Consider the following 243,793-nt stretch of genomic DNA (forward strand, 5'->3'; position numbering starts at 1 on the left):
CCTAAAAAGCTTCTCTCTCTCTCTCTCTCTCTCTCTCTCTCACACACACACACACACACACACACACACACCTTCTGGCTTCTGTTTCCTTGCAATCTCTGTATGAGATCAGGTACACCTTATAAATATTTTCTGCAGATTCCACTACACAGTGTTTCTTGAGTGGTGTTAAATAATCCTCCCCCACCAGTTAAAAGAAAAAGGGAAATGCAAATGCAAATGGTATACATGTCTAGTAAGAAGTATCTCTGCATTTAATGGGAAGGGCTCAAGGCGAGAAGGTTCCTTGTGTTTAACAATCTGCGCAGCATATAAGATTGGTTGAAGCCTCGGACATCTACATTGCGGATGGGGTGGCAGACAGAAAGCAAGCACGTCCCTTTGTGAAGTTGCATTAATTTGGTTAAAGGTAAAGGGACCCCTGACCATTAGGTCCAGTCGTGTCCGACTCTGGGGTTGCGGCGCTCATCTCGCGTTACTGGCCGAGGGAGCCGGTGTACAGCTTCCGGGTCATGTGGCCAGCATGGACTAAGCCGCTTCTGGTGAACCAGAGCAGCGAACAGAAATGCCGTTTACCTTCCCGCCAGAGCAGTACCTATTTATCTACTTACACTTCGACGTGCTTTTGAACTGCTAGGTGGGCAGGAGCAGGGACCGAGCAACAGGAGCTCACCCCATCGTGGGGATTCGAACCGCCGACCTTCTGATCAGCAAGCCCTAGGCTCTGTGGTTTAACCCACAGCGCCACCCACGTCCCTTTTTAATTTGGTTAGAGGATACAAATTAGATCTACCCCCGCCCCCCATCCAAACATTTTATACCTCCTATATGGGAAGTGAGACTGAGGGTGGGTGGGTGGCCAAGGCAGGAAGTGAGCAAAAGGAATTGTAAGTGCATGTGCTCAGAATATTTTCCTTTTGAAAAAATCAAGATTAGCAAAAGAGAAAAAAAGAGTTTGCAGCTTGCCGAGAGTTTTGAAGCTCTGTGCTCAGGGGTAGAGTGGGGTTCCGGTCCACAAAACCTTCTGCCACTATAAACGTGTTGGTCTTCTTTTTGTGGCATCTTATTTTATGCCTTTCTTTTGAGCGGGAGGGCAACCCCATTTGGGGAATTGCCCCAAGGGCCCCCCCCCCCCGACCACCTTAATCTGGTTTTTGCATCTGATCTTCATCCCTTATCTCTGTGCTCTCTTTGTGTATTTGAAAATGGACTAGACATTTCAGAGGCACTGTGAGTGTCCAGTATGACACTCACGATATGAGAGGTACCATATATACTTGAGTATAAGCCTAGTTTTTCAGCACATTTTTTTGTGCTGAAAAAGCTGCCCTCGGCTTATACTCGAGTGAGGCGGGTGGTGGGGGTGGCGAGAAAGAAGCCCTTTCTCTCCGCTCGTGCCGCCACCCGCTCTCCCCAGTCAACCATTCCTTAAGAAGTGTACAAGAACGGCGGTTCTTTACTCTCCCCAGGCAGTTTGTTCCATTCCTGAACTGCTCGCATAAATGCAAACTTGGCAAAGGAAGAAGAGGAAGGAGCAGCCCAAAGGGTTGCTTTCGGGCTGCTCTTCCTCCTCCTCCTCCACAGCGGCAAAGGTGAACCGGCTTACTCGAGTCAATAAGCTTTCCCAGGTTTTTGTAGGAAAATTAGGTGCCTCGGTTTATATTCGGGTCGGCTTATACTCGGGTATATACGGTATTCAGTTATGCCTCTGAGCATGTTAGGCCGGAGAGTTATCACCTGGCAAAATGTGCGTCCTGTTCTGCTTGAAGTTCTCTAGCTGTGTTTTTCAATGCTAAGAGCAGAGGTCAGCAAACTTTTTCAGCAGGGGGCCGGTCCACTGTCCCTCAGACCTTGTGGGGGGCCGGACTATATTTTGGGGGGAAAAATATGAACGAATTCCTATGCCCCACAAATAACCCAGAGATGCATCTACATATATATATATATAAAATCCTTCAAGCTGCATGTTTGTTTGTTTTCGTTTTTCTCCGTAACCGCTTGACCGATTGGCTTCAAATTTGGACACAACATGCCTTGGCCACATGGGAAGGATCTTAGGTACCTAGATTGTAAAAATATCACACTTTCCCCAAGTAAATCCATGAATTTGTGCAAAACAAAACAGCGCCGTCCAGTGGACGTTAAATAGCATAGCACACAACACCCATTGTCGATCCCTCCTCCCCCCCCGACATCACTGCCACCATCCAATCAACAGGCACACCGCCCGCAAAAGGCAGCCCGCACGCAAAGACGGAGTTTGGCCTACATGGCTTTTAGATGCCGCCTGCAGCAGCTATAGAGAGAAGCCGCGCCATAGCCACGCCGCCCAGAAACGTCCTGTCCGCCTTTTGGGAGGGAGGACGGATCAGTAGGAAAGCGAAGCCGCCCACTAACACCGAGATAGCCTGCTGATAGAAGCGGCCGGTACACAGCGAAGCAACGGCACAGTCAAGCCGGCTGCAAACGTCCCGTCCACCATTTCCGAGTTCGGGCGGCCTAACCTGGTACTGTACAAACAAATATACTGCCCTCCAATACACATCAACAACATCAAACCAAGACATACAAACAATTCAACAAAAAGGAATCAGAAAATGCAACAATACCAGATGAAAATGATGGACTATATGGAGCTCGCAGAAATGACCGGGAAACTCTGTGACCAGAGGGACGACGCAGTGGAAAAAGAATGGAAGAATTTTAAATTGTATTTAAAAAAATCATTGTATGATTGAAAGTTAGATATGATTTGAGGATAAGTTAGGTTGTAGAGTAGAAGATAGATGATTAAGATAGAAGATGATAAGGATTAAGATAAGATATAAGATTAATTATTTTAGCAATGGTATAATATAGATTAAGAGATATAAAATATTAATGATTTTGGTTATTAGAGAATAGAGTAGAATTGTTGAGAATTTAGGAAGTTACGAAAAGGTATTTACAAGGGACGCAGGAGGAGGAGGCAGGACGGAGGAAGTCCCATCACGATGTGAGGAAGTAACATTAGTTTTAAGAAATATTAATGTTTGTTCTGTATTGTTTTTATATGTTGTTAATGTAGTTGTGTGTATTTGTATGTTTTAAGTAAAATTTTTAATAAATATTATTATAAAAAACTGAAAATACAACAATACTAATAATGAGTTATATACACAAAAACAATAACGAGCAAGAAAAGAAAACCAAAACAACCTCACCTTCAACGCAAAGACATCATTTTCTCTTTAATACTGCATCATTTTCTCTTTAATCATTTTCTCTTTAATACTACATCTTCCTTTCCCATTACACTAAATCAGCCACAGCAACGCGTGGCCGGGTCAGCTAGTTTTAAATAAAAGCGCACATTCTACTCATGTAAAAACACCAGGCAGGCCCCACAAATAACCCAGAGATGCATTTTAAATAAAAGGACACATTCTACTCATGTAAAAAACACGCTGATTCCCGGACTGTCCGCGGGCCGGATTTAGAAGGCGATTGGGCCGCATCCGGCCCCCGGGCCTTAGTTTGGGGACCCCTGGCCAAGAGTCTGCCATTCAGCATTCTTTGTGGGCAAACTGCCTTGGGAGCTGTCCCTCCTACCGTTGACAGATGTTGGGCATTTCACCTCTGCAATCCAAAGAGCGCACATTCCTGTAATAAGAAAAGGGCCGTTCCCCACCCACTCCCCACCCCCAAGTGATGTTTCAATTTGCAGTCAAGTTGGGAGATTAAATGGACTTTCGAGACAGGCAGTAACGTACAGCTTGTGCAGAGAGCCACTGTCAAGACATGCTCTTTCTTAAATCAATTTGTCATCGCTTGGAATGTTCAAAAATAATTTTTTTAAAAAAATTCTTCTGACCTTAACTCTTGGAGGCACCAATCTTTGAGCCTAGGAGGCAAAAGAAGGGGGGGGGGACTTTATTAGCTGGGTTTAAGGCAGTCTTCTGAGCTGAACCTTGCCTCACATTGATCTACAGCTTACAAAGGAACATTTTCTGCTTAGTGTGTATGAAACTCAGTACCCTGTTTATGAAATCTTAATCTTGCTTTCATAGTTGTCCTTTCTGCAAATATCCACCCTTTCATGATACACACTTTATGCGTCTTCTGTGTGCTTTCGTTTTGTTTGGTTTTGAAGGAAAGGCACCGCGGGGGGGGGGGGGGGGGGGGGTTGAGCAGGAACTCAGGGGAACCGAGTTTCCTTACCTTTTTAAAATTTAATAATTCTGTTGCTGTTGGAAAAGATATACACCCAATGCCTGAGCCAAAAACCCACCTGTATCTGTAATCAATAAAGTTGTGGTCATTTCTAATCCAGATCATTGTTTGCTTGAGTTTATTAATCATATCTTAATAGTGCAGGGTGTCCAAACCAGTCTGAAGAAAGTGCAGTGGCAGTCTTTGATAGCCACTGTTTCATGATAACAGCTGTCCAGTGCAATTTGCACATCCCTAATTATATCAGAAAAATAAGCAGCCTATATAGGAATAGTTTATCTATGTGAGGTTTGTGTCTGCCGCTGATCTCAACAGCAATTTCATCATGGAAGTAGTATGCAAATATTGTAGCTCATTGTTCAGGCAGATCTGTAACACAGGCCTCTCATGTTTAGAGTGTTATTCTTCCTGCCACAGAATTCAGGTTGGTTTGTTGAAATAAGAACTAAACAGAATGACAGAACGAGGTCTCTGTGACATTGCCTAACTTTGGCCACCCAGCAAGCGGCTCTGTGCTAAATAGTAATGAGACTGAGACACCACAACACATAATGTCAGGGCCGCAGTCTGAAATATTATGTAAATTCTCTGAGCACACATCAGAAATGAAACTCTGCAAAATATTCAACCTGTGCAAAGCCCGGCTGGGCAACACTGAACATGCGAATATTTTAGACAGAGTAAAATATAAAATGATAACATCAAGGGGACATACCACGGAGGGAGAAAAAAAACACATTGTTTAAAGTTTAACTAGTGTATGTCATAACGGGTTTTTCAAGTCAAACAAGATCACTTTGAATCTTTCACGATGGGTGAATTTTAAAGGGATAGGAGCCACAAGAAGGAGGCAACGAGAGAACAAATGCAAGGAAAAGGAAATGGTCAAGTTTTAACTCTTCCCTTCATTAGATCTCAGAAAGCCAGGATTGAGTTAGGAGCAGAATAAAAGGGCAGGATTTCACTGTTGTTTCTCTGCTCCTCCACAACCACTGCTGAAAATCAAGGGGTGTTTCCACACTAGGTGTTGACTCTGGAATTTGCCTTTCTGTCTGTCTGCCTGCCTGTCTTTTGATGGGACATCAACATGTTAGGATCCTCCCCTACTTAATTTTAAATTGTTGGGTTTTGATTGATTGACTGATTTGGGATAGCTCAGTTGGTAAGAGCGTGAGTCTCTCAATCTCAGAGTTGTGGGTTTGAGCCCCACTTTGGATGAAAGGTTCTTGCCTTACAGGGGGTTGGAGTAGATTATCCTTGTGGTCCCTTCCTAGGGTGGCTCAGTGGTTTAGACCACAGACCTCTTAGGCCTGCCGATCAGAAGGTCGGCGGTTCGAATCCCCGTGACAGGGTGAGCTCCCATTGCTCTGTCCCAGCTTCTGCCAACCTAACAGTTCGAAAGCACGCCCCAAACTGCAAGTAGATAAATAGGCGGGAAGGTAAATGGCGTTTCCGTGCGCTCTGATTTCCGTCACGGTGTTCTGTTGCTCCAGAAGCAGTTTAGTCCTGCTGGCCACATGACCCGAAAAGCTGTCTGTGGACAAACGCCAGCTCCATCGGCCTGAAAGCGAGATGAGTGCCGCAACCCCATAGTTGCCTTTGACTGGACTTTACTGGTCCAGGGGTCCTTTACCTTACCTTTTACCGTGGTCCCATCCAACGCTAGAATTCTGGGATTCTGTGATATCTGTACAATGCTTTGGTTAATTGGCGCTGGTTATTTATAATTGATCCCCGTTGTGGTTTTTGAATTGTTAGATTTATTGCTGTTTATAAGATCCTGGTGTTGGGTAAGATGGAGGGCACAAGGAGAAGGGGACGACAGAGGATGAGATGGTTGGACAGTGTTCTCGAAGCGACTGGCATGAGTTTGGCCAAACTGCGGGAGGCATTGGAGGATAGGGGTGCCTGGCCTGCTCTGGTCCATGGGGTCACGAAGAGTCGGACACGACTGAACGATTGAACAACAACAAATGTGATCTGTTGGGAACCACTTTGGGCCAAGTCTTGTGAGGAGGAAGGATCCTAAGAAGCTTACAGTGGATGTTCCTAAGGAAAAATGTGCCTGGTTTGCTCTGCTACTGACTGTTAAAGTGTAGGACCATTCTGGGCTCCTGTGTTCCCAAATTATTTCAAAAGATGCTTCAAGCAGCCCGTATGGCTCCAGTCGGGCCCACAGCACTATTTTATTGCTTGCATCGCACCAACCATGACTGGAATATGTCCTTGAGCTACGATATGCCTTTTGCCTTCCCAGATGGAGAGATGTGCATAGAAGCCTCTGACTTCTATATGACTGGCTTGTAGCCGACATTGAGTCAAATCCATTACGAAACTTTCCCCAATCCTACAGCAAGTAAAAACGTCTTTGATCGCTGGTTGATTCCTAGGAACGGGCCTGCCGTGTCCCCCGTCCTTCAACTAAAAAGCGCATTGTCAAAGATTAAATGGCATCAGGAGGAAGCATTTAACGCAAATAAAATAGTGAGGTGCTTAATTGATAGCTCAGAAGGACATCCCCCCCATGGAAAGGTTTTAATAATTACATCTGCCCATTGTGGACTCTTCACCCAGGCAGAGATAATAAATAGCACTTGTCCCCCGAGAGGCCAGGCCCCAGCTGAGAAGGCGGGACACCCAGTAAAGAAGTTGTAATTTGTATTTTGTCAACAAAAGCTGTTTAATCCCCCAGAAAGCCATCCTTCAGGAGCAATCCTTTGTCCTCAAGCTAGCAGTGGGGGGGGGGAGAGAGAGAAATTGAGGGGGATTACTGTCCACACAAAATTTATGGTTGAAAGAAAGGGTCCTTTATAGCAAACACAAGATGGGTTTCGCATCTCATTTTCTCACCAGGTTTGCCTTTTGTAGCTAAGTGAATGGTAATGATCTGAGGAGAGGTCGGCCGTGGCTGTTATATCATCCGATGCCATCGAACTCCAGCCCCAAACCGATATTCGCGTCTGAATAACATTCCGCTGCCATGAAATCGAGAGGCAGAGGGATGGTGCCTGTAAATCATTAGGACGTTCTCGGAGTACTTTGATTCTGCCCCTATAATCCTTGACGGAATGCAGAAGAAATAATGCAGAGGGGGAAAAATATTGTTGGAACAATTCTATTTTCTGTTTATTTGGAATTTGAAGATGATGATTAGGTATCTTGCAAGTATCTGAACCGCACATTCACAGTTGAAGCAATCTGCTCTAGAAGTCAGATAACGGTGGATAAAATTCAAAGACTTAAACTTTGATTTTAAAACAGCAAACACACACACACACACATTACATATTTTGAAACCAGCTAAATTATCTTATCGTAGGGTTTGCCAACAGAGCCTAGCTAAATTCATGTTTATAACTGGACACACACACACCCCACAGCTGGTAATATTAACTGTTTCATTTGTATGCAAAAGGAGGGGGGGAGGCAAGAGAGAGCTGGAGAGCCAAACATGTACCAGGTGATAATCCATTCCTTAAATACATATAGCACTTTTTTAATCAGTTTGCATCCAAACCATCTTTTGGCCAATATGCTCATGGCTCTTTTGACCTTTTTTAAACAAATGTATATAAACCATGTGGCCATGTGGATTAAACTCTTGAGTACAGAATGTCAGATTATCTGGCTACAGATATATGTTGTTGTTTAGTCGTTCAGTCGTGTCCTATCTTTCACTGCCTCCCGCATTTGGCCAAACTCATGCCAGTCGCTTCGAGAACACTGCCCAACCATCTCATCCTCTGTCGTCCCCTTCTCCTTGTGCCCTCCATCTTTGTTAACGTCAGGGTCTTTTCTAGGGGGTCTTCTCTTCTCATGAGGTAGCCAGATATATAGGTAAAGGTAAAAGGTAAAGGACCCCAGGACAGTTAAGTCCAGTCAAAAGCAACTATGGGGTTGCAGTGCTCTTCTCGCTTTCAGGCCAAGGGAGCCGGCGTTTGTCCACAGACAGCTTTCTGGGTCATGTGGCCAGCAGGAGTAAACCGCTTCTGGCGCAACAGGACACCGTGATGGAAACCAGAGCACATGGAAACGCCATTTACCTTCCCGCCACCTATTTATCTACTTGAACTGGCGTGCTTTCGAACTTCTAGATTGGCAGGAGCTGGGACAGAGCAATGGGAGCTCACTCCATCACAGGGATTCGAACCGCTGACCTTCCGATCGGGAAGCCCAAGAGGCTCAGTGGTTCAGACCACAGATATATAGCAAGGATGTACTAGAAGGCATTCTAAGTGAAAATATATGGAACCAGTCTAGGAGTTCCTGCAAGCAAACTCTGTTTCCCCCCCCCCCACCTCCTACAACTGTGCATCTCTAGGTCTGTGGCCACAGGGAGCAAGGATTCATGCTAAGCTTTTCATATATGATCATCTTTGCACACCACAACTGTTTGGAAGAATTTAGCGATGTGAATTAGAGGCACAGGCGGTGGCACTTAAAGGTGCCTACATTGTTTAACTAGTAGCTGTTTTGTTCCTCGGTATTAAACATACGGAGCAACTGCAATGTTCTTGACTATAAACATAGTTGGACGTCTACCTGAAAAACCAGAATAACAAGATAAAAACATTATCATCAAAGGAAATACTGTAACGTAACACCTGTGATGACTCAGTAAAAATGGCGCTGAAGGTGTATAATTTGAATCTCCTTTCGCTTTCCTCAGCTTTGCTCCACACATTTCCTGTTGTTGGATTAAAGTTCTAAACACATGCAGGATTGGTGCAGCTGTGAGATTAAGTTAAATCAGCGTCAGATTCTTCAGTACGTATAACCATTTTAATTTAAGAGAGAGAGAGAGAATGCCCATTTCCTCCGCTTAATTCTTGAACACGCCAGAGGGTTTAACAGACTCATGAAAAGTTTCACTGGACTAAAAGCAATTCTCCAAGATCAAATGAAGATGGACCATATAACACCACAGAAATGTTTAGCTTTTCCCACAACACGCCTATTCTAAAATCCCTGTCAAAAATATATTATTCATCTGTGTTGCATCACTAAAGGGACATTCAGGATTGCAGAAGGAGCAGACACACTGTCTTAAAAACACAACAAAAAGAAAAGCCCTCTTTTTATAGACTGTGGTGCAGAAATAGTTAATAAGGAATGTTCGAATGGATTCTGGCATCAAAGGCTGGGTTTGGTTTATCAGCTGAAGTCTACCGTAGGATCTAAAGTCTGTGATATATCAACGCTATGCAAACACTGAGCACTTTAGAGCTAGGGTAGAGCGGCACGTTTTCTAAAACAACTTAAGAGTTCTTTTGTACAAATCCCCTTTGATGACATCTATGCATTTTGAAAATGCACCAAGACCACTTAAATAGACAACCATGTGGATTTCTCCCCCCCCCAACTTTCACTCTTTCAAAACAGACTTGTGTTTGTTCATAGTAAAATGGGTATTTGGAACGTTTCGTTTTTTAATCCCAGAAGAAATAATTTGCTTTCGGGAGTGCATCAACCCTCCGGCGAAGACAATGAAGATGTCAGGCCGTCCTTGAGAAAAGGCTCGGTGCGTCTTGTCATGCTTGGACATGAACCGCAAAATATCTCTATTACACCCGATAGAAACCCCGGAGGACAAAGAGGTCGCCTTCCCATTAGGCAACATTAGGCAACAGAACCCGCCTTCAGTCCTGGCGAGGGTTTTTTTGTTTTGCTAAGTAGCAGCTTTTGCTTGGAGCGCACAGCACAATGGCGCATGTCCATCTGGGCCTCTCGGCTAGGACCTTTGTGACAGATCAGCCGGTTCATTCTGCAAAGCCGCTGCGCTGGAGGGATGGGTGAGGGCAGGACCGTCTCTCTCCAGCCATTATATTGTGGGTTATAAAGCTGTCACTGACTGCTGCCATCTTTCCTTCTAACAAATGGCCCACTCTGCTGAGGAACGGCTGGTACCTGGTGCTCATGACGACATGAAACATTTCTGAGCTGGGGCAGAATATTGATTCACAGGTGCCGGGGGCTATTAAACACGATGTCAGGGTTGAGCCAGATGAGGAGGAGTGGTGGCAAGCCCCCCCCCCCCCGGCGAGGCTGCACCCACGGAAGAACCTGGGGAAATGGAGGAGTTCATACCTGGAGAAGACTGGTGTGGTGGCGGCACTCCTCGGATGGGGAAGATTCAGATGGAGAGGGGGAAAGACCAGAACAGGAGGGGGAGGAAGTCGAGCCAGAATCAGGCCCTTGTGAGGAGAGAAACAGGCAGGGCCCTTCCCCTCCTCCCTTCTCAGCTGTAGAGCGTAGAGCTGAGAGACGCAGGGAACAATTAGAGGCAGCTGCAACTCGTAAGAGACGTGGTTACAGGCCAGCTACTTAAGAAAGGCTGGCTGCTCCCTTCGCTAGCACCTGCAACTGCTATGCTGAGTGTGTGGTTGCTCTTGCTTGTTCTGTTCCTGACCCCTGGCTTGTTCCTGGCTCCTGGCTTGTTCCTGACTGACTTGGCTGGCTCCTGACTTGGACTGTTCCTGACTTTGGCTTTTCCTGACCCCGTGCTGATACCTGACTTCAACTGGCTTCTGACTCGGACTGTTCGACCTCGGCTTATCTGTCTGCACTTCAGCACGCCAACTCGTTGGCACCCTAACACAGGCCATCATGGGTATGAACACAAGATTATACAGGTGAAACTCGAAAAATTAGAATATCGTGGAAAAGTCCATTTATGTAAGCAATTGTTTTCATTAGCTACTGGAGTTGAATATATGAGATAGACTCGCGACATGCAAAGCGAGAGATGCCAAGCCTTTGCTTGTTATAATTGTGATGATTATGGCTTACAGCTGATGAAAACCCCAAAGTTGAGATTGTGAATTTGGGGTTCTCATCAGCTGTACGCCATCATCATCACGATTATAACAAATAAAGCCTTGACATATCTCGCTTTGCATGTCATGAGTCTATCTCATATATTAGTTTCACCTTTTAAGTTGAATTACTGAAAGAAATGAACCTTTCCACGATATTCTAATTTTTCGAGTTTCACCTGTATTTCTAAGGGCTTGCCCACACTTGTCCCATGCCTAGAAAGCACAGATCTGAGAGGTTTCCCACTTGTCCCAACTGAATCAGAACAAGCATCTATCAATCCACGGGAAAACCGACTAGCATTTGTTCTGATTCAGTGGTAAACCATGGGTTTTCTTGGCAGGATAAGCAGTAGAGTGGGCAAGCCCTAAGTTGGTGCCTTTTTCCCTACACAAAGTACACACTTTCCAGTTGTTTGGAATAGAGCATATTCTGGCTCTCAAAAATCAAATCACAATTTTTTTCTGGTGCAAAAGCCTGTTTAAAAGACACTGGAGCTAATAAGATGATAATACAGTACTTTCAGCACTTTGTAAGCCAGCATACGCAATTAATTACCCACTTACTTTAAAATATTGGGGCACCTGTGTGTGTGTTTAGTTATTTTCCCTTGAATAAGTGCTAGCTCCTTCATGCTGAGATTCACACTGGGCAGCAGCCTGCCGCGTTTCCTCGGATGGAAACAAACTGGCTTGCTTCAATAGGTTATTGTGGAGTAAATGCAAATATCTGCACTCACTGGAGCAAGCAGGGGGCGGGGGATTAGGAGTGAGGAGTCGTTTGAGTGGCTGAGGCCATCTGCCACAATCCTGAGAAAAGAGAACTCCCATTTGCCGCTCATGCTAATGAGGACCGTGATTGGCTCTGCACAATTGAATTCAGGCCCCTGGGTGCTTATCAAAGCACATGTTGTAGCCTCTGCTGTTTGAGTTGTAATTTCAGATGCACCCAAATGAGTCTTGACCATACCTTCCCCTCCTTCCCACCCACCCCCCCCCACCCAATCCCCAGCCTTAATTAAGATGTGATTGAACTGTTTGCGGAAGCGCCTTGCTCGTTAATGCACTTGAAATTACTCATTTGCATCGAGGAGCTGCATTTATTTGTGTTCCCCTCGGTGTTTATGCAGGAGGTGCCGGGTTTGAAAATATCCCTTTGGTCTGTTTTGGCTCTCACAATGTCTTCATTCAGAGAGAATTCTTGCTCTTAGAAGAACACGTTTTGTTAAAATAAAATTATGTCATGGAAAGCTTGTTTCTTCTTCTGTTGCTTCGGCTATGTTCTTGAAGGTTGCATTCCTGCAAATGCTCTCCCCTCCCAGGGCCGTCTTAAGCTTATCTGGCGCCGTGGTGCAAGGATCCCTCCGGCGCCCCTCATATAAGCTTATCTGGCGCTGTGGTGCAAGGATCCCTCCGGCACCCCTCATATAAGCTTATCTGGCGCCGTGGTGCAAGGATCCCTCCGGCGCCCCTCATACCCACACCCACGTTTCCATCTGGGCGGGCAGCAGCTGGAGGGCGGCTCCTCCAGGGGGACGGATGCTCCGGGCACGGTGCAGCATGGTGGAGGCGGACGAGGGCGGTGAGCTGACACTGGGAGGTGCTGCGTCCAGCCTCCGCCTCTTCCCTGGCGCCCTCCAGAACTTACCACCGTGGCGCCCCGCATCACTAGCCTCTATGGCTAAGACGCCCCTGTTCCCTCCCCAGTTTAAGCTGCGGATTATACAGAGGGCCCCTGCCTTAAGGTACCACTTGTTTTGTTATGTATTCGCTGGCTAGAACTGCAGGCTGAAACATCTCCATACCTCTCTATACCAAATAATGAAACAAACAGAGGAGGTGCTGCCCTCCTGTTAGGTTCCCGGAGAAATTTGGCTGGTCATTATTGAAAGCAGAGTGCTGGACCACATGCAAACGAAGAGATCCAGCCCAACCCACAAACTGAGTGCAAGGCAAAGGAACAAGTGTGCATCTGAGCTCAAACGTGAAACCATTCCCCTTTTTCATACACGTGTTTAGTTTAAATTTTGTTCCGTAAAAAAAAAATGGAATAACAACAAAGAGCTGTGATGTACAGGTGTTTTGCTTCTCTGTGACACCAGATGGCGCTGTGGAGTTCTGCCTTTTGCCAACATGATTTCCCACTTGGAGGTTTACAACGCATTTTCCTGAAACGCTTTTTTGATGTGTCTAGATCCAGCCCAAGTCTTCCCGGTTACCAGGGTTATCTTTTGTCCACTGAGCGAATCCATACCACTGACCATACAAGTCGCCTGTGGTGTTTTTTTGTCTCATTGCTTTAATTTGCACCATCGGTTTTTCTAATAAAGCAACATGCCCAACCGTAAATGTCCATTCTTGTATTGATCGTCCCTCATTTGGTTTCCAGTTATGTCCTATCGTTTGCTTGGTTGCCACCAAGAGAAGTGGCAGAATGCCTTAGGAAGGGAGGTCTGTGTTTTACCCATAGTTAAAAGTGCCAGTGAGGGTCTTATCGTTTTGCTACATACTAGAAACAATGCTAAATACACAGGAGCAACTGCCAGTAAAACCTGTGGCGGCAGCTCTAGAGTATGGTTACCAGACGTCCCCATTTCCCTGGGTTTACAAATCTGTCCCCGGACAAAATCCATTCCTGGAATGTCCCCGGATTTCATTAAACGTCCCCATATTTATATTTTAAGTGTTGTAGATTTATTTTTAGGGAATGAATGTTGAGTGATTGGTTCAATGGCACAAGGCACATCAAATGGGGACTTCTGGCGTGGCAAAATGGCGGGCGCCACGACAGCGAGCAGCTCCTGAAGCCAGCCAGAGCCAACTGCGCTACCAGGCTGGCTCCAGGCTGCTGAGATTGTCGCTGCCACTCCTGAGGGGGAAACGGGGACACCCGACACATCAACTGGGGGAACCGCTGACCCCGCAACCCAATTCAAGCCAGGAGCAAGAGCGCCTGGCCACCCAGCCAACTGCCCTGCGGCGCTCCGGGGCCAGGAAAACCCCAGAGCCGACGCAGGGAGAAGGAAGAGAGGAGAAGGAGAAGGAAGGAAGAGGAAGGAGAAAAAGAGGGGAGCCCCAACCTTGCCGCACCACTGCTGCCACCACTGAAGAGGAGAGGTAGGAGAGCATTGGGAGGGCAAGGACATGTGACCAAGCCCAGGCCCGACCTGAGCCTACTCCACGGCGACTAGCACCAAGAGAACATGCCAAGGCCCAGAGGAAGGCCGCATGACAGAGGAGACCGCAGAAGAGAAGATATGGCTTCTTAATTTAAAAAATAAAAATAAAATAAACCCCAAGTGTCCCCGGATTCTTTGAAAAAAATCTGGTATCCTTACTTTAGAGGGTAACTTAGCTCCAGTTGTACTGATTTGTGGGGCTCCTGTAGGCAAATGAGCCAATAAACTCACAACGGCATGGCTTGTATTCCAAAGGAAAACTTGTTTACTGGCTTCGGCGGAAGTAATGCTGGGGTGAGTTGTTTACAGCTTTGCTCTTCCCTAATAGGCTCATAATGCAGCTCACTGTTGAAAGTTTGCTTGAAAGTTTGCTTGCTAGCTTGCATAAACATGCTCCGGTGAGTTATTATTTGCTTTTTAAACTTTTGTTCCCAATATAACGTATTATTAAACACCCCCTTTCATTCGAAAATGTTGTCTGGAACACATGCATGTCTCCAAAAGGATAAGTACGACTCCCCGCCACCCTCCTTCATTTGTTCAAGCCTTCAACTTTTGACCTGTGCTTTGAAATAGTAGTTACGGACTGGGTGAATTGTACTGTACTGGGCCCTGATGGAGCAGGTGGTTCCGCTAAATTGCGAACCACCTGAAAAAAGTCTCCTGCTGCTGTTTTCTGCAGAAGGAATAGCGTCGCTACCGCCACTTGGTAGGCTCGACATTGAGCTCCAACCCGTGTCCATTCAGATTCAGAATGAGTTATCCGCCACCGGCGCTCTAGCCGTCTCAGCGATTGTTTCATTGCCTTCAGATCTGGGGAAAACCACGGGGCTGTCCGGGCTCCAGGCAATCGGAGAGGGCGCTTCGGAGCCAAACAGTCAATAGCCCTGGTTAACTCCACATTCCAGCGGGTCACCAGGGAATCAGCTGAAAGGCCATCAACATGGGATAAAGCATCCCCTACCACTCTCTGAATACCATTTGGATCCATTAAATGGTGGGGGCGGACCATCCGAATCGGTCTCACCTCCCTGCAAAGGTGAAGAGTCACGGACGGAGAAGTCCAGTTGCACCAGGAAGTGATCTGACCATGGCACTTCTTTAGTTTCGCTTTTATTTAATGTCAGATCACCAGCATGCATAGAGGTGAATACCAGGTCTAAGGCATGTCCTCGGCTATGAGTTGAGCCAGACTTAATCAGGGACAGCCCCACGGCGGCCATGCTTTCCACGAAGTCCCGAGCGGCCCCTTGTAAGGTCGTGTCGGCATGGATGTTAAAATCCCCTAGGACAACCAAACTAGGTGTCTCCAGGAGATCATCCGCCACGACCTGAAGCAGCTCGGGCAGGGAACCCTTGGTGCAGCGAGGAAGAAGAGTAGAAGAAGAGTTTGGATTTGATATCCCGCTTTTCACTACCCGAAGGAGTCTCAAAGCGGCTAACATTCTCCTTTCCCTTCCTCCCCCACAACAAACACTCTGTGAGGTGAGTGGGGCTGAGAGACTTCAAAGAAGTGTGACTAGCCCAAGGTCACCCAGCAGCTGCATGTGGAGGAGTGGAGACACGAACCCGGTTCACCAAGAGGAATCCTGTACTGCCCCTATTGCCCAACTTCCAGAACATGCACTCAGAGAACTGGGTCTTCCCAATAGGATGCCTGGTGCAAACTAATGACTTCCTAAAAATCACTGCAAATGTATGGGAGCTGTTATGTGATTTTGTTTTGTTTGTTATTGTAAAAATTAATAAAATAGTATAAAAAATATAAAATAAAATAAAATGTAATATAATAATAATAATAATAATAATAATAATAATAAACAACTTCTGTGCAGGAACTAGTATGCAGCCAGGAGGTAGCTGATTGCATAGGCATGTGTTTCACCAGCGTCCATTCAGCATACACTGCTCAACTCTTTAAAATATATGAGCTTTTTGCAAGTTTATTAATCATTTTCTATTTTCAGTTGCCTCACAAATCTACTATCCCCCCCCCCCCAGGCTTCTTCAGGGAACATTCTGGTAGTTCATCCTGTTTGAGACCTACTGTGCAGATTATGGCTGCCATGCATAGATGTTGTTCTCGAAGCCATTTGTGGGTTAAAAAGTACATCCCAAGAGGATAAATCATTACCTAAAGAGAGATAATATAAAGTTAATTGGCACATGCTATAAAAGTGCGTGACTCACTTAAATTCCTACCTGGTTCCATAACCACAAAAAAACTCTTTGTTCTCGAATTATCTGATGATAACTATCTTTAATGAATCCAGAAATAACAAGTTCTAGGTTGCAACTGGGGTGGGTTGGTGAATAGGTCTCAGTTTAAGGAAATCTAAATAGTGCCTCTGAATAGGAGCATGGAAACTCAAAGGTTCCTTTGTCAAATGAAAGAAGCATTTTAGTAATAAATGCTTTGAGACCTTCTCTAATTATTTATAGGATATTGGGGGGCGGGGGGAGGGAGAGGTTATATACAAACCGAGTCTGAATTCTTTATTTACAGAGGTAACATCCTACACTGATGCAAGACAAATTTATTTATTTTTTTATTTTTAAGTGCTAGGCAGTGGTGAATCGGGCCTTGTAGGTGTTTCCAGAAGATAAAGCACACCAGCCCAAAGTGATTGTAGATTAAAACAGTCTCTGTAGAACTTTTTAAAGGTGCAGCTCTGAAGTTTCCCCGAGGTAATTGCAAACTGTTTGACTATGCCAACATTCCATCGATTCAACAAGGTATTTTTGGTGCTTACCGGTTATCCAAGGGGTTAATTCACACCCTAATTATTCTTACAGTGTGCCAGAGTGAAATGTACACAGTATTAAAAATACATTTTACTGCATCATCCTTCCATTATCTTTTAACAACTTTGCAGTGAGTGCGCGCGTGCGTGTGAGAAAGAGAAAGAGGCAATGAGTCAACAGTACGTTAAACATTTGGTCTGGTTCAGATGTTATTATCTCAGTCCTATAAAACATAGTTTGTTGTGGGGATAGCCAGCAGATGGGACGACCAGTAATTCTGGAGTTCCTGCTCCCACTGCGCCGTGAAAGGGTCCACTGGCTATGATCTGAAGGTAGTTGTCGTGAGTTCTGAAGGTTACTGGAGTTTCTGAAGGTTTTCTGCAGGTATCTGGAAGTTCCGAAGATTCCGGAGGTCTCCGGAGAAGAAGACAGACTAAACTAGGTCGCGGCCAAAACTTAGAAGGCCAAATAAAAGCTTTTTAAATAAAATGAAATAAATACTAAGAGACTGCAGTCAATGGTGAAGAAGCTCTCAACTGCTCTGTGCGGCTGATTTTGCTTTCGGTTTTTCTCTGGCTTGCCACGCACCGATGTTCTCTCTGGCTTGTCTCGCGCATTCTCCACACACACTACAGAGAGCGGAGGCTATTTATTGAAGAATCAAACATCGTCATGACAGTTACAGTTACATGAACCAATCACAACCTTGTCTTTATGCTAGCGGGAAACTAACTGCTGACTGTTACATTGGTCAAATTGGCGCCCTTTGCCCAAACGCGGAAGGATCCATGCAGCAAAACTCCCTGCTGGATCCTTTGTCCTTCCTTCCTAATGCGGAAGGACACCTAAAGTAAACCCAAACAAACAGGTGCAATAGCACCTCAAAAACATATTCCCACAGTTTGTTGCCTATCTCCTTTAGCCCCAGGATAAATTATATCCCGGATTGGAGGGAAAACTTAATCCTGGCATCCCCAACCTTCGGACCTCCAGATGTTTTGGACTACAATTCCCCTCGTCCCTGACCACTGGTCCTGTTAGCTAGGGAATCATGGGAGTTGTAGGCCAAAACATCTGGAGGGCCGCAGGTTGGGGGTGCCTGCCTTAACCCATAGTTTCCCAGTTAGGCTGCCACATGAAACTGTAGCATGTAAGAAACCAACATGGCCTCAGTGACAAGACACCACAAGGAGCACTGGGGACGGAAGGGGGTTTGTAGATTTCAGTAAGGGCTCTCCTACATTTCCCCCATAATTTGAGCACTGCTCTGCTTCCTGCTAGAGGCTCTGGAGTTGCCATGGGAGTTCCATCAGCAGAAACATTGCCGTTTCCCCCCTCACCTCAGATGTAACACAGCACCATGATGGGAGCCTCAAGGAGGGACTCGTCAGTTGTTGCTTACCATGAGAATGAGTTCATCTTTGCACTGCTGCTGCCTTTAGGGAGCTGGATGAAACCCTACAAAAATCACATTGCACGGAATAGATTAGCGGCCAAAAGTTTCAGGGTTCCATTTGCGGACACACGACTATATCACTTTTCGCGCAGTCATAGCATCCCACCATCAGGAGAACTGCCCATTTGTTCCTAACTCTGCGTCTTGTTTCTTACTCAGTTACTCATCCACAAGAGGACCTCTCCTCTTTTTCCATGACTGCTAAACTCACTCAGGAGTCTTTGGTGACATAACTTGTTGCAGGTAACTTCTGCTTGGTGGATTGCGGCAATTCTTCTGAGATGTCTATCATTTTATAAACTCTGTGTTGGGTTGAGAAGTCGTAAGGTTTGGCGGCTATTCTGCCATTGTAACAGCAGTGAATCTCTGGACAGTATAGGGTAAGTACATGATTACGTGAATATCAGGTCTATTGATCTGCAGAATTATCATGGATCTCTTGCATCACATTTGATTGGGGCTCCCGTTATCTTAAAACAATAGATTAAATGTAGTTTGTGCTTCTTATTTTTTAAAACAGAGGTGCCTAATCCTGATCTTGGAATAATGCGGGTGGCGCTGTGGTCTAAACCACTGAGCCTTGGGCTTGCCGATCAGAACGTCGGCGGTTCGAATCCCCGCGATGGGGTGAGCTCCTGTTGCTCGGTCCCAGATCCTGCCAACCTAGCAGTTCAAAAGCATAATTGGTACCGCTCCGGAAGGAAGGTAAACTTTCTGCCTGGGGTGTTGCGCAGCGGAAATTAATGACGCAGAGTTCTTCATTTAAATAATAAAATATTTACTGAATTAAAATAAACTTCTTCATAACATGGTTCCAAATAGTTTGAATGAGATTACATACTGAATACAGACTGAACTACATACTGCATACTGACTGAGCTCTATACTGACTGCATACTGAGGCAGGCAGACACATACTTCCCAGCCTGCTTTGCTGCTCCTGCTGTCATGTGTGTGTCACATGACATGGGGTGCTTTTTCTCTTACTGTGGGAATCAGAATGGTGTGGGTTAATAAGAGCCTTGCTATGGCTTGAGAGGAGGGACACAGGTGGCGCTGTGGGTTAAACCACAGAACCTAGGGCTTGCCGATCAGAAGCTCGGCGGTTCGAATCCCCACAACAGGGTGAGCTCCCGTTGCTCAGTCCCAGCTCCTGCCAACCTAGCAGTTCAAAAGCACGTCAAAGTGCAAGTAGATTAATAGGTACCGCTCCGGCAGGAAGGTAAACGGCATTTCCGTGCGCTGCTCTGGTTTCGCCAGAAGCGGCTTAGTCATGCTGGCCACATGACCCGGAAAAACTGTCTGCAGACAAACGTCGGCTCCCTCGGCCAGTAAAGCGAGATGAGCGCCGCAACCCCAGAGTTGTCCACAACAGGACTTAACTGTCAGGGGTCCCTTTACCTTTTTACAAATCCTGATCTTACCTCCTGGTTTTTGCTTGCTTGGTTCTGGGAAACCAAGCAGAAAGTATTTTTCTGCTGCACCAAATTTTTCTAAGTCTGGGGAAGGGGGAGAGACAACTTGCGCACTTGCCACAAGGAAGTTGACAGTGATGATTTGGGGAAAGAAGGATTGAGTACAGGTAACACCATCAGAAAGGTGTGAGGTAGCAGCTGGGCTGCAGTGGGGCTGGGCTACCAAAAGGAATGCATTGCCCATGAGGTGTTGACACAGTAACCTAGGAATTTGGAACAATTTCCCAATCTCGGTAAGGCTCATTCTTCTAGTTGTCATCCTTCATTGATTTAGTCTAGACAATGGAATCTTAAAGAATGGGGTTTACTTTTGAGTGAAGATGCACAGGATCACACTGTCCTTGAATTGTGAGTCAACCCATCATTGGCGCAGAATCAGTGCCGGATTTATGTATAAGCTAAACAAGCTATAGCTTAGGGCCCCACTCTCTTGGGCCCCCCAAAAAAATTTAAAGGAAAAAAACCTGGATGTACATTTCTAAAATATAAGATAAAAAACAAATAAAATAAAACCTACATACAGCAGCAGAGTTTTGTGTTGTGTAGGCTCCTATGATGTAAGTCATGGGCCCCGCCTGCTAGCCTGCTCCCTAAAATATCACTGGTTTGCTCATTTCTATATACAGTATAGGGTACCCTATAGCATATATTCAACACAAAAAAACAGCAACAATTTTTGTTGACAAAGGACAGCTGGACATATAAAGGTCCCCATTACCTTCAGTAGCTTAGGGCCTCATCAAACCTAAATCTGGCCCTGGGCAGAATATAATTTTGTTGTGAATAATAATTGTATTTGCTATTTAAATGTTGTGTAAGTCTAATATAGCATAAAGGTAAGCATGCCACAATGACAGCTTCTCCATCTCAGCTTTTTTTTGTAACATTTCAGATCGCATATAATGAAGCTAAAAGAAAGCATTTGCTGAAAAAGTTGTCATCATTCAGTAGCAAAGTTTCTACAAAGAGGTATAATTCATGCGGCGCATTCAGCACTTTCATGGCATTACAGACAGACTCGTGTCTCTGCACAAAAACACTGTTAACTTGTGCAATTCTGCATTCAAGGTGCTGTTCTGAAACATTCACTTTTTTGAGGCTTTTTGCCCCTTTGGGATAATCTGAGTCATCTACAACTCATTTTTTTCCCTAATTAATTTCATTCCCAAATAAAATAAAGGTTGACCCAGTTATATAATCATTCCTGAGAGAAATTGGCTTTTGCATAGCTAGCTTGTCACTGAAGTGGGATTCTCCGACAACACTCCCCTGTTTCCAAAGTGCAGACATTTATTTTTAGCAGACCTCCCGCTGAAGCCTGAAAAGTATGGTTCTGATGTTTTCCTTATTCTAAATTTAAAAAGTGTTGTGAGTTGTGGTGCGTGTGTCAGTCTGTATCAGGGCTGTCTCGTCCATAGGGGCTGGTGGCGCGGCGCGCCAGGGCGCCGGGCCCCCCAGGGGCACCCCCGCGAGCCCGCCGGCATACCGGGCGCCCCCTCCCCAACCCGCCCCCAAGGGTGGGCGGGTGGGCAGGCTGCAAGCCGGCCGCCCTCGCCTCCCGGAGCCCCAGCTGGAGCGCTGGAAGGGCACGCAAAGCCCCGCGCCGCTCCAGCACCACACCCCTCATCCCCCGCAAGCCCACCCCCCCTCCCGAGGGGCGGCCAGCGCGGGAGGGAGGCGGGCGGAGAGGCGGCACGCCGGGGGCGCCGAGGTATCGCCACGCCACTGCGGCCGATCCCTCTAAGACGGCCCCGGTCTGTATCATGCCCGAATCCATTCTAATTCTGGGGGTCCAGCAAGGGTTAAAATCTAACGGCAGATTCCATTACTGAATTAGCCAGGCAAGGTCCTAGTCAGGCCCGTCTTACCCATAGAGGCTAGTGGCGCGGTGCGCCAGGGCGCCAAGTTCTGCTGAGCGTCGGCTCAGTTTTTTTCCTTTTAGCCTGCAGGCGCTGAATTCTGCGGGGCGCCAGAAGGCTAAAAGGGGAAAAACCAAGCCGACACTCGGCGGGAGCGGCGCATGCACCCTCGCTCAGTGTGCTGCCTGCCGTGGCCACCGCAGCACGAAGCGGGCAGCTGAGCTGGGTGGCGCTGCGTCCAGCCTCCGCCTCTTCCCCGCCGGAGGAGCCTCCCTCCAGCTGCTACCCACCTCCTCCAGCCCTATAAAAAAACAGCCGACAACTCTGAGAAAGGGGGGGGGGCGCTGGAAGGATCTTTGCACCACGGCGCCAGATATGCTTAAGACGGCCCTGGTCCTAGTTACCACGTAAGTCTGACAAAGGAAGTGGCACCCTCCCTCCTCTGGCTGGAAGTGAGAAGCACAATAGCCAGGGTTGTGTGAGAGAGAGCTGGGCTGGAAGCAGGCTGCAGGCAGACAGGGAGAGCCATGCTAGGTTTCTGCTGGGATCCAAGGCTGCAACTATGGGAGAAGCAAGACCCTCTTGGGGTGTGAATGCTGTGAGTCCCTCCATCCTAGGCTCAGGATGTACATATGTGTAAATAAGCCATATATCTCAAAGATACTGCAGTCTCTGTTGTCCCCAGGAAACCACACCTGGAACCCCTGGAATCTCACCCACTTGGGAGGCCACACAACAATATCAAACATGTAGAGATTTGGGCATGTTGCCCATTGACAGCTAGTTTAGGATCTGGAACTTCAGAAATCCGCTTGGAAAAGTCTTTGATGGGGAGAGAGGAAGACAGGGCTGGCCTGAGACATTTTGAAACCTGAGGGGCCAAAAAAGTTGGTGGGCGTTTCCATGTTGCGTCATGTGACTGATGGTGCAGGGTGGGGCTTACCTGCACAACATTTTATTCAAGTTGGCACCCCTGGGCGAACCGCAACATGGTTCCCCACCAGGGAAGAAGGGGTGAGGGAAGATCTACATCAGGAACAAGGTGAGGGGCATGAAGATCGACTTTGGGATCTGCTGCCCTTGCAGCTCCAGCCGCCAGAGGCAGTTGCCTCACCTTGCCTCATGGTTGGGCCGGCTCTGAGGGGGACAAAGTTCTTTGAGACCAGCCACACTGCACCAGCCAGCTCAGTGGGTGCCCCCCGACGGGTGCAGCCAGCATGGGGCAGAGACCAAGCAGGGATTTGGGGAGCAGCCACGGAGCAGGAGGACCCACCACTCGACTGGCGCCCCTGAGAGAAAACAGTCCCGGTGGGAACAAAAACAAATGCACTTATTGGCATTATGAGTTAAAACAATTCAAAACACTAGGATAAATTTAAAAGGGACAGGAGTGAGGCTGTTGAGGATCACAAGGTACTCTCTATTGTTCTGCTTCACCCGGTCCGTTCCCTATATGTCAAACAGGTCGATCACGACCTCAACTTTGGCTCCCTAAAAAAAGCTCAACAACCTTGGTCAATCCAATAGGTAGATCACTTCCAGTTTCTTTAATAGTGCGAGTAGATCACAGACTCTTGGAAGTTGGATAGCTCTGCCCTATAGGGATGATTCATTAAGAACCCTTTTGGGTAAGATGGAGGTTAAAAAGGAAGCCACTGGGCAGGGCTGTCTTAAGTATATGCAGCGCTGGGGTGCAAAGATCCCCCAGCGCCCCCCCCCCCGGTTGCCCAGTCCCAGGCGCACAAGAGGCCGGAGCTGGCCAGCCGCCTCAGCATCTTGCAGGCTCGGTCGCCCCCAAACTTGCGGCGCAGAGCCGCCCGCAGCAGAAGAGCCCCCCCGTGGCACTCTGACCGACGGGCGGGCTCTTCCCCGGCCTCAACTGTTGGGCCCCGGACTCTCGGCCTGGCGCCCGGGTGCCCCGCACCCCTAGAGCCTATGGGTAAGACGGCCCTGCCGCTGGGGCAGTAACGCCCTTGTCCCTATCTGCTAGGAGGAACCTCATTTGGCTTTCTCTCTGAGCCGTGGGTCGCAGGTCCAATATCTTGCTCAACATCTGCTTGTGGAGTCTGCTGTGCAAAGCGCAGTCCAAAAGAACATGGTCCAGTGAATCTGGTACTCCCCCTGATTGCAGGCACACAGGCGGACCTGATAAGGAATTTGCTAATATCTACCTGATGTCACCGCGGAAGGGAAAGCGTTTAGTCTGCGTGGGAAAGCTCAGGGGGCAGCTGCTCTGGTTCGTCGGCCAGCAGCGCCAGAAATCCGCACACGCGGTCTCATGAGGCAGACGGGCGTCCACACCCACGGCCACCAAAGATGGGAAAGCCCGAGGGGGGGGGCTTCCCGCCCTGCTCTTCAGGTAGGCTGCCGCAGACTCCTCCTCGCCGTCCAGCCGAAGGGCCGCCCCTCGAGGGCTTCGTGCGCCCTGGGCGCAAAGACGCGCCGCCCCCTCTCCGCCGCTGGGGGCCAGCCCAGCCCAGTCCTCTCAGTGAGGCGGGGCAGGCAGGCAGGCAGGCAGGCGGACTGGCTGTCTGGCAAGGCTGGCGAACGAGCGAGGGAGCGAGCGGAGCGGAGCAGAGCCGCCCGCGCCTCTGCCCAGAAGGGCTCCAGCGGCGCCAAGGAGCAGGTAAGCGCAGCGGGCAGGGCGGCCGGCTCCTCCGCGCCATCCCCGGCGGGTACCGCCAGCTTAACCGGAGGGCGGCGCCCCTCGCGGGACCCTAGAAGCGGCGTCGGGTTGCGGGAAGGGAAGCCCGGAGGGGAGGCGGAGCGGCTGCTCCGGGCTGCTGTCGGGGCAAACCCAGTCAGGAAGGAAGGGGAAAGGTGCGCAAAAATGGTTCTTCCGAGGCGCGCCTTCCGAGGTGGCGGGCGGTGCTGGGGCAAGGCTGGCTTTCCCAGGCGCCCCCGAGGGGAAGGGGAGCTTCCCTCTCCGCTGAGGAACCTCCGCGAGTGTCCCTCTCCTCCCGACTCCTTGCAGGGCACGGGGCCGCCACTTCGGGGACCCAGAGCAGGAGACCCCCGGCCAGCCCACGGAGCAGCATGCATCTGGAGGATGGCTGAGGCGGGCCGAGGAAGCGCTGCCACCACTACCCACGGCGGGCTGCCCCGAAGTGAGAGGAGAGGAATGATTGCTGCGTGGGGAGCCTGGTCTTGCTTTTTCCTGGTGGCCACTGTGCACAGCCTCCCGGCAGCCAGGATTCCTATTCCAGACCCCGAAGAAACGCCGACAAGAGCACCATTAGGTAAGGAAGCAGGAGGGCTTATATTTGCATTTTTTAAGCATTTCACAGCTGCATTCCAAAACGTAAGAATTTTTTTCTTTTCTTTTATCCACTTCCCATCCCATTTTCCGTGGTGTTTCTTATTTCTGCACCCCTATCTCCTCTCTCTTATACCATAATTACAATGATCTCTCGTTCCCTCTGTTGCTCAAAGTTCAAATCCTGCTCAGGAGTCCATCATGCTATAACATTTATTTAAATGTTCATGCTCATGCTATTTATTTAAATAGTCCCCAAAGAAAGGCTTCAATTCTTCCACAAAACAAGCATCATTAGGTCCTCAAGAGTCCATCGTTTTACTTATCCATTCCTTCTCGGTGGGAATTTCTCCTTCCTCCCCATTTTTGCGCATAAGGAATCCTAGCTGCTGTCCCTACATACATAAACAGCTTAATCGTCTTTTTTGGAATCACAGGAGGGCTTCTTCTGCAAGGCATGAATATAGTTGACAAGGTTGGTTCTTTTTGGTTGTTGTTTTTTTCTTCATTCCATGGTATATAGGCTAAAAAGGTTATAAGCACGTAAAATGGGAACAAGCTCTGGATGTCTACCTGCCTGAAACGGTCCCAGTGTTTGATCCCAGAAGACTTGGCTGCAGCTTGGCAACCTTTCCTTTCCAATGCCACCCCCCTGTGCGCAGTTTTGCAGCGCCATAGGATTTTGTAGTTTTCGTTGCAATAGAGAAACACAGCTCTACGCCTCTTGAGTTGGCTCTCTTGAGAAGTACGCAAGGACAGAGTTGTTTCTGTTGCCTCCAGAACGGTCTGCCTGCTCTGCACATTTGCCATACTTTCCCTGGATGTTTGCAAACTGTCGCTGGATCCACCAGAAGTATTTCAACACCAGACTGCTACAGGTCAAGGGCAAAATCTGCAACAAATAGAAGCACCTCAAATGGTCATTGTAGCATTAACCAAATGACAAATACTAGGGTGTATGCACTTAGATCCCTGTTGCTGCCCAGAAAAGCGTAACTTGATTTCTATGCTGAAAAAATAGTGGGTGTTCGGCCCACACAAAATATCTTTCTGCTTTTGAAATTTGAAAATCTGGACTTGAAAGAAACGAGCCCTTCTTTCAAATCCTTTCTTCCAGTCTCACGTGCAATGAAATGTTCTGTGCTTTGTGGTGTTTATATCTCCCAGCCAGATGCCACATTTAAGGCAATGGAGAAACAGGGTTGTTTGGGGGGTCTTTGAGAAACTAGAAATTGAAAGAAGAGAGACGTGAACATTTGTGGTGAACATTTTAAATATCCAGATGACTCAATTTGAAATATCTAATTGGCTCAGTTTATTTTAAGCGGCAAACTCATTGTACAATATTGCTTAAACTAAACATTTGGAGAGAAAGTTTATCGTTTCCCCCTTTGTTGGCAGACAGTAACAGTCAGGGTACACATCTGTATACACCATGCACAAAAAGTTCTATCTGTGTCAGGTTTCCATTGTTTGGGAAAGAGATGAAACATGTTTGGCAAACAAATGAGGGTGGAATAAATGTGCTTCATGGCAGCTATTCACACTGAGACATTATTCCCCTTCTGTTTTCCTAGTAGAGCTATAGATCACCCAGGGCAGTGCTATTTTTCTAGGAAGAGAAATTCACAATGAACACCTCCCTCTTTCTCTTAGAATGCCAATGGTGCCCACCTGAGAGGTGCCGAAATTGAGTTCCAGGGTGAGGGGTGGGGGGAGCCCATGGTTTTATTTTCAAAAAAGTTTGAATAAAATGCTGGATTCTCCTTGTAGATGGCCTGGCTCATTTCCCCACAACTAAATTGGCTGAATAATGGAGCACAAAGTCTCTTCAATTCGATCCAAGTGGATACGTTTTCTATATGGAACAAGCTGCATGCGTTGTGGAACAGTCCAGAAACTCACTAGGTATACACATAGCTGTCAACTTTCCTCTTTTCTTGCGAGGAATCCTATTCGGAATAAGGGGATTTCCCTTTTTTTTTAAAAAAAGGAAAAAGTTGACAGCTATGGGTATACAGTCAGTTTGTTTGCTCCTTCTTTCCTAGCGGACGGCCCTTGTTTTGAGATTTTAAACCAATTCCTTTGGAGTATGTAGCCACATTTTGTAAGGTTCAGAATGGGACCTCTGAACAAACAAGTTTAGGATTGAGCACCTTCACTGTACAGTATTGTACTGTACTGCTATTATGACGGCTGATATTGTAGCTACACTACCATTCTGAAGGAATGTGTACTTGAATGGTGTACATATTTTTAGAATGTTAAGATGGAAGGGCCCGGCAGAGATGTCTTAGTTTAATAGGAATAATTTAATAGGAATAAATCCCTTGATTGGGTCTACAAAATTGCTTCCTGGCAATACATGTAGTATTTTCACTTCTTTCCATTTTCAAAGAGGTAGAACTGCCCAGCTGTATAGACTCCGATGGCAGACTTAGTCTTTAGGCGGCCTTAAGGGCCTTTTCATACTTTACGTTGTGTGTGTGTTTGTGATTTTCATTCTAAAAGCATACGTTTAAAAATATAAATGCATCAAACAAACAAATATAGCAGGATCGGCTTGGGCTTGTTGTCAGATATACACTACCAAGAATGGCCCTACCTGAGTGCGACTGCATTTTATTTCCAAGAACTGTATCTCGGACTAGGAATCTTAAGAGTTGCAGTTCGCTGAGCACAGAAGTTGGTATAATCCCAGTGGAATAAACGGAAACAAGTGGTTTCTGATTGTGAAATTAAATGTACATTGGTCCTAATGGTTCCCAATGCTTAGCAGCACAATCAGAGTTGAACTAAGCTTTGTGGTGTGTCTGTTTGGGCAAGGAAGGATGGTTAGCATTGTGTGATTGTGTGTGTGTGTGTGTGTGTGTGTGGCTTGTGATGTTTGATTGATCGTTCCCTGTTCTTGAACGAACTAACAATATAAAATGGTCCTTAAGAAAAGGTTCGCTTGCATATAGAAGACAGAAACTCAGAGCCAAGCAAAACACAAACGTTTACTTTTGAATCTGTGAATTGCACAGTCACAAGCAAACACTTTCTCCTGGTCAAATGGGCCGTGGGGGTATATTGATTCATTACTGAGGCTTGTTGTCCAGCCGCTTTTGCATTTAACACAGCTCAAGACCTTATTTTCCATAAAGGGGCTTGGAAGCATTTTTCCCTAGTGATCTAATTCTCCACACGGGGCTGTGAAAGTTGTAACAGCTACTGCCTTGTGCTTCTGCTCAGCTACATAAAACACACATTGAAAGGAGGCATTCTGGAGGTATGTGTATGTTTGCTAATATGAATACTAGCTATTAGCGGAGGTGGTGCGGATTCTGACATCTCTACAGGGAGGTGTTCTGCTGTTAGCAGGAAGAAGGCAGATGGTGGGGCTGCTGCTGCTGAATAGAATCCAAACTGAAAATACTGGGGGGGGGGCTCATCTGGGCTGCATTTCTCCCCTCTCCTTTTTCTCAGGACTGCTGCAAGAACAATGTCATTTATTTTTTTTATGAATGAAAGTGGAGAGGCAAGGCAGAATTGGCCGTGTATGTCATTCACTTGCAATGGCAGAGATGATTAGGGAGGTCAGTGAACTCGTTTGCAGCCTTGGACATGTGGTCACTCTATTCAGCCGCCACAGAATAGGCGTTGGAATAATAAAAAATAATAAAAAAGCTCCTGCAATTTGCATTCTTATTCAGATAAAGATATTACTTGGTACGATCAGTGAATGTCAAGTAGCGCTTACTGTGTTGTTAGACAGCAGACAGATAAAAAAAACAGCAGCGGCACATTTTAAGAAGTCTGTGAGGTGCTCTGTCCCAATTCTACTGCCGTTTCCACACCACCTGTTTTAATTCTCTTGCACAGGAAAAAATCCCATTGCCCTGTAATGAACAAAACTTCCCCACCTCTTATCTTACCCATTAAGTGTTCTGTTCTGGATCTGATGATATTCTTGAGACAGAATGTTTATTAGCTCGCAGATAAAAGTATCTGTAATATTCAAAGGGCAACAAATACTTATTATTTTATTGTTATTAAACATCTATACCACCCTTCATCTGAGGATCAGAGGGTGGTTTGCAGTATAAAATACATAACATAGTAACAAACAAGACAACAACCCCATACTTTTTGGGAGAAAACTATTTGAACCATACAATTACCGGGTATTTTATTGAAATAGCTACAGTATACAGTGGCACCTCGACTTACGAATTACTCGACATACGAATTTTTCAACTTACGAATGGGCATCCGTTGGCGATTTTAGATGAGGTTTGCTCGACTTACGAATTTTAGATGCGGTTTACTCAACTTACGAATTTTTCCGAATTTTTCGTTTCCAGTGCATTCCTATGGGGAAAACGCTTTTTTCGACTTACAAATTTTTCGACCTACGAATGTGCATTGTAAGTCGAGGTACCACTGTACACTGGTTTTCAGCCCATGGGTTCTCTGAGCAAGCTTACAGTAGTTTGAAAAAGAAACCCATTGATAATTACAACTTATTTAAAAAAAAAAAAAAAAAAAAAAAAAACCGAGTAGAGCACCCCAGAAAAGCTACTTTTTAAAACAAAACAAAACACCAGTGTCATACCAGACTTAAAAGTGGAAACTTAAAAGCAAAATAACCCCTCTGTTAGGAATAAACTGGTGCAGATATTGACATTAAAACAAGGGGAAAGCAGAGTGCAGGTATCTTGTATTTGGTCTTGTTACATGTGAAGAGGTGAAATTTGTGGGTAGGGAGACCTAGGAACCCCTTGGGTCACCTTTGAGCACATCAGAATTCCTGCCCAGTGCAGAAACATTGATAATTTTCCTTATAGTAAAGGCTGAATTGGTCAAGGAGCAGTTGATGCCTCTTCATTAACATGTTGGGACGGTACAGTATTCCCACATAGTCACTGAGCTAGTTTGGACAATAAGCCAGGAGATCAGAAACATTAATTTCTCCCCAATTTAGATTCAACACAGCTCACTGTTTCCCCCCCTGAAACCAACACAGTGTGATTATTATTAAGCAGTAGCTTGCTTAAAACAAACCAGTGTGAAACCATGAATTGTGAAATTGTCCTGTTTCAACAAACCGTAGTTACAAGGAACCACAGTTATGGGTTCAGACACAACACTAATTGAAACTAAAGCTTGTGGCTACACCAGGAGGGAGAAGCTCCAAAGCCCGAGGTTAGCTGAAGCTGGTTCCCGTTACAGTAAACCATGGTTTATTGTGATACCTAAACTGGCCCACTGATTCTTCCAAGGAAGAAAGGCTCCTAGACTTTTTCTGCTGGGAAAGAAAAGTGCAGCAGCTAAAGCAACTTAAGTTGTTTCTTTCTTTGAATTGCCTTTTTTTCTTTCGCTCTGTTCCTGTAGGAAATATACTTTGATTAAGTTGTACAGCTGGAAACAGAAGCATAACAGGCTGCCAAAGGCAGATGCAGTCATCCAAAAAGGGCTGTTGGGTATCTTTTATTCCTTTCAATGGATATTGTGCAAGTGGGCTGGGCAGGCCCACATGTGATGTGTGGCAGTCATGCAGCAGAGCTTGAGCAGGGGCTGATTCCTGAGCTCCTGTTTGGTCTTATTGTATTTAGTGGCCAAGTTTACATTGTCTGTTGCTGTTTTTATGTGGATTTTCTGTAAAGAAAGAGGTCAAAACATGGATTTCTGTAGTGGAGTTCAGTTTTTTTGCAGGTGCTCATGAGGGCTTGCTTTAAGTTGCTATAAATCACTTTCTTCTTCCAAGCAATATCACACCGTTGACATCGTAATTGGAACCTGACACTTTCGTAACAAGCTGCTGTGTGGTGTGAACAAGATTTGTAATCTCGCTGCGTTTAATTATTATTATTATTATTATGAAGAAGAAGAAAAAGTGTGCATGCACACGAAAGCTCATACCAAGATCTAACTTAGTTGGTCTCTAAGGTGCTACTGGAAGGAATTTTTTTATTTCTTACTTTGTTTTGACTATGGCAGACCAACACGGCTACCTACCTATTATTGGGGCAGTTTTTGTTTTCTTAAAAACAACAACCAACAATCATATCTAATTATATTTTTATTTGCTGAGAGTCTATATCAGGCTTCCTCAAACCCGGCCCTCCAGATGTTTTTGGCCTACAACTCCCATGATCCCTAGCTAGCAGGACCAGTGGTCAGGGATGATAGGAATTGTAGTCTCAAAACATCTGGAGGGCCAAGTTTGAGGAAGCCTGGTGTATATTGTATTCTGCTTATAGCATCGTAGTTTCTTCACACTGATTGGCTGAGCTGCCATGATGGCATGGAACATTCCTGTTTGAGGAACAAGGTTTTAGCAACAAAGGTTTCACAGCCTGGCTTCTGTGAGAAAGGATAGGTCTTAGCCTTTAGGGGATTGGCATCCCATATATGGTGTGGTGTAAAGGCATACAGGGGACGCAGGTGGCGCTGTGGTCTAAACCACTGAGCCTAGGGCTTGCCGAGTGGAAGGTCGGCGGTTCGAATCCCCGCTACGGAGTGAGCTCCCGTTGCTCGGTCCCAGCTCCTGCCAACCTAGCAGTCAAAGTGCAAGTAGATAAATAGGTACCACTCCAGCGGGAAGGTAAACGGCGTTTCCCTGCGCTGCTCTGGTTTCGCCAGAAGCGGCTTAGTCATGCTGGCCACATGACCCGGAAAAACTGTCTGCCGACAAACGTCGGCTCCCTCGGCCAGTAAAGCAAGATGAGCGCCGCAACCCCAGAGTCGTTCGCGACTGGCCTTAACTGTCGAAGGCACACATGCTGAAGCTAAGCAGGTCTTGGCCTGGATGGGTGCCCACCTGGGAAGCACATGCCTTGGGAAATGTAGCTTAATGAAACAGGTCCCTTGCAACTCTACAATTCTGTGATTCTATGGTTCTGTTAAATGATACTGGCATGTAGACAGAAGATCTGGCCAAGGCAGGTGAGGGGCTGCAAAGGTGGGGAGAAAGAGGATGCAACTGCAGCAGGTAGCAGAGAGCCCAGAGGATAGGTGGAAAGGGTCACTGCAAGTAGCAGAGTGAGATGATAATAATAATATTTATTTATTTATTTATTTATTTATTTATTTATACATACATACATACATACATACATACATACCCCGCCCATCTGGCTGGGTTTCCCCAGCCACTCTGGGCGGCTTCCAACAGAATGTTAAAATACAATAATCTATTAAACATTAAAAGCTTCCCTAAACAGGGCTGCCTTCAGGTGTCTTCTGAATGTAAGGTAGTTGTTTATCTCTTTGACATGAGATGGGAGGGCGTTCCACAGGGCGGGCGCCACTACCGAGAAGGCCCTCTGCCTGGTTCCCTGTAGCTTTGCTTCTCACAGTGAGGGAACCGCCAGAAGGCCCTCGGCACTGGATCTCAGTGTCCGGGCTGAACGGTGGGGGTGGAGACGCTCCTTCAGGTATACAGGACCGAGGCCGTTTAGGGCTTTAAAGGTCAGCACCAACACTTTGAATTGTGCTCGGAAACGTACTGGGAGCCAATGTAGGTCTTTCAGGACCGGTGTTATATGGTCTCGGCGGCCACTCCCAGTCAGCAGTCTAACTGCCGCGTTCTGGATTAATTGCAGTTTCCGGGTCACCTTCAAAGGTAGCCCCACGTAGAGCACATTGCAGTAGTCCAAGCGGGAGATAACCAGAGCGTGCACCACTCTGGCGAGGCAGTCTGAGGGCAGGTAGGGTCTCAAGGTGTGTAACTCAAGGGCAGATGGAAGCATCAGAAGCTTGAGGGAAAGACTTGGGGACTGAGGGCCAGGGCACATAAAGGCTGTCTAGACCCTGAGAGGATTCCGCAGAGGCTTGCACAGAAAGCTGACTCTGGCATTATTATCTCATTAGCGCATCTGTGGATAAGTGGTACAGTAGTGAGATTATGCTAGGCACTGGATTTCACCTACTCATTTGAACAAACCAGCTCTTTGATTGTAAGCTTCCTGTATTATCGGACTGAAACTTCTCTCTCTCTTTGGCGATCCCTCGTAGCCGAGTAAGATTGTTTTCCATAAACACGGTTTTAACAATGAGTCCGTAAGTGACTGTGGACTCCAATTCTGGACCCACATGTCCTTCCACAGTGGGGACATTGGTTCCTGGGCGGGAGTTGACCACGGTGTGGATTTGCCAAGCGTGCCTTCCTCTTAGCACGTTTCTCCCTTGCCTTCTGAGTTCGAGTGTCTTCAAAGTCCATGACACCATTGGTAAAGGCTGTTCTCCAACTGGAGCGCTCGCAGGCCAGTCTTTTCCAGTTGTTGGTGTTTATGCCACTTTTTTTTTTTTTTAGATTTGCATTGAGACAGTCTTTAAACCTCTTTTGTTGACCACCAGCATTACGCTTTCCATTTTTAAGTTCGGAATAGAGTAGTTGCTTTGGAAGATGATAATCAGGCATCCGCACAACATGACCAGTCCAACGAAGTTGATGTTGAAGAATCATTGCTTCAACACTGCTGATCTTTGCTTCATCCAGTACACTGATATTAGATAAGAGGATGGGCAGAACCTTAATTACTACTTTGATTTTTTTGCTTCTTATGTGTGAATGTGTTGGCCTCATTCTTACTTTGGTGGACTCGCCCACCTATCCCACCCACACCCGGCCGCCACCGCCATCACAACAAGGAGAAACTTGTAAGATATGTTGCAGTGAAGGCATTATGACTGCAAGTGATTCTAACTTTTAGAATTCTAACTTTTCCTCTTTCTTCCTCATTCCCATTTTTCCTTTCTGTGTTGTGTCATTTAGATTCTAAACCACCCACAGGCAGATACCACCTTGTTTTTATTGATCTTGGGAAAACTACTCTTGGAACCTACTCTGTGAAAAAACAACCATGCCTTAAATAAATATAAATCAATAAATTTAGTCTTGGAGTGGTGAAGGTGCTACATTTTTCAGCCTGCCTGTGTTGGCAAAACCATCCTAAACAAGAGGTGTTTTCTGAATGTTGTGAACAAGGCAGGAGGTGGTTGGTTGCTATTGTAAGCTACCGAAGGCCACTCTGGTTTTTAGATGATATTCGAGAGATCCGTTTCCTTCTTCCCTTGGCCACATGCAAAGCGGATGGCAGGATTGCAAATGCTTCCATGTTCGGCAAAGGCGATCAGGAGAATTGCTGAATGGCTAGGATTCCTGATTGTTTGGAGGAAGCCTAAGTGCATTTCTGGTTGAATGCATGGCTGCCGGCTGCCCTCTGCACATTCAGTCTCTGTGTGGTAAGGTAAAGGTAAAGGGACGCCTTACTGTTAACTCCAGTCGCGGGCGACTCTGGGGTTGTGGCGCTCATCTCGCTCTATAGGCCGCGGGAGCTGGCGTTTGTCCACACACAGCTTCTGGGTCATGTGACCAACATGACAAAGCCGCTTCTGGCGAACCAGAGCAGCGCACGGAAACGCCGTTTACCTTCCCGCCGGAGCCGTACCTATTTATCTACTTGCACTTTGACGTGCTTTCGAAGTGCTAGGTTGGCAGGAGCAGGGACCGAACAACGGGAGCTCACCCCGTCACGGGGATTCGAACCACTGACCTTCTGAACGGCAAGCCCTAGGCTCTGTGGTTTAGACCACAGCGCCATCCGCGTCCCCCTCTGTGTGGTAAGAATGAGTAAAAAAAAAAGGGCCCAGCTCGTTTTGCTTCCGCTCACAGAAGATAGGCCTATGGAAAGGAATTAGCCACGATAATTAAATGCATCCTCTGTGTGCCATATGTGGAGGGTGGGGCTGGGGACAACCAAGAAATGGAGGGCTGATTTCTTCATGTTCCCCCAGGTGGTTTCCTGGGAACATCTGGGTGAACATGGCTGGAAAAAGGATGCTCAATGGGTGTATTCAGCCAGGCTGCTCCTATTTTATTTGCTTCCATTAAAACATTTATATTATTGTAAGCTGCCTAGAGATCTCTCTTATTTGGTGCCATATAAATATTGCTAATAAATACATGTTGGATCCCTTTTTCGTAGTTCACAGTGGGTTAACCCAGAAATAGTACCTCGGGTTAAGAACTTTACCTCAGGATGAGAAAATACTCCTCAGCACTACCCGTGTATAAGACCAGCCCCAATTTTAAACCGTTTTTTATTTTTTGTTAAAAAACCCCAGTCTTCTACACAGAAAAATACAGTGTGTGTGGGTGTGTTGTCATTTATTGCAGGTTTTGTTAAGCTACCTGTTCTGAGAAGTTTTATCTGATTTACAAGATAGAAATTCCTTAATAACAAATAAAACACTGGTTGTATTCAATAATAATTAGCAAAAACGAGGTAGCCAACCATAGTAAAAACAGGGTGAAAGCTCCTCTGAAATCTACTGATAACAATTAAAAAGAGAGGGAGAGGGAGAGAGAAAGAGCAAAACTGGTCCCAGATTAAGCCCCATCCCCCCGAAGCTGGACTGTGGCTTTTGGCTCTGTTTTTACCTGCCCACCATGACGTTAGAGAAAATATGGTGTGTGTGTGTGTCGTCGTCCCCACATCACCCTTCAAAAAAAAAAAGGTCAGATCATAGCTTGAAATGTCTACCACACTGACCACAGGCAAACCTGCCTCCTCAGAGATATGAGCTTTGATTTGCCTGGGAAGTACAAATGTTCCAACAGAAAAGAACAAGTTTTATTTTATGGGGAAACTAACCATATTTGTTATAGACAAGGCTACTTAGTGTTTGCTATTGTTACCGGTATATCTTTGCTATTTTTCAAGTCTAAATGCAGCGGGTGGGAATGTGGGGAGCAGGCATGCATAGTTGGACTTCTTGACTTTCATTTTTAAAAAACCGCTAAGGATCTAGTCCTCATGACTGAGAGGCTATGTCTGAAACAACGTGGCAATAGTATCTGAGGAACCAGAGGGGTAAAGGTAAAGGGACCATCAGGTCCAGTCGTGTCCGACTCTGGGGTTGCAGCGCTCATCTTGCTCTATAGGCTGAGGGAGCCAGCGTTTGTCCGCAGACAGCTTCCGGGTCATGTGGCCAGCATGACAAAGCCACTTCTGGCGAACCAGAGCAGCGCATGGAAACACCGTTTACCTTCCCGCTGGAGCGGTCCCTATTTATCTACTTGCACTATGACGTACTTTCGAACTGCTAGGTGGGCAGGAGCTGGGACCGAGCAACGGGAGCTCACCCTGTGGCAGGGATTCGAACCGCCGACCTTCTGATCAGCAAGCCCTAGACTCTGTGGTTTAACCCACAGTGCCACCTGGGTCCCCACCAGAGTACTTAGAAAAGTTTTCTTTGGGGTGGGCTGGGTGATGTTTCATTTCCTGCAAAGTCTTTGCCCCTCTTCCCATGAGTAACGGCAGCAGCATAAATTATGCAAATCCAGAGGAATGTGCAATTATACAGGCTCAGATTTTTGGGTGAAGAGTTTTGTGTGATCACGTAACTTTTATCAGTATAAACGTGGACCTCGTTGTGGCCAAGCCTTGAATGCAGCATTAAAAAACTCTGCCGTTCCAATATATCTAGAGCTAAAGAATACCGGCAGCGTCTTCTTGTGAGATTTCTCCTTGAGGAAGAGTAGCAGGCCGAGAAGACCTTTGGCATGTTGCGTCACTTTTAGCAGCCATACCGCTGTTGTACCCATCTGCGACTGTATACACCTAGCGCTTTTTTAAATATAATGTTGTTTGAGTTGTGCTTTATTCCCCCCCCCCTTTGTGTATGACACACCCTCCTGTTTGTGATGCTATGGAGACTGTCGGGTGGGTGAGACAAGGGAACCTTTATACAGCGAATTTGATATTCATCACCCTCATAACCTTTGTCTTTAGCTAGCAGGAAGGCTTTGAGATATCAAAAGCAAACAAAGAGCCTGAGATACGAGAAGAGCAAAGCCTTAGGTAAACTTGGTAGTTAAATGCGAAAAGTAATCCGATTAAACTTACCCTGTCTTCTTCGGGGTTGGGTGGGGAAAACACCATGCCTTGCTGCGTTGTGTAATCTGCCCCTCCAGAATCGAGAGGCAAAGCCTGTTTAGTTCTGCCTTCTTGTCTTGAAACTGTGCTGGTGTTTGGAAGAACATCATTTGCATCGATATGAAAAAGGGGGACGCGCATATTTTACTGGTGCCATTCTCACCCATTTCCAAATGAAGTTGCTAGTGGTCCACTTCTGGGTTTGGGGTGGGGAAGAGAGGAACATCTCCACGCTGTTTGAGCTGGCATCTCAGGAACAGTGGGTCTGTTGGGTAAGCACTCAAGAACCGGCTGATCTGGAGCTGCAGATTGGCGAGCTGGGGAGGGCTCTCATTTTAAGATTGCTCATGAGTAGCTCCAATCCATCTCGGTGATGCCGTTTGGTGGCCTGCAAAAAAGTGGGTGCTTGAGAATTCCGCCCCTGTTCTGCTTGTCACACTTCTGGCTTCCTCTGCAAAGTTCCTCTCGGTTTCTCTAGTCTTTCCCTCTCCGCCCCCTCAGTTCCACCTGTTTTACGTTCACAGTATAGTCATCCCTTGGAAGTTGAACAGAATCCGTTCCGGAAGTTCCGTTCGGCTTCCAAAACGTTCGGAAACCAAAGCGTGGCTTCTGATTGGCTGCAGGAAACTCCTGCAGCCAATCGGAAGCCGTGGAAGCCCCGCAAAATAGTTCACAAACCAGAACGGTCACTTCCGGGTTTGCGGCGTTTGGGAGCCAAAACATTCGAGAACTAAGCTGTTAGAAAACCAAGGTGCCACTATACAGTACTTTATAATTTTTTAAAAAGAAATCACCAATGCTTTGCTGAGGTATATAAACTACTTGGGAAAGGTTCTAACCCAGCAGTGGGCAGCCTCTGGCCAGCAGGTCCCATTAGGCCTGGCAGGATTCCTGATTTGACCCACAAGGCTGTCTCCCCCCAACTCCACCCTGCTACCTTCACACCTCCTGCATGCCAAGTGTGGGGCGGGTGAAGACATGGCTACAGAACAACGATCAGGAACTATGTTGCTGTCGCTCAACCTCCTTACATAGATCTTATACGTAAGTACTTAGAACCAGGTCTCACGAATAGATCTGAAACCAGTAGCTCAAACCTGTGATTTGAAACTGAGCCTTTCTGAGTCAGTCAGTCTGCATCCAGCTGAATGTTTGTAATACATGAAACATAGAATCATAGAGTTGGAAGAGACCACAAGGGCCATCCAGTCCAACCCCCTGCCAAGCAGGAAACACCATCAAAGCATTCCTGACAGATGGCTGTCAAGCCTCTGCTTAAAGACCTCCAAAGAAGGAGACTCCACCACACTCCTTGGCAGCAAATTCCACTGTCAAACAGCTCTTACTTTCAGGAAGTTCTTCCTAATGTTTAGGTGGAATCTTCTTTCTTGTAGTTTGAATCCATTGCCCTGTGTCCGCTTCTCTGGAGCAGCAGAAAACAACCTGTCTCCCTCCTCTATATGAATCCTTTTATATATTTGAACATGGCTATCACATCACCAGGCCTTTGACCATTTTGGTTGCCCTCCTCTGGTCACGTTCCAGCTTGTCAGTATCCTTCTTGAACTGTGGTACCCAGAACTGGACACAGTATTCCAGGTGAGGTCTGACCAGAGCAGAATACAGTGGTACTATTACTTCCCTTGATCTAGATGCTATACTCCTATTGATGCAGCCCAGAATTGCATTGGCTTTTTTAGCTGCTGCATCACACTGTTGACTCATGTCAAGTTTATGGTCTACCAAGACTCGTAGATCCTTTTCACATGTACTGCTCTCAAGCCAGGTGTCACCCATCTTGATGAGTGGGAGCAGTGAATATTCCCCTCTTTGCGAACATATCTCTGGAGAGCAGCAGCAGCAGAACATTCCAGGAGGATATGTGGTAATCTTCTAGGTAAAGAAAGATCCCCATTGTATGAACTCCCACATTATTGGATCTGCAATAAGATGCTTTCCTATAGAGAGATAGGACAGGCTCCCCCCCCCCGCCGCCTTTAAAAGATGAACTGGTGGTTGTCTCCAGTGGGTGACAAGGCTGGGCATTTGGCTGGGTCTTCATGAAGATAACCACCAGTCTTGCTCCACACAAGAGAACAACAGAGGCAGGACGTGATAAGAGTTTAATTTTCATTCCCCATCCCCTCTGGGTGAAGGGAGACCAGAGAACTCACAGAATTTGGATACTGGATTAAGTTGTGATTGGTGTTGTGGTCTGAAACATCTGGACAGCATCCGGTTGGAGAAGTTTGCTGGTTGGAGAGGGCTGTTATTATTATGATCATTTTATTCTCAGGCTGCCTGTCACTATGCTTTTTACTATCTTTTTATTAAGTTTTTATCATTGATGTTTTGGAATGTGTTTCTAATGTACAGTGGTACCTCGGGTTAAGAACTTAATTCGTTCTGGAGGTCCGTTCTTAACCTGAGGTACCACTTTAGCTAATGGGGCCTCCCTTTGCCACCACACGATTTCTGTTCTCATCCTGAGGTAAAGTTCTTAACCCGAGGTACTATTTCTGGGTTAGCGGAGTCTGTAACCTGAAGCGTCTGTAACCCAAGGTACTACTGCACATCGCCCTGAGATCTGTTGAAAAAGGGCAGTATATAAATTGAAACAACAACAACAACAACAACAACAACAACAACAACAACAACAACATGACTTTAGAGCAGGGGTAAGCAACCTTTTTCAGCTGTGGGCCGGTCCACCGTCCCTCAGATCATGTGGTGGGCTGGACTATATTTGGGGGGGGGGGTTTGAATAAATTCCTATGCCCCACAAATAACCCAAAGATGCATTTTAAATAAAAGCACACATTCTACTCATGTAAAAACCCGCTGATTCCTGGACCGTCTGTGAGTCAAATTTAGATGGCAATTGGGCCGCATCTGGCCCCCGGGCCTTAGGTTGCCTACCCCAGCTTTAGAGCTTCTTACTAGAAATGAAATAAAATAAAAAATTTCTTTCCAGTAGCACCTTAGAGACCAACTAAGTTTGTTCTTGGTATGAGCTTTCGTGTGCATGCACACTTCTTCAGATACAGAAATGGGCAGCTTTATGAATGACGCACACCAGCACACTTCCTTAGCCATATCACTGCACAGCTAAACATTCTGCAAAACTAGAGAAACAAAACTAGAAAAAAGATAGCCAATTAAAAACAACAACCCCGTTTTGACACTGATGAAAAGCTTCCAGTCTTGTTATATTGAAAGCAATTGCATTCTTCCTCCAGCTTCAGTGAATGCCTGAAATAAATGTTCTAAAAAGTTGGGGGGGGGCCAGGGGCTGTTGCAGCACAAGATCAGCGAATGTATAGAAAGTACATAATATGAATAGTGATCTGAGCCTATCCTTCTTTCCTGGAGATTCAGATAGCAGATGGTAGTGTGGGACTGTTTTAGCTTGCAGAAAGCAAATGGGGAGAGAATTACAAAGCAGAGAAGACAGGGTTGTTGTTTTTCCATAGAAGGAGAGGTCTGCCCCCCTCCTTCTCGTCCACAGATATTTGGGCTTATATTCATGCAGTCCAGGTGGTCTCGGTTTAACTTCCAGGGCAAGACATTCTAAGCTTGGTGGTTAGTTATTTTCCGAAGTAAGGAAGGGGGCAACAGGGGGCAACTGACAAATGTTAGTATAAGTCCCCGACAGAGTGCCTGGAGTTCCGCTTTGAGCCATTTTCTCTGAACCGTTTAGACCACTGGAGGAAACCTGGAGGAATGGGTACAATGCCCCTGGGTACCCTTCCTAAGATCAACAAGTTCCTAGGAAGCATGCCACGGGCTGGCTCTCCATAAACAGATTCCTGTTCGATCTCCTTTTGAATACCAAGTAGTGTTGAAAATGGGAAGCCTCTCAAACATACCATTTGCCTCCTTTTTCAAAGCTTTACTCACCGATGGCTCCCAGTCCTGCTGCGTTCAGAACGCAATTTCCAGTTGGCATCAGAAACCATGGGTTTCGTTTGAGGCAGCAACAGCTGGAAGCAGAAAGTACAGTAACTGGTTTACCCTTCGGAAAAATCCACAACCCCAAGTGTGTTAAACAACTAAGACAAACTTTGTCCTTTCTTTGCAAATTTTCATAGTATATTTCCCTCACGAAATATTGGGGGTGGGAGGAGAAATTTGGTCATTTCCTCTTATTTTACTCTTAAATATAGATGACACATGATAGAGTTGCCATACGTCTGGAATTTCACGGACGTATCCGGAATACTGCAGCCGCAAGCAGTGTCCGGACGGAGATTGGCGAAATGTCTGGGGAAATGTCGCCGGCAGTGTTGTTTTTGCCGATTCCCCTGAGAAATAGCTTTAAGGTGTCAAATTTCTTTACAGTTTTGCACCAAAAAAAAAAAAATAGCTCAAAAACTTTGGGCCAAAATAAGAAAAGCTCAACAACCTTGCCAAAAACAAACAAACAAACAAACAAACGCAGCTCCACAACTTTTCTGTCCAGATTTTCACCTTTTGAAATATGACAGCCCTAAATCAACCATCTATTTTTCTGCTTTTGGACTACATTGGCACCTCAGGTTACGTACGCTTTGGGTTGCGTACTTTTCAGGTTGCAAACTCCGCTAACGCGGAAGCACAATCCGACAGAGCGTTTTTCGTGGTTTTGCTATGGTTTTTTGAGTTTTTTTCGGAACGAATTGTTGAGGTTACGTCCTTTTCGGGTTACGTACTGTAACCCAGAACGAATTAAGTAATGTATTTTTCGCTCCATAGGACGCTCCGGACCATAGGGCGCACCTCATTTTTAGAGGAGGAAACCAGGGAAAAAATATTTTTTTGGTTTTCCTCCTCTAAAACCCATGGTTTTTTTTGAGAATCAGCTCAAAGTTTTGCAGCTTTTTTTGCAAAGGGAAATGCCCTGCTTTTTGAGGATCAGTTCAGATTTGTGCAGCTTTTGCAAAGAGGGAAAAGCATTGCTTACAAACCAGTAAGCACCAGTACAAACCAGTACAGAGCAGTAAGCACCAGTAGAAACCAGTACGCACCAGCAAGTAATAGGAAGCAAGAGGAAAGCGAACCAGTACAAACCAGTAAGCACCAGTAGGTAATAGGAAGCAAGAAGAAAGCAAACCAGTAAGCACCAGCAAGTAATAGAAAGCAAGAGGAAAAGTAACAGAAAGCCCCAAATGGCTGAAAAACTCAATTTCCCAGGATCCTCAGCCCTCGCAAAGGAACTACTGTGCAAGGGGCCTGGGCGGGGCAGGAAGGGAGCTAGCTCCCTTATCTCCCTCCCCGATCTCCTGCAATCAGCTGTTTAGCGGGTTCCTTTCAAAGCTCTCTTCCCCTCTTGTTAGCCTTTAGCTCTTTCTAAAACAGAAAAAGCAGGATCTGCCTTTCCCCCCTGGGCAATTTGGCTCCAGGGACCATGCATTCGCTCCATAAGACGCACAGACATTTCCCCTTACTTTTTAGGAGGAAAAAAGTGCGTCTTATGGAGCAAAAAATACGGTACATAACCTGGGGTACCACTGTACTAGATAGAGCAAAGGTGATGGGAAACTGTTGTGATTTGCATGGTTTATTGAGCCCAATTTTTCTTCTGGGGAGAAAGGGATTCTGCAGTGTGTTGTCCACTGTCTTATTGGCCATTTCTTCACGTTAGGCATTTTGTTCTGGCAGTGTTACACTGGATTAGTATTTAGTACTGCAGCTTGCAGACTGAACAATACAATGGTGATAGTGTTGCGATTCCACTTCAGCAGGTCAAGGCTGAGTCCCTTCGTTGGAGATCTCCATGCTTGAAGGAAAGAAGACAGTACTGCCGTAACTTGGAGTTTGAAAATACTGTCTCAATTTGCATAGTAATAAAAGGCTGTGACAATCTAATGAATGTAGTTAGCACTCTGTGCCTCAGCTAACATGCAAAACAGAAGTCTTGGTACACGCTGTACTTTCAGACAAGAAAACTTCTGCGGGAAACAAGCTGAGCTATTAGGATGGAGGTAAAAGTTGTCGTCAGTGCCCCCCCCCCACCTTTCTTCTTTGCCTCAAGCAAAGTTTGTTTTTAAGCAGACTGTCCAACTGTGCGTTTTATTTCTGAGCCTCATATGTCTTGAAAAAACACTGATTTAAATGTTTTCAATATTTCTGGCAAATGATTACTAGCACGGCATTGTTGCCGTTGGCAGATTTGCGCTTTAATCTTGCAAAGTGCAAGGGAGTTGAGAGGGAAACAAAAAATTGGGAAGACCCTGTAGCTAGTTTGCGTACTTGAATCTCAAGAGAATTAGAATGGAGCTTTCCTGTTCTCCCACAGACCCTGTAATAGTTAGTGCGCTCCTAGATCACAGCCTGGGACGCGGGTGGCGCTGTGGTCTAAACCACTGAGCTTAGGGCTTGCCGATCAGAAGGTCGGCGGTTTGAATCCCCGCGATGGGGTGAGCTCTCGTTGCTCGGTCTCTCCTCTTGCCAACCTAGCAGTTCGAAAGCACGCCAAAAAAGTGCAGGTAGATAGATAGGTACCACTCCAGCGGGAAGGTAAACGGCATTTCTGTGCGCTGCTCTGATTCGCCAGAAGAGGTTTAGTCATGCTGGCCACATGACCCAGAAGTTGTCTGCGGACAATCGCCGGCTGCCTCGGCCTTTGGGCAAGATGAGCGCCGCAACCCCAGAGTCGCCCGCAACTGGACCTAATGGTCAGGGGTACCTTTACCTTTTAAGATCACAGCCTCGTGCGTCTTGATGTGCAGGGTGAGCAGGGTTTAGTTGCATTGAGAGGGAAAGCAGTGAGGAAAAGGGAGAAGAGGAGTGGATGATCATGTCCCTTCCAGTGCAGTGAACAGATAGCACAATTAAAATGGTGGCTGTCCTTAACCAGCCCAGTAGAAATAGCCATTTTGCACAGAGATGCCATATTAATGCCCAAGTGGGCAAATCTCAATAAAAAGGCTTTTGGCATTGGTCCCTTTCTGATGATACAGCAGAGTGTGGGTTGAGATAAAGTAGGGTTGGCACATGGTGGCTACAGCAAAGTTGCTCATTGGTTGCATTTTGCGGAGAGAGCAGCCAAGGCAGTATCTTAGCGTTGTTAGTAAAAGCAATGTTGCTAAAGTTAAATATGTCTATCTCTCTTTATGGAAAGCATTGGCAGAAATAGGGACCGTAGTGTTGGACTCTTCCACTGAACAATAATTTTTTAGGTTTGAGCTTGTTTTGCTGTTAAACCTTAACTCTCGTTCCAGAGATGTTGTTTTCACAAGTGAACTATTATTTCAGCGGCATGGGAAATGGTCAAACTTTACTGAATAACGTGACTTGTTGAGTATTGTCTGCCGATCCAAAAGGACAGGGTTTTTGAGGATGAGAGGAACCGATGTGTGAAAAAAGTCGTGATTAAAGGTGTGTTGGATTAGGTGTTGTTGTTGTTGTTCAGTCGTTCAGTCGTGTCCGACTCTTCGTGACCCCATGGACCAGAGCACGCCAGGCATGCCTATCCTTCACTGCCTCTCGCAGTTTGGCCAAACTCATGCCAGTCGCTTCGAGAACACTGTCCAACCATCTCATCCTCTGTCGCCCCTTCTCCTTGTGCCCTCCATCCTTCCCAACATCAGGGTCTTTTCTAGGGAGTCTTCTCTTCTCATGAGGTGGCCAAAGTACTGGAGCCTCAACTTCAGGATCTGTCCTTCTAGTTAGCACTCAGGGCTGATTTCTTTGAGAATGGATAGGTTTGATCTTCTTGCAGTCCATGGGACTCTCAAGAGTCTCCTCCAGCACCATAATTCAAAAGCATCAATTCTTCGGCGATCAGCCTTCTTGATGGTCCAGCTCTCACTTCCGTACATTACTACTGGGAAAACCATAGCTTTAACTATACGGACCTTTGTCGGCAAGGTGATGTCTTTGCTTTTTAAGATGCTGTCTAGGTTTGTCATTGCTTTTCTCCCAAGAAGCAGGCGTCTTCTAATTTCGTGACTGCTGTCACCATCTGCAGTGATCATGGAACCCAAGAAAGTGAAATCTCTCACTGCCTCCATTTCTTCCCCTGGATTAGGGGTAGCAGGCTATTACCCTGAATCAGTAAGGATTGTTAGCTAACAAGAGTTGGATTCTGCCATCTCTTGGCCATGGGGCCGGCCCACCCATGAGGCGATGTGAGGTGACTGCCTCAGGTGGTAGAATCCGCAGGAGCAGTAGATACCGATGCAGATCTTCATTCAGGGGTGGCCCACCCAAGAGGCAAGATGAGGCAACCGATGAGGATCCATAGGGGGAGCAAATCCTGATACAGATCTTTATTTCTGATTTACTTCCTGATATAGATCTTCACTCACCCTTCCTTCCCAGGCAGAGAGGGTGGCGCTATTTTGTGGTTCGCCTCAGGGGCTAAGATGTTTTGAGCCAGACCTGTTTGGCCACACACATTTGTTCAGTTCCACTCTCTGGATTACAGTGGTACCTTGGTCTACAACCATAATCCGTTCCGGAGGTCCGGTTGTCAACCAAAACAGGTTGTAACCCAAGGCGTGCTTTCGCCAATGGGACCCCCCCAAAAAAGGTTGTAATAAAAAGAATGGGTTGTAACCCAAAAAAGGGGACACGCACTTCCATGTTTGACGTGGTTGTAATCCAAAATGGTTGTTATCCAAAACGGTTGCAAACCAAGGTACCGCTGTATTTTGGTTTTGCAGCGAATTCAGTGAGGAAGGCTGCAGCAGTCAGTAACCGAACAGGGTTAAAAACAGACTCGAAAGGCGAACGATATATTAACATATTTTAATATTTGCTGATGAATTTCAGCCATCGTGGGAAACTGCTCAGTACTGAACAGTAATAAACTGGTTGAAAACAGAATTCTAGTATTATTATAATAAACCATGAGTTATAATAAACCATGAACCAAGTGCAATGCATAGTTCATAGAGCTCTCATATTCTGTCAAGGCAACTTCATTGATGCCAACCTTCTTAGCACGAGATATCCATTTGTTCAGAAGTAGCCATCATGGTGCCCCTCCCCAGAAAGATGTTATTTAATTATTGGATTTATATTCTACTCTGCCTCTCAAAGGAGCCCAGCCTGGCGATGGACCAGTAATAAAAAAATCTTTAAAAATCTTAAGAACAATCCCATTACAGATACATGTTGCTGGGCTACAGCTCCTATCAGCTTCAGCCAGCCAATGGCTGGCTACCTCTGCTATAGCACTTCCCATTCCTAAAATCTACTACATTGCAAGTTTTTCTGAGATTAGGCAGCAGAAAGGCAACTGTGACCCAGACATGAACTGAAGTCAGCTTGATGCTATCTGTTTACTGGAAACCAAAAAAAAAAATTGTCATATTTCTTCTGCACCACTTTCTCTTTTAGCATGTGAATAGACTTTACGTTGATAATTCAAGGGTTATGTTCCGGGTCTTTGTGTTCCAATAACTGCCAGCATACTCTTATAATTCATGCTCGTCTTCACCAAAAGATTAGAACGTGGAACTCTGATTGCTCTGTTAAGAATAAAGTTTTCTCTCTTTGTTTATACAAAAATAACCAGTGCCTCGCTTGACATTGGAAAGCAAATGTTTTCACTCAGTATTACAAATGTTGGCCAACAGCACAACTATCCTCTAGATTACGCATCCCCCAACTCGGCCCTCCAGATGTTTTGGGACTACAACTCCCATCATCCCTGACCACTGGTCCTGTTAGCTAGGGACCATGGGAGTTGTAGTCCCAGAACATCTGGAGGGCCGAGTTTGGGAGTGCCTGCTGTAGATGTACTAAGTCCTTTTGTGACGGTACAGTGCAACTGCACAGCTAACCAAATTGTTGGCATTGAGACTGCATATGAGCTCTTGGAGGGCATTTGTCGTATGGGCATCTCACTGCGCAACCTCTCAGGTGAAAAGCCACTGTTGGGTAGAAAAGAGAGATGTGGTGGTGAGGAGATGGCCATACTAATTGGCATCCTAGCCAGTGTTCCAGGGTTGGAAAAGGTTGGCTTCAGCAATTGAGGTTCCTCAAAGGAATACGCATCCATTTGTCCTTCTAAGTGCAGAGCGAAGCATGCAAACAGAGCATATCAGGTTCTTAACTCCAGATAACTCACACAACCAAGCCAAGCAACACTTTTGTTGTTGTTGTTGTTTAGTCATTTAGTCGTGTCCGACTCTTCATGACCCCATGGACCAGAGCACGCCAGGCACTCCTGTCTTCTACTGCCTCCTGCAGTTTGGTCAGACTCATGTTGGTAGCTTCGAGAACACTGTCCAACCATCTCGCCCTCTGTCGTCCCCTTCTCCTTGTGCCCTCCATCTTTCCCAACATCAGGGTCTTTTCCAGGGAGTCTTCTCTTCTCATGAAGAAAGTTGTTGTTGTTTAGTCGTTTAGTCGTGTCCGACTCTTCGTGACCCCATGGACCAGAACACGCCAGGCACTCCTGTCTTCTACTGCCTCCTGCAGTTTGGTCAGACTCATGTTGGTAGCTTTGAGAACATTGTCCAACCATCTCGTCCTCTGTTGTCCCCTTCTCCTTGTGCCCTCAATCTTTCCCAACATCAGGGTCTTTTCCAGGGAGTCTTCTCTTCTCATGAAGAAAGTTGTTGTTGTTTAGTCGTTTAGTCATGGAAGTAAAGATAGAAGAGGTTAATTTAAAAAGGAGGTTAATTTAGAGGAATTTTAAAGTTTAACAATGAATTTGGAAGATTGCTAAAGATGTATTACAATGAAATTCAACAAAGAGCGAATTGAGGAAGTCATGTTAACAAGTGAGGAAAGATAGGAGTGTAAAAAAAAATTATTTGTGTTATTGGATGTGTTTATGTATTTCAATTTTGTTAATGTAAGTATGTTGTATTTTTTTTTATTTGTGGAAATTTTTTATTAAAAAATACCAAAAACATTAGCAGTTGGCACAGAAGCGGTGGTGGTTATCTGACCTCCGGCCACTGGTGTTTCTGCAACTTACTGGTTGATGTGACTGGGATTTTGGTACAGTGCAAACACACCAGCCTCATTCGGCATGGCTGCAGGGAGGAGTTCAAAAACATTCTCGTCCACATTTAGACCGGATGCAGCTTGTCATGTCATCTAGACCTGATTAGTCTTAACTATGGTGTGTGGAAACCAGCCAACTTCAAACCATAATGTATGGAATTGGGTTGGTTTCACTAACCATAGTTAAAATTAGCCACAGTTTAGGGTTCAGATGTCATACTAATCTCTAGTTAATTTAAAACAGGTGGTGCTTCTGATCTCCGCCTTGCAACTATGCCAGCGAAGGAAAGGGAAGCTTTCCCTTGGAACTAAATGACTGCTTAGCATTGCATGCAAAACAGGCCTGTAATTCTCTTTAACAGAATGTGCCTTTGATAATTTCATGAACACAAGTTAGCATGAAGCTAAGAAATTAGCATGAAGCTGAGAAATTGGTCCAGGATTTAAAGATTTTTGACATTGAAGTTTTAGTGGATGGGGGAAATCAGCCAATACATGCATTGGAACTGGTGGTTTTAACTAGCTGTGTTGGAAATTGAATTTCACTCTGAAAGTAGGACGGTTGTAGTTGGAATGACAATTAAAGCCGTGTGGGCATAATCCCTGCTGGAAGCCGGTATCTGAATAGAACAAGAACTCTGGCGCTTTCTACCGGTCCTCCCCTCCTCTTTCGTGATTTGGCCCTATATCGGCTGTTGAGTGTGGTGGCTTCCATTTTTAATTAGCCAGCTGGGCCAAATTTAGTTCATTGTGTCCCTTCAGTTAATTATCATGAAACTGTTTTCTCCTCTCCCCCCCCCCCAATTATACAGCAGTCTGGGGTTTGGCAACCTGGGATCCAGCTGTCTGCCTTAACTGAAGATTTGATCTAAGAGAAATTTAATCTAAAAGGGGCAGGGAAGACCGGAGGAACTGAGAACTTATACCTGCAGAATCTGCAAAACTTCATTCTTGAAAAACGAGGTGGGCAAACCGCCCCAGAAGGAGCACGAAGTGTCCCCCCACCCCCCACAAAGGCACTAGGGAAGTGTTAAGTGTCTTAATCAGACTAATTTAAAACTGTGTCCTTGTTAAAGGCTTTAAAGGCAGGACATTAAAGGCTGTAGATGACAAATTTAAGAATTAGGAACAAGGTAGACATCATGTTTTTCAAGCACCTGTCATACAGAAGCGGGCAAAGAGTAATTATTATTATTATTATTATTATTATTATTATTATTATTATTATTATTTATACCCCGCCCATCTGGCTGGGCCTCCCCAGCCACTCTGGGCGGCTTCCAACACAATATTAAAATACAATAATTCATCAGATATTAAAAGCTTCCCTAAACAGGGAATTCTCTGCCGCCCCAGAAGGCATGACCAGTTAGAAATTCTTAAGACTTAAAGTAACATTTAAGTAAATTTTAGAAAGAATTTGTAGCTGCCTAAGAAAGGGACGCAGGTGGCGCTGTGGGTTAAACCACTAATTTAATGGAACAAATGAAAAACCAAAGTTAGTTCCCAAGCCATTGAACATCACCTCTCACATGAAAGCTTCATTCTGGCATTGCGATTCTATCTTGTAGAAAGCATGTCCAAGGTGGGGCCTGTTCCTTGCAATCTGTAAGTTTCCTCGAGGGTTTCCTCAAGCTATTCCAGAACACCAGCCCTATATTGGAAGCTTTCCTGGCCACTTTGAAAAGAAGGGAGAGTAAGGGACTTTTGCCCGCAATCAAATGCTTGTCGCAGCAGCGGTAGACTGAGACAGAAAGTGGGTCAGGCATGGATTGTGTGACTACCAGAGCCAGCAGTTATAATTTAAACAATTGTTGTGTGTGTGTTGAGTGGGAGTTGAACTTTCCAGGAAACTTTCTTTTCTCTAGCTGCTTCCTTCCCTAAATTCCCCAAAGGAGTGAGTTGGGGCAGCTCTAATCAGAAGCAAGTTTTGAAGAATGTTGTTGTTGTTGTTGTTGTTTAGTCATTTAGTCGTGTCCGACTCTTCGTGACCCCATGGACCAGAGCACGCCAGGCACTCCTGTCTTCCACTGCCTCCTGCAGTTTGGTCAGACTCATGTTGGTAGCTTCGAGAATACTGTCCAACCATCTTGTCCTTTGTTGTCCCCTTCTCCTTGTGCCCTCCATCTTTCCCAACATCAGGGTCTTTTCCAGGGAGTCTTCTCTTCTCATGAGGTATTGGAGCCTCAGCTTCAGGATCTGTCCTTCCAGTGAGCACTCAGGGCTGATTTTCTTCAGAATGGATAGGTTTGATCTTCTTGCAGTCCATGGGACTCTCAAGAGTCTCCTCCAGCACTATAATTCAAAAGCATCAATTCTTCGGCGACCAGCCTTCTTTATGGTCCAGCTCTCGCTTCCATCCACCACTACTGGGAAAACCATAGCTTTAAGTAGGGTTGCCATATTCCCAAAAGTGAATATCTGGACAAAGTTTGTTGAGCTTTTCTCTTTCTTTCTTTCTTTCTTTCTTTCATTCTTTCTTTCTTTCTTTCTTTCTTGTCAAAGTTATTGACAATTTAAAAAGAATTTTTAAATTTAAAAAAATACCCTGCTTGCCATATGATCGTTTTTTTGCCGATTCTGAGAAAATCCGCCAGGACGCCCTTTGAAAGTTTGTTTCCCACCTGTGTCCAGGATAATCTGGGCGTATGACATCTCTAAAGAAAGCTCATTTCACAAGTGAACAGCCTTTCATTACCTTTGATCAGCGATTGTTGTGTGCATAAACAGAGTGGTACTGGGTCTCAAGCTTGCTTGGGAGCTAGGCAACCTATCACAAAGCGCTCTTCAATTCTACAGTTTCCTAAAAATGAGAAGAAAAGCCGCCTCTACGTGCCTAGAGGCATCAACATATTTAATTGATATATTCCACAGATCAGCTCCGGAATGGAAAAGATTCTTGGTAGAGAAGGCAAGAAACATATGCAGGAAAATGAGAGGATGTGAGATGCAGATGAAATAGGAAATCCACTGTGGCAGAAGGAAGCACGTAGAAGAGACACTGGTGTCTGTGAAAGGGTGGGGAAGCAGGAGATAAAGGGAACGTGGCTGGTGATGGCAGGAGCCAGAGGGCAGATGAGTTAGTGGATGAAGGCATGGAGAGGAGAGATGGGTGACCCAGGACCAGAGGAGAGGAAGGTTGTGACTCATGAAAAGCAAGGGCGAACAAACAAGAGAGAGACTTACCTATGGGTCTAAACCACTGAGCCTCTTGGGCTTGCTGATCAGAAGGTCTGTTGTTTGAATCCCCGCGACGGGGTGAGCTCCCGTTGCTCTGTCCCAGCTCCTACCTACCTAGCAGTTCGAAAGCACGCCAGCGCAAGTAGATAAATAGGTACCGCTGTGGCGGGAAAGTAAATGGCGTTTGCATGCGCTCTGGTTTCCGTCATGGTGTTCCGTTGCGCCAGAAGCGGTTTAGTCCTGCTGGCCACATGGCCCAGAAAGTGGTCTGTGGACAAACGCCGGCTCCCTCGGCCTGAAAGTAAGATGAGCACCCATAGTTGCCTTTGACTGGACTTAATCGTCCAGGGGTCCTTTACCTTTAGAATATGGTTATGATCATGTTTAGATGTTCTGAGTAAACAAGAATTGTATAGCATCCATTTTCTTTCCTTGCAGATTATTTAAGGACTGATACAACATTCCTTGAGGAACTGGTGGTTGGCAGTGGCGAGAACATCGAACTCCTGTGTAACTCTCCGGGCTCTTCTATGTCTGTCTTCTGGTATAAAGATGGCATTGGGATTTCACCTACTAACCGAACTCATCTTGTCCAGAAGTTGTTAAGGATTATCAATGTATCTTACGATGACTCTGGCCTGTACAGCTGTAAGCCAAGGCACTCCACTGAAATGCTCAGGAACTTCACAGTACGAGTGACAGGTGAGTTCAGTGAAGTTCCCCCCCCCTCTGTTTTCTCTTTGCTTTTCTGCAGATCACCTGGATCCATACTTACATCCCCAAATCCAAAGTGTGTTTTAAAGAGATTTATTTATTTATTTTACCAACAACCCAAACACAAACAGTGAAAACCCCCAGGCGGCCGATACATTGGGTGTACATGAACAATAAAAACATATTCAAATCCACCATATCTACAATTCTATATAAATTAACACTCCACCTTCCACAAGGTTCGTTTAACTTTTAACATTTTAATTACCCCAAATTGTTCAAACCTGCCCAAATAATTCAATATCCTCTCAAACCAACCCTCCTCTTTCTCACTGACCTTAAACCCTTTCATTCTGCATATCTTCACAGTTAGGTATTCTAAAATTATAATATTATTCAGGTTTTTTCCTCCATTGGTTCACCCCTAGCTCTTCTGCATTTTTTCCAATTACTCGCTATAACCTTAAAGAGCTTTAAAGAGTTTTGCATCTGGTTCTAATCTGATCTGAAAATCGAATTGCTTTGGCCAGTGTTGTTTGACCCAATGTTGTTTCCTTCGTATTATCCAATCAAGTTTGTGATACCGTTCAGTCTGCCTAGGTTACAGCTTCCTGACTTGAAAAGTGTTAGGTTAGCAAAGAAGCTAAAGACTGCTAACTCAGGTTCTGGAATGCTCTCTGTGGAATAATAGCAGGACCCTAGGTGCTTGGTCATGGACATGAATGATTTTTCCACTGTTGTAGTTTGTCTACTTTTGGTCTCACCTGTGGCCCCTGGAAGCTGTGCATGCAACAGCAGCCATTTCTTGGGAACGGCTTTGAATGGCCAGCTAAACTGGGCAAGGGTAGCCCGTGGGTCTCAAACCCTTGGACATCCCCTGCATGTGAAGACAGGTTCTGGCGGATTGAGGGGACGAGGCTAGTTTCTGTACCTGCTGTAGAGGGGCAGATGGGGCTCATCAACCAGAGAAGGTAGGCCACCTAGGAGAAGGAAAGCTCTGATCCAAAGCTCCACTGCCTTGTGGGATATTTTTGGGAGAAGAAGGCAGCTAAGGAGTGAACCCTACACCAGTAAGGAGTGGGATCCCTAAGACTGTTGGACGCCTCCTTCCAGTAACAGCAAGGCCAATAGGGATGTCTTGTTGCCTGGGCAGCTCAGGACCTCCATAAACATTGTCCAGGCTTGAGCTCCAGGGAGGTCCCTTGGGTACTGCAAACACAGCAGCTTGACTTCACCCCTGGAGACGCACTCCATTGTCTCTTGACTGTCTCTCTCTTGGTTCTGGTTAGACTGGTCCAGGGGAGGGGGGGGAGAGAAATGATGGGGTGGAACCCATGGCACTTGCTCAAGAATCCAGAGGTGTTCACGGTGCTGGGCAGCCCCCAGAGTAGATGTGAAAAGGGAACGTCACTGCTGAGAATTCGTGCATTATAGAGGATGCATCTCTCTTTACCAACTTATGTTTTTGTTTTGATCTTTTCATGATACTTGGAGTGCATTCAAGTTCACAGGCCAATGTATAACGACCATGAATGGGAAGAAATTTGATTCGGTTTGCATTTAAAGCCAAATCTACTTTCTGAAACAATATATGGTTGGAAAGAGCCACCCTTCAAAATTAACACCTGAATTTTGTGATGCAGTTGGTCAAACCAGTGTTTGCAATCATGCATATATTTGGGGAGGGGAGTGTGCATAAAAATCAATATGTTGATGAAAATAACATACAAAAATGCCTTATACTGGGAGAAATTGCTTCCAAAAAGGTATACATTAGTCACAAGTGCATACAAATTGTGTTTATTTGGGGAACTTAGCACTAAAATGCTAAAAATGTTTTTTTTAAAAATCACAGAAAGCTGCAGAAATGTGGAGAACTGAATTTAGATAGATAGATAGATAATTTATTACGGTCGAAGACCAGCATAGAACTAAATTTAAGATTGGAAGAATGAGCGAGTGAGAGAACAGAAATTGCCAGATCCCTCCACCCCTCGTTTTGACTAGGGCAGCAGTCTGCAAATTGAAGTTCAGTCTAAAATAGGTCAGGAAATTGTTTCGAGTGAGAAATGTTAAGATTTCTATCATATTTGTACCAGCTGCATCATGGTGAGGGTACTGCAGGAAGGTGAGAGAGGATGGTTTGGCTAACTGCTTGCTGAGGCGCCCACACCTCCATTAGGCATTTAAAGAGCTGTGATGGAAGGGCTGTTTGGGTGAGCTGAAAGAAAGACGACTGAATTTCTCATTGTTCATTTCTAGACATTAAAGTGACAGTTTTAATCTGAGGTGTGGAGTTCATGATGCAAGAAGCTGTAATTCCAGTCATTTTGCCTGCTTGGGGTGATCAGGAATTCCCCCTAGACTGTGTGTTAAACTAAACCTAATACAGTGGTACCTCGGGTTACAAACACCTCGGGTTACAAACACTTCGGTTTACAGACTCCGCTAACCCGGAAGTAGTACCTTCGGCTTAAGAACTTTACCTCAGGATGAGAGCAGAAATTGCGGCGCGGCGGCAGCGGGAGGCCCCATTAGCTAAAGTGGTACCTCAGGTTAAGAACGGACCTCCAGAACGAATTAAGTTCGTAACCAGAGGTACCACTGTAGCTACCAGTTTGCTGCCGTTCAACTTCTCTTCCCCCTGTAATGAATCAGATCTAAGTTAGGGGATGTTCAGAAACCCACGGTGTTTTAGGAGTTAATGGGCACCCCAGTTTGAGTGGCAGATACCCCTTGGGAGGCGGGACATTCCGCTCTTTAAAAGGAGGGAGGAGCCGTTGGTGTGGGGAGAGTGGTGACTGGAAGAAGGAGGGTGTGGGGCCAGGTTAAGTTTAGGTTAGGTTAGGTTAGGTTAGGATCATTGAAGATGTGTATTTTTTGCTGAAAGAAAGAGTTTACACTGTTATGAAACTAAGCTTATGAATCATTGCGGAAACTGTTATGTTCTGTAAGAAATAAAAACCTCTTATTGTGAGCTCAGAAAATATCGTCGTTCATTTGGTCCAGCGAGTTATATAGGCTCTTGAGGAGGTGAACTCAGGGAAAGGACAAAACTAACCTGAAGGGGGATAGTTTGTGTCTTGGAGTTCCCTCAGGAGGGGCTAGCGGGCGGAAACCCTGGTATTGCCACAGAGTTGCTAAGAGGGCTTAGCTAACTGGTATAGTGAGGGGATCTAATAAAGAGAGACCCCGAACTGTAGGCAAAGGAGAGGTTAACCCCTGAAGCCCTGAGCAGAGGATATAACCGGCCACGGCCGCTGGACAGGAAAACTCCCGTTACTAAGGGATCCCCAGGTTATAGATAAAAGGGGATTGAAATAACAGACGGACCTCAGAGGGACAGGTGGGGTGCATTGTAATTTGACCCAGAACACCTGATTAAAAATTCACTTAGTAACGAGGGGAGAGTCTGAAGTGGAGGTTCGTCGCACCCCCACCCACCCATTTTTCTCTAGGTGTCTGTCCTGGGTTTTCTTGAGCATTTAGGGTGGTCCCTTTCTCCTTCTCGAGCTGAAGAAACATAAATTAATGGTTTGGTGGCCATGTGTACACGCTTTCTCTCCTGCTCACTCTCGGCCTTAATGGCTACAATTGAAGATCAAGCATGGGCAGATAACGGGAGAAAAGAGACATTGCGGTATTGCGATTGTTCTATTAGCACAAGCATTTCTGCTTGCCCGACAGAATGATCTCCCCTCTCCACCCCCAGCACACTGTTCTGGGGGTCCTCCTGAACCCCCAGAGACTATTGGGGGGCATGGGAGGAGAGGTGGGGGACAGGGGAAAGCCCTGTGGGTGCTAGTGGGATTCATTGTGCTGGCCCTTGCTAGTGCAACCATTTAGTTGAATCTGGCCCGTAGTGTGGTTTCGATGGCACAAATAGAAGGTAAGGAGGGAACAAACCTTCTCTAACTGTGCGATGCACTGTAAACTAGTCATTGTCTTTCAGTGTATATTTATGCACCCAATCTCTTGGATTCTCTGAGCTGGTAAAAGAATTATTAAAAACGAGCCCTATTCAAGTGATAACGCTTAACATTTAAGGAAGCGGTCCAAATCTTAGATCCACTGTCCAATAGAGATGTGAAGGCCTGGGAAAAACCCGGATATTTTTTTTAAAAAACCAGATTTTTTCCGTTGTTTTCCTGAAGACTTTTTTGTTTTTTCCCGAAAAATTGAAAAAATAAAAAATAGATTGTGGAATGTTTTATTTTAACATGATGAATAAAATATTTTAAGATAAGGGGTTCAAATATTTTATAAATCATTTCTAAAAAATATTTATGGTATCACATTATTCTAATTTCTGTGAGGACAAGCAAGCCCTAGGTTACAAACTGAACTCTCCAATGAATAATTGTTACTTCTGGATTTTTAAAAATTGTTTTGTGGGGTTTTTTTTTTTTTTTGTTCCACATAAACTAGTAAACAGTTCAGGACATTGTTGCTCCATTTGTTACAAATACAAATAAATATTATTTTAAATATAAATTATGTTTGTAATAATTGTTTGGATACACTATATTTTTAATATGCTAGTTGTGATAATTTTATGCCCACTAAAATTGTCCATAGTTATATTTTATGCTTCTAAAGTAACAGAATGACTTTCAATCTGGAAAAGAAAAAAGAAGTGCTAATGTAGCCTTTTTTTCAATCTTTCCGAAAATTTCTGTTTCCCCCCGGAAAAAAAACCAGGTTTTTTCCCAGCTTCAAAATTTCCGGAAATTTTACATCTCTACTTACTGTCTAATCAAGAGTTTGCAATAGGCAAGCAGGTGTCTCTACCTGTGCCAAGGCTAAATCCCTCACCCTGGCGATAGTGCTGGCCTGAGTCCCTCCATCTCAACCCAGCCAATAAGGGGGGCAGGGATGAGATGGGGCAGCAGAGATTTAACCCCCATTCCGAACCCCGTTCAGCTCAGTCACATCAACTAGCAACCCAGTGTAAGTTACATTGGTGGTGTAAGTGAAAATCTTGTTTTAAACACTTGGTTTTTCCTCAGCCAGACTAGGGTTGGCTCAACCAGCGGTAGCCCTGTTCCTAAACCAAGTTACACTAGCTTTATTTATCCCAGCCTAAAATACTCTCTGGCTTCCCGTATTTGGGATTGCTCTGCCTGTAAACACATGAGGTGGGCTATAGGGATGATCACACCAGCCATGCTTCACATCACATTTCTCAACATTCTCCGCAAACCCCTGAAGTGGGGAGCATTCTGTGTGTTTTAGAACTCTGATTTTCCAGATTCCTGGAAGCTTCAGGGAGCCGACACAGATACTTGAGGCTCCCTGCTTCAGCAAACCGTCCTCCAAGTCAAAAGAGGGCCAGCAGAATGACCAGGGAGGTGGAACAGCCGCACTCGTCTGTGCCCCCTTCCATGTTTACTCATTAAGCATCAATCTTCAAGGGTGCGAATGGAAAGGCAGTGCAGTTGACACGACTTGCAACATCGCCAGCTAAATTGGGATGTTGCCTGTAGTGTCGTTAATAACTGGAGGCAAGAATCAGGTACAACATCTCTTTATTTCGGAAACAGGGAAGAGCCAGCAAGGAATGGTGAAAACTGGGGTTTATATAATAACAGTCATCTAGTAGGGAGAAGATACATTTTGGCGGGAACCAATGGCACGTCTTCCCTCCCGTGGAAACCAATCCGGCAGAGGATCCAAATCCTGCTGCCTGAATCAGCAAATGATTGCCGTTCCCGCTGTAACTTGTACATTCAAATTAGGTCTGTAATACAACACAATACACTATATTAAACATCTTGACTGCGTTATTGCTTAATACACAACACTGCCCTGGTGCAATCGCCTCTGCTTCCAAGCTGGCTGTGGATACCTCCGCATCAGATGTGGCGTCATATTGTTGTGCAAAAGCACCTAGGCAGGGCCATAAAGGGTGGAACTCAACATGCCATCTGACAGGTCTTTTGGCTTCTCGTGGCAACACGTTCCCCATTGCCCTGAAACATGATCGCAGCAGAGTGTTTCTCAGATAATGAATGGACCCAAGGATGAAAATACAGTATGAAACTGGTCCAAAAAAAAAAAAAGATTGGTGCTGCTTATCAAATGCAACTAAGGCTGGGCGTGCCATGCATGGCTCGAATGTAGGATGTTGCACCAGTGCAAAAATTGGAGGAATGTAGGGTGTTGCACCAGTGCAAAAATTGTAGGAATGTAGGTTTTTGCACCAGTGCAAAAATTGGAGGAATGTAGGGTGTTGCACCAGTGCAAAAATTGTAGGAATGTAGGGTGTTGCACCAGTGCAAAAATTGTAGGAATGTAGGATGTTGCACCAGTGCAAAAATTGTAGGAATGTAGGATGTTGCACCAGTGCAAAAATTGTAGGAATGTAGGATGTTGCACCAGTGCAAAAATGGGAGGAATGTAGGATGTTGCACCAGTGCAAAAATTGGAGGAATGTAGGGTGTTGCACCAGTGCAAAAATTGAAGAAATCTAGGTTGTTGCACCAGTGCAAAAATGGGAGGAATGTAGGATGTTGCACCAGTGCAAAAATTGGAGGCTTGGGCTGTGACTCGACAAGCACAGTTTTTGAAATGACTTCCAAATGAGTATGTTTCAGATTGAAATGTTAAGTAAGTAAGTAAATTTTTATTTATACCCCGCCCTCCCTGGCCAAGACTGGGCTCAGGGCGGCTAACATCGAATATCAAATACATTAAAACACAATCAAACGATTGATTAAAATACAGCTTAAAAATTAGAATCAGGATAAAATTACCGTAAATGATTGCCCACGAATTACAACCATAGGGGTCGGGAACCTCAAGTGTTCATCAGGGCCAGCTATGCATGTTGGTCCCACATGGGCCGATAAAAGGGCCAAAGAGGTAACTTACATGGTCTCATAGAGGGGACCTGCAGGCCCTGCGGAAGGATGTTAAGTCCCGCAGGGCCCCGGTTTCCTGCGATAACCTGTTAACACTTAATTAAAATCATCTCAGTGGAAGTATATTCTCTCGGTTCAGGGGCAGTTTTACATTATGCAGTGTAAATGAAAGAGTACTGAAAATAAAACAATATATTGCTGCATATATAATATATTTTTATTGCCGCACCCTTAGCTGGAATGTTGCATTCAGGTTGTGGTTTCCAAAGAAATTTTGGATTTCAAGAAGCTCCAAAGAGCAGAAGAGAACATTCTCAGCGACGTGGAAGAGCAAAAAGGACCTAGAGATATTTTCGTGTTACAACAACTGACTGTAAATATAGAGTCCGCGTAGCTGCACAGGGGCAATAAACATGATCTTGCTTGTTTTTCCATTTGCAGTGCCTGGCTCTTGGCAATGGGGAATTTGAATCACAAACATGAGTAGAGCCGAGCCGATTTCCTCAGCAAAACCACTTTTATACTGGGCATCGACAAGCAGCCGACTTAAAACGAGCTTGTGAGCCTTTAAAAATGTGAAAACGGAAATTATCAGAATGTGCCAATTGAACTTATTAAAGAGCAATGATTGTTAAAAAAACCAAAGTGATTTACAAAATATAGATGGTAATATCAATTAAAAAAAAAAAATCACAACCCCACTTTAAAGCATACAAAAATTAAAAGTTAAAATACTAAAACAGATTAAAATGACCTCAACTGTCTAAGCATCTGGGTAGGCTTGTCTATACTAGAATGTCTTAAACAGGTGCTGAAAAGAGTACAGTGAAGGCCCCTGCTTGATCTCAATAGGCAGGGAGTTCCAAAGTTGTAGGTGATGCCACACTAAACAACAAGAGTTCTTCTGAAAGGGCACCTGTGCATTGCCCGTTTATTTTGGATGAGAGTTGACATTAAAGAGATTTTTTTTATAAATATCAAAGACATTATATTTTCATTACAGGTAGGTAGCCCTGTTGGTCTGCCGTAATCGAAACAAAATAATACACTGAAACAGAAGTTACCGGACCCTTATAAAAGCAAGGGGTGAGATGGCTAGAAATAGCTTTATCATGTATCTTGCGATTTCTGATGTCAGATTTATGTCCATTTATCCTTTGGCGTAGAGGGACGCGGGTGGCGCTGTGGTCTAAACCACAGAGCCAAGGGCTTGTGAATCAGAAGGTCGGCGGTTCGAATCCCCACGACGGGATGAGCTCCCATTGTTCGGTCCCTGGTCCTGCCAACCTAGCAGTTCAAAAGCACGCAGTGCAAGTAGATAAATAGGTACCGTTCCGGCAGGAAGGTAAATGGCGTTTCCGTGCTCTGCTGACCTGGAAAAACTGTCTGCGGACAAACGCCGGCTCCCTCGGCCTATACAACGAGATGAGCGCTGCAAGCCCAGAGTCGTCCGCGACTGGATGTAACAGTCAGGGGTACTTTACCTTTACCTTTATCCTTTGGCGTAGGATAAATGGACATAAATCACAAGACAGAGAAACCAGTAGGAGAACACCTCAGTCTCCCAGGACATTCTATACAAGATCTCAAAGTAGCTGTCATATTACAAAAGAATTTCAGAAATAGACTGGAAAGAGAAGTTGCTGAATTGCAACTCATTACTAAACTTAAAACCATTGAGAGACCTGGTCTGAATAGAGACATTGGATTCTTATCTCATTATACACGACAAAGCTATCTTTAGCCATCTCACCCATTGCTTTTTCCTGTAAGACCAATTGCAGTCGTTAACAGTCGTCAACAGTTTTTCCACACCTATCAGTCAATCACCCATTCCCACCACCCTTCTGAGTAATACCCCTCCCCACCCTCTCACTATATATAAGGGTCTGGTGACTTCTGTTTCAGTGTATCTGAAGAAGTGTGCATGCACATGAAAGCTCATACCAAGAACAAACTTAGTTGGGTCTCTAAGGTGCTACTGGGGTGAATTTTTTATTTAGTTTCGATGTGTTTTCATTCTTTTTATTTGAGTTTTTTAAAAGCAGACTACAAAAACCTCAGTCAATGTGTTCCCTTGTTACGTGTAGCAGCCACCCAAGCGATCTGGGTAAAACACCATCCTTTCAGTTGCTCCATTTCCCCCCCCCCCCTCATGTGGGTACCTGTCATTTCACCAGATTTCTTCAGGGACAATTTCTTTGGCACATCTTTGCTCGAACTGCTTATATAAAGGTTTCTGAGCATCCTCATTTTGTAGAAAAGTGCAAACAAAAGGGGACATTTTGGAATTGAGATTTTGGTTGGTTTTCATTAGCGCCTTTTAACAGAAGTCGCTCTCTAGGTAGAGCGGAACGTCCATCCCAACTTCCCAGCAATTGCGTCACTATTCTTACTGGGAGGGTGAAGAGGTCTGTCTTAGCTGATCGCGAGACTAAATGTGAGCCAGCAGTTGATTTAACTCCTAAAATTGCAGTCTTAGGCTGCATAAACAGAAGCTGTGTCCAGATAGCAAGAAATAATAATTCCACTGTCCTTACTGGTCTTCCTGTATTTTGAGTACAGTGGTACCTCGGTTTACAAACTTAATCAGTTCCGGAAGTCTGTTTTTAAACCGAAACCGTTCTTAAACCGAGGCACGCTTTCCCTAATGAGGCCTCCCACCGCCGGTGCCCTTCCACCGTTCGGGATTCCGTTCTTTTGTTGTTGTTGTTCAGTCGTTTCAGTCGTGTCCGACTCTTCGTGACCCCATGGACCAGAGCACGCCTATCCTTCACTGCCTCCCGCAGTTTGGCCAAACTCATGTTAGTAGCTTCGAGAACACTGTCCAACCATCTCATCCTCTGTCGTCCCCTTCTCCTTGTGCCCTCCATCTTTCCCAACATCAGGGTCTTTTCTAGGGAGTCTTCTCTTCTCGTGAGGTGGCCAAAGTACTGGAGCCTCAACTTCAGGATCTGTCCTTCTAGTGAGCACTCAGGGCTGATTTCCTTCAGAATGGATAGGTTTGATCTTCTTGCAGTCCATGGGACTCTCAAGAGTCTAAAGTTCGCAAACCGGGACACTACTTCCGGTTTTGCGGAGTTCATAAACCAAATAGTTCGTAAACAGGGCTGTTCTTAAACCGAGGTACCACTGTACTGCCTCAAGTTCAGAATGCCCTACTTTAAGGAGGACATTGATAGAACTGAACCACCCGTGGTTTTTTAATCTCCTTTGTTCTGAAGATCATTATTGATATTCTGGGCTTAGCCGGACTGTATCCCTGTATTTGCGGATGAGTGGATTTTTGTATTGGTAAGCTCAGAAGTAAAAGTTTAGTTCAGAAGATCACAGCTTTATTGGGATAACGTTGGGATGTGCCGGTTAATGTTTTGATAATGGAAGATCGTTGCAGGAATGAGTTCAAAATTTTGGCTCCAACAAAATGTAATCTCCACCCCTCCCTTCCTTCTCTTTCAAGATTCTCCATCGTCAGGTGATGATGAAGATGAAGATGAAGATGACTCTGAAGACGGAGGTAAATATCTGGGGTTCGGGACATATACAAAGTCTAATTCTCAGGAATGCTTACGTTAGCTAAACTATTGGAATCAATGGGGCTTGGAACTCTTGGAATCATTGGGGGGGGGGAAGATTGGCATGGAGGCTCCAGTGATTTCACCTTTGTTTTACAATATCTAGCACTGAGTCAAAACTTTTCAGTGTTTCAGTGTTTTTACTGTTATCTTTTTGAGTGGTTACGCTGCTGCACCCCAGTCCTCAATTTCTCAATTGTTTTCTAAGGGCACCAATCCATTCTTCACTTTTAAAAAAGTTTCAAATTAATCAGGAAGCTCTTCCTTTAAGAAATGGGTGTGTAACTCTTCTTCTGTTTCTGTTGCTCACAGTGCCTCCCCCCATTGGTGTCCTTAAATAGAAACTGAATTGCGGGTGGGCAGGGGGGGAGATTTCCATTCAGCATAATGTGTTCACTTCTACCACTGCCTAATTTGGAGGCAATATGCGATATTTGTAAGTGTGCCAAGAAAGAGTGCTGCCTACTTAAAGAAAACCAAGGAAAATACCTTGGAAGCGCTGCAACATCAAACACGGTTCTTACGTTGGAATAACTCTTGTCCAATTCTGATATAATATAGTGGTAAGCAATATGTGAATTTACATAATGATCTTCAGTAACAGAGTTGGCGGTTGTCAAGTGTCATACTCTTTTTGATTAAATTTACTTGATTTGAATTAGTGGAGAGATGAGAATGGGAAGGTCTAACATAAATATATTAATATACAACTTAGCCTTCTTCTGATACGAATGGAATGGCTATAAAACTACTATTTATTTATATACTATTTTATGTTTAATTATTGTTATAACAAGGTATATTAGTTATGTAAGTATATTTTTGTTTGTCTTTTTGTATGTAAGGATGTACGTTGGTGTTTGTGGTTGTTGTTGAAAATTAAATAAAAAGATATTTAAAAAAAATACCTTGGAAGGACAGTGGTATTTCAAAACCACTGCGCTGAAAGGTAGCAGAACCCTTTAAAATTGAAATCACTTATGATTTTTAAAAGCCTTTTTGCTTTTCCTATGTATTTGGGACAATGGATGACTAGTGATTTAAAAAAAAAGTTTCAAAATTAATCAGGAAGCTCTTCCTTTAAAAAATGGGTGTGTATATTAGGTTAATGGTTATTGGGCAAATTTAGGCCACAACTTATTGGGTTACAGAAGGTCAGCAGTATTGGCTTAGGCATTGGAATTGACCCAACTATAGCTGACTCCATCACGCAGGGAGTCCGGTAAGGGTCAGCCACTGGTAGGGGGAGGCCCTGTCGATGCAAACCAACTCGAACTCCCCCTGGGTTCCCGACGGAGTCATGGCATGGCCCTAGCCCCCGGATTCCTTTAACGGAATACCCTAAAGCTTGGAGGGGCAGGTGATGGCCACACCTCCCCCATCATAAAATCAACCAATGCCTAACCGCCAAACCTTACAAAGTTGTGACGATTGCTACGAAGTAGGCGGAAAACCAAATGGCCCATGCCAGTTTGCCAAGTGGAAAAATTCCCTACCAGGCCCCTCAACTGCGACCAACCGAAGTCCATAGCAAGGCCAATGTTGAAACTGAAAATAGGAAGGGCGGGTGGGAGATCGAGGAGGCGAGCCAAGAGGGCGCTCTCCGGCTCGTGCCTCCGTTTAAATGGGGCCAGGCCACTTTCCCCCCCCCCCCAGCCAGCCAGTGGATTGGCTGGCTGGAAATGACGTGGCTGGGAACTTCCGGGTGACACGGAACTTTCTGGGTGGCCACGTGGCCCACCGCAACTCCTCCCCACTGGGAAGTGGAGAGGATTTGCCCACCTTTCTTGACTTGCTGAGCTCAGCATTTTACTGAGGAGAGAGCCAGAGCTTTCTCATTCAGATAGCCTGAGGACCTTATTCCGATGCTAGCCTGGCATGACGTTTGTGTTTAATTTCGACTGAGTTTACTCTGGAGCCGTGTCAGTTCTTTCAAGAATTGGGTCTCATCAGCAAGCTTCTCCAAGGCTCAAATAACAACTACCTTGTTCTCTCTCTCTCCCCCCCCCCCCAATGAAAATAATAATGATTTTGCTGAAACCAAATCTAGCTGTAGCAGTTTGGCTGCTGTTGCCACATCATAGATCACATCACATGCTCGCCAACGGACATGGTGTGTTTCTTCAGTTGCTCTGCTTTGTGTCTGCAGTTGCTCCTTACTGGACCCGTCTTGAGATAATGGATAGGAAGCTTCTGGCTGTTCCTGCTGCAAACACTGTTCGCTTTCGCTGCCCAGCTGCTGGAAATCCCTCTCCTTCTATACACTGGCTGAAAAATGGCAAAGAATTCAGAGGAGAGCACCGTATTGGGGGCATCAAAGTAAGACGTCAGCGGTCTAATATCAATTTGGTCCATTTCTTAACCTCCAGCTTTGAAAACCTCTTGGAATTGTCACACCTGAAGTTTTGCTCACGGGACAATTTTGAAAGGGCAATTGGATATGGGATCCACCATCACAGATAATTTCCTTTCCAGACTGTACTTCTTTATAGCCAAACTGGTTTGCAGATTCTCTACTTGGGTATAATTTTTAGAATGCAAAATGTGACGTGGGTACTGTCATATACTGAATATATTGGTGAGACAGTTGGAAGCATATCAACAACGTTGTAGGTATTTCCCCTCCCCCCAACCCCATGTATTTGGATGAATTATTAGATTCAGGTTATTCCTGAATCATTCAGCCCGGACACTGAGGTCCAGCTCCGGGGGCCTTTCTGGTGGTTCCCTCACTGCAAGAAGTGAAGTTACAGGGAACCAGGTAGAGGGCCTTCTCGGTAGCGGCACCCGCCCTGTGGAACGCCCTCCCATCAGATGTCAAGGAAATAAACAACTATCTGACTTTTAGAAGACATCTGAAGGCAGCCCTGTTTAGGGAAGTTTTTAATGTTTGATGTTTTATTGTGCTTTTAATATTCTGTTGTAGCCGCTCAAAGTGGCTGGGGAAACCCAGCCAGATGGGCGGGGTATAAAATATTATTATTATTATTATTATTATTATTATTAAGTTCCCCACCCCTAGTTGCTGCCCGTTTACAAATTTCATGAGAATTTTCCTATGTTGCTGAATCTAGTGTATATATATAAAAAAATTACCAGGAAGCATGTCTGCCACTTCGAGAAAACAAAGTAATACTGTTAGCTTTAAATTAGCACATTTGCCGTGATTAACATCCTGAGGAATTAAATGAATGCTCATTCCTCAAAAGTTTGTATTGTTCATATAAATAATCCCCAATCCCATTTATCAGGCCCTATAAATGGAGAGTTTGGGGGGTTTTGGGGGGGTGGGATTTCAAAAGTTGTTTTGGCTGTGATCAAATACTTCTTCCTGGCCATTCTGATGTTTGAGATTAATTCTCATATTAACCGGCTGCAGACTATATATTTAACAACATAGGAATAGGCTTCTGTCGGGATATTAAACTTTTGATAGAAAGTCTTTAAAGTGGGATCCGAGCTGATTAAAAAATGCTCAGATTGACTCGGCTTCCTTGTTGCTTTAAGGGTGTCTTTGTACTTTTAACAACCAGGTTCCAAATTTGATTTCCTTTCCCCATAATCCACTTCACTCTCTTCTGAGATAGATCCTGCAAAGGAGGCTGATTTGTGGTTATTCTTCATTTTTGCCCTCTGCAGCTACGACATCAGCAGTGGAGCCTCGTCATGGAAAGTGTGGTTCCATCAGATCGAGGCAACTACACCTGTGTGGTACGGAATAAATATGGCATCATTTGGCACACCTACCAGCTCTGATGTTCTTGGTAAGTGTTCTTTCTGCCTGTTTGCACCAGGCGGACAGTATTACTAAGGTGGCTTGGGGCTGGGCGTGGAGGTGATTTAGATCCTTCCCACTGGGCTTTCCACTTACTGGCCTAGTAGTCACAAGTCTGCACAATTGCAGCCTCCAGAATTCAAGGGCAGCCCCACGTACAGGGCATTGTTGTTGCTTGTTTAGTCATTTAGCTTGTGTCCAACTCCTCGTGACCCCATAGATAGACCAGAGCCCGCCAGGCAATCCTGTCTTCCACTGCATCCCGCAGTTTGGTCAAACTCATGCTAGTAGCTTTGAGAACACTGTCCAGCCATCTCGTCCTCTGTCGTCCCCTTCTCCTTGTGCCCTCCATCTTTCCCAACATCAGGGTTTTTCCCAGGGAGTCTTCTCTTCTCATGAGGAGTATTGGAGCCTCAGCTTCAGGATCTGTCCTTCCACTGAGCACTCAGGGCTGATTTCCTTCAGAATGATAGGTTTGATCTTCTTGCAGTCCATGGGACTCTCAAGAGTCTCCTCCAGCACCATAATTCAAAAGCATCAATTCTTCGGCGATCAGCCTTCTTTATGGTCCAGCTCTCACTTCCATACATCACTACTGGGAAATCCATAGCTTTAACTATACGGACCTTTGTCGGCAAGGTGATGTCTCTGCTTTTGAAGATGCTGTCTAGGTTTGTCATGGCTCTCCTCCCAAGAAGCAGGCCTCTTTTAATTTCGTGACTGCTGTCACCATCTGCAATGATCATGGAGCCCAAGAAAGTAAAATCTCTCACTGCCTCCATTTCTTCCCCTTCTTTTTGTCAGGAGGTGATGGGACCAGTGGCCATGAGCTTAGTTTTTTTGATGTTGAGCTTCAGACCATATTCTGTGCTCTCCTCTTTCACCCTCATTAAGAGGTTCTTTAATTCCTTAAGAGGTTCTTTAATTCCATACAGTGCATTACAGTCGTCCAAATGGACTGGTGCTTGCATACGGCTTATGTTTGCAACGTACTCTGACTGCAGAACTTGGCATTCTCTTGTGACTGAATTTGTTGATGCTGCCTCCACAGTGCTCCTGTCTTTTGTTGTCTTCTCTCTTTCTGGCTGTTAGGTTATAAGTTATATGTGGCCAAGAGAACTGGGCCTGGAGTCAACATGCAGCAAGTGTCAGGGCCCATGGTGCTCTGAGGAACCATTCGGGGTTACACCACTACACCCTTCTTAACTTTTTTTTAGCCCAGGATTCATCAGAGAAGTATAAAACAAAGTGGCTGCAATCCCTTCTCTTGGTGCATCCACCTGTCACTGGGTCCCAAGGATGATAGCCCTGGAGAGAATTATTTAGCCTTGAGAAAACCCTCCATTGCCTGCCGAGTATTATTTTAATTTATCTTCCTTGTGTGGTTCTGCTGAGCATATACAGTGGTACCTCGGATTACAGACGCTTCAGGTTACAGACTCCACTAACCCAGAAATAGTACCTCAGGTTAAGAACTTTGCTTCAGGATGAGAACAGAAATTGTGCTCCGGCGGCAGCGGGGAGGCCCCATTAGCTAAAGTGGTACCTCAGGTTAAGAACAGTTTCAGGTTAAGGACGGACCTCCAGAACGAATTAAGTTCTTAACCGAGGTAACACTGTACCTGACTTTTCTTACGGTCTGAACTTAGGCCGAGACCGTATGCTGCCATGCTGATGTAGCTGATGCATAATCTGAAGATTCTTCACTGTATAGAAGAACAAGTCAAAGCACCAAATCACCTTGCCAGAAATCGGTTGCCCTGCCGTTGTTTACAGCGAATCCTTCCTCTGACTGAATTCACACAGCAGCATTCAAAGGCTTTCCAGAAAAAGAACTGTTTACCAAAAGAGCGCTCTCTATAGAGCAGGTTCCTGATGAACTACCGGAAAGAGCCAGCTCATTCCTCCTTTCTTTTCTCCTGCAGAAAGATCACCCCACCGTCCTATTCTCCAGGCAGGATTGCCTGCTAACCAGACTGTGGTGATTGGGAGTGATGTTAAATTCCTTTGCAAAGTGTACAGCGATGCCCAGCCTCACATCCAGTGGCTGAAACACGTGGAGGTCAATGGAAGCAAATATGGACCTGATGGGACTCCGTATGTCACTGTCCTAAAGGTTGGTACACAACTACACATCCCCTCTATGGCCCATTGCATGCTAGAGTTTGACCTGTACACTTGAGGCACTGCCTACCAGCAGTGAAATACTTCTGGAGCCTCTTGATTTGGGCATTATTGACGCTAAAGGCACATCCCTTAAAAGCAGGCAGAAAACCATGTATCATTCTAATTTCCGCCCATCAAGTTTGCAGGTGCATTTGAGGGAAAAATCTTCTGCAAAGTCCAAATTATGCTGGTGCAGCGTAATGGCTAAGAGACTGCAGCTGTAATCCTAATCCCAGTTTACCTAAACGTAGGCTGCAATGAATTGAATAGAACTTTCTGAGGAGATATGGTTAGGATTGCTATCAGTCAGGAAATCTCTGGTTGAGCCTCGCTCCTGCCATGATGGTCCCTAGGCAAACCACTCCTTCTTAGCCTCAACTCCCAGCATTCACTGTTATGCAACAGAGAAGTTCATACCAACTTGCCTTACAGGGTCATTGTAAGTACTGTATATTCCGGCGTATAAGACTACTTTTTAATCCAGGAAAATCTTCTCAAAAGTCAGGGGTCGTCTTATACGCCAGGTGGAGAATCTGCGATCGAGTATATCTCAAACTCTATATTTTAACTGGAAAAGTTGGGGTCGTCTTATACGCCGGAAAATACAGTACTGCAGCTGGATAACACATGTTCATCACTTTGAAAAATTGATTCATAGAACCATAGAATTGTATGTTTGGAGGACACCGGCAGTCATCTAGTCCAAACCCCCGGAATGGTAGGAATCACTTGAAAGAACCGTACAAATGAAAAAGAGGGGGAAATATTCTTACTTTAAAGGACCATTCTTACGGTAACAGGATTTCAGATTTAGCATCTGACCCAGCAACAAGATCTCAAACAAGATTTCCTCTCCTACACGATTACTTCCTTTGCCAATAATGTACAAGAAAAGTGCATTATGGTGCTTGTCACATTAGTGACGTGGTATGTTGTATGGAGAGTGACGGAATGTAAAAGCACACTCTATTTCAGCATAAAAGTTAGGGAGAAATAACAGAATTCATAACTGGCTGTTAAAATTGTATATATTTTGGTCCAGTTGAAGTTTGCAAGCTGTTTCTTCAGAAACAGTCCCCTCACAGTGCACATCATGGTAATCCAATCTAGGCGTGACTAGGGCATGGATGATGGAAGCCAGGTCTGTAGGATAGAGTGCAGCAGCCGTACAGCCAAAACCATCCACCTCCCTTCCAATGTCAGTGGAACCCCCCCAAGTTGGAATTTTCTTTTTAAGGAGGAGTGCAATCCAATCCAAAACCTGATTCCAGATTGGAGTGTCCCCAGCTTTGATGTCTGTGGCAGATCCATTCCTTGATCTATCTAGACCAGGATCCAGAATTATGTGGACCTGCGCATAGATTTATGGCCTCGAGGCCTACAGAGATGAACACCAGTCCCTATGTAACTGAGCTTGGAAAGTGCTCTAAACTAACACCTCTTCATCTAACAAGCCTCACTGATGGGTCACTTCTGGTGGCTCCCCACTGATGGATTTATCAATATATTTTGGACTCACGAATGCTAGCTGTGAGCACAAATAAATATATGAAGTTCAGCTCCAGAGGTTTTGAAGTAATCCTTCTTTTATTTATAAGCTAAACATATATCCATATACAGCCTGTATAAGTTTTCAGTCACCTAGCAGAGAAGAGAACACATTTTTACCTCAGAAATACTCTCCACAGAACTGACAGTTAAGAACCAGTTAGGAATAAAAATTATCAAGTAAGCTCCTCCACCTCTCTCCTCACTGAGTCAGGAGATTGACAGAAAGGGAGGGATGAAAATGCTAACACCCACAACCCTAGATTTGGTTGGCCATTACTAGCCTTCAGTGAGGCAGGCCCGGCCCTGCCAGCAGAGGCTCAGGAGGAATCATTACTGCCATCTTTCAAATAACCTTCCGAATCCATATCAACAAAAAGAAGAGAACTCACCCTAAAACTAACCTACAGGTGGTATCTAACACCAAGAAAATTAGTGCTAATATGCCCAGGAACCTCACCAAAATGCTGGAGAGGATGCACCTCCACAGGCATATACTTCCACATGTGGTGGGAGTGCCCCAAAATCCAAACATTCTGGACAACAACCACACGAGAAATATGTAAAATAACCAAGCAGGTGTTAGAAACCACCCCAGAATTGGTCTTACTAAACATCTTCCAAGACAATAATGCCCACTTACAACACAAAGAACTCATAATCCATCTACTCTCAGCAGCCAGAAACATTATAACCAGACACTGGAAAGACCTGTCAGGAGTAAACATGGACCAATGGTACCAAGTAGTATGGGAAACAGCCCTACTAGAAAAACTAACCAGTAACCTAAAACTGACACGGGGACAAACAGGAAGAAGACACCTTCACCCCGGTATGGTTCCCCTTCATCACACACACAGCCCAACAAGACAATGACAAAAATCTACCGACAGCATACAAATCAATATGGCTAACCTGATTCCAAAACACCCACCCACCCCACTCACACAGGAACCAAAGATCACCACAGCCAACCACAAATGAACAATCACAACCCTACGCCAATCCCGACCTCCCCCATTGCCAAAGAAACACAACGGAACAACAGAGAACCTACACAATCAACGCTGACACCAAACCCTACACATATTAAGGAAATAGAAACGTCGTCACCCCACCCCACCTCACCCACCCCACCATCCCACCTACCTCCTTTCCCCCTTCTCTCCCTAATGTCTCAACAATCCAATCTGATTTGTAAAAATGTTACATAGGGGAAGAAAAAAAAATACGAGAGAGACATTGCACTCAGTTTTGTAAATCAAGAAAATCTTTAATAATATAATAAAATAACCTTCTCACAACGGTGCTGTTTAGACAGGCCTTTACAAACATGATTCCACCGCCTTCCTTAACCAACCAGCATTTACTGATGTTGTAATTGAGGCTGACTTGGCCATGATCTTATATATGGCCTTGATAATAGTTCTATGAAAGTGCAAACTGTTAATACTTCAGCAGATAAATGATTAAAGGCGAGATAATATGGATCCTTAAATACCCATAGGGAAGTATCCACAGGGTGGGGCAGCAGTCTGTCAACTGATCCTGAGATCCCCTTTAAAATGACGGGGATACTGTGCTCCCAAAAATTTGCATGAGGACCGGACGCAGTTTTTATAGCTGGCCATAGCTCCATCTGCTTGTGTTTGTGAGCCTGCATTTCCCTTTCTCGGCTCTTCGTGTCCAGCTCTAGCAAAACTACATTTCTGACATACCTTCGAGGCATCCAAGCAAGTACTGTTCTCTTGGAAGATCATGGAAGATCTCATGATCTTTATGCAAGCCGAACATCAGGACCTTGGCAGATCACTCAGCGGTCTGGGTGCAGTGAAGCAGGCAAATTGAACCATTCCCCAGGCCCACAGTGAATCCCAAGCGCTTGCTTGAGTCTTCAACCCTGCCTAAACCACGATCACGGCCCACAGTCTTCTAGCACAGCCTTAACCAACCTGGCAACCTCTCTATAAACATTTTGGGACTACAGCTCCATAAGCCCCAGCCAGCACAGAGCTGAATTAATCTGTTGGGAGTCCAAAACCACTTGAGGGCCTCTAGGTTAGTGAAGTCTGACCAGGGATGGTTCCTTTCATTCTTCGCTCTTTAGTCTGTGTGACACAACCGTGTCTTGGCTAGATTTGGCCAGCCAAGGATATTTTGCAAATAGCGAGCAAATTAGCATGAAGGTGATCCTCAGGGAGGGGTAGCCAACATCCCTCATGCTGACACGCACTAATGGGAACCGGAGACTCATCAGTATTCCTGTGTTAATATAATAATAATAATAATAATAATAATAATAATAATAATAATTTATTATTTGTACCCCGCCCATCTGGCTGGGTCTCCCCAGCCACTCTGGGCAGCTTCCACCAAACATTAAAATACATTTAAAATATCACAGTTTAAAAACTTCCCTAAACAGGGCTGCCTTCAAGTATTTTCTGAATGTCAGGTAGTTGTTTATTCCCTGACTTCTGATTGGTGAGGGCGTTCCACAGGGCGGGCGCCACTACCGAGAAGGCCCTCTGCCTGGTTCCCTGTAGTTTTGCTTCTCGCAGTGAGGGAACCGACCAGAAGGCCCTCGGCGCTGGATCTCAGTGTCTGGGCTGAATGATGGGGGTGGAGGACCGCTCTTCAGGTATACAGGACCGAGGCCGTTTAGGGCTTTAAAGGTCAGCACCAACACTTTGAATGTTCTCGGAACGTACTGGGAGCCAATGTAGATCTCTCAGGACTGGTGTTATATGGTCCCGGCGGCCACTCCCAGTCACCCGTCTAGCTGCCGCAATTAACCACCATAACCCTGATCCTCCAGCGTGAACGTTAAGGAAATCTCCATTAGTAGCCGTAACACTTACTGGCTTGTCAGGAGCAAGTAAACTCTGAGAACTGCAGCAAATTTGAAGGGAGCTCGTTTTTAAAAACGAGAACCTTCAACCAAAGAAAAAATTTCAAATGAGCAGCTTCACAGTCTGCTTTAAAAAATGGAAGAAAGAAACTCATTGGCGGGGGGGGGGGGACACACAGAATTCGGCTCCCTAGCAAAATCAGAGAGTCCCTTTTGGTCAAGTAATGTGTACATTTTTTAAATAAAAAAAAAGAGCCAAGAAGCAGAAATTCAGTCCTGTCTGTCTAATGTGTGATGCAAAGATATTGTTTGGTTTACTGACGTTGAGGTCTCTGTCTATTCTGCAGTCTTGGATCAGTATAAACGCTGAAGGAGATGCTTACCTAAATTTGTCTAAAGTGACAGAACAAGATGAAGGCGAATATCTATGTAGAGCCACCAATTTCGTAGGCAGAGCCGAAAAATCATTTTGGCTCCACATTGACAAATCAAAACCAGGTAAACCCTCGACTCTGTCCCAAAGGCTTAGCAACTGCAAAGAATGAGCTGTAACGCTTTGTAGTCTTTCCTGTTGGACTGATACTGTATGTTGTGATGTCACTACTTATATTTAAGATAATAAAATGCTTTTTTTAAAAAAAATAATCAGTTGCAAAGGAAAAATTCCACATTGATGACTGTCTGACTTTGCTCACTACATCTTTATCGCTTCGAGTTGCATGTTATGACCTGAACTCTCATAACCTAGTTATAATCTATAGATAGTCTTTACCGATTTCATTGTTCATTGAACTCTGAATATCTCCTGCACGTCAAATTCAGGTATCGGGGAGGAAGAGGAAAACCTCCCTGCAGTCAAAACAACGTACAGGCCAATACTGAAAGATCTCTGACGGAAACTGAGAAAGAGGCAGGCCATTCCATTCCTTCTCCAGCTTTCATCAGGAATCTTTCAGTAATTTGGCATGTAAGTGTGTTGAAATCACCAGAGTGTGGGACGAGTTAACAAGTCGCTGGTTTCAAACTTTGATGTTTGGTTGGGTTGGGGGGGGGAATCCTGATCAGTTTTACATTTTTAAAAGTTAAGCTCTCTTTTTCTTTAATTACTCTCATTAACTGCATTTTAATCCTCGCTCCTTGCCCTTACTCACCATGACTTACTCTCTTCTTTCTTTCTTCCTTCTCCTTCCTTCTCTCTCTCTCTTTCCCTGTCTCCCTGCCCAGCCACACTAACCAAAAGACAGTCATATATGTGGAGGAAATTTTTCCATTCTGATGCTTTTGCTTGCATGCATTATTAGTGGGACAGAGTAAGAGCCTGGTGAAGGGAACTCCTTGCTTTTTAAACAACTGGTTGTGGTAGGGCATGAGGACAAGCCACTCGGCCTCTCAAATATTGTAATCTGCTTTTGAAATTTGCCTGAGCATCTGTGTTGCCTTCTCTGGGAATTTGGCTTTGGAATCCTGTGGGTTCCCTCCCCCCTTCCTTCTTATTTCTTGTGTATTTTTTTTTCCTCCGTAGACAGCAGGTGTTAACAAAACAGATAAGGAGCTAGAAATTCTGTACTTACGCAATGTTACTTTTGAGGACGCTGGGGCATATACTTGTCTTGCTGGGAATTCTATTGGGTTTACACACCATACTGCTTGGCTGACGGTATTACCAGGTACTTCTGCTCTGTCACTTTCCCCCTTTCCTTTCTCAAGGGCCTCGGTGCCCACTTCCGAAATGCCAAATTCTTGAGCGACAGATGAGTTGTTACTCTTGCAGCCAGCTTGCGTTGAGGCACACTTCACCTTTCTCTGCGACACGTAACTTGTTAACCAAGTTGGCAGTGAACGCTTCCGATTCTCAACCCAGAATGACGTTGCATTTAAGTGGGCAGGTGCAATGCTCGTACTCAGTCTCAAAATGGCCCATCTACTGAGATGTGACGCACAATTTTACCTCCATTGCACCACCAGTTTGTTTCAGACTATTTGCTGCTCAAGCATTTGACATTTCTGTATATTGACTTTATGAATTGGGTGGCTTTTAATGTCGTTGAATCTAATTAAAAGTGCTTCTTTGGCTAGATTGTCCATATTTAGTTTTGGAGAACACCAAAGCCTTCTATGTCATAAATCCTACACAGTACAGTGGTACCCCGGGTTACGTCCTTAATTCGTACATAACCCAAAAAGGACGTAACCCAAATAATTTGTTCTGCGCGTGCGCAAACCGAAAAAATCACTTATGTGCATGCGCAGACCGCGAAAACGCTTCTGTGCCTACGTGAATCGCGCACGCTTCGGGTTGCGCTTCCGGGTTAGCGGAGTTCGTAACCCGAAAAGTACGCAACCCGAAGCGTACGTAACCCAAGGTACGACTGTACGGCCTATGGCATTGACAGCTAATTTCCCATAATGTTCCCATAATGTTCTTGGTGGAGGCTATCTATTGCTGAACAAAATCTCTCATGCTTCCACTCCACAATCACCAGCCTTTCTAATACCTGTAGGCTTCTGTTGGGTGGGAATGTCGAAGCTCTGTTACAAATGAATGCCACGGCGTGACAGCAATTGAGAACGTGTGCTCTGTGAATTCATTTTCATTAAATTCCTTTATCTGTGCTAGCTCCATAGAGTTTATTGGGTACCATTTCACCCATATACAGGAGCAGTATATGATTTCTCCAGTAGAGATTCGGCAGGCAGAAGCAGACCTTCTGAAGACCTTTTTATGTAGATAGGCCTTTGTAACTCTACTTATTTATTTATTTTAATCAGCCAGTCATTTCCATTTTTGTTTACCATTTTTATGGTGTTTTAAGTTATATTGCTGTGCACCGCCGTATTGTAGTGTACGAATTGGCGTTGTACGAATACTTTTATTAGTAAAGAATGCTTCATGTCTCCTATCCTGAAAAGCATTTTCTACAAAAACCTATCAGAAACCTTTTCTAGACATTTCTATTAAATTCTGTAGATAGTGGTGATGATAACCTCAGAATCGGGCTCAGTATTCTACCCATTTTATTACTGAGTAATGAAACAGGATCCATGACAGCATTCTCCCAACCTGGACTACAGTTCCCATTAGCCCCTCATTAACTCAGTCCCACCTGTGGTAGAGCAGTAGAGTGCTTTTCAATGTCCCGGGACACACTCCTTTATTTTTGCTTAAACAGACTTGGATATTCCAAAGATCCAGAGCATATGGGAGTTTTAAGCGTATCAGTAATAGAAGTTTTGTTTGTGTGTTACGAGAGAGGGAGTTGTGAAGAGGGTAGATGCATTTCAATGTGCACTCTGCCTAAAACAGGCTGAGTTTCATAATCTTACGGGCCACGTACAAAAACCAGGTATTCCATGGGGTATACTTTCATTAACAAAGAGTGTTAAACAAAAAACAAGGCTAAATGAAAATTGTCTTACACGATCAGCCTATGCTTGGTGTGTAAGTCCTAGAAACTGTATAGATTTCCAAGCAAGACTGAAGAAACCAGAGTTTGTTTGAAAATATAGCCAACCAGCCAACTTTAAGCCCTTCTGTTTTAGTTATGTATTATTGCAACTGAACCAAATACTAATGTACTACTTACAGTGCCTTTAGGAAACCCAAACTATCTATTCAAGATTCTTCAGGCATACAATATGGCTAACTAAAAATACGTATTTTAGAGAAATAATGCATGTAAAACACATTTCCCCCCATGATTATTTTTTTTAATCTATGGGGGAAAACAGAACAAATTGCTGCAAGACTGACACAGAAATTAAATTGTTTGATACATGACAAACCTTTGTGGCACTTAGATTCAGAACATTGCTTTAAGCACAAAAACATATTTGATTTGCTACACTTACCTAGTTCTGCTCAATTGTTTTGTGGCAACTGATTGGAATGACAACTCTTTATCAGAGAGCCAGTGTGGTGTAGTGGTTAAGAGCGGTGGACTCGTAATCTGGGGAACCGGATTCGCGTCCCCACTCCTCCACATGCATCTGGGGTGACCTTGGGCCAGTCACACTTCTCTGAAGTCTCTCAGCCCCACTCACCTCACCGAGGGTTTGTTGTGGGGGAGGAAGGGAAAGGAGAATGTTAGCCACTTTGAGACATCAAATCCAAACTCTATTATTATTATCTTTTGGGATGTCACAGGCATTCTGTAGAATATTAGGTGTTTGCACTTGGCCTCTAAGATACCTACTGTACCACATAAGGCATTGTGTTGGAGAACATATACTTTGTACTTTGCTGGGTGTTTGGGGTGTGTGGTCCAGATTTGCTAGGTATTGTCTGAATTGAAACGTTGCCTATATGGTGCCTGCCTGTCTCCCATTCAGGCTCCTAACGTATATCTCTTACTCTGCAGCGGAAAAGCGAGTTGCCGTGGACGATTCCAGCTCCCTTTATGCAGGCATCTCAGCTATGGGACTGGCTTCGTTCTTTTCATCTTGGTGGCCGTGGTGGTGGTTATCTATAGAATTAAAAGGCCCTCCAAAAAACCGATTAACACCACTACTGTTCAGAAAGTCTCCAAGTTCCCACTCAAGAGACAGGTAACAGAAAGTAGATACAAGGTTCCTATTCCTTATATCTTTCCTTTCCCTTTGCAATCTTCTGCCTAGATCAGAAACTTGCCCTGATGATTTATGTCTCCGGAAGCTCTAAGTGAGATCTTTGAACGCTGTTAGCAGGAAATGGTATTCTCCACATATTTTATCTTTGTTTTCATGATTTGAAAACAAAACAAATGTGTGAAATACGGTCTGAAAATCTGGTGGTGATTTAAAATGTTCTGGTTTATAGATCCTGGTTTTCTTTATCTGGTTCTGCTAAGGTGTGACATTTATATAGTGTTCCTTCCAGTAGCACCTTACAGACCAACTAAGTTTGTTCTTGGTATGCACACGAAATCTCATACCAAGAACAAACTTAGCTGGTCTCTAATGTGCTACTGGAAGGATTTGTTTTTTGTTTTGTTTTGTTTTGTTTTGTTTTGTATCTGAAGAAGTGTGCATGCACACGAAAGCTCATACCAAGAACAAACTTAGTTGGTCTCTAAGGTGCTACTGGAAGGAATTTTTTTATTTTGTTTTGACTATGGCAGACCCAACACGGCTACCTACCTATAACTGGATTTATATAGTGTGTTTAAAAGACCTGCTGGAGAAAAGGGCAGAGACCATGTTGGCATAGTTCTGTGCTAGCAAGAGAGAACGCAACTGAACTGGATTCTGCTCCCACTGACGTAATTTGAATACAGTATTAGGCCTCTTTCTGGTGGGTGCTGTTGTGCATATGAAATTGACCCCTCCACATTGTGTAGTAGCAGAACTGGAGGCACAAGTACCAGTGGTGCTGGGCTCACCTGGGGGGGAGATGGCAGATCTCGAAGGGGGCAATTTTCCATTTGCTAGACGTTTGTTTCTCCGTTTCTGAGCTTCAGTCGTTGCTGCATTAGCTGAGTCAAAAGTGGTGACTTCTCGAACAACGAAGTCTTGGGAAAGCGGAGGTGTGGAGTCTCACTCTTGGGCTGTGTGTTTTCCCTACGCACTAGAAATATTTTCTCAGGTGGGGAGATCTTGACGGGAAGCAGTCGAATCTCCATTGGCAGAGGTAGATGGCTTCAGGAGCAGACCTAGGTCCTGGCAGGTTGATAATGTCCAAGAGTTAGTAGATTCACTCCAGTTAGATGAGACAGATTATATGTGTGTCTGCATATTGCAGCTATTTCCCCTGTCAGCTAGCCAAACACCGTTGCTGAATTTGGGGGCCGTGCTGATTAAAACAAAGTATGAGCTTGACATTTGCATATTAAGAGAGGAAGAACCGTGTGTCCATATTGCAGGTTATGGAATGAAGCGAAGATTCCTCCGCTAATGCCCTTTTGCTATTCTCCTTCTATGACCTTGTATGCTTGCTAATAGAAGCTGTTGGCAATAATACCTCATTTGCTGTATTCAAGCAGGTATCTTTGGAGTCCAACTCCTCCATGAATTCTAATACTCCCTCTAGTCAGATCACCCGCCTTTCCTCAATGACGGACCCAATGCTGGCAAACCGTCTCAGAGCTTGAGTTGCCTGCGGACCCCAAGTGGGAACTGGCGAGATCTCGGTGAGTAAAACGTAGTTTTGAGCTGGTTGACGCTTTGCTGCTCTGATTTTAGGTATTCAATATACCACCTTTCTTACAGCATTCCGAGTTAAATGCTAACGTCTTTGCTTGTGTGTTTTGCTTCAGCCTGACTCTAGGAAAGCCACTGGGCGAAGGCTGCTTTGGTCAAGTAGTAATGGCAGAAGCAATGGGGATCGATAAAGAGAAACCGAACAAGCCCATCACTGTCGCTGTCAAGATGCTGAAGGTACTGAGAACAGAGAATGGCAAGAACTAGACTCTCACGTGCCTCTGCTCTCCATATTCTTCCTGGTTTTCAGCCCTGCCCTGGGTTCCTCTGCATGGTTTCTCCCAGGTTTCCCACCTGCTTTCGGGGCCCTGCTTAGCTTGTCCACCCCTTTGCCAAGCTGCCCTAGCTCTTTATAACCTTATGTCAGGTTACAGGCTACACCCTCTATTCAGGGGTCAGCAACCTTTTTCAGCAGGGGGACGGTTCCACCGTCCCTCAGACCAGTGGTGGGCCAGACTATATTTTTTTGGGGGGGGGGAAATATGAACAAATTCCTATGCCCCACAAATAACCCAGAGATGCATTTTAAATAAAAGCACACATTCTACTCATGTAAAAACACCAAGCAGGCCCCACAAAGACCCAGAGATGCATTTTAAATAAAAGGACAACCGTCTACTCATGTAAAAACATGCTGATTCCTGGACCATCTGCGGGCCAGATTGAGAAGACGATTGGGCCACATCCAGCCCACGGGTCTTAGGTTTCCTACCCCTGCTCTAGTTCTTCTGCGGACACTTCCTCTAGTTTCACCTCTCAAGTGGTCTTAAAAGAAAAGAAACCCCAATGGCTGCCTCTTGGGAGCCAGTGTGGTGTAGTGATTAAGAGAGGTAGACTCGTAATCTGGTGAACCAGGTTCGCGTCTCCGCTCCTCCACATGCAGCTGCTGGGTAACCTTGGGCTACTCACACTTCTCTGAAGTCTCCTCAGCCCCACTCACCTCACAGAGTGTTTGTTTGGAGGGGAGGAAGGGAAAGGAGAAACGTTAGCCGCTTTGAGACTCCTTTGGGTAGTGATAAAGCGGGATATCAAATCCAAACTCCTCTTCTTCTTCTTCGTTCTTCTTCTTCTTCTTCCTCTTCCTCTTCCTCTTCCTCTGTTGTTTATGTCTGTATTTATTTTCAAGCTGCTAGACAGGAAATAGTAAGCAGGGTGTGGGGTGCAGGAATAATTTAATTCAAATAGGTGGCTCCTCATCCTTCAACCAGAAGTCTTATATTAACATTAGTATATTATTATTAACAGCCATATTCAAATATATAAAAGGATGTCATATAGAGGAGGGTGAAAGGTTGTTTTCTGCTGCTCCAGAGAAGCGGACACAGGGCAATGGATTCAAACTCAAGAAAGAAGATTCCACCTAAACATTAGGAAGAACCCTCCTGACAGTGAGAGCTGTTCGGCAGTGGAATTTGCTACCAAGGAGTGTGGTGGAGTCTCCTGTCTTTGGAGGTCTTTAAGCGGAGGCTTGACAGCCATCTGTCAGGAGTGCTTTGATGGTGTTTCCTGCTTGGCAGGGGGGTTGGACTGGATGGCCCTTGTGGTCTCTTCCAACTCTTGATTCTATGATTCTATTTCTATTGTTTTGATTCATTGTACCTTGTTCAAGCACAAGAGTAGCTCTGCTTGCTGCGTTCATTCCAGCGCCTTCTCCTGCTTAGCATGTCACTAAAAAGTGAGGTTCCCCCGCCACTTTTCTCCAGAACTCCCATCTTTGTAATGAAGGGATTACATTTTGTATAAAATCATATAATTTGGCGCTATAATTATTATTGTTATTGTTATTCTTTTATTGGAAGGCCTTACCAGGCACCTGATCCCACTGTATGATGTAGTCCAGGTTTCCCAAACTTGGGGCTCCCATACTGTTTTTGGACTACAATCCCCATAATCCCTAGCTAGCAGGGCCAGATCTGGAAGCATCCTTTATTGCACCAAGTTGGTGTACCTGGCTTGGATGAGAGCGCCTCACGGAGACGGAGGTTACTGATCATATGTGCAGCCAGTTCCAGCGCAAAGCAGCAAACGAAGAACTGGGGGTGTTCTTGAAGTATATGCTCCAAGTATGAGTAGACATGGGCTGTATGGCACTGAGAGCCAGTGTGGTGTATTGGTTAAGAGAGGTAGACTCGTAATCTGGTGAACCGGGTTCGCGTCTCCACTCCTCCACATGCAGCTGCTGGGTGACCTTGGGCTAGTCACACTTCTCTGAAGTCCTCTCAGCCCCACTCACCTCACAGAGTGTTTGTTGTGGGGGAGGAAGGGAAAGGAGAATGGTAGCCGCTTTGAGACTCCTTCGGGTAGTGAAAAGCAGGATATCAAATCCAAACTCTTCTTCTTCTTCTTCTTCTGAGTGAATTCCATCCATGGCACATAATAAGCTCTGCTTTTTCCTGATTGCTTCTTTTCCCTTCCTGTATAGATGATGCCACGGACAAAGATCTTTCTGACTTAGTCTCAGAATGGAAATGATGAAGATGATTGGGAAGCACAAGAACATCATTAATCTCTTGGGGGCCTGCACACAGGATGGTATGTTCCCAGAGCTCATGGCTGTGGTGGTTGATGAATTACACATACTGTTGCCTGGTCTGTTTTCAGTGTTTACAGTTTGCATGGATCTATAGCTCTCAGACCTCTTTGCTGCAATCTCTGTGAGAAGCTGGAAATCTTCCGTTCTGGAAGAGACGTGCCAGGTTACCACAGTCTAAATGGGCTTCTGTTTAGTGGCTTAAATGAGTTTCATGGATGCTTTGAGTCCTCTGCTATAGATCAGAGCAAGGGGGATTTTTCTAGTTGGCAGGCCAGATTGTTACCCTCCCCATCCCTTGGTGGACCAAATTTGGTAGGTGGGCATTGTAATGAATCAGATCTAAGTTAGGGGCTGTTCAGAGACCCACGGTGGTGTTAGGAGTTAATGGGCTCCCCAGTTTGAGTGGCAGATATCCCTTGGGAGGCGGACATTCCACTATTTAAAAGGAGGGAGCAGCCGTTAGAGAGAGGGAGAGGGAGAGTGGTGACTGAAGAAGGAGGGTGTGGGGCCATGTTAGGTTTAGGTTAGGTTAGGATTGTTGAAGATGTGTTTATGTTGCTGAAAGGAAGAATCTACACTGTTAAGAAACTAAGCTTATGAACCAATACTGAAACCGTTATGCTCTGTAATAAATAAAGATCTCTTGTTGTTGAGCCAAGGAAATATCGTCGTTCTTTTGGTCCAGCGAGTTATATAGGCTCTTGAGGAGGGGAACTCAGGGAAAGGGCAAAACAGGAGGGGCTAGCAGGCGGAAAACCTGGTATTGCCACAGAGTTGCTAAGAGGGCTTAGCCAACTGATATAGTGAGGGGAATCAAATAAAGAGAGGCCCCGAACTGTAGGCAAAGGAGAGGTTAACCCCTGAAGCCCAGAGCAGAGGATATAACCGGCCACGGCCGCTGGACAGGAAAACTCCCGTTACTAAGAAATTCCCAGTTTGTTAAGCAAAGGGAAGGGCAATAACAGACGGACCTCAGAGGGACAGGTGGGGTGCATTGTAATTTGACCCAGAACACCTGATTAAAAAATTCACTTAGTAACAAGGGGAGAGTCTGAAGTGGAGGTTCGTCGCAGGCATGACCTATCAAATTATACAGATTTTCTGGCATATTTGAAAGGCCCCCAGACCCTCTACCCACCTTGACACTGTCACCCTCTACTTTCAAAACAAAATAAAAAATACAAAAAATCCTTCCAGTAGCACCTTAGAGACCAACTAAGTTTGTTCTTGGTATGAGCTTTCGTGTGCATGCACACAAAAGCTCATACCAAGAACAAACTTAGTTGGTCTCTAAGGTGCTACTGGAAGGAATTTTTTGTTTTGTTTTGACTATGGCAGACTAACACGGCTACCTACCTGTAACCCTCTACTTTGGCACCGTTGTTGCTGGGGTTTTTTGTGTGTTTGTTTCATCTGATGGTGGTGGAGCACTCTTCTTCTCTTGCTTACAGCTCACCCACATATCACCGGTCTTCTCACATCTGCACCTGATGTGTGGCTGGGGAGATCAAGGGGACTGCCTGCCAACAAGCTACGAAGTAAAGAGCCCAGTCTGTAAATGGCTTCTAGCCTTGATGGAGGCTCTGGTCTGCCTCCATGGTCAGAGGCAGTAATGCTTCTAAATACCAGTTGCTGAAAACCACAGGAAGGGAGAGTAGTTAAAATGTTTTTCTTGAAACAGATGACGCTTTGATGGAGCAGCCAGGAGACTTCTGTATTGCCTGCATTTGGGCATCAGGTCCTTCTTGGTAGCCCTCCTGCCATCGTCCAGGAAACAGGATTTCTCTTAGCTGCGCAGCCCTTTCTGATGAGTGGCATGGAAGTATTCTAACCCAGTTGGACCCAGATGTACCTCTTCTGTTGTGTTTTCTCTATCTAAAATTCTTACAGTAGACACTGCTCTAAGGGACGCGGGTGGCGCTGTGGGTTAAACCACCGAGCCTAGGGCTTGCCAATCAGAAGGTCAGCGGTTTGAATCCCCACGACGGGGTGAGCTCCCGTTGCTCGGTCTCAGCTCCTGCCCACCTAGCAGTTGAAAAGCAAGTCAAAGTGCAAGTAGATAAATAGGTACTGCTCCAGCGGGAAGGTAAACGGCGTTTCCGTGCGCTGCTCTGGTTTGCCAGAAGTGGCTTAGTTGTGCTGGCCTCGTGACCTGGAAGCTGTACACCGGCTCCTTCGGCCAATAAAGCGAGATGAGCGCCACAACCCCAGAGTCGTCCGCGACTGGACCTAATGGTCAGGGGTACCTTCACCTTTACCTTTAGTCACTGCTCTGCCTAGCATTAATGCAACTCAGAGAGGGAGGAACAAGCCAGGCTACATACAGTAATGTCTTCTTGCCACTCATCAGAATGGTAGCTTGTCAGTATGAAGAGTTCACTGTGGATAAAAAAATTGTTTATGTTTTACTCCAGGTCCTCTCTATGTCCTGGTGGAATATGCATCAAAGGGGAACTTGCGAGAATACCTTAGAGCCCGCCGGCCACCTGGCATGGATTACTCTTTCGATACCTGCAAGCTGCCTGAGGAACAGTTAACATTTAAAGACCTAGTCTCCTGCGCCTACCAGGTGGCACGAGGGATGGAGTACCTGGCATCTCAGAAAGTAAGTAGCATGCAGCTTAATAAGAAACTAGGGGTTGTGCCCCTGTTTGCCAACTCCACCCAGCCCTCCATCTCCCTAGACCTTGCGGGAGGGAAAAAACCCCAACACAAATCCCTTAGACCAGGTGCAAGGAACCTTTCTGGCTCTATCCTCATAGGTCAACATTAACAGATGGGTGGGGCAATCCACATGTCAGTAATGTGGTGTTATTGTGACCTCACACGAGGCCCTGCCCACCTGTCTAAATCCCAACACCAGAGGTTGAAAGGGGGAAGTGCAGGAAGACTTTGCAAAGCCCGCCCCTCGCTGGTACTTGCAACCTTTTGCAATTCCCCTCAACTTCTCCTTTGCACTCTCAAGGTTGAAGGTGCAAAAGAAAAGAGCAAGGAAGATCACCAACCTCAGTTACCTCCCTCCCGTCAACCAGCAGGTTGCTACAAAGCAGTTTATTCTGCACAAAGGATTAAATGGAACTCCGCTGCCTTGAACTTAGAACAGATGATGCAGTGGCTCATAAACAATGTTGTTGTTCAGTCGTTCAGTCGTGTCCGACTCTTCGTGACCCCATGGACCAGAGCAGGCCAGGCACCCCTATCCTCCACTGCCTCCCGCAGTTTGGCCAAACTCATGCCAGTCGCTTCAAGAACACTGTCCAACCATCTCATCCTCTGTCGTCCCCTTCTCCTTGTGCCCTCCATCTTTCCCAACATCAGAGTCTTTCCCAGGGAGTCTTCTCTTCTCATGAGGTGGCCAAAATACTGGAGCCTCAACTTCAGGATCTGCCCTTCCAGTGCGCACTCAGGGCTGATTTCTTTAAGGATGGATAAGTTTGATCTTCTTGCAGTCCATAGGACTCTCGAGAGTCTCCTCCAGCACCATAATTCAAAAGCATCATTCTTCGGCGATCAGTCTTCTTTATGGTCCAGCTCTCACTTCCATACATTACTACTGGGAAAACCATAGCTTTCACTATACGGACCTTTGTCGGCAAGGTGATGTCTCTGCTTTTTAAGATGCTGTCTAGGTTTGTCATTGCTTTCCTCCCAAGAAGCAGGCGTCTTTTAATTTTGTGACTGCGGTCACCATCTGCAGTGATCATGGAGCCCAAGAAAGTAAAATTTCTCACTGCCTCCATTTCTTCCCCTTCTATTTCCTGGGAGGTGATGGGACCAGTGGCATGATCTTAGTTTCTTTGATGTTGAGCTTCAGACCATATTTTGCGTCGTTATTTCATTTTGTAAACATCTTAATCAATGCATGTTTCTTGGTTCTCTCCCCCCCCCATTCTTTTTCAGTGTATCCATAGGGACTTGGCAGCTAGAAATGTTTTGGTCACAGAAGACAGTGTGATGAAGATAGCTGACTTTGGCCTTGCCAGAGATGTTCACAACATTGATTATTACAAGAAGACAACCAATGTGAGTGAAAGGCTCTCAAAGATGAAGCTATCCTGGCTGCTTAAAGAGCTGGACATCTTGTGGGCATTAAGTAGCTTTGCCTTGCATTATTTATTTTTTAGCAATTCAAGTGAAAGTGAGGCCCTGGGTTTTACTTGAATGTTCACTGTTTTCTGTTTTGTAAATCAATAACTCAGTTGGCTTCTGAGAGAGAGATTAATACAGCTTGTTACGCACATTCCGGACACCTTTCAGTTTCAAGTCCACAAACAAAACCCAATCTAATTTTGTTCAGTATTTTGAACAGGATAGGCTAGAAATAACACATTTATTTAAAATGACTTTCGGGAGCTGAACTTCCGGTGCGGCTTCCGATTGGCTGCAGGACGCTCCAGCAGCCAATCGGAAGCCGCATTTAGGTTTCAAAGGGTTCCGGGAGACGAACGGGCTCCCGGAACGCATTCTGTTTGAAAACCAAGGTACTGCTGTACCATCTCATAGTGTGTTGTGTTTGTGGCTGCGAAGGCCTTGCCTCTACACTGCCTGTGTCAGGAAGGAGGGAAAGAGTGTGGTCAGAGGGTTAGGAGAGAAGGGCGGCAGAGACAGTGTCATGGGGAAAGACTTCTCCCATGACCCCTTGAGGTGAGGGATGTTGTATAACTTCAGGCCACTAATCACCTTGCACTGAAGGATGCAATTAGTAATTGTGGACTGTGGGGGTCAAATAGCTTGATCAGTTTACCCATGTTCATTATTTGTTTGGCCTGGTCACTAAGGAAAATGTTTCAGACTGGATTATAGTTGAATGTTCAGTTGGTGCCAGAACGGCTGGGTGAAATTGCTGATGGATCTTTCCTTTTCATTTCCCTGAATTACAGGGTCGACTGCCTGTGAAATGATGGCTCCGGAAGCATTGTTTGACCGTGTGTATACGCACCAGAGTGATGTGTAAGCATTGCCCACGATTTTAAACAGCGAAAGCAAAACACAAAGTCATGGGAACAATTGTAATGCCAAGCCGAGACGGGATCTTGTCAATATGTGCATGAATAATTTTACTTGCTCCATTCACCGACGTAGTGGAAAACTTAACAAAGAGTAATAGACAGGCTGTCAGCTACCTGATTAAATGCTCATCTTAATTTCAGACTAGGTGTCTGGGATTTCTATTGAGCTGCATCAACAGAGATCTGCAAGTGCTTAGTAAAAAAAAAAAAATGGCCCAGGCAATTAGTCATTCTATTGATGACTTGTTAGCTGTGCATGGCTGCCCAGAAACAAAACGGAAGCCCCCGCCTTCATCTCCTTTCCCAAAAGTCTCATTGAATTCTAAAACCTTTGGTTCCCAGATGGTCCTTTGGAGTGCTGCTATGGGAGATCTTCACTTTGGGAGGGTCCCCCTACCCAGGAATTCCAGTTGAGGAACTCTTCAAACTGCTAAAGGAAGGCCATCGCATGGATAAGCCAGCAAACTGCACCCATGATTTGTAAGTTGTCAATCTGGAAACAACTTCCCTTGTTGTAAGACGTGTTTCTGAGTCTGAGGGGAAGGGATTGTATTTAATTCAACTGCTTCAGTTCCACAATCCCTCTTTCTCTCTCTCTCTCTCTCTCTCTCTCTCTCTCTCTCTCTCTCTGTGTGTGTGTGTGTGTATCTCTTTGTGCCACTTCTACCAAATGTTGTTCATCAATCCCTGCTATGAAGGACCTTCCTCCTGCTTTCATGTAAAGGTTTCTTGATGTTTTGATAGCCACGTAAGGCTACTGCTATGCCACAGTTGAGAGTTGGGCTAGACTCAAAGTAGAGTGAAGTCATTCAACCAACCATAGAAACTGCAGCCGATGCCTTCAATAAAATACTATAAGAGAAAACAAAATAAAAAATCCTTCCAGTAGCACCTTAGAGACCAACTAAGTTTGTTCTTGGTATGAGCTTTCGTGTACATGCACACTTCTTCAGATACACTGAAATAGAAGTCACCAGACCCTTATATATAGTGAGAGAGTGGGGAGGGGTATTACTCAGAAGGGTGGTGGGAATGGGTGATTGGCTGATGGGTGTGGAAAACCTGTTGATGATTTATCCTTTGGCATAGTGTTTGGCCTGTTTGTCCAATGTAGAGAGCTGAAGGGCACTGTTGGCATTTGATTGCATACACAATGTTAGAAGATGAGCAATTAAATAGTCCTGAGATGTTATGTTTGATGTTGTTGGGGCCAGTAATGGTGTTGTCTGGGTGTGTGTGGCAGCCATGTTGGCATCTGGGTTTATTGCAGGCTATAAGAGAGACTCACTTGCAACTGCAGTTTCTATAGTTGGCTAGTTGTCTTGTTGAGTCCAGCCCAACTCTCAGTCATGGCATAGTGACCAACACAAACCTATTTTTCACTGGACTTAGTTGGATTTTGAATGCTGCTTTATGCATGGAATGACTGTGAGCCATGAGAACAAAAGAAAGCATTGTTGCAGCTACTCCTTCTCTGGTCAGTGGAAGGAGCCAGGCTGGTCTCCTCCTTGACAGGACAATCATCCCGGGGGAAAGACAGGCAGCCTCCCAGGGGGCTCTTGGACTCTGGCCATGGTGTGTCTCCCTTCAGCTTTACAGTGATGAGTAGCAATGAGTGATTGGAACTTTTATTTCCTTTAATTTTAAGCAGACCGCTCTTTGGTGAATCATTTGAAAGTCTGGCCTTGTGTGTGCACATACATGCATAAAAACAACAAACAGTTCCAGTCCTTTTGTCCGTTTTATATCTCTTGCTGCTGTTTCGTAGGATAGTGTTTGGCTCACGGTCTTCCATTTCTTTTTGAGTGTAAGATTTTGGAACACCATCTGCAGCAAGCGCAACTCCAGCCTCTGGCAAATGCCCATGTACTTCCTAAACATTTGCCCTATATTCTCCCCTTCTCCAACTTTCCCCAGGTACATGATTATGAGAGAGTGCTGGCATGCTGTACCTTCCCAGCGGCCAACCTTTAAGCAACTAGTCGAAGACCTGGATAGAGTCCTGATAGTGACCTCAACTGATGTGAGTATTGCCTTACTTTCTTGCATGCTGGGGCTAATTTGCACCTGCCTCTCAAAGTTTAGAAGAAGAGGAGGAGTTTGGATCTGATATCCCGCTTTATCACTCCCCTTAAGGAGTCTCAAAGCGGCTAACATTCTCCTTTCCCTTCCTCCCCCCCCCCCACAACAAACACTCTGTGAGGTGAGTGGGGCCGAGAGACTTCAAAGAAGTGCTCTAGACTGTGTGAAGGAAGTAAATATGTTAACAGTCGGCCCCACAAGAAAATACATTTTTCTTTCTTTCTTTCACTTTTTATCTTCATTATAACTCGGAGAGGATACATTTGCGTTGCCATTACACAACATTGAAACTTCACAAATTAAATAACAGTGGGGGTTTTTTTTAATAATATTTATTAAATGTTCCATTTTAACATTCCAATCAAATCACATCACATATTCCGAATTATACAAATTATTCAGTAATTAAACAATCCAAATATTATACCAAATTATAAATTTTTCGGAGAGACTTCACCATGCTCTGAGGTCGGAGGGGAACTCATCATCTCATACTTCTACTTCATATTCATTTCCGATGGTTCCCATAAGTCGTTCTGATGTTAATCCTCATTATTTTTCACATCCTCTGAGTTCTTCCAACAAGCGAGATAAATCAAACAATATATTTCTGTGTGGTTTTATGTCCAGGATTCCCCTCTGTACGTTCGCAGCGTCTCTTCACAAGCTGGTATTTCTGCCAAATCAGTCCAAGAATCCTCCCATTACATGCAGATGCAGATTTCCAGTCCATTCTGTCCAGACAAAATCCAACCAAGGAATGCACCCCATACTTTTCCCAAACCAGTTGTCATTCAAACATTAGCCTTTCCAGGGAAGGGTTTTAGTTAAAAATAGAAACATAGAATATTGAAGACAATAAATACAGTTATTTAGTTTATTTCAAACTTTTATCCCCACTCTCAGCCTTAACTCCAGAAGCAATTTGCAGTGAAGTCAATTCAATTCTTTTTTTAAAATAAACAAAACACAATTGATAGTAAAAGGGGGGGGTGTAAGCGTGGGCACCATAAAGACAATAAATGAATGCAAACTGTCAAAACTTGAAATACGTCTAACAGCAGTAAGCATATATTTTAAAGGTCCTAAGAGCCATTAAATGCTCGCATGATAGCAGTCCTCAGCTGATGTTTAAAGGGACATTTGGCTGACCAGTAAAGAGAGTGCTGAGCAAATGGCCAGAGGGAGGGTGTTGCATAAACAAGAGTGCCAAAAGTGAGAAGCCATGTTGTGTCCAAGCGAGTTCTTGTGTTCTCACAAGGACTCCCATTTGCACAACAGAGCTTTTCCTCCTGCAGCCCTGCACGCACACATCCAGATCTGTTCGAGGGTGGGATCCCCCAACCCTCTGGATCAGATTTGTTGGGGGGGTGCAGGGGGAACCAAAGAAAAGGGGTAAGTTCCTTTGTGCAAGTGGAAATCCTTGCATAAACGGAACAACTTGGTTGGATACCATCCCCTCCTGTCTCCTGCAAGCCACCTGCTTCTGGCTCAAAGGTGGGAGCTCTCTAAGCAGGATCTCTGATGAAGGTCTTAATAACTGGGCAGGTTCATGGGAGGTATATTGTGCATTGTTCTGTTGCATGTGAATATCCCGACCATAAAGACACCGAACGCAATAGATAATGGGCATGAACTTTATTGGTTTCGGGTGTCGAGTGGTATTGGCTTAGGCATTGGACCTATAACTATAACTGACTCCAGTCCGTCGTGCTGGCAGTCTGGGAAGGGTTAACCACCGATGGGAGAGCCCTGCTGCTGCACATCAGCTAGGATCTCACCCTGGGGTCACCGGTAAGGGGCGTGCCTTAGGCCCTCACCTTCCACGGCTTCGGACAGGGCCACGCCCCCCCAAACTCATTTAACTAAGTACCCTTCAGCATTTGGGGGGAGGTGATGGCCCGACCTCCCCCCCCACACACCTTCAGCCTTCCCGAGATAATCCAATGCCTAACCACCAAGACCAAAGCTGTGACGAGTTGCTACGAGGTAGGCGAAAACCACCAGGCCAGAGCCGATTTGCCAAGTGAGAAGCAGGAAGTGAGAGACTGAGCCCTGGTCGCGCTCCTGCTTAAATGCTGGCAGGACACGCCCACCGACCGACCTGACTGGTCAGTCTGAGTAGGCACCGCCCCCAGGGCTCAGCCAATGGTGCCAGGGGATGGCAACCATCCCCTGAGCACGTGAAGGGCTCGTGAGTGACTGCAACCCCCCCCCCTCACTATGGGCGGAAGGAGCTTGGTGCTTGCAATAACAAATGGGACACTATGGGCTAACCCTATCTCTCGGGTGGGTGTCTTCTGTGGGCCCATGGGGATCCTTGCCTTCTGTCCTTAAGTCAGTTGGAGTCCTGGCATTCTGTAAGTAAAGCACTTCAGCAGTAGTGGCTGGTGGGCCAGCGCAGGTGGGGCCGTGTTGCTAACCCGATTTCCCACCACCACACCCCGAGGGATTCGCTCTACCACTGTGCCTGCAAGCCAGTGACGGATTTACGTATAAGCTAAACAAGCTATGGCTTAGGGCCCCACTCTCTTGGGGCCCCCCCAAAAAAAAATTAAAGGGGAAAAAACCCCTGGATGTACATTTCCAAAATCGAAGATAAAAAAAACAAATAAAACAAAACCCAGATACAGCAACAGTGTTTTGTGTTGTGTAGGCTCCTATGATGTAAGTCATGGGCCCTGCCTGCTAGCCTGCTCCCTAAAATATCACTGGTTTGCTCATTTCTATATATAGGGTGCCTACATTCTGCATGGACTGGTTGCACGACAACACGTGCAAATGGCTTTAGATATCTATTAGGTCCATAAATTACCATATAGCATATATTCAACACAAAAAAAAACAGCGGCAATTTGTTGTTGACAAAGGACCTATAAAGGGCCCCATTACCTTCAGTAGTTTAGGGCCTCATCAAACCTAAATCCGGCCCTGCCTGCAGCAAACTGTGCTCCCTCCTGCTTTGACCCTGCCCCATCTTGGTAAACTGCAGTGGCGTGTGGCATTGTGGGAAATGAGGTTAGCGGTGCAACCACTACTGGTGCTTGGAGTCACAGTTGCCCTCACCACAGATCTTCAGAGACCGGGGTATTTTGCTGCCAAGATGTGGAACTCCCAGCACGCTAGAATGAGGTATCGCTGCTAAAGAGTCGCCGATTCCTCCCTATTATCCATGCAATTGTTCTTCTTGCAGGAGTACATTGACCTGTCGGTGCCTTTTGAGCAATATTCGCCTGCGGACCAGGATACGCAGAGTGCCTGCTCTTCGGGAGACGACTCTGTATTTGCACACGATCTTCTCTCCGACGAGCCCTGCCTTCCCAAACAGCAAGCAAAAGGCATCATCAGGACATGATGGCAGACGCCCGCAAGGAAGAGACTCGTGAATGTACGTTTTGGGCAAGTCCGGAAGAAAAACCTGAGGGAGGAGTTCGTTACTCTGCTCCGCGGCACAGAAGATTTGTATCGCCGCGAAGCCGTACAAATTCCCCCCGTTTTGTTATTTGAAAAAAAGCAACAAGCAGCAGCACTCTTTGGTCTGAAGGAACAAATCTGGTGCAGGTTAGCAGCAACCAGGCAGGCAGTGCCTTATCTAGCGGGTGCCGAACCTTCATCCTCCAGTCAGATTTCCACTGTGATTTTTCTGTGCCTGCAGTACCAGGGTGGGAAGTGGGTTATTCCCCCCCATCTTTTAAAGAGAAAAGCATGTAAAGAATGTAGGGATTCCTTTTCAGAATGCAATCAGCACATTAATCTTTTTGGTGGAGCTCAAAAGCCACATTGCCTGCAGAGATTCGTAAAGGTAAAGGGACCCCTGACCATTAGGTCCAGTCGTATCCGACTCTGGGGTTGCGGCGCTCATCTCGCTTTACTGGCCGAGGGAGCCGGCGTACAGCTTCCGGGTCATGTGGCCAGCATGGCTAAGCCGCTTCTGGAGAACCAGAGCAGCGCACGGAAACGCCGTTTACCTTCCCGCCGGAGCGGTACCTGTTTATCTACTTGCACTTTGACGTGCTTTCGAACTGCTAGGTGGGCAGGAGCTGGGACCGAGCAACGGGAGCTCACCCCGTCACTGCGGGGATACAAACCGCCGACCTTCTGATCGGCAAGCCCTAGGCTCTGTGGTTTAACCCACAGCGCCACCCGCGTCCCGCCGGGATTCATACATTTATGTAAATATCTTTTGGAATATATATACATATACATATACATGTATGTATGTATATATATATGTATATACACACACACATATATATTTTCACCATCTGCTTTGGAGGAATTTGAAAGCCATTCTGAAGAGTTCGTCACTCTTAAAAAGTATTAGTCCACTTAAAAAGTTGCCCTGGATTGGCCACAGTGAAGAATTAGCTGTCTCTTGCACTAGTATCAGGAATAGATTAAAATAATATATGCAGGCAGGAAAGAACTTGACTGGAGGTGTTGCAAGGTGTAATTTTTAAAAATGGTGGGGTCACTTTTTGTGTATGAGTGCATTGTGGTTAACTTGTTCTGTATTTTTCCAGCGTTGGACCCAAATCTTGCTACGTGCTCTATTTATTTTCTGACTTTCCAGTGTGTTTAGAAATTATACAATGGGGCATAAAATTTCTCGCCGCGAATTTCCACCACCTTTTCCCACCCACACAGGTTCTTTTCCTCTGCCAGCAGATACTTGGAGAACGTAATTACGGGTACCTGTAAACAAGCTCCTTTTAACGTATCGCAAAAAAGTTCCTATTCGCTAGAATTGTTTTTACGTGTCTTTGCGTGTGTGTGTGTGTGTGTGTGCGGAAACCATTAATGCAGCCGATAGCCAGACTGAAAGAGAACTTCTCCAAGTCTGAAACCTTTCTATCTAGAACATACTGATTTAAGAGGGTTTTTGTTTTGTTTTTTTTAATCTCGCCTGCTTTCTTGTGTTTAAAAAAAATTATATTTTAACATCATGTATATTTGTAAAATTATTTATAGATATTAACATATTCTTTTCCTTGGTTTAAATTGTTTAGTGTTAATGTATACATTAATTTTTTCGCAAAAATCTGAGGTTTTAACTTATTGAAAGTATGGGAAGATAAATTAATCGATGTTTTTCTTCTGAGTTTGTGGGAAATATTAAAAGAATGTATAGTTGTACAGCCGTATAACAAATCACTGTTAATACTAGATTTTTCTTTTCAAACAAAACACACAACAAGTTTCCCCTGGGTTGCAGTAAGTATATGCATTCTGTAATACATTAGTGTTAAATCCAAACAGATGGCAGCAGAGATTATTTTTACTTCTGTGTAAGAACCAAGAAATCTTTCATCGCTTTTACCACTGTGCATTAAGGAAGGGGGTGGGAGTGAGTGCATTTTTTATATTTTTTGAATGAAGGTGTTCTTTGTGGTGGACTTGTTGACAGGTATGCAGCAAAGCTGAAAGTTGACTGCAAATGATGTGTGTGTTTGAGGTTTCTCCCCCCCCCCCTTACCAGTCCCATTTATATTTTCCTGCTGCAGAAATGGGGATAAAATTATATTTAAATTATAAGTAGGGAAAGTTTGATTGTAGTCTTTGAGCCTAACATTTTGTTTGGAAGGGGGGGGAATGGCAATCGTACATTGGAAAAACTACGTGTGCTACACAATTCTGTCAAAGCACTTTCGATAACCAGGAGACATACAAAATGGAATAAGACCAGTAGAATTGTAAATGCTAGGACCTTTTTAACTCTTCCCACCACAGAGAAAGATATCTATATTGGTCCTGAGATGTTTCTCTCTTCCATCTCCAGATCGTAAATTTCACTGAAGTAACAGGATAGTCCCCATCCCAGTTTGGTGCTCATTCTATAATGAGGATTTTATCAAAATAGTTAATTTATAGTGAAGTTTCAAAGAGGTTTTTTAAAAAAAAAAAATTATATATATATATATAGATTTAAATAGATAACTACTTTTTGCAATAAAGAATTATTGTATTTTCCTACAGTGTATGCTAGTTTTGTACATTCCAAGAATCTGAAAAGTTGCTGTTCAATCCAGAACAATGTACAAATGTGTGCCTGAGTTCATTTAGATATTATAAATATATAAGCGTTATATATAAATATATATAATTTATTGAGTTTTTACAAAGATGTATTGTTGTAAACTTGCCCAGTCTTTTAACATTCAGCTCTTATGCAATCTTATAGCCAGGGTTTTAAAAGCTTAAACTTTTCTTTAAATCTTTTTTTATGATTGCTATTATTCCTGCTGACTTCACAAGCTATACGTTTACATGATTTGATATCTTGAGGGAAACCTTCTTTATCTTCTAGTTTCTGTATTATGTTTGCTTGGCAGCTGCGGCTGTTAAAAGATGTGAAACAAACCAACACCGCTTTGCCTTTGTTTGCCTGGCCTCAAAATAAAAAAAGGAAAGTTGAATGTAATTTCGCCTCTCATTTCGTTTCTCAGTCTCTAAAGAGTCTTTTTAAGAGCAAACATTCGCTTTCGCATGGTATTTCATGTATCCAGTGGCGTAGGAAGGTCAGGTGGTTACCCTGTGCGGAAAATTTCTTGTCACCGCCACCACCCCACATTGAAATTATTAAAAGAAGGAAAAAGAAGATACAATTGCAAGTGTTATTTTCTGGTTTATTTACTTAACATTGTGAGCATAAGCACTTAAAACCATTTTTCCACAATGGGAATTTCTTATGAATGAATTTTTTTCGCTATTTCGCAGCCTACTGTTGATGTGGGCTGCAGGAAGCTGAGGTACTGTGTGAATACAACTGCAAAAAAAAAAAAACCACAAGCACCAGTGCGGATATAACCCCACTCTTAAAAGAGCTTACCTAGAATCAAAGAAGAGACAGTGGCGGAGGAAGGGGGTGCGGGCTGCCCTGTGCGTCATCACTGAGGGGGGTAACAAAATGAAAAAAATATGAGTTGTGTTTTTTTTTAATGGGCTTACAAAACTTTTTAGTTCAGTCAACAAATGTAACAAAACACGTATGGCACTGGGCGGCACACCGCGGGGGGCTGGCACCATGCCCGAGCCACATGTCTCTCCTGGGAGTAACGTGGTGCCTTGGGGTCCTGCAGGCAGGACCGTCTCGTCATAGGGGCTGGGTGGCGCGGCGCACCAGGGCGCCAGGCCCACCAGGGGCGCCCCCGCGAGCCCGCCGGCATACCGAGCGCCCCCTCCCCAACCCGCGCCTGCCCCCGTGGGCGGGCGCTCACGCGCCGGCGGGCAAGCTGCAAGCTGGCCACCCTCCAGAGCCCCACCTGGAGCGCTGGGAAGGGTGCGCAAAGCCCCACGCCGCTCCAGCGCCACGCCCCTCATCCCCCGCTCGCCCACCTCCCGCACTGGCTGCCCCTCGGGGGATGAGGGGCGTGGCGCTGGAGCGGCGCGGGGCTTTGCGCGCCCTTCCCAGCGCTCCAGCTGGGGCTCCGGAGGGCGGCCAGCTTGCAGCGCCACGCCCCTCATCCCCCGCTCGCCCACCCCCCATCCCGAGGGGTGGCCAGCGCGGGAGGGAGGTGGGCGGAGAGGCGGCCCACCGGGGGCGCCGAGGAATTGTCGCGCCACGGCAGCCGATCCCTTTAAGACGGCCCTGCCTGCAGGCTCTGCGCTGACTGAAATGGCAGCGTTGGACTTGTGTCTGCCCTCCATCGCCCTACAACTGAGGGGAGGCGGCGGAGAGGCTCTACGCAGCGTGCCCTGCCCCCATGGGCGGCTCGCCCCAACCCCAGCTGCAGGATGCGTGCGCCGCACCCGGCACCCAAGTACGCCGCTGAGAAGAGCCCTGCGGAATCCCATCTAGAACAGAATCCTGCTCTCACAGTGGCCAGCTAGGTGCCTGTTGTAATTAGTGATTTCAGTAAGTGATTTCAGCTCTGACATAGCAGGCAGGAGACAGCTTCTTCACGTAACACTCTTTATTCAGGCAAACAAGACTCAGGGAACTGAGGAGAGGGAAGCTACATTTATAGGGACAGTAGAGGATACATTTTGGAGGGAACAATCTCAAGCAATCACAAAGCTGCCTTTTGGTGGGAACCAATAAGACTGAGGATCCAAATGCAGCAACTTCAATGAACCAATAGTAGCTGTTCCTTCTGGAACAGGAAGGCAGTTACTTTCCCCTAATGTGAATACAGATATGATAACCCTTGAATCAATACACAACAATGCCTATAGGAAACCCTCAAGCACAGGGGTAGGCAACCTAAGGCCCGTGGGCCGGATGCGGTCCAATTGCCTTCTCAATCCGGCCCGTAGACGGTCCGGGAATCAGCATGTTTTTACATGAGTAGAACGTGTCCTTTTATTTAAAACGCATCTCTGGATTATCAGAGCTGGACCTCGGTGTCCAGGCTGAACAATAGGGGTGGAGACACTCCTTCAGGTATACTGGGCCGTTCATGGGGCAGTGCTGGATTAAACCCTGTGGAGGCTCCTTGGCAGTCAAAATCTGGGTGGGGGGAGCAGGCCTTGTGTGCACGCTGGAGTAACGCTGAACTAAGAAAGCTTGTCATTTTCTTTCAAGATCAAGATCATTTTGATCCATTGTTGTGGGACCCCTAAAGAGTGGGGCCCATAGGCCAGTGCCTACTCTGCCTGTTTGGTAATCCAGCCCGGCCCATTTGGCTGCAGGAGAGAGAAGAAACGGAAGTTGAGGGACGCCTCCTGATGCGCTGCAGCTGTTCCCCACAATGAAATGGAAGGCTCAACGTTTGTCAGGCACTTTTGGATGCTCAGCAGCCCTGTGTGGTTACAACAACCCTGTAAAGTAGGCCACTGCTATGCGCTCCCCCAATTGCAGCTGAATCCCTCGCAGATTGGCACCCAACCTCTGCTTAAAAGCCTCCAAGGAAGGAGAGTCCGCCACTGTCCCAGAGAGTCCTACCATCAGAAAGTTCTTCCTATTGTTCAGTCCGAATCTCCTCCCCTGCCCTCCCCTCTGGAGCAGCAGAAAACAAGCTTGCTCCCTCTTGCTGCCCTCAGATATTGAAAGATGGCTCTCCTTTCTCCTCTCAGTCTCCTCTTCTCCAGGCTAAACATACCCAGCTGCCTCAATCATTCCCCAGGAGGCTTGGTTTCCAACTGCCTCAACCGTTCCTCATCAGGCTTGGTTTCCAACTGCTTCAACTGTTCCTCATGAGGCTTGGTTTCCAGCTGCCTCAACCGTTCCTCATCAGGCTTGGTTTCCAACTGCCTCAACTGTTCCTCATCAGGTTTGGTTTCCAGACCCTTCATCATCCTAGTCGCCCTCCTCTGCTCAATATCATTCTTCAACTAGCCTGCACTGACTGGCAGCAGGATAGAAGACCTGCATGCAAAGCAGATGGTCCAATCCTGCACTATGGAGACCTCTGGCCTGCCTTGAAGGATGTGGGGATGGTCTCCTTTGGAAATGGGGCTGCAGGAAGAAGGATGTGGATGTGAATCTGCTGAGAGAAGATGCAGCCCAGCTGCAGGTGGAACAGCAGGTGCCTCCCAAGTTCTGACAGTGGAGCATCACCTCTCAGGAGGGGCCAGCTCCAGGTGGGGGGGGGGTTGCCACGGTGACAAGGACCTGCCCTCCTTTGTGACATCTCTTGCTTCTCCCTTAAAAGCCACTGACTTGCAGCTGGCCATTGTGGGTTAGTAGTGAGGCCAGTTGAGTAGTAGAGAGAGGTGGTGGTTGGAGATGATAAGGAGAGGTGTTCATTGGATTCTTCATTTGGTTTTTATTTGATTTATTTCTTTTATTTGATTTTCTTTATTTTTATTTTATTATTTTACTTTTTTACTTTTTGTTCTTTATTATCATTTTTTATTTTACATTTTTATTTTGTGCACATTTTGTATATATTTTGTATATATTTTGTATATATTTTGTGCATAGAGTAGTAGTTAGGGGTAAATGTAGGGTTAGGGCAGGGGTTTGGGTGAGACTTGGGGTTGGGGTCAGAGTTAGGCTTGGGTGTGCATTTTAGATAGCTAGCTAGTTTAGAGAGGAGGGTGGGAATTTTTGTGAACAAAATGTGCAGACTGTAAGTAGCATTCCTTTGCTTTCTCTTTGTCTCCTGGGGGCGGGGTGGGAGTCCTGGGGTCCCCTGCACAGCCTTAGCTCTCTGGAAATCAACCCGGCCAGTCTTTTCCAGAGAGCTCAGCTCCTCCACACTCTTTCCCTGCCTTCCCCTTTTCTCTCCCCTCTCATCATTTACATTTACTAGGACATTCGTAGCCCACTTTCCTCCCAGGTGCTCAAGGTGGCCTTCATGGTTCTCCCTGCCACCAATTGATATCTTCACAGCAGCCCTGCAAAATAGGCTAGGCTGGCCCAAGGTCCACCAGGGAGCTTCATGGCTGAGTGGGGATTCAAACTCTGTTCTCCCAGGTCCTCCTAGTCCAGCCCTCCAACCACTACACCTCTGCCCGGCTCCATTTTACATCTCTCCAGCTGCCCTACAACATTGGCCTTCTCCCCCTTCCTGGGGGTCTCTCTTGCTCCAAGGAAGACTCCACCACCTTCCTCATGTTCTGCTCCTTGATGCTTGGAGGACCTTCCTAGGGGTCTCCTCCCTCTCCAGGAAGGGCAAGGCTGTCCTAAGAAGACGAGGCAGAGCAGCCCTTGAACAGCTGGCAATGCTTCTCTTTCCTTTGGGCTGGAGCTCTTGAACCCATAGCACTTGGGACCTCCTTCCTCTCTCTGCCAGCCCTTCGTGCTCTGGGCTGCCTCTTCCCAGCTCTGGTGATGCCCTTTCAGGTCACTGAACTGCAGAGAGATGGAAGGAATTGGGCCAGAGACCCCTCCTCACACACAAACACCCCCCAAGAATGGGGGCTGCCGGCTTCTGAGTCACTCTCTCTGCACGGCTCTTCTAGGTTCAGGTGCTTAAGATGCCTGGTGGGCCGCAGCAACAGGGTGGCCCCCCCTGCAAGGCCCAGAGCAGCCTGTGGCATCAGCTGAGCAAGTGGTCCTCCTTTTTGGGACAGAGGAGGGCAGGAATGGGCTAGGGAGGTAGATAGTCAAAAGATGCACAGAGCCAGATGGCTGGATCCGACCCAAGGTCCATCTGGGCCAGCGTCTGGAAACCCAACCCCGCCCCCAGCAACCACCCCATTTTGTGAGGTCTGATAGAAGAAGCAGGGGGCTGGGCTGGGCTGGGGGGCAGTTGTCAGCAGGAGGGGCACCTTCCCTGGGGAGCCATGTTCTGGAGGCAGGAAGCCAGGATGGGACCCCAAGGCCTGAGGTGTCCCTCCCCTGTAGTAGGACTTTGAATCCAGGAGAAAACTCTTGGAATAGCCTTGCCAGGGGCTCAGGGACAGACTCACCTGTCCCCATGTCCTCTTTGCAGATGCACTGGCGGAGGAAGAGGAGTGCGGGGGGAGCGCACCACCCCCAGCAGCGCGATCCCAGTGGGGTGCCATTGTGGCTTCCTTCCCCCCCCCCCCAGTGCTGGGCACCACATCCCTGCACCCCTCTTCCTACGCCCCTGCATGTATCTAGATGCATCAAAATTAGAATGCTTTAGACAAGGGATGTTTTAAAACTATGCCCATTAGTAGTGTTGAAGGTGTGGAAACGGAGAATAAAGCAATCCATTACCATATTATAAAAGAGGGAATCTTTGCATCTTCACGTGGGAAAGATTGTAAAAGCACAAGATGATGGAGTAGCCTAGTGGCCCACCTGGTCCAGCATCATTTTATCACAATAGTCCACCAGATGCTGTGGACAAACCTCAGGCTACACTGCTGATATCCCAGCTCAACAAGAGTGGCTCGTTTTCCTCTCTGGGGCATTGGAAGTTACTGAATTGCGTGGTTTTATTAATAGAACATGGTCTTCCTCACTTTCTGGCTTTGCGTAAATCTGTCCCTTGCAATCTTTGCAGAAACTTCAGCTGCTTCATAAATGCTGTAATTAGAGGTATTTTAATTAAACATGGGAGTTTCTATCACTCAGCAAGTACCAACTTATTTAACATCCCTCTCAAATGCTAGCCACCGCTTTATCAAAGCGAGGTTTAACGTTTTCCCCTCTAGGGTCCTTTCCCATAGATTCTCTAAGGGCCGAGTCTCTGAGTTATGTTCTTGCGATAGAATCCCTTCAGCATATAGTTTTTAATTGCCCCCTGTACAGTGCTGCTCGGACAAACCTTCTGAGACCATAAGTTCAAAAATTCTCTGGTCTGCCGGTGGAGACCCGCCTTATTACTGCAAAATACTGATTCGACCGTATCTTTGCAAGTGGCAAGATTTTTTAACCTCTGTGTTGTCTTATAAGAGACAAAATGGAATGCTAAATGAATTTTGAAAGTTTTATCCATGTTTTATATGTATATATTACTGGTTGTAATTACCCAATGCTGTGTGTTATTTTGTATATGAGCTTAAAGCTGCAATAAACCTAAGTAAGTAAGTAAGAGGTATTTTAACATCTACTTGGTTGTTTTACCATCATTCTGTGAGCTTACCACATTGCCAAAAGAAGAGGACATCGACTTGCAGAGTATTTGTACGGTACAGGTGAAACTCGAAAAATTAGAATGTTGTGGAAAAGTTCGTTTCTTTCAGTAATTCAGCTTAAAAGGGGAAAATAATATATGAGATAGACTCATGACCTGCAAAGCGAGATATGTCAAGCCTTTATTTGTTATAATTGTGATGATTATGGTGTGCAGCTGATGAGAACCCCAAATTAACAATCTCAACTTTGGGGTTTTCATCAGCTGAACGCCAAAATCATCACAATTATAACAAACAAAGGCTTGATATATCTCGCTTTGCATGTCATGAGTATCTCATATATTAAACTCCAGTAGCTAATGAAAACAACTGCTTACATAAATGAGCTTTTACACGATATTCTAATTTTTCGAGTTTCACCTGTATATGCTAATTTAGAAATGGCATAATTTAAACAGAAATACAGTCCATCTTCCCTGTAGTGCTGGAAACTGACAGGTGCCTATGTGCTGCTTTAATGTGGATGTGCAACTTGGACCACCCAGCCCTTCAGTTGGTCCTTTGACAGTTTTCAAATCTGTGAACAAGCCCTCTTCTTCCTCCTCAGCCTAAAATAACTGTGTTTTCAGTCAAATGCATGTGTTCATTTTAAAGATATTAGTGATGGGCAATTGCTGGTAATTCTCTTTTCTGAACTTCAGAATATTGGCTTAAGAGGGGCCTTAAGGTGGTAAAGGGACCCCTGACTGTTAGGTCCAGTTGCTGACAACTCTGGGGTTGCGGCGCTCATCTCGCTTTACTGGCCGAGGGAATCGGCGTACACCTTCCGGGTCATATGGCCAGCATAACTAAGCCCCTTCTGGCGAACCAGAGCAGCGCACGGAAACGCCGTTTACCTTCCCGCCAGAGCGATACCTATTTATCTACTTGCACTTTGACGTGCTTTCAAACTGCTAGGTGGGCAGGAACAGGGACCGAGCAACGGGAGCTCACTCCATCGCGGGGATTCAAACCGCCGACCTTCTGATCTGACATTTATTTTGTATTCAGGAAAGTCCATAAGGACTAGTTGGAATAGGTTCACTGTACTGCAATATACAGAGAGTAGACTGATAGTGGTAGGTCATTTACACCTGAATTATAAAAAGCTCAAAACCCTTTCTTTGCTACCATCTTTTTCTTTTGTTTTGGCTGGGGTGGAGAGACACTTTTGCCCATTCACATCTATGCTAAAATCCTGGAGTTCTCCATTGCCAGCTGTCGCTTCCATCCTGAAAACAGCATTCATAGCGAAACTGGAAGTTCCCTTTCCATGCAACAAGGCAATACATTTTCCCATCTCTCTGCATGCATCCTAAACTTACATTCTTGCATCAGTGAACCTTTCGACATCGGATCCTGCTGGCTTCACAATGTGGCAATGCCAGAGCTCCGTATTGATGCTTTCAGCAAATCATCTGTTGAGTATGCAGATTGAATGTTGCTGGAGGCAAACTGCAATTGCAGCAAGGTAACGCTTCTGGGAAAATTCCTGACAAGCCTGTAAGCTGCATTGGCACAGCAGACGGTTCCCGCAGAAATCACAGGAGAGGAGGCTTGTGACATGTGAGTGCATGTGCTGGCCGGACTGGAGAAGAGCTGTCAGGATTTGATGGCAAAGAGAGTGACTGCATCACAACTCGCCCACTGAGCTGAAAACCCACAAACCACTCCACTGCCGCTGACTGACTCTGTAGCCTTCCTTAGGACTTCTGCACGAGAAGAGGAATCAGGCCTTCGGGGTGCCACAGCCCCCTGCCAGCTTTGAGAGACCCTGAACAAGATGCCCTCTGGGCCGTTCCCTCCACAGCGCAATTTCACCTTAGAGTGAGCCTCACACAAAGCTCATTTTGCAATGGTGCTTAACACATATTTCCCCGACTTTGGAAGATTACAGTGGTACCTCGGGTTAAGAACTTAATTTGTTCTGGAGGTCCGTTCTTAAACTGAAACTGTTCTTAACCTGAGGTACCACTTTAGCTGATGGGGCCTCCCGCTGCCGCCGGAGCACAATTTCTGTTCTCATCCTGAGGTAAAGTTCTTAACCCGAGGTACTACTTCTGGGTTAGCGGAGTCTGTAACCTGAAGTAACCTGAGGTACCACTGTAGTACAATATGGGATACTGCTTGCATGGCTAAGTTAACAAAAATGGTGTCCGTGCAGAAATTGTGGAGAAATTTAGTGTTTTCTTCTTTTTACGAGGCACAGGATAGTGCAGATCCATTTATTACTAGGAACTTTGGAGGGTATGATAACAATAATAATTTATTATTTATACCCCACCGATCTGGCTGGGTTTCCCCAGCTACTCTGGGCAGCTTCCAACAAATATTAAAAATACAATAAAACATCAGACATTAAAAACTTCCCTAAACAGGGCTGCCTTCAGATGTCTTTTAAAAGTCAGATAGTTGCTTATTTCCTTGACATCTGGTGGGAGGGCGTTCCACAGGGTGGGTGCCACCACTGAGAAGACCCTCTGCCTGGTTCCCTGTAACTTCACTTCTCGCAGTGAGGGAACTGCCAGAAGGCCCTTGGAGCTGGACCTCAGTGTCTGGGCTGAATGATGGGGGTGGAGACGCACCTTCAGGGATACTGGGCCAAGGCCGTTTAGGGCTTTAAAGAGAATGAAGGCACCGGAACAAGGCTGGCCCAGGATGTCTTGCCGCCCTTGGCAAAACCCACTTTCTCCTTTCACAGCTCTTCTGGCAGCTGTGAGGGCCCACAACTGCCTCCCCAGTTGTCCAGAGGCTGCCACCCTGTGGATACTGCCTTATTTTGATTCATGGGCAGGCTGGCCTTGCAGAATTAAATTCAGCTGACCTATGTCGGAAGCTACAAAATGCAAACTGGGCCTGTGTTGATCAAACGTGCAGCCTTCTGAAAACATTGTCCTAAGTATGCCCGAGCACGCAGTGTCGGACTCTGCAGTGGCAGAAAATATTTGGGTAGCTCCAGCCTAGCCTTTGGGGGATATGAATGAGTGCGACAAATACATTTTCTAGGGTAAAGTCCTTTGAAATAGCTTTAGGCCATTTAACCATCTTGCAAGTTTGACAGTGTGGGAAGACAGCTCAAGTGGAAATAGAAATAACACGTCAATTCAACTCAGACCAACAGAATGTGCCGTGAGCTCGGCCGTATTCCCCCCCCCCCAGCCTTTCAAGAACAAAGAGGAATTGACCGCTCTGCTCATCAGCTTGTAGTTGGTTTAGGGTGGAATTCAAAAGGAATTAGCAGGAAAGAACTCTTCTGGACTCCTATAAGCATGGCTCGTGGAGCATTAAACGTTTTAGACTAAAGTATTTTGGCTTCCAATAGCACATTAGCCCAAACAGGGGTCTGCTAAAACATAATTTCACACATCAATAAACACCAGTGTTTAGAACAATTTTCAAAACTGTACTTTAGCCAAAGGATTTAGGCTACTAATACCAAACCAGAATGCTTGTCTTGGTTTCAGACACCCTGGGATATACATGAGAACATGTTGAATCCAAGAGTAGCACCGTCGGAGAAGCAAGGACAATGGGCAGTGGGTGCTTCCAGCGAGATCTCGTGTGTGTGAATATGTTTTCTAAGTGCCCTAAATAACCAGGTGCATTTATGGTTATTTATGTTTATTTATGCTTGTTTATGTTTACTTGATGATATCCTTCCACCTTGGAAGGAAGGGTAAAAAAGAGGATCCGACAGGCAGTTCACTGCATGGATCCCTCCGCGGGCAAAAAAAGGCTCCAACTTTAAATAAGGTAACGGTTGTTAATCTTCTTCCCGCCTAAACTTAGCCCGGCAACAGGACTGTAATTGGTTGTTATGCTTGTCATGACATTGGTTGATCTTCTAATAAATAGCGGCCGCTCCCTGTTTGTGGTGTGAAGAAAGTGTGGAGAAAGCGCGAGGCAAGCCGAGTAAGAACATCGTTGCGTGGCAAGCACAGATAGAAAGAGAAACTGAAACCAACCACGCAGGGTAGCGGTAGCCTTCTTCACCAGACTGCAGTCTCCGTTGTATTTATTTCATTTTCGTTTTTATTTTAAAACCTTTTATTTGGCCGTTAGTTTTTGGCCACCTTTTAGTTTAGTTCTTCTTATTTTTCCGGATCATCTTGGAACTCACAGACGCTCGCAGAAGACTCACGAGGCATCCACCATCCGAACTCACAAGCTCAACCTTCAGATTCCAGCCAGCGGATCCTTTTTCACGGCGTGGTGGGAGCAGGGCTCCAGAATTATCGACCGTCCCATCCGCAGGCTGGCCCCATAGCTGGTGCCCAAAAGGCATCAGCTATCCCCACACTCGTGAGATCTTCCAAGAGTTCCATGAGATCTCACCAGAAGCCACCACCGTGTGACCCACCTAAGCAAGACTTAGGTGGGGAGGGGGACACAGCACTTTTTCAATTCATCCCCATTTAGACCACCCTGTCAACAGACCCTCTGAAACTTAGAGATGGCATGAAAGGGGCTTGCAAATACCCAAATAAAGAGAATGGCTTTGGTACACAGGCAATTTGCCAAACATACCCATAAAAAACCCCACAATTCATTCACTGCTAACGCATCCAGGCCGTCCTTTTTATATAGGGAATACTTTGAAAGGTATGCTAAACACTCCATTGTAGTCGATGGTATTTTAACTTACATCAGGATTCTCTATGATAAATATTGCCTTAAAAGGACCCTTCAGCTGTGGAAGCCTATGTTTTGTTTTGTTTTGTTTTGTTTTGTTTTACTTAGGACATGTATGAACATAACACATGCAGGGTGTGTGCATGTCAGCATCTTTCTGAAATTCTGATGAAAAGCAACGCCAACATTAAAATGTTAAAGGCATGTTGTCTCTTGCCATGCATGCACTGCAGAACTATCAAGAGTCCGCACCCAGTTATTTTGAGGGATCAAATATTTGGGGAGGCAGAACCAGAACACATTAAAAAAAAGAAAAAGATCCCGCCCTTTGAACCTTTGCCCAATGACAGGATCAAACCGCCCGAGGGTTCAGAATGGTTAAAAATAGGGCCTGCTGCACATGTACACACATAAGACCTGAATAGTTAGATTGCAACAAGCAGAAACCTGCATTCCTCCCAGCTTGATAGCTGGTTCTTAAAAAACCATCAGCAAACATTTACATTCTGATGTTTGACCTGGGGCACATTCACCCAAAAGCAGGGTGAGTAATGCTTAATTTTCTCTCTTTTAGCCACCACACAACACAAACGCGTATGTAGGAACTTCACATGGTCGCATACTCTGAGGTTTAACAGGTCCTGTCTCGGTTTTTCCCTTTCAGCGTTCATGTGTGCGTCCGTGTTTAAAGCGAGGTGGAGAAGCACTTTTTTTGGGTTGTTTAGCTTGGGAAAGAAGCAGTTGCAGGTATAAGAAAAAGAGGGCCTGTGCTGTTTGCAGAACATCTCACCAAAGATCCCCATGCAAACATTTATCCCGCAAGTAGCTAGGCCTCTTCCCCATGGGGGAAATTTGTCCATCCAGTTCTTTACAGAATAACTGTTTCAGATAAATATTAGATTCACAATTAATTTGCCACAGAAGTTTCAAAGCAATTTGCAAAATAAAACACGGTATCACATATAAACATCAGTAGACTGGGTACTCAAACCAAGCATGGTCCTTAAGCTTGTATACTTCTTCTTCTGACATAAATTGTCAAAATAGGTTGTAGTTCACTCTGAGTTGCCTTTGGCAAGAAAAATAACAATGATAATAATGACAACAAAACTTCAGAGAGCTGGAGTAAACTGATGGGATGGGAAATAATTAAAAAATATAATATAATTGTTGTAACGTGGGGATCGTGATTCAGCAAGTGATTTCAGCTCTGACATAGCAGGCAGGAGACAGCTTCTTCATGTAACACTCTTTATTCAGGCAAACAAGACTGGGGAACTGAGGAGAGGGATGCTACATATATAGGGACAGAAAGACTGGCTAGAAAGGATACATTTTGGAGGGAACAATCTCAAGCAATCACAAAGCTGCCTTTTGGTGGAAACCACTAAGACTGAGGATCCAAATGCAGCAACTTGAATGAACCAATAGTGGCTGTTCCTTCTGGAACAGGAAGGCAGTTACTTTCCCCTAATGTGAATACAGACAATAGTAATACAGATATTATAACCCTTGAATCAATACACAACTATAATATAATATAATATAATATAATATAATATAATATAATATAATATAATATAATATAATATAATATAATATAATATAATATAATATATCATATCATATCATATCATATCATATCATATCATATATTGGCTGACCTGATCAACATCCCATACCCTTTTAAAATCTAGCTCTTTTGGGGAGGTATTATTGTTTATTGCTTTTATTTTTATTTTATATACTGTGATCTTTTTATGTGAACCGCCCAGAGACCTCTGGGTATAGGGGAGTATGTAAATTCAATCAATCAATCAGTCAGTCAGTCACTCAATAATGATAACGATAATATTGTTTGTGAAGTGAGCAAAAAGCTCATTACATAATTAAAAGGAATATGGCAAAGCAATTACCACTTTGAAGAGTTATGTTCTGACCATAATATGACAAATAACTGTGTTCAGGAATGACAAAATGCCATTGTGCTTTTTCAATGGCCTGCTCCCAGGGTGTGTCTTCAGAAAGCTACTTTTTTCTTGGCCCGTGAATGAACTATCGAGGAATCAGCAGTGACGGACCAATATGCTTTAAAACATTATTCGGAGCACCAGGAACACAGTGGGGCAGTCCAGCTTCAGTTCTGTCAATTCAAATGCTTCCTGAGGGACCTGTTTATACCTGAAGGTGGGATAAAGCAGATTCATCGAGCTGTAGAGATGGTTAAAAGAGAAATCAGGCAACAGAAGAAATACCTCCCAGGTTTTTACCCCCAGCATACTTACATGACGTTGGCATTATTAAAAGCCATCTGGAACCTTAAGTACATTAAAACTTAAACCAATCTTCCACTATTTGGATTGAATCCAAATAGAAATACAGGTTGTTGTTGTATAGTCGTTTAGTTATGTCCGACTCTTCGTGATCCCATGGACCAGAGCATGCCAGTCACTCCTGTCTTCTACTGCCTCCTGCAGTTTAGTCAAACTCATGTTAGTAGCTTCGAGAACACTGTCCAACCATCTCGTCCTCTGTCGCCCCCTTCTCCTTGTGCCCTCCATCTTTCCCAACATCAGGGTCTTTTCCAGGGAGTCTTCTCTTCTCATGAAGTGGCCAAAGTACTGGAGCCTCAACTTCAGGATCTGTCCTTCCAGTGAGCACTCAGGGCTGATTTCTTTAAGAATGGATAGGTTTGATCTTTTTGCAGTCCATGGGACTCTCAAGAGTCTCCTCCAGCACCATAATTCAAAAGCATCAATTCTTCGGCGATCAGCCTTCTTTATGGTCCAGGTCTCACTTCCATCCACCACTACTGGGAAAACCATAGCTTTAACTATATGGACCTTTGTCGGCAAGGTGATGTCTCTGCTTTTTAAGATGCTGTCTAGGTTTGTCATTGCTTTTCTCCCAAGAATACAGGTGGAGCTGGGGATAAAAAAGGCTGCCATAATATCCGCGGCGCACTACGTCTCCAAGGATTCTCCATTCAATTGCCCCCCCCTTCCCTGGTTTTCTGCCCCCTTTCCCCACTTCAAATATCAGTAAGCACTCCATGCCCACTGGGCTTGTTCAAAACTCATCAGGCTGTTCTGGAGTTTATTCGCCTTTGGGTCCCATCCCCCCCCCCACAATTATTTTTTTTGTACTTCTGTACACCTCACGGCTCTCTTGAGTCTACCTCCCTCTTTTGAATGGACCATTTCAGCCATATCAATATCTATTATCAATAAAATAGATATTGCTATTTGTACATACAAGTGGGGCTCCACAAAAAGTGCATGTCTTACCTGAGCCTGAGAGGGTTGGAAAAGCCGAAGTTTATATCAAAAGACGGGAGCACCTGCTGTAATTTGGATATTATTTCATGTGCAATTTTCTTTCCTTTCTTTTTCAATGTTGGAACATTTAAAAGTGCAAACAGTCTGGATGGGTGAGTGACTGGATTATAATGATGCAATTGCAACCAAGCCCAGCCTGCAAGGGAGCCCACACTCGGAGCTTTCATTTATGGCTTGTTTGTTTTTAAAAATACTCTAGCCCTCCTGGAAGGAAAGTTATAAAACAAAATGGGTAGGCAACATTCTAAGCAATTTCTGTGAGATGAGTCAGCTTTGAATCAGACATGCTCATTTTAATCTATAAATAGCTTTGATTGAAGCAGCAAGCATCGCTGGGTGGAAGGTTGCATCGCTAAATTTCACAAGCGTATTATGTAGAATCGCCTTTAAAAAGAAAAAAGAAAAACAGCAGAGAACATTGGCCGTATGGTCTGTGGATCTTCAAACAATATAAAAATAAAGCTGCAGCCAGGATGCCTGAAAATCTTGTAGCAAAACCCAGCAACACACAATTCACTCAAGCAGTGGGGACAGGGGGCAATTGGTACAGTTGCTTTGGGGCTGCTGAAGTTGATTGATTGATTGATTATTAGATTGGGTGATTGAAGAGTTTATTTTGCATTCTGGATTGAAACCCACTCAGAGTTCATCTGACACAAAAACAGCCTACATTCTAATTAAGAAAGATTGTTTTTTTTGCGGGGGGGGGGGGATAATTTAAACAGAAAATTCAAGATTGGCGTTTCCAGGCTCTCAATGCTGGTTCAACACATTGTGGCTTTTGACACTCAAATGAGATTTACATCTACCACATGGTGAAATAAACGGCCTCAGTCCAGTATTCCTGAAGGAGCGTCTCCACCCCCATCGTCCAGCCCGGGCATTGAGGTCCAGTGCTGAGGACCTTTTGGTGGTTTCCTCGCTGCGAGAAGTGAAGTTACAGGGAACCAGGTAGAGGGCCTTCTCGGTAGTGGCGCCCTCCCATCAGATGTCAAAGGAATAAACAACTACCAGACTTTTAGAAGACATCTGAAGGCAGCCCTGTTTGGGGAAGGTTTTAATATCTGAAGGACTATTATTGTATTTTAATATTTTGTTGGAAGCTGCCCAGAGTGGCTGGGGAAACCCAGCTAGTTGGGTGGGGTATAAATAATAAATTATTATTACTATTATTAATAATGGATGTGCCCAGGAACTGAAATGATTATTTGCCGAAACTCCATCTTGAGAGTCTGTTCCAGGAAAATCCAGAGACAAGCACAGCAAAGTGTTTAAGCAACAGAGGCCCAGTCCTTCAGGAGTCACAAGTTGGCAAGAGGTTTATTTCCATTTTTAAAATTTAAAACAGTTTTAACCCATCCTTCATCTCAAGCCACCCCAGAGCAGAGTGATACAATAAAGAAAGGAAGTTTCATCAAGGGTGTCTCGCCAGCCTCCCACAATTTCTTAACAGCTGGTTGTTTCTGACAAACGTTGGTTCCTGTGGGGGAAAAAATGGCGTCAAAGAACGAGGACACCAAGTGGCACCAACTTTGAGCAGCCTATCCGTGTAAATCTCTTGGCAAGCAGCTCAATAGTGATAAATGTTGCTTCCATTACATTTGTTTTGTGCTTCAGACACTATAAACACAAAGTCAGTTCATTCCACTCCTAAAGCACTGCAGTGCCATCTAGTGAAGGTAAGAAATCTGTCCAGATGTATCAGAACAAAATAAAAAATCCTTCCAGTAGCACCTTAGAGACCAACTAAGTTTGTTCTTGGTATGAGCTTTCGTGTGCATGCACACTTCTTCAGATACACTGAAACAGAAGTCACCAGACCCTTATATATAGTGAGAGAGTGGGGAGGGGTATTACTCAGAAGGGTGGTGGGAATGGGTGATTGGCTGATGGGTGTGGAAAACCTGTTGACGATTGGAAAAGCAAGGTGTGAGATGGCTAAAGATAGCTTTGTCATGTATAATGAGATAAGAATCCATTGTCTTTGTTCAGACCAGGTCTCTCTGTGGTTTTGAGTTTGGTAATGAGTTGCAATTCAGCCACTTCTCTTTCCAGTCTATTTCTGAAATTCCTTTGTATTAAGACAGCTACTTTGAGATCTTGTATAGAATGTCCTGGGAGATTGAAGTGTTCTCCTACTGGTTTCTCTGTCTTGTGATTCCTGATATCAGATTTATGTCCATTTATCCTTTGGCGTAGGGTTTGGCCTGTTTGTCCAATATAGAGAGCTGAAGGGCACTGTTGGCATTTGATTGCATACATACACAATGTTAGAAGATGAGCAATTAAATAGACCTGAGATGGTATGTTTGGTGTTGTTGGGGCCAGTAATGGTGTTGTCCGGGTTCATGTGGCAGCAAAGTTGGCATCTGGGTTTATTGCAGGCTCTGGTACCAGTGTCCATGTTAAGTCCTGTTGTTGTATTATTGTGGGTGAGTTGTTTTAAGATTGGGTGGCTGTCTGTAGGTGATGAAAGGTCTTCCTCCCAGAGCTTGAGAAAGAGAACGGTCATTGTCTAGGAGAGGTTGTAGATCTCTGATGATGCATTGTACTGTTTTAACTTGTGAGCTGTATGTGATTACTAGTGGTGTATCAGCTTCAAGCAAAAGCTAACCTGTGCAGAAGTACTACACAGACAGAATGTCAGTGCTAGAAAACATATAAGGAGATAAGGGGGGGGGGGCGGGAATCAAAGAAAATTAAAATGTTTTGGTGACTGCAGCAGAGCGATAGGGTAGGGCGCAGTTCGGAGTCTATTGACCCATAAATCAATAATTTTGAATTTGAAACAGGAAATTCTTGCCACATGGTAGGTTCGATTCCCCCTTTACAGCGGGTGGCGCTGTGGTCTAAACCACTGAGCCTAGGGCTTGCCAGTCGGAAGGTCGGCGGTTTGAATCCCCGCGACGGGGTGAGCTCCCGTTGCTCGGTCCCAGGCTCCTGCCAACCTAGCAGTTCGAAAGCACGTCAAACTGCAAGTAGATCAATAGGTACCGCTCTGGCGGGAAGGGAAATGGTGTTTGCATGTGCTGCTCTGGTTTCGCCAGAAGCAGCTTAGTCATGCTGGCCACATGACCCGGAAAAACTCTGCGGACAAATGTCGGCTCCCTCGACTAGTAAAGTGAGATGAGTGCCGCAACCCCAGTCGTTTGCGACTGGACTGAACTGTAAGGGGTCCTTTACACCTTACAGATTTAGGAGTATTGCACCCGAGACTGCCACTAGCGACTTTTTCTAGAGCAGGGGGACAGAACTTTTAGCCCGGGGGCCAAATATTGCCCTTAAAGGCCAAAGAGAAACCTTGCCCCCTCTTCCATTGCCTTTGGCTGGCTGAAATGCATCTGCATGGAGAGATGGAAACATGTGGAGGTGTAGAAACCTCTCTCCTTTTGCGTGATTGGAATGTAGCCACCCCAGGCATCCTAGCGCCCCCCTCCCTCATTTCTTGGTCGGTCATTCCAAGTTTAGAGCCTATATGCAAACGTAAGAAAGTTACATTTGTACCTCCAAACGGAATCCGTTCCGGGAGTCCGTTTGACTTCCAAAATGTTCGAAAATCAAGGCGTGGCTTCCAATTGGATGCTGGAAGCCCTGGAAGCCACATCATACATTCGGGTTCCAAAGAATGTTTGCAAACCGTAACACTCACTTCTGGGTTTGCGGCTTTTGGGAGCCAAAACGTTCAACTCTCAAGGCGTTTGGGATCCAAGGTACGACTGTATTCCCCACTCTCAACATGTACAATACTTTACACTTGGTTACAAAGAACCATACAGTGGTGCCTCTGTTTGAGAACAGTCCGGTTTAAGAACGATTTGGTTTACAAACTCCGCAAAACCGGAAATAGTGTGTTGGTTTGAGAATTTACCTCGGTCTAAGAACGGAATCCGAATGGTGGAAGGGAACAGGCGGTGGGAGGCCTCATTAGGGAAAGCGTGTCTCGGTTTAAGAACGGTTTCGGTTTAAGAACAGACTTCAGGAACGAATTAAGTTCGTAAACCGAGGTACCACTGTATTTACCATTTGTATGTTCATTCATCTAGTTTTTTGAATTCCTTTTGCAGCTCCTCACAATCTTTCATTTTTACCACCCTGAAGCATTCCGTGTCATCAGCAAAATTGCCCACCCTTAACTCCAGATCATTTAGGGAAGATGGCATGAAATAAAATTAACGTTATTTTTTTTTAAAAAAAAGCAAAATGCGTACATCAAAAACTTTAACCAGTTTTATTTTGCTGCACATTAAGAAGCAAGCAATGTATTGTTTGCAGTGATCGACAGGTATTGACAGATTTGTTCTTTTGTTAATAAATAATCCAACTTTTAAAGGTGGAATAAGTATACTTTTATTTAATAAGGTCTGGGCTTTGTGTAATAATTTAACTGTAAAAAGGTAGAAAAGGTATTTTATACACATCAATGCACAAAAACATCACTAGCATTGCACATTTAGATTTAATTACACATCTTGCATCATGGTGGCACAAGTCTCTTTTCCAGAGACAGTAAATCTGCATTCTAGAAAAAGCAACAGGGCAATTCTCATGATTAATGTGAAATCCTTATATGCTAGTGTGGTGCCTAGAAATGGGAAGGCCTGGAAAAAACTGGAAAAATTTGGGGGGGGGGGACACCAGGTTTTTTCCAAAGCCGTTGGAAAAAAAACGGGAGGGAAACCTGGGCTTTCCCCCCAATTTTTCCGGGTTTTTTCCAGGCCTTCCCATCTTTAGTGGTGCCTGCCTACCAGCCTGTTTTGCCACGCTGCTTTGCTTTCCAGAATACTCTTAACAGGACATGGGCATCTACTATATAGAGAAAACTATGCTTTTCCAGGCATATGGATTTGCATGCATCAGAATCAAGTCTTTGTGTGTGTCTGTGTCAGTATCACACACAATGGAGTGCAGTATACTTCCCAAAGCAAGGCCATTATTTCATTTTTAACCAGAAAAGGACCTCTATGTACACATCACAGCAACTGAAACTTGCATCCCTTGTCAATAGCTATGGTTTTAAGAAAATATATATTATGCAATTCCAAGACAATACACCAAGATATAACGGAAGTAGTAAGAACTGGAACCTTATGACCCCAAACTGGATCATCCATCAAACGGTCCCTCAAAGATGATGTACAAGCCAGCACCTACATAAGGATTGCCTAAGCCATCCTGATATGAAATGCAAGACTGACAGTTTGCTTTGCGGCCCTTGTTCTCAGTTTAACAGTAAACAATTTAGAAAAACTGGGAGAAATAAGCTCCTCAAGACCCTTTTAAAGACAAATTGTGTGTGTGCATGTTCACTGAATCAAGTGGCAATATGTTTCTCTCCTCTAACTCCCAACCCTGGAATTTCAAAAGCACAAGGGAAAAGAGACACATAGGCTGTTTCTGTGGCATCTGTTCCTTCGTTCAGTCCCATCTCATAGCATTTTCAAACCATGTCCCAGGGAACTCTAGGACTTGTCTGAAACTTGTCACGGATCCCTCAGTATAAAGATCAATGTTGGTGGAGAAGTGTATCTAAAAGGCTTCCCCACCGCTATTGGTCTTTTCATTTGAGGTGTGTCGTAGGGCAGATGGTACATGCAAGACTACAGCAGAAGGAAAGAAAGTGCAAGAACCCAAAGACAGACCAAGGCAGTTCTTGACTGCCAAATCAGTTTGGGGAAAGTGTTCCCTAAAGGCAGAAACGTTGATCACCATTTTATAGTGGGAAGGATGACTACAGTTGATGACTGGTATTTGCTTTGGGTCAATTCAGTCTACGTTTAGATTTCTGTACCAGATTACAAGTTCTCAAATGTGTACACATCCCATCAAATCTTAAAAGGGAGAGGTGTGTGCAAAATTAAGTGCGCATATCTTTATAATATTTGAAAATGCAAGTCCGAACCTTTCCCGGTTGCTGCTTTCAAGCACGTCAGAGGAACAAGCAAACGTTCGTGTGACTTGACATAAAAGCTCTACCCAGCTAGGTAAATGTAAAATAGGAATCGGCTCGCAGAACTACCTTCCATGAAGAAAGGGTGTCATAGTATTCCCTCAAATATGACTTATTTTAGCAAACAACTCTTGCTTTAAGAAGATAAAGCATGGCAGTCCTATGTGCGAAGCGCATTTTTCAGGATAGGACAGCGGCTCTCGAGGATTTAAGACAGGAGTAGATCTGAGGTAGCCAACATGAAGACCAAATCAAATAGAGAGCTCTATATTGGCTACCCCTGGTGTAGGCAATATAAGATATAAGATTTCTTTGTTGTCATTGTACAAGTACAATGAAATTGGATGCCATTCCATAAAAACAAAATAAATGGAGTAGTTTTTTTCCAAGTTTACTTGTAGCTAACCTAGATGAACCAATGGTTTGACCTGGTATAAGGTAGCTTTATGAATTCATATCATATACAATTATAATGAAGCAGCATAAATTGCCTTCCAATAAGCATTCCCAGGGCAGAGTTTACATTTTTAAAAATGGCACCAACTATGTGACACCCAAGGAAAGAAGCAACATTAAAGTGTAATTTACTCTCCCTCTCTCTCTCCCACCCAACACCACTTTGAATAAACTTTTTATTCCTTATCCTTTGCTATAAAGCAGGACCATACACTCATGAGTCAGCTTAGGCATTTCATACCACAATGTGTACTACGGGGGGGGGGGGATGGACGGACTCCTGGCGATTCAAGAAAAATAAGATACGCCATCTAATCCCTAAATTAATTTGAGTGGGAGAGGGGAAGAAGATAATTATTTGCCAATATGATGATCAATCAAGGCCATCAGAGGGAAAGAATTTCATCAGTTTTGTGAACCTGAGACTTGTCTCTCCCCTCAAACAATTTGTGCAATACAAACAACCGGGACCAATCACTACGTATGAATGTATCCAAGAGCATCACACGGCAGATTCATTTCTGTAGAAAAATATATTCGGAACCTAAAAATGTTCACATGATTATTCCAGACGTGGGATTGTACCCAACATTAGTCACGCTCAGAGAAGACCCACTGAAACCCATAGGACTAAATTAAGCAGATTCATTCAGTGGGTCTATTCTGAGTAAAACAGAGTTGGAGGCAACCCATAGATGACGTGCAATGCACAGCAATCTCATACAGAAACCTGAAAATTCCCACTTATCAGCTCTGAATTAGAATCCTGGGTTACAAATTTCCATGAGAAAGGGGCCTGCATTTTTATTTTTATAAATAGCTTGTGCATTTTACCTTTCAGACCTCATAAGAAACAAACACTACTATATCAAATCACAGGTACAAAAATACCTTGCACTACAAATGCCCTTTCTGGTATCCTAAGTCTAAATATAGTAGAACAACTGGCAAAGAACATCCCAGGAATATCTCAAAAGTACTGGCTATGGTTTCCCCCCTGTTGTTCAAAAGTACAGCTCTAAATAAAACTTGTAACTCTTAAGAATTCTCAGAAATTTAGCACAGCAGTCCACCATTAGTACACAATGCTTTAAAGCCAGCTCATTTTCCTCCAGTCCCGTTTAAAGAGAGGAAATTACTGCGCACTACGGATGGCACAGAACCTTAAAAGTGGGGGACCTGGAAGTAAAATTCCCAGTGGGGAAACACTCTCGCCTTTCCTAGGAGGAGTCTGAACACCCTCTGAGCTTCAGGTGGACCTCGCAATGCACAGCCTCAGCTGCAATCCTCCAGATGCAGCCACTCCCTTCCCCATAAATGCAAGAGGGAGGGTTGTGACTCAGTCCAAGACTCCCAGTAGATGTTTGGCATTGTGGTGCCAGCACCTTGAGTGCAATGATTCAGGAGTGATATAGGTCCTCCCTACCATAAATGCTTGTATCCAGGCTGTTCTTGCAGCCACATCAACAGTCTAACTGATGCCTCAAGTGGATCCTACCAACTGCATTCTGTTTCCATTGTTGCCTGGTTTTGGGTAGAGTGGGGAGGGCCTTCAAGTGGTGGTATCACAAGGAGTACAACGGCGTCTTCACTCAGAACAGAGCTGAGTGTAAAAAGATTAAGTTTGCATTCGAGCCGAATCAAGCCCAAATTAGCTTGTCTGATGGAAAATCTAGACCAGGGGAGCCAAACTGTCACTACTGGGTATTGTTGTTGTCTTTTACTAAACAGGATATGGAAGTCCACCATGGACACCTTCCCAATCTGAAGTTACTGGTATTATGCATGCAGACAACAAATTTTGTGTGGCTACTTAAACATCTCACTCACATTCTAAATTGTAAATCTACAGCCTGACATTCGATTTTACATGAGAATCTATGCAACATCTTCTGCAAGAATGCAGAGATACAAATATACAAGTGCCCTATTAACAAATTTTGCTGGCACAACAAATTCATGGATCATAAAGTGCAATTGTATTAATAAATATTCAGCCACCTACTATGCTACCCACCGCATGATTCATCTTTTAATCCAAATTGCACATGTATACCACACACCTTTGATTCCTTTTGCCAATTTGCCCCAAGAACATTGATGCTAAAAGCAATTCAGTAAATATCATGGTCCATCATGCAGAACGTGAGAATGTTAACGTTCTACAGAAATGTATCATTTCAAATCCAAATTCCGCCACATGCTCCCCCCCCCCCCCGCATTGTAATGTGCTTGACATTCACAAAAAATGAGATTTCACTGCAGCAAAGTATTACTTCAGCAGTTCTGGCAGAAAACTACCCGCAATTTAAATTTAAAGGAATTATAATAGAGAAGTTGCCAAAATGCAGAAGATCTTTGGTGCCTGTATAAAGTCAACTGTAATCAATGGGAATTGAAAGGACACAGATAGAAACAGGAAGTTGGCGATAAATTTGGACATGGGTGGGCTGTCACATGATGAATTGAAATTAATGAATATCTTGACATCTAAACAGAAAAAAAATTCCTGAACTGAACATTTTTTTCATGCAACTTATTCCTCAAGTTCTGGAACCACAGGGTGATGGCCAACGTTGTTCATTCACTGGTGGAAGAAAATTAGTCGGCTGGAAAGGGAAGCCAAGTAGTTCAGAGCAATTCTACCTCCCTCCCTCCTTCCATGAAAATTCCTTCCAGAGAAATGGATCAGATTTGCAGGAGTTGCCTCCCCACCTTTCTATGGATAACCTTCTTCCATCAGCAGACAGTCAACAATAGATATCCCCCATAAATACCACAACTACAATTTATGAAAGGTGACAAATATTTTTCCCCTTGAACTACTGGTTACAAAAAAAGAATGTTTAATCCAATATAACTGGAGTCTAATACAACAAGGAATCTGCAGCTTAGCAGTCCTTTGAGTTGCATCCAGGTTCCCTTCCTCTCCAGAAAGGCATCCTTTAGATGCAGCCCTTTGCACCAGATCTCAAAAAGCCAGCTACTCAAATTAAATGTCATTGATTTCAGAATGAATTGCTTCCTGGGAAATCGGCTTCAGAGCATCCTTAGCCTCATTGGAAAACAAAGAGAAGCCAATATGAATATTTTAAAGCTTGAGTTACCAAAACAGTGTTCATATCCAGCTCAATTAACGGCTACTGCTAAATGACTCGGGGTGATAACAAAAAGGGTCAAATGAAAAAACAAACTAAGCAGACATTTACTAAACCTGAAGTGTGCAGTGAAAAGGTTATTTCTGTACCATGTTCCTAATTAACTGGGTCAGTAATTTCAGATCAGTGCTGATGTTCCACACACAGAGGAGATGTGCCTTTCACAATTTCCAATGAACAAAAATAATCAACCAATAATGGACACTTCCTTTACACATAAATAAGACACACATGCAGAGCTGCATTTTCAAAATTTTTAAATATTTAAAGTCTGGTTTCCTCCTCGTTTTAATTTTTTTAAAATGCAGTTTGCTTTGTCAAGAAGTCTTTTAATTCCTAGGGTTAAAGGCACCTTTAAGGAAGTGAGAGGTGGCTTGGGTGAGTGCCCTCAGTCAAGGCATAAAAGCTTTCAGGGCCTTCCCCTCTCTCTACCTGTGTCCCTTATGTAGCCTTCAGATCCACAGGGAAGAGGGTGTGTAGGGATCTGGAAAAATGGCAGCTGCTGAGATTGTTGGTTGCCCTGTGGCTTTTAAAAATGACAGAATTCTGATAGGATTTCTTTTACAAATTGCAACAGGAGGGAGACTAGAGAGAACGTAGTAGAAGTTTGGGAAAAATTAAAGCAGAGCAAGGAACTGAGTGGGATATTGCTGCAATCCCCCTTATATTTAATTTTCTGCATGTACATTATTTAATGATGAGAAGTTGGCAAAGTGTGGGGTGGGATTTGGTTTTTGTTTTGTTTTTAAAGCATCTGAGCATGATAAAAAGTTCTAAAGTTCTAAAAGTGTAACTGTCTGGAGGGTGCGCTAGCCCAACACAACGACAGCACTTTCAGAACTAATCTGTTTGCTACATAAGCCCTCTTGAAGCTTCATTTAAAAAATTAATGGGGATTTAAGATGCTTTCGGATGGTTTATATATGGCTAGTTTTGTTGCACAGAATTTCACCTCTTTGTTAAGTACAGAAGAGTAACTACATGCCAAGTATACGTAATATTATTTAACAAAAAAAAAGAGTCAATTCCTTACACAATGCAAGGAAATTCCTAATTTGTATCATGATCTGGGGACAATAAAATGTACTGAATCACTACAGAATACCAAAGAGTGCACAAAATTCCACAAGGAGGAATACATTATTTAAAGACCAAGACTGCTCTCATCTTCCTGGAATGATAAACTGCCCATGTTTGATAAGGGAAGTTTCATTCTGCCTACCCAACTTCTTATTATTTCCTGATTAACCTATAGATCAATAATGTTCATCACCTCACAAATAGGAGGTGCTGGACAAGGTAACATAAGATGTTCCACTTCATTCAGCCTTGGAATCAAACTGAACACTAATTCACTAATTCTTGACTTCTAGAGCTTCCTTCTCAGCCTTTTCTTTAATTTTCTCCTTTTCTTCTAGTTTTTCCTCTTTCTGCAACAGTGACATGATCTCTGCTACTTGGTTAGTAGAAATATCAATATCTTCTTTGTCGATCAGTTCTACCACCTATGCAAATATAAACATATGTTAAATGCATGTTACATTGTACTTTATTTATAATTCTTTGAAACTCTACAATTAAGGAGGAAAATAACTGAAGCATATATGCCAAAAATAGTTTGTAATGTCAACCACAACCCAATTTCAAAATAGTGTGTTGAATCCGAAAGGATAGTGTGGTATTTTCCAAAGATTGTTGTTGACATGAGTCTGTATAAATTACAATAGTTAATATCAAGGGGGCTAGGTGTGTTTAGCCTGGAGAAGACTTTTTATACTGCTCTGATTTTATTAACCTGTATATTATTCAACATCAATTAGACTTTTGTTTTTAAGCTCTGAATCTATATCACATCTTTACAATTTAACCAAACCACAGAATGCATCATACTGCCACAACTTAAGCCAAACTGTTTCCGTTCTAAGGTTAGTTAATTTAAGGGAGGTTTTCTTCTTCTTCTAAGTCTTAAATTTGTTTACACAACACAAATATCAAACATTAAACAAAACAGGTTACATTCTTCAGCAGACTCACCTTGGAAAGATCATCTATGTCAATCTTCCCATCTCTATTTTCATCTAGTGCTTGGGCAAGCCTGTTTAGTTTGCTTTCTGGTATCTTCTGAATCTGTCTCATCACATGGATAAGCTCATTGATACTGATGATATTCTCCCTAAATGGGAAACACAACCTGTATACAGCAAGTAGTTACTACAAGGGGTGTTTTTAAACTATATGGCGCTAGCCATATTCCATACTGAAAACCAGGGACGGCAAATTTATATTCAACTTGATTTAAAAAATTGAAATAAACCAAGACATGCTACTACAGAACCTATGAGGTAACCTGCTTTTTCAGAAAAAGGCAGTACAGCCTCCCTCTTTTTCTTATAACCCTAACAAGTATTCTGCTTCAGGACTTCAGAAACATATACCCAACAAGAACAGACACTCAAATCCCTTTTGGAGGAGAAGACAGCTTGCCCACTACTATATTTCAAGAAATGTTAAGGTATAAGTCCTACTAAGGACCAGTCTCAAAAGAAGTCTTGCTAAACTTCAAGGAACCCCACTGATTTCGGAGATGCCTGAGAACCAGTGATAATTTACATTTCAATATTTTCTACTTAACTCTTTAGAAGCAGCATATTTTTAAATTACTTGTTTGATGGCATATCACCCCTTACATTTGTCTTGTAGTAATTTTGATTGGGATTATTAAAAATTAGCTCAAGAAAAGCATCATAAATTACTTTTACTTATTTATTGGGCGTTACTAGTATATGAATTACAGGGATCCAGAAGCAAAACTAATGCTTCCTAATGTTTCAACATGAGTTGATTCCAGACAAGGGCATAATATTGTAAAAAGGTACAGTCGTACCTCGGGTTACAAATGCTTCGGGTTGCGTACTTTTCGGGTTATGAACTCCGCTAACCCGGAAGCGCAACCCGAAGCGTGCGCGATTTGCGCATGCGCAGAAGCGATTTTTTCAGTTTTTTCAAATTATTTGGGTTACATCCTTTTTGGGTTAAGTACTGTAACCTGGAACGAATTAAGGACGTAACCCGGGGTACCACTGTATTGAGTTATTGCAACCAGGTCACTGGCATGGGTGTTTTTTGTTTTTTAAATCAGATTCTCCCAGAAAAGGCAAATCTAGATAAAGCAGGAAGAAAATATGGGCTGATATTTTGATGACATCATCATGCCATTATACAAATCTATGGGGCAACTTCCCTTTTAATACTGTGTAGGCAAATCCATGTTGTGGAGCATCACAAGGTTCCAAAGGCAACCAACATTATTAAGGGGATAGAGCAGCTTCCCTATGAGGAAAAGTTAAAGCATTTGGGGATGTTTAGTTTAGAGAGAAGGTCAGGAAGTTGCAACATTACAGAAGTGTAGAAAATCATGCATGGAACAGTGGATAGAATTTGTTTTTTTCCCTTTCTCATGATACCGGAGTCCCTCTCACATGACCTGGTCTCATCCAATGGCACTGAACGTGGACAGATTCAACTCGGATGGCTTTAAAAGATTAGACAAAATCATAGGAGTCAATGCTTTCAGTGGAATAATCAGATCAATAAATTAAAGTGGAAATAAAATTTGGTATTATATGATGTATATGTTTTGTAATAAGCATGTACTTGGTCTCATTCACTATTTATTTATTGAATGATTAGAATAAATTATCAATATTTATGATTGAAGGGGAGTTTGCAACTACTGTAAATATTTTGGAGCTGATACTCAAGCGTTTAGACTGAAAAAGTTTGAGAGGCACTTCCTTCTACAAAGGAATCAACCATACTGTATCCACAAGAAGAATCCCCTATTTGTATCACCTGACACTTACCCAATGGGAGGGCTAGCACTACTGTCCAGCTGTCCATCCACCACTTTCTGTTCTGTCTCCAACTCAGTGATAATTTTGTCAATCTGTCCAATCATGTGGTTCACTCTTTTAGTCAATCTCTTGCTTGCTTTAGACTCTTCAACTATTTCTTCCTCTCCCTCCTTAGACAACTCCTTGATCTCTTGCAAATCCTGAGGATCAAACAAAAAACATCGTTCAAAAAAACCATAGTATTTAGCAAAAAACAGAGGTATTTTGGATGCTGCAGGTAAACCCAAAAGACAACTGCAGAAGAACAAGGTTATGGTAAGACAAAAGAGAGTTAGGAATATTTTTTTAAATACAGTATTCCTATTCCTGGGGGCTCCTTTTTAAAGTATCCTGTTGAATGGCTAGTTCTCCACTTAAGCATCCCCTACAGCAGGTGTGAGATTCAGCATTCAGGAGTTAACTTTTAAGTTCCCAAGTCTTCCTTTGAAGCCATGTCAGTACACACCCCACACCTTCCGTCACACATGACATTAGGTATGTGGAGGGGAAATGGTTTGGGGAAAACATCCTTGCAGAGTGGGATAGGGAGAATAGATGCCATCCTGCCTTGCTGGAGCAAAATCACACTTGAGACTCTTCAGCTGTGGGAACCAGGCAAGGGAATGCAAATAAGACAGGGAAGTGCAACTACTTACCTGACAAGGCTCCTCCTGCAACATGTTGTTAACAGTATGTTTACTCAGAAGTAAGGGCTTTGTTGACATGGACCAACAAGAAGCAGCTGGCTACCACCATGGGTACCCTTTTCACTATCACAGCAGCTGGTGGATTCAAGGAAGGGGGTCTGGTGTGGCCTTAATAGATCGATTTCTGGCAATCTTCCCATTATGCAGAGCTATCAACCTTCCTTTTTTTGCATTGGGAAACTGCCATAGCTGTCAACTTTCCCTTTTTTTGCAATGGGAAACGGCGCTGGAATAAGGGGGGGGGAGGGAAAGTTGACAGCTATGCAGCCAGGACACTCTCAAAATTCATACCTCACTATATTCCTGCACATCATCTCTGAGCTCCTCAAGCTCCCCCTTTTCCTTTGTTAGTGACTTCTTTTGTTCCTTCAGTTTACTACAAGCATCACTTAGCAAGTCAATCTCTTCTTTGGTTATTTCTTCACCCTAAAAAAAAATGGGGGGGGGGGGGAAGAGGGAGAAATGAAACAATTGTTATAAAGAGAGTGTCCCTTCCAGAAAACAGTTAAAACTACTCTTATGTTTTCAACATCTTTATTTTACCTTTTTAATAATAATAAATATTAAGTGTAATTCCATGGGAAATCCAGAACTTTCTGATCATCAAGAAGTGTATAGATAAGCGATGATACTAATAGCATAGGATTATACCGGTAATTACCTGTCCTATATTAGAGCTGTTAAAATGATCTTAAAATAACTAGACCTCTAATTAATAGGATTGCTTAATGCAGTATATAAAGGCTGAGTGAAAAATCAACCCAGACTCCCAAACTTCTACCCATCGCAAATGCAACAGACACAGTGCAAGCTGTGCGATGTGAAATCATCTTGTCCCATCAAAATAGAGAGAAGTGATGTGCTTAGGTGGCAGGCTCTGTTGAAAAGGTACCACCATGACATAGTTTTTTCCATGTCTATCAGACAACACCCACTTTACAAGCCAGCATGGTTTACCTCCATGCTGAACAGGATTCAGAAAGGTATGAAATGGGGACAAAAAAACTATTTTCCCCTTGTATGTCTTTTTTTTTTTTATATGTGCGACATAAGTTGCATCTATCACCTGCATGAACCACTTGCCCTTTCGACAGTGTACCTGCTCTCTGCTTATGTGGACTGCAAAAGTTGTTCATGTAACGTATGATGTAGCTGTAAGTTAAGGAAGGTGGAAGCCATCGTTACAAAATCTTCTGGAGATACCCTGCAGGTTTTCTTGGGTAACAGCTTCATATGTGGCTCATGCATAAAGTCCAACATACAAGTTTCCTTTACACTCCCAAAGGGTTTCAAAAGCAATTGCTATTGGTTCGAGATGAAAACCAGAGAATGCACAATCACTGGCCAAGTCTTCTCTGGGCAAAAGGGGAAATCTGAAGATCTGCATATAGTTTCTGACTTCATGAAACAATCTTCTACAAGATTTTTTTAATACTGGCAAGAGAGAAAAGGCAGCAATTGTGTTGTGCCTTTTTCTTGCCAGTACCTATTTTTCTCTGCACTGCCTAGCATACCTAAGTCTGCTTCTGGAGGGGCTGAGACAGAGGAGAAGGTGGAAATTTGCTAGAAAAAGTAAAGGATAGTGCTTGTGAGGAAAGAGGCACATTAAGTTTTCTAGTAAGAAATTTCATCAAAATACTAAAGCCTAAAATAAGGGTTTTTTTTTTTTTTTCAACTTCCGGCGGCGACGCAATCGCCGGGTGGTCGAGGGCTGCTTCGGCTCCGAAGCGCCCTGTCCATCCCGGGGGTTAGGAGCCCCGCTACCGCAAAGCGGGGCTCCGGTTGGGGTGCGGGAAGAGCGTCCCGCACCCTGGGCTCCCCGGCAGCGCCCGCGGAGGCTCCGAACCCTTCCCTCGCTCCCCCTGTAAGGGGGGAGTGGGGGTGAAGGGACAACGGAGCCGGGCTTCGGGGATATGCCCCAACCGGGATGCAAATGCGGCGACAAAGCCCGCGGTGAGCGTCTAAGTTCTACCTGTGAAGAATGGAGCTAAAGGAACCCGGTGGTCGTGAGTAAAGAATCTGATTAGAAATCGTGCTTTTGGAACGATCCGGGGGGAAGGGGAAAGGCAGCCTGCCTCCCTCCCTTCGAGCTGAAGAATGTAACCAATTTGAGTGATTACTGCTACTGAACTGGTTACAATGTATTTAAAATTGACACATGAGACTGGCAAATTTTTTTTTTCGGGAAGCTAACTAGAGGAAAATATCTCCATTTAAAGTTGCGGTATTTGCGCTCCAGCTCAGAAAAATGGCGACGAACAAAGAGGGGAGTAGAAATATAACACCCACTTCCTCCTCCTCTGCCAGTATGCTGGGCTTCGTCCTTGAACTGGTATTGAACTCTGGACTAACGGATGAACAGAGACTCACTGCCTTGAAGGTGGAACTGCTCTATAGAAAAGTCAAAGTCTTGTGTGGGGGTCTGAAAGGGAACCAATTGCCCACAGAGGAGGCTTCTAAAATTTTTGACACTTTGGAAGAATGCCTTGCCAATGAGCTGAGAGGGTGGATGGAAAGATGGAGAGAAATGAGTGCGCTACTTCGGAGAAGAAATTCGCTTTTTGGGGGTGGCAGCCCCAAGGCGACGTCAAGATTTTTTATATCCAGTCCCCGAGGTGTGAGCTCGGGGGCCAGGGACAGAGAATTAAGGTATCTACAAGAAGAAAAGGAATGTTACAAAGAACCGAAGAAGCTGAGAGATGATGAGATGGACACCTCTGAACTCGTGGCAAGGAGAGGTTTGGACTGTGCCTGGATCTGTGGACGTTGGGAGAGAGAAGTTACATGGATGTTCAGTGCTGATGCCACTAGGAGAAGAATAATGGACAGAGGGGGTGTGGGGTGAAGCATTAAATAAAACTTAAAGTAGCCTGAGATGGTAATTTGAAATTGGAGGGTGAACACTGTCAACAATATTTTGTTATACTTTTATTTGAACATGAAAGGAGATATTTCAAGTTTTTATGTTATTAGCAGCAATCTTAAGGATAGAAGAAATAGACTTGAAGCGAATGATTTGTGAAGATCTGTGAATGTGGAGTATAAGTAAAGTGAATTTAAGTGGATCAAGTTTATGGATTAAGAGGAGTAAGATTAAGATGTAGATTAAGATAAGAAATAGATAAGATTAAATCAAGAAGAATTATGACGAGGTATCATTATGGCGATGCATTCTTAGTAAAATGTTGAAGAGATAATCGAATGTAATTATATAATTGAATTTAATTTCTTTTTCTTTTTTCAGGAGAAATGGTTATAAAATAGATTAAGGATATCAAATCGAAGGTGAAAAGGCAGGGGAAGTCAATGGTCAAGATATGGAAATAGAAATTTTTTTTTCCTAGAAAGATGCTATAAGAAAACTTGACATTGTTTGTATTTGATATATTTGTTTTGCATTTGTTTAATTGTAGGTGTGGGTGTGGGTATATGTTGTTATAGAAAAATGCCAATAAATTCTTATAAAAAAATAAAATAAAATAAGGGTTTTTTTGGGGGGGGGAAATCCTAGAATTATCACATGCTTATTACAAGTTTCCAGGCCAAGTGATATCACAGAAGGATCACTTAGACTAGTGTTTCTCAAAGTTGGGTCTCCACCTGTTGTTGGACTACAACTCCCATCATCCCTGACCACTGGCCCTGCTAGCTAGGGATGATGGGAGTTGTAGTCTGACATCAGCTGGAGGCCCAACTTTGAGAAACACAGACTTGTGTCTAAGACAACTATTGGGCACATCAGAGTTTAGAATTTAACAGAAATGATAATGATAATTTGCCGATATTGCTCATAAGCCATTTTACTACTTCCAGTAAGTGCGTTTAAAGTTCAAGTTTTCAATGTTCCAGAAATAAAAAAGCATTCCTAACCTTAACACATAGCCACCACAGCCATGCTTCAAACTTTGCAGCATGAAAACAACAAGAACTAATAAGTAGACATCCATGTTCTTATGACTACTTCTACACAAGAGGTACACAATTACTAAATTATAAGCTATGAAGTACACCAGTGGTGGCCAACCCCTTTTGGAAAATGTACCACAAGTTAATTGCAAACTAGTTGATAGGGTCACTTTTTATGCCATAGTTAGGTTCACATGACCTTCAGAAGAACCACAATCTCCCACAGCCTCTGGGCTCAAGTTGGCTACCCATGAAGTACGCTATACAAAATGCTAAACTATACTATACAAGATTACTACACAACAAGAGCAAATATATATTATGCACTGTGATTAATTTATAAATATTAGAAAAAGCTAATCAATCTAGTTGAGAATATGATACAGAAACCTCCATGTCAAATCTTCCATGTCTACTAACCCAGATAGTACATTTCAAGGAACTTTTAATTCTTGCTATTGTTGAGATAGAGAGAAGCCGGCAGGATTAACCCATAAAACCACAATTGTTGTTGTTTTTTAAGTGGGTGCTGAAGAATCTAAATGAAAAATACCAGATGAAGATTTCTTTCAAGTCAATATACTCTTCACTGGGGAATATTAAGACTAGTGGAAGGAATAGAGAGTCTCCTTAACCACTCAGGTTTGGAAGTAGCCTAACCAGCCTTATTTTAATTATTTTAACCAGTTCTTGAGCAAAGAGGCTTCCCGAAATCTATAGCTTAAAATGCGTGGGCCTTGTTGGACTCCAATGGGTAGGAATGATGGGAGATAATAGTCCAGGAACACATGAAGGACCACAGGTTCCCCATCCCTAACATAGACAGTAGACAGCCTGTACCTGTAATTTTTCTTAATGGACAATTTGGAGAAGTTTAAACTTGTTTCAAGTGCAGTGCAGCTCTGCAGCCTCCACCAAAATGATCTCTCAAAGCAACCCAAAAATGCAAGAGGTCTTGAGCACCATGAAACATACATGCAGCTCTGAACGGAAGCAATCGTAACTGAATATTGGTATATATAGGCATACACTTAGTGTGAATCTGCATCTTTCATAACTGGATTCATTAGCTAATTTAGACAGAATTAACAACCACCCCAGAGTCACTGTTCATTGCATACCAGTAATTTACACAGGAGACCCAAAACGTAGTCCTAATTTATTGTCACCTGCACAGTAGCTAACTACACCCCCAAATTTCAGCCACTTACAATGTTCTGCAAATGAAAAACACCTGTAATTTAAAAGAACAACAACAACAGCAGCAGCTCTTCCACAAAATCTATTGATTTGCTTGGAAGAGAGTTAATCTTGCAACAGCCCAACAGGGGGAAAGCGTTGTGCAGTATATTCGCTCTCAGCCTTGCCCACTATTCACCTTGATACCCTCCAGTACTGGTGCTGTATCTTTCAAAGTCTCTGAATGCAGGGTCAAGTCCACCTTTGCCAGTTCTTGTTCGGTATCCACAGCTATCTTGCTTTCCTTTATATGCACAGCTGAAGTATCAAGATCTATTGCATCCACCTCCTTCTAAAACACAAAGTAACAACATCATATGAAACCCGGAATTTAAAAACACATTTTGAACACGACCCCAAGTTCCACCTTTGAAGCTCTATGCATGGCATTGGAGGGTTCCAACACATGTTCTTGCTGGGAGAGAGAAGGAATTATATCAGTTGTTGAGTGGGACTAATTTCATTTCACCTTCATGTCTGCATTTGCAGGGTAGCTGAAAGGGTAGGAAAGAGGAGGACTCCTTGATCCATTGGATAGTGGTACAGGTTGATGCCCCTCCCAATGATATAATTTTCAAGTTTGGGGGGGTATAATTCCTCCTTCACAGAGGATTATACAAAGTTACAGGTTTGTGCACAGTTGTGATACTAAAAATCAGAGCCCTTATAGTGAACCGTTTTTTAAAATTAAAAAACAGTTGGGAGTTCGGCATAAGAAGTGCTTAAAACTATCCCTGTAACCAGTGCAAGCTTACAACTTCCCCCTACTGATATCAAACCCCTGATCTGTGTGATTAAGTTTCTGAAACAGTTGCAGAAAAAAACGTATGCATCCGAGTGCCCCTTTGCATTGTGACCATCATATTTATTTATTATTATAAGTTTCTATTTGGAAGTTGCCCATTTGGAAGAAGTGCAAAATCAACTTCACAGAAAATTAAGAGGGGCTGAAAAAAAGTCAATTTTAAATAAGGATGGAGTAAAGCGTTCACAACCAACACTGGTGCCTTTTTAAAGAGCCTACCCTCTCAGCAACCTGAAGAGTCTCTTTGGCCTTCTCAGCAGCTTCTGACAGCCTTTCCAATTCTTTTTCTTGGTTTTCTTTCCTAATAGCTTCTTCCTCCTGAAGGGTTGCCTCCAGTCTGGCTTTATTGTCCACTTTTTCTCCTTCCAATTCTGCCGCTTTAACTTGAGCTTCTTTGGCCTAAAATAAAAATAAAAAGCCAATCGACTTCCAGATTTTACACAGTTCTATAGGAATTTTAATAGAAGAGAAAACATAGAACTATCAGTCTGGTCTAGCTGTTTAGTTCTGCATTCCACAATGTAAGAAAGCTCCAACCAATCCTATGCTGCTCAAACACGCAGGGTCCAGTTATAGGGAGGTAGCCGTGTTGGTCTGCCATAGTCAAAACAAAATAAAAAAATTAAAAAAATCCTTCCAGTAGCACCTTAGAGACCAACTAAGTTTGTTATTGGTATGAGCTTTCGTGTGCATGCACACTTCTTCAGATACACAGATAGGGTGCAAGAAGAGTAACCCTTAAAAAGTGCAAAATGGGCCAACCAGTGATTTGAACAAAGAATATCCCACTCAGTTATTTAACACCCTTAGCACTACTCCACACCACACAGGAAAACTGATGCAGATAAATGACAATAGTAAACTTTTATTACATATGTGATTTAGATTAGGCATAGGGAAACTCGGCCCTCCAGATGTTTTGGGACTACAACTCCCATCATCCCTAGCTAAAAGGACCAGTTGTCAGCGATGATGGGAACTGTAGTCTCAAAACATCTGGAGGGCCGAGTTTGCCTATGCCTGATTTAGATTATGGAATTTGCTGTTTTACAACACCTACTCAAAAATCTTTTAAATTTCAGCAGGCAAGGCTCATGAGTTCATCATGAGTGATGAACCTGCATTTTAAAAATGATATTATCAAACAAGCCTGCCTTTGTTTTCATAGTATTATCATTAGTTTGTTTTGATTGTTTTAACTGCTGCAAGCAATGTAAACAAAGGATGGGGCAAAAGGTTTTTTCTTATTCTGTTTTGTAAACTAACGGTAAGGGATAAATTATGTCCCACATGCTATACTGTATCACAAAACTAATTAATCCTCTCTAATCTCTGCTTTTTGTTTTATATGTTTTGAACATCAGGGATCAATCCACCATCCATAAAAATGTAAAGGACGGTACAAGATCAGTTGGTTTTATAAATCACCATAAGCACAGTCCACAGCACAAAAGCAGTACACAGTTTCAACCTCAGCTAGGTGACTAAAGTAGGTCTTACTCAGTGCTTTTTTTCTTTAAAAAAATGTTTAGGGGTACTCTCATTTTGACTCAAGAAAATCACCATTTTATAGTTCAAATTGGGAAAAATAAATACAGCAAATGGACAAAAGTACAAAAGTACAAAGATTCACAAAATGTTTAGGGGTATGCGTCCCCCTGCGTCCCCCCAGAAAAAAGCACTGGTCTTGCTAATGAGTCAATATGCACTTACTTGCCCTGCTTCTGCACTCTGACCACTAGCTTGACTTATAAAAATTAACCCAGTGCAGCTTCTCTTCACCACAAAGATAAGGCGAGGAAAACACTTCAGTTGCTAAATTTGTGCATTAAGGGAGGGCAACCTTAAATAAATTGCAATATCAACTATATTCAACTGCTAAAGCATGAATGAGAAATGAGACGGTGCATATTTGCAGTGAATCAACAAGTAGCATTATTCTGGATTTGAGAGATGAAAAGTCTTCAGAATGTGGAACATCCCCAGCACTAGAATTATACTATAGTGAATATACTGGCTGTAGCAGAGAAAGCACCCTAAGGAAAAAAGATTTTAGATTCAATGGTGTTAACAGAATGTAGTTGCAATTTAAATAAGACATACCACACTTTCAGGTAGTGTTTGCAGGGTTGTTTTAAGCTGGTCAGCTGGTGAAAGAGTATCTGGAAGGTACATAGCTCTGGATAAAATAAGCAGTGAAGTTGGGATTTCCTGGTTCAGATGCAAGTCTAACCACTGCAATTAAAAGATAAAAGTATTGGAACAGTACATCTTTCTGCATTCCAAAACACTTATGAACTGGGTAAATCAAGCTTAATCCATTTATTTTTCAACTACTAGTGAACTTCTGAATAAAAGTGCTGCTCATCAAGGGTTTGGGGCAGGAGAATATCATGTTAAACAGCTCTGATAACAGATAGCCTTTCAAATCCTGGGTAAACAACTCTCAGGGTGGGACATGCATAATTGATATGAGTTTGTGGCAAGTGTATTTGCCTCATAGCAACATACCTGCTCAATGTAAAGATTGTGGACATCACAGGACTAGGAGGGTAGGAAAGGTATGACAGCGGGGTAGGAGAGCAGAAATAATGACAACATACAGTAGTTCACATCTGGCAACCAATGTGCCCCTACATGGGTAGAAGAGTCTAAAAAGCTTAGGACACTAATTTTCACGGCCCTCTTCTGGCTATGTGGCTCATTTACCAGAAGTAATGTGTTTAGCATCAACTCTGGAAGTGTTAGAAGGCTTTTGCTCTGGGAAGCTTAGTTTGGTCAGAATTGAGTATACATTTCTAGGTTTAATGGTAAATGCATTACTTCTGGTAAATGGAGGACCAAGAGGTGATGCCAAAACACACACAGCATGAGCTGCTTTTGGGTGATCAAAAGCTCATGTCCCTTCTTTCTTGATCAGTACCTGCTTAAGCTGATCCTTCAAACGGTCTTCTGTTACGCCAAGTGCTCTCATGCCTCTTGCACGACATGCTGCTTGTAGCTCTTTAACCGTCAGGCTATCCACATTTTCCTCAGCGATCAGCTAGGCAGACACAAATATCAATAACTATACTAATCACTGTGAATAAATATCTTTATCACCCAATAATAAAATCATTACAAGAAAGCAGGATACCATTACAGGATGGAATTCAGTTTAGTGCCAGACGAGGGCTGCTAAGTACGTTCTAATCAACTGTTCTATGTTTCGTGGTAAGACTACAGCTGCCATATAGCAAGTCTAATTGTGAAATAGACCCAACATTCCCAGATGAATGAAATTCTGCATTCCACAATGCAGTTGCTTAAAATAATTTTAAAAGTCATTAGAAACAACAGAAGCGACTAGTAAATTTGTAGCAAAAGGGAATTCTCTTACTTTATCATCTGCTTTTATAGATCTCAACCTCATTATTAGCTGGAAACGAAGAAAATTATTTGTCCCCATTGACTGAAGTTCTAACAGTTTACAGAGAGCAACCAACTGAGGTCTTGTGAGATTATCAAGGGTTAGCTCATCTTCAAATAGTTTAGAGAATCGTAAAATTTCTTCATTGCTTGGTCTTTCACCAGTTGCACGGATCTGAAAGTAGAAAACACATTTTATAAGACAAAGCTACATTCCCTCAACTTTTATTTAAGAAATGTGCAGTTCTTTAATAACATATGGGACAAGTCTTAGTCTTATGACTCCACACTTACGTAATTTGGGGCAAAGTGTAAAATCCTGACGGCGTCACTTTTCCTTTGAAGCAACAAATGCAACAGCCATAGCACCTACATATAACTGTATCAGACAAGCAAAAAGAATTGCCACCATTCAGGTACACATCCCAGCCAGGCACTTGTGGAGGATGCAGAGCAGGACCAGAGAATGCAGGTCTTAGGTTTCCCACCCTCAAGTTGACCAATTCATGCCAAAACAGGAAGTTCACAGCTACAACATCCATGGTAGGTTGTTATCCAACCTCTGCTTAAAAGCCAATACACAAAAGTAGGATTGTTCACTATTGTTGCTAGATTTTTAATATACCGAGAATAGGAGGTGCAATGCAGGTGGCAACCACTGACTACCCCAACTCTAGTCTGAACGTTCTGTAGCTGGACAAAGGCAAGCACACATTTGAGTGGGGCAGGCCATAAGCTTGCTTTCCATGTACTGCTCCGCATAGGAAGAAGGCATGAGAATTAGCTGTAGTGAATGAAGCACAGTGTTGTCATCTTAAATTGGTTGTTAACCAGACTGGACAAACTGCATTTCAACGGCTTTGAACATGGGGGCTTATGCATGGAAGAACATTATATGTGCTCTTTACATTTTTAAAAATCTAAAGCTATCTATTTTTAAAGTAACCTGTAGCAGTTTAAAAGTATTTGGGTCCCCTATCCTGCAATTCTCTTTTAAAAGTCTACCATTTCCATTTGAAAGACATGCCCAGTGGGAATGTGGTATGGCATGGATCTCAGACCCTTCTTGCAGTGATAATCAGAAGTGACCTGCCCAGTGGAACAGAGCCCCAAAGCCAGATTCCTGGCAACCGCATCACTGCCACTTACCAGGAGGGAAAGAGGCAAAATAGCAGGGAGGTCAGTGCAGCTCCTACACCATGTTGACCTCCCATCCTCTCCTTCTCTCAGTAAACAGCAGCACCCCTGCTGCCAGGAAGCTAGTGTCATTAATCTTCCCCACAGGGTGAATCACTTCTGGTGATCAGAAACCACAACAAACTGCCTTGGAGGTCTGATAGCTGAAACCACTGGAAATAAAGAGGGGTTCAGCATAGATAGATCCAAGGAGGATGACCAAAGGCTGCCAAACTCTGAACCTATAACTTTTGGATGAAGAGTAAGTCAACCCACCAATCACCAAAAACTCCCACTGGAAAAATTTAAGGAAATAATTTGGTGCAATTCAACAGTGCATGGCTTCAAGCCTGACTACCATCTCTAATGAACTTAGTCTGATTGCCTTCAACACTGCTCCTATAAAATACGTTTGGCAAGGATACAAGAAAGTACCTTTTCAGTAGTCCTGTTCAGGAGGCCCGTTTAGTGCCTTTCACCCGCATTAAACTCCCACCAGCAAACGGAGGCCTTCTTTTTTGGGCAAGTCTTTAGACCGCAGGAGTGATTTGTTTTTGCTTCTGATTTTTGACTGGCTGCTCTTTTTACAAACCTGCACTTGCATTCAATTAGTGTTTTTAATTGTGGTTGTATGTGGCTTTTTGACATTAACTTCTATACAGTACTGCATTATATATTACTATTGTCCAACACCGTGGGTGCTTAATGCAGAAAGGCAAAGTATGAGTGAAATCTAATGTTATGGAAATCCTCCAGAGTAAATTTTGAACCAGCTGCAGGGAGAAAGAAGGTGGTGAAGTCCCATTTCACTAATACACCATCAGTAAAAAAGGAATATTTTACCTTTTGAAAGAAGGTGGAAAAGTCTTTAGTAGCATTCCCTTTGGCTGCTTTATTCTTTAAGGCAATCTCTTCAATGGTATCTTGAAGAAATTTAGCCAGTTCAAGCTTCACTCTAAGCTCTTTCTTCAATCTCTCTTCCTAAGAAGTAAATAACAAATTGGGTTCCATGGCAGAAGAAAAGTGGAATAAAACTGGAATTTAATCAATCAGAACATCTGTTTTGCCATAAAGTATTAAGCTGCTGGTTCATATTTTAGTTACCTTCTTAGACTTTGTCTCAAATGTTGAAGGGAGCATACCGGGGAACAGCTTTAAAGCTACGGGAAGCAGGAATTCCATGAAAGGAACAACAAGAAAGACTAGGAAAGGGACCAACCGAAATAGATCAGCACATATCCGAAGGAACTGTAAGCAACAAATAAGTAAGGAGATTAGTAAGCATAAAAACAAGTCAATATGACATAGCATGTCATCCATAGTACGATATTTATTTGTATTCTGCATTATATTCCAACAACTCTTGTTATATAGAAAAACCATCTTAACATCAATTTGTTAGAAGATAATGAACTGAATTGCAAGGTAATATTTTGGCACTCCTTGCTTTAACATTGTTACATTCAAATCAGCTTTCATTTTAAACCAGACTCCTTTCTCCTTAATTTACAAACTGAAATGCTCACTTTTTGCTTATGTTGTAAAGTCTCATATATATTTCAACTACAATTGCTGAAGCAGTGGTGTGGTAGTTATTACTGAATATACCTATTTTATCTATGGCTTTGAGTAAGTAAAATGCAGAAATTTACAATTGTAAAAGTTAGAGAAAGGAGGCAACTAATAAACACATTGAACTTTTAAGCCCTGGGCAATAGCGCCTTCTCTGGCTGACTCCTTCCTGCCTGCTCCGGGCGCTGGCAGCAGAGGGAGCTGCAGCAGTTTCACCCCAGTGCCTCACAGGGCTGGGGGCCAATGCTCCTTGCTTCCATGCACTGGGGGCAGCACCTCACAGGGTCAACGTGCCTTCCTTTTCAACATCACAATGTATCACTATATTGTGATGTTTACCTGGTGATACATCGCAAAATTGAAAAGCTGACATCGTCCAGCCCTAGTTATTTTATAGATAAACTCAATAGGGTTCTTAAATTCCTTAAACTCTTGTGGACATAGTGGTTTGAATGCTAGCTTCCCTTCTATAAATGAAACAGAGATAGAATCACACAACCAGACTATCCTCTGGCACTCCCTAAAAATCTACTACTGAGAGATGGGGAATCCCTGGGAATGGTGCAGTGTTGTATAGTGGCTAGAGTGTTGGCCCATGACCTGGAAGACCAGGGTTCAAATCCCCAGTTGGTCATGAAGCTCTCTGGGTGGCTTTGGGCCATTCACTGTCTCTCAGCCTAACCTACCTCACAGGGATACTCGGGATTAAAAGAGGAGGGAGAGAACCATGTACAGTGCACCTTGGAGAAAAGGGTGGGATAACAATAAATAAATACAGGTGCTGGAGGGGGCTGTAGATGGGAGGGGAACTTGCACAAACAGAAATGCAAGTTGGGTTGAAGCCATTATATGAAATGTGTTTTTTAAAAATTAAATAGTAGTTTTAAATATATTTTAGTCTAACCCCAACATCTTTTAAATCACTATATACTTCAGGTGTAGGCATGGGTTGTATACATTGAAAGAAAGAAAAATACAAATCGTTCAACTGTTAAATTTAGTTTGCTATTACTGCTAATAAGAGGTAAAGAACAAGAGCCAGTCACTAGAATGGATGCACAAAAAAGCACTGTTACCTGTTAACAGTGTTAAAGAAATCAATGCATAGTAATATGCAGAACTTGTGGCTAGCCAGATGTTGTCAGATTATAGCTTCCATCATCCCTGAACTCTGGCCATGCCAGCTGGGAGCTGAAGTCCAACATCTGGAGAGTCACAGGTTCTCCGTGCCAGATCCATATAAGGGAACACTTGATGATGGAGTCCCCAACATGCACTATTAGAGGTTTCCCTTGTACTGTGTGATGTTTAAATATTGAATGATGCGTAGATATGAAAATGTGGAATCTTAAGCCTAAATTTGCAAAATTGGAAGTGATAGTGCCCCGACAACTGTATGCTATGACAAATAGTTTCCAGTGCCATGACAACGCTGCAAGCAAAAATTTCTGAAACCAATGTTCAAAATTCCCTGAGCATTTTGCAACAGGGAATTTCATTAGTGCAAGCAGTTTTTGAGCTCTGGGCACAGTATTGCACCTAAGATTTCAGATTTTTTCTGCTTCCCCCACTTCCAGCTACTCTCTGAAGACTGGAGAAGAGACCCTCAAGAATATTAGGGGGGCAGGGTAAGGACTAGACCATGTGAAAAATGAACATAATATTTTAGCTGTAGTTCATTCATTTTCAACTTTGTATTCTGGTTATTAAAAAGCGCATCTAGACATTCATTGTTGTGTCTGTAACCTACGTTTAAAGTACCATTTAACTTCTAGCTTTCATATCTCACTTTCTAACACTGTCTGAAACTATTCAATTGTTCAGAACATGAAAATAAAACTACAAAATTATAGATATTTATTCTAGTGAACAATTATTGCAATAGACTCGATTTTTGTTTTTCGATATGTAAAAATGTACAGCAATTTAAGCAGCAATCTTATACCCACTTACCTGGGAGGAAGCCCCATTGAACTGAACAGGGCTCAGTTCTGAAAAGCATATATTGAGTAGCATAGCTAAAGAATAGACAGATAACTTGCAGCTTACACTGATTTCACTTATATGGAAGCTTCCCAGGGTCCTCCTGTGACCGTCCCTGAGCCCAGTAAACAGCCCTCCACCTTGTGGAGAGGCAGTTTGGGAGTTCCTGTCTTTATGTGATTTTGTGTTTCCATGTGGACCCCTAGAACTGAACCCTCACATAAGCTGTGAGTTACCTGTACACCACTGAGTGCAAGTAGCTTAAGGGCACTGGTTACACAATATTTTTCAAACACGGGATAGAAAAATTGTACACACTTTTATGGGTAAGAATCATGCAAGCGATGCTTTGCTCCATTTAAATGCATATAGAAGCTTCTTTGTACAGTACACAGAAAAACAAAACACTTCAACAAATGTTCATGATGTTTTGTACAGTCATTTAAGGGGGGGAAAGCATAAGCAGCCTCGGTCCAGTATACGTGAAGAAGCATCTCCACCCCCATCGTTCTGCCTGGACACTGAGGTCCAGCGCCGAGGGCCTTCTGGTGGTCCCCTCGCTGCGAGAATTCAAGTTACAGGGAACCAGGCAGAGGGCCTTCTCAGTAGTGGCACCTGCCCTGGGGAATGCCCTCTCACCAGGTGTCAAAGAGAAAAACAACTACCAGACTTTTAGAAGACATCTGAAGGCAGCCCTGTTTAAGAAAGTTTTTAATGTTTGACGGACTATTGTATTTTAATATTTTGCTGGAAGCCGCCAAGATGGGCGGGGTATAAATAATAAATTATTATTATTCATTATTTCAACCAGTGATATTCAAGGTGATGTGCATTTACTGGTAAAAATGTTTCAAAAATGTATCGCTAATGTCACTCTGTATAAACAATAAAGCCGTTAGCTTTTAAGACATCTAAAATTGAACCACCGAAACAATACAATGGATTCAGTACCTGTCTCCGTTCTCGGCGGGATAAAGTGTTGCCATGAAGAATTCTCCAGAGCATCCTTGCAGCAATTTTTGTATCAATCCACAACAATCGAAAGCCATGATAGTAGTGCTTCAGTTCATCAACAATTCTCTGTCCAATAGATCTTTTAACTATGCCTTCTTCTACTGTTGGACTATAAATTGGGCCCCCTTCTTCCAGTTTCTTATTTTTATCCTTGAGAGACTTAAGCGACTTTTCTACCACGGAGTCATCATAACAGGGTTGTGAAGAATGCCACTGTCGTACTGGAAGATAACATGGCCCCAAAACACCTCCATTAGCAGTTGGTGACCACAGGTCAAACGATCTCAAAGCTGTAAAGTGCCTTTGTCCTGATCCTTCAGTCCGATTGTAATCCCCTTTTGCAAAGCAAACATAAACAGGAGAGGCACTAGTGCAATATTTCAAATGAACAGTCCTGTAAAAAAAGAAGTGAGTGTTTGTATTTACATGGCACATAGTACAGTACTTCACAATTCTTCACATTTACCGTTACCCTATGAGTATACAAGATTGTGACATGAAGGACCGTCCAAAAAGATTTGTATGAGTCGAGATATAAACCCAACACTCTTTTCTCTACACCTTAAAGGCCCTCTGACAAAATATATTCTGCTAAAAGACTTGCATACCAGATCACAATTGTCAAGTTCTTGTTTCATGCCTGACAAGTTTACAGCTTTGTTTAGCAAAGTCTGTTATATTAGGATTTACTGCAAACCTACAGAAAAGTATGAAGCAAGATATAATGCCTTTTTCTTAGAATTTAGCAGCTAGAATTCACACTCTCTCAGGAATATTACCGTATTTTCCAGCATATAAGATGACTGGGCATATAAGACGACCCCCAAACTTTTCCAGTTAAAATATAGAGTTTGAGATATACTCGACCGCAGATTCTCCACCTGGCGTATAAGACGACCCCCAACTTTTTAGAAGGTTTTCCTGGATTAAAAAGTAGTCTTATACGCCAGAATATACAGTAATTACAGCTGGGATTGGGAACCTCCACCCCATTCTTGGCCTACGAAGGGGCTCAATTGGGCCCATGAGGCCACTTTCCCCAAACTGTACCTGACCTGCCACCAGCTGGTCTCACTAGTCTTGGCAACTTAAAAGGAAAGCACAGGGAAATTCCTACCCTATGAAGGGGGAGGTACTGGTCAGAGCCGTCTTAAGAAGATCGGCCGCCCTGGCGCGGCTATCCCTCCGGCGCCCCCACCATGCCGCCTCTCCGCCGCCTCCCTCCCGCGCTTGCCGCCCCTTGGGAGGGGGGTGGACGAGCGGGGGATGAGGGGCGTGGCGCTGGAGCGGCGCGGGGCTCTGCGCGCCCTTCCAGCGCTTCCGGGAAGAGAGGCGAGGGTGGCCGGCTCGCAATCCCGCGCTCCGCGGGGCAGCCGGATGGCGCAGCGCAGCCAGGCAGCTCGCGCTGCGCCGGGCAGCTGGAGGGTGCGGCGCGGCTAGCCAGCTCTGCTCCCGCACTCTGCCGCGCTCCTGTGCTCTGCCCTTCCAGCGCTTCCGGGACGGGAGGCGAGGGTGGCCGGCTCGCGCTCCCGCGCTCCGCGGGGCAGCCAAATGGCGCAGCGCAGCCAGGCAGCTCGCGCTGCGCCGGGCAGCTGGAGGGCGTGGCCGGCCAGCTCCCTTGCTCCGCTGGGCAGTCGGAGGGCACTGCCAGCGGGGCTGGAGGACGGAGGCGCCCTCCAGGCCATTGCGCCCTGGTGCGCCGTGCCACCAGCCCCAATGGATGACACGGCTCTGGTACTGGTGACCACACATTAATAGGCTTATTTAAAAAGGCCAGAAAGTTTAAGAACCAATTCAATATATCCAGTTCAGTTTAAGCACTTATTTTATACAGGCACACCCCCATTTCATGTGCCTTCTGCTCACGTACAACTGCATGATTTGAACCAGGATATGGTGCCAAAATGGCGCGAAAAGAGTAGAAGAGATGGAGAGCAGGGGAAAACAGCTTGCATTGCCGCTCCAAGAGTCTTGCCACCCTCACTCACTCAAAATCTGAGAGTTCCTCCACCCCACGAGCAGACAGCAACATTATTTCTTGGGGGTGGGGGAGAAACTAGATAAAAAACCATGTCCAGCAACTTCCAAGACTAGCAGGGAGAATGCTGAGAGGCTTGCAGTGGCGCTGGGCCCCAGGAGCCACCTACCCCCAGTTCAACTTTCCAGTCACCAGAGGCAGGTAGGGCACACGAGTACAACAGTGCATTGCTGCCCAGGGAAGGTGGGTGGAATCTGCTGAGAGACCCGCTTCCCAGCCTCTCTCAACACCACTCTCACCACTTTACGTGATTTCACGTATACAAGTGAAGTCCGGGAACGCAAGCCCTGTGTAAGAAGGGCCTGTAAACATTTCTATTGCGGATGTCTGCATGATTAATTTGTTTTCTCATACATTATGAGGAAAATAAACTAATCTCCAACTTTCTGGACTTTTGGGGAAACTCAGTTACTTTGGATTATTTATGATTGGCATCCTATTGCGGGAAAGGGACCTCCTGAATATGTTTACTTACGTATGATTTATTAGCCTCAGGGATGCACAGCTAAAACAAGCACGGTTTTCCAAATGACCTAGAAGTAAAAAAAAAAAAAAAAAAAGTCTGTAAACCAGTAGATTGCGATACCATTCAGGTACATTGTATTTGTAGCTGCATCAACATCAAAACAGCTTTGTTTAAAACTACTACACCACTGCAAACAGAAACATTAATATGTTGTATGCTCAGGACAGGTTACAAGAAGCCTTCAGGAGACTGGGTGATGAGCAAAGAAAGCAGATTATTCAAATAAAACTGTATCATAAGTCTCAAAGCCCAGCAACTTTAACACTCTTTCCTATAAAAATTTTCAGTAAACTAAAAACAAGTTGACAAAATTCATTAATTCATTTCACATACAAGATTATAAAGTAGTATCAACAAACAGAACAAAATCACCCCATCAATTGCAAAATGTTAAATAAGCTGCACTGTAGTGCCTCTCACTCTCCAAAACATTATACTTTTTATGTTTCTAGAAGCTATACTTTCTGTGGTTCAAATATTAATTTTAAAATTATGTATGTGATAATGATTTAAATACCTGTGGTTAGGCAACTGTATGTATTGTCTTTATATGTAGTTTTAATATATGAACAATACACACTTGTACTGAGATGTGCTCTGCTTTATTTGTATTTTAAAATGGATTTTTAATTATTATTTATTTTGCAATTTGTTTTTTAATGTCAGTCTACAGTTACACCTTGCAATACTTAAGGCATAGTCATTAGTGGATAACAGACCATTATTAGAAGCACTTAAGGCTACTTAAGAAGCACATACAAGATAAGATTAGCAGTTACATTCTAAGGCGATTTTAGAAAGAAAACAAGTGATTATCATATTAAAGCTGAAAAAACACACAATAAAACTAATAAGAAAAATATGCAGACCACAACAAAATGTAATCAAACAAAGCCAGTGTATGGCATACAACTGTTAGTACTGTATAAGGAAAGGCTTCTAAATTAGATCTGGGGATTAGTCACACTAGGAATACTCTACAACTGCACATGTGCCATGTTTCACCTTAGATTTGGCACCTCACACAAAGCCTAGAGTAAACAGAAAGGCATGAGGGTGTCTGAAGTTTTCTACTGTTTAAAAATAAATACGTTTGCAGCCTTCATTGTTGCAGGTATTTTTAAAGTCTTCAAAAGGATATCGTGTTGAAGTGATAACGTTTCTGTATCATGAATGACTAAATGCATAGCCTAGACACTTTTCCACCTAATTATCACCAGACACTAAGTCACATCACTCTTTGAAGAAGAAAAAGACTAGTTCTATAGGTCTCAGACATTAATTACACCACAAAGTATGTACATTAAGAAGTTTGTTCCCAGTAATCTTTGAGATATACACCCATCAGTTTAATGGTCCCCAGATCAAAGTTCACTGAACACTTCACCTGAAGGAGTCGTTGAATCATATTTTCAAAGGTTTCTTAAAGAAGCTGCACTTAGAACAGTGAATAGAGGATTCACTAGTGCCATGCCAGTTCAGCAGCTCCATCCTGCACCCTCCAGATGCAATAATTAGCCAGGGTCCTCTATTCCCATGGCTTCATAATGAAATTTAGTCTCTAAGCTTCTGAATAATGATTGCAGTACGTACCTCCTCAAAGAGAACATGCCTTCTATGAGACTCACTACCTACCTAGATTAGCAGCTGCTAGCATGGGGACTGGAAATGAAACAGTGAGACTGCAACTGACTGATGCTCAAATTCAGTGTCAATAACCTTCATAACGTTAAGCCTGGAAGCATTCCAAGGCTTTGCTTCATGCTATTTTTTTACTTATTTGATCCCTACATTGTTATTTTTGGACATCACAGCAACCTGAATTGTACTAGAATACCAGACTCAATATTAACTCCAGGGTGCATCACCATTCCTTCTCACCTGCAGAAAGGCACAACAGAAAGCAAACTATCCTACAAGCAAAGACCTGTATAATATGCACTATACCAATAACCTAAGCTTAAGATGGCAACACACTCTGCCAATCAGATCAAGATACAGTGGTACCTCAGGTTACATACGCTTTAGGTTACATACTCCGCTAACCCAGAAATAACGCTTCAGGTTAAGAACTTTGTTTCAGGATAATAACTGAAATCGTGCTCTGGCAGCGCAGCGGCAGCGAAGAGTTCCCATTAGCTAAAGTGGTGCTTCAGGTTAAGAACAGTTTCAGGTTAAGAACGGACCTCCGGAACGAATTAAGTACGTAACCAGAGGTACCACTGTATTAATATTGCAATATTGCACAATAATGCATTGCACCTAAAGCCATCTTAATGCAGTCAGGTCATAAACCTCTATTGCCCAGTTCCGGGTACTCTGGAGAGCCAGTGGTGGTAGAGTGATTAGTGGGAGACTAGGACCTGCGAGAGACCAGGGCTCAAATCCCCTCATTCAGTCATGAAGCTCTCTGGGTAAACTTGGGGGGCGTCACTGCCTCTCAACCTAACTCTACCTCACAGGGTGGTGGTGAGGAAGGAGGTGAATAGTAGTAGTAGTAATTTTATTGTTTATACTCTGCTTCTCTGGCTGGGTTTCCTCAGCCACTCCGGGCGCCTTCCAACAGAGGAATAAAAACAGAATAAAACTTCAAACATTAAAAACTTCCCCAAACAGGGCTCCCTTCAGAAGTCTTCTCAAAGTCAGATAGTTGTTTATTTCCTTGACATCTGGTGGGAGGGCGTTCCACAGGGCAGGTGTCACTACCGTGAAGGCCCTCTGCCTGGTTTCCTGTAACCTCACTTCTTGCAGTGAGGGAACCGCCAGAAGGCCCTTGGAGCTGGACCTCATTGTCCAAGCTGAAAAATGGGGGAGGAGACGCTCCTTCAGGTATACTAGGCTGAGGCCGTTTAGGGATTTAAAAGTCAACATTAACACTTTGAATTGTGTTCAGAAAATTACTGGGAGCCAATGTAGGTCTTTAAGGACCGGTGTTAAATGGTCTCGGCAGCCACTCCCAGTCACCAGTCTGGCTGCCACATTCGGAATTAGTTGTAGTTTCCGAGTCACCTTCAAAGGTAGCCCCACGTAGAGCACATTGCAGTAGTCCAAGCGGGAGATAACCAGGGCATGCACTACTCTGGCGAGACCCAACTCCACCTCCAGCTCTTTGGAGAAAAGGGTGGGATATAAAAGCAGTGCAAGACAACCAACTACAGTCTGGCAGCAGCTCTCTGGAGACTCAGGCACTAGAGACCAGCGTTCAAATCACGCTCAGGCATGAACACTCGCTGGGGTGACCTTGGCAGCCTGTCACTGCCTGTCAACTCAACTCTACCTCACAGAGTTGTTCTTGTAGTGGGGATTAAATGAGTAAGAGGGAGCAAACCACGGAAGCTCCTCGGAGAAAACGGTGAGATATAAATCCAAGAAGTAAGGAAGGAAGCAAGCAAAAAAACACGCTGTGACAGCAGCTCTCCAGCAGCCTTTCCCAACTATGGGTCCCTGGTTGTTGTTGGACTACGACTCCCATGATTCCTAGCTAGCACGGCCGGCGGTCGGGGACGATGGGAGTTGTAGTTCCTCAACATCCGGAACGGTTACGAGAGCCGGCGCCAGAGGCTCAGGGCCTTCTCGAAGCCATGCTGAAAGGGGCTCTACGGCTGACTTGTTGCAGCCGCTCTACCTCACGGAACCCCTCCCCACACACACACCCCAGGCCCGCCCCACCGGCGCCAGGCCCGGCCGTCCCCACGCTTTCCTTCTCCCGCTCCCCGTTCTGACGCCGCCCTCACCGGCCTCGGGCTCCCAGCGCAGGCGCTTGGGGACGGAGCAGGCGCCCCGGCCGCAGCGCGCCAGCAGCACGAACGCCATCTCTCCACCGGCAGGACGAGGCTGCCAGTCCGGCCTAGAGAGCCGCGTCCTCTCGCTCGCCTCGCCGGGGCACTTTTCTCCTCAGGAGCCGCCCGCACGGGGTGGAGTGCGGAGCCAGGTGCATGATGGGAGAGGGAGTCTTCCGAGGGAGAGGAGAAGCGGCGCACGCCGGGAAGCGGAGCCCGGCGGCTCGAAGCGATTCCCGCGGAATCCCGTTGGACGGCCGAGTGGCCAATCGGAGCCGCCGGCTCCTGATACGATGAGCCCGAGGCCGCGCCTGGAGCCTCCGGGGCGGCTCCGGGCGCCATTTTTGTTTTTTACCTCATCCCTTGAGGGGAAGCGGCGGCTTCCTCACGGGGAGCGGGAAAATTTATAGAGGCGGCTGCAATGGGATGCCTCTCCCCGCCTAAACTTAAGGGCGGCAGGAAACTCTCCTGTGGATGTCATGGTTTTGTTTGTTACTGCATTATATTAGGATTATTATTATTATTTTATTACATTTGTAGCCTCCTTTTCCTCCGTATAGCCATGTTTAGCTTCACAACAATGACCCTGTGAAACAGGCTAGGCCAAGAGAGGCAATGGACGCCACATCCAGTGAGCTTGAAGGGAAGATTTGAACCCAGGCCTCTCCCAAACCCGATTCCAGCACTCTGACCTATATACCCAGTGCTATTTTTCTAGGAAAAAATGGGTGCCAGAACTCACCATGAACTTATAATGGGAATGGCGCCCACCTGAGAGGTGCCAAAGCTGGGTTTCAGTTAGTTCTGGCTTGGGGAAAAGCCCTGCATTGAACTACAACTGGCCTAGGACAAAAAACCATGTGGCACTCCACTTGCCGCTTCTTTTAATCAGGATGACAAGGAACCATAAGCAATCCTGGGGTTTCGTTAGTGGACCCGCTACAAATCCACCTAGTAGTTAACCTCATCCAGTTCAGAGCATCTACTTAAAGTAATTTACCGTAATCAGGCTGGGCAAACCATAGAACTGCAGAGTTGGAAGGGACCTGGAAATACTACTAGCCCAGTGGTGTCCAAACTTTTTTCTTTCCTGTTTTTAATTTTTTTTAAATGAAGAATTTTATTATTATTTAGTTGTCATATGTACAATATTTACCATAAATGTACAATAAACGTTCCAAATACAAAAAGTAAAATTAAATATGAGAATTACAATCACTGTATCAGCCTGTTCTTGTTAATACCCCTACCAGGTTCCAAATTCAATACACTTGTAGAAAAAAAAATACCAATACAGCAATAGCAATGCAAATAAAATAAAGATATCCTATCATTAAAGAATAAATGACAACCAGAAAAGAAAGAAAAAGAAAAAACTAAAAGGAAGAAACAGTGCCAACAAATTTCCCAAACCCATCTGACTTCCTGTCAAGCCCAACCGTATACCGGTAGTTAGCTCGTTTCTATGTACTTCAACGCATTCAAATATCTTCTTATAAATCTTTGTCACACTGTAATATCAACCGGTACCCGATTTTCATACCATATTATTTTTTCTATTTCCAAGGTTACTGGAAAGCTGGCATGACTATCCGACCCCTACTATATTTCTGAACATATATATCTCGCCCAATTTTCTGGAAACCTGTTTTGATCCACCTGTCAGACTGTTGGTTAACAACCATTTCGCCAAACTCTTGCAGTTTATTCTGGCACTATATTATCGAATTTTGTTACTGTATTAAAATTCGTGCTGCCGCTGTGGCATACAGAAAGACCTCTCTTAGTTTACTTGGGACTTCTTTTTTCAAAGAGGGCCAGATTTGTTGAAGTGAAGGAAGTGAAGGGCCGTCCAAAGTTGTTAACCTTTTTTTGACATTGAAGTTGTTGAGCTTTTTAATGATTTTACTCCCAAATTGTTGAGCTTTTTTACGGTTGACGTTGTTCGGCTTTATTTAGGATTGAAGTTGTTGAGCTAGTTTTAGGACTTTAGCCCAGGAAATAAACTGCCACAAGGGCCGGATTAAACCAACCGGCGAGCCAGATTAGGCTCCCAAAACGGACTTTGGACATCCCTGAACTAGCCCATTCCCCCGCTAATGCAGAAATCTCAGGTAAAGTGTGGGAATACGCTTTGGCGTCTCCCGCGCATGCTGCTGCCACCGCGCTCATCCTTCTGCGCACAGAAGGAAAAAGAAGATCCGGCCAAGATTGCAGTACTGGAGTCGGGATCCCTCCGCTCCAGCTAAAGCGCGCCAGGAAGCTTCTAGTTAACGGTTATTGAGGTTGTTTCCCGCCCAGAAGGGCTTGATATTGCTGAGTTGTAATTGGTTGGTGTTATGCTGATGACGATGTATGAAAAGCTAATAAATAGCCCCTGCCTCTGTTTGAGAGGTCGGAGAGCTCGCTCGCTATCAGTGAGTGCACTACAAGCTTTGACTGCAGTCTATTTTATTTTCGGCCACCTGCTGCTGCTTCGGCCGCTCTTTGCTTCTCTTGCTACCTATCGCCTCTTCAGCCCTCTTCAATTCCTCCAAATCCTCACGACCTTCATGACCTGTTGAAGCAGGTTACTCCAACGGTTACCCCAACAGTAAAGCATCCGTGACAAAGGGCCATCCAACCTCTGCTTAAAAACCTCCCAAGGAAAGGGAGTCCACCACCTCCCATGGGAGTTTGTTCCACTGTCAAACAGCTCTTGGTGTCAGTTATTCCTGGTGTTTAGTTGGAATCTCATTTCTTGTAGCTTGAAGCCATTGATTTGAGCCCTACCCTCAAGCAGGGGGAAATAAGTTTTTCTCTTTAAAAATGTGAAGGTGGATGTCATTTCTCCTCTCAACCTCCTCTTTTCCAGGCTAAACATACCCAACTCCCTCAACCATTCCTCACAAGGCTTGGTTTTCAGACCCTTGATCATCCTGGTCGCCCTCATTTCCACACATTTCAGCTTGTCAACACCCTTCTTAAATTGTGGCTTCTAGAACAGTACTCCAAGTGTGGTCTGACCAATATAGAATAGATTAGACTTATGACTTACCAGGATCTGGACATTACAGTTGATGCAGCCTAGAATGCATTAACTTCTTTTTCTTTTTTCTCTGCTGCATCACACTGTTGGCTCATGTTCAGCTAGAAGCTTACATTCATCCTCACTGAAATTCATTTTGATCGTTTTGGCCCAGTTCTCCAATCTGTTAAAGTGATATTAAATCCCGGTGCTGTCTTCTGTGGCATTACCGGTAACTACCCCTCCCAGTTTGGTGTCAGTCAACCAGCTACAAATCCACCTAACTGTTATTTTGTCTGGCCCACATTTTACCAGCTTCTCTGTGAGAATATCATGGGGGACTTTGTCCAGAGGCTTACTGGAATCAAGATACACTACGTCCACGGCGTTCCCCTGATCCACCAAGCTGGTAACTGTCAAAAAGAAATGAGATTCATCTGGCATGACTTGTTTTTGAGAAAGTCCTGTTGTTTGCTTTTGTTACAAAATACCAGAACTATAGAAGCAGTTGTAAAGCATGGAATGGCAATGGCGAAATGGGAAAAAATAATAATTTTATGCTTCACAACTCGTGCACTGCTGCTATATAGGGTCTAATTGTGTGATTTATACATTCCATTTTCTGTGTACAGATTGCACTTGAGGTTGATGCATGTAGGGTTCTATTCTCTAATTTAATACTGTTAGATTTATAGCCTGCTTACTATCATTCTTATGGCAATTCATAATGCATAAAATACATGGTCAGATTAAAAAACTAATCATTTTAAACAAAACAAAATTATCTCCACCGTAACAAGAACAGAAATCTGATGTCTTTCCCAACTTTCCCCATCCCTCTCCTGGATTGCTTCTCACGGACCAGTTGTTAAATGCCCTTGTGGTAGGGTAGGTAACAACTAGCAAAAGTAGGCCCATCTGTGTCTCCATTTTGCAGACATGCTGTTGGCTGGCTGGGAACAAATAGACATATTCAGAAATAATTCCTGGATGTCAAGATCCAAGTTTGGTGCAAGTACTCTTTGGTGAGAACTCCAGCAGAGATTTAAAATCACAAAATATGCAGCAAAGTAAATCACGGAAACATGCGTTGTTAGACCTTTAATATATGCCCTTATGAGTTTCTTCAAGAGTTCCCCTCTTCCCCTGGTATAGAAAAAAGACCACACACTTGTTAAGTTAAAAATTATTTACTTACTAACTCTTCAAAGGTTATATTCATGTGCTTTTCATTACAGTATTCAAAAAAAGTTGCACAGGCAATAAAATACGACTTAATTATAGCAGTGAAAGTTCCTAAATTGCTGGTAAAGGAACACAATAATGGCTTGAAACATTGAGCTTTTCTAATAGACTGGAGTGAAAAATGGCCTTCATTATCTTCCTCTCAAGTTGAGGGGGAGTGACCTACCTAAGTCTGGTAGTACGGTTTCCCCAAGGCATTAAATCCTTCATGCATTAATTAAACTTAAGCATGTTGGTTATATGAGGCCATGCAACAAATGGACGCTGGATGTGTTGTGGGCAGGGCCAGGATAAAAAGTATCTGCATGGAGCAGAATAAATCCTCCTTTGGAAGTCAGTGCAGGAAAAGCTATTGCAAAGTAAATTAATATACAGTAGGCAAAGCAGAGCCTTCTGCATTGTACAATGGGTGATGGCTCAGGCAGTAATTATTGGCGTGAAGAAAAGAGTGTTAGGAATTCACAAAGGTGTCCCTGTTTTCATTAATGAAATGGGCATGCTTAGCCTGGAAAAGAAGATGATAGCCATTTTCAAATATCTAAAGAGCTGGAAGATGTTACAGAGCATGCAGATCAGTAAATCATAAAGTTCAAAGTTAGCATTAACTGTTTAATAGCAAAAACACGATCTTCACAGACTTGGCTGAGTTTCAGGCCTAAATGAGCACAGCAGCTTATTCCATGTAGGCTCCATGTACTCCATGAAACCAGTTGCCCAGACTAAAGGCCCCACTTCCTAATAGCTGTATATGTCTCCTCTCCAGGGCTTTTCCCAAGCAGTCAGAGACTGTGCCTTTGTGCAGCTTGTCTTTGCCCATTTCATGCCTCTCCTGGTTCTGGGAGTCAGGGAGAGGGAAGCTTGTTGCAACAGGAAGGGAAGACACCCATGACTCTTCACCAGCCTCTTGACCTCCCTTCTCCCACTCGCCTGCTTCAGCCTCCGATTTGGGACTTCTCTCTTGACTTTCCCAGCTCACTAAGCCCTGTAACCTCTGCAGTTTTCAACACCTATTCCAAGTCTTCTCCCTCTTTTCCTTCTGACTACTCATTGTCCCACCACCACTTCCTGTGTAGAGCCATAGCTATTGGGGAGGGAGGCTTGCTGGGATTTTTGCCCGAGGTGAAGTCTGCAGAGGGGCACCACTGAGGCTCCCAGCCTGCGTGTGCATGCGCAAATGCGCGTAGGGGTGCCAAACTGGGTCTTTGACCAGGTGAAATAAAACCTAGTTTTGCCCCTGCCCTGGGCTCTGAGCCTTCTTCCAATGGTGCACCATTCCTCAGCATCCATTACAGAAGATGGAGCAAGCTTGTACAGTATTCTCCTTTCAATGGATTCAAGTTACAAGAAATTCCTACTAAACATCAGGAAGAACTTATGTCAGTAAGAGCTGTTGAACAGTGGAACTGACTCCCTCAGGAGTTGATGAACTGGACTCTCCTTCCTTGGAGGTTTTAAAGCAGAGATTGGATGGCCATCTGTCATGGCTACTTTAGTCGAGACTCCTGCATTGCAGGGGGTTGGACTAGAAGACCCTCAGGGTCCCTTCCAACTCTAGGCTTGCACCATTTAAATCAAGCAACTGCTTTCCTGCTTATAATGAATGCTATATCCTAATACTATTTTTATTAGTATGTTGTTGTTGTTAATTAAATTTGTTAGGCACTTTCTCTTGCCTAAGGCAACCCAAAACAACTTGCAACCAACCAACGGATCCACTCCACATTGATGCATTAAAACTAAGGGGGATAATAAATACACTAAAAACCTCCCACCCGTTTTTAGGTCCTTGTTTATACCATTTTAATGCTGCAAAAGGCTCTGGAACAGGCATGTCCAAAGTCCATTTCGGGGGCCCTATCTGGCCCACCAGTCGATTTAATCCGACCCCTGTGGCAGTGTATGTCCTGGGGTAAAATCCTAAAAGCAACTTCAATCCTAAAAAAGCTCAACAACTTTGGTTCAGTTACAGGTAGGTAGCCTTGTTGGTCTGCCATAGTCGAAACAAAATAAAAAAATTCCTTAAATCTGGCCCCCTTTGAAAAAAGTTTGGGTACCCCTGCATCTGGAACCTTATGAAAGGGCTCCATATAAAATGGATTTTGTTACGGTTTCCTATGTTAAGAGTACCTATCTGTCTATTTATATCTATAATATTATTAATCTAAAATGGATTTTGCTATGGTTTTCTAAACTAAGAGCGTTGTGGGTGCGTACGGATGTATAAGTCCATTAAAGGCGGGCAAGTATTTAAGGGTTCCGAATCGCGAGGTGGGCAGGCAGCGCGCGCCTCTCCTCTCTCTCTCTCGCGTCCTGCCTCCGAATCGGGTCCACCTCCTTCCCCCCCCCCCCCCGCAGGCGCCGCGTGCGCGCCCCTCCCCTCCGGCTGCGCGGCTGGTTTGAATGAACCGCTTCGGGAGTTGCGGCGCGAAGGCGGCGCCGGCCAATCAGAGCGGCGCATTTTTCGCGCTGGTTTTGGGCTGGGGTGGGGGGGGGGTGGTGGAGGCGCAGGAGGCGGCTTGAGGAGGAGGAGGAGGCGGAGACCAAAGGGGACGCTCGGTCGGTGTGTCGGTGGCCCGTTCGCTCTCTCGCTTGCTCGGGGGAGAGAGGGGGGGGGCGGCCGCGAAAAAGAAGGAGCCGAGGGGGAGCCCACCGCCCGGGAATACGAGGCGGGCGTGAGAGAGAAAAAGCGAGGCCCCCGCCTCAGAGCGCGGCAGCGGCAGCAGCAGGTCAGTGGCGGGAGGGCGGCCGGGCGGGAGGGCCGGTCTCCCCTCAGGGGTTGCGGGGCGGGGGCGCGCCTGCCGTTCTTTCCCGCGCGCCCGTCTCCCGGGGGGGGGTCCTCCGGGTCCCGCCTGCCTCCTTCTGAGGCGGGAGGCGGGCTTCCCTCGCCTGAGGCACGGAGCCGCTTTCCCCCCTCAGGCGCCCCCCTCTCCTTCCCGGCCTCGGGGGGGGGGGTTTCCTTCCCGGCGCCCCGTCTCCCTCGCACCCCCCCCCCAGAAGATGCCCCTCGGGGCCGGCTTGTCCCTGCAGGCGCTTCCCCGCGGAGCCCGGCCCCGGCCACCCTCACAGGGGTCGGGGGCGCCTTCCTGCTCCGCCTCTGCAGGAGATGGGAGGCGCGGCGGGGCCGTAACTCGGGAAGAAGAAAGGGTCCGAAGTGAAAACGGGGGGCCCGGAGTTGGCCGGAGGGAGGGTCTCGGGGGAGGAACGGGGGTCGTGCTCGGAGGCTTTTCTCCTCCCTCGGCCTCGGGCCCCGCCTGGGCTCCGGTTCTGGGGTCGCCCGCTTGAGGGCTTCCCTCCACCGGAGGCAGCAGCTGCCGCCGCCGCCGCCGCTGCTTCTTTCCTGGGCTGCTGGAGGGAGGGAGGGGGGCGAGGATGCAACTCCGGGAACGTATGGGCAGGGAAGGAAGCCATGTTTGATTCATTCCCCACCAAGGGAGCGCTGTGCGGTTGGGGATGCGGTGCGCCAGCCCTGCTGCTGCTGCTCAGCTTATGGGAAATGGATTTAATAAGCCCTGATAGGGCGCGCTCCTTCTAAGGCTTAAGCCTGGTTATGAAGGAGGGCGATTGGCCTGGGAAGACCTTTTCTCCTGACTGACCACCCACCAACCAAACACCCCCGCCCGCCCATCGCCAGTTTAGCCCGATGTCCTTCTGGCAAGAAGGAAAGCCTCCGATCGCAGCTCCACTGGGGAATTGAGACTGCAAAGGACGCCTCTGGGGCTACTTCACAACGCAGCAGCTGCTGGGTTTTTGTGCCTCCCCCCCCCCCGCCCAGAGGGGAAGGGGCCACAGGGTCTTGCATCTCCTAGGATTGAAACGTTTCAGATTTTTGCTAGGGAATTAAAAGCCAATAATAGATCGCGCTTTTATTTCGCGTTGCCACGTGCATGGATGGGTTCCTGCATTCATAGGGATGCGCACGGCAATCTGGGGCAATTGATCAGAGAGATCGGCTTCCTAGGGTTTTGGTACCTAGGGCTTTTGGGTAACCTAATTAAAAGGCATGGAAGTGGGAGAAATAGACTCCATTGAAGGCATCGGAAGTGGACTCTTGCTAAATCTTTGTAATATTAAATTGCTTTAATATACTATACAGTACATTAATAGATTGGTTCTTCAGTCTCTTGAAATACAGCATTTGCTGTGCAGCTGTTAGATGGTATTCAGTAAACAGTAGACTTATGAGCTGACCTGAGGTTTGCCCATAAAGTGCATCCTGTTTCCATGAGTTCACAATGAAAACATGACAAAGGAGGGGTGTATAATTGCTAAAATTTGATGGGAATGGAAATCAAAAGGACTTTCAAAACTAGAGCATATAACTAACATCTATCTGCTTTAAAAGTGTGACATTTTTTATACAGTTCTTTCGTAGAGCATATTAAACTGGTCTGTTTAACAAAAATGTGAAATATTAGAACTCAGGTGTTGTTTTGCTTACAAAGGCTTGGATTTGATTCCTTCATTGGTACTTTGCAATTGATTTTGTTTGATTGGTCTCTTGTTTTAGCTGTATAAACTGATTTATAATGGGTATCATTTATCCCTATTCCCGTGATTTAATCAATGCATGTTTAAATAACAAAAACAATTTGCTTAAAAAATAGCCTAGTGCTTGCCTCAGCAGCAGTCATTGGTACATAGTACCATCCTGTGTATGTATAAAAAGAAGTAAGCCCAACTGAGTTAAGAACTGATGGCAACCAGGACTTGAGATTTATGGTGTTGAGGCTTACTCACATTCTTGCTTGGCTACGAAGCTCACTGAGTGACCTTGTGCCAATCACCATGTATTATGAAATATGAGGTCCTCTTAAATAATGTGGAACTCTCTTCTCCTGAGCCACCCTGAAGTCCCCAGTAATCTGAACAAAGCTCCAAATGCTTTTTGCAGTTTAGTTTGTCATCTACCTGTCCAAGCAAAGCCATGTTCTTCATTCCACCCTGCCCAGGGCTTGAAGCTGGTTTTAAAAGAAGTCTTTTGTCCAAAAGAACCCACAGCTGAGCATAATAAACCTACCAGTTTCTGTCTAGAGTCTAATGGGGTTTTTTTTTTTTTTTTTGCTCTCATCACTGTTCCAATAAGACTTTACAATTCCATTTCTAATCATAGAATAGTAAAGGCGGAAGGGACCATGAAGGTCATCTAGTCAGACCCCTGGAATCTTTTTGCCCAATGTGGGGTTTAAACCCGAGATTGAGAGCCTCACGCCCTGCCAACTGAGCTATCCCACCCATCAGAGATGCCAATAGGATTTTCTGAGTCGAGTATGTTGATTCAGTGCTCTGCTGCACTTTCAGAAGAGACACATTTGCTTGCATTTCAGTTCATATGAAAACTTGTGCCCTCTTTTGCAGGTGAGCCCCCCATAAATGTCAGGGGCTATACACAGGTAATAAGATATCTGAGATCCACAATATCAACAGGTAGGGACGCGGGTGGCACTGGGGTCTAAACCACTGAGGCTCTTGGGCTTCCTGATCGGAAGGTCAGCGGTTCAAATGCCCGCGACAAAGTGAGCTCCTGTTGCTCTGTCCCAGCTCCTGCCAACCTAGTCGTTCGAAAGCACGCCAGTGCAAGTAGATAAATAGGTACCACTGCGGCGAGAAGGTAAACAGCGTTTCTGTGCACTCTGGTTTCCGTCAGTGTTCCATTGTGCCAGAAGTGGTTTAGTCATGCTGGCCACATGACATGGAAATCTGTCTGGGGACAAATAACGACTCCCTCGGCCTGAAAGCAAGATGATTGCCGCAATCCCATAGTCGCCTTTGGCTGGACTTAACCATCCAGGGGTCCTTTACCTTTTACCTTTTACCTTTACCTATCAACAGTTAAAGTTTTCCCAGTAATTGCATTCCCATATCAAAGGCTTACCCAGTTTAATTTCTGCCTGCCACACAGCTGTTAAAGGCACAAGAATCCTGTTCTACAATGCCAAGCCTTATTTCTTACAAGGAACTCAAGAATAAAAACAACAATGAAACATTTAGGCAACTTGATAATATGTTTTTAAATTTAAAAATAGTAAAAAAATGAACATTTGATTGTTCAGAAATGTAATATAGCCAAAAGAAGTGATGAGCCATTAGTAATAATAAAAAACATGCACAAAGCCAATTAAGCATGTATCACTCCACCCTCCATGCTTTGATTTCTACAACAACGGAATACTCTGAGCACGTGCAGGTTCACATTTTGAACTCATTTAACTCCCTGTTTTTGCTCACTTCCTGCAAGTTGCTAGCTCAATCTAAGCTACACCACATGTCTGCTGTGAAAATATAGGAGGTATAAAATGGCTGCAAAATGAGGCCTGGTATTTGTATCATTGGCGTCAAAATTTGGCTCCCTTATCCAGAGTGAGGCATCTTTGTACTATGAAGTGTCATGTTTTTCTGCCCATCTCTCCCCATATTAGCACAGTTCGGCTTCAAGACTAAACTATATTAATCTGGACTGATTATTGTATGTTTAGCAGGATGTGTAAGGTCCACTTGTATTCACCTGAGCTTACTCTGTTTTTTTATGCAGTGGGCATTTATTCCTAAAATGAGTTATTGGGGAAGTGAAGAAAGCAGAGTGATCTGCTTTCATTTTGGAAAGGCAGTATTCTTCCTAATTGCTCATTAAAAAAAGAAAGTTCTCTTGAAATTTTTATTTGATTTTTATATACCCCTCTCTTATAAAACAACTTGATGTTCTGTTTTGCCTTGATACTGATATTTTCATTCTTGTGCCCCTTCTTCGCAAAGCCAACTGCAATCCTGCACCTACTTCAAGGAGTTCTTGATGAATGCCTGCACTCCAGCTCCTTCTAATTTGCAACCCGCTACATTCGTACCCCCTGAACCAGGCTCTTGGTGGGCCTGTGTATAAAAGCTAAAGCCTTCGGATTTTCAGTGCAGGGTTTTTAATGTATAGTCTACAAATTTGATTCTACATCCAACCACTTTTCACCTAAGTAGCTTACCTTTTCTATTTTTATGAATTCTCCTGCATTTGGGATATGACCTATCTGCTTCTGTGCTATAAACTTCACTATATCTATCCACCATCATACTGCGCTACAGTTGGCCCTCACAAATGCTTTTCTCACAGCAATCATATATGCTTGTTTACCCAGATGTATATCTCATTCATGTTAATTGAGGTTATAGGCAATAACCAATTTGCACATGTGATTGATGGACAACTGCGCAGAACCCAGAAGTGACTTTTAAAATTGCCCTAAAAGAGCCTAGAAAGGGTGAAAATTTTGCAAAAACAGTGCCTAGCAATCCCACAAGCCTTTGCAATTGCAATCCCAGGAGCCCTTGCACTGACCGTTGAGGCCTGTGGAGAGTTAAGAGTTAGAGCAAAAAGGTTTGGAGGGAGCAATTGTGTTGAGTTTGGCATCTGGTAAGTTCTGCTGGGTTTTTCAAGGGTTTAGAGCAGGGGTCAGCAAACTTTCAGCAGGGGGCCAGTCCACTGTCCCTCAGACCTTGTGGGGGGCCAGACTATATTTTGAAAAAAAAATATGAACAAATTCCTATGCCCCACAAATAACCCAGAGATGCATTTTAAATAAAAGCACACATTCTACTCATGTAAAAACACGCTGATTCCTGGACCATCCGTGGGCCGCATTTAGAAGGCGATTGGGCTGCATCCAGGGACCCCTGGTTGAGAGGGTGTTTGCAGACTTTTCCAGTGGTGTTTCACATAAACGCACAGAGCATTCCAACAAAAGTCCTGCGTAAATTGGGAGTTGCCTGTACTCTCAAGTAGGCATGCACAGGAATGCATCTTATAAAGTGAGCAACGAGGTATTTTCAGCATTGCTCATAGGAAAAACCATTCCTGAACTTGCTTTAGCTGATGTGATTTTTACACATACGGGTGTCCATAGTTTTAAGATGTGAATAGTATCCTATGCAGGGCCCCAATGTTTTCTCAATGTGGGTATTAACAAGGTTTTGCCTAATGAATGTTACAAATAAATTTGCCTTCTTGCCGGTCACGTAGAGCATCTTTCTGGAGTGATTTTGGAAACATCATGGAACAGCAGCCTTTCTAAATCAGATGTTCTTGAACAGGGGTCAGCAACCTTTTTCAGCTGTGGGCTGGTCCACTGCCCCTCAGACCATGTGGTAGGCCGGACTAGATTTTGGAGGGGGGGGGAAAGAACAAATTCCTAGGCCACACAAATAACCCAGAGATGCATTTTAAATAAATTCTACTCATGTAAAAACACCAGGCAGGCCCCACAAATAACCCAGAGATGCATTTTAAATGAAATGACACATTCTACTCATGTAAGAACACGCTGATTCCTGGATTGTCCGTAGGCTGGATTGAGAAGACGATTGGGCCGCATCCGGCCCGCGGGCCTTAGGTTGCCTACCCCTGTTCTTGAAGATCTTGCACCATTCCTGACCACTAGCCATGCTGGCTAGGTATGCTGGGAGTTACAGTCCAACAACATCTGGGGATCCAAGGTTAAGAGAGGCAGTGTTACAGCTTATAGCCCCCCTTTTTTGGCTGGGGGAGGTTTAGAAGATTGTGTTAAGTGACAGCTTTTACCACCCGAAGACCATTGACCTTTGCGGTGCCTCAGGATTCCAACCTGTCTCATTCTTTTTAATTCCTAAATGAAACTTCCAAGAGAGGTCATCCGAAGGTTTGCAGATCACTAATCACATGGATTATCTAATGCTAATCCCTGGGAGATGGTCAAAAAGTTAAAACAGGTGTCAGGAGGTAGTTGTAAGACGGATGAGAACAATAAATCCAGATAAGATAAAGTATTGTTTGGGAAGACCACTGATGTGGATGGAGAGTTGCAGCTTGTTTTGTACAGAGTTGTCAGGTATGCAATTTAGGGCTATTTCTGAATCAGGTGACCTCAAGTGGCTAGGAGTGCCTTTTGTCTTAGGACTGCAACCGGCAAACCAGACTATCTGGAGAAAAGCACAGCTGGGCCCAGCAACACATCTATTGGATATATCCAGATTAAAGTACTGTAATGTTCCTTATGTTGGGAGTGCTTACCTGAAAACAGACTGGAAACATCAGCTGGTATAATTTTTAGGTTTTTTGTTTGTTTGCTTTTGTATTTATACCTTTTTATTGAAATTTACGTCCAACATTAAGACGTATGTGATTTAAAAAACAACAACTATTGGAGCCAAGATTTTAATCCTGTAATGTTTTCCATTAAACATTGGAAACATTGCAGTGGAGATGCTGGTTACCAAATTTATCTGCAAAAAAAAATTTCCCCCCATTACGGTACCCTTCAATTCCAATGAAGGCCCATTAGAGATTTTCAGGAGTTTAGTGTAAAGACCAAAAACCAACCCCCTACCCTTATGCCCCAGGGTCAGCTATAACTTTTCTTATTACCTTGAGCCTTTAGGGCTTGATCAGCTAATAAATGTTGAAATTTGTGAGCCTGCAGCCAATTGAGACCTGGGTCCCCAGTGTTTGCTCCAGAGAAATTGGGCTGTTAATTGTAAAAGCTCTACAGCCGAAGAATCTTCCCCCACCCCAATGATAGGATGCTGTTATGCAAATTCATATCCATCACCTGCTGATAGTAACTTGGTGGTATCAGAGATGAGCAAGTAAGGAATGACCAGCACTGTCATTTTTTTCTAGATCTTCAGCATGCCTAGAGTATACTGGTTATTTAATGGTTGTAACATCAGTGAATTGAAAATGCAAAAGGGCAGGACCCACAAATTCCTTTGTGCTATTTCTTGTTCCAATGTAATCCACTTCTTGCTTAACTTTTTGAATTATACTTCAATGTTGTCTTTGTGTTTTATAATGTTAAGTGTGGCAATCTCCATCCCCCCTTACGTTTTTTACTAATAATTTTTCATTCACTGTGTTCTGCAGGTTAGCCTCAGGTTCTTGATTGACCAGTTTCTGTGGCAGTGGAGCTTGCAGTGTCCTTGTCACAGAGTGCAGTTGTTTCAGTTGTACAACTACCGGATGTCTTTGTTGGACGTGATCCCTCAGTGTGCTCTGCATTTGCTATGCGGTAGCAGATTAAAGACCTATACCTCTAGCCATCTGAGTTTCTGTATCCCGTTAAGGAAGCCTGGTGGGTTACATTTCTCCTGTTGGAAGAGAAAAGGTGTGTAGTTCTTTGAAATAGGTTATCCCACTTGTAGTAAGTAACCTTAAAAAAAATAAAATCTCGAGGGGAAATGATGTTACTATGTCGGGCAGAGATTCTGTAGAATCAGTGCTTGGGCATCTCTTGAGACAGTCAAGCCAGTTGTGCCTAAATTCCCTCCTGAATGTAGTTGCTCAACCTCTGACCCACAAAGACTCCTATTTCACTGTTGATCCTTTGGTTTGATATCTTGGCCTCGAATATGTGAGAAGCCCAGGTGGAAGCAGCAGAAGATGAGGGATTGTCGAGATACGTATGCCACCAAGTGTCTCTGTAGGTTCTGTATTGGGCAGTGGACATCAGAGTCAAGTAGCTTACATAATCTCTGCATGGGGTAAGGACTTCTGAGGGACCCCACAAATAATGGGGTAGGGACTACTCAGGGAGGCCCTGCACCATGAGGAACATCATGGTGTGTGTCAGTAAAGGAGGGGAATTAAGACTAAGAGAGCTTAGTAGGGGGTGCTCGTGTAATTTCACTTTGTACAAGTGACAATAAAGTATTTCAAATTATCAGGGTACTGTGCTAAAGGCTAAGCTTGTTACGTTTTGTCTACTTCATTTCTAACTTGAAGTGGGAAAGGAACGGTTACCAACGTGAAAAATTAAGGATCCATGTGCCTTTTCTGTACATTTAGTACAGGAATCGCAGACCTTGTTTAACCAGCAGGCATATTTTGAATTTTTAGAAAGTGCTGTGGGCACCAGTCACAAAATGGCTGCCATTGAAGTTTCGCATAAAGCAATATGGCTGCTGTGGGTGTCGTGACAAAATAACTGTTTCTTAATGCACCAAACCACAAAAAGCTGACCTCCCACATTAAGATGGAGATCATGTTGAGCTGGTACTAATTGCGGAGATCACACAGTATTGATTACACACACAACGCTGTTGCTGTCTAGTAACAGAGCATTCCCCAGTACTGGGGGGCGGTGGAGTGTGCCCCACACCATACTTTCATGCATCTCTGTTGGTTTGTCTCTCTCTCTCGCACACATACACTCACTCGCTCTTGCTTTTGTGCATACATACATACGAGACTATACGTACATTTCTCCCTCTCACACTTGGATGTATACAGGAAATTTTCCAGGAGGGGGCAAAAAAATGAGGGCAGGGGCACAAAGTAAAAGACTGAAAGGGTGCAACAGGCTAATTTCTCACAGAAAGTAAGAAGCGTGGTGCTTGTACATTTTGCCTCATTTCATGTTCTAAAATTCCTATAAAGTTGCTTTTTAAATAAATTGACAGTTGGGAATCTGAGGGTTGTGGTTTATCCTGGGGGCACCAAAGAAAGCTTTTTGAGGGCTCTTTGGTACCTGTGGCTGCAGTTGGTGGTCCCTGAATTAACACCTCATTGTGAAACATCATAGAGCATATAATGGTTAATAGCTTACTTGCAGAATTAGCTTTGAATTGTTACACATTGTAAAGCTTACTCAATAATTTATAAATAATATGTACTGTATGTTCTCGAGTATAAGCTGAGTTTTCCAGCACATTTTTTTTGTGTTGAAAAAGCCGCCCTCGGCTTAAACTCGAGTGAGGCGTGCGGCAGCTCCTATGCCTGCTCTTGCGAGCGGCGGACGAGGGACAAGCGGCTCTTTCTCGCCGCTCCTCTCCACCGCTGCCTGCCGCTCGCAAGGGGCAGGCAGAGGAGCCGTGTTTGGGAGAGGCACTGTGCCACGCCTATTCCAATCGCGGCTCCTATGCCTGCTCTTGCAGACGAGGGACAAGCAGCCGCCATCCACCTCTCACAAGGGGCAGGCACAGGAGCCCCGACAGTGGCGGAAGAGGGAGCAGCTCGAAATGGCTCCTTTCTCGCTCCTCTGCCGCCTGCACACGCATACACCCTGCTTATACTCGAGTCAATAAGCTTTACCAGTATTTTGTAGGAAATTGGGTGCTCCTGCTTATATTCGTGTTGGCTTATTGGAGAGAACAAGTCAAAGAAGTTATAAAGGTGATAATTAAATTTCAGTATGCAAGTCCATTTCATTATTATTCAAAGTTTCCAGACGTCCATAATGTTCATTGAGTTGAAGGGAGATGGTAAATATTTTTTGACATTGACATATATTCAATAAATTCATCAGCTTCTGGACTTTTTCTTTTTTTAATTTATTTTTTTTAAAATAAAAAAACTGGACTATTTCCTTTATGCTTTAATTTTATAAGATCAATTTTTCATGAGCCAAAGTTTTCATCTGCCAAAGTTGACACCAAACTTCAAATAAATTAGTATGAGAGGTTTTTCATTGTTTCACTGTTCCCAGTCTAGCTGCTGTTACCAATAAAATAATAGGATTTTTGAAAACCTTATGTTGTACTGAGTTATTAAATATCAGTTAGGTTGCACATTTGGGTTATTTATTAATTAAAATTTGTATACTACCATTAGTAGATCTCAGTACAGTTCACAGTATAAAACTACAAGATAAAAAACACAAAATGCATAATAAAAACAAGAACAAACCAATAGCTCACTCCCCCAACTGTTCTGACCAAAAATTCCATAATACTTTGCAGGACCAACCACATACAGTAAAATGTTCCTCTTTCACTGCATTTTCTCCCAACACATCCAGGTTATATTTGAATTTATTCAGTAAGATACCAGCAAAGTATAATTTTAAAGGAATTTGCTTTAAATCTAGCTGACACTGATTTGAATGTTCTATATGACATTCCACGGTTCATCTTTAATATTCACTTGCAAGTTCCCAGGTTGTTTCTAAACTGGTATATGTATCCCATGTATTCTTCAATTAAGAATTTGCAAGTTTCTGACAAAAGTTCTTCGCTATTGTTTCTTGTTGAAATTACGAAAATTGTTGGTATTGTTGCCTGATTGATTTGGAACCAAGTACCGGTATGTTTAAGTTCTAATAGTAGTAGATTGCCTGATTTGGGGTTATTACCAATATAAAAATCTTTAGCATTGAAGAGTTTTTTTTTTTTTTTTTTACAATCCCCCCTCCCAAGAAGCATGTCTTGTTTTAAAAAGGGAGTCTTAACTGATAGAAGTTTTTTGAGATGGATGAATTAAATACTGAGACCCTCTCAAGTTCTGTCTTGCTTTTCCAGGCATTTCCATTGTTATCAGAATTCTTTTTGTATTACCTTTTAGTATTGAAATTATATATTTTTATGTGAGATGCATTGCGGTATAATGGTAATCCTGGAATGCGTATTCCTCTGTTCTTTGTATATTTAAGATGTTGATGATAATAATAATAATGATGATGATTATAATCATCATCACCACCACCATATATTTATATGGCGCCCACTCGGGGTGGCTTCCAGCAAAATATAAAAACGCAATAAAGCATCAAACATTTAAAACTTCCGTATGCAGGGCTGACTTTAGATGTCCTCCAAAAGGCATCTGTTTAATATCTGATGGGAAGGTGTTCCACAGGGTAGGTAGAAGGCCCTCTGCCTGCTTCCCTATAACTTCACTTCTCCCAGCGAGGGAACCACCAGAAGGCCCTCAGAGCTGGATCTCTTTCGGTGCTTAACAATTGGGGTGGAGACACTCCTTCAGGTATACAGAGCTGAAGCTGTTTAGGGCTTTAAAGGTAACCACCAACACTTTGAATTGTGCTCGGAAATGGACTGGGAGCCAATGTAGATCCTTTAGGACTGGTGTTATGTGGTCCTGGCGGCTTCTCCAAGTCAGCAGTCTAGCTGTATTATGGATTAGTTGTAGATTCTGGGTCACCTTCAAAGGTAGCCCCACGTACATAAGAATGTGCAGCATGGTTTTTGATACCCTCTTTTTGTCTGAATGTATAGATGCAAGAATGATTTTCCCTTATTCTGGATGTATAATATTAATAAGTATTGGCAATTTTTTGAAATTATAACAAATATATAATCATTTGCACAATATGCTGACTGGGCATATGATCATTTTAATTGCTACTATCCTTACAAGCCAAGAAAGTGAAAAACCGTCCTGTTCTTTTAGCTTTTATTTTCTGGATTAACAGTTGTAAATGAAATAGAAATGTTAAATTTCAGTGTTGGGGGGATATCTACACCTAGGTATTTATTTATTCTTGCATATTTGCCAATTTGTTTCCTTCAGTTCAAGACCTGCTACATTTCCATGTTCTTTAATTACATTCATTAAGTGTGGCATAGCTTCATTTAGGTTCAAGATCATTAACAATGTCATCTGCAAATAAATTTGCTAAATGTGTTTAGCCATCAGTAGTGTTAAGATTATTGTGTAGCGTGTTTGCCTTGGCAATGGAAACCTTGGCTAATAACATGGGTGACAGAGGACCGCCATGTTTTGTTCCTCTTTGCTTGAAAAGCATCAGAGTCCTATCTGTTAGCTCTGATGCATGTCTATTTTTATATAAATATCTTTATATTTGACTGCCTTGTCAATTGCCATAAATTCTAAGACCTTAAAAGAGAACCCCATTCCAATTTGTCAAAGGCCTTTGTCACATCAAACGACACAAAGTGCCTTTGACTTGTTTAAGATTAGCATGATGAATTACATTTGTGGCTGAAGGAATCAGCAGTTAATCATGTTTTAATAAAACCAGTCTGCTCTAATTGTATGTATTTTGGTGCTAAATTTGAAGGATGTTCAATAAGAACATTTGAACAATTTAGCATCAGTGTTAATTAGAGATACAGTACAATCGTATCTTAGGCTGATCGCCGAAGAATTGATGCTTTTGAATTATGGTGCTGGAGGAGACTCTTGAGAGTCCCATGGACTGCAAGAAGATCAAACCTATCCATTCTCAAAGAAATCAGCCCTGAGTGCTCACTAGAAGGACAGATCCTGAAGTTGAGGCTCCAGTACTTTGGCCACCTCATGAGAAGAGAAGACTCCCTAGAAAAGACCCTGATGTTGGGAAAGATGGAGGGCACAAGGAGAAGGGGACGACAGAGGATGAGATGGTTGGACAGTGTTCTCGAAGCTACTAACATGAGTTTGGCCAAACTGCGGGAGGCAGTGAAGGATAGGCGTGCCTGGCGTGCTCTGGTCCATGGGGTCACGAAGAGTCGGACACGACTGAACGAATGAACAACAACACAATCGTATCTTACATGCGTTTAACTTGTGCAATTCCAACCCAGTGCAAAAAGAGATTTTAAGCTTTCTGCCTTGTTTAGACGATGGGCGTAGGATGCTCCCACAAGATCTCACGAGAATACCCCAGGGCCTCCGGGGTTGAGGCATGGAGAGGGCATTGCTTCCCAAGCAAGGCAGAAATGCCTAGCGCAAAAATAACTTTACAGTAAGGTTCCAAAGATTGGACAGTGTTCTCAAAGCGACTGGCATGAGTTTGGCCAAACTGCGGGAGGCAGTGGAGGATAGGGGTGCCTGGCGTGCTCTGGTCCATGGGGTCACGAAGAGTCAGACACGACTGAACGACTGGACAGCAACAAGGTTCTCTATGCCAGGCTCTGGAAGCCCCATGATGGGGTGGTTCCCATGGTTTGAGTATATGTGTTTTTGCGTATACGTGGAACCAAACCCCTGCATGCTTTATCCGTCTGTGAGTCAACCTGTTCTTTATCTTCGTTTGGTTTAGGTAACACTGATTCTGGTTCGTTTCCAGGACGATGGAATCTGTCCCCCTTCCTTAACTTTATTAAGGAGTTTTCTAGGTAGAGGCAATAGAATATTCTGAATTTCTGAATACAAAGCTCCAGCGAAACCATTGGTGCTTTGACGGGTTTAAGTTTAGATGTACATTTTAAATTTCTTCCTGTGAGATCAGTTTGTTTAAATAATGATTTGGAGCATATGATCTGCATTGCAGTCTCCTGACTGACTGTCTGACTGAACCAATGAGGTGGGTGGGAAGCAGGCAAATGGCAGCCATGTTGGTGCACAAGGCATCACAACCGCTTTCTAGAGTCTGGCATTTCTCTTACAACAGCAGTTAGTTGTCTTGTTTGGTGGAGCTAATGGGGGATGAATTCTTCTGAATCCTACTCACCTTTATTGACACATGAGAACCAGTGCTTGCCAGATTTCAAGATCCAGATAATTACTTCCTAAGGATAATGTAATGAACAGTAATGGTATTAGTGATCAAATAGTTTTAAAATTGGAAGTGTTAATGCCCTAAACTAGTTTGCCCTCAAAATGATATAAACCTGGTATAAATATAGTAAAAACAGCCTCTGGTAAATAGAATGCCAAATTGCTCGAGTGGGGATGTTGCCTGGGTAAGTTTCTGAACACATGCTCTAAATTATATTAAGTAATATACATCAAAGCAGCATTCAATTAAATAAGTAAATATTCCAGTACTAATGGTTCTTCCTTTTCTTTTCTTCTGTTTTAATGCAGCGGTACAAAGTTGGAAATCCTTTTGACTGAATGGATTTCAAAAGTAGCTCTCTGCTTCTAGCCAAAAAAAGGGTCAACCACATCAAAATGAAGCAAGTACCAGAGATCCTTGGAAATCCTACAGGGAAAACACAGAACTGTGAAGTGAATCGTGAGTGTTCTGTTTACCTGGGCAAAACACACCTTTCTGCCACACTACAGGAGGACATTATGCCGAAATATAATGGCCACGATGCTCTCCCATTTATTCCTGCGGACAAACTGAAAGATCTCACTTCTCGTGTGTTTAATGGAGAATCGGCAACACAAGACACCAAGCTGCGCTTTGAGTCTGAGGATATAAAAGAACCTGCAACTCCACCTAACACTACACCTGTCAAGAATGGTTCTCCAGAGATTAAACTGAAAATCACTAAAACGTACATGAATGGAAAGCCTCTATTTGAATCTTCAATTTGTGGTGACAATGGAATAGATGTGTCTCAGGCAGAGGAGAATGAGCAAAAGCCAGCAAATAAGGAAAGGAGAAATAGAAAAAGAAGCATCAAATATGATTCCTTACTTGAACAGGGTTTTGTTGAAGCGGCATTAGCGTCAAACACATCTAGTTCCTCTGATGAGAAGGTACAGGATTTATTTGCTACCTCTGCTCTTTGGGTAACTCCTGTCAACTGAAGTTACCAATGTTTGACCTGTTTTTTCCTAACTGATAAGTCAGGTAGCAGCTGATGGCTCCTACAAGGGTTCTGAGTTTCAGAGGCTATTAATAAGTCTAGCAAATGAAGTTGGAGAGGATAGATTAGACATGCACCCCCATGCTTCACTCATTTGAGTCCGTTTCATCTTCCCCTTCTCTGGCGTTCCCCAGAGTGAACTTGAGACAGAAAATCTAATAATAGGGGAAGTTTTAATAATGTATTTAATGATAATGGACCATTAAGGTCCAGTTTTGAATCATATTATGAAAACAATTTTTTCATCTTCTTTTTGATGATGATGAAACAATTCCAGCTGACAGGCTATTGGAGAGGGACTATTTGTATTAACTTTGATGCACCAAAACACGGGTAGCTAGCCAACAAGGTGCCCTCCAGTTAAAATTTCCTTCAGCCCCAACCATCTTGGTTTAGCAACCTATGTTTAGATGGACTGTTTTACTGAGACATTGTGCTGTTTAGACTTTGTGCAACGGAATGCAAAATGAATCAAGCTTCTAGCACACACTCATTCTGAAGCACTTTGTTATTAATTATAAAGGTAACAAGGCTATACCAAGCAGCTTTATAGGAAGCATTTTATGATCTGTAAAGAATGTGTTTCAGGAATGGGAAGGAGATAATTTTTCTCAGCTGGGCTTCTGCCTACACTGCCCTTGAATTTTTTTAAAAAGTTGTATTTGCTGTATGAAGGGATAGCTCTTCTGGATCATTGTTTGTACAGTTAGGTGCTAAGTACCATTCACTCAAAGTGTATGAATTTCCCAGCAAGAGACCAGGGGAAATAAACATAAGGGTAAAAAAAAAGAAGTGTCAGTATTGTTCTGTTTCTTTTATGAGTTACTTATTTTGCCTTAAGTAGGTGTAATACAGCAATCGGAAGCCAGCTAGAAGCTAAGTTGTCCTGCATAGATGTTAGTAAAGTAGCAGAGGGGTCCATTTACCTCTGATCAATAAACCTCCACGTGCTTGCTACAGATAATTTCAGGTCCGTGGGCCACTTTTGGCCAGCTATAACATTTCCCCCCAAAAAACCATACCCACCTGCCAATCAGACTCTAAACAGGTTTCTATGAAGTTGTACTCTCCCTGAAATGGCAGGTATAATGTTTGTGTGTGTTTCTTGATCTAAAATAGTCAATGTCCTATGTAGTTCAGAGGGTCTTTTAGCAGTGACTGCAGCCATTCCTGGACATGGATAGTCATGATGATTCAAACTCTGGTAGTCTCCTAGTTGGGTTATTGTAATGTGTTATATGTGGGACATTCCTTAAAGATGACTCAGAACGTCCAGTAAGTGAATAACACAGCTTCCAGCATTTTGACTGGTACATCCATGACAGCCCATGTTATAACAATACCTTTCATGTATGGTCCTCTCCATGTGTGCACCTGCAGCCTCAAGTAGTACAATGCAAGAGGAGCTTTATGAGTTAATTTTATTGGATGTATAAACTATCCTTAAATAGTACTGGCTTTCCGATACAGCATATGGAAAAATTGTTTGTTTGCTACCATTTAATTCTCTTGACAGCTTGAATCACAAAGGTTTCTTGGGAGCCCCTGCAGCTTTTGCATGTGGTGTATGAAATGATTCTGGAAGATTGGCCAGAAAGAAAGTTCCTTGACCTTTCTAGAATGGTCCTCAAACACACACTGTGACCACTGTTGGAGCTAGAAACTAAAATTTTGTAAAATGAATACAGGGTTGAATCACATAAAACACTGATAATATATCCTCAGTCTATTTTATGCATGCACCTAAAAACGTCAAGTGTCTGTACAGCATATATGAATTTTATTGGTGCATATGTCAGAAAGTCAGGAGTCAGCCATAGCTCGCCACTGCACATGAAATGTCAAGTATATGCTTTTTGACACATTATGTGTGAAGTGGTACTGAGACTTGTGTTCCTGAAAATTCCAATAACAGTAGGGATTCTAAAGCAACAATTGATACCAGTTGTGGCTTTCGGTAGCCATTGCTTCAACTCCTTTTGCTTCCAGAGAAGCTGAGGCTCCTTTGTTCCTTTAAAATTGGAGTTCACTCTTCATTTCGAAGTAATATATTCTCCCTGTTACCAAATAACAAAAAACTTCATAGCCTTGAAAAAACACGACGGGTACCCTGATAGTTGTATCCCTTTAGCTGTGGATCTGATAGTTGTATCCCTTTAGCTGTGCATCTGTGGCCCAAACTTGGTTCATATGGCTAAACGTTTTCGTGAACATTCCAGTTAAAGTTACCATTCGTTTGCAATGCTCCAGACACTCAGTGTATTGTTACCAATTATGTGTGATTTATGAAACATTCTTCATTCCCTGTGCACTCAAATATGAAAATATATATTTGTTTGATCAAGTTGCTAGAATTTGTAAGTGTCTGCCTTTTTCTTTCTCTAAAAAGATTCCTGCTAAAGAAGATTCTTCTTTACTACTTGGAAAAGATGACAAAACTCAAGTATTGAAATACAGTGTAGGAGACTTGGTATGGTCCAAAGTATCTGGCTATCCCTGGTGGCCATGCATGATTTCAACTGATCCTCTTCTTTACAACTTCACAAAACTAAATGGTATGTCCTCTTGTCTTTGGTAATTTTGCATTTGCAGCTATTGCTATGTTAGGCTCAAAAATGAGCAAGGAAAGCCACCAGTAAACTGGTATCTTTTATGTGTCTCTGTTGGCTTAAATACACAAAGAAGAAGTAAGCTTTACAAGTTGCACTGTGCTTTTTATTAGAAAAATAGCTAAAATAAATGAGAATAATGTTGTGATTTGAATAAGATTCTTACAGATATTTTGATCATGATGTATTGAACTGATCATTTATTACTCATTGATTTGTTCTATACTTTACTGACTCTATAACTAAGAATTAAACAGTGTCATGCTTTTTGTCTAAAAAAAAGAATAATTGTAGGCGACTATTTGTATTAGTTTTCTTTTCCGCTCATGCAATTTCCACAGTTAAATCACAAAACAAGACTTATAAGCTTGTTGCAGACCCCCATATAGAGACAATGTTTTTGATTTGTTTTGCTAATTTTCAGGTTTAGCATGATACCATAGCTTAGCCAAGAGTCCTCCATATGTTTTGGACTGCAACATCTATCAACCACAACCATCGTGGCCAGTTGTAGTCCAAACATAGAGAGCACCAGGTTGGGAAAGACTCGCATAGTCTCTGACCTGCCCCCTTTCTTTCAACCATACCCTATAAACCAGGCATGCCCAAACCCGGCCCTCTAGATGTTTTGGGCCTACAACTCCCATGATCCCTAGCGAACAGGACCTGACCGTGGTCAGGGATGATGGGAATTGTAGTCCCAAAACATCTGGAGGGCCGAGTTTGCCTATACCTGCTATAAACCTTGCCGTTGCACCTTCCTGTGATTCAATGTAGGTGGAAGTTCTCCCAACAGTATAACAGAACCCAGTTATGTAGCTGTGCACTGTGAGGTTGTCTTGGCAAAGCTATAACTTCATGTGTGTCACAGTTGCTATTTTTCAATCTTTAGCCCCTCACTACTGAATGCTTCTGAAAAGAATTAACTGTTTGAGATTAGTAATATTATTGACTTCTGCAAGGCCTTTTTCAAAGGACTGCATTGAATAATGCCCTATTTCTTTAAACTGTCCAGTTATAAGTAATTTATATTTCCAAACTACACTCCCTCTCCCCCCCTCTCTGGGTGTGACATAACAGAGTTCATGATTTGAAAAAAAGAAAAAAAGAATGTAAACCTATATACAGTATTAAGAGATCAGAGCCTGAAAGAAACAAAGGTTAATCCTTTTTCCATTTCCCATGAAATGTTTTTTTACATTTATGTATGTTTATATTAATATTTCTAGGTGACAAAATAACTATATAAGTGTGCCTGCTACCTTTTTCAGGACAAAAGAAGAGCTTTCGCCAATATCATGTTCAGTTCTTTGGAGATGCCCCAGAACGAGCATGGGTATTTGAGAAGAGTCTTGTGCCATTCAAAGGAGAAGAGCAATTTGAGCAATTGTGCCAGGAAAGTGCGAAGCATTCCCTTACCAAAGCAGAGAAGATAAAGGTAAATATTTATGTGTTATGTGTTAACATAGTTGTTCAGTTTTCTGCTTGAATGTTCACATGTGCCAATGCATGCATGCATATTTATTTATTTCAATTTATATACTGTCCTTTATCCAATGATCCCAGGGCGGTGTACAACATTAGTAACATAATTTACGCATAATAATAACAGGCCATAGAATAAAGAGGATTGTTTTCACCTGGCTCCTAAAGATATGTTAAGAAGACACGAGGTGCGCCTCTCTTGGGAGGGCATTCTACAGATGCCACAGAAAAGGCCCGTTCTCATGTTGTCACATTTACAGTTTTAGCATAATACCATAGCTCAGCCATGTTACTTCGTATGTCATGTTGTTTTTGTGTGTATTACTGCTTCAGCCGTGGCACATTTCTTTTCAAGTCATTGTTCCATTCACAATTCAGCACTCCTTGTTTAGTAGCATTTTTTAATTTTATTTTTACATTTTGGAGTGAAAGCTTCATTGTTAATAGGAGACTGACATTTTTCATGATTCCTACGGGTAAGGGTTTCCTTTCATTCTCTTTTGTTGGTGTGCTTCCCTGCAGATGTTAAAACCTGTTTCAGGAAAACTACGCCCCCAGTGGGAAATGGGTGTTAAGCAAGCAAAAGATGCATTGTCCCTGACAGCAGAGGAACGAAAAGTCAAGTACACCTTCATTTATGTTAGGGGAAGACCTCTTCTCAATCCTCAAGTGGCAAAAGAAGCAGGTCTTGCTGTAAAGTCTCTGGAGGAAATGGATAAAATTTACACAGATGAAGACATTTCTCAGACTTTGAAATCAAAGAAAGAATCCGATATTCCTACCAAGAGGAGGAGGAGAGCAAAACTGCTTGCATTGAATGAGTCGGATGAAGGCATTGAACCAGTTAAGAATATCACCCCTGAAAAAGTCCTTGAAGGGAGAGAAGCCAAAAGGAGCACAGGGTCTCCTGTTGCTAGGAAAAAAGTTGTTGCGTACACCCCACGAAACAGAAAGGGAGATGCAGTTTCTCAGTTCTTGGTTTTTTGTCAGAAGCACAGAGATGAGGTTTGTGCATTTGCCTTCAGAACATGTATTACAAAGCTTAATTCATATGCATATCTGTTTTTCTTGTGATAATGTCTCAGAGGTGCCACAAGCACTCTTAATACACGAACTCTACCTGTTCTCTCATAAATATACACACATGTACACATGTGTGCATACAGAAACCTATTAATATACCCCATTTTTCCTCAAAGGAGATCAAGCATAATGCATGGGGTTAACCTATTTTCTCGTGGCATCAAACATGTGAAATAGCTTAAACTGAGAGAGTGACCTTGTGATGGCCTAGAAGCATTTGATCCCCAAAGCAGCATTATGCATTGGCTTACCTGCATAAATGGGCTTTTAAATCAAAACAGAAGTCTTGGTTATTGAGGGTGGAACTGCTAACATTTCTTCAGTGTTGCGATCAAGGTAGATAATGTAAACCAGTTCAGATCTCATCCTCACCTCAACCACTATTCTGTATACAGACTTAAAGGGTTGTCCATCTCTGACCCAGTGTCTTATCTGTCTGTCTCCTCCCTCTCATCCACCTATTTGAAATACATTGATAGTTCTGGGTTTTCTCTGGTGGGGCAGTTCAGTTTGGAGGGCAGATTTAGGTTGGGAAAACAGCATGGATGAAAGGTTAAGCCCTGTGTGTATTTTGCAGCCTCAATCATTACCTTGGCAGATGCTTTGAGGGAAAAGGGGACATGTGCTTGAATCTTATGTGTGTGTATATATAGAAACGGTGGTATTGGTAGCAGAGTACTGGTGATGAAGAGATAATCATAAATTGAAAAATGAGCACCTCTTATGGGTGTTTTGTAAGTGAAACATGCGTCACAATTTTCCAGGCAAAGGCCAAAGATATCTGAGGCAACATGAGTACAGCTTTAAGAGAGCGTGGCGCAGTTGCAAAGAGCTTCCACTTCTGTTTTTGATTAATCACAGTTTAGTGTGTCACCAGCACCCTGAACTGTGGTTAATCTTAATCGTGGAAAGTTGGCACAAGCCAGCTTCATAATCATTGGCTTAAAGTTAGCTTGTTACAACGTATTTAAGAATAGCTGCAGCTTTTGAATATCATGACAAGGTGTGGCAAGTCTGAAAAGACCTTACCATTTATGATTTGTTTAGAGAGAAACAAACTACAAGCCCAGGTTTGGATGATTAGGCAAGCCAGATTTGCCTTGGTTTGTTCATAGTGGGGAAACTTTTTCATTGCTAGGACCACATTTCTTTGTGGGTAACGTTTCTGAGTCTGCATGAGTGGATGCAGCCAGAGCCAAAAGTGGGTGAGGCCAGAGTCAAAAGTAGACCGACTCAACTTTTGCACAGTAGGTTGCGTTCCAGCCACACAAAAGCCAGAGGTTTCAACCGCCTCTCCATTCCTCCATCGTCTTGTCTGCAGGCAAGCGAAAGGCATCACAGTTCAAGTACACATTCCAGCAGTTGAGAGTGAAGTCGTATCTGCAACCATAGTACAAACCAGGCCATTATCACTGCAATTTGTGCTGTAGATTTTAACAGATCAAAAAACAAAAATCAAAGTCTATTGCAAGAATTGTTCACTAGATTAAATATCAACAATTTTGTCGTTTTATTTTCATGTTTTGAACAGATTTAATACTTTCTGGCAGTGTTAGAAACTGAGATATGAAAGCTAGTTGCTAAGTGGCACCTTTAACCTAGATTATGGGCGTAACAATGGAATGTCTAGGCACGCTTTTTTATAAGAAGAATACAAAGTCGAAAATGAATGAACGGCAGCTAAAATACTGTGTTCATTTTTCACATGGTCTTGTCCTCCTCCTGCCCACCCCCCAATATTCTTAAGAGGGTCTCTTCTCCAGTCTTCAGAGAGTAACTGGAAGTGGGGGAGGCAGAAAAAAGTCCTCCTTTCCTTCCACTCTGCAGTTTTAATCTGAAGTTGTAGGCACACTACTGCGCCCAGAGCTGAGAAACTGTTTGCACTAATGAAACTTCCTGTTGCAAAATGCACCTAGGGCAATGGGGGGGGTTTCGAACACTGTCTTTCTCTCCCTACCACAGTTGTTTTAACACAGGCTTCTGTGTAGGTTTGCATGGGATCCTCTGCTAAAACGATGGTGGTGGGGGCATCATTTTAGTAGGAAGTTATGATTCACACCCCTTCCTGATTTAGGGAGGGGCTGTGCGTCAGAATCCCCTGCTGAAAGGGGGCTTCCCGCTATTACTTTAGCAGAGGACTCCACGTATATTTGTACAGAGTCCCCTCCCAAATCAGTGAGGGAAATGTCCCTTTTGGCAGCAGATGCAGGTACGCCATGTGAAAAGTTGTGCTAAAGAGAAACACGTCCCTTTCCATTTCTTTCACCTATCAGCCCCCCCAGCCACCACGGGTCCTGTAGTTTCAGCTGGGATGGGGTGTGGATGGCAGGATCTGTCTCAGGAAGAAGACCCCACGGCTGGCAGTGGGGGAAAGTTCAGATAGTGATGGAGAAGAGAGACCTGCACTGCCGTTGCCAGATGCCAGTCTCGGGGAGGCAGCATGAACTTGGCCAGTTCCTTCTCCATCTCTTCAGAGCCAGGTCTCCAAGTAGCAGAATAGGTAGCTGGAGAATGCGTGGAGCTGGTTGAATTGGAGGTGTGGTGGGAGTTGGAGAGTTCAACACAGGTCCCATTGTCAATGATGGGCTGCCACAAACATCCCCAGCAGACACACGCCCCTCCCCATCAGGAGCTCCCGCTTGCAAGCAGAGTCTCCTCACTTGGGACCAGAGCGGGAGGGGCGCGTCCATTGTTGGGATGCCTTTGCTTATGTCTAGCTGTGTATCCAAAAACTCCCACTTATGAATTATTGAACCATGCGCTTAGAGCTGATGCTGAGACCGTGTGCAGATTTTATCAGTAAAGCTTTCAGGATTTCCTGAGTTGAGATTTGGAGTATTTCGTCTGGTGGTGGGAGTCAGGGCAGTGATGTCAGCTGATGGGTGGGCAGGTGTGTGTGTGGGGAACTGCCTCACAGGTAAAATTTGGACACACACACACTGGGTGGGCCAAGAAGATTGGCCCATAGGTAGGCAGGTTCCCCATCCTGCCTTAAATTGACAAAAAAATAGTTGGCATGTTCCATAAGAAATCCGCCAGCAGACCATCTTGATAACATGTATTGAAACAAAAGGTGACAACGCTGGGCGTTTGATAGTTCCTTAAATGTATCCCATGTCTTCATGGAATGTTATGGAATCTGCTTTTAAATAACTAAATAGTGGGGTGTTTTTTTAAACTATATAAAATGATGTGTGTCCCTGCAATTTAGGATGACACTTCAGGCTTCTGATGAACTGGATTATAGTCTACAAAGCTTATGTCAGGGATGGGGAGCTGGATCTATCTGAGGGAACTTGCTCATGCTCCATGGGCCATTTTGACAGCTGGGCGGGGTTACTGGTTTGTAAATCACTTGGTGTCATGTTCAAAGCTCTGGGAGAAAATGGAGAATTATGTGCCTTAGTTGTCCTCTTGCCTTTTTCTGGTGTGCCCCTGTTGATTTTTGGATGGCTTTTGGTACCATCGACCATGGCTTTTTTGTGGAGAGGCTGTTGGGAGTGGCCGGCATTGCTTTGCTAACTGAACGACTACTTGGGGAGTTTTGTACAACCCTGTGGAACCTTCAGTGTTGAGAGGCCACAGAGTTTGATTTTATCCCCCGTGCTGTTTGAAATGTATATGAAACCACTTAAAGGGATCGTCCGCCATTTTGGAGTGCGCTGTCCGCAATATGCTGGTGCTGCGCAGCTTTAGTCCTTTACGGCTGCAGGTGTAGCAGCAGGTGTGCTAAATCAGTGTCTTGCCTTAGTAATGGACTGGATGAAAGCCAATAAACTTAGCTCAATGCGGACAAAACCGAGGAACTATTTGTGGGTGGTTACCAAGACCAGGTGAGTGGGATGTGCCCTGCTCTAGATGGGGTTACACTCTTTCTGAAGGAGCTAGTCTCAGAGTGATGGAGAACAGCTCCCCCTCTGGATGCTGAGCAAGCTGCTGTCAGCTGCAATGCCCCAGAGCGTGTAGCTGCTGGCAGTTCTTGGACTGGGTTAGGATTTCCCGCTGCAACATCACAGATCTTGTAGTTGTTGGGCTGACCCCTCCCTCCCATACTCATGGGTTGATTGAAGTGCTCTCAGCAGTTGTAGGCTACCAAGCATGCAGCTGCTCACCAGGGTGGCCTAACAGTGTGGTTCCCCCAACATTAAATAAAGCACAGGGTGAAAATCTGTAAGCAAGCCCTGGCAAGGGCAAGCAAGGAGGAATTGCTTGAGTGGCTGAATGAACTGCAGGCCTGCAGCATTCCCCAGAAAAGGTGGCTTTCTGCTCTGTTCTTCTGTGAGACAATGAAGAAAGGGTGAGAGAACAGAGAATTCATGGCAGAGACAGGACTCAAACCAGGGACTTCCTGGCTCGTAGCTCAGTTTCTTGACCCCAGGCCATGGTGGAGAACCTGTGGCCTTCCACATGTTGCTGGACTACAACTCCCATCCTTCTTGACCATTGACTGTTTTGGCTGAGATAGATGGGAGTCGGGTCTAACAACACCTGAAGGATCACAGATGCTGTGCCAGATCAGAGGTTTTCCACTCCATAATTACAGATCACGTTTAGTTGTTTAGAAAAAATGCTCCACTTTTCCTTACAAAATAAACTCAAAAATCTTTGTACACAAATGGAAAAATAACATCAAGCACAATAAAATGTTCAAATTAATGTAAAGCCAGCTCAGATTACTAAATGATGCTAATAAGCATACATAAACACATACAAATAAATATTTTGCCTTCTGGATCCCACAGTATGAAAAGGAACCTTAATATCTACTTTATTACTTTTAGATGCAGAGTGTTAGTTTTAACTACGTATATGTTTTAATTCCTACTTTGAACGAGTATTATGTTTGTTCAGGTGATTGCTGAACATCCAGATGCCTCAAGTGACGAAATTGAAGAGCTGCTGGAATCACAGTGGAACATGCTTAGTGAAAAACAGAAAGCACGCTATAACACAAAATTTGCCATAGTGACCTCTCCTAAATCTGAAGAAGACACTGGTAAACGTAAAACTGTGCTAGTATACTCTAACTAAATTTAATATATGTGGTGGTGTTAACCTAAGCACACAGCTTGAGACTTGTAGTGGGGGGCAGACTTTGCTGTTCTCCACTTCTGATTTTGGTGTGTCGTGATGATAGCCGTGAATGCAGTCTTTACAATAAAAGTCAATAATGTCTGCATTTCTTGGTCATTGTTCTGCGGAGTTTCTCTGTGTAAAACTACTGTTTAGATATTGCTGGTTTCTCATTCCCTTCCTGCCTATAAGCAGCTCCCTCACTGTTAGCAAAGTGAGAACGGTGGAAATGAGGAGAAATAATAGCATTTAAATGTTATCATTAAACATAATCAAACTTTTTAAAATTACAGTGTCATTTGTAATTTTATTTCCCTTTCTTTATAATAAGTGAAACAGTTGACATGCATAACCATCAGAAATGCATGTTTCCAAATTATAAATGACCAATTGAGCACTGAGCTGGTCTTCTAGAATAGCATCACAGCCTGCAAGGCATTTTGGTTGGTTGGTTGATATTAACACTAAGCTCAATATCCTGATATAGTACTAAAAGTTATTTGGGATAATTAATAAACCTGAAGGAGAAAGGGGAGGGAATTATATTAGTGATCTTTCTCAGTAAAAGTAGTAGTAGTAATAAAGTAATAAATATTTAGCATATTAACTTCATTAGATTATTATGGAAATTTTAAGCCATCAGGTTGCTGCTTTGGGCAATGAGTGGAATGAAGGTGTGTTTGACAGGTTTGTCAGTTTTGGAAAAAAAAATGTATAAAAAGTGCAGTCAGTTTTGTTATCTGTGTATTAAATAACATCTTGTGAGAAAGTTGACAGCTTTGTCTTAATGTGTAAAATAATGGATGTCTATTTTAAAACAAACAAACACAAACAAACAACACTGCACAACATTCTGTATCTCTAAAGGTTCGTCACAGAAGAATATGGGCGAGGCCAAGCGTAAAGTGTTTCAAGAATCCCCTAAAAGGAGATCAAGATCCAGAAGTAATTGAAATCTGTGCTGTGTACTATTAATTCATTATGAGTAATTCTTAAGTCTGCCTTTTATGTAATTGCTCACAAATCATCGTTTTTCTCTCAGATGTTGTGTTCCTTTGGCTTCAGAATTTTTATGGCTCCCGAATTAAATACTTGAGTGCTGTAGTGCTGAATTTTGTTCAACTTCCTGATAGCTTCGTCCCACAAAATAATCAAAATGGATATAGCTTGTTTCATATCTATACAATATGTATTTCATGCTTGGGCATGTTTTTAGCAGTCTGCAAATGATCACCGTTGTATGCCAGTATAGATTATGCCAATATATTATGTTTGGAAAGCACTGGCGTATGTAATAACTGCCGGCTGTGGTATTTTTAAGCTTCCTAATTGACATGACTCATGTCTGGACAGTTACCTGTAGCTGTAAAAAAATAGTTTATTAGCATTTGTAACAGGATATCATATTACGTTCTGACCGTTACATGAAGCAGCTAGTCCTCAAGGCACTTCTGCTGAGATGGGGAAAGCGGTTGAGATGAAGTTCATTGCTGTTACTTTTTCCATATAGATTGCTGTTACTTTTTCCATATAGACTGCTAAGAAGTTTGCCCTTTTTTTTAAGTAAGTCTTTACACCAGAGCAGAGTTGTTGATTGGCTGCTGATCCTTTTGTCTCGGAGCTACACCTCTGTAACATGGAATTTGACTACTTCATCTCCCCTCATATGTAAACATTCAGGGTATTGATGGAATTTGTTCTTCTAGGCTTTGATTGAGACAGAACATTTTAAACGGGGTTTTCTTGGCCTTCGTGCAAAATAAATTCACATGCTACATATATTGCTATACGTCTGCCAAACTCTGGGAGAAATGGCACTAGTGATCTTGCAGACGGAGGTAACTGAAGCCTTCCATTGTGTAAGACCTTAATTCCCGGAAGAAAATTATTTTAAACCAAGAGTAAGACTTCAAATTGTGGGTCCATTGGTAAATTGCTTGAAACAAGGAAACGAATGTTAACTTGCACAATAACCATGTGGTGTGTTTTGATAAGAAGCTTAGCCCTGAAAGATTTGTACTGTAAAACTAGTTTTAGAAACAGGACTTGCAAGCCCCAGGCTTTTAAGGGTTAATAAAGCATATTAAAACTGATGAAAACTAGATGAGTTCAAGATACTTTCTAAATGAGCTTTAGATCTTTTTCATGTAAGTTTCCCCCCATCCCCCTGCTCCAAGGTAACTTACATGGAAATAAAAGGAAACCAATAAAGAGGACAAGAAAACCTAAAGAAGATTTTGAACTTCAGGAACTTCCTAGGAAAAGACTCAGGATGGATAAGAAGAATTACCTAAAGGTAACTACATTGTTGGCTTGTTTGGTACATTATAATAGCACCCGACTTGATTATATCTTTCAGTTTTTCAGAGTTTCTATAGTGTTCTGCTTCACTGCAGACAAATGCGTTAACTATGAAATGGTTACTCAGAATGAATTTAAAACACAGGTTTGGGGTGTATTTGAGTACATCCTCTAGGATGTCATATGCATCATTGAATCTGACTTTTCCTTGACCTTTTTGCCAAGTAAGTGGGAGAGGAGGTGTCAGGAAGGCCAAGAGGGGAAAAGATAATGGACTGTATTTGGGAAAACAAATAACTCACATGGCTCCAGGAACACTATAGAGCAGGCTTCCTCAAGCTCGGCCCTCCAGATGTTTTGAGACTACAATTCCCATCACCCCTGACCACTGGTCCTGCTAGCTAGGGATCATGGGAGTTGTGGGCCAAAAACACCTGGCGGGCCGAGGTTGAGGAAGCCTGCTATAGAGGAATACCACTGCTTTAGAGAGCCATTGCTGCTTTTTTAATGCAGCATTTCTTGCACTAATCCCCTTTCCATCTGAGATCTATTTGCATATCTAACTGCCCTTCACAATGAGCAAAGGGGCGGAAATGCTGGAATTTTAATAGGCCTCAATTAAGATGGACATAAATAAGTGAGAAAGAACAAGCATAGCTAGACCACACACCCACGTCCACATTTGGTTTAAACGCTCACTTGCTAATGTTTAACCAAAATTAGCTCTCCTGGAACTTAAGCTCATTAGATCTAGTCCTGTCATCTGGCAGAAGAGAACGCATCTTTGCCTTTTTCAGTGTGATGGCTTATCAGTTTTTTAAAAAGAGTATTAAATGTCTTCTCCAGGCTAAACATACCCAGGTCTTTTAACCATTTCTCATGTCTTGTTTTCCATACCTCTGACCATCTTCATTGCTCTTCTCTGAATGCGTCCCAGTTTGTGCAGTGCAGAGCAATAGGGCAACTTTCTGAAATATTTTGCTATGCAAAATATAATTGTACACTACAGTCATATGAACACCAGTGGCCGTCTTTAATACACAGAGCATGGGGTATATTTTATAACAACCTTTTAAAACGGATGTTGAGGGTAAGACATGCACGCTTAGAATTGCTTTTGGTGTTGTGCAATTCAGTACCAGAAACCACTACAATAAAGTAGGATTCTGTGGGCTCCTGTTGATAGTGAGGCTGGTGTTTTCTTGATTTGAATTGGAGTGCATTGACTTTCTGCTGTTTGATTCTATGAGTGCAGCAATTTTTCAGTTCTTGTTAGTGATGGGAGGTATTCGCACATAAATTGAAAATATGCATGAGGTGGGCTTTGTTGTTCTTACTCAAGGTAGCCCAGAATTTGCAGAACAGTTTGTTAAGTTACACTTTACGTCAGTAAACCTTAATCTTAAACAAATGGGACTCTTACCTAAATGTGTACTCAGGATTTCAGTGTTAATCATTCGTGGAATAATCCTTTAGACCATAAACTTATAACTTAGTATATTTAAGGCTTGATTCAGATATCTTTCTAGAGTGCAAATGGGGGGGGGGGTTCCTCTGCTTGTTTGGAATTTGGGGATTCCGTTCCTATCCAACAGCATTCTGAACAATTGGGAAGGGAGGAGAAGGTTTAGGAACTGACGGATAGCCCTCATTTTCTTGAATGTGGAGCTTTTCAACACCAACCAGTCCTTTTCAACAACTGCAGCTCTCTTTTTTTTTAAAAAAAATGCTTTTGGTCACTTTGCTCCAGCAGCAGCTTATGTATGATTTGCCCAATAAAGCAATATAAAAGATCTTGCTGATATTTGTTGCAGAAAACAGCCCTCAAATCTTAAGAGCCTTGTAAGTATTTTGGCTTCCAAGAGGCCAGTTGCCTCTGCCTCTTCAGAATGCTGAAGGGCCCCATTCCACAAGAATCCCAGCAGGAAGGAAAGCCTAGAAGGAACTGAAGCACTGACTTTTGCCCCCTTGCTTAACCCTTAAAAAAAAAAAAAAAAATTAAGCCGCCAGTCTTTTCCTGCTCTTCCCATGTCCAGGGAATAACTCCAGCCCTAACCCCGTCAGGAGCTGTTGCTGTGAGTTTGCCATACTTTGGGGGGGGGTGGCAAGGGAAAAAGTACAGGTTGAGCAAGCTCTGCTTCCTAGCCTTTGCTGACTGATGGTGCGGCTGCAGGCAGGGAGCCCTCCAGGGCTTTGAATGGGCTGAAGCAGCCTCTGTAACTGGCCACATGAAGAATGTCATACTGTCCCCGGTATTGCAGCATCGTGGATAACATTGCAACTTCTTGGTGTTTCTGTCGGCATGAGAGAGAGTGAGAGAGAGAAATTATTTCCTTTGGTTTCAATTTTGTGCTGTTCTTTACACTGGATTAGGGTGTCCATGTGTCCTCTTTTTTCAGGACACATTCTCTTTCTCAGGGGTAAAATTTATGTCCGGGTGGATTTTTTAAAAATTCGTCAAAAAGTCTCTGGCTATACTTTCTGGATGAGACATAGACGTAACTGATGGTTGAAGACTTGCTTTCTTCTCTTCTCCTACCCCCCTCAGCAATATATCGCAGATTCTGCTCTTCCTTCTTTGGCGATCACTCGTAGCCGAGTTAAGATTTTCTTCCATAAACACGGTTTTAACAAATGAGTCTGTAAGTGACTGTGGAGGCCAATTCTGGATCCACACGTCCTTCCACAGTGGGGACATAGGTTTCCAGGCGGGAGTTGATCACGGTGTGGATTTGCCAAGCACCCCTTCCTCTTAGCACGTTTCTCCCTTGCGTCCTGAGTTCGAGTGTCTTCAAAGCCCACGACACCTTTGGTAAAGGCTGTTCTCCAGTTGGAGCGCTCGCAGGCAAGTGTTTCCCAATTGTTGGTGTTTATACTACATTTTTTAAAATTTGCCTTGAGACAGTCTTCAAACCTCTTTTGTTGACCACCAGCATTACGCTTTCCATTTTTAAGTTCGGAATAGTGTAGTTGCTTTGGAAGACATCCACACAACATGACCAGTAGGGGTATTTAAAATGAGAGTCGTCATAGCATCCTCTTTTTTGCTCTTCACAATATGGCAACCGTACACTGGAAATAAGTGAGCACCTTTTTGCGATGCAGTCTCTGCCACAATACTCGCTTTGTCCCTTTTATATGAAATCAAAGCATGTGGTTATAACATGGTTGTTTTTTTAAAAGTCTTCATTGAGAATAGAATTGGGTAGCTTTATCTTAGTGAACGCAATGTAATTTCAAGCATAAATGGAACATTTCATACTTTAATCAACTTGACTTGGTCAAAACAAAGTTTAGCACCTTCTGAAATTCATTATAGAAACCCTTGATATCCGCACCAGTCAGATTTATGGTTACAAAAATACTGAGTTCTGGATAGACCATGCCTGCAACAGGTTTGTGTTTAACCTTTAGTAATACTAATAAATGATTGTTTTGATTGATAGTTTCTCACCTTCAAGAGATTCCATATAAATGAGATGGCTGTGGTTTGTTTGTTTTTACCTTCATAGTATCTTCTGTAGTTTTGTATTACAAAGACATTTGCCTGGTAATTTCCACATTTATCCAGATTAGGTTTTTTTTTTTTTCATTTCATTTTTATTTTTATTTTTTTGTAACAGAGGGAGACAAGCAATGACAAAACAGCAAAAACAAACTCAGCTAAAGTCACAGAAACCTCTTCTTCACAAAAGAACCAGTCAGGTAATGTGGTCAGAACAAGCTTTGATGTAACATTTTCAATTAAATTATTATAAATTCCAGTTGTTGAAGATTGCCAACTCCCTAGTTTGATGAAAAAATGTGGCTTTGTTTGAATGCTGGCATGAGTTGTTGTTTTTCTGTATTGCTGTTGTTGGCCCATATCTTCTTCTAATATTGTGAAGAATGGGAATTCATTAGACATATGGGTACCTCGGGTTACGAACCTAATTCATTCCAGAGTTTCTTTCTTAACCTGAAACTGTTCTTAACTAGAGGTGTGCTTTCGCTAATGGGGCCTCCTGTTGCTGTCACGCCACCGGTGTGTGATTTCTGTTCTCATCCTAGGGCAAAGTTCGCAACCCGAGGTACTACTTCCGGGTTAGTGGAGTTTGTTACCCGAAGTGTTTGTAACCCGAGGTACCACTGTACCTGGTAAAGTAGAGTGCAGAGAACCCTCAGTCATTCTATGAGCTAGTTTTTAACATGCAACAGGATTCTTTGGCTTGGATCCGATGGTGCACTTGCAATGAACATAGACCAGTTGTGCTTGCAAAAGGTGGGATCTTACTGCCCATTTGCTCCCTTGCATCTACAGTGCCACACCACACCAGACATCGTGTTCGAAGGTCCCCTGACCCTCTGAAACAGCTTTTACGAGACTGCAAACCTCTGTTCTGCTTGCAGTTCTTAGAATTCAACTTCATACCATTGTCACGCCGTTCTGTAAGATTTAGTTCAACAGAGCAAGGAGGGGGAGGTAGAGAAGGTAAAGGTAAAGGGACCCCAACCATTAGGTCCAGTCGCGGGCGCTCATCTCGCTTTACTGGCCGAGAGAGCCGGCCTTTGTCCGCAGACAGCTTCCAGGTCATGTGGCCAGCATGACTAAGCCGCTTCTGGCGAACCAGAGCAGTGCACAGAAATGCCGTTTACCTTCCTGCCGGAGCGGTACCTATTTATCTACTTGCACTTTGACTTGCTTTTGAACTGCTAGGTGGGCAGGAGCTGGGACCGAGCAACAGGAGCTCACCCCGTCGCAGGGATTCGAACCGCCGACCTTCTGATCAGCAAGCCCTAGGCTCTGTGGTTTAGATCACAGCGCCACCTGCGTGCTGTTTTGTAAGATTTAGTTCGACAGATCAGTGAGGGGGAGGAGTGGGAGGTAGAGAACCAAACTCTAAAAGCTATTGGTCTAGATACACTTCCGTGACAGTGCAATCCTACAAATGTGAGCTTATAAGTAAGCCCCATTGTGCTCGTGGAATATGCTTCAAGGTAAGAATGTATAGGATTGTTGCTTAAGAAAGAAATCTGGGTGTTGTAGTGTGGCATGTTTTATCCTAACAACTACACCCACCATTAGGTTGTCTTTTTTATCCCTGAAAACAAATTTGCTAGTACAGTGGTGCCTCGCAAGACGAAATTAATTCGTTCTGCGAGTGCTGTCGTATAGCGAATTTTTCATCTTGCGAAGCACCAACGGGGGAATAGCGGTTTGACTGGGGGGGGGATCGGAATTTTTTTCGTCTTGCGAGGCAAGCCCATAGGAAAATTCGTCTTGCGAGACTGCCTTTCGTCTAGCGAGTTTTTCGTCTAGCGAGGCATTCGTCTAGCGAGGTACCACTGTATTTTTTAAACCCCAGTTTCTACTTAATTGACAAATTGAGGAAAACCTAACACATGCTGCTCCACGTTCCATAGATGAAGAGTGGAATACAAATTAATTAACAAGTGACAAATGTGCAAACTGGTTTAACTGAAGTGTTTCTTAACTATTAATGCCTTTTGAAAGTGCTCTCTAACACCTATTTTACTGTTCAGTACTGCGGTAGTCTAAAAATTCCATTGTAAAAGGTTCCCACACATTTGAGGGGATGTTATCTACAGAACTCAAGAAAATGCACTAGAATTCCAAGTTCACCTTAGTAAACAAATTATTTTACCGCAATGACAGGTCTTTCAGATGCATGTAAACCACTGAAGAAGCGAAATCGGGCTTCAGCAGCAGAATCGTCAGATCTTGCCTATAGCAAAACTTCATCTCCTTCAGCTTCCTTAACTGAGAACGAGGTAAAAATATGAATGAATAGTGGCATTCAGATAAAACACCGTAACTTCTTTTTAAAAACCATGCGCAAAATCCACATAAAGCAAGGCAATGAAATTTAGAGCGAGGCATATCTGTTCTGTGAACACACACACTGGTAGACTGAGCTGTGCAAGGCAGGGAGAGGAGGAAGTTCTGGTGAATATCTGGCTCAGAAAGAAACTTCATCTCAGATGGGTCCAACAAAAGCACTCCTCATACCCAAATGCTCGGGAAGGGATGCTCCTATCACATGCACAGTGTCTCCTGAAATAGCACTCTGGGTAACTCAGTGCCACCCATGATGATCGTGACTTTCTTCCTTGGTCAATCCCTTCCGTATAGAACTCTGTATTGCTTTAAAACTATTAAAGGTAGAAGAATGAATCAAAAAGCACCTGGAAGATCATACTTCAAGCTTCCAAGTCAGTATATAATACCTCGAATGTACATACAATTCAAGCTGTACTAGGACTAACGCAAGTTAAAATGTTGTGTAAAAATTACAAAATCAAAGTTTGGCAACTTATCTGAACATTTTAAAATAGGTTTGTATGTTGGCATATAAGATATACTCCAAGCTAACCTGAAGGAGTTGGGGGGGGGGAACCAACCAAGGAGCTGCTTTGCTTCCAAATGCATCTTATTCTGGTAAATTGTTACATAATTTCACATTAAATAGTATATATTTATGTCATCTTGTGTTTATATCAATGTTTTATGGAACTAATTGGGATAACTAAGGTATGTATCACAATGTATACAACAGTGTAAGTGTACATAGATTGAATAATCTCTATAAAAAGTTAAACACTCTGTTCCAAGATTACAGTTTCTTTCAACTACACAGAAAGCTCTGTCATTATTGTTGCAATAATGTAAATCACTGATTGCATGGATGGTTGCAATTTGCTGTAAATACAGACACGGTGTAACCAGCTGGATAGCACGGTGCTGATAACCCCAAGGTTGCGGTTTTGATCCTCATAAGGGATAGCTGCATATTCCTGCATTGCAGGGGCTTCGACTAGATGGTCCCATCTGATCCCCTCCTCTTTCCCGTGCTTCTCAAAACTTCCCTGTTCCTTTGGATTTGGATTTGGATTGTTGCTCTTGAACAAGATGGGGTAGGGCTCAGGTTGTTGCTGGAGCAGGCGGGAACCTATTTCTCAGCAGACGTGTAGAATTGTACTGTTTGGATCCAAGTCATTATTTTTAGATAATTCTATAAAGGCACTGAACTGAATATTCAGTTTGGGCCGTGCAACTTTAAGCCTCTCCTAGCTGGAGTCTGGGCTGGCTCCGGTTGCTTCCTATCCCCCAATCAGCTCTTAGTGTCCAGACCCTCCTTTTGGACAGGAAAACAATCTGCAGTGCCAGGTAGCATTTCCAATGTAACAAGCCCGAGCCTGCGCTCCCTGTTAACTTGGCTGCACGAGCCTGAAGGTCTGAAAAATACTCATATAGACTTGGTTGACTGAATTACATCTGGCATGGTTTTCGTTTGCACCTTCCCTTCCTCCGACTCCTTTTCCCTTTGGGCATTTGGAAGAGCCTACACTTCAGCATACGGAAGTTTCTGGGGGTACAAATTATTCTGGAAGACACAGCAGCCCTCACAGTGGCCCTAGGAGGAAACACTACAGGTGAAATGTCTGAAGATCTGATCAGTTCCATGATCAGTTCAATTACTCCAGTGCTGGATATTTCACCTATTTGAGATGAGAATGACCCAGCCTTGATGATGATCATGGATTCCTGGCTTGGTAGCTGGGGAAGCAATTTTGAGAAGGAAACTGCTCAGTCTCACAGGGATGCTATAATGGCAATTTCCTGAAGCTGAGGGAGATTATGGTGGCTGCTTGTTAGTACTTCTCAAGGCAGATGGAGGGACGTTGTGTTGCATCATGTGGACAGACTGCAAAGATCATTGTCACAATCTCCTAAATGAAGGCCTTCTGCTGTTCTGGGGTCCTGCAGACAGTGGCCCTAAATACTTAATGAACAAACACCAATCCATTGGTTTCTGAATTCCAGAGAATATCTTTAATTCCAAGGGTGACCAAGGTTGGGTAGGTGGTGATGTGACTTTTTCTTCTCTGTTTAGCAATCCACTGATACTTTTTTTCATTAGAAGTAATAAGATACAGTCAACCCACTAAGGGCAGATTGGCCAGTTGATTTCATAGACACCTTTCCTCCATTTCTTTATATCTCCTAGGCTAGCATAAAGTTCTGTGAGCAGCAGGTAGGAATGTTCCTTATTGCTGCTTGGTGCTGAGGAGACCATGGTTCTCAGATTTTGTGAGTTCCAACATCCTTGTGGCTCAGTTATGCACCAGAATCAAAAGTATAAGCGTTTAACTGCTTGGAGGTTGAAAAGAACCTCCCCCCTAACCCATGATTACTCCAAACAAGTGTTTGGTACATTTCTGGCTTGTTCTGTGACCAATAGTTCGTGGGATTGCAAGAAAGGATTCATCAGCAGGTTGGGTGGGTCTAGTAAGAACTCTTATAGAAAGGGTTTTGGAAGTCCTGGAGTTTCTGCAGGGCAGTCTTAACACATTTTGCAGGCAGGCTTCAGCTTTGGCTAACATCGTAGGCCGCTTGACATCTACTCTAGCTTCATATTATCATGTGCTGCACCGGCTTCTGAGAACAGTGTTCCTCATTCTTCCCACAGCTTGTATAGTCCTTGTCTATCATAGTTCTCTGGGTGCTAGCCAAAGCTCTTTCCAAGCTGTTAAAAGTTCACGTTTGTGTATGTGAATTTCCGTCCTGCTCTGCCTATACCAAAGGACAGTATAGTTGCTCATGGCCTACTTCACTTACAGAAGTGTGGCCGCACGCTAAACATAGTGAGATTTATTTTTATACTTTATATGCTTTTTAACCAAGGTTGGCTGTCAGGGTAGTTTACCATCAGAATCCGCATAGTACAATATAATTGGGATTATGTTAGAATGTGTGTAGCAGTCTCTTCTGGACAATGGTGATAAAGTACACGATGTAAGTCCTTTTCTAGACAGATGGGCACTGTAGGAGCTACAGAACTGATTTGACAGGGCAAAGCCTCATCTCTTTAAAATGGCCCTGTGCAAAAGATATACCCATGGCATTTCTGGATCTTTGGTTAGGGAAATAGATTACCATTTGAAATGCATTAACCCATCAATCAGTTTCTTAATGTGTGAAGATGTACACACAGGACTCAGGGGAGCCCTGAAGTGGCAGCTCTCGTGAGTAGGCAAGCCAGGGTGCCTTCTAGAATGTGGAAATTAATGGACAAACTATTGTAAAACATTCTGTCCTGTGGGCAACCCCTGGATCACAGACCGTACAAGTCCAACTGCTAGATTTTAGCAAGCCCTTGGGATCCCTTCCCACCCATCAGCTGTTAAAGTAGGGAGCATAAAGAGTACAGTTGCAGCTCCTTCCTCTGGAAGACGATAAAAGCAGAGAGGAAACCATCCCAGCAGAGAGGTATACTTGCGTTTCTTGAAAATACACAAAAAGCACCCATGCAGTCTGCAAATTGCACATATGCAATTATTGGGATGCAAACTGCATTTTGATGTTTGAGGCTTTGAATAGCTGCAAGATAGGGCTCGCTATTCAACTGCATTTTTTATTTTTTGCACTCTTGAATTTCTGAGTTTTTGTTTGTTTGTTTGTTTTCCCCTGTTATGCAGTCATTATAGATACAGTGTGTTTTTTTAAAATAACCTTCGTAAAGGCAGCTATGGGTAAAATGGAAGATGAAAGTTGAGTGCAGTTAAATATACATGTATGTTAAACCATGGAACATTGTTTTGTATGCAGATCTGGCACTTGTACATGGGAGTGTGGCTCCTGACAGCCTCTCATCCAAGTAATGTATCTCCCCTTCGCCCTGAACTAATGAGCCAGAGATGCTCAGAAACGTGTATCTGTGATGCCGTGACCTCTTGATCTAACAACTTAGAATTTGCAGGATCTGCAGTTCCTGCCTCTTCCCTCTGAAGATGGCAGCCTAGAATCTGGACTGTGTAATTTGGAAGGCATGTCTTTATAGATAAATTCACTATCATAGGTTGGGTATTATTTATTGGTAATGGGTGAACGAAATGCCCAAACCTGTATATTTGAAATCCTTGCTATTTTTAAATGTGCCTGTGCTGGGACGCCCTATTACTCTTTGAGTGGCAGAATGAGGATTCTGTTCATGTGGATTCTGTTCATTTGGGAAGAAAGGGCTTACCTTTGCCTACCCTCTCTTGGTTCTGATCCATTTCTTGGTCTTATTCTTTCTGGGCTTTAGAAGGTTGAATTATTTCCCCTACTGCCTGGTCACTAGGTTATCACGTGTTCATTGAAAGCTGTACGGTATCCCTAAAATTACTGAAGAGAAGTTTCTTGCACGGTTAGAACTTTCTCTCCGTGAGCTCCATCTCATCCGTTACATTTTAGGCTAGTGGTTCTCAAAACATTTTGCAGCAGCAGAACCTTTCACTTTGAACAAAACTTCAGTAGAACCCATGCAGTAAATTGATTTTAAAATTATTTTTGCTCCTCACTGCTTCACCCCTCCCCCCACGCGGTAACCTTGAGCAACAAACAGCAATGGGAAGCCGGGAAAGACAATGCTTCCTGCTGTTCAATTCCTGGAAAGCGCAGCAAGGGAAGGAAAGAAGGGAGAAAGGATTCCCAAGGCTTTTGATACCGTTGTCCGTTGTGTGTTCTTGAATGAGAATTGGGTGCAGAGTAGCATTAGGAGAGTTCCTTTTGGTCCCCCATTGCCTACGCTATGTGGCGCCACGGGGCTTTTAAGTGCCATTGAATATCTATCCGAAGCTGTTGGGAGGAGTCATTAGGAGTTTGGGGGCAAGGTGCCACCAGTATGCTGATGACACTCAGCTCTTGTTTCTCCATAACATCTGAATCGGGAGAGGCCAGGCAGCCCTTGGACTAATGCTTGGATGCAACGGTGAGGTGGATGAGGAAGAACAAGCTGAGCTTTGAATCCTGGGAAGACAGAGGCACTGTCGGTGAGTGGCCCCCGTGTCTGAAAAATCAGTCAGTTGCCTTCCCTGGATGATGATGATGATGATGATAATAATAATAATAATAATAATAATAATAATTATTATTATTATTATTATTTATTATTTATACCCCGCCCATCTGGCTGGGTCTCCCCGGCCACTCTGGGCAGCCTCCAACAAATACTAAAATAAAATACAAAGTCACAAATTAAAAACTTCCCTAAACAGGGCTGCCTTCAGGTATTTTCTAAATGACAGGGCGCCACTACCGAGAAGGCCCTCTGCCTGGTTCCCTGTAGCTTTGCTTCTCGCAGTGAGGGGACCGCCAGAAGGCCCTCGGTGCTGGATCTCAGTGTCCGGGCTGAACGATGGGGGTGGAGACGCTCCTTCAGGTATACAGGACCGAGGCCGTTTAGGGCTTTAAAGGTCAACACCAACACTTTGAATTGTGCTCGGAAACGTACTGGGAGCCAATGCAGATCTCTCAGGACCGGTGTTATGTGGTCCCGGCGGCCACTCCCAGTAACCAATCTAGCTGCCGCATTCTGGATTAATTGCAGTTTCCGGGTCACCTTCAAAGGTAGCCCCACGTAGAGCGCATTGCAGTAGGCCAAGCGGGAGATAACTAGAGCTTGCACCACTCTGGCGAGACAGTCTGCGGGCAGGGAGGGTCTCAGCCTGCGTACCAGATGGAGCTGGTAGACAGCCGCCCTGGACACAGAATTAACCTGCGCTTCCATGGACAGCTGTGAGTCCAAAATTACTCCCAGGCTACGCACCTGGTCCTTCAGGGGCACAGTTAACCGATTCAGGACCAGGGAGTCCCCCACACCTGCCCGCCTCCTGTCCCCCAAAAACAGTACTTCTGTCTTGTCAGGATTCAACCTGAAGGAGCAGGTTCATGGCCTGGGGGGTGCTTCTGTATCCAGCTCTGTCACTGGGAGGGCTGAGGTTGCCTCCGTGGCTAGAATTGCAGTCGGTATGACAGCTATGATCATTTCTGAGCTGGGAAAGCTTGGCCAACGTGGTTCATTGCAAGCTTTGAACTGTTTCCTTGCAAAACCCAAGACCTGCTCCTTGAAGGGCTGGTCGTTTTGTGCCTGAGCGATAACGCTGCCGCTCAGACAGAGAGGGCGGGGAGGCTGTTTGTCTCGGCTCCTCCCCTGTTAGTTGCTGTGACTCACTTTCTCCCTGCGGTGGGGGTTGCCTGGGGGTTGCCGCACAGCTGAAAAGCAGGTCAGCAGCTCCTCCTCCTGGCTAGCTACCATGGTGCTACACAGTGAGTAAGGTTCCTGCATCGCCCCGTTCTCCCGTTCCTGCTTCAAAACCCTTAGGAATAAATCGCAGCAGGCAGGAGACGGTGTTCAGCAGCAGCGGGAATGCTCAAGAATGCAATTAATTTCTAGGGGACAAAGTAAAAGAAGATAATTTTCAGCGCGTTTCTGGGTTAGGCTTCCAAAGAAGGAAAGCATGTCTGCTTGATAAGCTTGCTTGTGTTAGTATAAATTCTAGGCTGCCAAAAAGAGTTGCCCTGTTACAAGGGGATCTTGTGCCAGTCGAGCACTTTTGCAGCTGTTTCCTCATTCTTGTTAGGTAATAATTAACCTGGGCAGATAATACAGATTTCCTGTCAATAAAGCAGGAACTACTTGCTACCCTCCTTCTTGTTGTTAGTTTGATTTCCCACCTGCCCTTCACCATAAGGTCCTGGTTGGGGGGAACTGGGCACTGTGTTCAAAAGTGGGTCATTTGCAGGTGTCGACTGCATTGGGTGTTGTGATACGCTGTGCTATTGTTAAGTTTCAAAAGCACTGCAAATAGGCAATGTGAACCTCTTGATTCCCACGACCTTTTTGGGGTTATCAGACCAAACAGGTACTTTTCTTTGCCTTGCTCCTGGGTTGCTTTGCTTTTATCAGCAGCATATAGTGATCTTGTGTATTCTACCAATTTTCATGAGAACAGCAAGGCTTGTTAAATTTTGTCTTGAAAGTGAAGGGTGTTGTGTGTTTTTTTCCAGATTTCCTTTCCTGAATATCTTAAGCAAATAAAATACGGTATTTGGCAGTTCGTTTTTTTTTTTTAGGTATTTTCAGATATTCCTATCCTCTTCAAGCTAACATACTTATATGTATACCATATAGAATTTGACAAGATAAGCCATTGAAATCCTTAGGCTTCAACAGTTGTCTTTGTGTTATATGGGTAGATCTTACCTTACACGAGGATTAGGTCCCTGGGGAGGGGGCGTCAAATGTTGTCAAGGGCCGAATGTGGCAAAAGCTGGATAATTCCATTGGCTAAACAGCACTGCTAGTGTCAGAAAAAATGAGATTTTTGAGTTCTATGGTTCATTATATCCCTTAGGAGGGGGTGCTATCTTGCTGCATCGGAATTGTAAATGGCATTTTAGTTGTGTTTTGACTGCAAACCTTCATGATAAAATCAGCCAACTGCTGCTAGATCAGGTGAAGTTAGAAAATTCTTTTGTATGATAACTTATTTTAGAAAAGTAGTCTGTACCACATCATTTCCTATATTAATAGGAAATGCCAAATGAGTGTTAAGTGCATGCACAATTATGTGTGTTTCTGCAACATGCTAAAACTTTTTTGTTATCTAACACGTACTGTACTTTTCTTTCCTGCACATACATCATCCAGCAATAAATATGAATAAGAACCAACAAAGCTTCTATGAGTGTCCCAAGTGTCATTTTTGTAGCCTTCTTTCTATAGTAATATTTGTAGCCCCTTTCGCCAAATGCCCAGGCAGGCTAATATGATTCTTCATTGCTCCCTTGTGTTTCCCTAAATGCCTCCATTTTGCCACTGCTCTCCGTTCCTCAGATTTCAGTTCACTTTGTGAACTTTGTGGTTTCACCTCTGTAGTACTCTTTTTTCTAATGGCCAAATGTGCTGGCCCAAAAAAAGACATTAAATGCATCTTGGCATTTAATGCACACTTTTTAAAAGCAAAGAGCTACTGGAAAGGGTATTGATATTCACCGGGAGTGTGGCTGGCTGGTAAGGTTAGGTGAGAAGCCTAGTTTGTTAGTACAGGTTGCTTGGAATAACTATTGAGAGCCAGTGTGGTGTAGTGGTTAAGAGCGGTAGACTTGTAATCTGGTGAACCGGGTTCGCTTCCCCGCTCCTCCACATGGCAGCTGCTGGGTGACCTTGGGCTAGTCACACTTCTCTGAAGTCTCTCAGCCCCACTCACCTCACAGAGTGTTTGTTGTGGGGGAGGAAGGGGAAGGAGAATGTTTGCCACTTTGAGACTCCTTCGGGTAGTGATAAAGCGGGCTATCAAATCCAAACTCTTCTTCTCTTCTATTTATCTCTTTTTCTGTGGTTTTAAACATAGGTTTTATAGGAAGGGTCGTAGCTCAGTATAGATCACCTGCTGCTTTGCATGCCAGGTTCCATCCCGGGCATCTCCAGGTAGGTCTGGGAGAGAATCTTGCTTTGAAACCCTAGATGGACCCAGTGTTCTGACTCGGTATAATGGAACTTCCTAGTTTCCTATAGTTACAGATTAAAATGTTTTCTGGCTCCTACTTTAGAGATCATAAATTTCTAAAATCTCTGTAATATTACTTTGCCATTATGCTCTTTTCACTGTAGGTTGCGTTGCATATGAAATACTGAATTCCTAACGATAACGAAAGCTGTTATATATTCTAAATCAAGCTGTCATATATTTAAAATTGTCTACATGGTTGACACGACAGTTCTGACATTTGCTTTAGAGTCTGGCTGGCTCCAGAGATTGATAAGGTTGGGCAAATGCAAGGGCCCAGCTTATAAAAATTCTCTTGATGTAATTCGTTATTTGGCAGGCTTTTTGGAGATTTAAGTATGAAGGCTGGATACAGCGCCATTTCTCTGTCCAAAACCGCCTAGTGAGGTGAGATTCAAACTGGAAATTTCCCAATCCTTGTAGTTTTAAGATATTCAAAATGCGTGCCATAAATTCCTGGTGCTGCATTTTAAATTTGTGCTAAACATTGTTACTGTTTTTTTATTTAGTTTTGACAGATTTTATTTTTGTCATTTCTTTTACCATAGCGAACGTGGAAATGGGTATAACTTGGATGCAGGCTTCGGTTCATGCCGGCACTTTGGATCCACCTCTTAGTGCTTGTCCAGTTGGTAGCGAACTCTTAATGTGGATGAAGTTGTGTATCTTCATTTCAGGAACCACTAGTATGACTAGCTGGGTACTTTGTCTGTCCAGGCATGTTTAAAAGGTTTCAAAAATTTAACGGTAGCTGTTTGTCATATTCACTGTTCTCCTACATTAACCCAAATATTATATGACGTTTGCAGTACGTTCAATAGACTTTCGGAGATGACACTTGAAAGTAAATAGAGGATTGTTTACACAATAAACAGTTTATTCAAACCATTGATGTGCTGCCATTTGCTCCGTGCCAGAAATCCAAGATGGCAAACTATAAGGCTTAGCATTGCAGTATAGCATAATTTAAATACTGTGTGCAGTTATAATTTTTTTTTAAAAAAAATCCAGATTGCATCAGTGCAACAATAAAATGATATAAAAATCACGCCTAACCCTAACAACAAAAGCCTTCCTAAAATGAAAGCTCTTACTTACTTTTAAAGAAGGAAGAGTTGAGGTTACAGCAAACCTCCCTGAGGCAGAAGTCTGAATATTATCACCAAAAAAGAGGTCTAATTTCAGAGAGTAGGGGGAGCAAGACTTTGATGATGACTTAAGCATCTGAACAGGTTCATACTGGGGACAAGTGGTCTCTTTCAGTTATCTGGCTCCAGACCATTTTCAGATTTTATAGGTTAATGCCAGTACTTTGAATCGGGTCAGAAAAACAACTGGAAGCCCATGAAGTGCACTTTCTTATTTTTATTCTATGTACATCACTATTACTATATCTGTCTCTCTATATCATCCATCCATATCTCTCTCTCTCTCTCTGTCATCTATCTTCAGCCTTTGTATGCTGTTGCATAACACAAAGTTCTGTGCAACTTACAATAAAAATAATGTAAATATAAAACATAAAGCATAAAATCAAAGCGAAACAAATACAGCAAAAACATTTGCACACAGCACACTCAAGATGATTATTTAATTAAAAACTGAGAGGTCTGGAGCACACCATTTTTTTTTTTTGGAAGGCATGAGTAAACAGACAGGTGTTCAGCTGGGGCCAGATTGGCCACATCAGACTGTGCCAGGCGAGTGTACTATAACTGGCATAGCCATTACCAAAACCACCCTCTTCCTGCTGGTAACCTGCCTTAAGTTATTTGGGGTGAGGAAGATGCATCCCAAGCAGGGTCTCCAAAGAGGACCTTAAGGTTTGTGTAGCTAAATGTGGGAGAAGGTGGTCTTTCAGGTAACCTCATCCCAAACCACTTTTTTAAAGATGAAAGCCAATATTTCATTTTGGGCCCAGAAATGGACTGGAAGCCAGCACAGCCAGCCAAAAGCACAGTTTCTAGACTTGCTTATATAGGCAGCCCTACATACAGTACACTGCTATGGTAAGTGGGAAGTTACTAGATTGTGGGAAATTGTAGTCAAGCCAACTCGATCCAGACAAGGTTGGTGCACCAGTTGAAGCTGCTAAAAGACACTTCAAGCTGCAGATGCTACTTGAGCTTCCAACAACAGTGCTTTACTAAGTGGATTACTAATCACCCCTAGATGGCACCCCCATCTAGAACAGACTGGACATCATTCACTTGGGTGGTTGGTTGGATGGATGAGCAACCAACCCACAAGACATTGTTTTTATCTCGATTGGAACGTGTTTTATTCACTCTTTATCTAGCCAGTTCATCCAACCCATGCCCAAGCGCTGCTTCAGGACAACCACAGCATTTTCAGCGTCTGATGAAAGAGAGAGATTAAAGTGGAGTGTCATTTGCATACTGGTGACACCTCAGAACTGATCTCCAGATGACCTAGTATTTCATGTAGATGCTAAACAGCATGGGTGAAAGAACAGAACCCCGCTGAGCATCAAAGCCACTACTGCCAAGGGCTACAGCAATAATCCCCCAGCACTATCCTCTGGACATAGCTATCCCAAAAGGAGCAGAATCACCAAGCAGTGCCTCCTGTCTCCCAGACGTAATGTAGAAAGCATGTACAGAAGGCTGATTGTATCAAAAGCTACTGAGAGGTCCAGGAGAATCAATAAAGAAGCAGCCCTCTTGTCTTTTTCTCAACAAAGGTCATGCCAAGCATAGTTTCTGCCCCAAAACTACCCCTGAAACCCAACTAAAAATCCAAAAGTGTGATTAGTGTAATCCAAATGTTTCTTATTACTGATGTATTGATGTACTGATCTTTTGATCACCTTGGCCAGGAAGCAATGTTCACCCCTGACTTACAGGCTAGATTTCTTCAGGGGTAACATAATGCGCGGGTGGCGCTGTGGGTTAAACCACAGAGCCTAGGGCTTGCCGATCAGAAGGTCGGCGGTTCGAATCCCCGCGACGGGGTGAGCTCCTGTTGCTCAGTCCCAGCTCCTGCCCACCTAGCAGTTCGAAAGCACGTCAAAAGCGCAAGTAGATAAATAGGTACCGCTCTGGCGGGAAGGTAAACGGCGTTTCCGTGCACGGCTCTGGTTTGCCAGAAGCGGCTTTGTCATGCTGGCCACATGACCCAGAAGCTGTATGCCGGCTCCCTCGGCCAGTAACGCAAGATGAGCGCTGCAACCCCAGAGTCGTTCACGACTGGACCTAATGGTCAGGGGTCCCTTTACCTTTAACATAATAATGGCTTATTTTAAAGAAGCTGAGACTGTTTCCTCCATCAGACATGTACAGCCCCCGTGGACCCACTCCCTGCTAGACAGAATAAGCAACGGATGGCAAGAGTCAAGTATACAAGTGGTTGACCAGACTCACCCAGGCACCTTGTCCACATCCTCAAGCTCGTCACTCAGAGCCATTCCACAAAACCAGATCAGACACTTCCACGATTGACACTACTTTAATTGTGGAGCCCAAGTCATGATGAATGCAGGCGACTATCCTCGGAGCGTCTTGCAAACTCAACACAGCTTTCTACAGTTGGTTCTGCTATCTCTTCCCTGGGCCATATTTCAAAAGGTCCTACACCACGTTGGAAAGCTCCTCCGGACAACACTGAAAGGGTGCAATGGGGGGAGGAGGAGGAGAACGGTTTCTACACTTCCATCACTAACTCCAGAGTGGACTGATAATAGTCTCTCGCTCCAGCCAGACTGTCGTGAGCCTTTTCCCACTTGTGACCCCGCTGTATTCCTGCTTGCTTCATTGCCCTCTGTTCCGGTGTGTACCAAGATGCTGCGTGGATTCTGCTCAGCAAAAGAGGGCACCCGGGAGCAGTAATGGCAACCACCTAAGTAATCCCTGAGTGCAACTAGGGTTTCAGCAGCTATTCCAACCATAACTGCCAAAAAATATCCCAGAGCCCTTAGGAATTTATCTGTCTTTGGGAAGGGGGCCCCATTTCACAAGGCTCCCCCAACTGCAGAGGGATAAAATCACGAAAAGCCTAAAACACATTCCATTATACTTTATGTGGAAACTTACTGGGAAAGTGTTATATAAATTGTGTAAATAAATGAAGTAAACTTGTTTATTTTTTATCTTTTGTAATTTACATTCTATTCCTTTATATCTCCAGGGGGGTTGACAGTGCAATTTAAAATAATGATGACAAAGCATACAAACTTAATATAGGAAACTGGAACAATGTCAGCATTTTGGTGGGACAAAAGTTTGGAGCTGGCTTGGACGAACGAAAACAAACCCTGGACCTTCTTGTTTGAGAATAGATATTAACCCATTTATTGATACTGTTTTCTGCTTGTGTTTATGTGTGTTAATTTAAGCATTTATATCCTACCCTCTTGATGCAGAAGCACCATTTAGGACAGCTTATAACATTTAAAATTGTGGGAATACGCTCCGACGCCTCCTGCGCGCAGCCGCTATCTTCCCGATCTTGTGCTGCCGGGCGCGGAGGAGAGAAAGAAGATCTGGCCGGGATCACGGAGCTGGAGTTAAGTTCCCTCCGCTCCAGGAAGCCCCCCTTACTAATGGTCCCTGAGGCTGTTTCCCGCCCGGAAGGGCTCTTTATGTTTGGTTGTTATTGGTTGCTCTTATGCTGATGTCGTTGTACAAATTATTAATAAAAAGCCCCTGCCTCTGTTAGGGGACGGGAGAGCTCACTCGCTACCATTGAGTGCACTACAAGCTATGACTGCAGTCCTTTTATTTTCGGCCGCCTTTGCTTCTTTAGCCACCTTCGCTTCTTCAGCCCTGAACCTCCTATCTTCCTCTCTAAATCTCACAACCTTCTGGAATTGTTGGAGCAGGTTACTCCAACATAAAATTGCATTTTCATAAAAACAATAAGAAAGAGGAACAGCAGTTAAAACGGAACACAAATACATTATCTGCCATGTACAATGAACCGTGGCCTGGAGAAAGTGCTTTTTAATTTTCGTGCAAGAGAATTCCTAGGATTTTTAGGGTTATGTAGATTTTGCACTTGTCAAATAAACATGGAGAAAATCTGAATTCTGTCAACTCCGTAAGTGTGCATGTTAAGGATATCACTCTCAGTGAAGGAGAGCTTCCCATATCAGGTAGCATATCTGGCCCACTTTTTGAGGCAATGCACATTCAATTTTTCTTCTTCTCGGGTGAGTTACTGTGCTGTCCTCACTCTGAGAAAAAGCTTTTCATAAGCTCTCAAAGCTGTATTCTGAACTCTCCTATCAGTTTCTACACTTGCATGTTGGAATCACGTTGTATATGCAGCCAGTTTGTAAGTTTTAAATACATTTAGCTAAATTTCATGATCTCAAATTTAACTGCCTGGATTTATGTCTTAGCATTTATTTCTCCCGAGCACCATCAAATGACTCTTTAACGCTTCTTTGGCTCCTCCCCCTGCCTCACTTCCCATTTCTTTATTGATACACCTCGTTACCTTGGCTCAGAACCAGATTCTATCATGGTCCACTAATATTTCATTGGATATTGTTTGGTGCTGTTGGCAGAGATTCTGCAGCACTGCTAAATCTACAAGGGGATTTCTGGCAGAACCACAGAGCCATCACCTTGAGCAGACAGGCCCCTCTTGGAACTTTCCCCTCTTCCAGTTTCTAATAACTATAATGATGAACTGAATCCAAGAATAGGTTTTTCCTGCTCCGTTCTCTTAGACAGCCTATCCACTAGAAAGCACCCATGTCAGAATATGAAACATTTCACTCACTGAGTATTTCACAGATGTTCCACTGAAATGTCATAAATGCTTTTTCTTTTTCGGACAATTTCCCTTTTGCTTATAGTAGAGCCTATCCGATAACAGTGGGCCACGAGCACTCATACTCGCAGTGGTCTTCTGTCACAAAAAAGGAGTTGGTTAAATGAGAATGTAAGAAGTTTTGGGCAGGATTCACCTAACAGAGGAAGCTCTGTGCCAGGACTTGCACTTTGCAAATGGGACTTTCCCCTCTCTCGTGGCTCTGGGGAGGTTGGGGGAACCCTTAGAACAGCATGGGGGACGGGGAAGAGAGGGGATTGTTGCATCTTGCAAGCTGCAGTGCTTGCACAAACAGTGTTTGGAAGAGTATGACATTGAATTCCACCTTTTATTAATTCTCCTTTAGATTTCAGACAGCCAAGGAGATGAGAGATCTGAATCTCCTTATGAAAGTGCAGACGAGGGGCTTGCAGAAGCCTCTCTGTCATCCAAAAAGTCTGACCGTGGAGGAGCAACAAGGAAAGAATACGTTTGCCAGGTAAGAGAGACGTCTCGTTTGCGTAGTAGGCGACAGGTTGCAGTTTTATGCACAGCCGTACCTTAGAAGTCAAAAAGCTTAGTTCCTGAAATGTTTTGCCTCCCGAACATCGCAAACCCGGAAGTGACTGTTCCAGTTTGCGAACGATTTTTTGGCTTCCTGCAGCCAATGAGAAGCCACACTTTGGTTTCTGAATGCTTTGGAAGCTGAACGGACTTCTGAAATGGATTCCGTTTGACTTCCAAGGTCCGACTGTACTCCGAAGTGATCTCAGTAACATGCACTGCTGTGTAGGCATAAATAGAATTGGGCAAGGTTTTAATTGCTCTCACAGAAGGATCAAAAAAGGTGGTTAATGAGTGGAGAGAAGAGGGTTTTCCTGCTCCTATGTTCATACATACAGGATTGGAAATGTGGTTTCAAATAAGTCATAAAACTGAGGAAGGTAGCTGAGAAGGAGAGAAACAGTTTATCAGTATCCTGTACCCTTTTTCAACTTTTTTTTTTCTTCTAGCTCTGTGAAAAGCCTGGAGACTTGCTGCTCTGTGAAGGACGGTGTTTTGGTGCTTTTCATGCAAGATGCACCGGGTTCTCTGGAAAGGCCTCGGAACACTTTATTTGCAGCGAATGCTCTTCAGGCAAGTCATGGCTCATGCATGCCAGCAATATTTGCATATGTTGTTTGAAGAAAGTTATCATTTGACGCCTTGCTTACCTGGAGGATAAGATTTCTGTTATCAAATTCACTCTAGTTTTTTCCCCCCCTTCCTGCAAAGAATCTCGTATCTCTTTCTTATTTGGGATTGGGAAGGATTTCCTCTGGTGTTCTCAGCTAGTGATCCTAAGGAGCTTTGCCTTCTCTTGCAAGTTTAGGATGTGGTTGAATTGCATAGGTAATCAGGAACAAGTTGCTCAGTAAACATTCCTTGCAGTGTTACTTTTTCCTGCTTGTGGTGCTTCGGGGGTGGATTGTGTGAACCTGCCTGTGGAAATGTTGTACAGTGGTACCTTGGTTCTCAAACCTAATCTGTTCCAGAAGTCCGTTCCAAAACCAAGGCATGCTTTCCCATAGTAAGTAATGCAAAATGGATTCATCCATTCCAGACTTTTAAAAACAACCCCTAAAACAGCAATTTAACATGAATTTTACTATCTAACGAGACCATTGATCCATAAAATGAAAGCAATAAACAATGCACTGCAGTCACACACACACAATCAATCAGTCAGTAGTTGAACCGGGTTCCACACAGTCACACACACACACAAAGAGCTGCAAATATAAAAATGCAAAAGAAATAGCAAAAACAGATAAATCTCAGTGTAACACTCAAAACGGAAGTGTAGCACTCAAAATGGAGCATGTTCAGCTTCCGAAAATAATTCGCAAACCGGAACACTTCCTTCTGGGTTTGCAGTGTTTGGGTTCCAAGTTGTTCAAGTACCAAGGCATTTGAGAACCAAGGTACCACTGTATACAGAGGCAGTGTGCCTCTCTCTGTTGTTGTTGTTGTTGGGAATCACAAGTGGAAAGAGCACGGTTGCTGTCATCACCTGCTTGTGGACTTCCCTTTGGTGTTGTGTTCCTTTCCTTATTATGCTGCTAAACACATTTTCAGTTTGGGATAGAAAATCTACCTAAATCCCCTGAGACATTTTAGACGTTCTAGAATCTGAATGTACTTTTGGAAAGCTATAATTTAAGGTAGATGTTTTGCCCTGACCAGGGTTATGGCCCACCCAGTCTTCTCTCATAATGGCTTTCATAGGGATTGGATTCATTTGCCTTTTGAGGGGGAAGGGGTGTCAGAAAGTGCATGTACTTCACGTAATAACTTAGTAATGTAAAACTGCATGCACTTTCTAAGCAAAATCCCTTATCTAAAACCTGGATAATATTGGGAATGTTTTTATCTGTAAGAAATTGAGCCCTGCTTGCACATCATGGCAGGGCAATGAAAGGTAGGAAAACTTAAGATACCAGGTAGCTTACTGGTGTATAAATAGTGCACCTGCTAAAAAAAGGTGGCTGAATAAAGGTGGAAACTGCCTTTACTGATAGAGGCATTTAGGATCTTGGTCTTAAATATTCATTGGAGATGGATTAGTGAAGAAGTACATGGGAAGACTTAATCAATGACAATGTTGAGTAGGTGTTGTGGCGGCTTTTTAATTTAGAAACTTCAGTTTCTGATGTTTTAATTAATTACCAATAGAAGTAAGGTGTTTTTGCATTAGTCTTTAGAGTTTAAAAACATTCAACTTGGTTTTTAATTCTTTTTTATTAGGTGTTCACACATGCTTTGTGTGCAAAGAGAAAAAATCAGTAGTGAAACGCTGTATTGTATCCCACTGCGGAAAATTCTACCACGAAGCTTGTGTGAAAAAGTTTCGCCTCACGGTGTTTGAGAACAGGGGTTTCCGGTGCCCTCTCCACAGTTGCGCAAACTGTCATGTTGCTAACCCTTCAAATCCCAAAGTATCCAAAGGTATTTATTTTCTGTTACTTCCCCCACCTTACATATTTAAAGTACTGTCGCAGAGGCGATTCACGCACCACGTTATCCACAGCCTAGATGCTACTGCCATTTGTCATGTGAACACTCACGGAATAGCATGGAAGAGTTTCCATGCCAGAAGCAGAAGCTCTCAGAAATAACTAGTGCTAGGATAAAACTCCATATACAGTGGAGCCTCTACTTACGGATGTAATCGGTTCTGGAGGTTCATCCGTAAGTCGATCCAGGTTGCTGGTAGAAGCGCCGTTGTGCGCAGGCGCGAATTGCGGCAAACCCGGTATTTACTTCTGGGTTTGCCGCGGTCGCAACTTGGATCAGGCCCAAGTAGAGGCAGTCGTAAGTAGAGGTTCTACACAGTATTGGGAATTTCCACATGGCCATTAAGAGCGAAGCCAGGAGGTGGATAAGTCCTGTTTTGTCGGATGAATGTCATCTGAATGAGTTCTTTGCTACAAAACGGAAGCTGAGTGCCCAATCTTCCTCTACACACAGAGGGGAACAGAGGCGTCTGATGCTCGTCGCTGCTCATTGTACTATCATCCCATGGTTTGGGAGGATTGTCAGAACTGAACCATTATATTTATAAATACTATTTAAAGAGAATTATTTGCATGGTCTCGTCATGCAGGTTGGGGCTGGCGTCCTGATGGGACTTTTCTGTCCCATAACTGATTGCTGTGAACAGTTTATTGATGGACAGGACACTGTGAGGATGATGGGCATAAAATGGGGGAGAAGACGGTTATAAAAAGGCTGAAGGAAGAGTGGAAATAATTTTCAACTTCTATATGCGGACTGCTATTTCTCCCATCTGAACATACTTGACGATAGTTTGCATATGTGATCTTAAAATGTCACAGAAATTCCGGGGAGTGGTAAATAGTAGAGATGAGTTCAGTTTCTACTTTGCAGAGCAGTAGAAAACCAAGCTATCCTTGCCTTTTAATGGTCAGCGTGGAATGAGGCAAGAATAAGTTTCCAAAGGGAGGCCATAAATCATTAAGTATTCAACAGAGGTGGAAGGTTAGAAGCTGTTAGTTTTGCAAACATGCAGAAGTTGTCATATTGACTCCAGCATGTGAATGACTTTCCTTCGATAAAATTACTAAGACTTGGATTTTAAACTCTTATTTCTTATAGCAGGCATCCCCAAACCTGGCCCTCCGGATGTTTTTTGGGACTACAATTCCCATCATCGCTGACCACTGGTCCTGTTAGCTAGGGATGATGGGAGTTGTAGTCCCAAAACATCTGGAGGGCCAAATTTGGGGGTGCCTGTCTTATAGTTATGCTCAGTATAAATACCTGTTTCACTTTACTGCCTTATGCAGCGTAAGACCTTTTAGAGCAGGAATTGCTCAGTTCCTTGAACTCGTTGGAATTTTTAGGGCAAGTCTCCTACATTTTGCATTAATTCCGTTAACAGGAATTTGCAAGATTAGCACTGAGAGTTGATGCAAACGAAACGCTAGACAACGTATCACATTCATTAAATACTCATCCTGTTGTGCACCACGTAACTTTTTGCCACACTTCTGTTTTGCATCAGTTTGCTGGCGTTGAGGAGTATCTCTGCCCCTGGATCCTACTTCAGCTACAGTACACTAAAGCCCATACCTTAGCGCTTGCTTGCTGATATGGTTGCCTTAGGGTGGGGGCATTGAAATCATTGTGCCAGAGCAGCCTTACTAGCCAAAAGGCTGCTCATCTTTTAGTTGGGAGCAGAGAAGGCAAAGGAGCTTCCTGCTTTTGCTCATTCGGTGCAGATCAGTGCAAATTAAGATTGAGTGCCGTCCGAATGCAGTGGACCTGCGCCGTAAGATTTCCCACGTGAACCGTGGCCATTGGCAATGAAATTTCTCATTGATTCCCCAACGTTTTCAGTCCCATCTTCTTGAAGGGTAATGCGCATGTCTTGGGACCGCCTCTCTTGGTATGTCCCGTGTAGGACCTTAAGGTCCTCAAATAATAATCTTTTGGAGGTCCCGAGCAACAAAGATGCTAGGTTGGCCTCAACTAGGGCCAGGGCCTTCTCAGTATTGGCCCCGACTTGGTGGAACAGTCTATTACAAGAGACCAGGGTCCTGCGGGATTTGGCATCTTTCCGCAAGGCCTGCAAGACGGAGCTGTTCCACCTGGCCTTTGGGTTGGTTTCTGTGTGATACTTATGCTTCATTCTTTTATTGGTGGGTTATTTGAAAATTGAGACTGCAGTTTTAATATTGAATTTTTAAATTTGTATTTTAATCTGTTATTTTAAATTGATTGTGTTTATGTTTTTGCTGTGATTTTAATTAGTGTTAGCCGCCCTGAGCCCGGTTTTTGGCTGGGAAGGGCGGGGTATAAATAAAAATTTATTATTATTATTATTATTATTATTCTTTGTTGTTTCCGCCAGGCAAAATGGTGCGTTGCGTCCGCTGCCCTGTGGCTTACCACGCTGGAGACGGGTGCGTTGCTGCAGGGTGCTCAGTGATCACTTCCAGCAGCATAGTTTGCACCAACCACTTCATTGCCACTAAAGGGAAGAGTCATCATGCGCATGTCAATGTAAGCTGGTGCTTTGTATGCTCGAAAGGTAAATAAAGGAGAGTCTTTCTTTCTTCTAAAAGGTAACGGGCATTTAAATTTCACTGTTTTGAAAAAATTACTATATATTGAAGCTGTTAACTCCAGTAAGTTTCCTTTCCTTAAAGTTCGTTTATTATATTTGAACAACTTCCTTTGCCGTTCCAAAATGTGTGTGTGTGTGTTGTGAGGGGAGACCGCATTTAGAACCCAGGAATTTGCATGTTCCTGCATTGCAGGGGGTTGTTTGCACTAGGTCAGGCATGTCCAACCAGTAAATCGTGATCTACCAGTAGATCCCCAGCTGATCCTGGGTCCTGTATACCTGAAGGAGCGTCTCCACCCCCATCGTTCAGCCCGGACACTGAGATCCAGCGCCGAGGGCCTTCTGGCGGTTCCCTCACTGCGAGAAGCAAAGCTACAGGGAACCAGGCAGAGGGCCTTCTCGGTAGTGGCGCCCGCCCTGTGGAACGCCCTCCCTTCAGATGTCAAAGAGATAGACAACTACCAGACATTTAGAGGACATCTGAAGGCAGCCCTGTTTAGGGAAACTTTTAATGTGTGATATTTTAATGTACCGTATTTTTCGCTCCATAGAACGCACCGGACCATAGGGCGCACCTCATTTTTAGAGGAGGAAACAAGGAAAAAAAATATTTTTCTGGTTTTCCTCCTCTAAAAGCCCTTTTTGTGTTTGTTTATTTTTTGAGGATCAGCTAAAAGTTTTGCAGCTTTTTTTGCAAAGGGAAAAGCCCTGGCTTTTTTGAGGATCAGCTAAAAGTTTTGCAGCTGTTTTTGCAAAGGCAAAAGGCTTTTTTTAGGATCAGCTAAAAGTTTTGCAGCTTTTTTGCAAAGGGAAAAGCCCTGGGTTTTTTTTTTTTTTTTGAGGATCAGCTAAAGGTTTTGCAGCTTTTTTTGCAAAGGGGGAAAAGCAAAGCTCCTTTTGCAAAGGGGGAAAAGCAAAGAGGAAAAGCCCCATTTTTATGAGGTTTAACTCACATTTCTGAAAAATCTTAAGGAAAGGCTGATTAGATTATCCAGACAGATAATCTAATCAGCCAGTCACATGTCCTGGGAAAACAAACAACCTCCCTCTGCAGCACATTCAACAAAGGAGGGCGGGGCTGATCAGCTGCTGAACGGGGTCCTTTCAACACTCCCTTTTCTCTTTGTAAAATAAAAAGCATGATCCTCTTTTGGCCCCTGGGCAATTCAGCTCCAGGGACCACCATTCGCTCCATAAGACGCACAGACACTCCCCCTTACTTTTCAGGAGGGAAAAAGTGCGTCTTATGGAGCAAAAAATACGGTATTTGATTTTTGTTGGAAGTTGCCCAGAGTGGCTAGGGAAATCCAGTCAGATGGGCGGGGTACAAATTATTATTATTATTATTATTATTATTATTATTATTATTATTATTATTATTATTAGATGGCGGGGACCCTTGTTGACCGTAGGATTAAACAAAGTTTACCAAAAGTTAGCAAACAAAAGCTGAAGAACTCTGGGCAATCCTACCCTCAAAAAGCTCAGCAACTCTGGGTTCAAAAACTCTGGGCAATCCACCCACCCCACGCACGCTCCTCCCTCCAATGACAATGGTTTGACCACTGCCAGTTTTTTTATACTGAGAGTAGATTGCAGTCTCTTGGGAGTTGGACGTGCCTGCACAAGGTGAAATTCGGGATCCCTTCCAACTCTACAATTCTATGTCTAAATGTATCAGTGCATGGAGCACTTGCAGTAAGGCAGGCACGTGTCCTTTTATTACAGTTTTATTGAGGTTAGAGAGGGCATAATATATCCTCTTAGGAGATGGTTTTGTCCTCAGTCTTTGCCATAGATTCTATAGAGTCCCTTCTCAGTATCTTCCTTGAGGGAACCAATGATTATAGTACTGGACCGTTAAGAAAACACCTGGCCATTGTCATGTGCACCAGGGTATATGGCCTGGTTGATGCCTGTATAAGTGACTGTCTTAGAACCACATCTAACCTACATTGAGATATAAGTCTCTCTCAGGTGTCTTATAATTGTTAGTTTTAGCTTACCATTTTTACACAATTAGTTTCACCGAGGTTGTGAATTTGTACAAAAATCCTTCGCATTCTGTCATATTGGTTGGTTGACCATAATAAACGCATGGTTAAAAATAAAAGCAACAAGGTTTGAGGATTGCAGTAATAATCATTCATTCATTCATTCATTCCCTGCCCATCTGGCTGAGTTTCCCCAGGCTCTCTGGGCAGCTCCCGACAACAACAATAAGGGTTCAAACATTAAAAACATGTATTGTGACAAATACACAAAGGTTTGTGGAAGCTGCCTCTTTCCGCAGACAAAAATGCATTCATAAGAAATAGAACCACTGCTGTGACTGAACAGTTTTCTTGATAGCTCTTGCCTGCCTGCCACTGCCATGTGGCCCTTGGAAGGTTCCCCATGAAGAGATGTGCCCCCCCCCAGGCTAGAAAAGGTGTTCCACCCCCACCCACCCCAGAAGTTGCATTACCTCTGGAGGCATCTGGGAGGCCAGGTGTTCAGGCAGAGAGAGTCCCAGGCTCCCTTTCTCGTCCCGTCAGGTGACTTGTGCTGCCGACCGTTCAGCAAGTGCATTGCTATTTAAATGTGGGTTGCAATTTCTTTTATTGCAGGGGGAAGCCTTTTATGTTGTGAATCTTGCCCTGCAGCGTTTCACCCGGATTGTTTAAACATTGAAATGCCGGATGGAAGCTGGTACTGCAACGACTGCAAAGCAGGAAAGAAAATCCATTTTCAGGATATTATTTGGGTCAAACTGGGAAACTACAGGTTTGGACTTCTAAAAATAGAATGAATATTCGAAGTGGCCTTTATTTTTATTAATGCATGCTTGTATCCCGCCCTTTCCTTGAGGAGCTTAAGGCAGGGGGAATTCCTGTTCGAGCCCATTCATGATGGGGCTGAGATTCAATAACCTTTTATTGGTTTGCTTCAGAGAGAACGAGGTTCTCAGATTCTCCCTTCTTCTTTTGGGGTAGGTGGTGGCCCGCAGAAGTTTGCCATCCCAAAAACGTCCCTCCAAATATCCAGAAAATGAAGCATGAGATTGGAGAGTTTCCTGTGTTTTTCTTTGGCTCTAAAGATTATTACTGGACGCATCAGGCTCGCGTGTTTCCCTATATGGAAGGAGACAGGGGAAGTCGGTACCAGGGAATTAAAGGAATTGGAAAAGTCTTCAAAAATGGTATGGCTATTTAATCATTAAGCTAAAAACAGAGTACAGTGGTAACTTGGTTCTCCGTTTCAGAAGCCCGTTTGGGTTCTTGCACTCAGCGGAAGCCATATCACATGTTTGGGTTCTGAGAAACCATTGAAAACGGAAGCATTTACTTCTGGCTTTTCTGCGTTCGAGAACCGAAACATACGACAACAGAGGTGTTCGGGAACCGAGGTTCTACTGTACCATAGGTGCCAGCTCCCTGGGGACCTGGGTGCCCAAGCACCAACAAAATTCCCCATGAAGGGACCCACAAATTTCGGTGCCAAGGTCATGCACCATGATTGCAGAGCCAAGCTGTCGCTCCTGCAGAGTACTGTAATACAGTGTGATAGTACTATTTTTAAAATAAAACACCATTGCACTTCAGCCACGAACCGCAATGCTATAAATGGATTGTAAGGGTTACTGAGATAATGCGTGTAATGCAATTTGAACCATCGAAAGCGCTGTAAACACTAAGGATGCCAGTTACAGGTGGGTAGCCGTGTTGGTCTGCCATAGTCGAAACAAAATAGAAAATTCTTTTCAGTAGCACCTTAGAGACCAACTGTGTTTGTTCTTGGTATGAGCTTTCGTGTGCATGCACTTCGTATCTGAAGAAGTGTGCATGCACACGAAAGCTCATACCAAGAACAAACACAGTTGGTCTCTAAGGTGCTACTGAAAAGAATTTTCTATTTTGTTTCGACTAAGGATGCCAGTCATTGTCTGAAGGTGCAGGTCCCTACTGCCAGACTAATATTTTATCTTTCAAGCAGTTAAATGATGTGTTTACGGTCACTGTATGGAGAAGTCTCTCACTGGTTCATTTGTATGTTCTGTTTACTCATTTGTATTAGATTTTACTATTACGTTGTATGTTTTTAGGCTGTGTTGTTAACTGCATTAGGAACTCTTGAGGGTGTGGTGGGATAATCAGCAAATACATAAATATATTACTTAAAAAGAGTCTTAGGCACTGATTTCCCACTTCCTAAAGTCCTCATAGTGGAGTTTCTTTAATTTGAAACCTGACATTTAACATGGATGTCAACCTCAAAGATAATATGAATGAAGTGCTGCTGGATCAAACAATTGAGGCACAAATATCCAAGCACTTCCCTCAAATCCTGTGAGTGGGCATGCACATAATCTCTTGCCTGCGTATTATACGTTAGAGGGTAGGGTATGTTCATGTGGATAAAATATTTGTTCCTACAATTCATGCAAATAGTTTATTTTTAAAGCTTTGCAAGAAGCCGAAGCCCGTTTCCGAGAGATAAAGTTCCAGCGGGAAGCCAAAGAAACGCAGGAAAATGAGCGCAAACCTCCCCCTTACAAACACATCAAGGTAAGCTGCTTGAGGGCAGGCGCTGTTCCTTGGATCTGTCCTGGAAGCTTAGTTCACCTGTTCTTTAGGACACAATCCTAACATGCAGCCCATTGCTGTGTCCCAAGACCTTTTGAACTGGGACCAATGGATGTTCCCCTGGGGAACATTTTTCAAGCCCCTGTTCACAGTTGACCCTGAATATGGCACTTTGGGGAGAGCCTTGCATCAGTCATAAGGCCGAAGAAATAAAAGGCAGTCCTTCAGTTCCCTTATCCATCTAGTTTGGGAACACAACATGTTCATAGATAAATTGAGGGTTTTAATCTCATTGGAATATTAGAGAAGAATATATAAACCTGTTGCTAATTAAAATCCACATTTGAACGGAGGAGGAACAAACCAAATCCTTACCCAAAACAATATTGTTCTTCAGGAATGGTATGTGATTTTTATATGACTAGTTAATCTGTGAGTTTTAGAGTTGTTCACACACCCAACTCAGGGCTCTAATCTGTCCCTCATCTAGCCCTGAATCAGTGTGTGTCTGGGGGATGCTAAAGTTTAATTGTGATTTATTGGGTCCATCTTGATTCAACATGCTATCTGGCATCCAAATGTAGGCAAAGATTGCTGCCTGTCCCTCTGGAACCATTGTCCTGAGTTAGGTTACATTAACTTCAGAAGCATCCATGCTGGTTCTGGTTGTAACCGCCACACCAAATTTGACAAAGTCACGTCAAACTGGGTGGAAATATCTTCAGTGGCATACAAATCAGCACAGTTTGGACACTTAAAGCGAAGTCACGCCAAAGTCATGTTTCAGTCCGCCATCTTGATTCAAAATGGCACCTGGTATCCAAACATAAGACAAAGACTGCTGGTTCTCCCTCAAGAATCCTTGTGCTGAGTCAAGGGACAATATTTTCAGAGGCATCTGAATTGGTGCGTGTTGGAACTATAAAGCCAAATTGGGAGACAGTATCTTCAGAGCTGGCCAAATTGGTGCAGGTTGGGTTCATTATGCCAGATTTGGCAGTGTGCTGCCAAAAGGGGCTATGATATCTTCAGAGGCATCCAGATTTGCAGTTTGGGTCAGGCAAAGTCTCACCAAAGTCACTACAGGTTAATTTGAACTGGTAGCCAGCACCCCAACACCAATGAAAAGTGCTTCTCCCACCTCAGGTACATTCATGCCAAGTTTGAAATTTAAACATTTTAGTCCTGTCACACCAAAAATCAAGCAAAGTTGTATTTCAGAGCGCCATGTTGATTGACAATTGCCTGAAATGGAATTGACTGCTGCTTCCAAGATTAGTTTGGGATGTGTATGTGTGTGAATTTTAGAGATTAAATGAGTTGGAATATAGATTGCCTTTTTGAGAAATAATAGCCAATAACTGCTTCATTGTTGTTGTTTTTTAAATATGTTATTCAGGTAAATAAGCCTTTTGGAAAAGTTCAGATTTACACTGCTGACATTTCTGAGATTCCCAAATGCAATTGCAAACCCTCTGATGAGAACCCCTGTGGTCTTGATTCAGAGTGTCTAAATCGGATGCTAATGTATGAATGCCACCCACAAGTATGTCCGGCCGGAGAGCGCTGCCAAAACCAGTGTTTTACCAAGCGCCAGTATCCTGAAACGAAGATCATCAAGACTGATGGCAAAGGATGGGGCTTGGTTGCAAAGAGAGACATTAAAAAGGTATGTGTTGAGTGAGTTGGGTCCATTCATGGGAGCCTCTTGTGATGCTTCGCTTTGGAACAAGGAAGAATTCTTCCCTGTACACGTAGCATTGGGTTCTCTGTTTTGCCTCCTCTAGGGCCACCTTCCTAAACTAGTGCCCCTCAGATGTCTTGGGCTCCGTCATCCATCATCCTAGGGTTGATGGGAGTCGTGATACAGAACATCTAGGGGACACGAGGTCTAGAAAGGATTATCTAAGAGCATCAGTGGTTGCCATAGGCCCAAGAATGGGCCTTTCCTGTGGTGACTCCCTGTTGATGGAATGTTCTCCCCATGGAGGTTCATCTGGTGCCATTATACACCTTTAGGAGCCAGGTGAAAACATTCATTTTCAACCAGGGCTTTGACTGGTTTTTAATGTGTTTGGGGCAGGGGGTTTATTGATTTGTTTTGTTTGTTTTTTCCCTTATGTCTTGTGTTTGTATCTTGTATTTTTATTTTAAAAATCAATAAAATATGGGAGGAAAGAGAATGGGGGATTATAAAGGGAGATGAGATGGATAAGACTCATTATAGATTTAATTAAAAATTTTAATCTCCCTGCTTCAAAAAGACCATACATGATTTTGTTCCTTTCTGTTGTGTTTTATGCTGTACTTAATATTTTGGTTTTGTACGATTCTTATTTTGATACGTTATTGTATATTATTGGGTGGCGTGCTGTTATTTATTTTTTTAAAAAAATTATCTATTCCTCAGGGTGAGTTTGTGAATGAGTACGTTGGGGAGTTAATTGATGAAGAGGAATGCATGGCAAGAATCAAGTTTGCTCAGGAAAACGATATCACCCACTTTTATATGCTTACTATTGATAAGGTATAGTATTTTAAAATGTCTTGGTTTGAATCTCATGGTTGACCTAGATAAAAGGAAAAAACACAACTATCGTAAACCATTGTGATCGGTGGCAGCAAATCCATTTGTCAAAAGCTGCCTCGGGGTTCTTCTAAAACAGGCGTTTATTTTGGAATTAAGATAAGATTTCTTTATTGTCATTGTACAAGTACAACGAAATTGGATGCCATTGGTGCTGCTCTTGTACACAAGGTTTTTTCCCCTATTTTTATTATGTATTTTGTGTTGTGTTTTTTTTAGTATTGCAATTTTATGTTGTTTAACTGCCCTGAGATCTATGGATACAGTATCCATACTAATGGGCAGTATACTACTAATCCTAATCCTAATCCTAATACTTCAGTTTCGTCCTCACCTGAGCAGAACCTGCTGTTATGTGACTACTAGCCCAAATGATATGAGTGTGTCTATTGCAGGCAGTAGGGACATCCAGATTTCAACAACCCCAAACCCAGGAGCTGTTCTTCCATGATCTCCACACAGTATGTGTGGGAGAATACCTCAGGCAGGAGAAATGGGGAGCACAGGGAAGGTCTGGTGCTTCTTTCACCCCCTTCCTCTCTGCCTGACTAATTCGTCTTGACTGCTAGAACAGAAGTTCCTCTGGCAGTCCTGCAGAATTCATCTTAAGGCTCCCTTCTCCAGAGCACCGCTTACCTGAGCATGTCAAGCTGTTTCGTAGGGGCATATGCCTCTTGATCAGCAAACTCTTTCAGCAGGGGGCTGGTCCACTGTCCCTCAGACCTTGTGAAGAGCTGAACTATATATTTTTTTTGGGGGGGGTGAACTCCTATGCCCCACAAATAACCCAGAGATGCATTTGAAATAAAAGGACACATTCTACTCATGTAAAAACACGCTGATTCCCGGACATCCGCAGGCCGGATTTAGAAGGCGATTGGGCTGGATCCGGGCCTTAGTTTGCCTACCCATGGGCTACAGCAGGCATAGGCAAACTCTGGCCCTCCAGATGTTTGGAGCTACAATTCCCATCCCTGACCACTGGTCCTGTTAGCTAGCAATGATGGGAATTGTAGTGCCAAACATCTGGAGGGCCAGAGTTTGCCTGTGCCTGGGCTACAGCAGTGCAGCATCTGAGCCACCTAGCAAAGGAGACTTAAAATATCTACAAAGGTAAAGGGACCCCTGACCATTAGGTCCAGTTGTGTCCAGCTCTGGAGTTGCGGCGCTCATCTTGCGTTACTGGCCGAGGGAGCTGGCATACAGCTTCCGGGTCATGTGGCTAGCATGACAAAGCCGCTTCTGGTGAACCTTACCTATTTATCTACTTGCACTTTTGACATGCTTTCGAATTGCTAGGTTGGCAGGAGCTGGGACCGAGCAACGGGAGCTCACGAATTGCGGGGATTTGAACCACTGACCTGATCAGCAAGCCCTAGGCTTTGTGGTTTAACCCACAGCGCCACCCCCGATATTCCAAGATAAACTAACGCACGGTGTCATTATAATTCTTCCTGCCAAATTCTCAGACCCTCCACCCCCAAGCAAAGCAATAGGTTGACTGCATTTTCATCTCCTGCTCTGTATAATTTTGGAACGCTGTCGCTTACGGGATTCAAAAACTATTAGTACATTTATCTTTTAAGAGTCTAATATTGAGTAAAGCTATGCCGATTTTAGTTACACAAAAGATACACAAATCAAGACTTCTTTTGAAAGATGCTTCCAATGGTGCTGTTCCTGTCTCTTTTTATAATCTGGGAAGAGTCGGTAAATGTAGTACAGTTACAACCAGGATATGTTGGGAGTTTGCCTGCCTATTTTAGCATTGTGTTGGTGTGAAGAGCTACAAATTCAACTCGACCTGTATGGTTAGATCTGCCGGAGCAACGCTTGCATTGCTGTCAAACCAAATCCCGTCTGGTTCTATTCCCGACTTTTAGGACCGCATAATTGACGCCGGACCCAAAGGAAATTATTCCCGGTTTATGAACCACAGCTGCCAACCAAATTGTGAGACTCTGAAATGGACCGTACATGGCGACACTCGTGTAGGACTGTTTGCTGTGTGTAGTATTCCGGCAGGTACATACGAACGTTAGGACGGCAGAATCGATTTCCGCAGCTCAGAGCCTTGTGTAAAAAGTGTACTCCATAGTTTTCACAGGCTTCTTAATTTACTCCAGTGTCGGGACCAGTTCCGCATGTGTGGTGGACCTGCCTCGGTCACCAGAAATGCACAGGAGATCCTGCTTCCCACAGCACCTCCGTGCGCAGATCAAGCTTTGCTTTGGAACCGACGTAAATCACTTGCATGCCTTTTGATCTCCCCTCTCTCTGAATAGAACTTTTACAGTACAGTATACAAAATAATATTTCCTTTGGAATCAGTAAATGTTTCCCAGAAACAGAGATAAAAATTAAGATATATTTAGCTTTTTAGCTGTACGTTCACAACTTTCCTAAAACGCAAGGATGTGAACCATGAAACTTTAAAATGTAAAACTTCAAAACAATATAGCACTGGGACACGAAAAGGAGACAGGCGAGCGAAGAAAGGAATAGGTTGAAATACAGTGTTAAAATCTTAATAACCATCGCATGGTTGCTCTTGCTTGTTTATCTTCAGTTCCCCTTTCTGTCTCTTACACTGTAGTTGCTCCTATATTGCCATGGGAGGGGGGTTTCCAGTGGAAAAGGTGTGCAGTTTCAGTGAAAAATCTTATCTTGTTTTTGCTTACTCAGGGACAGAATTGACTTTTAATTACAATCTTGACTGTCTGGGCAATGAAAAAACAGTGTGTAAATGTGGTGCTCCAAACTGTAGTGGTTTTCTTGGAGACAGACCAAAGGTATGTATTATTATTATTATTATTATTAATTCTTTTGTTACAACTACTATTATTAAATATAAATGCTTCCCTTCATCCTAAGATCACAGGGCAGTTTACAACATGCAGAGTGAATAAAGGATACAATGCATTCATGTTTTCACTTAGTTTCTATTTCACCCACCCCAGGTTCTCAGGGTGACATATGATATGTGGAAATTGGTGCTCAGTTAGGGCCAACACTCCCTACCTGAGTTCTTAAGAAGCTACATTGTAGGTTCCTCGGGTCAGTGAAAATAAAACAGAGGACAACCAGGCAAAACCCCAAAGCAAAGCAGGCTGTTAAGCCTTTTATCGTTTATTTGTCACAACAAAGATTCGACCTCTCTTAACGGCAACGAGAAACCCAAGACAAAGGCTGTTTTGTCTGTTAAAGGTTTACACTTGGCATGAAACAGCAAGAAGTCCCACCCACAAAAGTGGGTAATCGAAGAAACGCCACAAAATTAGGAGGGTTTACTGTGGGTCAGGGAGGTCAAAATATAATGTGTCAATCAAAGCATCTGGAATTGGCAAGTCTCGCACCTTTTCAGACAGAATTTACCGTATTTTTGCTCCATAAGACGCACCTAGTTTTTAGAGGAGGAAAGGGGGAAAGCCCCGGTTTTTGAGGATCAGCTCACAGTTGTTTAGCTTACTTTGCAAAGGGGGAAAATCCTGTTTTTATGGGGTTCAACTCTTTAGGAAAGGGAGCCATTTCTACAGTTTCCAGACAGATAATCTAATCAGCCAGTCACATGTCGCTGGGGAATCAAACAGTCTCCATCTGTAGAACATTTAACAGTGGAGGCCTGAAAAATGCGTCTTATGGAGCGTAAAATACGGTGCAGGTGACATTTAGAGCAGCCAACATGATTGGTACATACTGGTCAGCAGATAGTTTGGTCAAACATAGTCAATACACTGTTGGAGGAACTCTGCCCAAATGCTTCTCCTGGAAGCTGCAGCCTACATGACTCCCTCAGGGTGGATTTGATTTAAATCAAATCAATTCAAGTTTAAGAAAATACGAGCCTGCTGGACTGGACCAGTAGCCCACCTAGTCTAGCGTGCTGTTCTCACAGTGGCCTAACTAAATGCTTATTGGGAAACCTGCAAGCTGGACAGGAGCACCACAGCACCCTGCCCACCTGAGATGCCCAACAGCTGCCATTCAAAAAACATACTACCTCCAACATGGAGCTGGAACAGAAGCATCACGGCTGGTAGCTGCTGATAGCCCTTTCCTCCATGAATTTGTCTTAATCTTTTAAAGCTATCCAAGTTGGTGGCCATCACTAGAGCACACCCCAGCCTTCCGATATTTAGCTTCGCCAGAGGTCCATGAGTTCAAGTGTTATGAGAGACAGAGAAAAACTTCACTGTGGCCACTTCCTCCATGCATTGTTTTATAAACTTCTGCCAAGTCACTTCTTCCTCATCTAGTTTGTCAAACGCTGGTCAGAAATATAAAATATTTGAGAAAAGCGGCTGAACTGCTAGAGAGGTCCAGTGCAACTCAGGTTTGAGTCCAGCAACCTACCCATTCTGGGGTTTCCTTTTTTGCTCCAGATCTTTGCAGGCAGGTGTTCAAGGCTTGTGAGAAGTGATTTCTGCAGTTTCTCTTGGGAAGCTGTAACTGCAATGCACTGCCTTTTTTTTTTTTTTTAAAGAATTCATCCTCTAATGCTTCGGAGGAGAAAGGAAAGAAAACCAAAAGAAGAGCGAGGAGACGCAAAACAAAGAACGAAGCAAGGAAAAAATCTGAGGATTACTGCTTCCGTTGCGGTGACGGAGGCCAACTTGTATTATGTGACCGAAAATCTTGTACCAAGGCTTACCATCTCTCGTGCCTTGATTTGGTGAAACGCCCTTTTGGTGAGTAAAAGTGAAGCCATGACTTAATGGGCTGCTCCCCCTTGTCTTTCCTTTTGAAAGGACAGAGGGAAAGCTGAAGCAGCCTTTACTTTCACTTTCTTTTAAAACTGGCTTCCTAAACCACTACCCACCCTAGTCTGGACTTTATCACAAACTCTGGCTGGTTTGAACAAGACACCTTCCATAACACGTCGTTTGGAGTTGCTTGTAGGGAAGCTGCCCAGAGTTTGTGAGCCAGCGGTGATCTCTGGCCTGGGTGATGCAAACAAGCTGACTTCAAGGGCGACAGGGTGCTGCTGAGGTTGTTCTCTCAGGAAGATGGAGTAGGGCGAGCATTGGAGCCAAGGGCTCATGCCCTGCTGGCTTGCATAGGTGACCCTAATTTCATGTGGGTGGTAAGGAAGATTAAAAGCAGAAAAGGGGTGGCAGAAAGAGAGGGAGAAAATGGACCTGTGGCCCCTGGCATACCTACCCCCCCCCCCAGGGAGTGCTCCACCATGGCACTGAAATTGTGAGTCCAGGATCAAGTGCATTCCTAGAAATAATAGCCCAACCATCTTTTGCCACTGCCTTTTAGGAAAACTTGAGTAGATATTATCTGCCCATGCTTTGGTGAAACACACATATATATGAATGAGGGGGGGGCTCTTTAATGACTGCCTTACAAGCTCAGAACTTGGTTCCACAACTTTTATTTTATTTGAGACAAGAATATTCCCTTAACGCAGTTGTTTCTGAATTGACTCCTGTACCCTTTTTCTGCTGGCAGGAAAATGGGAGTGCCCTTGGCACCACTGCGATGTTTGCGGCAAGCCTTCTGTCTCCTTCTGCCACTTCTGCCCAAACTCTTTTTGCAAGAACCATCAAGACGAGACAGTGCTCGATTCTAACTTAACTGGACAGTTGTTCTGCTCCGACCACATTGGGGAGAATTTTGCTGAAAAGAAGGCCAAGAGACCCCCTAGGAAACTGGCCGCGCTGAAGTGCAAGCGGAGACAAAGAAACAAATGGAAGAGGAAGGAATGTAAATAGTTACGAACTGCAGTTCCTGCTGCCAACGCTGTCTTGTAGATAAGTTGTGAATAGGGTCAGGGAAGGACACGTCTTTTACATACATTCTGCAGGAATTGGGTTTGGAGCAGATCATTTTTAATCCACTGAGCCAACTGCAGCAGTCTGTTCTGTTGCTTCTGCACTGATCATGAACTGTGTGGCATGCCAAGTTCAGCCACTTTCAGGACAAATCAGGTTTACTCTTCAGCAATAATGACAACACTTGAACTGTTAGGAGTGAAAAACAATTCATTCCAGAACTTCCTAGTTGGAGGTGTGTTAATTTCCAACCAATTAAGGCGTATATGCATAGCTTTTTGAAATAGTAGTCACCACCCAGCAAGCGTTTTAAGAAAGACATGATTAGCCTTTAAAGCAAAGCGTTGTGCGTAGAGCTGCCTATATTACCTGCATTAAGTGAGGCATATGGACATCACACATTTGAGAGGCACAGAGCTCAGTATAACCATATGCGTTGAGCTTTGTCCAGAAGGATGTCTGGTTTGCTTTGGATTTTATTTTTGTTTTTTTGTAATATTCTGCCAAGGAACAAGAACATGATGGAAACAGGCAGCATACCACAACAAAAGCTTTGAAAGAAAGAACTGTCTCCTGTTGAGTTTCAAAGAAGGAAAATGATACCGTGACCTAAGTCCACTTTAAATCGATATTAAAATCTATGCCCTTTTTTTAGATTGTATTTGCATAATAAAAGCCTTTTAAAAAAAACCAAACTAATGCTCATTAACTCTTTTTTTTAAAAGCCAATACTGGGGGGTTTTTTGTACCAAGGTGGTGATGAAAAAGAAGAAATTAACCAGCAGCTTCTAAAATAATACTGGTGGTATTCAAAAAAGTTTTACTCAAGTAGGCCAATTGAAATTCATGGACCTAACTTAGAATAGACTCACTGAAATTAATGAACATTGCTGAGTAAAACTTACTTGCCGTTGCCCTGTGACATGAGTGATTTTATTTTCTGTTTCTTAATTAGTGTTTCTAAATTTTGTTATCAGTCCTTTGGCAGATGCAAACAGTTACACAGACAATTGGGTTCCTTTCCTGTTAACTTTTTGCCAGTTTGAATGTTGTTGATATTTTTCTCACTTTATAATTTAAATAAATATAGTCTGCCATCTTTTAAAAAACTGGACATTTTAAAAGTTTAAAACGTCAAATAAAAAGTGTGGCCATTTCATGTTCATGGAATGAGCAGCCTTGTACTGAACTGCAAGGAACGAAGTTGACAGCCCAAGGTGTAAGCTAGAAAGACGAATCTGAAAGTATAAGGCATAATAGTGAAAAGTTCTGCTAACTGCCACTCAGCCATATGAATCTACTTGCAATTTTAACACGAGAGGTTTGACTGCCTCAGAGCATTGTATTCCAGTTTCAAGCTGCCACAATTTGACGTAACCCTAAATTAGCACAATCGGAATTTGGGGCTATCGCAGCTGTCTTGTAATGAACCAATAAATCTCTTGGTATTCTTTTACCGAGAACTTGAGAAATACAGAATGTTACATTAGACCTACCATGAAGCTCCATTTTCTGCAGGGAATGGAGGAGAACCTGGAATGGGTTGTCCCGCTTGCCTGGCTTACATGCAAAGTTGGATGTCACTACCACATGTGAAAGGCTGACCTTTCTTCCGACCAATGCAGTTACACCAGCTGAAAAGAAAACCAGTTAAGCAGCAGCTGCTAACACAAGCACAGAAAGGTCTGAGTAAAATAAGTGCCTATTAAACAAGATGGAACCACCGCTAGCATGAATATGAGCAGTAGCAATATTGTGTACCATTCACTCAAACAGACCCAAGTTGGAAAAAAGAACCGTTACATACTTTGCACAGGTCATCTGTGTAAAACCTAATTAAATGTTAAGAATTAACTGCTCTTAAGAAAATACTACTCCAATACACTACAGACCACAATTAAAAACCAATGGGAACAGGGCGTAGTAATAAATTATTATTTTATTATTATTTATACCCCGCCCATCTGGCTGGGTTTCCCCAGCCACTCTGGGCGGCATTAAAATACAATAAAAACTAAAAAACCATAACCAATGGTATAGAGACTATGGCCTACACCTGGGGTCAGCAACCTTTTTCAGCAGTGGGCAAGACTATATTGGGGGGGGGGGTTGAACAAATTCCTATACCCCACCAATAACCCAGAGATGCATTTTAAATAAAAGGACATTTTACTTGTAAAAACACGCTGATTCCCGGACCGTCCCATGGGCCGGATTGAGAAGGCAATTGGGCCGCATCCGGCCCCTGGGCCTTAGGTTGCCTACCCCTGGTCTAACCCACCATTCAAAACACCATGCCAAAAGACGAGAACTCAACCTAAAACATTAATAGATGGTACCTAACCATGGAAGCTGGCACAGATACTTCATCTAAATCAGGCATGTCCAAAATCCGTTTCGGGGGCCCGATCCGGCCTAAAATCCTAAAAAAAAAACTCAACTTCAATCCTAAAAGAAGCTCAACAACAACAACAATTTTAAAAAAATGTCAAAAACTTTGGTCGGCCCCCAGAGCCCTTCACTTCATCAAATCTGGCCCCCTTTGAAAACGGTTTGGACACCACTGATCTGAATGCAGTAGAGGCACTTAACGTACCTCCACATGTGGGAATGGCCCTTTTTCAGCAGTGGGCCAGTCCCTAAGACCATGTGGTGGGCCAGACTTAATTTTTTTTGGGGGGGGATATTTCTGGAGATCGGTGCTGCAGGAAATTTCCAAAATAACAAAACAGGTAATAGATGCAACTCCAGAACTTGCCCTATTAAATATCTTCCAGGACAACAACACATGTGTACAGTGCAAGGAACTCATAAGTCACTCTCAGCAGCTAGAAATATCATAACTAGACGATGGAAGGACCTATCGGGAGTGAACATAGACCACTGGTAATGAAATGTATGAGAAACCGCTGTACTAGAAAAGTTAACCAACAAACTCAAAACCAGCACAGGGACGAACTATGGAGGATGCCTTCACCCCAGTGAGGTTCCCCTTTATTACATACGCAGGACAATGACCTACACCCACAACAGCATACAAATCAATGTGGCTAACCTGACCCAACAACCAAGTCCGCACCTTCACACAAATAAGACACAGTGTAATCGACTAAACACAACCAACCAAGCTCGGGAACTGCAACCTCTCGCAATATCAATAAAAATACACCAAGAACCTACCCCCATGATGCTGACACAACACCCCCTCTAAGAGTAGGCAATAGAACAAAAGAACAATACCCCCATCACCCCGCTCCCCCAATTGTAAGATATCTATGACAAAAATGTCTCAACAAATGTAAACCGTGAAAAAGACTACAAATTGAAAGTGGAGATGACAGATACACTGTTCCCTGTACCTGTTTGCTTTGTAACACAAAGAACCCAATAAAAACTAATTAAAAAGAATAGCTGCACATTATGATGCTACAAGGAGAGATTATTAGAAAAATCTGAACTTTATTATACATACTATATTATGCTGAAAATATGTACCCAAGGACATGAGGTTTTGAATTTACATCTGTACAAACACAAAATAGATTAGAAAACATGCAACATTTTACAAAACATTGCTTGTTACAAAGGTACCAGTTTCCCAGAGGGCTCCGTCTTAAAACTTTTGCCTGGTCTTAAAACATTTCTCCGATTTCAGGTTTCGCTGTGAAAATGCAAAATTCCAAGCTACAGCGTCAAAAGTACCTTCGATAAGTTTGGCAAGTGTCACTTCAACATGATCCATGGGGAAAGAGTTGTATGGTTACCAAAGGCAAGAGCCAAAGCTGCATTTTTCAAAGCGTAGTTAACACCCTTCAGGGTTAAGGTCTGCATTAAAGCTTTTGTCAATGGAACTGGTAGGTTTCAATTGCTCTTGATAACTGGGCAAAAAAGAAACTGAAATTTTGTTACAGCCATTCGCATCTGGCTTCTTTCATCAGATTCGGACTGAAGATCCGGGATGAATGAGCAGAAGGATCTCGCCAGTGAATTGTAGGCACCTTTGTCTTGCTATGTCTGGCAGCGGTGATCTTTGCCGCATCACAATTGGGTCGCACATTTTAGATTGTATTTGCCTGTAGTAGATCTACCCCTTTGAAGAGACTTCGCAATTTCTCTCCCTGAAGAGAGGGTTCATATATTATTTTGAAACCGCAGAGAAGTCCTCCCGCGTGGGAATGGTTATGACATGTAAAAAGCAAGTTATCGAGATTGACCCTCTGGAGACACCCCCTACCATCAAAACTGTAACATGAACTGGCTTCCTCCTACCACAAAACGAGCTCTTCAGCTTTGGCTACTTATGTCAATAGGTTACAAAAGATGGGAGGTTTCACACCAAAAAATCTCTTTAGAAGAGCATATTGCCTCTTTAAGCACCTCAACTGGTGGTGTCTACCATCTCTAGTTTCACTCCTAGCTTCCTTCCTGCAAATTTAAACATCACCAGACCCCCAGTAAGCATTTTTGTACCCACTAAATGAACTAAACACCAGAAAAGGGAATGCAAACTTCCATTTGCCAAGATGTGCGGCATATTGTGGCTAATACAGTATGCTATCGTGTTGAAACTAGTATGTGCTTTGTTTACTGTTACTCATTGTCTGCCCTGGCAAGCACATCTGCGCCTGTATTTCAAACATCTGTGCTGTTATTTCCAAAATATTCACAGACATTCAAATGCTTTCTTTATCCTCACTTCTAGAACTGTCAGATCACATTCTCAATGTTTAATTACCGTGGCATGCAGAACTTTTGATCCATTGGTTTATATCCTTTTAATCTTTGTAAGATTAAACCTGTAACTTGTAGCTTAATGTTTTAAACAACATTTCCATCTGAATAATTTGCCATTAACATTCATGCTATACTCAAAACTGACCAAAAAAAAAAAAAAAAGGAACAAGAGAAACATGTCAAAATAATTAACATTTTTAAAACAATCACATCGTTTGTGATAGCTGCTAAACTTTTTAAAAAATCTTATGTCCTAAACACTTGGCCTTCCTATCATAGCTGAAATTTAGAAGTGAGAGAACTAGCATAGAGCTCAGGTCTCTTACACACATCTTGCCAGCTGCCATTTTAAAATGCTCAACATACTAACCTTTTCGTAGCTTCTAATTTCAAAAATATAAAAAGTGTAAAAGATTCTGAATTAAAGGCTAGCCAAACTGATAGTTATGTTTTGGGGTTTTTCTGTGAAACCAAAACAAATGCCCCCCAAAACACCCCACCATCCTGTTTGTAATCCGTATAATTACTTTATAGTCTAGTTTTAGCCGTTTACAAAATTAAATAAATATGTGACCTTATCTGGAACCCTTTCTGAAACCTTACATTTGCTACTGATCCCTAATAATTAATTGTTTGGTTGAGGAGGAATTTTTCTTCTTCCAGAACAAAGGTTATTCAGTTGTCAATACAATACTCATTTCAGGGTAAGTAACACCAAACCAAATACCACTGAGACAATGTAATGTGAAATAAGACGTTGTCTCTTTTCCTAGCTTTAGATTCTCTTGAGTGGATTCTCTGATCAGGTGCAGTTTGATAAATGCCAATATAAGCCTGGTTTAAAAGCTAGCATCTAGTTTCCTGTTTGCTCCAATTTAAATCTGTGCGTCTCGTCGACATCGGATTTATAATTTTTTTAAAAAAAAACTGTACCCACCATTTCTTGTGGAAATGCCAGTTGCAAGATTCCTTCCATTATCGTCCAAGCATAAACTGTTGAAATGATCAAGCTCCGAAAGCACAGCAGTTAGGAAACAGCTCTGAAGGCAGTCTCTCCTCAGTTTCTCCCACTGAGAAGAGTGTCTTGCAACAGGACCGCTGCTAAAAAGGCGCTCTCCAATCTCATGAAGCTGCAGGTAATGTCCGTGTGGATGGGGGGGGGGAGGGAATTCCGAAGGGTGCCATTCCTTGATAAATCCATCCCCAGCAACGGTAGCTAAATTAACCCTGGAAAAATCAGGGGCGAGCCAGCCAATTGCCAATATGACTCGTATTTAACACATTCCAACATCGACTCAGGGATGCTGTTCCAAAGTAACTTCATGCTGTGACATTCACAGACACCGTTTCAAAGGCCAGTCTTTGGTAGATTCAAAAGGTACCAGCTGGGCAAAAAAAAAAAAAGGGCGGGGAAGAGGGCTGGTTCCAACATAAAAGCAACATGCTTCATTTTCTCAGAACTTAGTTAAGTGACCCTGAAGCAGAGCTGAACCTTTATAAAGAGCCGGGGGGCAATCAAGAGTCCTGCATTTCCACACAGAAGAAATTAGGTGCCATCCAGACCAAAACAAACCCCTTAACCTTTTGGTCATTCGTGCTCCTTTACATTTTTTAAATGCAGACAGGTAAAAAATGTAGCCTGTTTGTAAGGCAGATGCATGCAAGTTGACGTATCTGCCATTATGCAGTCCTATGAATCGACTGTGTTGTTGGGCTTTACGCAAACAAACAAACAAACAAACAAACAGCGTTACCCTTCATGTTTCCACAATCACTATTGGGGGTGGGGGGTAGCCATCCAACATGTCCTAAGCCAAAGAAGAGAAATGCAGCCGTGCCCATTTTAAACACACAACCTAGAGTCAACTAGGAATCGCTGCTGCAAAAAATGATCTCAACTGGAAGGCAATTCCTCGCAAGGCATTTGAACATAAATCTTTCTGCAAAGGGTAGAAGCATTTCAGCTCTTCTTCAATCCGCTGCGATCGCTGTATCGCACCCCCCACCCCTGACTCTTAGACAAGAATAATACAAGACAAGCATTGCCGTTTTGCTCCTTTTCTTCCTGCTTCCGGAACTGATCGCCGCGAGTGTTCTGGGTTTTTTACTATGAGGCCTAAACGGGAATGTTGTTCTGCCTAGTCAACACACTATGTACAATGCTGGCTTACTCTATGGTCTGTTTGGTCTACACTTTATTACTGAATTGTTTAAGAAACGTTAGTTATTGGTTTGTATTTCTTCAGTCTGGTCCACTGGCCAGTGGCATAGTTCATTTCAAAAACAGTGTCCACCAGCATTGTGGTGCTTCCGGTGCCGTCAGCCTTTGACAGCTGTTCCGTGTGTTCGCTCAGTTTGATCTGGATTATGTCGCCCTGTTCTTGACAAGGGTTTTCTGTGGAGGCAACAAGATACACACGTCACGGGCGGGAGCTTTGCAAACAGAAAATGGTTTAGGCCAGGAGCAATGCAGAAAACAAGATCTGCTCTAGCACACAACACCAGTGCCCTCATATACTTATTTTCCCTCCTGTGAAATGTGTGTGCTGCTATTCTGAAATAACTGCACCTAAGACATGCAAGGATAGCTTTGTATCTCAGTGCGCACACAAATCGCCCCACTCCACCCCCAAGAGGAAGGTCATTGCAATGCCTCTGGGATCATGAAGCAGCCTTTTGCATCCCGGGCCTCTGCATAAGACGCCTTCATCTGACCTTGCCAGTTAACCCTTATCCTGCCAGTTACAATATCCAGGCACCTGGCTTTGATATTCAAGGCAAAGAAATACAGTTTGGAATACATGCCTCTGGATCCTGCCATGAATCCAAGGATGAGAGCCTTCTCTGGCCTTGTGACTTTGTTTGCTGTCTTGAACATTTCTTGCGCTGCATACATTTGTTCCCTCTGCAAGGAAGAGTCGGTAAGATTTTATTTCAGGAGAGGCAATGACCGGGAGAACAGAAAATAACTTAAGCATCCAGCCGCGTTGTTTCTCAATTGACAAATCCCTGATCTTGTGCTGGAATAGAAAAAGCATCAGCGCCCCTCGATAGAACCTCAGAGTTTTCATTCTAATCTAATTTTCATATAGTCAAGAGCAGTACATTGGCCAGAGCTCTTCATATTCTTACAGCTGATAGAGAGAGAGGGGGAGAGAGAGAGACTGTGTGTGTGTGTGTGTGTGTGTGTGTGTGTGTGTGTCTTAAATCTACCATTATATTCCAAGATAGAGGTACAGAGTATGCCATCACTTGGGTATCTTTCTGGGGGTCTTTGACCAAGCACCCAAATAGAAAGGTGAATGGATGCAAAGCCCTCTGGGAGATACATGGAAGCCCCAACCATCAGCCAATTGTTGGGGTTTAAAGAGCAGCACAGGGCTCCCCGAGAGCACTGAAAATCAGCTGAACTTCCTGGTGTAACCAAGGGGGCCTGGAGGAGTCAACCTGGATTCTAACTGCTCCTTGAGTCCTCTATGAGTCCAAGCGGCTTTGTCTGGAGAGTAAAAAGTGTCCCACTTGAAAATGTAGTTTTTATTTTTCTGGAGGAAGACCCTTGAATCCAAACCACTCTCTCTGTGGAAGGGGAAATCTCTGCTTTTTAAGAGCATGTGTCCCCCCTCTAAAGAGACTTCAAAGGAGTTCCATGATCAGGGTTGCAGCATCTTTGATGGAGCATCTTCAAAGGAGATTGCTGCAACCATCAACCAGCTAAAGGGCTGTTGTAGCACCTTCTCCATCAAGCCCTTGGCAGGTATCAATGACCTGAAGCCATTATGACATCTGGTAACTGACAGGTGAGTGGTCTTACCCACTTGTCAAAATTGGCTAATGGGCATGGGTGGAAGATTGGTTGTCACAAGGTAAAAACAAAAAGTACGTAATAAAAATAAAAACCCAAGAACAACCCAATAACCCCACCAACACATTTTAAACAGGCACTGGATGTCAATCAGTCAAAGGCCTGCTTAAAGAAGAACTAGTGGGTCATAAGTTGTACAGGCAGGGCACACATCAGTTCTCATCAGTACTGAGGTCTATTTGTAATCAAAGCAAACCCTGAAAGCATTCTTAAAGAGCTACAAGGTAGGGCTGCCATACATTCAGATTTCCCCCAGACATTACCAGGATTTCAAAGGCAGAATTGACATCGGGGGGGGGCGGGATTTCCGAAAGGCGGTGCTTTGCCCTGGATCTCAGGCAAGCCGATCGAAAAATCAACAACTTTTGGGGCGCCCTGGTTTTTACTTTTTGAAATGTGGCAACCCTGCTACAAAGTTATTAGCATCCACACCCTGGAATGGTGGCCGTCTTATGGTTTAGTACTACCTGGATCCTCATATTCATAAACGAGATTGCAATCGCCTGGCTATTTCTGTAGAAGCAGCAGAAAGGATACAAGCAAAGAATTGTCAGGGGTGTCCAAACTTTTTTCGAAGAGGGCCACATTTGATGACGTGAACATGCACGAGGGCCGACCAGTGTTGTTCACCTTTTTTTAGGGTTCAAGTTGTTGAGGGTTGGTGTTTTTTTTACGATTTTACCCCAAAGTTGTTTTTAGGCCCCCGGGACGGACTTTGGACATGCCTGCTCTATATATACATCGTGAGAGAGTTCTTCTTGGCTTACTGTTAGAGAGAGGTTCTTCTTGGGCGGCGCTTGCTGAGGAGGAGCTGCGACTGGCACCTGCACTGCCGGAGGGGCGGCGGGAGGAGTCACAGGAGAGGTAGGTGTTGCAGCAGCAGCAGCTGTGTTTGCGTTGCTGTTATACATGGGTGTCCTTTGCTTAAACTGGGTCGGGACAGCAGTGCCAGGGGGCGTCGCAGGCTCTTCTTTCGCTTGCAAAGGTTCCCGGACAGAGCCAGCTGTTTGCAGCAAAAGATGTCATCAACAACAACAACAACAAAATGGTGTTCCTATGGTTTACTCTCATTACAAATTTTAACGCTTCCCTACTTTCTTTCCCAAGGGTCACTAAAGCATAACATGTAACTTAGCAAAAAGGTCCCCCTCCGACAGGCAGTGACAGTCTCTCAACCTTCTTCCTGATGCCCGGATGTCAGGGGAACCTCCGGAGGCAGCGGAGAGCCAGCGGAGGTGGAGGGAGGGACCCATGATGCTGAGAGTACCCAGCACCGCCCGAGAAGCCCTGAGACATCCTGTGGGAGTGTAATGAATCAGATCTAAGTTAGGGGATGTTCAGAAACCCATGGTGTTTTAGGAGTTAATGGGCACCCCAGTTTGAGTGGCAGATACCCCTTGGGAGGCGGGACATTCCGCTCTTTAAAAGGAGGGAGGAGCCGTTAGTGTGAGGAGAGTGGTGACTGGAAGAAGGAGGGTGTGGGGCCAGGTTAGGTTTAGGTTAGGTTAGGTTAGGTTAGGATCGTTGAAGATGTGTATATGTTGCTGAAAGAAAGAGTTTACACTGTTATGAAACCAAGCTTATGAACCATCACTGAAACCGTTATGTTCTGTAAGAAATAAAGACCTCTTATTGTTGAGCTAAGAAAATATCGTCGTTCATTTGGTCCAGCGAGTTATATAGGCTCTTGAGGAGGTGAACTCAGGGAAAGGACAAAACTAAACTGGAGGGTGATAGTTTGTGTCTTGGAGTTCCCTCAGGAGGGGCTAGCGGGCGGAAACCCTGGTATTGCCACAGAGTTGCTAAGAGGGCTTAGCTAACTGGTATAGTGAGAGGATCTAATAAGGAGAGACCCCGAACTGTAGGCAAAGAAGAGGTTAACCCCTGAAGCCCAGAGCAGAGGATATAACCGGCTACGGCCGCTGGACAGGAAAACTCCTGTTACTAAGGGATCCCCAGGTTATAGATAAAAGGGGATTGAAATAACAGACAGACCTCAGAGGGACAGGTGGGGTGCATTGTAATTTGACCCAGAACACCTGATTAAAAATTCACTTAGTAACGAGGGGAGAGTCTGAAGTGGAGGTTCGTCGCAGGGAGCGAGAGACGGGAAGAAAGCTCCGTGGTGGAAGGGCTGTCGGATGCTGCGGGGTCCAAGCACCCAATAAGCAGTTCAGGAACGGAGGGGGAGCTGGTAGTCCCGTCGCCCCAATTACATAGGGGGCTCAAACGGAAGGAGAAAAGGAGGAGACTTGGGGTCCCCAGGTTTCTCTGCTGGAGGCGCTCTCGCAAAGCGCCACTTCCGGAATCTGAGAGTGACTAAGACGGTCATGGAATTTTGAGCTCTGACTTGTACGTATCTGTATAATAAACTGCTGTAAATATACAGACCACGGACCCTTACACTACCTTCACTACCTAAAACCTCGCTTTTGCTTGTCTGCTTTTCTGTCTTCCTTGCTTGCCTCCACAGCACAGGTGCTTGCAGAAACCCAGAATTCCTCAGGCCATACGTGAAATTAAAATCCTGAGTGCTGCAGCGGCTTGAAAGACACCGGTTGGGTACAAACTGAGATTATTCAACCGAAGCCTTTCCCCAGAAAGAGAAACAGCACACCTGCTTCCTGTCAGATAGGAAATCACCAATCACTGCTTGAAGCTTATGTTTTGTTTCTCTCAGATCCGAAGCCTTGTCCCACATCCCTCCCTGCACACGATGACAACTCTAATTTCAAAAAGATAGATTCTAAAAATTGTTGTTGTTCAGTCGTGACCGACACTTCGTGACCCCATGGACCAGAGCACGCCTATCTTTCAGTGCCTCCCGCAGTTTGGCCAAACTCATGCTAGTCGCTTCGAGAACAGTGTCCAACCATCTCAGACAAAAAATGGACGCACAAAGGTTATGCACAGAGGGGAATGTGAAGAACGTGGATACCACACCATGGTTCCCAGATACAGGGGGAAATGTTCTCATGACACTTCCTCTGGGTAAAAAAAGAAAGAGATAAAATGGCACCACACAAAGGCAAGATCCTATAAAATTAATTTTATGTGCTTCAGTCCAGTCATGGGACATGAGCAAAGGAAGAAGGCATGACCCAAAAGGAAACCCCTTTATGCCACATTTGGGCAACCAACAGCCCTCAGCTGCTCTTCCAGAGCCCCACAAGCCCAGTCACTTTCCAGCAACGCCAGTCCGCCGTCAAGTGGCCAGCAGCAAAAAGATCCCTCGACTAAGCAGCATGGAGGCAGAGATATTGTCCGGTTAGGAGCACTGTGAAGTGGAGGTTTCTACCTTCTCCTCCCCTCCATGCTCCTGAGGCAGCTACCCAATGATATCTGTGCTGAGGGTGCCCTGGGAGCGGAGGAAGCTGAGGTGAGAGAGGGAGGGTGTGCAAGTGTGTAATGGCCCTGCCCATTGTGCCATACAGCCACCAAATGCCTCCCCACCGCCAGATGTGGACTTGGAGGACAAAAACGTTGCCCACCCCTTCTTTACGCCATCTGGTTTCCGTTTCCTCCGAAATGCTTATATTCTGGTTTGCTTCAGAAGTTTCTGCGGGGTCTGGTTTAAACGTGACACCCGAAACCCGGTAATCTTTGAGATTATCCCGGGGGTTCAGACAATTGCCTGGCGTTGAAATATCAACAGCCACATCCCTCTCTTTCACTCAGCCCTTTATGAAGCTGCTTTGAGGTTTTATTACAATCAAGCAGCCTAATAAATGCTGTGAAATGTAATAAACAAAGCAGCACAAATTGACCAAGTGTACTTTGTTGCTGCACTAATTTCCTCGGTGCTTTTTCAAGAACCTTTGAGGAGCCTCATTTTTGCATCTTGGGATGTTATCTGAGATAATCCTGTCATTTTATGGAAAATGAGTGGATGTGGCAATTAGGGCAGAAGCTGACATAACTAATCTAAAGGAAGATGAAACTTCCTCCATCCATCACTGGACAAGCAAGCTCACACAGACAATGCCCAGAAAGGATTCAAGGTCTCAGTACAGGTGAAACCTGAAAAATTAGAATATCATGGAAAAGTCCATTTATGTAAGCAATTGTTTTCATTAGCTACTGGAGTTTAATGTATGAGATATACTCATGACATGCAAAGCGAGATATGTCAAGGCTTTATTTGTTATAATTGTGATGATTATGGCGTACAGCTGATGAAAACCCCAAAGTTGAAATTGTTAATTTGGGGTTCTCATCAGCTGTACGCCATCATCATCACAATTATAACAAATAAAGGCTTGACATATATCGCTTTGCATGTCATGAGTCTATCTCATATATTAGTTTCACCTTTTAAGTTGAATTACTGAAAGAAATGAACCTTTCCACGATATTCTAATTTTTTGAGTTTCACCTGTTTCATCACGAGTTTGATACTGCTTCATACATTTGCATTGTGACTCTAGTACAGGGTAGGGAATCTCCAGTTTGCAGGCCTAATCCGGCACACCAGGCCTCCCCATTTGGCCCGGGGAGGACGCTTCTGGCAACCCATGCCCATCTGCCCTACACCTGATGTCATACATGTTGGTCAGGTGGTGGGGCCTCCCTCGAAGTGGCTTAGCAGGCACTGCTGAGAACCACCTGCAGCCCTATGCACAGGGCTTCCCAGCGGCTTGCAATGCCTTTGCACAGGGCTTCTGAAGCACCAGACAACCAGCTGGGAAACACTGACCAACTGACTCTGACAGGTGCCAATCAACTTATGTCGGATGATTGGCAGGTGGGTTGTTCCTTCCACCTGCCGGTGTGTGTGTGTGTAGATAAGAATTAAACTTACTGAGCCAAAAATGTTTCCCAATTCAGCTCTAGGCTATACCGTTATTATCTTTGGGCTCACTGTAGAAACCGAAGCCCCGCACATCTTCCTTGAATTCAGGTGTTTGTGGCTGTTTCAATACAGAACAGATTCAAAGCTTGCTGCAGGTGATGTACCCTCATTTGACTTGCACTCTGTGCACAGTTTTAAAACATTAAATAAACCTATTCTGATGAAAGTACTTGCCACAGCCTTTTTGAGTGTCGTCGTTTTAACGATGTGGAACCTATCAGTAACGAACATATTCAGAAGTGCAATAATGGAAAATTGTGTCACTTACCTGGCTGCGTGGTGTCGGAACTTGGAACATAAGAGGAAGATGGAACAACACTGGGTGCTGCTGGCAGATAGCTCGTAGAAGCTAGGGCAGGGTCATTGTTCAAAGGGGCAATTTTCTGTAAAACAGCACACACATCCTTAAACTATTTCAAAAATAATTTTGACAATTCAGGGTACATTGTTCGTGCCTGTGATGGCAGAGCAGAGAGGTACACGGATGAGGCTTAGAAAGCAGCCCAATATACAATACCGTTCTAAGTCCTACCTGAGTAGATACGAGACCAGCAGCATAGTCTGGAGTAGCATTTTCAACGACTGTCTCTTCTTTCGCCTGCTTTTCCACCACTTCTGTATCTACACCATTAACAAACATAGAAGCTAGTTAGGCATAATTACTGCCTTGTTTCGGTTACCCAAATAAAGAACTTTTTTTAAAAAAAATCCAAAACTACTCCAAAATTTTGGATTCTCTGTACAAGCACTGATTCCACAGGGAAATGGTACAAGAAATAGCTGGGAGCAAAGTTTGGGCTGCAGGAACTCAAAACGGACATAACTGCTCTCACATCCTCAAGACCCAACAAAATCGTTAACACGTGCAAAATGACAGCATCAATATTAAATAATATCTGTTACGTCTCGTGAAAATGGAAACTCAGAAAGCTTTTGCTCTATTGGCATCTGTCTCGAGAGACAATGGAATGTGCCTCCGGAGGTGAAGTCAAATTGCTGCGTTTGCAGCACCAAAGTGACTTCCCTGGGGTGCAAGCCTGCGCAGTGTGTATGGAGGTCCTGGGCTGCCCAGACAACAAGACCCCCTCTCGGCCTCGCTGATGTGGTTCAAAGGAAAGCAGTCAAATAATGCTGGGCACCAGTTTAGCTGCAGGAGTTGCCGGAAGGAGGAGTACTAGGCACCACCCAACTGTCTTAGGGACTCCACTCTGGATTTGTGTAGGGTTTTACTCCCTAGCCTTTCCCATTTCATGTATTGTATTCATTCTCATGTACTAATCTTAACAATGATCTGTGCACCTTTATGAAAGTTTTAATGTTTTGTATGTTGTTTTATTCCGCTGTGGCCTATGGCTATTCTATTCTATTCTATTCTATTCTATTCTATTCTATTCGTTTTGCTAACTCCCAGATCCAGCCAAATTTGTGTACAAATGCAACAGAACAATTTTATTTGCTTCACTAGGCAAGTCCAAGTGCATGGCAGTCTTCATATAGTAGTTTTTCTTTATTAATGACGACAGATTTTGATAGATGAATCAATAATCCTTTATATATTTCCTTTTGTTTCCCTGCATATGTTTTTCAAATTATGTGTGTTACTTTTTTCCAAACCTCTCTGCTGGTCTGCAAGCAGGTGCCCTATTGTGAATCGATCACTCTCTCAAGCCTATCACAAGTTAACACAGACAATTATTCCATATTATCTCAACTCCCTATAATTTCGCAGCAGCTTTAATAAGTGGCAAATGATCAGAAAAGCAAGCAATTAGCCTTTAGCTCTCCATTTAATTTGACAGATTAAGTACAAAAGACTTAAGTTTGTAACCCTATATACTAACCTAAGGTCTTTCTTCTCCTTTTGGCTTCCCGGCCAGCACCAACCATATCCAGCTCCGAGATGTCTAGTAACTACAAAGAGACCAAGCGAACACTTTCACATGGATTGCCCTGTCTACCTTTTACACTTCCACATACGTGCATCATGTTAGGGCTACTTCGCTTATACAATATTAACAGGGGGGAAGCCAATTTAGTGTATGTATCCATACTGTTCCTCACAATACAAAAGAGTACTGTGTGGGTTTTTTTAAATTTCTAAAAACTGTGTAAACACAACAGGAATGAAATAACACCCAAGCTAGTTGGACAAATACACAGGGCTGTTGTTGTTGTTTTTTAACTTTGAAAAGACTGAATATTCAGAAGCCAAGGGAGAGTGTCAAGGAAAGCACATGTTGAAATTTGAAAGTTGGGGGAAATTATGGAAAGTTGATATAAAATTCACAGGTTGTATATTATTAAGAGAGAATTACATGAAAATGATGTATAGATAGCATATCACACCAGTGAAAATGGCAAAGATGTTTAGGAAAGAAAATAACAGATGTTGGAGATGTAAGGAAAGGGAAGGAACATTTTATCATATGTGGTGGGAATGCAAATGCATTAAAAATATTGTTAAATGATATACAATGAATTGAAAAAATATGTTTAAAATGAATTTTGTTAAACACCCTGAAGCCTTTTTGTTAGGTATCTCAAATCAAGAGCTACCAAAAGAAAAATGGACATTATTTATGTATGCTACAACAGCGGCAAGATTCTTGATTGCACAATATTGGAAGACGGAAGAAATACCATCAAAGGAACAATGGCAAGAAATGAACTATGCAGAATTGGCTAAGCTAGCAGACAAACTACGAGAGAAGGACAAAAAGGACTTCAAAAGAGTCTGGGAACCATTTACAGTTTATTTGCAGAAACAACAGAATGGACTGGATTCACTGGCAGGATTTGAATAAACTCTCACAATTTCATTTGAGTAACAGATATTTCAGAGAAATGATAAGGGGTTTTATTTTTGTGTAGGAAAAGCAGGACACAATAAATAAAACTAAATAACTCAGCAGTGGGGGAGTTGGGGGAAGTCCAGAGGAGAGGAGGGAGAATAATTGTAAATTACATGATAAATGAGATTTGTATCGTTATAAAATTCAAAAAATATTCAAAAAAAGAGAAATATTGGACAAATACACAGGGCTGTTGTTTTTTAACTTTGAAAAGACTGGCTATTCAGAAGCAAAGGGAGAGTGTCAAGGAAAGCACACTTGAAGCTGCATAAATACCTTTACTCCTCTCTCTTTGCGCAGAGGAGTTCTCGAGGGTGGAATCGGAGTTCTGTTTCCAGCAGGGCTAAATACGCTTGGGGTAGTGGGATTCCTGAAAGGTGCTTGTTTAGGTATTCCTTTAAGTGGAGCTATACAAAAACAAAAGGGGGGGGAATCATCGACCTGAATACAGCGGTAAGACTCCAACTGAAGACCAAAACATTTCAAAGCAATACTGATTATACATATAGATGAATTTACAAATGTAGTCCAGAGGACATTAGTGTTGTGAAGCAACACATACAAGATGTGTGCTTTTTTAATGTCCTTTCCCCCTTTGCTTACTTCCATAATCTTACTTCCTCAACACAGGGTTTGTACTCATTCTACTCCATTCATAGCTGTCCACCTTCCTGTTTCTTGGATTGGGAAACGGCCATAGCTGTCAACCTTCCCTTTTTCTGTAGTGGGAAACGGCGCTGGAATAAGGGAATTTCCGGCAAAAAAGGGAAAGTTGACAGCTATGACTCCATTAACTCTCAAATACAGTGGAAGCTCGGGTTGCGAACACGATCCGTGCGGGAGGCACGTACGCAACCCGCAGTGTTCGCAACCCGCGCCGCTGCATCTGCACATGCCCCTTACTTCCGGGTTCGGTGCGGTGCACAACCTGAAATCGCGCAACCTGAAGCGACCGTAACCCGAGGTATGACTGTACTGTTAACGCACTTCTGTAAAAATTGGGGAAATATGGCTATTACTTTAGCAACCCGTGAATGTTTAGGGGAAGGGAGGCAGTTTTAAGACACCAAGTATGGAAATGGGCGATTGCTCGCTATTAGAAGCTACATCCAAAGAAGTAGCTCCCAGAAGGTATCAGAGTACGTAACATTACCAAATTTTACCATCTCTTATGGGAGGCAGCAGGTGGGGTGCTATAGTGGGTAGAGTGTCAGACCTAAGGGGACAAGGGTTCAGATCCCCAGGCTGCAATGTCTCATGTTTTCACATTTTTTATTCTTTTGTCTTCTTTCTTTTTGTTATCTTTGCACTTTTTAAAAACAAGTCAATAAGACATTTTAAAAGAACAAGAAATACTTAGCATTGATTAAATAAAAATGTGGGATTTTCAATGTTCTAAGATAACACAAAGGTATAATTCAAGAAAGCGGGGGGAGGGGGTGCGACTGCAAGATTATATACTCATATCCTTCAAAATAGCTGTTTCATGCTTTGCTTACATACGTGTCTCTTAGATCTAAGAGAAAATTAAAATCCTACTTGTTGTATCGATCTTTTTGACTAGCCCTCTTCCTTTGGCATGGAAAGGCACTCCAGCTGTCTTCTTGAGCTGCTGTGCAGTTTCAGTAGCTACAAAAAATAATTCTAATTAATACTCCACCAGGAAAAAAACAACATCTCAAGTCATTCTTAAACAGTGCTCTTAATGGAACAATTAAAACTTGGAAAGAAATCTCTGGGAAAAAATTATGCTGCTCTATAACGCACAGACTGAATTTACATACAGTGGTGCCCCGCTAGACGAAAATAATTCGTTCTGCGAAAATTTTCGTCTAGCGGGTTTTTCGTCTTGCGGAGCGGCAATGACAGCCGCGCTCCGCAAAACGAAAAAAAAAGACGAAAATTTTTCGTCTTGCGAGGCAGCCCCATAGACTTTTTTTGTCTAGCGGAGCAGCCTTCCGCTAGACGAATACCTTCGTCTAGAGAGTTTTTCGTCTAGCGAGGCATTCGTCTAGCGGGGCACCACTGTATAGAGCTTTCCCCCTTTTTAGTGCTATACCTGGAACAGGAAGAACCCCTGGCCCTCGAGTACCTGCACACTTTTCATTCCAAAATATGTTGATATTGATCAATGCCACCAGCTCTCAACCCACCCATTCCAAAGGAACTTTTTGCACTGCACATGCCTGCCTTTCCCCTTCTCACACATGACATAAACAACTCTGTAGAACAAAGGGAAATTTTAAGATGTGCAGCCTGAAAATCAGAAGCAAAAGAAGAAAAACAAAGCTGTCAAAATTCACTGTTCTACATTTATCTTTTTTTTTTTTAAGAGAGAGAGATTGGGTAGGGGGAGAGTGGTGGGGCTCCAACTGGTGTCACCCATATACTAAATAGAGCCCCATCCCACCAGCTGAAGATCAATTTTCTATACTACAAAGCATCAAGGCTTCTTCCAAGACTGGCTTCAGCGTCTCAAATCCTACCTACAGGTAGGTAGCCGTGTTGGTCTGCCATAGTCAAAACAAAATAAACAATAAAAAAATCCTTCCAGTAGCACCTTAGAGACCAACTAAGTTTGTTCTTGGTATGAGCTTTCGTGTGCATGCACACGAAAGCTCATACCAAGAACAAACTTAGTTGGTCTCTAAGGTGCTACTGGAAGGATTTTTATTTTATTTTTTATTTTGCTGTGTCAAATTCTACTGTGCATGTTGCATCTTTTTCAAATAGACGTGCCTCTGTACAATATTGAGGCTATTCCTCTGGTGTTTTTCTTGATACTTACACTTCTGCAGCAGCTCTGCTCGGAGAGTAGCGCTTTTTGGTTTACGTTTCAGCTGGAAGTGCTTCACGGGAGGAGTAAGTGGTCCAGCTAGTGTGGTCAAGGCGTTCTTATTTAAGTACTGGCACTCCAGTGGCAGCATAGCTGACGATTCACATTCACTCACTATGTAATCAGAAAACACATAGGAAATTAGTTCCTGTAACAACCAACGTTAAGAAAAACATTTGTCCTTTGGGCAGACAACTATACCTTCCTCCCAACTTGGAAGACCAAACATTTTCTCAATTTCATCAAATTGCCTTAATCTTGTCCATCACGTTCCCCATGGGGAGCTCAGTTGCACAGCCAATCCAGCAGGCTTGAACTACTGATGGCCCATGACTTCATCCCAGCTTTCTCCAGAGATCAGCTGAGTTCCCCACGAGGTCACATATGGGGGGCAGGTGGGCATGGCTTGGCAAAAACGGCTTCCTGTGATACTTGTGCTGGGTGAACTTTGGACCATGGGGTAGAGCAGGCTTCCTCAAACTCGGCCCTCCAGATGTTGTTGGCCTACAACTCCCATGATCCCTAGCTAGCAGGACCAATGGTCAGGGATGGTGGCAAATGTAGTCTCAAAACATCTGGAGGGCAGAGTTTGAGGAAGCCTGGGGTAGAGGCTCCCTACCCTGATTTACACTCATCAATTCAGGCAACTTGGTGTGCAAAGAGATTTATATTTTGGAACAGCCCTCCCCCAATGTGTAAGCTGCACGAGAGGTGCATCAAGCAGTGAAACAGAAATATGCTGGCCCCCTGCAGACAATGGGCTTCTCTCACCTGTGTTGTGGCAGCGCCCACAAAGCACTGGCTTCTAGCGGGATCTCACTGAAATCTCGTGATAAGCTGACCAGGTTTTAGGCTCCTTTTCAGTCTCGAGGGAAAGTGGCAAGAGCACAGGCTCTTATTAGCGCCATCTCACACCCCTTGGGCTTTACCACCATGCCATATCCTGAGGGATAACTGAGCCAGCAGAACATGAGACTCAGGGTCCCATTGCAGGGGGTTGGACTAGATGATACTCATAGTCCCTTCCAACTCTACAATTCATGCTCTGACCCTCAGGCGGGTGACATTTTCTGTCAAATGCTCCCTTTGAACCCCCCTAGGTTCCACCTCCAAAAATATTTCCTCTGAGCCTCGGGCCCAGAACACGTGGCAATCCTACTCCTAAATCACGAGAAACACAGGATTAATCTATTAATCTAAACACAGCCCAATCCACGATTTACAAAGCAAACGCAATACAACAATTTCACAGGAATTTACATGACAGGAGACCTACCTTTTTCTCGCAGTTCTCCTAAAATATCCTGAACATTGGGATTCTGCTCTTCCAGATCAAGGTTCAGGGAACCTATATCGGGAAACGATTTTAAGATATCGGCCACCATTAAGACCCAGGGGTCCGGATCCAAGGTCGCAAGCTGGATGATTTCTGTCAGTGCATTTTTCATCTAACAGAAAAGAAGAGAGAAGGCGAATCAAGAGTGGAATGTTCAAAGCAAGTTAAGAGCTGCTTTCTCAAAACTTTACTGAAGAGATCCAACCTGTAGCTCACATTCACTGGGGTAAAGGAGGCAAAGGAGGTGCATCTGTAGAGTAAGGAGTAGGGAATACATAGGCAAATTTGCCCATCCCTACATCTGTACACTGACCACTGAAGGAAAATGGGCAGCAGCACTACTACGATCCTCTCCAAGGCAGTTGTGAGCAAGGTTACCCTCCAAAATGTGCCTGTTTAAAGTTTATTAGGAATAAACTGTGAAACTTTAAACGGTATTTGTCACCAAGGGCAAAGGTGCAGGCGCTCTCAGGTCATCTCACCCACAATTTCTCTCTCTGTGAAGAAGGACCCTTCCTCACAAGTAAGAGAGTCTCAAAGGGTCTAGGAATACCCACGCTGCTGCCCCCAAATGCAGCGGCAAAATTTTCCTATAGCAGGTCTCAGAAGCATGCATGAGTGCACAGGGGGAAGTCTCAGATAGCAAAATGTTTTGAGCCAGCCCCAACCACACCCTGATATCACTTAAATAGCAATGAGCTCCCCTATTTTTTCTAAACAACAGAGGTTAAATAATACTTTATTGCATAGTGAGGAACTATTTTCCTCTGTTTAAACAAAATGCAAACTATTTTGACTAAATGTTACTCCAACATGGCCCATTTTATAAAATGGTCCATTATATAGGGTACTGCAATGACAGGTATTTGAGGGACGCGTTTTTTAAAAAATTAGGGGGGGAAAACTACGGATTTGCTTTTATAAAAATCAGAGCAGGAAGAATCACAATTATTACAACATAGCTCCAATTTAGAACAAAAACAAGCTTGATTAGAAAAAGGAAATATATGATAAAATCCTGTCAAGGACAAACAATTTAAAGCAATCATACAGTATATGCTGAAAAACTGGGAGGTGTGTTAATGAAAACTTACATAAATATTCTTAAACTGTGGATAGTATTAGCAAATGCATTGTTATCCAAGTCGAAGGAGAGTCAAATGGCTATAGAGAAGATCTGTAAGGCCATACTTAAGATTACTATATTCAGCTTTTGACACAAAGACATATGGCCAGTATTGGGAAAGTTGAGAAGCATTGCAAAAATGAAAAATAGACTTTGAAGCAAAATGGAGTGCTAAGGGAGTTAGGCGATCTATAAATAAATGAAAGCATTACAGAGGAGAAGAAACAATTCTCCCTATCTTCTGAGGATAGGGCAAGGAACAGTGTGTGTAAATTAGTCAGGTCAAAATCAGGTGACTAGGGATACTTGTGAACCTCTTTCTTTGCAGATACAGTAGATGCCTGCTCATCTAACCTTCACAGACTGTGCAGCAGGCAACCTGTTCCAGACTAAGGGACTGGATCTGATGATCCACTGGATTCCTATGCACACATTTTCTAAAACTGGGGAATGCTTAGGTTCAAGTTCCTGCTCAGAAAAGCTCAGCAGGTGGCAATACAGTTTCAGCTTGAGGGACTGTTTTGAGATTTAGCAATGACTCAATAAAAAAATGTTGGGAATTATAATTAGGACCTTTCTTGCATATTTTGGTATTACATATCTGGCATATGTTGGGAGCATTACTGGAGATGCCAAAGTGCAGGTGCCAAGTTGTCACATGTCAAGTTGTAGGACAGAGACCAGTTTTACTGAATCCAGAAAGTTCCTACCGGTATGTGCATTTACTCCAAAGAGAGACCAAGTTAGTTCAGTGTTTCATGCACATGTATTTGAAAGTAAGTGTGCATGAAACTGCAGCCTTAAAAGTGATGTTGCTTAGACAGAAATCTGCCTTTTGACTCTTAAGATAACTGCAGTGCAAAAGAAATGCAACTGCAAGACCAAAAGTTTTAGATTCTGCTTCTAGACTAGAAAAGCTGTATTTAGTTGCAGATCAGTATGCTTTCACTGCTCTAGCAACTATTTAGTACCATTTAGCATGTTTGCCCAGGTACATTCATGCACCTGGAAAGGATGCTAGCAGTATCTCTAGCTCACAAAAACTGGGATGCACAAATCAGTTACTACGGCTGCCAGTAACTGCAGTTGATTGAGGCACATCACCACTAGTATTTACTTCCAGCTTTCCTCTGAATGGTTACCTATATATTTTCTGGACCTATCAATATATCTGATAGTTTGTTTTTCCCATGGAAACAATCACCAATGCCCCAACAGCAAAAAATGGTAATGCATACCCATACTAGTAGAGCAATGCTTCAAAATGATCTTGCATAAACCTAAAAGTATAATACTATGTAGTTAGAATGCTGAAACCCACTGAAATAAACCATTAGGTTTGGAAGATCACAGAATCCTGGGATCGGGCTCATAAGCCATTTGGAAACCACACACTGTAGCACTAGACCTTACTTCCCAATTATGACCAGCAAATCAATACTAGCTAAAACTGGGAAATCCTCTCTAAAACAGTCTTACTGACAGATGATAAAAGACGTTAACAGATATTACACTCCCAAGCCAGAATTAAATAAATGTACTGCCAGAGCCCATGCCTACAAACAGTAGCAGAGTTTTCTAGTGGGCCTTTGCAATTTTAAAGATGCCTGTGTTGCCATACATAAATTAGTCGTAACATTGCACTATGTGATTTATGTGCTTTTGTTATTTAAGTTTCAATAAACCAATGTTTCATTCTCCAAAATTTGGTTTGTTGCACACACGCACACTTCAGAAAAGTGCCTACTGCTTTTCAGCAAAAGGGTGTGCTCCTCTCTGGAAGGGAGACATTTGGGGGATTGAGTGAGCAGCAGGTGCTCATGGGATCAATTCAGACACATTTGTATGGAGTCTTTCCCTGAAGCTGTGTGAAAAGTATACAAACGCCTTTCAGTGGTTTTAAGAACAGCCCTAGTAAAGGTATTAGCACTCAGCTCCACTGCATGCATAAACCAAGTCTGGGATGAAGTTGGGAAGGGATCTTGCTTCTAAGTCTTGCAAGAGATGGGCTGGCCAGACTGAACGAACATCGGTGATGCGATATGGCAAAAAGAGCCAGTGATTTCTGTTGAATCACCTAGTGCCTACTGGCTACTAATACCCCCCCCCCCATAAAAAGAATTAAGCACACCTCCATCCAATTTCCTCTCCCCCAAAGGCACTTGTAAAAAAATGAGAAAAAAGAGTGCATTCTCTCAGGGTACAGTATTGTCCACATTTTGCCTTATCCGATTAAAAGGTCACAACTTATGGAGCCTTGCTTTGGAAAAAGGGGTAAAAAAAAAACCCAGCCAGGTGGACCTCAGGAATATTGTGAGTATGTGCGTTTGTGTGTGTGGATGTGTATAAATAAGCGATCGATCAATGAGGAACTGCAATCACCCCTGTGAACAAGGAAAACCCATATTGCAGGTTTGCTGCAATGGACCTCGGGAATAGTTTTGAGTATTTGTGTGTATGTGTATAAATAAGAGATCATTCAATGAGGATGTGCAGCCCACACCTTCGGAAGTGCACCTCAGTGTAAGCAAAGGACCTCAGGAAAATTTGTGTGTTTGTCTCTGTGTGTGTATAAATAAAAGATCACTCAGGAAGTGCAGCCCACCCCTGTGAACACGGAAAGCCCATATTGCAGGTTTGCTGCAATGGACCTCGGGAATAGTTTTGTGTGTGGATGTATATAAATAAAAGATCGCTCGCTCCATGAGGAAGTGCAGACCACCCCTTCTAAAGTGCACCTCAGGGTAAGCAAAGGACCTCGGGAAAAGCTTCTGTGTGTGTGTAAATAAAAGTTCACTCAATTAGGAAGTGCAGCCCACCCCTGTGAACGAGGAAAATCCATATTGCAGGTTTGCTGCAATGGACCTCGGGAATAGTTTTGCGTGTGGATGTATATAAATAAAAGATCGCTCCATGAGGAAGTGCAGACCACCCCTTCTAAAGTGCACCTCAGGGTAAGCAAAGGACCTCGGGAAAAGCTTGTGTGTTTGTGTGTAAATAAAAGTTCACTCAATTAGGAAGTGCAGCCCACCCCTGTGAAGGAAGGAAACCCACTTTGCAGTTCTGGCTGCAACGGACCTCGGGAATAGTTCCGAGCCCTTTCTTGGTTTGTGGCTGCGCGTATATATATTTGTGTGTTAGTTACAGGTGGGTAGCCGTGTTGGTCTGCCATAGTCGAAACAAAATAGGAAATTCTTTCCAGTAGCACCTTAGAGACCAACCGAGTTTGTTCTTGGTATGAGCTTTCGTGTGCATGCACACTTCTGTATCTGAAGAAGTGCGCATGCACACGAAAGCTCATACCAAGAACAAACTCAGTTGGTCTCTAAGGTGCTACTGGAAATAATTTCCTATTTTGTTTCATATTTGTGTGTGTGTGTGTGTGTGTGTCTGTGTTGTTGTTGTCGTTGTCACCCGTCTGCCTCGGCGGGAGACGATGCAGGAGTTGTCACCTTTTGCCTACGGTGCGTGTGGTGCGCGGCGATGGGATGTGCCTCCATCCGAGCCCCCTGTCCCACCCCTAGGGCGGAGGAGGGACACCCCCCATCTCTCTCTCCCGGCTTCGCTCCGACGGGCCTCGAGGGCAGGAGAGTTTTCGCCGCTGGATCCGTCCCTCGAGGGGGGAGGAGGAAGCGGCGCCCACCCCTGGGGGGGGGGTGTGAGGCGGAGGGCCGAAGCAACGGTTGGGGGCGCCGGGGCCCGTCCCCGGGGGGGGGGGAGAGTCCCGGCTTCCCCCTCGGCTGGTTGGGGGGGTGGGCGGCCTCTCTCTCTCTCTCTTTTGCCTCACCTCGTCCACCGCTCGGCGAGGCAGGTGCAGCATCCCCAGCAGGAGCTTGAGCTTGACGGGCGACGAGAGGCCGTGGAAGCAGAGGCGGATGTTGTCCACCACCGAGGCCGTGAGCAGCGAGGCGATGCTGGGCGGCGCCCACAGCTCGTCCGCCGAGCCCAGCTTGTTGTGCAGCCACAGGCCGGTGTCGCTCTCCCGCATCGACGCCATCTTGGAGCGGGGGGGAGGGGACAGGAGGCTCTCGGCGGGCATTTTATGAAGACACCTAAAAAAAAAAAAAAAAAGAGGGAGGGTTGGTTGAGGAAGGAAGGAAGGAAGGAAGGAAGGAGTGCGGCCGCAAGGCCCCGGCTCCCTTTTCCCGCCTCTCCGTCCGTAACGCAAAATGGCGCCGCCCACGCGCCGGGGAGAAAAGGCTGACGAGCTCTTAAGAGCCGGGCGGCGCAAGCTCGCCGTGCAAAATGGCGGCGCCCACGTCAGGGCGAGCGAAGCGAGCTTCCTTCCGGGCAGCAAAATGGAGCTTTTCCGTACGGGAAGATGGCGCCTCCCAGCCAGGATGAGCTTGTGCAGAGGTCGAAGAGCGGCAGTTTCTTTATTTCTTTTATGTGTAAAAAAATGATGTAAAAAGGAGTACTTTAAATAGTAAAACAGGATATATATTTAATGTATATTTAATTAATTTTTCTGTTTTACAATTTAAAGTACTCCTTTTTACATCTTTAAAATATCAATGACTTCCCTTCTATTTCCATGGTTCATTTTATATATCATAAACCCCTGCATATTTTACAGAAACTATATCCTTCAGGCATATTGCATCCATCAAAACTTATTTACACTGGACTTCCGGCGGAGACGCAATCGCCGGGTGGTCGAGGGCTGCTTCGGGTCCGAAGCGCCCTGTCCATCCCGGGGGTCAGGAGCCCCGCTACCGCAAAGCGGGGCTCCGGTTGGGGTGCGGGAAGAGCGTCCCGCACCCTGGGCTCCCCGGCAGCGCCCGCGGAGGCTCCGAACCCTTCCCTTGCCCCCCCTGTAAAGGGGGAGTGGGGGTGAAGGGACAACCGGAGCCGGGCTTCGGGGACATGCCCCAACCGGGATGCAAATGCGGCGACAGAGCCCGCGGTGAGCGTCTAAGTTCTACCTGTGAAGAATGGAGCTAAAGGAACCCGGTGGTCGTGAGTAAAGAATTTGAGTGAAATCGTGCTTTTGGGACGATCCGGGGGGAAGGAGAAGGGCAGCCTGCCTCCCTCCCTTCGAGCTCAAGAATCTAACCAATCTGAGTGATTACTGCTACAGAACTGGCTA

At 43.9% G+C, this 243,793-nt stretch overlaps 4 protein-coding genes and 1 long non-coding RNA gene across 8 annotated transcripts; 2 read left to right on the forward strand and 3 right to left on the reverse strand.

Annotated features, from left to right (window-relative positions):
- Positions 1-24,243: 24,243 nt before the first annotated feature.
- Positions 24,244-92,130, forward strand: FGFR3 (fibroblast growth factor receptor 3). Its single transcript, XM_033148411.1, is given in 23 exon segments — positions 24,244-24,367; positions 24,716-24,980; positions 51,490-51,753; positions 62,089-62,145; positions 64,353-64,522; positions 65,843-65,956; positions 65,958-65,967; positions 67,904-68,094; positions 74,066-74,210; positions 76,902-76,946; positions 76,949-77,088; positions 78,501-78,593; positions 78,595-78,647; positions 78,774-78,893; positions 81,138-81,175; positions 81,178-81,249; positions 83,665-83,855; positions 85,151-85,273; positions 86,131-86,146; positions 86,149-86,200; positions 86,602-86,739; positions 88,177-88,282; positions 91,535-92,130. Coding segments are annotated over 22 exon segments (2,490 nt in total). The 5' UTR covers positions 24,244-24,367; positions 24,716-24,790; the 3' UTR covers positions 91,697-92,130.
- A 27,198-nt stretch (positions 92,131-119,328) lies between these two features.
- Positions 119,329-144,522, reverse strand: LETM1 (leucine zipper and EF-hand containing transmembrane protein 1). 4 transcript variants are annotated; one of them, XM_033148413.1, is made up of 14 exons: positions 144,348-144,522; positions 140,563-140,620; positions 137,987-138,443; positions 134,585-134,728; positions 134,324-134,461; positions 132,276-132,479; positions 131,820-131,939; positions 131,000-131,131; positions 129,116-129,295; positions 128,231-128,380; positions 123,238-123,372; positions 122,210-122,400; positions 120,381-120,537; positions 119,329-119,851 (listed from the first exon to the last, which is right to left on the reverse strand). In XM_033148413.1, the coding sequence occupies exons 1-14, from the start codon at positions 144,424-144,426 to the stop codon at positions 119,702-119,704; spliced, it is 2,295 nt and encodes a 764-aa protein (XP_033004304.1). In that variant the 5' UTR covers positions 144,427-144,522; the 3' UTR covers positions 119,329-119,701. The 4 variants fall into 4 exon arrangements, with proteins under 4 accessions (XP_033004304.1, XP_033004306.1, XP_033004305.1 ...); XM_033148414.1 differs by having other exon boundaries at positions 119,330-119,851; positions 120,381-120,519; positions 128,231-128,383; positions 144,348-144,521; XM_033148412.1 differs by having other exon boundaries at positions 119,331-119,851; positions 128,231-128,383; positions 144,348-144,521.
- Positions 144,523-165,119: 20,597 nt separating this feature from the next.
- NSD2 (nuclear receptor binding SET domain protein 2) lies at positions 165,120-217,787 on the forward strand. Its single transcript, XM_033148417.1, has 22 exons — positions 165,120-165,769; positions 168,269-168,434; positions 169,760-169,926; positions 170,496-170,978; positions 175,908-176,052; positions 176,997-177,074; positions 178,307-178,425; positions 182,054-182,135; positions 184,087-184,202; positions 198,910-199,041; positions 199,556-199,679; positions 201,330-201,530; positions 203,959-204,138; positions 206,784-206,940; positions 207,150-207,355; positions 208,618-208,721; positions 210,139-210,408; positions 211,150-211,266; positions 213,210-213,351; positions 214,012-214,118; positions 215,810-216,014; positions 216,784-217,787. Exons 1-22 carry the CDS (start codon positions 165,176-165,178, stop codon positions 217,044-217,046), a joined length of 4,158 nt encoding a protein of 1,385 aa, XP_033004308.1. The 5' UTR covers positions 165,120-165,175; the 3' UTR covers positions 217,047-217,787.
- Positions 217,788-220,547: 2,760 nt separating this feature from the next.
- Positions 220,548-222,979, reverse strand: LOC117046507. Its single transcript, XR_004426580.1, has 2 exons — positions 222,778-222,979; positions 220,548-221,224 (listed from the first exon to the last, which is right to left on the reverse strand). It is a non-coding gene; the product is annotated as an uncharacterized LOC117046507 (long non-coding RNA).
- A 1,032-nt stretch (positions 222,980-224,011) lies between these two features.
- On the reverse strand, positions 224,012-242,746 carry NELFA (negative elongation factor complex member A). The gene is made up of 11 exons (XM_033148418.1): positions 242,492-242,746; positions 237,519-237,690; positions 236,195-236,356; positions 234,946-235,035; positions 233,683-233,813; positions 232,396-232,465; positions 231,087-231,175; positions 230,823-230,937; positions 226,470-226,705; positions 224,646-224,745; positions 224,012-224,235 (listed from the first exon to the last, which is right to left on the reverse strand). Exons 1-11 carry the CDS (start codon positions 242,741-242,743, stop codon positions 224,051-224,053), a joined length of 1,602 nt encoding a protein of 533 aa, XP_033004309.1. The 5' UTR covers positions 242,744-242,746; the 3' UTR covers positions 224,012-224,050.
- Positions 242,747-243,793: the final 1,047 nt, after the last annotated feature.

This window comes from Lacerta agilis, chromosome 5, assembly GCF_009819535.1.
Source record: "Lacerta agilis isolate rLacAgi1 chromosome 5, rLacAgi1.pri, whole genome shotgun sequence".
Classification (NCBI taxonomy): domain Eukaryota; kingdom Metazoa; phylum Chordata; class Lepidosauria; order Squamata; family Lacertidae; genus Lacerta; species Lacerta agilis.

Bases quoted from the DNA above. Each gene is read 5' to 3' on its own strand.
- LETM1 (XM_033148412.1), bottom strand. From the start codon at position 144,426: ATGGCGTTCGTGCTGCTGGCGCGCTGCGGCCGGGGCGCCTGCTCCGTC. The intron at 138,444-140,562 runs GTAAGTAAACAT...CTTTTTTTACAG, and splicing joins CTGAGGCTAATAAATCATAC to GACTGTTCATTTGAAATATT. The intron at 134,462-134,584 runs GTAACTAAAATA...TTTACTTCTTAG, and splicing joins TTGAGACAAAGTCTAAGAAG to GAAGAGAGATTGAAGAAAGA.
- NSD2 (XM_033148417.1), top strand. From the start codon at position 165,176: ATGGATTTCAAAAGTAGCTCTCTGCTTCTAGCCAAAAAAAGGGTCAAC. The intron at 177,075-178,306 runs GTAATTGAAATC...CCCTGCTCCAAG, and splicing joins AAGGAGATCAAGATCCAGAA to GTAACTTACATGGAAATAAA. The intron at 210,409-211,149 runs GTATGTGTTGAG...TCTATTCCTCAG, and splicing joins CAAAGAGAGACATTAAAAAG to GGTGAGTTTGTGAATGAGTA.
- NELFA (XM_033148418.1), bottom strand. From the start codon at position 242,743: ATGCCCGCCGAGAGCCTCCTGTCCCCTCCCCCCCGCTCCAAGATGGCG. The intron at 237,691-242,491 runs GTGAGGCAAAAG...CTTTTCTGTTAG, and splicing joins CTCGCCGAGCGGTGGACGAG to ATGAAAAATGCACTGACAGA. The intron at 226,706-230,822 runs GTAAGTGACACA...TGCTGCAAACAG, and splicing joins TTCCGACACCACGCAGCCAG to CTGGCTCTGTCCGGGAACCT.